We start from the raw sequence: 241,291 nt of genomic DNA, 5'->3' as shown, positions 1-241,291 counted from the left end.
GATCTTACTCTGTTTGAGGTAGTAATTCTTCCAAACTAACTAGGAACACTTTTTGGCAGTATAAGCTGGATCTCTATACAAGTGTTTTTTAACAGGCTTTGAAGGTAAATCAAGTGCTTAAGGAATCATCTCTGCTGAGCAATGGCTCCTGAAATTGGGCAAAGACGTTGATTGGGCTCCAGCTCTTCCAGGACCTCCAAGCCTCTCTGCAACCAACTTTCAAATTACCTTGGCTAGATAACCAAGATTAAATCCAAGACACCTTGTCTGCCAAGCAGTGCTATTGCTAAGGCAACCCCTTCTGTCATTCCTGTACAGTTTGGGGATGATTACACTGAAAACAGCAATCCCCTAGAGCATGTCTACCGTAACCAGTGGTTGGGGTAGACATGAAGCAGCTGATTTAACTAGTCCTACTGAATCTGGTTCTGCCCCATCTGCTTGCCCTTCCACTGTCATGGGTGGCGAAAGAGGACATGCAAGAACTGAAATCAGGAGCTGTTTGTATTCCCATAGCAGAATATATACATTCCCATAGGGGACTGCAAACTGTGCTCCCTTTCCAAGTAGGAACCCCTTTCCCCTACTGCGGATTGCTGCCTGTCAGAGGCTTGTTTCACTTTTTAGTCTAGGAGCTGGTTGAGACAGACACCACATCTGGTTGCAATGATCTGAAACTTTCTTGCCCTTCTCCAGGCAGCCTTACTGAAGGCAAGTTATGTGTGTACAATGTGCACGTCAATGCTGCTTTAGTCAGAGTATGGATCCCTTTTGGCCTCATGTTCAAATACATTGTCACATGGTGAGAAACAGAATTTTGACTGGAAAGATAAGAACACAGAGCCAATATAAATATTCACTGAAAAAATAGGAATTACTTTCAAAATAGCTAAGCTCCCGATTTATTTCTTCCTACTTCCTGAAAATTTATCACATTTGCTTAGCTCATTGCTTTTTCCTACTTATCTCTGTTTTCTCTCTGCTGACATATTTCTGAAAGTTCAGGGGGAGCTGTGTCTTGCTACATTTTGTGGGCTGCGGTAGTTACTTCAATTACAACTTGCAATTGTGTCTTCAGTGGGATTGTGGCTTAGCCAGTTCTACTCTTAACAAATTTGTAGTGATACAGCGTAACAAAAGATACTTCGGAGTAAGTCAGAATTCCTGCATTCCTCCTTGTGTAAATAAAATGACCAGAGTTGGGGTTTGGGGTTTTCTTTTTTGGTCTGAGCTTCTGGAGAATTCCTCTGCATGTCTACAGAGAAAAAAATAATTTTGAAGACTGCCTTAATGCAGCCAACATATTTGTTTCACTTTTCTCTCCACCTTTCTGGACAGTATGCCAACCAGTACGAGAGAGACAAGGACAAAATTGAGAGTCCGGTGAAGGGCCACTGTGAGAGTGGCTTTGGTCACCCTGGAGGAGGTGACAGCGGGGGATTGAATCGCACTTTATGCTGCTTATGGGGGTTACAAAGACCTCGTAAGGGCAGGAAGCCAGAGGTAGTGTCAAGGGAAGCTCTGGTTCCCATGCACCAGACAGTACCCAGAAAGGTGGTGGGACCTCCATCCTTGGAGATTTTTCAAAACTCAACTGGGAAAGGCACTGATCAACTTGCTCTAGCTTTGCAGCCAGCCCTGCTTCGAGCAGGAGGCTGGACTGGAGACCTCCAGAGCTCCTGTTCCACTAAAATCCTTCAGTAATTTTTTTGTATGACTTAAGGATCAAGCAGTCCATTGCTGCTGTCAGACACAATCACCACTTTTCCCAAATCAAAGCACACAAATTTGCAGGCCTTTTGCTGCAAAAAACCCAACAACGATGGTTTCCTTTATGGTCTTACCAAACAGATAACTGCTGCTCTAGCAGAAATGTTCATCTTTCACATGCCTGATGAGTACACATCTTACAAAGAATGCACAGAATATCTGCTCTTTCTGCCCACATTGGACCTCAAAGCCTTTTTTTATGAACCTGTTCCTTAAAGGAGGTCTTCCTACCCTCTGTGCCTTTCTGCTTTTCGTCCAGCTTCTGAGACAGATGCTGAGAAACCCACAGATAAAACCTCCATCCACCGTGCCCCTCAATAAGCCACTTTGCCTGCAGTCTCATCTCTTGAGATGGCTAAAACCCCAAAATACCATGGAGGAGGTATTTCAGATGTACTTTTGCCTTGGCAGAAATGGCTACAAAGGATGAAACGATGGGAGAGGACTGGGGCGGCTTAACAAGGATGTGGGAGTGATGAGCAGAGAGGGTCACTGGAGAGATGTTAACTAACTGGGGGAGTCAGATTTCAGAGAGTTCCTTTTTTCAGAAACTCTGTCTGACCAGATGTCACATCTCTTCTGGGGGTGCCCTCAGTATAACAAGGTTTCTCTCCTGGTTTTGCATTAGGAGAGTATTGACAGGCACTATATCACTTATTGACTTGCATCTGAAAGTTCATTAATTTTGTTCTGTCACTACATTTTAATTTCCATAGCATATCCCATATTTGGCCTGCTGATGTGTAGCATTTCTGCAACATCACTTCTCCAGATGTCAGCTTCAAATTGGAGATTGAAAAATCTGGGGAGGAAAAAAAAAAAGCAGAAGATTTGCCAGCTGGGGTGGTGTGTGTGATGACAGGTTTGTAGGGGAAGCACGATAGCTTGATGTGTTTGCTACAGTAACCTACAGCCAAATAGCTAAGGTGTTATTTACACATGCTATTTACACACCTCACACAGGCATCACTAAATTCATTACAAGCCAGTTCCTACTGGAATTAAGTTTATTTTTTTTTGACTAAGAGAGTTAGAAATTAAATGTTGTATAATACATTTTTTGAGTCAGTGCTGTCTGTCTGGAGCAATTTCTGTGGGTTAGATGAGCCCTCGTGTATGCTTTCAACAAGCAGTTAGCTGGACAGTTAGAAGAACTGCCATACTATTTTCCCAGGCTGACTGATGAAAGTTAAAAAAAAAATCCTATTCTAATCAAAGATAAACTGATGATCATGAGAAAGGAAATGCTTCTGTGAGTAACTCCTCTGTCCTGCCCTGTCATCCTGCAGTGTGCTGTTTGTCTGCCCTTTCCCAGGAGACCATGCACATGGCTGATCCCACTATTTTGGGATAATGTATATACCCAGGATTCAGTGTGATCAGGAACAAGAGAAGCTGAGCTCACATGCCAGCATGCTTCCATGGTCTCATTTGAGAAGCATCGTCTCCCATGGCACAGCGAGGTGCTCCCAGGGTCTAGCTTCATCCTCTGACTTTGGCACCTGGGTCTCTACTGCCAGGAGAGCTACAGTGGGCTACAGTAGCCAAAAACCTAGGGGATTAAAAAAACTGTCTGCTGAGCAGCATTTTACCCAGCTGGTGTCTGTGGGACTGGTGTTTCCAAAGCTCAGGACAGATACCAAAGAGGCACTGCATTTGCAGACCACAGGAAACTAAGTAAAATAAAAAAAACCCCAAAGCTCCAAACTTTGTCTTTAACCATCCCAGTGCTGTCAAAATTGCTTGATCCTCACTGTAATGTGTGTGGGAAAATACCTTATGGCAGACACCCCCTACGAGCTGTGCACACAGCAGGCCAAGGCTGGGGACTTTCCAGGTGTGCTCTTGGATTAGCTAGCAGATATTTTCTAAGAAGAGGTGTATGGAAAATGTGCACCGCAGGCCAAACGCCTGCGCGATCACCTCTCATACAGCCCTGAGATCAAAACCTGTCTCTCGCCTTGAAAGAGAGTGTTACCCTGCACAAGTATGGGTAACTTGTCTGGACTAAATATTTTTTAAATTCCCAGTTTTCTGCAGAGAGCTGTGCTCAAGGTGAGGCAAGTTTTACCCTGGTGAAATGCATGGGACCCTGGAAGCTCACTGCTGTGGGCTTTTGCAGCTGGGCATCCCCGGGGCTTTCTGCAGGAGCCTCTCTGTCCAAGCAGCACTGGAAACCTGGGTGCGAAGGCTCCCCAGTGCCAGGGAGCTGTCCTGGGGGAACCCTGGGGGAGCAGACAGGGCACGTACCTGCTGCTCTGTCCAGAAAATTCATCTAACATCACAAATTGGATGAAGGTCGTCAGCTGGTGTGGTGCCATCGCTCAGCTGACTGCAGGGAGAGAGCATCTCTGTGCTCCCTGGGGAGGACCAGGCCCCCACGTGAAAAGGGGCAGGGCGCAGGGCAGCATAAGGGCCTTGGGGGATGGTGCACAGGATTTAAGCTGAGCAGGAATTCTACAGCATTAAAACAGGCTCTAAACTCTACGTATGTTTAGGGCTAAGTTTAACCCCAATCCTTCCAAACCTGTGCTCACATAATTGGAGGTCTGCCAGTCTAGCCCACTGTAGATGTGTGACATTTTGGGAACAAGAAGGGATTTTTTCCCCAGAGCTTTTGCCAAACCTCAGCTTCTGAGTGTGAGGATGTAGCTTAGGCAGCAGGGTCCTGGTACAGGGTCTTACTACATGGCCCAGGAAAAATAAACCTGGATCAAGCCTACCCGTGTTGGATGCTTGCAGGCCCATGGCTCTCCTGGGCTTGCTGAGCTGCCCAGCATCATGGCACTGTGGGACTGTGGTCAGGCAGGACTCAGTGCTGCTGCTTCCTGGTCCCAGCGCAAGTTGCGAGGGAGCCCAGGATTCCCAGGCTACTCTGGGCACTAAGCCACTGGCCTCCTTCCCTTTAGCCATAATCACTGGTTTGCTGGAAAAATTATGAGACGTGCTGTAGTGATATTCATGAATATAGAAGCTGTTGCAAATGTAATTTGTTTCTAGGATTTGACAGTGTTTATCTGAGTGACTTCAGCCACCCATCATTCGCAGTGGCTATGACAGTACTTCTGCTGATGGACTCAGATAGCCATGAGCTTCTGTCAAGGGTTGGAGATTCATCCCTGACTCTCCTGGTGTTCAGCTTGTGCCAAGAAGCACGGCAGTTAGTCCCTTTGGTTTAGTGTTATTGCTGAAAATGTTGTTGTTAGCCATTAAATTCGCTAACCCTATTTTCAAGGTTATTACAGTATTTTACTTGGCTGCTCCAGTATGGTTTTAAAGTTGTATTTCCAACATATGATATGGGGTAAAAATAGCCAGCGTCTAATTAGAATCATCCCTGGAGAAAATCAGATTCCTCAATTTCACAATGAGTTGTTCTCCTCACAACACGGCAGGCACATTTCAGCTCAGTGACAATCCCTTCTCCACCAACGTGGGTCAGCCTAGACCTCCATCAGCTGGGGAGAGGCTGCGACCAGAGAGGCCAGGAGAAAGCTCCTCAGAAAAGCCCTGAGAGCATTTCACATCTCAGGAGACAGCAGCTTCTCCAGGCTGGACGCCTAGGTGACCACCACCAATAGTATTTGTATTTAGCTTCTCCTTTTCCAGGTTCCTGTGTGGGTGTGTGAGAAAAATTCCCTGCCTCATCCATTGCTGGAATTTCTGGGAATCGGGCAGACTCCAGCTGCAGCATTACAGTTTGGGGTTTAGGCTGGTGATGGTGCCAGAAATAGTATTTTGCAAGCAGCAGCGCACAGGAGTCTGGCGGGCAGTCAGATTCCACGGGGCTATCATTATCCCATGAAACATTCCTGGGGTCTGTAGCGGGGCACAGGGGGTGAGGGCCAGCAGTGACCTTTAGGCTGCCCACCATCCCAGCTCCATTCCGCAGAGGGAGATGAGTCAGGGCCTTGGCTCCGTCGCTCCGGCAGCTGGAGATCGGTCCAGGCCCTCCCACAATACCCAAACAGCAGCCGGGGGCTGTGCTCCGGGGAGCTCCGGTACAGGTGATGAAGTCTAAGAGGTCCAGATGGGCTGCTGGCGCTGCTGGGCAGCTCCCTGCTCCACGCATGGCTCCTGAAGTCCTGCTAAACCCTGCGTCTGTATCCTGAGGGGCTCTAGGAACATTTTGTTGGAGAAGATGGGGAAGCTGGGGAGTGGCTGAGCTTTTCCTCTCAAAACCTGCCAAGCCGGGCTTACCATGGCTTTGCCCAGACGCACTGAGCAAGTGCTCTCCAGGGCTTGGTCTCATTTCATTTTTTTCTTCAAGACTAAAACGAGATATATGAAGAAAAATGTGAGGTGGATGCTACCAAGTTACCGGGAAGTTGTTTGGACATCTCCTCCATGTGCTCCCCAGGGCACTGGGAGGTGTCCTCAGCTGGCCAGGACCCCCTGTCCTCCAGGTGCATCGTGAACCCTCCAGTGCTCAGAGCTGAGCTGGGGATAGTGCTCTGTGTGGGACATGTATTGCCTCCCTCCCCCAAATGGATGGAAATATTTCTGTTTTCCAAAATTAGTTTCCAAATGTGTTGGAATTTCCTTTCAGTAGGAATTCTTGAAAATCTGGTCCTCATTGTGAAACTGAATGGCAATTTTTTTCCAAACCCCCTTCCCTGGAATTCCTCAGCCAAAGTGGACAGCAGATTTCAAGCATTTTTGTCCACAGGGCAGCTCTCAGGATTACCCTGCTGAGAGGCTGGGGCAGGGGCTTGCTGTTTGCTATGTGGCTGATGGGATTTTTATTCTAACTGCGCTTTAGCTGTTACAGCTAAAGAAAAAATCACAGTGCTGGTTTAGAAGATGCATGTCATCTCCTCCAGTGAGACTGGACTGCTTGGGGACCTGGCTGTGTTCAACTCCATGGACACATGCAATCCCGCATGAGTCCCTCCTGTGTAGCACAGCACCCTCTGTTTGCAAAGGACTATAGACCTATGGGCCATGCAGCCAAACTACGCTAATACAATGAGAGTACTTTACAGCAAGGCAGAGTGTCAATAATCTTATTTAAGAATGACATATTTTATTTTCCATGTCTTCTGGTACCATCTGGACCTCTGGGGAAATATCTGGAGCGGCCTGGCAAATTCCCAATCGCACATCTGAAAAGAGTTATTTTCAAAAGGCCAGAAAAACAACTGTTTGTGAGGGCTGATTTCAGAGTCTGACTTCACTTTGAGCAGTGGCTCCTCATCGGTTTGGTTACCAGGGGTCATGGTTTTTTAAAATTTATGACAAAACTCAAGCTCTAGACAGAAAACACAACTGCCTTTCAATATTAAGATGGACTCTTTAGCCCTAAACAACAAGGCAGATAATTTTATTTGAAGCCTCAGTTACAGAAACTCTTTGTTTGAAATTCTTGCAGAGAAGCATTATGTCATTGCATCAAACAACGAGCTTCTGCGGGCACCAAGGAAGCATCTATGTCCAGGCCTATTTTGGGAGTCTGATCCCAATGGCTCTTTTGCTCAAAAGTAGGTCAGATTTTATTCCTTTTCCAGCAGGAAAATTAAGAGCAAGCTCAAATACAAGATTTCCAGGAAACCAGAAGAAATTGCTGCTTCTATTTCTAGAAGCCTTGCCAGAGACAAGCTCCTTTGTACTCAGGCTAACTCCTCTCCTAACTTTACCATATGATTGATGACTCAAATTATGAGGTTTTGTTTCCCATTTCTACCTGAGATTTCCTGTTTGGGCTCTTCCCAGATGCAATGAGAAAGGTTACCACAAAGATATTTATGGACATATAACTCTAGCTGCTAAATTTGTAATTGCCCAGCCCCAGGGCGGAACATCCTTTTAGCTGAATCAGTGGCTGTAAGAATACAGCACATAACGTGGAAAACTGGCCTCACTTGCAACACCACTCACCTACCATGCTGGCTCCTTTGGTGTGATGATGTGCAACAAAATTATATTAGACTTTGTGATTGCTGAGTCTGAGTCAGCAGCACCAGATGCTGCGGTCTCTCCATCTTTGCTGGTCCCCGGTATGCCCAGCGCTGTGCTGGCACCCTCCTGTCCTTCAAATGCTTCTCCTGGAGAGACTTAAACATTTGGTTTTGATCCTTCTAGGGATCGCTGAGAATTTACACTGCCAAAGGCTTTTTTCCTTTGAAATGTCCATTTAGAATCAGCACCAGCAGTCCCTGTGCATAGCACAGCCTGTATATGAGCCAGGGGGTTATATATGATCAGCATGCAAGATGCTGAAGGCGAATCTCAGCTCAGCACCCAGGCTGAAGAGCTGGTGTACACTGGAGATGTGTCTGGTCAAGGAGCTCTGTCCCAGTTGCCTGGGATCCCTCCTGCACATCCCAGCCATGCCACTGTTTGAATGCCAGTGGGGCTCATGCAATGAGCCCAAAGGATGTGTGCAGACCTGGGACTCGGAGCATTACTCTGTGGATCTGCTGAGCAAGATATCGAGTCACCTTTGCTAATCAACTCCAGTTGCAGCTAGAGCCAAACTTTAACTCAGTAAAGGCATAAAAACATTTGTTCTCTCCATGGCAACCACATGGAAAGGATGATGGTGGAGATAGGGCCATTTCCAGAAAGGAGGGATCCACACTTTCCAACCTAACAAGGTTGGGATGGCTCCTCTCTCCTGGGGTGGGAGGCCTGTTCCAGGAGATGTGAGCACTGACATGCCTCTGCTCCCTGCCTGCAGCACCCATGTCCTTCGTCTCTGGTGTCTGAGCTGTCAAATCCTTCCGCATTCCTGCCCTAATCCACCCTCAGCAGTGCTTACTGCTCCTGCCAGAGGCATTTCTGACCCTCATCTCAGGAGTGCACCACGGCAGAGCGTGATGCAGCCATGTGGTCGGGCGGCTGTCCCACTCCCATGGCCGGTGCGGGGTTGCCCAGCACAGGTGGCCACAGCCCCAGGCTCCTCGGCCACCATCGCTACTGCACTAAGGCAATGTTTATGGCGTGCAGCCAGGGTCAGGTGGGAACACTGTTGCTCATGTACAAATAGCCACAGCTGAAAGAGCGAACGCTCAGTGAACAGAAAGGGTCCTCCTGCTGCCAGGAAACCACATCTGAGATCATTTACCACTGACCTGCCACAAATGATCATCTGTGCAGTCATTAGGCAGCTTTGGTGGTCAGCATATCAGCACATTGCTGATTAAATAATTCCAGCTGAGGACAGTCTGAGCCTACCAGTGTGGTGTGTGCAACCGTGAAACAGCATGGGGCTGCTGGAGCGAAATCCTGCTGTCTCGTACCACCAGCCTGGTGGGAAAGGCCATGAGGACCCAGCTTGCTCAGTTACAACACCTGAGTTGAAATGATGGTGGCACTGTGGAAGAAATATGCCTATATCCATTAGCACAGAGATCCTTCCCCATAGGTTATCGCATGCTCTTAGGAAGGCTGACTCTTGTTGAGGCAAGTCGTTTTATTGGAGACATCATGGGCACAAAGATGTTCTCGGTTCCTCCCTGTGAGCTGAGCAGCAAGTGTGGCCACAAGGACTGCAGACACTACATGGGTGTTTTCCGGCAAAAGGCCATGTAGGAGGCTGAGAGGAGAAACCATACTGCTGGCAGTCACGCTGAAGCCACAGATGGTGAAGAGACCACATAACCAAAGGCTGGCCTTAAGAAAACATCCTGATCACCTCCCACTGCAACCGGGATCCACCACTGGCCCGCTCACAGCAGACACTGGTTTCTCCGTGAACTTGCACGGACCTAGGGGTTTCTTCTCCTTGGTAAATGTATGATGTCCTCAGCAGGGACACCCTGCCACTCCAAAACGCTCCTGGGAGCTCAGGTCCCAGCTGAAAAGCACCTGGACAGTCCTGTGCCCTGCTCTTTCCTACACTTCCCCAAAGCATGATAGAGCTGAGAGCATACCAGGAAAGTTCTGCAGGTGCCAGTATGAAGGTGGCATTGTGTTGAGCAAAGTTTGTCCATTTTGCCTGATTTCCATGCTATAAATGAACCTAAGAGCTGAAGGGCAGCTTTGTTCCTGTTCCCCCAATGTCTTCCTGTAGGTTTTTAGACAAGACATTGAGTCTCTTGATCCCAGGGAGGATAATTGCTTCCATGGCTGTTGGCAAGGGTGGGAGCTGGCTGCCCTCAGTGCTCAGTAGCTTGAGGCTGAGTATTTGCTCCATTGCCTTGGAGAGAGCAGGAATTATTTACTGGGGAAAAGATCCTCATTACAGCTGGAACACGTCCCAGGGACCAGCGACCTCGAGAAAAAGCAAATTTGGTGATGAAACCAAATGCAGAGGTGAAGAGGCCAGCCTGGTGATGGGGTCTTTGCCCAAGCTGAGCCCCATCAGTAATGGTTGATACACTGCCAGGCTCAGGGACTGCCAGAAGAGCAGGGTCTCCCCATGGCAGCGTGCGTGGTATCGGGGCTCGTGCCCCGGCTCCAGCCCTGCCGCTCTGCAAACAGGAAGCTGGCAAGCAGTTGCTGAATAAGTCATTTTGGGGAGTTTGTACCAAACTGGCTTTCAACTCCTGAATGTGTAGGAAGGAAAAAGCTGTGAATACGTCTTTGTGACCAAGTTTGGCACCAGCCGCACTCTGCGAGAAGGACAAGAATGTGGCCATTTAGAGGGAAGTCAGCTGCCCTTTAAGAAATGAAATGATCCCTTCCCTTTCCTGCGAGGCTTTATTCAGGGGAGAATAGGAATGAGACAGTGAGCAGCTTCTTTCTCTTGCTGGCACTGAGCGCTGCGATCCAAACCATGGATGTTGGAGTGCAGGAGAGACCTCACTTCAGAGAAGCTGCACAGCCCAGCGATGAGCCTGTCTGACTGGTCCCTCTCGCTGCAGCCCATCTGCTCCAGGAGGAATCGGACTGGGGCGGCGAAGCTCCAGATCTGCCCTTTCCCAGATGATCACGCGCACCCTGCAGTGATTTCGCTGAGACTCCAGCAAAACATCTGTCCATCTCCTTCACAGGGCTCCGAGGGGTTTTGGAAGCAAGCAGTTTGAAAGGTTTTGCCCTTTTCTGAAACAATTCCCCACCCAGTTTTTGAGAAGTTTCTGTACGTTAGATTAAAAATGGACTGTGTCCAAACATTTGCGGGTTTTTTTTTGGAAAGGCTTAGATATTTTGTACAGATCTTTCCTTTGTGGACAACTTGAAATCCAGGGGCTTTGTAGCAATCTGGAATGAAGACATGCTCTGTTTTATCAAATCTTTTGGGAGGCTGGCCTTCTGCTTTCTGTCTAGTTGAAGCTTTGACCATATTCACTGGTGCAATTGTCACGTGCAGTGAAAGAGGGAGCAGGTCTCTGGGGCAGACAGTCTGCCTTTACCGAGGCACTGAGAGGACAGCTTGGTCATGGGTATACCGAAAAGTTTTCCAAAGAGTGACTTAGGAGTTTTCTGAATGACTGGCTTTGGGACCTCACAAGTCCTGAAGCAGTAGGAAGCTCCAGATGATTTCAAAATGCTTCATGTGCCAGGAAAAAGGAAAAACAAGCAAGGCAGATATTTGTAGGTTGGCTAGTGCTAAACCATATCGCTCCACTGGGATCATTTGGTCCAAGTGTAGACTTTTTGTAAGAAATGCTTGTAATAAAATGTAATGCATGCAGGGATCTTGGGTGAGAGTCAAGATTAACAGTTGCTTTCTTCTTGGGTTTCATTCCTTTCTTGCCTTCCCCTTGTTTGGCATCTTATGACAAGCACAAACAGAATATTGGTTAAAAACTTTACTGGCGGGTTCCTCTTTCTACCATGTCCTGCAGAAGATCTGGAAAGACAGACAGCTCCACCAGCGCTTCCTCATTTAAGGTCGGCAGCAGCTTCTTTAGTTCCTGCACCAAAAAGTCTGCTGGAAAATGGGGAGTCTTTACAGCTTTGTGCCTTTTGACAGATGTTTGTAGGCTCACTGTTGATGGGGTCTAATTACAAATAACCTTTCTGTTCCTGTTAGCATAGCAGCAGTGTTTCAGTGTACATGCATCATGGCATCCTGTTTGGGATCCTCAGTAGAGGGGAGAGGCAGAGAAACTGGAGAGCCCAGTGAAGGGACACTGGGATGGCTGGGGCTGGGGAGGAGAGACTGAGAGAGACGCTTTGCTCACCCTGGAAGACGAGGTGGAGGGGATTGAAACCCACCTTGTATGGCCCGTGGGGGCTACATGGACCCTGCAAGGGCCGGAGGCCATAGCAGCGACAAGGGAAACTGGCTGTACACAAAGACGAGGCTCTTCCCTCTGAGAGCGGCGCAGCCCTGGGACAGGACCCAGAGAGGTGGTGGGACCTCCAGCCTCAAAACTCAACAGCAAGGCCACGCTCTAGACGTGCCAGAGACAGAGCTCATAAAACCTTTGGAAGCTGGTAACCCCCTCCTCTTCCTTGGCTCCTGTTTCAACCTGAAAAATCAGGAAAGTGCAGGAGGACCAAACCAGCAAGGCAGTGACAGATGGGGAAGAGGAGCCACCTTTCCAGCCATACCTTTTCCCATTTACTGGGCTGTGCAGGGGGACCGATAAAGTTTAGACCAGAACCCATGAAATTAGATTGTTTGGAATAGTTTTCACATTAAATATTATTGTTCCTCAAGTCTAACTAACTACAGTATGACATGGTTAAATTATTCATTGCTGGAGAGTGGATCTGTATTACTGAAACAGGGACAGTGGATTTCACTTTGAAATTTCAGCCTCTTACTTTGTCTTTTACTTGCCTATGCCAAAAGTGTTCTTAAAGATTTGTGTAAAGATTTACTGGATTTACACAAAGCACTGTTATTTTAGCTGAGAAAGTTCTTTACAAGGTTGTTGTCAGTAACTGAATTATTTTTTTCTCCAATTACGCATATTTTTACATCAAGATAGCATATCTCTGCTTTTTCTTCAAAAATGTAGTTTACTTCCAACAGACCAATCAAAATTCCTCGGCTCTTTTATGAACTCCTTCAGTTAATTTATGAGTAACTGAACTGGAAATCTTTTTTTTTTTTTAATTCAATTCCCTTTTAGTTAACATGGGAACTTATGAGACGATGAACTTCATTGTGGTTAATGCTGGGTTTGAGTTCTTTTCCATGATGCTCTCCTTTCTGAACTGAACTAGATCACTCATTATTTCCGATTTTGAATGTTCTCCTTCAAGGCTTGTCCCCAGCAGCAGGTTAGAAGCCACCTGGGCTAGCCTGGAGGGATGCACTTACTGGCTGCAGGCTACCAAACCTTGCTTGTCCACTTGATGTCATTTCTTGCAATGCTTTGGGGATGGGCTTCTTTGGCATCTGTCAAGCTGATGTGTTGTGTTCCTACCTCTTGTGCACCTCTTCTTCATCAACATGAGTAACTATTAGTACTGGAAGCAAGTGTGACACCAATGGCTGCTAAGCAGCCCTGGCAGGGAGGCAAGCAAGGACACCAAACACCACCATGACATTTAACTACTGGCCACAGAGCTCAACTCCTTGTGGCTCATCTTTCCCTGCTGGCATCCATTCCCCATTAGCAGAAGTTGGACATTTAAATGAAAGTCACTGTTCAAAACTCAGGCACCCCAGAATTACAAATCACCAACTAAAAGGTAATTTGCACAATTTGAATTCAGCCTCTTCCATGCCTGCATTCTGATAGCAAGGTTTGATCGCACACTTGGCGACCACACTCTGTATTCAACTGCTTTATAAGAGTCCTCGTGTGCCTCTTGGAAATAAATCTGTCTAGTTTTGAAATTCTGAAGCAATATTATTTCATCTCTTGCCAATAGTGGATTAGAAAATGATAAGAGTATTTCAGGCTATATAACAGATATTTTGGGAGTTTCATCTTACTTCTTCCATGACATTTTTATTCCTTCCATATGAAACATACATATATGTATGTGTTATATATATATGTTAAAAGCTCCTTTTTTGTTGGAGTAAACTGGGGAGAAGGAAGCTGTTTTGCCAAGTGACATTTCCTAAGTGTTTTGGAAATAATAACCTTCTTTACACAGGCTTTTTTTCCTTTTTTTTTTCTCAATTTCCCCAATGGGTTGACCAAAATTAAAATTGCCATTTTGATCCGAATGGATTTTCTGGGTGAAATACAGTTGGAGGTAAATACTTCTGTAAGGGCTGGCCACGAAACCCTAGTTTTATGTTATTTTCACTCCTCCACCTCCTCCTGGCACTGCAGACACACACATTCCCTGTTGCTAGAGCTAGGAATGATCAATTGCAATTAATCTGGGTGGAAAATGAAGGGGTTGAGTTTTGATGTGATTTCCTTGTGCTCTGCTGGGCAGCAGCTCCTGTGGCTGTAAGCAGTCTGGATACCCCTGCCTTCCCAGATCCTCAGCATTTTGGCTCCTCTCCCACCTTGTCTCCTGGTTTTGGTCCCCAGCTCTACATGGACTCACTGAACACACCTGTGAAGTGAATTACCCGTCCTGGTTTGGGCTGAATAAGCTACGGATTAGGACGGTGGGGCTTGGTTTTATTTTTGGGCGTCTTCCCTGGGCTTTCAGTCCTGGCTTAACACCCCATCCCTGCTCTGTGTGCAGCCCTGCAGGCCTGCTGCCAGCTCAGCCAGCAGCACATCCAGCGCCTCACCAGTGCACGAAATTGCCAGGCTAAAGTCACCTCTGTGTCCCTCCTTGCCACTGTGTGATCCCACATAATAATATCTGCAATGTCTGCTGGTGCCTGAGGGTGACGGAGGCTTCAAAAGACTTTCTGCCTAGTGTTAGGTTTTTGAACGTAATGTAAATTGAGTGGATTATAAGAAATTCAAGTTGCAACATAGCTGATTGTTAGTAGGCTTTTTTTTTTTTGAAAGGAAAAGGTATTTAATTTGCACTCCAAAAAGTGTCAATATTTTTTTTGCAGGTCAGCAGCACCATTCTCAGCTTGGCATCCAATCTGGAGAGGAGGCATCTGCACTCCAAGCATTTTGCACCAACACTCCAGATTGATGGGCCGTTAGCACCCATCGCAGGGAGAAAGGGCACTGCCGGGGATGGGTGCTCAGAGCAGCCGGCACTGCTCTTCCTGGCCTGAGGTTGGGGCAGAAAGCACTAATGCCAGCTGCACACGCACGAGCTGCAGGGTAGCAAGGAAGAAGAGGAGGCAATTTGTGTAGCAGCTCTGGTGAACAGATCCCACAGTACTAAGCCCACTTCTGCTCACAGGACACCCCCCCCCCCCCCCCCCCCCGGCGCTGGGGATGAAACCCTGACCTGCCGCTGGTGCCCAGGAACCTGGTTTGTACCCCAACAAGGGGATGCAGGTGATCTCTGATCCACCCTGGAAATGCATTCCCCAAGGGAATTCCCCGTCCTCTCACTCCTAGCAGTTCCCTCTCTGGCTCCTGGCCAGGCCACCTGCGTTTGAAACTCCGTGGGACTTCGCTTGGGTTTCTGTGTTATTAATCCTCCCCAGAAGAAATCCCAGGCCTTTCTGGACCTCTTCCCTGTTTGCTAGGACAGCTGCCAGGGCTGCGCCGCTGCTTCATGTCAGCACAGGAGGCACTGCAAAGCCTGTGTATTTCCAGAAGGCAAGGGGAGCTCTGCTTTCCCCGTGAAGGCTGCAATCTGATGCTCTCCACTGTGCTTGCTGGACACTGGGATGCTTTCTTGGCCTAAACCCTGAACAAGGCAGGTCAAAATCAAATCATCTGTCTAGATAACCAGCGATCCAGTTAAAAATAGACCTCTGTGCTTCTGGTGTGTCCGAGCTGTCCTTACATAAACCGTTAGGCAATGCACGCAGGCTGTAAGAAGGTAAGGGAAAAGGGTCTGCGCTGGCTCGGAGCATTGCACGGCTCCCCAGTGCCACGTGTCCAGCGGTGGCCATAAGCACATGCCAACACCACCATTTGCCTACTTGGATGTATAATCAATATACAGTGCAACCCAATTTAACACTTGATGACACAGGATCAGTGCTCCAAGGAGGACTGCATACAAATGTGCATGCAGGAGGGAGAACTGTGGGGTGCTGATGAAGATGAGGTATTGAACAAAGGTGTGAAGTACCCATGGACTATTCTGCACCACTCCTGGCTGGTGCAGACCCACCAGTGCTGGCTGTAAGGTGGCAGGTGTGTAGCTCACCTGGCTTTGAAGGAGCAGTTTAAGCAAGCTGCAGCAGTAAAAGTGCTGCACTTCACATGCTGACGGATACCTATTTCATTGGTTCTTAACCATGTCTTGTGGCAAGATCAGGGTTTCTCATGGGTTTCAGGCAGGAGGGAGGAAATTGCAGTTTCCAGCAGAGAAGAACGAAGTAAATTAATGTAAGCACATGTTCACGTTAAATATAATAAGCACCAGAAGAGAGCTCTCCTTCAGCTGGTCCTCAGAGGCCAGGTTTCAAACACAAGTACTCCCTGCAAGCATTCATGAGCGAGAAAACAAACAAGGCTGTTGGGCTGGATGACCTGCTCTGGACCGGGACTGGTGGGTCCTCAACACCAAACTGCTGTTGTGTACTAGCTCATGCTTGAGAGAGCAACAGTCAGAAGCTGGCCTTAAGTCACCCTGTTCCATGTATTTTAGGCTGATAGGACTCAGTGCACTGAAGGAGAAACGCTCGGTGGCGATGGGAGCAAGGAGGACGTATTCTTGACCAAGAAGGTAGATTTTATCCAACTAAGTGCAGATGCCTGCAGTTGGGTGAAAGAATCCCACCCCACAGACGCCGGGGGGGGCTGGGCAGGGAAGCACTGGGGGAACAAGAGCTTGTGGGATGGGGTTAGCGGTGCTGTCTGCAAGAGCGTTATACAGGAGCAAGAAATCACGTTTCAGTGACAGAGCTTTGTTTTTCTTGCAAAATGCACGTACTGTTGGCAGGAGACTAAGAAAGAACAGGGGTGGGTCAGAGTCACACTCCGGCTCCAGAGCGTTCCTCCTGGGAGATGCTGAAGGGCCCCGCGAATTCAGCTCTGCTCTGTTACATTACCGGACACTTCTTTTCCTTGTTTATGTGGTAGAAACATCTGAAAATAATTTGTGCTTGTTAAGCTTTGCGGATGGTCAGGGTTCTGTGTGCAATTTGGTCTCCACCTCAGCCAGGACTAGCTGAGGCTGATCTGTGTTTGCTCATTAGCTAACAAGATGCAATGTAGTTAGCAGGTCTCTCTGGGGGGCTGCCTTCGAAGCGTGGTTGCTGTTGCCGTGCGTGGGCACGCGCAGGGGTGGGTGCGGTACCGATGAGCTCACCCTTCGCAGGGAGCGCCGGCCCCTGCAACAGCAGCTCTCCCGCTCGTCTCAATTGCTCTTGCGCACAGGTCGGCAGGGAAGAAGCAGTAAGATGGCAAGGAATATGCGGCCCCCCAGTTGTTACTAATATTAAAAGCATCTGCTGCTGTGGGTTGGGGACCTGCTGAAGAGGGATGTGCACGCTGCGGGCCTTGCTGGAGCTCTAGCAAAACCTCTGCATGAGCAGTACATGTTGACCGATGCTCCAGAGAGGACGGATGGAGAAATCTTCGGCAACAATCCCAGGACAAAGGCAAGGACGGCTGAGCAATCGAGGTGGGAGGATGCCATCCAGAAGGGGAAAATGTTTAAGCTGGGAGGAAAGAAACAGCTTTGGGAAGGGATGATATGCTAACCACATGGCTGGAGGAGGAGGAGGAGGTGTGAAGAACTTGATGGGAAACACAGGACTAAGTGGCGGGGGGCGAGGGGGCGGGAATGAGGCAAGGAGCAGGTAAAGGACAGTGAAACAGCAAGAAAGAGTGAGGTGACTGGGAGCAACCCAGCCAAGGGTTAGCTGTGCTGTGTGAGGGCAGTGCGTGCCACCCCGGCGAGAGACTCGGCGGCGAGGGCTGCCGGTGGGTGGCAGCGGGGCCACGGAAGGCCGGGCCGGGGCCTGGCAGCTCGGCTGTGCCCGTGCCCTCCGCTGAGCTTGCCTGCCGGCGGTGCCGAGAGGGACTCCCGGCCCCGGGACTCCCCACGCGGGGACCCCCCCCCACGGGGATCACCCCAGCTCCTCCCGGGCACCGCTGCTATCGGAGCCGGGCGCTCCAAGGGAAGCAGGGCTTCCAGCAGCCGCGGGAGCAACCCGCGGGCCCGGGACTAACGGGACCTGGAGCTAAGCACTGTCACTGCAGCTCGGCTGGGGGGTCGGCGGCTGCACGCCTGAAAGGGCGATGCCCACCCCCGAGGCGGACCCCAAAATCGCGGCGGGGAGGCGGGGGGGGGGGGGGATGTCTAGGCCGGGGGCCGCGCTGCGGGGGCCGCGGGCGGGCCGGTGGCTTCCGCCCGGCGCGGCGCATTCCTACACCGTGAGTCAGGGCGGCGGCGCGGCGGGATGCGTCGTCCCGCGGCCCCGGGCGCTGGCAGCTCCCCGGCGGGACTCACGCCGCCGAACCCGGCTCGGTTCCCGTCTCCCATTTGCATGCCTCGGCTGTGAATGGCGTGCCCGGCCGGCCGGCCCCTGGCACGGGGGAGGAGTCTCCGCGCCCTAAGCGGGCCGAGCTCGGCGGCGCCGGTCCCTTAAGCCGCACTGGGGGGCGGCCCGAGCCGAGCGGCGGCTCGCCGCTGCGCTTCACCCGCCTTCACGGTGAGTGCGGACCGCGGGGCCGGGGTGGTGGTGGTGGTGGTGGGGGGGGGAACGGGGGGGAGGAAGGCTCTACGCGGGGCCGGACGGGGGCTGCCCCGGGGCACGGCGCGCACGTGAGTTGCGGGCTCCGTCCCGTCCCGCGGCCCGACCGCCTCAGCCGCGGCTCGGCAGCCCCCTGCTGGCGGCCCGACCGTGAGGGGCAGCCCCGCCGTCCCGCCGAGGGCCGTTCCCTGCCCGGCTGAGGCGGCGCGGTCCGCGCCGCCTCAGCCGGGCAGGGAACGGCCCTCGGCGGGACGGCGGGGCAAGGCCGGCGCCCTGAGGTGGCGGCCCCGACTCCTGTCAGCAGGGAGAAGCCCTCAGCAAATGGCCTCCCCCGCCGGGCACCGTCGCCCGCCCCGTGAGGCGAGGCGCAGCGTGGGGGGGGGGGAGGGCTTTCGTTCGTGTCCCGGCGCCTCAGGTGGAAGTCCGGCCCTGTCAGTGACAGAAGTAGCAGCGTTGGACCTGCGCGATCTCGCGTTCCCGGAGAGCCGGGGTCCGGCTTGTCCACGGTTCTTTGGACGTCGGGGGAGCTCGGCGGCCCCGGTGCTTTCGGCCGTAGGCGAAGGTGCGCGTTCGTGGCTCGTTTCAGCTGATCCAAGTCCACGCTGGAGCTGAAAGGCCCCTCCACCCCCATCTCTTGCCACGCGTTCCCACCCGCCCCTCCCCTGATGCTGGCACCGGTGTTTTGGCAGCCGCTTTTGTGAGCTGATCTGGTGGAAAACGTACTGCCTTTTACGTGTAAAGGTTAGTTTTCCTCTGGATCGAGTCCCTGAACTGACTTTTCACGCTGTACGCTGCTGGCACAAAGCAGGGGATCCCAGCAGCCCAGCGTGAGCCCGAGTAAAGCTTTCGCAGGATTGCACCCTCCGTACTGAGTCCTTTCGGGCTCCTCAGAGAGCGACCTGTCCTTTCGCCTGTGGTAGCACACGCACACAGCTAGCTCTGCTGTGCCAAAGTGCCCCTTGTGCGTATTTTGACTTGCGCTTTTCTCTCGTGTAACTCGGGAGCGGTGAGTGGCAGCACAAATGAGTTTTGTCCTTGTGCACGACTTGGTTCTGGCTGCTGATTCTCTTGCAGGTTAGCTTCATGGTGGGGTGCACGGTGTTGGTCAGGGATGTCTCCAGGCTGGGTCTCGGAGGGAGCAGGAAGTTGTTTCCTTTCTTCCTGTTTTTGTCCCCATGGCTGCTAATTTCCTCTGGGAAGAAAGCTGTGCATTCTGCAGTAAAGGAAAAAATAGTCACACGTAACGGGAAGGGACAAGGCAGCAAAGCCAAAGGTGCTTCTGAATGAAGCATGGGACAAGGAAGGAGCACAGGGTGTTGACTGCAGTAACGATGATAGAGCAGCAGACAAGTAGCTGCCTTTGTGCCGTGACCACAGGGGTAAAAGGCCCACATGGGACAAGCTGGGGAGCAGACCCTTGGAAGGAAGGAGAATTGGATCTCCACTCCAGTGTGTGGGTATATGTTGCTCTCCAGCTCTTCTATCTCAGTGGTGCAGTTTGCAAGAGGAGGTGATAACTTGTGTTAATTGGTTGTTACAGTTGGAAGAAACAGATGAACTTTCAGATACTTCCTTCAAGTTTTGATTGTTAAAAGGACTTTACAAAAGGCCTTGTGTGCCTGAAAGCTGCTCTGCCTTTTTTTTTTTTTAACCCTCTGTTGCTCTGATAACAGCTATCGTCCCTCTTGTGTCCTTAGATCCTCGTGGCTACCGCTGGGCAGCCCAGGTCTCCACTGTCTGTGTGCGGGCTTGGGGGGAGCCTGCACCATTCCTGAGCTGGGACCCCGCCAGCGTCCCAAGAGGTGCCGTGGATTTGGAACAGTTTTGTTATGGTCTCTGTGCTCATCGGTCCTGAGCCCCCTGGAAGGCAGTGGCTCTCATGTGTGGTCATGTGTCAGCAGTGTGCCTGCTTCTGTGCATTCCCACGAAAGGAGGTTAATACTGTGCAGCGTAAAAGCAACTCCCACAAAACTAGTTCTGCTCTGGGACTTCCCATGACAGGCCTTTTTTTTTTTTTTTTTTTTTTTAGCAATACACTTGCAAGAGATCTGCCTACAAACTGGCTTTTCAGGTTCTGGGGAAAGCCATGGGTTGGCCCTGGTCTCAGGAATGTCTTGCTCTGCGCTGTGTAGGCTTCAGCCAGGGTGACGAGCTTTGGATGTGGAGGGCGCTGCTCTCCTGCAGAGCAGAGCAGGCATCTATTCTCCTGTGAACTCGTCCTTCTCATGGCTTGGTGCTGAGACCGCGTGGCCCTGACGTGTCACCTCAGTCAGGAGTTATGTCCCTCAGAGATGGCCAGCGCCTCGTCACTGGACTCGCCAGATGGCTCGTTTCACTTTTGTGGCGGGGACTGCAGCGGGCCTGCAGCTGAGCAAGGTCGCGAGGCAGGAATAGGAATTCCTTTTGGGGTCATCAGTCCTGTTCCTCTGGAATCCAGCCCCGGAGAGTAGCCAGCAAGTCTGAGCACGTTCCCCTGAAAGAGGCAGGGTCTGCTGAGTGTGGCATGATAGGACAGTTTATTCTGGGCACAGAGCCCACATGCTCAGCTATAATTAGTAAAGATTTGATTCCATTCAGTGTGTCGGATCTCTCTGCAGTGCAAACACAGCCTGGTTAGTCCTGAAGGCCTGAGATGGGCAACATGACCCGGAGTCCTGCGTTGTTTTCCTCTTTCATTCAGTGCATCCAGCGAAAAGGCTGGGAGAGCACCCTCTGTGCTGCTGGGGATGCTGCCTGCTGAGCGGGACTGGCTGTGAGCTGAAGATCCTGATGTTTCTCTATCTGTATCTCTAGAGCTTTTATCCAGCAGAACAGTCTTTGATAAGATTCTTCCCTTGTGGTTGCTGCCTTTCTTCCTTAGTTACCTTTGGAGGCTTTGGCATCCCGTGGAGACTATGTGCCCTTCTCGGAGGTTCCAGCATTAATTGTGACCCAACACAACACTTCTATTAATGGCTGTTCCCGCAGCCACCTGCCTGTCACCAGTATATGACCATTTCAGTAGAAATACTTAAAACTCGAGGATGGGTTCCTTCCTTAACATTTTCCCTGAGCTCAGACATAGATTAGTTTCCTTTCTTTTCAGCTGAAGAGGTGCTGGGCTCCAAGTCTAACTTTATCGTCATCTAGTTGGAATGAAACAGACATGAAGTGTGCAGATCTCACACTGTTATTGCAAGGTTGCCTCCCTGCTGCTGGGTATATACCTGATGTAGTTTTAAGTAACCCGCAGAACGTATGTGTTGCCTGTCTGCTCAGAGAGCTGTGTTGCATCCTTTCTGCTGAGAGTGTGACAGCGTTTCAACGTGCACTGTGGGTGCTGCAACCTGAATGTAGTGGGACTTGGGTCTGGGTCATGGGTAAAATGTCCCAGTGCTGCTGGAAAGTAGAGTGAACGTGGTTTCTTTCTTCAGAGGAGGGGAAGCCCTGGTGTCCAGGGTCATGCAGGTAGTTGTCTCCCCAGTGGTGGGGGTTATTTTAGCTTTGTGGTTGTTGTTTTGGCTTTGGGTTTTTTTTTTTGTTTATTTCGTTTGTTTATTTTGTGCCTTTTCAGAACTAGCAGATGAACCATTTGAACTGAATGGACATCAGGACCTGTTGTTTACTCCACTAGTGTCCAGTGACTCCCCTCTAAGGTCAGCACCCACCATGCAAGTAACAGAAAAATATTTAGAAGGGGCAATCCTAGCCCTGCAGTTATTAGTCCCAAGAGATTAGGGAGGCGACAGGCAAGATTTAACCTTGGAAGGAAATGGATCTATTAGACAGCATTTCCCATGGTCGTGCTGGCAGCTCTGTTTCTCTGTCCTTGAAGAACCCCGGACTGATTTGGTGTGTGATGTGTGCTCTTGCCATCCAGGCCTGCTTGCACAGAGTTGTAGAGACCCTCACTCCCACTCAGTGCAGGGCAGGCAAGGCTTGCTGCCAGCCTCTCTGTTTTTACAGGCAGGCTTGACTGTGCCATTGGGAAGGTCTAAGGGCAGCCCTGGGAGAGTGAGGTTTCCACAGGGAGCGGTGGAAATTGTGTCTGTGTTGAGATTGCCTATTGTCGTGTCCTTGTTAGTTGAACTTCAGGGGTTTCCGACTGCTTGCTCCTTTTCTTGGTCCTGCTCATCTAGCTGCTGTCCAGCACTGGTTGAAGCCCACTTGAGATCACATCTCTCATACTTGTTTCAGTCCCTGCTGCTGTAGGAATGAGGAAGTGGGGTTTTTTTTTCAATGTGTGTTGGGATGATGCCACAATGAGCAAATTAGTAGCTGAGTTTTTGAACAAATCATCCAAACTATGGTCAAATCCTTTTGAATAACAAACAGTGGCTGTTTGCTACTTGGTGAAGGCGGAGAGCTTATTCTTCATGTTAACTCTAACTGTTAAATCTCCTAAAGCTATAGAGTGCAAGTTTCATTGGTTGTGTGCTCTGTTTGCTGCAGAGTCAGCAAATGTCAGATTGACATAAGGCTTGCTCTTGCTGAAATTTCCTTTGGGTGCACTCTTCAACTATGTAGATAAACCTTTTGTTTCAAATATAATTAAAGCTACTTTTTACACGCCATAGAAATGTTAGAACTATCGCAATATAGACCTGAGCAGTGGATATGTTCTCAAATTCTGGGGCCTTTAGCAACAAACAGACCTTGCTTTAGTAATCAGAGCATCTCTAAAACACAGTGATTATTAAAGGAAATGTAATTTCTTCTCAGTGAACTAAGAAGTATCATTGCAAAATACTTCCCTGGCACAGTACAGCCTTCCCAGGGGGAGAAGAGATATCAAGACATGCCTGATCTTGCCTTTTCTGGAAAGCCTACCTTTGCCGCCTCCTCCCCTTCCTGTTTCCACTTCGCTGAGAGACAGCCCCTTGCTCTGCTAGTCAGCAGCTATCCCTGCTTTGAAGGTTTTTTGTCTTTAAAAAGGAACAATCTGTATGAGGTCATCCTGAAGCTGTGCAGGACACTGCTTTTACTGTTCTACAGGTCCGGCACTTACTTGGCTTTGACTCAGTGAAAGTTATAACAGCTTGGATTTTAAAATCTTGAGGGCTCAGATGGCGGGGTTGACGAATACAGCTTCTGTATTTCAGGAGTTACTGCCCTGTAGCAATCAGCACATGGGAGGTATGTTTCTCTGTCGCTTGAATTCAAAGCCCAGTGCTTTAAAGTGAACTGCAGAAGATAGCAGGCTGTGAGTTGTTTTGCCAGAAACTGTATCTTCCTTTTCTCTGACTGCTCTGGGACTGTAATTTCAGGGAGAACAGTGAGAGAGAATGGCATGTTCACTCAGATTGAAATATGGTTCACTTAGATTTTTAATTTTTTTTGCTAAAACAAAGTTAGAATTATGATTATTTCTATTTGTGTTATAAATGATTTGGTGCATTGGGCACACATGAACGTGCACATCTGTACACAAACTTGCAGAGCAAGACAAGCTCTTCCTGCAGCTGCTTTCCAATTAGACAAAGTAGGAGATGGTGTGCGGCCAGCTGTCGAGCACTAGCAAGAGTAGAAACTAGAGCATCAGAGTGGCAGGCTAGCTCTACTATGTCCCTGGCTAAATCAGCTAATGGTTAGGAAGAGCAGCTCCAGCCGAACCAGCTCTGCTCTGAGTCCTTGGCTATTTAGTTATTCCTTTGAAGGATCTCCATTGGGCCTCATTGCTGTGGGCACTGCTGGTGGATGCAGGCTTGTTCTCTCACTTGTATGCAGGTGAACAGAACTGTTGTCATGTTGGAGAAAGCAGGTGTGTGATGGTGAGTGAGGATGCTCTGAATTTCAACACGCAAAGAAAGCTGGCCTGAATGGCTCAGATGCTGTGGCTTCCATCCTTCCTGAATATAAAGTCTGTCTTCTGGTGGCTCCAGTGTTTGTTTTTGTTATTTCCGCTAAGATTTTTTTAGATAGCTATTCAGTGTGGTTTTATATAACTTTCCATAGGAAATGTTGTCATTTGCGGCAGTTTTGATCTCATTTGCCAGTGAGGCTTTTTTATTTAGCACAACAAACAGTGATTCTTAGCTGCTTTTAGTACCGAGAGTCTTTGCCATAGAGGTTGGGTGGCTTTTGGTCTAATGTAATTTTTGGTTTGGGGTATTGTGATGTTTTTAGGGGAGGTTGCTAGTTTTGGCAGTTGCTTTTCCATCAATTGTTTATTGATGTCATATTTTCTAAATGAACAATGTTGTAATCGCTAAGAGGCATTAATTTACCAAGAAAATTGCTCTTGAGGTGGGTGCATAGGCAGCAGCTATTCCAAAAGCAACCAGAGCCAGTGTTTACTGCTGTCTTGAGAGTCATACCACTGCTGTGTTCTTAGCTTTCCTTGTGTCCCGAACCCTTACGGTACTTGTGATGAATATGAGGGCTGATAGAAAAAAACCTTACAAATGCAGAATTTCAATGAAAAATGATATCTTTGTTAAAATACAGTGTTAGGATTTTGTTGGTTTTGTCTTTTGTTTTCTAATGTGGGGTCATGGCTGCACCTACAAAAGCATTTTTGTGAATCTTACCTTGCTGTAAAATTGAGGCAATGACTGTGTCCATGGTACTCGTGGATCAGCCAGTAATTTACAGTGCATCTATTTTACTAGTAATGAAAATAAATCCGGAACAGGGTCTTCTGGAGCCCCATTGAATTGTTGCAATGAGTTAAATGTGTACTAAAATAGTTTCTGTGATCACTCTTTCCTGCTTCTTTGTTAATGAGGAGCTGAAGAACGTGTAGACCCAGGCAGAGTACTGAGACAACCGTGCTTTGAGGCTGCTGGGAACCCTAGAGTGAAGGGCTCTGCTGGCTCCGCATAGGTACTGCTAACCCAACAGGCAGCTGTGGTTACCTTTGAATAGGGTGCAAGAACAAGGCTTGTGTAGAGGATCCTTCCTCTGGATACACTTCCAGCGCTGGCAGTCAGTTGTTTATAACTGGAATTGTTAATATTTGAGTTGTTAATGTGATTATATTTGTTATCCATTCTGGCTATGTTCACTGTGGCACTGGCCCAGCAGTAGTATCCTGGCTTTCTGCATAGGCATGCTGACATGCATCAGCCATCTGGTAGCTGGTAATGGATCTCTAGGTGGAAACAGCTCCTTTTGAGGACCAGGCAGTGCTGACTCTACAGGCTTCCCTAGGGAATGGGAGTGCTGATCAGTGCTGGCTTCTCATGCCCTGTGCTTGACATACCTGCTAATAACTCCAGTGACAGCATCGTCATCAGTCCATGCCCAGATGTAGCCTATAAGTGGTGTGCTATGACCAGAGTATTAGGATGTGGGTGCTGGAAATGTGGCTATTGCATGTGGTGGCAGGCTGGTGTTCTCTGTGCAAAGCTGCAGGGTGTGTTCATGGAGAAACACAGAGAGGATGAAGATGCCAAAGTACTCCAGAAGGTTTTCCACTGCTCCCCACTCTTTTCTGGTTATGTTTCATGCTCAGACTGTTCCCCTTGCTGGTATCTAGGTAGGTTGTAGATGGCTCTGTATTGAGTTTACTCTAGAAGGTGGAGTTGGTTGCTGATTGCTCATCGCCTGGGCCCTGCACAGGCATGCTGGCTAGTGCTATGAGCCTGCTTCTGTCATCTGGGTTACACGTGCTTAGGAGATGGAAAAGGCAGCCCCTCTGCCCAGTCTGCTCTACTTGGCTCCCTTCCACCTAGTTGCTTTGTGGGTGCCACAGGCCATAGGTGAGCAGGGGAAACTCATCCCTTGGGAACTCTTCTATGGAAGCTGCCCATGCGTGAGGCTTGGCTGTCAGCTCTAGAGAAATCTGTGGATGGTTTGGATGTTTTTGCGTCTAATGACCCCCCCAAAAGTTCACTCTGCCTCTGGTGATATAGTAGTATTTTATTCCTGCTGCACTCAACACCTGCACTGAGGGTGCCTCTTAGAAGATTATTTAAGCCTCAAGAGGTGCAGAACCCACCACCTCCCTTGTGATAATTGTTAGCTTTCCACAGTGCTACAAGTGTGAGGTTTTTGGCTGTGTTTTCACGATTGCTTTAAACTCTGTTGCCTTGAGAACCAGTCCAGTCGTCTGGCTCCAGCTGCTCTTTTTGTTCCTGCTTCTTCCCCTTTCCTTCTGCTGGCACAAGCGTTTGTGGAGCCATGTGGTGACTTGGATCAGGGAAGGAGTTTGGGCTGAAACAAACCATTTTCTTTGTTGAGCTAATGTGGGTCGGTTCCCAGTGTGGAACACCCAACAGCTGCGGGGATGCTCGTGCCAGCACGAGGTGGGGGGCAATGCAGAGGGCTGGGGGCACTGCTTTTTCTGTTGGCTTGCATCTCTCTCAAGTGGCCATGACTTCTTTATAGCTTGAATTTTGAGCGTTGGCTTCCGTGTCCTTGTAACTGTTCTGCCTTTTGTGTGCTGCAACAAAAGGACCTTGAAGGTCAGAGTCTGTTGCCTGTGTGAGTGTTCGCAGGTTGCAGTTGGGGGGCATCTTTTAACCTGTATTTGGAGAAGTTCAACTACAGATCTGGGGACTAACAGGAATCGGAAGAGTTTTTTGAGCTCCCTGGTTTTCCTCTCTCTTCTATATGAGGGCACCAGACCTGGATACCCTTCAGGTCCTGTGTGAAGCTGCTTTGAAAGCTTTTAATGCTGGTGTTCCAATAGGAGCTCATTTATGGTTGATTTCCATCATGACCCACATCTTTTTCTGAAAATCAAGAAAACCAGTTGCTCAAAGGGACACCAGATCTGCTTTCCTGATCATGGGATACGTTCAGACTTCACTGGCAGATGTTTTTATTACCTCTATTTAAAACCCTGTGCCTTTGTATATAGCTGAACCTTCTCCAAGTTCAGTGGGTCCCAGTTGAAGCTTTGCACTCTTGGTGTGCCTCTTGCATACTAGTATCATTCTGCAAGGCTTTGCATGAAATCCAAACCCTTGGGTTTTTTCTAATGTAGCTTCCTGTTTCCTGTCTAGGGGTCTGCCTGGCCTCTTTTAAGCCAGGAAGTTTCCACTGGTATTTCTCAGCTAATTAAATTAAGTGGTTCATGGTGAGATTCCTCAGGGCTGCCTTGGTTGCTTGGGTAGCCGCAGAAGTTAAAGACCTTCCCCATAGCATTCACCCCACCTTAGTGGGTTCCTGCTGGCACAGCTCTGTGGTGGTACTTGCGTGCTGCTTTTCCATGACCTACTTGCATGCTGCTTTTATGGCCACCTGCTCAAGTGTGTAACTCCTGTTCTAGCTCTTTCTAGAGCATTGGTTGAAAAGAAAACTCCCAGGAGGAAGATTGTGTGCCTTTTAATTCACTCTCTACAAGGCGAAAGTCTTTGTTCCATCGGGGCCAGGACAAAGGCTTTTGCTACCCCAGATCCATTTCTTCTATGTTCTACTTCGACATAAAGTTTCAAAGACAGTTTGGGTAGGGACAGGCCTTTCCAGTGTGCCACACTGGCCTGCAGGAAAGCTATGTCTTTTAATAAGAGGTTAGCTGTTCCCCAGCCCTCCTGTCTGGTCCTTCTCCAGAGGAGAGTGCAGGGGCTCAGCGTGCTGCATGTGTGGTGGTGGGGGCAAATGCGGTTCCCTGAGCACTGGTCTGCTAGGCTGGGCACGGAGGAGCACTGTTTCACATAAGCAAGGGATAAAGGCTACGGCTGTAGTTTGATGGTGCAGCTAAGCTGCTGTCGTGCTGAGCTATCACTGAATAGGCTGGTCCTACCCTTCCTCTCTCAGGTAGCACAGAGCTTATCTGAAATCGTCTGAGCCTCATCAGGATGCCAGATCAACAGGAAATAATTTACTAGGGTTAGTTTTGTGCTGATAAAACACCTTGAAGTGGCTCACTTCAAGGCAAGACTGCTTTTTGGGCAGCAGCTAGCTGTCAGATTGGCTTGCTTGCAAGTGGAAGGCAGGGCCTTGGGGAGCTGTTGCCTGTGTGATTTGGTGCAGGCTGTTGTAGGCAGCATCAGTCTCTACCAGCACCCAAGCAGAGCTTGTGTGTGGCAGAGGGCAGCGAGAGGGGCAGTGGGTAGTGTGTGGGAATGGTAGTCCTGCCAGATCCCTGCTGTGCAGGGCTAAAAGGGCAGTGTGTCTCCCTAGCTCACTGCCAGGCTTGTGCTCAGAGGTGCCTGGATTACTCAGACCCCAGCTTCTGCTTGGCAGCCTGTGGGTCTGCAAAGCCTTACGGCATCTCCTCTGAGCTCGGCAGTGAGGGTCAGGAAAGCAGGAGAGAGCCCTCCACAGGGCCGCTGCCAGGGCAGTGCCGATGGCCTTGTTCATTTCCAAGGTAGTTTCTTGGGGTGGGACATGGTGGTGGTTGCAACTGAAGCCTGGGTGTTGCTGTGCCCTTGGCAGCTTTCCCTGAGAGTGCGGGGTCACAGGCCTGTTCCACCTTCCCTGTCCCTGCCTGCCCTCAGTCTCTCCCATCTGGCTTGTTTTAAAGGTCTGGCTCGTGCCTGGTATTTGAGATATTATTCGTAACTTGTTGGGTCTCATCCATGTTAGATGGTTTTATTGGCAGCCACAAGACTGAAACCCCACTGCTCCTCTTCTCCTTGGACTTCCTGCCTTTTCCCTGCTGTGCCAGCAGAAATCCTCCTGGAGAGAGAGGCACAGCCAGCAGCCCGCTGTCTCCCCTGGCTTGCTCTGTCTGGAGAACACGTTTAGGATCCTGGTTTCTTTGGTGTCTCTCCACCTGGATGCCTTCTGGTGTGCCTCAACCAGAATAGCTGCATGGGTAGACCCCTTCAGGTACGCGGGACTTGCCTAGGACTCTGCATAGCAGGCACTGCAAATACAGCCTTTGCAGTGATGGGGTTTGAAAAATGGAGGAAAACAGCTAGAGGCTGACCATGGGACGTGGTGATTGAATTGCAGTGGAATAGCCCCAGTGTCTGTTACCTCCTGGGGGTGTCTGTAAGAACATGCACACGCTGTGCTAGAGAGGAGCAGTGTTGTCGGAAAAAGCAGATGATGCGTGTTTGTGTGGTAGGGTTGAATGAAGTTGGTTTTTTGTTTTGTTTTTTTCATTTGGAATGCTTTTTTTGGGAAAAAAAAGCTTTATTTTAAATGAGAATACTGGTAAAATGGAAATTTTGGAAGAAAACAATCAACATGGGCATAGCTTCAGTTGTCTCTTTAAATGGAAGGATGGTCTGTCTTTGAAATGACTATGCAAATCCCTGAATGTATTTGAGATGCCTGTCAGTTTTAGGAGCATGCTGAGGCTTCTGTACAAGGCTTTTCCTTCTCTCTTTGGGTCAGTGGATTTCACTAAGCAGCTTTTCTTGATCATGTGCCAACTTTGGAATTTAATGCACCCTCCCTCTTTCTTAGCCTGACCCACAACACAGTGGATTTGTCTTTCGTTCTGGTATTGTGACCTTGCTTTGGCATGGAGCTTTTGAAGATTACTTTCCCAGGGTATCTGCAATATACAAGTTTTTTGTTTTGTTTGTTTATTTTAATTGAAATGGACTTTATTAATAATTTTTGTGCTGCTACCACAGTTCTACACGCAGCTGATCAGTTAGAAGAAGCTAGATTTACAAATGTTGTGCGTTCAGCCTGTGTGCTGGAGAAGAGTTTGTATTTCCAGATTACTCAGTTTTGTGATGCTGAGGGAACAGCTTCTGAGCTGACTGAGCAGTGCAGGTGGTGGCACCAGGACTGGGACTCTGCTAGCACTGAGAAGAGAAGTCCAGGCAGGTATTGGGCCATTCCACCTTTTTCCAGTCTCTTCAGACAGTCTCCTTACCCACGACTCCAATGGCTCTTACGTGGGTTTGGTAATAATGGAGACCTCTCCTGATGCCACCTGTTGGAATCGCTATCCTGACAGTTTACAAAAGTTGAGTGTCCATCCCCAATGACAGTTCACAAAAACTTGAAAGCATGAACATTTCCACTTACCCAGGATGAAGATATTTAGCTGATGTCTAGGTTGGTGGAGCATTTTCTGGACTTTGGGAGACACTGCAAACCACAAGCACAGGTGAGAGGTCTGGAACAGCTCCTGTCCAAGGACTGAGCAGCTGGATATGGATCCCGCTGTGTTTGTGGGAAGAGAGGATAGTAGGAAGGACATGGAAGAGATCTGTAGAGTCAGGATTGGCATGGAGAAAGAGGATAGGGAAAAGCTGTTCACTCTTCTAGCCCAAGAACTACAGGGCATCAAGTAAACCCAGGAAGTGGCAGGTTCAGAGACAAACTGAAGAACATGGCTTGTCACACAGCACGTGTTTCAGCTGTGGAGCTCTTTGTCATGTGCAGTTACAAATACGAAAAGTTTGCTTGGATTAAAAAATGAGTTGGATAAATTCTGGAAGAAAAATCATTAAATGGATATGGAGATGGATACAGACCCATTAAATGCAAAGACATCTCTGGCACAAGAAGCCTCTGAGTTATTCATAGCACATGCCATGGCTCTGTCCAGGGAGATATGACTGTTGAGTGATACTGTACTCTGTACATCCTCTGTTGGAAATGAGATACTGGCTTTAGATGGACATTTGGCCTGACCTTGCGTGGCTGTGCTGTGTATGTTCCTATCCTGTTGCTGTCAGTGACCTCTTGAAAACCCTTGTTAGGACAGTACTGAGAAACTGGGATTGAGAATATGGGACTGCTCAAATGAAATATGGTCAATGCAATTGACTTTGAAACAAAGCCCATTGGCCTGATCAAATACATGGACACTGTATCCAGAAACGCTAACCCCTAAGGGGTTAGTGTGAAACTCAGCATGTGCTTTTAGTGCAGTGCTGAGACAGAAATCGGTGACTGCAGCACTCTGAGTGAGGACCAGGTGTAATAAGGGGTGTCACCTACCTTGCAAAGACTATGTTCAACCATCCAGCTGTACATCTACGTACATTAGTCTATACATCTATGTATACAGCTGGATCCACATTCAGTCTTACTGTTAACTTCCTGGAGACCTGCCTCTTGTGTCCATACCCCAGTCTCTTCTGTGCCCTGGGTCAGAGGCAGTTGGCTGACTTGTGCTGTGGCTGTGTATTCACAGCGTGCAGAGAGAGAATCAGGCCCTGCTAGGGCAAGTGCTGCAAGTTTCATATTATGTCTTTGTAAGGTTTGTTCTTGACCACTCCAAATGCACACATGTAGCGGGGAATGCTGAACAGCTCTGCCTTCACTACACTCTTTTATTGGGAAATGAACATTTTTGTAAGTAAAAAAGGTCAAACTGATAGAAGAAATTGCAGACGGTTTGCAGTCACCCTTGAAACTCACCTGGTTTTTAAATACTGAGTGCACTTACACAATTATATATGCATTTTGGTGCTTTGCTATTTAAAGAACTCTTTAACTGCTGAAGTTGGGAGAAAGCAGTCCATTGCTCTGTCAGCTATGTGAATTTCATCTTGAGATCTTCTTGCCTAAAGTACAAAGTTGAGTCAACTTTGGGGATACTCACAAGGCCATGGGCTTGACCCCATGATTGTGCATGCTCTGTTCTCTTCTTCTTGTGTGGCGTGTGTGCACAGTGCTGGAAATCTCCATGCACTAGTCTGCAAGGGTCACAGCGAAGCCAGTGTGATCGATACATGGACATCCCTGTCCGTGGCAATTTAGGAAGGGGGACTGAAAACAGATTTCATTGGAAAATCTTTCGCGGAGTGCAGCATTGTTGCAGCAGCTTTTGGGCAATACAGGAGTGATTCATGCACTGGTTTCCTGGCTTGGCCTCACTGTTTGATAAAGCTGCAAATCTTACACGTTTGTATGCTTTACATCCAAAGCACCTGCTCACAAAGTCAGTTCTGTAGGTGGACAGGAAGGAAGCTGAGTGATGTTTGCTCATTGAAGAGATGCTGGAAAAAGAAGCGTTGCTAGTTCAGAGGCTCTGAATTTGCCCTTGAAGGCACAGAGAGGAGGCTCTTGATTTGTGCCATGAGGGGCATGTGTGAAATAGGTTGTGTTTGGTCATGCCAGAGTGGTGGCTCTGTACCTCTTGGCTGGTCTCTGATTAGAGCATCTCACGAAGATATGTGTTCGTGATCCTCATGGGTAAATGCTGGAGCTCTTTGCATTACACCAAGGGAGTTTTTCAGATATGAGAAATCTGCTTTGTTTTCTGACCTCACAATGAAGACAAATTTGCCCATTCTGTATGCAAGACTGAAAGCTGTCTTGTAGTGATTTACCCTTACCAAGAGCAGGCGGGACTTTCCCTAATACTCTCACTATTCTCATCTTATAGGAAGTTAGAACAGATGCATTTAGTCATCCCTGTGGCTAGGGGTGGAGGGGAGGAAGGAATTGTGCCCCTGTAATGTACAGCACTGCGTCTGTGCACACAGGACCGTGGTGCATGTAGAAAGGGCATGTCTGTACAGGCTAGCTCATGAATTCCCAGACTTTTGGGGGCCTGTGGTATTTGCTGAAACCCAACCTTCATCCACCTACAGCTGAGTCCTCCCTTTCTGTCATTCCGGCTCAGCTGAGCGTGGCGCTCCTGGCAGCCAGCCCAGCTTGTGCGACTGAGCTAGCAGCTGGTCTTCAGCTCATTTTAGATGAGATTCTCTTCTAACCCAATCCAGATCATCCCCCGCTCCCTTTTGCTGACCTATTTCCCCCCCCCGCCATGCATCTTTTGCAATGGTAAGCTTCACTGTTTGGGTAGCTTCCCTTCCAGAGCAGCTGCAGTGAGCTGTGGGAATATGGTGGAAATGTTGTGAAAAGCAGTGCGTGTTTCAGAGAACCAGTCCCTAATTTAGGTTGGGAGGGACCTTCGCAGGTTGTCTGGCTCAGCTGCTGTGCAAGGCAGGGGTAATTCAGGCTGCTCAGGGCCTCGTTTAGTTGAGTGCCAAATGTCTTGTAGGATGGAGGTCCCTCTGCCTCTGGTCCTGTCCTAGGACTTGGCTAATCTCAAGGAAGAATCCTTGCATAATAAACTCATTGTGCATTTAAAAGAAATTGACTGTGTTAACATTGTGAGTGCACTGAGTTTTAATCCAAACGGAGAGCTTTTCTCCTACTCTCTTTCAAATCATGTGTGCCTGCTAAATTAACTGGATGCTTATTCCATCTGTCCACCATGGTGGGGGAAGAGGCTGGGACTCTTGTTTTTTTTTTTTTTTTTGAGGGGGGGGGGGGTTTGTTTGTTTGTTTGGGTTTTTTTGTCCCTTATGGGGCCTGTGGCCTAGGACAATGCAAGGAGGGAGCTGAGAGGGAATGGATCATTTTCCCATTCAGCACACATACTTACCACTGCTAGCTTGTGGTTGTGTGTGTGCTAGGAGAGGAAGAAATATGGGCTTGTAGAATAACTTAGGCTGGAAGGTACTTGTGGAGGTATCTGAGCTGATCTCCCTCCAATGAAATCTATTTTCTTAATTGTTTCTCTGAGCGTGCACAGTAAAGTTGGTGCTCTGCCAGCCTGAAAGAGTCACAGGGTCCCTGTCCTACTGCATGCAACCTAAACAGGAGGAGAAAGCTGCAGTATAGTAGAGTGGGCAAGATGACAGTGAGTCACTCTGGTTACTTGAGCATTTTGGTAACACAGCGGTTTTTGTTTAAATACCATATCATTATTATTTATGTATGAAAACCACTCTTAGTTCAGGATTAGTGCCAGTTCTCTAATGTTCATACTATACTTGTTTTACTCTGTGCACTATGTTGTGTTTCTAGAAAATTACTACATCTAAAAGAGATTAGAACCAGCAATGAGAAATGGGCACTTGCTAATTGCTAAGTAGTAAAGTAGGAAAGTGTGGTGCTTGGCTTTGGGTGGGCAAGGGTGCCTGTGTGAGTCACAAGCTGTTTTTAGAGGGAGGTCACTGGCTTTTGGTACTGCAGTTAGCTGCTTGGACGGGATCCAGATCTCATTAAGATTTAATTCATGACTGGTTCTTGAGGAATCTGGATCTCACAGTAGTCTCAGCAAAAATCTTAATGGGAGGTGACTCTCCAACTTGTGACTGTGGTCTCTGGCACCTGGCTTGAGGTCCTGTGGGCCTTAGAAATGCCCCATGTCCTCCGAGTGCCTGGTCCTGGCTGACCAGCATGGGCACAAGCTGTGACACTGGAACCCTCACGAGGCACTTTGGGAAGTCGTCCAACGTGGGGCTTCGGTCCCATCAGTCACAGCCTGGAGGAGGGTGCTCTGCTCGGCCCTGCCGGCACATACCGTGTGAGGGATGAGACTGGCCCCCTCCTGACTGTGTTTTCTTCCCTCTCCTAGGCCTGAGGACAAACGTGGGACGATGTCGGAGGCACGACACGACAGCACGAGCAGTTTACAGCGGAAGAAGCCACCATGGTTAAAACTGGACATCCCGGTGCCGATGCCCATGTCGGTGCCAGAAGAGCCCCAGCCTGTGCAGGTACAGAGGCTGGGGGCAGGAGGGAGGGTCTGCGGAGCCGTGGAGGGGGTGTGCAGAGCCCCACTGCGCTGAGAGCCTGCCTGTGCCTGTGGTCTCCGGCAGTCCTGGCTGAGAGAAAGGCAGCGTGTGATGGCAGGTCACGAGGCCACGTGAGAAGGGGCAGAGCCATTGGGTAAATTTATGATCAGTAATTAACTCCCCCTTGAAGGGGATGTGGGAGGGAAGAGGGTGGGTTGCTGATGTGCTCAGATCAGTGGACGTGACTGTTTGGATGTGGGGATTGTGAAGTGTCCTGGCTGGGGGATATGGGAGTGAGGTATTCAAACAAGCATTTCTTAAGGGGACTGGAGGAGTGAAGGGCTCCTAGACAAACATGAGGGCCTGGAAGTGCTGGAGCTTATGTTGAAATGAGCAGGGAATGAGTCTTGACTTATCAATAGCCAAGATAATGACAGGCTCTCATCAGTAACAGCAGAGAAAGAACAGTTACTGGCAACACAAAGCTGTTACCAGCATGAGGAACATAAGAACATCATGTGGGATGAGAAATAAGTAATATTGAAGAGTGGTGCAGTGGAGATGGGGTGATAGGTTAATAAGAACCGTGCAAAGTATGAGCGTAAAACATCTGTATTTGTGCTGGGAATAGGAAGAACAACAGGAATTTCCGCTACAAGGTGGCAAAAACTCTCATGTAGGTGTGAGACCTGGGTAGGATGATTGCTGGCTGCTCATGTGACCTTACTGCAGGAACAGAGACTACCTGCGCCAAAGGCAGAGCTGGAGGGTTCTTACTGCCCAGCTCCATGGGTGGGATGCACTGCCTGGGTTCAGTTGCTTATGTGAAAGAACAGTTTAGCCATCAGAGAAACAGAGGGTTATACAGCTCCCCTGGAGGGGAGTTGAGGACAAGCTTGTCTTAAGAGGGAACTAATGTTGTGCTTGGAATAGCAAGGACTGGTCTCTTCGCCATTCCTTGATCCAGGGACTAAAATGCACTTCAGTTATGTGACAGCTTCTGGCAGATGAATCTTGGTCCTGGTCTTCCCATGGAAGGAAAGCGATTGGGGTTCATTCTGCAGGAATTAGAAGTGGAATGCAGGGTTTTAACAGTGCAGGTTGAAACCTTCCAAATCACTTACTTAAGGCTTTGATGGATGTTCTTTTACCTGAAATCTGTAAATCCAGCTGGGCACCTTCTGGAGAGACACTCTGTACTTATGAAGGAAGCTGGTGGAGGTGATGTTCTCCAGAGATCCGGTGTGCACAGCAGAGGCTGTTGGGATGAGTGCATAATGGGCTCCTTTGCTGTATAACCTGAGTATCTGTGCATTGTTTTTACATAAAACATAACAAAAATGTTAAGATTAGTGGAAATTATTAGCTTTCTGGGCTAGAGGGGCTGGAGTAGCAAGTAGTCTTGAGGCAGAGACCGTGTCTGACCAAAGAAACAGTTGATCAGACACTTCCTTGCCAGAGGAACAGTCTGCTTAGCCTGCATTTTACAAATGGGAGATGGTGTCTCTGCCAAGCTGATGAGAAATTAATCTGGGGAGGCAGTTGTGTGAGCTGAGAACAGTCTGGTGAGTTGTGTCATATTTGGTAGGTGACATTCAGCCAAGACATGCCAGGAGCTTTCAGATCTGAGTGTGTCCAGACAATTAGGTTATGAACAAAGCCGATGTGGCTTTCCCAGCTTGCTTAGCCTGCACCAGGCAGCAGCTATAGCACAGACCCACCCACAGCTCTCGCAGGCTTTAAATGCAGATTCAGAGTCACTTCTGAAGCCAATCTCACTTACTGTGCTTCTCTTCACCTTGTGGAGTGGTCTAGCATTGTGTGATCTGAGTTCCTTCTGGCTAGAAAATAGCTAGAAGGATATGTTGCAGGAACTCATGTAATACACCCCATCTACAAATGGACATCAGTCCATGGGCCAGGCTAGAGCTAGTCTGAACTGAAACTCACCACAACATGCAGATGCTGCGTCCTTGATACTAACTGTTCTGTTCTGCAGAGCCATTCCTCGCTAACATGAACACGGTCCTTGTTAGCCTGATTTTGCTGCCCAATTGCACGTTCCCAGCTTGTGGTTGGGGTGTTGGGTGGCTGTTGAATTGGTAACTAAATGTTTTGCAACCTGACTGGCCTTGTAGAGCATCACTCTGAGAACACTAACTCCCACTCTGAGAACACTGACTGCCTTTTCTTCACAGCCAACGAGACGTCAGGCCTTTCTGCGAAGTGTGAGCATGCCCGCTGACAACACCCGTGTGCCCTCCCTGCCTAACGAAGTGAGGAGACCGGTGCTACAACGACAGACCTCAATCACCCAGACCATCAAGAGGTGAGACACTGAGTTCATGGAGCCTGCTTTGGTGGATTCTGCCATCCATTGCCATCCTTTATTTGTGGATTTATGGTCCTCTGCTTGTTCCATTGCCTGGCACTTAAGTGGCATGCTATCACAGCAGGATTAGGTTGTCTCCTTGGTTATTTATGATGAGGTTGCGGAAGAGGGTGGGTGCAGATAGGTCCCCAATATATAAGCCCAGTGGTGCTATGTAGCCTGTCTTTACTAAGTGAGGAGACAAGTCCTCAGAGGAATGTTGTGGTGATCAGGACAATGAATGATTCTTGCCACTTAGAGACAAATTTTTAATGCCCCCATGCCCCAGGGAGCTGGCTGTTTCTGAGTAACAGGATGCCTCAAGCCCTGATGTTTAGCTGAGACTGTATGATGTGGTGTGCTGGGCTTGCTTTGATGCGGTATCTGAGAGCATATGATTGCTGTGGGAGGCAGAAGCCTATCCTGAGCAGTCTAGGGCTCTCAGCAGCTTGGCTCCTAGCACTAGCTCATTGGCAGGTCCTTGAGATGGCTGTGGGGGGGTGATGGGGAGTAGGGAGAGGCTGCTCTGGTCCTGTCCCCCACACCTGCACAGAGGGTTATCATTTGTCCCCACAACCCAGGGGTCTCTAAGACCCGGCCTCACAGATGGATGCTCTTTCTCTCCCTGTGGCAAAGGCTTATCCCGGTTTGTCCAAAGGGAGTGGCTCTTCCAGCTGCTCTCCTGAGATGCCTGGCTTGTATCCCTGGCAGTTTTTCAGGCCTGCCTGGATCCCAGGAACATCCCTGGACCTCCACAGGTCAGAGGCACTTTCAGCCAGCCAGGCTTCGCCCACTCACAAAGGAGCAACTTTCCAGCTATGGGAGAGACTGACCTCCCATGCACTATTTTCCTTTGCCTCAGACGTTCCCCAGCTGCCTCGGTGGTGAAGTTCTCCTGCAGCAGCTCTCTGTGATCCTGCTTCTTGTGAGGCTGGGAGGGCTAAGCCATGAAGGCAGTGTCTGCTCTTTTCAGGGCTATGGGCAGCTTCTGGACCTCTTCCCTCACGTCCCTGCCCTTGTCCCACTCCTTGTCAGGACAATTAGGCAAGAGCTTGTCAAGGATGAGGGAATATCCTGGGAGAGTGCTGCCGAGGCCATGACAAGAAGCATTGTGCAGGAGGACCAGGGTAACCTTCTCCCCCAGAGGTCCTCACAACATGCAGTGTCTGTGTAGGGTGGAGAGGTTGGGGAACTGTGGACCACTTTGGCGCTGGGGGAACAAATTTGCCCCTAGTGCTACTACACTATAAGACAGACAAGGCATATGTACCTACAGTGAGCAAGGAAGGAGTGCTGGACAGTGGTTGTGAAGCTCCCACACACTGAGGGAGATGCTAATGTCCTGCCTAGCATTGGGGCAGTGGGCAGATACATGTGGCTGTTGCACCAACAGACACTGTGACATGTCTTCCTCTTGCCTGCCCAGGCTGTAATGGAAGTGCTGGGGCTCAGGTTGGTGGCTGTGTCCCTGCCCGTGCTTGATGGTCTGTGTAGGCATTTTGTACCCTGGGAGTACATGTGGTCCCACAGGGAGTGGCCCAGAGGTGCACAAATGGTTTTGGAAGTCCTGGGAGTCTCCTGCTCAGAGTATGTGTGTGGGGAGTTCAATGCTATTGCAGTGCTGAGTTGTCTCACGCGGGTTATTGTGCAGCACGGGGGGTGGCCAAGTATCTTCCTCCTGGAGGACTTGCAGCTTGTGGGCAACTTCTACAGAGTGTTGTGGGATGTGGGTAGGAGAGCAGGTGCAGCAATGGGAAGGACTTTCCAACGGGCAGAACTGCAGGAAATGCACATGTGACATGACACTAGCAATGAAAGCATGAAATAAGTGGATCAGAAACAAGGACAGGGAACTGGAAAGTACCAAGGAAAGGCCTAAAAACTGCTCTGTTTGGCAGAGCTAGGTATGCAGTGGTGAATTGCAGACCATGCATCCATAAAGGTGTCTTGGGGATTTGTTTTGTGAGTCCAGGGAGGTTGACTGCCAGGTTTTCTGCTTAACACAGCCTCCAGGATGCACAGAATGTGAAACTGTTCTGGCAGCAGGACTCCACACCATCCTGTTCCCTGGGGCTCGGAGGATGCAGATCAAGTGTGATCCTAAGGTCGAGCTTGTGTGGTCCAGAACATGGCATGGGAGTGGTTCATGTGCCTTAGTATGGGGATCTAACACCACTTGCAGTCTCCCGGGGTGTCCGAGATGTCCATGCAAGGCAGCAGATGTGGCACAGATAGACTGGTGGACGAGGCAAGATCCTGCCAGGGTCCACCAGAACAGGCCCAGGGCCCTTCCAGTGGCATCAGACACCTGTATCTAAGCAGATCATATCTTGGCCTGCTGACACCTCCATGGTTTCACACTCTGGTGTCCAAAGCCAGCCAGTGGGATCTGTAGCTGGGCATCTGGGCAGAAGGCAGCAGATCACAGTGGTCTGGGGTTGAGGGGGATTGCAGTATCCCTGGTGTCTTCAAGAGCAGTGGGAGATGTATGTCAGAGGTGCAGATGCACCAAAAGGGTTCAGCAGCCTCCTGGGTTCAAAGATGGTGTTGTGTGGCTTGAGTTTGGTTGGTTGTCTTAGGTCATGCTCTCAACTGGAGGCCACTGTCATGTGGAGTGTGGAACAACTGCTGCTGATGGGGCTATGGAAGGAGATGGGGAGGTGTTGGATGCAGGTCGCTGCTCCCTTCCACAGCCCTGCAGGCTCCTTCCCTTCAGCTCTCTTTTCTTTGCAGCAGACAGGTACGGTTTCAAAGGAGTCAGACCCTGCCTGTTCATGGGCACCGGGTGGGCAGGAGTTCCCTGAGAAAGCGGCAGTCCCTGCCCCGATCGTTTTTCAGGTACTGGTAGCACTGTGTGAAACCCACCCCTGCATGTGTGTGCAAGGGCTGTTGTGAACTGCACAGATTCTGGCTGTTGCTGGGACCACATTGCCTTCCCAGGGCTGGCCAGGAGGCCTACAAACAGGCAGGAGTGAGAAAGTTCATGTGTGCTTCTAACAAAAAACAATTGTCACTCCTACTAAATGTGTAGGCAGCTGTCAATAAGTAGCATGGACTAACAAGCTGTCCACCCACCAGCCTCACTCCCTCCTGCCTTTCCTAACAAGCTGTCAACCTCCTGGCGTTCACCGCAGCTGGAATATCTCCCCAGGGCAGCCATAGCGCAGCCTGCCTTTGCTAGCATCAATGCAACATGTGGCATATGCATATGTTGGCCCCAAAGCCTTGGGGCAGAAGGGGAAGGAGAAGAAGCAGCACTGAACAGATGCTAGTCATGTTTGTCCAGATGCAGCTCAGAAGCTGGTGAATGGAAGCATCCATTCTTACCCTGTTGACATCATGGCTTTTTCTAATCCAAATGTGACTGTCTTCTTTTTGAGGTGGAGGTCTTCGTTTACTTAGCACCAACGAGATGAGCCACTCCGGGAGTCCAGGGCACAATAGCCCATTGACCACCACCTCAAGACTGGAGCTCAGTAAACTTTTTAAAATCAGGCAGACAATGTGACTTTGTGCGTGGCGGGGACTGGACCTAATGCCCAGGAGTCAATTCCTGTCCTACCTTCCTCACTGCTACCCTTGGCCAGATGCCATTCTGGCACTGTGTCCACCTTTGGTGACTGCTTGTGTTTGGTCTTGGGCTTTCAGGGCTGGTTAGCTCAGCATGATAGAAGAGCTAGAGCTGACCTCTGATGTTGGTTCGTTCCTTGTTACGGTGTTCCAGGGAGTCTGTAGCATGTGATGGGGCTCCCCAGCTGGATAGGGGCATTCAGCATCTTCCCAGGGCGCTCCCAATACCCTAAACTCTGTAGTTAGCTCTCCTGGACTATCTTGACTGTGATCAGAGAGTAGGACAGCTCTTTACCCTGGCCCTGGACCAGTAGTGGTCTCTGGCAGTTCAGGAGTGGTCCTCACAGTGCAAAACAGCTGTGGTGGTGCTTGTCCTTCCAGGCTAGCGGGAGCACAGTTTGAGGGCTCTGAGGTGCTGCTGTTGGCGCAATGGGCCGTTCATCAGCAGGCTTATATGGGCACAAACGACCCTCAGTCCTCTCCCTTTGAGGAGCAGCCCCATGTACGGGCTTGTCACCCAAGGTCACCTTGGTGTTGAAATATTGGTTTCGGCAGTCTATGAGAAGCCCCCCGAGTTGTAAGACTGTTTTGTGGTGTGTGTTGTGCCTGTGCATCTGCACAGCCAGAGCATTACCTCTGTGCTATAGGCTTGGGTTTGGGTCTGTCAGGCCAGGTGCTGACCCTAGGCCCTTCTGCTCTGAATGGAGACGAAGATTGCTCTGACAAGATGTGGGTCTGTGGGAGCAGAGCAGTGCTTTGAGACATGCACGTAGACCTGTCTCTGAGGTCTGGCTCCTGTTGACTTGCTGGAGGCATTTGGAGACATTCGGGTCAGTGAGGTTAGGTGAGATCTAGCAATGGCCCATGTGACCTCACGCCTACTGAAAGGTCTGTTCTGGATCATTGGGAAACGGGGAAGGCTGAGGGCAATGCGTGGTGGTTTGCATCTGGAAGTTTTAGCTGGAAAGGCTGTGGGTTTCAAATTCACATCTTTTTACATGGTGGCAGGACACCTTCACCTGTTGGTTGATGTATTTTTGCTCGGTAGGGTGCAAAACACAAGACTAGTTTCCTGTCTCCAATGCACTGACGCAGTTCCCCTGTGTGACCTAATTCTAGATTTAACCCAGCCTTTACTTCAGTGTATGTTTTAATACTCCCTTTGTGATGTGTGAGGTCTTGCTTCTCAGCAGCTGGAAATCCTGCCCCTGAGCAGGGGCCTCAGGCCAGGGTATTGGGTTTGGCTTGGAAGGACTTTCAGGTTTCGACACCTGGCCAGACAACTGTAGGCTGACGCAGCTTGTCATCTTCTGAGGAAGGATTAACCAGAGTGGGAAAGGCTTGGCAGGGCTGCAGTGATCTTTGTAGGTTTAGGGTACCAGCTGTCCTGCAGTATTTGAAGTAGGTTGTTAGTCTGACTTACCCCGATCCCTGTCCACCTTCCTTGGGATTTTGCTTCTGATCCACTGCTCTTCTGTGACAGCAGCCACTTGGCAGCAAACCTACCTCATGGCTGCAACGTTGAGCTCCTATTTCTGCAACCAGCAGCTTAGAACTGTGTGTGTCTGCTTTAGCAGAGATGAGGACCACAGCAAACATATGCCATTAATGTTACCTTTGAGGAGGATAGAAATCCTGCAGCATGAGATGGAGAAGTTAGGGGTATCCTGGGAGTGTGGGCGGAGGCTGGGAGAGAACAGTGAATTCTGGTGGCTCCTGGGAGAAGCTACAGAACCGTAAAACAGTACAATCCCACGATGGGGACCTAGAGCTGGCCTGAAGATGGTAAGTGTTTTCAATAGATGGTTTTTAAAGAAAAAACCAGACCTTTCACCAAGTTCTTTTCTGTATTTCTGTCCCATCTACTTTTCTTTGTTTTTAGAAAAACTCAGAACAAACTGTCATTTACACACAGTGAAATCTCTGCTGTCATTTTTCTTCTGTCTGAGATAGAATGCTGTTGATGGTTGAACATTTCTGGCCAGCATCTGTCAGGTTGCTAAAACCAGCTGAGGACAGGCTGCAAGATGCTCGTGGGGAAGAGTTCTGCCTGTCTTTGAATTGGGGTGGGCTGGCAGTGACCACCAGGGGTTTTGTCTTTTCATGTGTGTAGTCCAAGCAAACATAATGCTTCTTTGCTCTTGTATGCTGGCATCTTTCAGAGGCACAGCAGATTGGTTTGGAGTGAGCAAAGACAGTGACGCTACTCAGAAATGGCAGAGAAAGAGCCTCCGCCACTGCAGCCTGCGCTATGGGAAACTGAAACCTCAGGTCATCCGGGAAATGGACTTGCCCAGTCAGGACAATATTTCTCTAACAAGCACAGAGACTCCTCCTCCACTCTATGTTGGACCCTGCCAGCTGGGCATGCAAAAGGTGAGTAACCTGGGACAGAATCAAGGGCATTGTGAGTTTCCTGCACAGCGTCTTTACCGCTTTGGCAGCTGTGACCTATCTGCGAGCTTAGTTCTGCCTGAACATGTCTGGGCTCTGTGCTCAGACACTTCTCAAGTCTCAGATACAGTTTGGCAGACTGTCTCCTTCAGCAGCCTCTCTCTGGTCTCGTTGGCTGAGATCTCTCAGCTGTTTCAGTGATAGGTTCAGAGCTGTGTTTGCCATGTTGTGACTAGGGTGGTGACTAGATGCATGCAGCGTGTCCAAGAGCTCTCAGCTTGGGCTTTTTGCTGCCATTTTGCAAGGACAAAATTCTGTTGTACACAGGGTGGCCAGTATCCTGGACCCAAATATACAGTAACAGGCTTGCTATCACTCAGGACGCTTGCCTAGTGGATCCTTGTCCCAAGCAGAATGCAGACAGTAGCACAGCTACAGGTTATGTTTTAGGACTTTGAAAAGTGTTTCTTGCATCAGCGGTACTACAGCTCTGCTCATCCGTCCTCAGAAATGGTTTTGAGTGCCTGCAAAGGGCATCTGGTAGCCCCCTACTTGCAACCTTCAAGTGTGATCCCAGGGGACAAGACCCAATCAAGCACATCCAGTTACCAGCACTTCAGAACTAACCCACAATATCCCAGCTCTTCCCTTTGCTCCATTCAGCTATAGTAATTGATATGGTTGATTACTGTGCATTAGTGAGCACCACTGCAACCTGCGCAAGTGGGGAAACAAATTCCTTCCGAAGTAGGTTAGTCTGTGACCTGAAACCTGGCTGCATCACTGAAGCAGAGGAGAATATTGTCCATCTTTCAATCAAGTTTCACCTCTTGCTCTTTCCTGTTTTCTTACTAGCTGAAGTATCTTGCAGTTGGTCTTTGGTCACAGGAGACTCAGAAATACTGTTGGGCTCTATGTGGGCTACATGAAATCAGAACATGGTATCAGTAGGTGTAAGCCCATAAAGCTTCCTGTTGAGTGTGCAACTGTGTATTAAAAAAAGCTCATAAAACATTAGGATAAAGCATAGAAGTCTTATGGAAACCACAGCTGTGATGATGTAAGGACGGAGGCAAGGTTTGTAGCTGAAGGCAATATTTTCATTAGGTTGATTCGTATGTTTGAAAGAAGTGAGAGCTTTGGCCTGAAGAGTCCCAAAGAAGGGCTTGCAGCTCCCGGAAGCTTGTCTGCTTTTTCCAGCTGTTATAACTTAATTAATGGAAGTGGATGTAAATACACAGTTAAGCTTCAGCAGGATACTGTTAAGTCCTGGGCTGTCCAGTATCAGAGAGGAAACTAGCTGGAGAAAGAGAATGGCTGTTTTCAGGGATTTCTCAAACTCCTGTTCAGACAGCACATTCTCTGACTGTAGAGCTCACTGGCACAGGAAATGAATGAAACCAAGAGTTTAGGAAGGGCTGAAGGAGCTTTGGAGTCTGCTGTGAACATCAGGAACATTCTGGGTGAAAATAGTCAATACCAACAAAACAAAAAGAAGAAAAAGAAAAAAAAAAGGGAGGGAGGGGGAGAGAGAGGTTTGAGGCTTACAACTAGGGCTTAGCTTGCAACAGGTTATTCCTTATCTCCCTATTGTAGAATTGCTTGTTGGTCCATCCTGCCTGGTTCTTGGTCAATCCCAGGACCCAGACCACTGTCATGGTCTCAAGATGTTTGCCTAGAGGGAGGAGGGCTTGGTACGGAAGGGTTTGGGGGTGAATGGACTGATGGGCTTCTTCTTTTGGCAGATCATAGACCCCTTAGCCCGTGGCCGAGCTTTCCGTATGGCTGACGACAATGATGGCTGCAGCATCCCACACACACCTATCACACCAGGCGCCACATCACTCTGCTCCTTCACCAGCTCACGCTCAGGGTTCAATCGCCTCCCACGACGGCGGAAACGGGAGTCTGTTGCCAAAATGAGTTTCCGAGCAGCTGCAGCTTTGGTGAAGGTACGGTCTGTGGGAGGGCAGGGACTAGTCTGGCAGCAGGATGGAGCTCTGCCCTGAGAGAAGGGTGAGAGGGAAGGAGCTGCTGAGCAGAGAGGATGGGGAGAACAGTGGTGGAGGGAAAGAAACCAAGCCATCTCCTGGTCCATTTCAGCCATGTGTCTAGGAGGCAGGATTTGCAAGAAATGGGGATGATGGCTAGGTTTTGGTACAATTCTTGGTTCCTTTTTATTGGCCTAGGGGCGTTGGTTCCCACAGCCAGCAGCCTGCCTGGACCTCTGGGTGCAGACCAGGTGCAGATGGAACAGAAGTACCTGAGCAGAAGTGACCTTTCTGCTGTGTCCAGAACCAACCATCACTGCGGTTTGGTCAGAGGCATTGTACAATATGTGGTAGAGGAGAATGTTGCAAGCCTCACCCACATGAGAGATGGGCACTGTGGATTGAGAAGTGGGCTGACACCTGTGAGTCTCACCAGGAAGGTGTCACACGACAGCAGGTCTGCTGTGCTCCACACACAAGCATGAATCAGCTCAGCACTTGGGCTCCCTGTGCACTGACTGGGGTGGCCCTGCATGTGTGTGGGGTTCAGGTTTCTGGCAGCAACTCGATGCCACTTTCTCTGGCTACAGGGACGTTCTGTGAAGGACAGCACCCTGAGGAGAGCTCAGCGGCGCAGCTTCACCCCAGCAAGTTTCCTGGAGGAGGACACGGTGGATTTTCCAGATGAGCTCGACACTTCTTTCTTTGCTCGGGTGAGGGGCAGGGCTCTGGCATGGTACTGGCCCCAGAGGCAGTGCAAGACTCTAGGTCTAGCAGGACTGTGTGTTGCAGAGAGCAGTACTGCTTTCTGCCAGGGCTGGTGTCTCAAATGTGATGTTGGCTGCTTCTGATGGGATTTCTGTTTCTCTGCCCAGGAAGGAGTCCTTCATGAGGAGCTCTCTACTTATCCAGATGAAGTGTTCGAGTCACCATCAGAAGCTGCAATCAAAGATGCTGAGGTGAAACCTTTGGATCAGACAGATCTCACAGGTGGTGCCTTGGACAAAAATGAGCTTGAAAGAAGCCACTTGCTACTGTGAGTATCTTCCCGGAAGCTGCCAAAGCCTAACATGGGGTGGCCAACCCATTCAGAGTGGGACCTCCTGCATGGAGGAAGCCAGGATCTGAGTGCTGTGGGTGCTTGGTGCAGAGCTCAAAGAGCAGTGCAGTGATGAGTTTTCTTTAAACCCAGCTTAAGACCTCCTGTCTCAGCTACCCATGCGTGTGAAAGGTGACTCCGAGGCCACCTCTGCAGTCTCTCCAGCAACTTCCAGCCTCACGTGATGTGTTTTGGAGACTGTATCATGCCTTGAGGAAACAAAGGACACTTTAAATCAGCTGTGAGGATGCTGGAGGCCCAGCCTTTGGCTATGGAGAACCTAGCAAAGACGAGAAGGCTGTTGCCATTGCCACAGTCACCAGGAACTGTTGTCTTGCTCCAGGGAGCAGTGTGAAGCCTTGCTGAGTATCGAGCTGGGCTACATTCCTCGCTTGAAAGGAGAGAAAGGTGTGGCACTGATGCTGAGAGCCCTACAAATATGTGGGTGGTACTGTACTGTATACCTAGATTTTTTCCACCTGAGTAACTGGTACTGAGTAATTGCCCTGTGTCGTTTCCGAGTCAGCTCTAGCTTAGCTGCCAGCTCACCCCAGCAGAGAGCTCTGCTGGGTGTGAACATGGAGCAGACAGGGAGGTCCTTGTTGTGGTTCTGCTGCTTACAGCCCATCTTGCTGTGTTGGCGCTTTCCCTTCAAGTGTTTCCAAGAACTTGACTCGGTCTTAACATAAGCGGAAGTGGAAAATGGTGGGAGTTTGTTGTCACTCCTCTGAGATGGTCTCAGTCTTCTTGGCTCCATTTGGATCTCCTTAAATAGTTTTATTTATTGAGGAAAATATATTTCTTTCACACTTCAGAGAACTGTTATCAGAATCATAGTTGGGTGTCCTTTTAGGTGGCCAGGTGTTTATTTTGGCATAGGCTGATAGCCCAGCACCGGAAATATTGGGAAACAGCACATCCATAACACAGAAACCACTTGAACTTTTGGGGCAAGAGCAGGCTGCAGTGGAATCCGTGCTTTCTGTTGAAGAAGGACTTCCCAAGTGGAAGTTGGGGACTTTCAGCTTTATAAAAATGCATCTTCTGCAAGGTGCAATATTGAAAATAGCTGAAGTTTCACAGCAGTGGTTTTGGCTAAAGAGGTTCAGATTCTCCCTCATCCTGTTGCTTGTCCATACTTCAGAGCTGTCATGATCTCTCCAAGATGCTAGCTGGTTTCTCTGACCACTTCTGACAACCATCGTCTTTGTGCAGAGGGGGTCATTTAGGAAGCCAGAGGAGGTAAACTAGACTAGAATGCATGTCAGGGACATGCCTACTACAGTGCTAGGCAGTGAACAAGGGTGAAATGGTAGGTAGGTTTTTTTGGTCAGGGTCTGAATGCTGCAGACCTGACCTCCAGACTGCTGTTGAAGAGCAAAGAAATACAAAAACATCTGAATATGATGGAGACTTACAAAGCAGGTACTATTCACCAGTAGCTTGTGCAACATTCATCGCATGCTCTATTTTGGTAGAAAAGCCTTCCTTTAGGCAGTGATGCTTGGGTTTTTTATTGTGTTTTTGAAGCCTGGTTTTGTTGTTCTCCTGAAAAATGCATGCATCAGTGCAAATAAAGGGAGGAATGGAAGAGAGATCGTGAGAGGTAACTGGCACAGCTTGCAGCATGTGACAGTGTTACTTTCTTGGTCTGGAAAGCTGCTTGGATTCCTGTTCTTCTCTGTCAGATTTGGTGGGCATGGGGGTTTGACTTGCCAGTCAAATCACAGTAAAGTGCTTTAAAAGGTGGGGATTTCCACTGCTGGGCTAAACTACACTTCCATTTCATAGCAGAAAGCAGAATAAGAGGAATGAAGTAGAAGAGGAAGTAAATGTGCCTGAGGCTGCAGATGTGCCTGGCTGCAGCCTCCCCATTTTAGCCTGTTGCTGAAACACTTCTTCAAAGCCTTGAGAGCTCCTTGTCAGTAGGGCTTAGTTTGGCACAGCTGTCTTGTGCCACCTTCTGCGTGTAGTTCTGCGCTTTCATCAACTGGCACTGCATAACCCTTTGAAATACAGCTTCCACTTCAGGGCACCTTGTCTGCCATCAGCTGCCATCACCAAAGACCAGGGAAGGGCTGGTCCCCATTGCTGTGCCATGCAGAAGGAAACCATTGCTGTCCTGCTTTTTATTTCAGCCCACTGGAGCGAGGCTGGAGGAAGCAAAAGGATGGGGCCCTGGCACAGCCCAAGGTCCGCTTGCGGCAGGAGGTGGTGAGTGTCAGCCCACAGAAGCGTGGCCAGCGTATCGCCGTCCCTGTCAGGAAGCTCTTTGCCAAGGAGAAGAGGCCATATGGCCTGGGTATGGTGGGGAAGCTGACAAACCGTACTTACCGCAAGCGCATTGACAGCTATGTCAAGCGGCAGATTGAGGACATGGATGACCACAGGTGAGATCTGTAGTCACAGAAAACTAGTGACTGAGTGATTGCTGTTGCCTCTTGGTAACTCAGGTCACTGCCTCAGGGTGGTTGGGTGAAACCTGCTGCTAAGACCCCCCAGTCTGTGTCCCTGAAGTACAGTGCAAACTGCAGCAGACAGCAGCATGTTAGCATCAGTGTGCACTGGGAGCTCATCCTGCTCCTCGTGTTGCTTCGGGTGTCTCTATCTCTGCTACCTGGAGGGACTGCAGATCTCTGCCCCATCACCATTGTCCTGTGACGAACAGGAAGGCTCAGGTATCCCTGCCTCTGATCATTCCCCTAAAGTCATTATTTCAGACACACAGCACACTTTGGCATCAGGCTTAAGTGTTCTCATGGATGTTTTCTTGGGAAAGGCTGGCTTGCCCAGTGTAATGGGGGAGTCAGAGTAAGCAGGGTCTGTCTGCCAGCAAGACCTTAGTCATTGCCTCCAGTCTTGTGCATCCCTAGGTGATCCTGGCCCGGTACCCCAGATTCTGCCAAGGTCCCTGCGGAAAAACAGCAGCTTTTCTCCTGTGTTCTCTAAGTTGGTGTAATATGCCTGGGCTTCTGCCTCTGATATTTTCCCTTTCCCTCCATCCAGGCCTTTCTTCACTTACTGGGTCACCTTTGTGCATTCTCTCATCACCATCCTTGCTGTGTGCATCTACGGCATCGCCCCTGTGGGGTTCTCACAACATGAAACTGTTGATTCAGTAAGTAAATCCCCCCTGACTTGCCTGGAGTGTGATTGCGTCTCAGCCTTCAGCTGCTGGCTCTTGTGTTACAGTCTTCAGCATATTGGCTACTTGCCTGAGGGTCTTGACAGCTGGATGCTGGGTGTCCTGCCTTGGGGGACTCATGCAGCATCTCTGTGAGCCCCCATGCTGCTCGCTCTCCTGCAGCCACATTGCTCTTGACATCAAATTATATCTGGCACAAAGCATGATGGGCTCTTTGCAGGCTCTGGTTCTGTCTGTGCTGGGAGCCCTTTCAAACAACTTGTTCCCCTTCTGGTGGAGACCAGAAGGATGTTCACGGCAGGGAAATATTTCAAACCAGAGTTAAGTTTTCACAACAGTTGCAGGATTTTGCTTCTGCCAGGAGCAAAACTGACCTGTCTGACTTTGAGAGCCGATCTTGAAGCTGTTTGTAGCCTTTCCACATGTTGTTAAAAGGTCTCTGGGGTACATACCTCTACAGCCATATCCCCGCTACATGCAGGGGATGCCCTGGGGAGCTTCTCACCTACGTGTCCGACAGCTTTCAGAGCACTGTCACCAGCACCTGGGCCTACGTTGTCAGCAGGTTCTGCTTATGTTTCTGAGTGCAGGAAGCTTTTTGCAGGCTCTCAAGCAACTCCCAGGTCTCCAGGCCCTGGGATTTCTTGAAAGTTGAAATAGCCAGAGATAGATATTTGAAATGAAATCTTAAGATGAAGGTGCCCACGCCTTGATGGGGGTTTACCTGTGATCCTGCAAAAGACCAGTTTGAGAGAACTGTGTGCCCAGCCATTGGCTGTGAGGATTTCCGTTCAACCTGGGTGCTGTTTTCACCAGCCCCTGCTGCTCTCCCTGCTGACCCTGTAGGCAAGAGCTCATGGGGCTCTTGCTTTCTCTCCTTGCAGGTCTTGCGAAACAGAGGGGTTTATGAAAACGTCAAATATGTTCAGCAGGAAAACTTCTGGATCGGCCCCAGCTCAGTGAGTGCCATTGGCTGGGACTGTTGGTGGGCTGATGGGTGACTGTGTGCTGCAGCCATGCCACCCCAGGGACCAGAGCCCTCTGCTGCTTGGAGCTTGGTGCTAGCAGCTGCCTTTGGTTGGACTTCCCATGGGGCCCTGCCATCAGTGGCAGGGTGCAGCAGTGCTCCTGGCCCCAGCCACCCTGCAGAACGGGCTACCTGGAGGCTGGGATGGACCTTGGCACTCCTGCTTTGCACCCTGTTGCTACGAAGACAAGCATGGGGCTAGAGAAAATGCAGGAGTTGTATGGTGTATGACAGCTTTCCTGATGCCACTTCCCCATGAAAGGCTGTCGAGTCCCAGAGTTTCCTTTCCCGGCCACAGCACTGGCCTTTCTGGGGCCATGGGCAAGGAAATCCCTGAACTTTTGTTCTGGGCTTGCCTTCTTCAAAGCAAATATTGAGAGTATGCCTGATGTGTGTTGGGCTTCATCATACAGGACTTGTCCCTGGTCCCTTGTGTCCTGATAGGGGTACCCCTCGCAGTTCTCCCAGCCTGCTCTGCCCCAGGCAATCATTGCCTGCCCCTTGGCTGAGCTGAGTGTTTCCATCTCTGCCAGGAGGCCCTGATCCACCTAGGGGCCAAGTTCTCACCGTGCATGAGGCAGGACCAGCAAGTGCACAGCTTCATCAGCGCCAAGCGGGAGAAAGAGAAACACTCGGCTTGCTGTGTGCGGAATGACAAGTCGGGCTGCGTGCAGACCTCGGAGGAGGAGTGCTCTGTGAGTGCAGTGGCCCCTTTTGTGCTGTCCATGCAGGCTCAGGGCTACTTCTGTTGACGCTTCTCCCACCCTGGGCTTCATGGTGACACCTTTCCTCTCTCCTGCAGTCCACGCTGGCCGTGTGGGTGAAGTGGCCCCATCACCCCAGCACACCAATGCTGGCAGGAAGCAAGAGGCAATTTGGGTCTGTTTGTCATCAGGACCCCAGGTAGGTCCTGCCTAGCCCAGCTGCCATCTTGCAGGGGACAGGTTGCTGTGCCAATAGAGTCAGAGAGGCATGGAGTCCCAGGCCAGTTGATTTCTGGATGGGACAGCGGCTGCTCTGGAGACCAAGGGACATGGGGGCAGTGATGTCCCTACCTGCCCTGATGGCTGTAGGGGAGGCTGAGGCAGAGCGTGATCATATTTCTGCTCGCCCTTAGTCTCCATTGTTGTTGGCTGCCCACCTACCTGCACAGTGGCCCGTTGTGAGCTCTGGGTGCCTTCCTCATCCCTCTCCCCTCCTCACCTGCTCCTCGCACAGGCTCCCTTCTTGGGGTACAGCAGTCATGTTCCCAGCATACCTCTGCCCCAGAGCCCTGCCAGCTGCTGGGTGCCATGGCACACCTTTTGCCCTTGGTCACCATGGGCTGATGTAGAGCTGAGACCAGCTGAATGTCCACCTTTGGGTTTGTGTCCACCTGGAAAGGAGCCAGTGAGTTGCTGGGCAGCTGTGTGCTCTTGGACAGCTGCCTTTGTGCTGAAGCCATGATCTCTGCTCGCTGGAAGGAGGCTCCGGCTTTGATCAGCACAACCTTGGCTGATCTGACGTAACATGTCACCAGCCCCTCGCCAGGGACAGAGGGGAGCTCTGGCACCACAGCCTGGGGTTAGGCACAGTGTGGCGGCTCCCTGGGGGATGCTGCCTGGTGCTGGGGAAAGTTATTTCTCAGGCTGATCTCTGCTTTCTGTTGCTGCAGGGTGTGTGAGCAGCCAGCCTCGATGGAGCCACATGAGTGGCCAGATGACATCACCAAATGGCCGGTGAGCATGCCAGTGGCACAGAACCTGTACGGGCAGCTGGAATATGGCATTTGCATCCCACAGTGCAGAGCCACAGCTGTGTTGGTGGAAGGGGGGGCTCTCTGGTGCAGCCTACTGCTTGTCACAAGCACCAGATCAGGGCAGCCATGGCTTTGTCTAGCCAAGGCTCAAAGCCCTCCAACAACAAAAGTTCCCCTGTGCTAACTAAAGCCCTGGGCCTTGCCAGGGTAACAGAGTGATGGAGACTGACTTAGCCTCAGGGCTGTTTTCATCCCTCCGCAGAGAGGTGTTGATTGAGCCTCAGGCAGATGGAGTGTCAGGCACTATCCTGCTGTGAGAGGGAGGCCTTGGGAGCCCTGTGTCTGTGGGGCTTGCTTCTTCCCAAGGGGCTGTTTTGACTACCCAGGCAGCAAGCAAAGCCATGGCTGTATGACTGCAGCCTGTTGTTGTTTTCCAGATCTGCACAAAAAATAGTGCTGGGAATTACACCAACCACCTTCACATGGACTGCGTGATTACAGGCCGGCCCTGCTGCATTGGGACCAAAGGAAGGTAATGAGTTTTACCTGTATGGAGAGGGGCTGGGTGTTGGGGTGAGGCACAGAGGGCCCTTTTCAGGTTGTAGACGCAGCCGTTTGTCCTCCTTGTCCTTCCCACACACAGCCCAGAGCCCTGCTGGGAAGGGGAGTTGGACAGGGAGCTATGACAGGTCTCCCAGGTGGAGCAGGACTCTGGGATGAGGAGGAGATAACAGCCAGCCTGAGTCTTCAGTGCAGCAGGGTATCTTGCTCAACTGGTCCTGCAGTTTGAAGGGACTCGGATCCCAAGGGATTAAATACTTCTGCTGGGGAGTTCTGCGCTTTTCCTTGGGAATGGCAAGCTTGGTCCTGGACAGGCTGCATTGGCCACAGCCTGGAGTCCCTGAGCATGCAAGGAGTTGTCAGGAAATGACCTGCTCTGGGTTTGCCAAGGAGGAAGATGCTGTTCTTCCTCACGTTGCTCCTCAGCTTGAGTAGTTACCCAGTGCTTGGGCCTGGCTTTCCGTGCTAGGGAGAAAAATGAGTGTTGCCCCAAGGAGTTTCTCTGTCCCTGAAAGTCATGACCAGGATGCTCTTAGCCTAGCCCCCCCTTTCCACTCTGTCAGCTACAGAGGCACAAGACTCCCCTGGCCCCAGAGACACAGCTTCCGCAAGCTCTGGCAGTACTTTCTCAGCTGTAAATAGCTCAGCTTTAGCACTTGTTTTGGAGCCCCTGTATACCGAGTGTTAGTCTGCAGAGGTGACTCAGGCTTGCCTGTGGGAGAGAAGCAAGAGGGGTGTATGGAGAGTGGCACTGGGCTCAAATGGGAATGTATTAGTGCATCTGTTGCAGAGACACTACAGCATGTCAGGGGCAGCTGAAGGCATCAGTTCTCATAGGCAGACCTGGGATGAGACAAGGGGGAGTGGGTGGCCTGGGCAGGCACAGGATGGTCCATTGTGCTTTCTGTGTGTAACTTGTTCCTCGTTTTGATTACTTGTGCCTCCTCCAGGTGTGAAATAACCTCCCGGGAATATTGTGAATTTATGCGGGGCTATTTCCATGAGGAGGCAACGCTCTGCTCTCAGGTAAGTGCAGAGCTGGGGGTTTGTATGGCTGCCCTTCTGCCTCCTGTTCCCCTTAGCAGCTTGGCAAGATCTGGGGGTGCCTGTGCTGCAGTGTAGGTGGGGGTCATGTGTCTTGTCTCACCCTGAGCCCAAGGGAAGTTGCTGATCCAGACTGTAGTGGCAGAGCTGGCTCCATCTGCCCCTCCTTAGAGACCAGTTTAGGACTTGGGCTGGCAGCTCCAAAAGCCCAACACAGGACCACTGTGGAAGCAGCGGGAGAATGCAAACTTCCTTCTCCATTGGCGAGCAAATGCTGATGTCTCAGTTGCGTGTGTGTGTTGGGGTGAAGAATGAGGGCATAAAGCTGCTGCAGGGAATGGGTGGGGTCACGTGTAACTTGGTGTTGGAGACAAGGGTTGGGACTTGATACAGCAGAGAAGAGGGAGGAGAGCCCCTCTTTCAGAGCTAACTGCAGTCTCTGCCCTGGCCTCGGTGTAAAGGGCCATGCTGGCTGGCGCACCTCACAACCCCGCTTCTGCCCTAGGTGCACTGCATGGATGACGTCTGTGGACTCCTCCCTTTCCTAAATCCAGAAGTCCCTGACCAGTTCTACCGCCTCTGGCTCTCACTTTTCCTCCATGCCGGGTAAGCATAAGTGTAAAACTTCCACTATCTGGGTGGGGGACCCTGAACCCTGGGACTGCTGTAAGGCTTGTTCTGGCAGTCCCTTCCCTGGGGGACACCAGGGTGCTGAGCTGAGGTTTACCATGCTGCGTTTTCTGGGAGGGATATTAGAGGCATGGGCAAGGCCAGACCAGGAGCTCTCAGCAACGCTCGGCAAAGAACACCAACCAGCACAGGGGTGACTTCAGTGGCTGCTGCTTCAGCTCCTGTACTCTGAACTTGGCAGGATCCTGCACTGTCTGGTTTCAGTCTGTTTCCAAATGACGATCCTGCGCGACCTAGAGAAGCTGGCAGGATGGCATCGCATCTCTATCATCTACCTGCTCAGTGGCATCACTGGGAACCTTGCCAGTGCAATATTTCTACCCTACAGAGCAGAGGTGGGTCTCCTGAAGACTAGGGTCCTGGTAACTTGCCCTGAACACAAGCCTCGTCTACATGCCTGTGCCTCTCTGGCAGAGGCAGAGACACCAGAGCTGGGCTCATCTCTGCAGCATGTGCCTTGTGCAGATTTGTAGCTAGAAGATGGCACCACACCATCATCTAGCTGCTGAGCCATAACATGGCCCAGAATACCCTGGGCTTTCCAAGTGACTGGCCTGGTCTGGCTGCAGTACGAAGGCTGCCTCTCATAATGAATGCGGTATTTGTCCAACCACAGGGTAAGAGAGGCCCCTGGCAGGCTGGGAATTGAGAGTTGTAGCTAGTGCTAGAGACCCTCTGCAAGTGAGTGGCAAGCAGGAGAGGGGCAAGGAGCAGAGCTCACCTTTCCCACAAACCGTTCAGGACCGTCCCTGTCCACATGCCACAGCTGGAGAGGTCTGATGTGACTATCCGGCTTCACTTTAGAAGACTGTGTGGCAGGACCTGGAGGACTATCTTCTGGGTCCTTCAATAAGGAAAAGTGCATGGTGGGTGGGGAGAGCCAGGAGATTGCCTTCAGGGGCTTCTCCTCTCCAGTGAGTTAAACCAGATCTGCCCTTCTTAAATATAAAGCCTGTTCTGGTGATTGCTGGGCTCACACCTACCTTGATCCTAAATCAAACCAGGCCCCTTTACTCCTTGAACCCCATTATAAGGACGAAGTTGCAGGCTGTGGCATCTCTTCCCCAAGAAACACTGAATAAGGCGTTGAGTAACAAAGAACTGTAATGCCTGGAGCTGGTTGCAGAAGCCAGGGTGATGGCATGTGCCTGATGTTACCTGTAATGCTCTTCTTCTGCAGGTTGGCCCTGCAGGATCCCAGTTTGGGATTCTGGCCTGTCTCTTTGTGGAGCTCTTCCAGAGTTGGCAAATCCTGGCACGCCCATGGAGGGCTTTCTTCAAGCTGCTGGCTGTGGTGCTCTTTCTTTTTGCCTTTGGCCTCCTGCCTTGGATTGATAATTTTGCTCACATTTCAGGATTTATCAGTGGTTTCTTCCTCTCCTTTGCCTTCCTGCCCTACATTAGTTTTGGGAAGTTTGATTTATATAGGAAGCGATGCCAAATTATAGTTTTCCAGCTCATCTTCATTGCACTCTTCTCAGGACTTGTGATTCTGTTCTATTTCTACCCCATCAAGTGTGAGTGGTGCGAGTTCCTTACTTGTATACCATTCACAGACAAATTCTGCGAGAAATATGACCTGGATGCACAGCTCCACTGAAAGGCAAAGACTGGCTTCTCGAGCAGGCACTGGAGATGGATTGTCTTTGCATTTGCTGTGCCAGTTCCATGTGGACAAAGCCTCTAATCCAATGACACTTCTAACCCTGCCCGTGGTTAATTTAAACTGTCTCCTTAGCACTTGGCAGGCATGTTTTGCCTTATCTCAGAAGACTCTGAAAACAGAACGTTTGTGCCTTGTTCAATTGTATTGAACCTTTTCTGCTGCCATTATTTTTATTACACTAGTTTCAATACTACATTTTTAACCAGAGTTGTTTACTACTGCTAAGGTGGTGATTAAATGGTAAGGTAGCGTTTTAGCTACTGTTAATTGTTCTGCATAGTCTGTGGCTACATTTGTTACTTTATCTCACCTATGCTGTTTCATGTACCAGTAGAATCAATCCTTTTCTAGCACCCAAAACAGCCAGACACAGATTTGCAGCTGGAAATAAGGGCCTTAAAAGCCTCAGAAAACTAAAGCATCTCTTTAATCACTGAAAGTGCATTCCACATACAGCTCTGAGGCAGACATTTCAAATAACAACTGCAAACAACACGTGAGAGTGTCCATTCAACTGGAGTTTGTTTCCCTTTGAAATGTTACCACCTTTTCCTCCAGGAAAGTGCTGCATCCACAGTCTGGTCCTGGTCGGGCTGGATTCTCTGCTCTCTCTGTTAAAGAAAGAAAATATTTGGCAATGACAATAGGTACTGCATGCTGGGCTCTCTTATCACAATACCATACCTAGACAGTCCCGGGGGCTCAGCCAGTGCCATAGGTGACCGCTGGTCATAGGCACCACGGGGCAGATGGCTTCTGTTATGGCACACATTTTATTACACTGGATGTTGCAGATGTAGCAGCGTTGAAAGAAGAAAAAAAAGTAACTGTGGTCACAAAGCAACAGTTTCTAACCCAGCTAGCTGGAGCTGCAAAAGGAAAACCCAAGTGTTTGGAAAAGCTATTACCACTGCTCTTCAGAGACTGTCATTGTGTTTTTAGATGCGGAGGGGAAGCAGAGATAATTTTAAACTTACTAAGCTTGAGAGTCTTGGCCACATCTTATGTTTGTGTGCACAACTTTCTAGAAATAGCAGTGTAATACCGGAAATATGTCGACGTAGGTTACAAAACAGGTAAATATACATGCTACTAGTGCTTCCCCTGCTGGAAGTGTTCTTAAATGCATCAGTTGGACAGAAACGTCATGACCAAAAGTTGTCTAGTGGTGTGTCCTGTCTTCTGAGAACAACGAATGGGTTGAACTCAAGTTTCTATAAACCAGAAACTGGAGAAACTGGGAGTGAAAAACTACAGGATGTGTAAGCTGAGATCCCTTTTCCTAACTCCTTAGAGCTTGCAGTAATTGAGAAAAATGGCTCAAAATACACCCACTGTGGAACAGCAAAGAATATGCTGTGTTTGCTTATGTCCACCCATGGGACATTTGTGTTAGCTGCAGGTGCTCTGAATGGTACAGGAGCACTAGGAGCAGGGTAGGAGAACAGTCCCTCAGGTATGAGAGTCTGAGGCACACGGAAGGACCCAAACAACCCGGGTGACAGCAGTCGCCTGTAGCACAGACGCCTCCATCCTCCTAGGGATTAATTAACACCCAGCCACATTCCTTACAGTGATTTCCAGACATTCAAGAAGCCTGAAATAAAGCAAGGTCCTAGAAGCAAGCAAAGGAATGCTGCATTTAATGAGTCTCAAGACATTGCAGGAGCAGATTCAGAGTCTAAACATAAAGTAGGGTTAGAACTCCACCATTGCCAGCACTAAGATGCTGCTGCTCCTGACGTATGTTAACTGAAATAGCTGAATTGTCATTCCCTGCCCTGAGAGAAGCACAAACAGGCTCTGAAAACAGACCACAGCCAGGGCACGATCCTAATGCAGACGCAGGCATTCAGAAATGCTCTGCTACACAGTGGAGAGCAGCAACACCAGCTGCTACGAGCCTGAACACTAAGGCCTGGGGAAGAGGAAGATGAAGCGTTGGTAGCCCTTAATGGATATTCAGGACTTACCTGACAGCTTACTTTCGAAGTTTCTTTACGAAGCTGACCTCATCCCGGTTTCTGATGCCATACCTGAACAGAGAGTTCTGCTGTTATATGCCAGTTTCCCAGGAACCACAACCTTTGAAATCCTATAGCCTCCTCTTTCCCAGGGGGAGATGGACTCCTATGATCACATGCTGTGCTCTAATACAGGACAAGTTAAAATTCTCACTTGTGTATGTAGAACATGCTGCCAGCAATGAAGGGCCTGATCATCTGCAACAGCCCCTGAAATGCAGCACCTGTCAATCACCCGTGGCTCAGTCTTTCAAGAACAGCTTTGATTAGGGCCGTCTTGCTAAATTTTTGATACTTGAGACAAGCTTTTCTTGCTGGTCTGCACACAGGCTGGCATACCCCGTGCTGCTGTGTGTAACAGCTAGAGTGCTCGGAAGCACCTCCTGCCTCCTTGCCCTGAGAACGGGCATGGCAAGATGGGAGTCGTGGTTGGTGTTGTTAATAGATTGTCTCTGACCAGTGGCTGAGCGGGTCCAGAGCCCAACACGCTTATCCTTGGTTTGCTCTTTGCTTGGCATTCTTCCATCACCCTTCCTACCTTTCTGCCTTAGCAGCTCTGCCAAGCCCTCTGTGAGGGTGACCGAGCACTGCAACAGGTTGTCCAGAGAGGGTGTGCAGTCTATGTTCTTGGAGATATTCAAAACCCAACTGGACGCAGCCTTGAGCAGCCAGCTCTAGCTGACCCTGCTTGTGCAGAGGGTCGGACTAGATGACTTCCAGAGGTCCCCTCCCATCACTTACTTAATGTGTCCTGACCCCATCCTCTGCTGAGTAGCTGCTCCCCAAGTGCTCTCCCTTTCCCTGGAGATGAACTAATGTGCTTCACGTCCATGACACCATCCCTGGCCTTCTCTGTGTTCTCCTGCCCTCGCACTCGTGCTTTTTCTCACTAACTTTGCCTCTGCAGGATACCTGAGGTACAAGCTTAGTAAGCACAACCTATTCTGCAGGAGTTTGGCATGGACGGCTAAGGGGCAGTACGTCCAAGTGCCTCGGCGTGGTTTGAATGGGACGAACACACTCGGCACAGGATGGTTGTGGCTGAGGAACCACGCGGGGCCTTCCCGTCCCGCAGACACCCTCTCAGTCTGTCAGGGTAGGGCCTGTCCCGCCTCTGTGTGCGGTGCCGGTCCCATCTTGGGGTGCTGGTCCCATCTTCCAGTCAATTTCAAGTGCAGGACCTAGCTGAGCCAGGGCACAAAGTCCCAAGTTAGCCCTGCCTGTGCAGATGCTGTCTCGCCTCTCCAGCCCCCAGGACCCAGAAGAGACTCGATTACTCACTCTCTCAGCTTCTTTCTGTCATCCGCCAGTTTCTCTCCGGCGTAGGTTAAGTGGTACGTCCTCCATATGTACTTCCTAGGGGAAAAACACTTAGGGGGAGCAGCAGGAGGAACCGCCGGCCGTGGGAGAGCGATGAAGGTGGGGGTGAGCAGCCGGAGCCCCCCCCAGCCCCCGGGTCCCGCTCACCAGCTGAGGTGCTGGACGCCGCCCTGCCGTGCCTGCCGCAGCTGGACGTGCCGCCGCAGCGCCTTCTTCAGCTCCAGCACCGAGGCGTTCTGCACCACCACCACGGCTGGAGGGCGAGGGGAAGAGCCCCGTCAGCGGCCCGCCACCCCGCCGGGCCGGGCCGGGCCCGTCCCCGTCCCGTCCCTCCCCCAGGCCGGCTCCTGCCCGCCCGAGCCCCCCGGCCCCGGGACGCACGCATGGTCTCGCCGTCCGCCTTGCAGACGCGCACGGTCATGGCCTGCCCGTACTCCAGCGCCACCTGCGAGCCGATCTCGCCGTAAACGAGGGGAGGAAGGGAAGAGGAGGGAGAGAGAGGAGGGAATGAGCAATAAAGAGCAGAAGCAGAAAAAGTAAGAACGAAAAAGGACAGGCAAAATGAGGAGGGACGGGGTCGCAGAGCAGCGGGTCCAGCCGCGCCAGCGCCGCCTGGAAGAGCTCCAGCACCTCGGCGTGCGCCAGCTCCTCCTCGCCCTCCGCCGCCATCGCCGCCATCGCGCCGGAAGGGGCGGTCGGGGCGCCGCGGAACCGGCGATGCTGCTCTTCTGCCCGGCCTGCGGCAACGTGCTGGTGGCCGAGAGGAGGGGCCGCGCTGCCACCGCTTCGCCTGCACCACCTGCCCCTACGTGCGCAACGTTACGCGGAAGGTGCCGGGGGGCGGCGGGGGGCGGTGGTGGCGGCGGCGGCGGGGTGTGGGGGGGAGGCCCGGTCCGCCCTGACCGGCGGGGTCCCGCAGGTGACGAGCAGGAAGTACCCGCGGCTGAAGGAGGTGGACGACGTGCTGGGCGGCGCCGCGGCCTGGGAGAACGTGGACTCCACGGCAGGTAGGGCCGGGCCGGGCCGGGGGGGGGGGGGGGTCGGGCCGGGCCTCGCCTCGCCTCACGACGCCGCGCCTCGCCCCGCAGAGCCGTGCCCCAAGTGCGAGCACCCCCGCGCCTACTTCATGCAGATCCAGACGCGCTCGGCCGACGAGCCCATGACCACCTTCTACAAGTGCTGCAACGCGCAGTGCGGCCACCGCTGGCGGGACTGAGGGCCCCGGCCCGGCCCCGGCCGCCCGGGGGGGCCTGAGGGGGCCCTGGCTGCCGCGGGAGGGGCCCGGCCCGCTCTGCCCCCCCGCAGGGCTGAGGAGGGGGGGGCTCGCCCTGGGGGGCAGCGTCCCGGTCCCGGTCCCGGCCCCGGGAGCGCAGGCCCCGGCGGGATGGGGTCGGGGTGTCTTCTGCAATAAACGCGTCGCTGGCTGGAAGTAACCGTCTGCCGTGTGGTTGCTTTGAAGCCTGACCTGGGGTAAGGCTGCCGAACGCACCGGGGAACGACCGTCGGAGCCTCTGGAAGGGTGTTTGTTCTTCCTGTCCTGGGGCACGGGGGAAGGCTGTAGGTCCCCTCTTTGGCACACGGGGCCGGGGTTCTGCTGAAAGCACACGTCGTAAACTAACGGCACGCACACCAAGACACCGGTGTTTAAAGTGGATACGGACCGTAAGCTAACTAAGCTAAAGCATAGTTACCAAACCTTAGCACAGAGCCAGCTGCTGTGCAGCAGAACAGAAGGCAAAGCAAAGGTAGAGTGTTACCGCCCTGGCCTTAGGGGCAGGAAGAAAAAAAGAGAGGGGTCTTTGCTATGACCTGTGAAAACCCCATAAGGTAAAGCAGAAAATATGCTCTACAAGCACTTAGTGGTAAAAAGAGAATGTACTTAAAGCAGGATCAAATATTACCTCTGCCTTAACATTAAGCTTTATTCTCAGTTTAAATACGCTCAAAAGTAAAAAGGATAAATAACTTAATAAAAACACAATGGAGCACAAATTGTAACATTTAATCTGCATTACCACTCACTCCTACAGGCTAAACCACTTTAACAGGACTCGGCTTTACCTCTTTTATACAGGGATGATCTGCACCCATTTATTCCAATTCACTTCAGAGGGGAACACTCTTCCCAGCCTGAGAGTACAGTCTATCGTAGGCTCATAGTATATTGTTGGGGTTTCGCTCAGTTTGGGATTGTTTAGTTGTTCTTCCATAACTGGCTGAGAAAAGAGTGACACCAGGGACGGCTTTTTCATGTAGAATCGTCTGATGCAACCAAGAGTTTCCAGACCCTGCAGAAAAATTCACGTATTTTAGCTTGAGCAGTTGCGGCGAAAAAAAGGCACTGAATGCTGTTCTACTCACAGTCTTCTCAGAAACTTTAGACAATTTATACTAAAAGTGGCTTTGCTTCACCCCCTCAGAAGGCCATGGGGATGGCAAAGATTTACAGCACAGCAAAGCAAGTTCACATAGCTTGATATATGCTCATTTGTTCCTTTCAGCACAGTGGTTGACATCTGGCTCCTGACACAGAACACAGGTTCAACAACAGACCTCAACATTTAGGACCAGTTACAAATAACGTAAGGCTGGTGTAGATGTAAATCCCAGACTTCTGGGTCAGTTCTTGCTAATAGGTTAGCATTCATTCCCACAGCAACAGGCAGTAAGGCAATTTACGTGCTTTGTTTGCTGAAAACATCTGGTGTGTATTCAGTAATCTTACGTAGGTATGCATCTAGATTTACTAATATTTGGTATATTAAAGATACAAGCTCTGTCTGTGGTTTCAAAACCAGTTCTTATGAAATTTATTGGTAGAGAAGTTAGATTCAAGATCTCCAGTCTGGAAAATGTACGGGTAATTGCTTGATTTTGTGGATTTGAATTAAAAATGCCTAGGAATCTGTATTGCTCTCCCACATGTGCATGCCTCACCACTACACACTCAGTACTGCAGTCTCAAACCTGTCCCCTGATCCCAGCTACCCTCTTGGCAGTGCTGCTGTGGCATAGGACATATGGACAAGCTGTGCTGGAACACCTAGGAAACGGGATGGTTGCTCAATGCGTGATCAGTAGTATATACAACTTGCAATGTTACCAAAATGTATGAGCCTTTGGACAGAAGCATGGCATACGTAGACTGGAATATTGATTTCCAGTGTTAGTAGGGGAAGCCATGCTTATGGGAAGGACTGCAGTATTACTGCTATAATTAAGATTTTGAATCCTTATAGGAAAAAAAATATAAATTCAAGGTTTCATTTGCAAAGTAGCAGTGGTGGCAAACAAGCTTCAAGATGTGGGAAAAAAACCCATGAGAAACTCAAGTTTTCTCACCATGTATTCTTTTACAATTAAGGATGTATGCCTTTAAGCCAGTCTGTCGGGACAGAAGGTCTATTTACAGTATTGTCTAGCACAGACACATTTCAGTCTGAAAGGAAAAAATTAAGATAAACTCTATGGTGATTAACACTGCATTAAGCAGTCCAACTTAGTATTTCACAGTGACAAGCCACCACCCTTCAGTAACCAACTAGAATTTCAACTGCATGTACATCCATTTTAGAAGCAAGCTCAAATTTTAAAATCAGTAATACGGTAATTTCAAGGACAGTTAAAGCAGGCTTCCTTCCTGCCTCATTGTGAACAGCGACTTGCTCTGGCTTTGGTTAATTTACACTAAAGGGAGAAGGTTGCTTTTCATGGTTCATTCACAATTCCCCTTTCTTCCTGGGACTTCCATCACAGTGGTTGCTGACTGTTACTTGTGGAAGCTGAACCAGATTCAAGTTCACACAGCTGATGATTCACATACCTGCAGTATCTCTAAGACGGCAACAGGCTGCAGTACCCCCATGTAATGCTGCAACAGCATGCCTTCCGTTATGCCTGGTTTTGTCATGATGTGATAGAGCACAGCTTCCATCATCCCCTTACACACAGGTTTATTCAGATTCCCATCCACAATCCTCCATGGTCTCCCAATGAAGCAGACCTTCTCGCAGGCCCTGCAAAAGACAATTTAAGTTCAGCTCTGTCAGGAGTTACTCCTCTAGCTAGATTTCCCATCATCATAATTTCTGCCTAATAGAGATTCTTACTACATCCATTGCCAGTGTTTGCTCACATGCTAGGTTTAAATTCTGCAGCTGCTCTGAGCAGAGACTGGTGTTAATCTACTAGACAGTTCCACAGACGTGAAGTATTTGACACCAGGTGCTCACCTCCCCAGAAGCGCTTTTAGCACTGTTACACCACCCAACAGTTACCTTGAGTCTTGGATGACCAGGAAAGCTTTGTTTGTTACTAGCTCTAATATCCTCCAAAAGTTATCCAAGACCTGCAACAGTGCTCAGATAGGAAATAAATTCCTCCTTTTTAGCACTTTGGAGTTGAAAGACAGACCCTGCATGGAAATTCACATTTCCCATGTTGCAGTTTCTCCAAGCCTTTCCTGGGCATGTGGAAGCTGAGGCTTTCTGGCACTGGACTTATTTGTGAAATAAAATTAGTTTTGTTCCTCTGATACGTGGAGCTAGTTGTTTTTTGGAGAAAAAACATCTATCAGAGAAATTTTTTCAGCATGCATATGAGCACAAGTAACATTAACAAGAACAATGGAGGAAAACATGGGTTTTCTCCATCATCAATGCTCACTGCCCATCAGAGCACAAAACTAAGGTTTCCACATCATTTGCTTCCAGATACTATTTTCGTAGTGCTAAGTGTTCAATTATTTTGCAGACATCTCTGTTACTCACTGGTCCCGGGCTGCCTGGGATACATCTGTCATAGAATTTCCTGGAAAGAAGAGAACACATAGTTTTCAATTAACCCAAACACTTCACCTAGTGGAAGGAAAGTAAAAGGTGGCTAAGCTGTAAAATGCAACAGCTTATTTTAGAAAATAACACAAGCAAACCATGCCGCATGTTGTTCTCAGTTGCATGGGGAGCTCTACGCTCCCACTTGGACTGCCTTTACCTGTCTGCAGCATACTCTTCTTCCTGCACCTCATCTCGCAACCACATCTGTCTACTCCAACCACACTGTTTGTGGTTCCATTCCTAAATCACAGCAACCAGCTTTATTCCTAGAAGTCTGATGACATGGCTGAACAACAGGTAATTCTATGGACTGAAAGAACTGAGTTTCACACAGAGCGCTATGCAGGGTCTCAGCTTGCAAGCACTCACATAGGTTTGTTTAACTTAATGCTCCTGGTAATCACACGGAAGTTGAGCAGAAGCCCAAGCAGCTGTAGACTTGGGAATGCAAACTCAAGATTTCAGCAGAGTTCAGTTCCAAATTGAAGGTTGTCTCTGCAACTTCCACTATGCATTATGTCATGGGTTTTAATTACACAATTACTTAATGTAGGTATTTCTACCACACCCAGAGGCTAACAGCTTTGGCTTAAGCACATGTAAACCCTTCAGCTGGCCTTCGTCAGGAAGACCAGAAAGAACTCTATGCTTGATAACGTAACTACTATTTTTTCCCTCCTGTGTTACAAACAAGTAGAGGAAGTTAAATCCCAACCAGTACTTTAGTAGTTTCGTGTTCCGAACTGCTGAAGTCTATGCTGTTTACACAGCCCGGAGTGTATTTCCTGCAGGAAGGCTCCAATTAAACAATACCAAGCTCTGAGATGCTATGGATCAGTCTGCACTGACTCACATGGCAGTCTGCAGCTCTAAACGTGGCTAATGGCAGATCTTGGCAAAATACCACACTAGCAGTTAGCTTGTGATTCAATCTGAAATCAGAGCTGATAAAAACAAAAACAAAATAAAATCCCCAACAACCTACTTAATGTAAAGCTTGGCAAAAACTACTAGCTATTAAAAAAGAAAACTGGCAGTAAAAAGGAAATGAAAATGAAGTCAAATTGGGTTACAAATGAGGCTATTAATCTTCTCACTGGCATGTGCTGCTTTCTGGTGAATGGTTTAATGACTTTACAACTTTCAGTCATGGGCATTCTAGTCAAATGTACACCAGTAGCGCTATGTTTTCTACGTTTAGAGATGCCTAGCCTTTGGACTGAAGCCAGAGATGAGAAACTTCAGATCCAACTATGTTTTTGGAGAAGAGTAAGACATGGAAATGAGTTTCTAAGGAAAACACATTTCTGGACTAGTCATGAACATTCCAGTGTAGTGTTATGCCACTTCAGCTGTGAGAAATGAACCTCTCTCTCTGGCACGGCTTCATAAAGAATCTACTATTTGCTTATAAAATGCAGCTACCCATGTGGGATCAACTGATGATGAGCTAGTCTCTACTTCTTGGACGTAGAGTGCTCCTACATACCTTTAGAGACTCCTGGGTTCTCCTGTAAGTAGGAAAGATCATCATCCTGCTCACTGGCTGATTGTTCAAGGCTAGAGATCTGCTTGTTGTGCTCAGTGTTGAGGTCATCAGTCTCTACTTCAAGTTCTTTGTCCTCAGAACAAGATTTATCTTGTTCTTTGTAAGTGTCCACATTCACAGCATCTGGAGCACACACTGGGTGTTCAGCTAGGTGTTCTGTCTGCCCTCCCAGGGAACCTGTTTCTTCATCCATGATTAAAGCTTCCTTCATTGTAACAGGATCAGTAACACCTGCATCAGAGTTATTTTCATTTGCACTTTCCAAACCACTCTGTGAACCCTGGCAGAGTTGACTGGCGTCTTGAAGGACATCAGTTTGAGTCTTACATCTCTTCCTTGGGGGTTCTTCGTCACTGACAGACTGTGTGCCTTTTCCCAGCTGCTCCTCCTCTCTCGAACATTCCTCTCCCTTCTTTGGTTCTGATGGCAGGCAATCCTGCTGTACATCTGGGAGAGGGGTGTCTGCACCTTGCTGATCAGAATCATCTGGTTTATTCTTCAGACATACTGAGTGTAATAGCCATGGTTTGGAAAATACTATTGCAACCAGTCTTACTGCATAGCCTCCTACTTCTAAAACCTGCTGCATTTCAATAAGGTCCTATTAAAAAAAAAAAAAAAAAAAAAGCCAACACAAAAATTGTCTCAGGAGCTTTCACTGGAAAATGTCAGTTTAACCAAATATCAGGGAATTGCCATCTTTAAGTGGCAGCAAAGAAAGAGGAAGAGCTTAGTAGAATATTCAAATTTCTGTCCTGCTGCACTGAAAAGATGTTTTGGCCCTTAAACTTTTCTGAAATTACAGCACAAGACATTTTTGTTCAGCTTAAATTAAGTTAAAATATAACTGGGAAAGAGTATTTTGCTTCCAAAGGTGAATGTTGGTACCTCTACGTTTCTGAAACGGTTCATTCCTATCTTTGAGCAAGCGCTGCTTTAATTTTTGGCCTTCTTAACTCTGAGGCGAGATTGCTATCAGGTATTGGTATGTGATCTCTTGCCTAATGTAAATAGTTTTGTTCAATTTACATTTGCTTCCTACAGCCTGTAAGATTGTCCTATTTCAGGGGAATATTAAGCATACAAACGTTAATGTATGGAAAGCAGCTGGCTGTAAAACCACCTGAATGTACTGCTCCAAGCTCCTGGTGCGTTCAGGTTCCACCTCTTCATAGCTGCAGAAACGTTTGCTCAGCTCAGCTTTGCAAATTCCAAAGTGGGAAGTTGCCTCTATTGCATTACGGATCTCCAAAACAGCAGCTACATCTCTGGGATTATAGCCATAACGTTCTGTACACCCATGAAGAAACTGATCAACCTCATAATTTTCTTCCTGGACTTTTATCAGCCTGGTAAAAGTTTCAGGGAGGCAGGAGACTCCCACAACCATGTTATCAAGCAGAGAGGAAACTGCAAAGCAAATAAAAAACAAGTGTATAAGCTGTGAAGCAGTTGTTACTATGCAATACGCTACAGAAAGATAAATGCTCTGAGACAGACAGATTAGAGGTGTTCTAGACTATTCTGATTAAAAATCAGAGCTCAGTTTTCCATCTTCATTGCTGCAGTTTCCTTTTGTCCTTCTGCCTTACATATTTGTCTCTGAGAAGACCTGTAGAAGAAGAGCAAGTTGGTTTACCAGGGCTTACCAGTGAAGTACCACTGAAAGACAGCGTAGACTTACTGGTATTCTCTCTAACACCGGGTCAGCTTAACTCTAAGTTAATGAGGGAATTATCTCCTCTTTTCTTGAAGAAGGTCAAGTGAAAAGCCTAGGGCAAGGAAATGCTATGGACAACTCTATTAATTGAAAAATTGGAAGCAGCTGATCCATGGCAGAAAGATATTGGCCAAATATGGTACAAACTACAAGTTGACAATGTCTTAGTACAATTAGTGTAACAAAGCATCTCTGTGTTTGGAGACAGGTCCATTGCTGCACAAAACTGACCCCCACTGTACAGAGTATTCAGAATTTGAAGCAGCGTAACACCTTTTTCCAGTCCTGGATGATTAGAGGGTAGCTTTGGCCCTGTTCTTACCTGCTCCGCACCCTTTTATCTGCAGGCTGCCTTTACATCATGCCTTGTGGGACACTCATATGACAGCTGCACTTCTTTGACAGGCAAGGAAAAATGAGAACAACTGTAATGAGCCATCAGCTCAGCAGACCTGGAGGGCATGTGTGGCAGCAGAGATATGAGAAAGAATTTCTATTACCTCTACGACAACAGCAATAGGAATGGGCAGGGACAGCACTAGACCTTCCAACTAAAGAGCTAAACAACTAAAGGCTTTCTGGGTACATCTGCATTACAGCTGAAGGGAAGATGCTCTTGAAGAAGGGGGAGTGCTGATAAATTGCAAATATTCAAGCTCTAAATATTATCAAAATGTTTAAATTACTGTAGGTAAAAGGCCAGAGATTGGACACCACTATTTCAGGCACTTGCATGAGACAAGTAAATGTGAATTTCCATTCAAGGAGCTCTGAAAGATTTTCTTTTCTCTTTACAGAGAGGAAAGCCTGGGTCTGACATAATATGGTATTTTAAGTTGCAGAAGGGACTGAAAAACCTCCTAGAGAAGGGATAACAGAGCAGAGGACAGATTTCCTCTTTGGATTAATAGTTTCACACAACATGGAATACAGGCTAGGACTTGTTACCAACAAAAGGTGCCTCTATAAGTCAACCACCTGTTTGCTTTAAGTCAGGAGACAAAGCATTACAAGGCAAACCGCATGTATAATAACAAAAGAATGTTCCTATTAAGAGGCTTTGTTCAAATCAGTTCCTCAGCTGATGAGTTCACTATCTTTCCTGCTCCAACCCTCTTCTGTGCAAGTTAGGGCAAACAGAAACTAACCTGGAGAGCTGAGTCTTCCTGGAACTGGCGTACATCGCAGCTTAACCTTCACCTGGCAGGAATTGACCACGATATTGTCACTGGGACTCAGGTTGCGCGTGCTGACAATTCCAGGGGCATAGTAGCCTCTCATCAGTAAGTAATTGGTATGAGATGCTTGACGAGCTTTTACTTCTATTCTCCGTTTGCCTCCAGAGCTGTCATCTAAGTCATCATCATCGTCATCGTCATCCTCAAGTCCTTCTTTTCCCAAACTACAGCAAACAGACATGTTTGTTTTGTTTTGTTTTTTTCCCAAAATAAGAAAGGGACTCATTACACTGAGCGAAGCAAGAACACATGTGATTCTGCATTCTAGTATTTAGTCATGAACAGCTGCGTGTATGTCCATGGCAGGCTGATTTAAAGTGCCGAGAACAAGCAACTACAGAAAAGAAAATACACTAAAAATCCCTGGAAAAGGAAACTCACTCTCTCTTTTTTGCATGCATGTTGAAATGAACCCAAAATGTCTCAGCTGACAGTGCTGAACCTCTTTGGTTCAGCAGACAGTTCATCATGAGGGAACATCTGTCAGAGCACAAAGGCTGAGACCATAAGGGTTACTGCAGTAGAGGGCAGACTGTTTATTTTTAAGGGAGAAAAGGGGAAGAATGAATTACGGACCAAAGACTTCAGTTACTTAAAAAAAACCCCAACACAAAACTGCAGACAGCCTCAAAGTAAAGAGAGAGTAGTAGTAGCAGCCAGGATAAATTTCCTAGAAACAAACTTAGTGAAATCAACACTGTTTCTTTCCAGGACACAATAAGAGCCATTATGGATAAAGGTGAAGGCTCTGAACAACCTGATCTAACTCTGAAGTTGCCTCTGTTTTAAGCAGATTATACCAGAGACAACCAAAGGTTCCTTCCAACCTTTTCTAAGATGAGTTAAACTTTATGTACCTTCTCTTAAAAGATATTTAAAACCAAAAGGGAACACATCATTTAGAAAAAATAGTGCAAGTACATAACCAGTTGGAAAACTGGACTCAGATGCCTGTACTCAGAAACGGGACTAAGTCCAGGGTACAATGTATTTTTGCTAATGACCTGGGTGATAAAATAGCTCATTAACTTTGCATAGGATCACCAAACTGGAGAGACTGCAAGTATATGAGAAGACAGGATTTGCATTCAGAACATTATCAGCAAACTGGAGAAATAGTCTGGAAAAGAGCAGGAAGCAATTTCATATGGACGAATGCATATTACTTCTATTATAGTATATTACAGTATGCACCTGTCCCTCCTCACTGAGAGGAAACAGTTAACTAACTAAAGGAAAAGAAACTTGTTAGAGTGAATCACAAGCTGTACATGAATCACTGCACTGGGGGGTTTTGGCTTGGGTTTTTCTGGCAAGACCATGGACATTCATCATCTTGGGATGTATTAACAGGCATATCACCTATATAATACGATGTAATTGGCACAGACCTGCCTGCAAGAGCATGGCATTTGTTTTTTGACATCACAGTTTAGTGCAGAGGAAAATAATGAGAAAGAGGGAGATCTGGTTAACATGAATAACATACCAAAAACAGAAGATATACCAAAAGGAACTGAGGCTGCTCATTTTAAAGAATAACATATATTATGGGAGGAGGACTATGATAAAAATCTTCAAACAGGTAACAAGCTGCTCTAAAAAGAAAGAGAAACAAGTATTTTCCGTGTATGTATACAACAGGAAGCAACAGGTTAAACTACAGCAAGAGATTTTAGTTGCACTCTAAGAAACACATGATGATTGTAAGGATAACTATTCATAGGATTAGACTGCCTAGGGAGAGAGTTTCAATTTCAGTGGTATGCAATTACTGGAGGCTTAAAAAATAAAAAATAAAAAAATCAAAGAGGAGACAATACATAGAACTTCTATTGTGGAGCCAAGTTTCACTGATAAAGCTGAAACCTTGTTACTAATCCTTCTTAGTCTTTGAAATGGGAAGGTACAACGTTGATGGAAATGCTCATTGGTAGAATGCACTGCTCTCCCTTCCACATTAGCTCTGATGGCAATGAAATGCCTAGCAATTTAAATGTCACATCTGTGAAGACAAATGCAGTCCAAGGCTATAATGACAGGCACTAACTAAAGTGCCAGTAAGTCTTCAGAATGCTCCCTCAGAAATAAAAATCTAAACAATATCACAGTAAAACATACCACAATACAGTGCAGAAAATGCTAATGCCTGTCCAATTTCATTCAAGTTACCCCCAAACCATATTTACTAATAGGAATAACAGTGTTTACCTTTTTATCACTTCATTTTCCACCATAGTGCTGTCCACCACAACTATCTGCTCTGGGATTCTCACATTCACAGATACAAGTCCCAGGGAGAAGAGGGAAAGCATCGCCACACACTGGCCACCAGGTCCATCCATAGGAAATGAAATCATGCCTTCTGATGCTTTGTTTTCTTGATCTTTAAATGAGAAGTTATCTGGCTGGTCTGATTTTTCAGCATCCTTGAGCTTCTCCAGGAACTGAAAGGACTCTGTACAAATTGTACTGGGAAATCGCCATGTAAAAACTCTGGACAAAAAGACAAATTTGAAGCAGCACAAATCTTTCACAATCTGTTCTTACTGTATATGAATTTTAGACCCATGGTAGCACAGAACAGCCAAGTAGTTGAAGTTCCACTCTAGAGCTGGTGACCAAGTACCTTCTACATTTGCTTTCACAGTCCTTTTACTAGTTCCAGAACGTTAGGTATTTATGCACCACTTAAAGGTCAGGTACTATATAGCAAATACAAAGCAAAGATGTCATCTGCTTGAGCACTGAATACATTTACAGTTAAACTCTCCTCCCCCACCCCTGACATCCAGGTACAGTGCAGCACAAAGTGACTGGAGAGGAAAAGCAAGCAACCATCAGAATGACAAGAGTGCTACAGAAATCCTTCCACCACATCTAGAACTTTGGTGCTACCTCTCCTCTCCATATGTCTTTGTAAAGGCTTGCCCAGCAAACTTGGCTCTATTCCCCGTACAGCCCTAACTGCTAACTGAACAAAGGGCTAACATACATAGAAGTTACCTTCAACTCTTCAGCTTCAGCTGTGATGGTCAGGTTCCTTGCTCTAGATATGTCATGTGTATTGTCTCCTCCACACCAAGCATGCCTGGGTATATTCTTTTATTTGCTCAAACATAAACAGTGACCTTTCTGACACCCACCTGTAGTAACTCTGAGACAGCTGATAGGACATGGGGACAAAAGGCAAAGCCCGGCTTTTCTTTGGACCCAATGTGTGGTTTACTCGACGGCGATTGACCAAGCTTCTCTTCTGACACTCTAGGAAAGCCTTCACAAGAATGTCATCCCGGTACTCCCGGTACAAACGAAATGTCTGCAAAAAACCCCCGTTCAGTGTAAAAGGCAGTGTTAGCTCTGAATCCACTGTTAGACTCATCTACTTGAGGTTTACATTAACTAAATGAATATGAAGCTGCAAGCCAGAATGTAAATGATACATATAAATTTACTTAACTACACTATTCTATTCCTTTTATGGGCTTCCCGGCTCTCCACAGTAAATGCCAATTAACTAAATACTATAGACCACTTGATATTCAAAATGGGATCAGGCTCCCACTAGAATTATATATGTAAAAAATGCTCATCTGCAACACATTTTGGTAGATTCTTCCCATCATTTTACCAGGAACACATGCTTCTATGAACTTGGCTTTCTAGGCTCCACTCTTGCCTGCTGATGAGATATTAAACTCCCTTTGAACTTCTAACTTTATTTTTTTAAGTGCCTGACTGATAGATATGTTTTTGTGGTCCCCGATGCTGGAGAGGCTCCCCAACACCAGTGTCAGCTGGAGACTAGCACTGTGTTTGTGATACCTCCTCCAAACTGTAATTCCAACTCCTCAAGTGGGCACTAAATCATGATACAGTTTGACCCAGTTGAAGGAATGTGGAGTTTATTTAATATGTTTTTTGGGGATTGCTTCAACCTCACATCTTGCAATGTCATCCTCAGAGAGAAAAGCAACATACTGAAAATCTGCCTAGAATATACCATTTCCTAAAAGCAGAGGAGAATAATCCCCACAAAATGGATACAAATCTAAGTTTCTGGGTTTCTTTTCTCCCATTTGAAAAAGGCATATATCAAGGTAGGAAGGACAAACTCTGTAGGGTTGTACAACCAGTAAAGTTTGGTTCAGATACTGTACCTGAAACGACTGGCAAGATTTCATCTGGTTATCTGAGAGTGCCAAAGTGCTCTGAATCAAATTCTGTAGCACTAGAAAATGAATATCATAGACACTGAAAGAAAAAAAGGGTTTATTCATGATGATTTAAGCATCAGTTACCTGACTATGAAACTAGCACAAAAATATACAAACTCAATCACCTGCTTCTGAAATAGATGCATAAAGGCATGAGATCACTCATGTAAAGGAGCCCGTTACATTTTTCCCTGACCTTCCACCCTGACTTTTTGGATCAGTCCAGATAATCAGACACAAACCAAAGTTCTCTTTGTTAACATCTCCTCCTCTTAAGGTATAGCACCCACACAGAAAACATACACTGTTGTCCTAATGATAACAGAACACCACTTTGAGAAGGGCGTTGCTGCTGTCATTTTATTCATCAAATCTATAAGCTATGTCAGAGGTCCCTACAGCCTTGTGAGAGTATTTTTCTATTAATAAATTTATACACTGCAACAAACAGATGAAAAACATACTGAATTAGAAGACTAAGTATGACTTTCACAGATGTGAGGACTGACATGACCTTGGAGTCCTAATGGGAAAAAATGGCGCTACTGCTACTCACCTGCTTAGACTATCCTCTTTTGTGTTTTGACTTGTGTCTTCTCCAATTGCCAAAACTCGAAATCTAGTTAAGGGAAGGGAAAGGAAAACACTGAAACAAAAGTAATATTCTGTGATTTTGTATCAGCCCTGAAACCCAGAGGCTGACAAGTGCAACTGCTAACAAGGCAAGTGTTGAAACAGCACAAGGGAACCATCTGCTCCAGCAGCCCTCGGTGTAATTGTCAAAGATTAAAGAAACTGTTCAGATCAATCTCCCCCACTCCACTAAGCTGTCTGCTGACAAGGAGATAAAACAAACGGACAGAAGACAGTACAGGACTGTATGGATTTGCTATTGTATTGACGTTTCAGACTTCCACTTACCATCAGCAGCAGTTCTGCTGTAACATACAGTTCTTCACAAAGTAAGAAAATTTACAAAGGTGCTAAATTTGTTATCATAAAATAGTTTGAGATCCAAATTTTCACACTTCTCTCCAAGTATTATTCATCATGAAAGAGCTTGATGATCTGGGGCTGGAGAATGCTATACAAGGCTGAGTGCTCTTCTGTATCAACAGTTTTAGCAGCACTGAGATGATTTAGCTGAGCAACCAGCTACAAATTGTGATATAAAATGGGGCCGGTTAATCTGGAAAATGGTAAAGGGAAGTCTTCTATTGCATTAAAATGTTATACCTGAGTACCAACATCTCTAATAGCAAAGTTGAGAATTTGACAATTTATGAAAATCTGACATTGTGAATTTCTGGTTTACAAAGTCTTATTTAGCAAAATGGGAATGGTTTAAAATAAGCAAGTTTGTGCAAATAACTGAAAATTAGTTATATGTATTTAGGAAGTATGGATTTGAAAGAAATGTTGCTTGTTGTATTTACTGAAACTTCTTTTGATACTAAGAGTACAAGTAACAGAGGGTGTAAATCATGCATAGCAGAGGTCTACTCTGAATTTCCCTCCTCTCTCCCTGTCTCAGCCCATGTGCAGAGTCAAAAGCACCTGGAATACCTAAAATACCTGGAAAAGAGCACCTAAAATACCTGGAAAAGAGTTCCTGCAAAGTATCAGGAATCTCAAGTTTGGGATTCCCCAGAGTTGAACTGAATTTCTCTTTCAGCCTTTCCACAAATTCTTTAAACTCCTTTGCGCAAACCTTTCAAAACAAGAGATAGAAATGTTATCAACCTCAATTTCTTAGAGTGGGAAAAGACCCTCTACTTTTAAAGTGTTCATAGAATATTCTAGTAGACATAGCTGGTTTTGAATTATCAAATCAGAAACAGTATGCCAGACAACAAAATGCATCAAAAAAGCTCTGTGGAGACTGTGTGTGCTGATTTACTTAACAGTTGCAGGTTCTGTCTGTAACCATGCTTACAGCTACATGCAACCCACCATGCACATATTTTCTGAAAACAATTACACTGAATTAACAGTATAAGATCTCTTGCTAGAACTTTGTTTAAGCTTCTGCTTAAGTCTTTTTTTCTCTTCATACCCTTCACAATCTTTATCATGTTCTCCATTAAGTCTGTTTGTACAGTCATGGCTTGGAGGACACCTGTTAACACTAGAGGAATGGTCCTGTATCTCTCTGGAAACAAATTTTTATTTGCTTCCAAAGACAGACTTTAGGGATGGGGACACATGCATTTATTTCAGCAATGTCTCATCAGTGAACAACTATTCTTCCTTGAAACAAAAATGAATCTAACAGAACTGGTTGGGATTTTCTGACAATAATATGACTTGTCATTCCTGGAAAAGAACAAAGAAAATCTTGGTGTGACATTGTCCTAGTTGTGAAAAAGTTTTGAAATTCAAAATCAAATTGTTTGCACTGAAAGTGTAAACAACTTTTGAATTTGAAATTGTGGTTGATTTAAGCCATAAAAAGCTCAAAAATCAAACAAAATCTTTTGACTGATCAAATCAAGGCTTCTCTCATGAAATTTGCTCACATTCCTGCACTCATCCACAGAAGCTAAGGCAATATTTCGACATGTGCCAGAATAAAAAATAAGAAATTATAGAGCAAAAATGTTTTCTTGCTCAGATAACAAGGAGGTTGACAGGATTAAAAAACCCCTAAAAAAATCAGTGCATATAGACGTTCAGTCATGCATGTTTATGAACAAGCACACTGAAAAAACCAAAATTTTTGTTGCACAGCAGTAATGTTTATGTGCCTTTGGAAGGCTGCCTGTGTCCACTTTACTCTCAAAATAGCAATGATGCTGCATTTTTACAATGATGCTATTTTTAACATAGCTAAGGGTACAAGGGAGAGATAAGATATGAAATCACAGTAATCAAAACAGTGCAAGAACTCAGTAATCCAAACAGCGTAAAGTACTCTGTGACCTTCAGAATACTTCCCTCCTACCTGTGGATCTTCATAATTATTTTCTCTATTCATGAAATCTTCAATGAGGGCTTTATCTTGGTAAACCTCAGCAAGACAAACTCTGCAACAGATACAATTGAATGTGTTGTATATAGTTGAAATTTCCCCAATTCAATATAGATTTGATAGCACTAGGGTGCAAAAAAGTTGAAATTTATATTCACATGAAATCAGACAACAATGTAGAAGGAGCATATGCCTTCACTTAATTTCAGGAGAACTTAGACTATACCTAGAACATAGACAGAAACCTTCTTACTTATAATTAAGATAGGTCTGTGGATTTCTGACAATGTAACGAGCTCTTCGTCCAACAGAATGAGAAGTTTTATCAAGGGACTCCTCAAAGCTGGCATGCATGATATCCCGAACTACTTGCCATGGAACAAAGGGCCCTTTTACCTGTGTGAAGAACAAAAGTGCTTGGAGTTAAACTTCAGCTTTTACGTACACAAATGATGGTTAGAACCAGGATGAATTCCTAGGACTGATGAAAAGTGTGTTCAGTACCTAGACCCCTTAAATAGAGGTCCTATTAAATACCTTTGCATTTAGCACATGACTAGCAATTCGGCACAGCATGAGCAGACTGTCTTCTTGCACTGTCCAGGTGACACGCAGACGTGTCATTCTCTGCAGGGCACTCTGGTCAGCTTCATCATGGTAGCGGAGTCTTTTGCTTTTTTCTACAGAATTGTCTTCTAAAAAATCCAGAAAAAACCAAAAAAACCCCAGTCAGTTATCTCAGCACTACATATTCTGATTAATTCAAACTATCACAGGCAGTAGCAGCACCAATTGGAGTTTCTAAGAATAAAAGACAAAAGCAGAGAAGGAAGTAGCAGTTGAGAAAGTAAAATGCATCAATACCTCTCCCAGGAATGAGAAAACAAGCACTTTAGTTAGCAAACTGACTACCTAGAGCATCATACCATAAAGAATCTTTAAGCCAGCTATCAAAAGTTGATAGTGAATTGCAAGCAGTTAATCTGGCATAGACACGATTAGAATTTCTTTAGTTTGTACAGTACAGTAGTGCAATCATGATTCACACACAGGTAACAGTTACAGCATGCTGCTCTTTTTCTCCACAGCTAGTGTACAGCCCCAGGACATCTGAACCTCTTCACTAAAAGAGGCAACCCAAAGAGATGCCAGTAAGTTTCCATTTCCCACACTATGACAGTCATGTCAACTTCCCTAAAGCAACTTACAGTGGGTATATGCATTAAAAAGAATGCTTCTTTTTCCTGATGTATTACTTACCTTTCTTTTTCTTTTTTGTCTTCTTTCCAATGTCTTTCCTAAGCCTCTTCCTCTTTTGGCTTTTTCCACCCCTCACTCGTTTGGTTCGATCCTGGGTTTGTTCTTTACTTATTTCAATACATTCCTCTTTCTGGACAAGTGACTCTGATCCTACCTTTCCTTCTCCCAAAATATTAATTTTGTTACCTAAAATGACACATTTACAGTAGTGGAGCTTTATAGCAATTACATTCTACAGTACTAAGGTATAAAGAGCGAATGCCAAAGTTTCAGTATATTAAAAGACAGATGCCCTCTCAGACTTGCCCTTTGTTAGTCATGTCATTTCATGCATCTTCTCAGCAGCTCACACAGAATAAAATCCCACAAAAATGAGGAATCGTAAGTAATTACTAAGTTTAGCACACAGTGCACAAACACAAGGGAACTGAGCTGAGGTTTTATATTCAACCTGAAGCATTTCTTCCTCCTTAGCTTAAATGTTAGGCTATGCAATTTTAACAGTGCCTAGCTGTACAAAACATTGGTCCCTCCAGACTTCCTGCAAACTGCACATCAAAAATTACAAAGGATAAAAATTATTGTTCTGTAGGAAAGGAAATTATTTACATATCTATTTTACTGCCCCAGAAGCATCCTAGATCATTGTAAGGAGACAGGAACAACCCATGTCATCAATACTAGATAAAAAAATTATTGTTCCATATACCCAGAAATAGGGAAGGAAATTTTTAATCTATTTTACTGCCCCAGAAGCATCCTAGATTAGCATAAGGAGACAGGAATAACCCACATCCTCCATACTGGGTTTTACAAAGACAGTAACAGCTATAATACAGTTACAGATCCTACCACCAGCATCACCACCTTACCTCCAGTACTGAGTGGAAGGGGGTGTTTTGTTAAGAAGGTTTGGAGTCTCACAGTCAGTCCATTTTCAGAAACTGTACTTTCCTAAGACAACACAACTTTCAAAAAGGTGATATGCAAAAGGAGCGTGCTGGTTTTAACATCACTATAAATTATATCCTTTGAGTAGTGTCAGAAATAAATTTTCAGTATAAAGGAAAAGATCCCTGGCTACAACAAAGGATTAATTTCTTTTATTACTACCACATATTTGAATGGCTCTAGAGCTTTTCTTAAGTCATACTATAATGACCACTAGATTATGAAGGTTAGAACTTCAGCAAATCTCCTCAAGTTTAAAAGAAGTCATCACTGGAAAAGAAATGCTTGATTCTTTCACTGCTACAGAGGCTGAGCAGAATTTTCTGTAAAACAGTATTTTTTCAAAGCATTTTACATTCCAAAGGAACTTCTAAGGAGCACAAAACCAAAATGCCAACACAAACATTGAGAAAATGCCTCGTACACCATATTCTATCCATCTTAAATCTAAGCCTGAACTGATTTGCAATGTATTTGGAGTTTTGCCATTCTCAGCAAAACCCATTTCTCTTGTGAGGAGTTCATCGGTGATAGAAGCTGGTCAGACATAGAGAGGAAAGCCAAGACTGAAGAATTGCAGGAGGTCCTGTTATTGCTGAACTACTAGGTGACAGAACAGCAGATGAAATTCAGAGTGAAGTGATCCTGCCTGAGGTCAAAACTGAGCAACTCTAATTTTACATATACACTGATAGGCTCTAATTTGACCACTACTTAGGGTAGGGTAGTTACAGGCAGTTCTGTGAAAGTACTTGTTCAATGCTTGGTAATGGTCAAAAAGCAAAGCAAATGTAAGGAGTTCTTAGGAAAGGAGAGCAACAACTATGCACCTATAAAAATCCACAGTAGGCCACAGCCTGAATGCACTGCGTGATTCTATTTTCACCTTAAAAAGGATATAGTAGAACTAGAACAAGTTAAAAGAAAGGGAACAAGAAAGATTAAAGGCAGAACAGGTTCCATGCTGGGAACAGTTAAGTAATCTAGTAGATGCCAGTCTTTAAGAAGAGATGATAATGGGAAACATGAGAGATGTTTACAAAATCAAGTGAAACTGAAAGGGTAATGGAGAATGATATTTTTTACAGCTTCCCTTAGTACTGCAATTATTAGAGAGCTTAAGCCATCAAAAAGGAAGTGGTGACACATAATAGGACTTTGAAACACATTGCTACATGAGGTTGTGGATACTAAAGATTTACATGTGTCCAAAAAATGATTAGACAATTAATGCTAGAAGAAAAAGCTATTAGCAGCTTTGAAACATCACCCTTGAGTTCAGAATGTCCTTGAGCCAAACTTGCAAACAGCTGGGAGAATATTCTGAGGAAATATTACTATACATCTACCTTGGTCTTACAACCTTCCCTACAAACCTTTTATTGGCAACCATCAAAGACAGGACATTAGCCAGAACTGGGATGGCCATTCTTATTTGCATATATTGGGCTTCCTAGTAATTTTTTTTTTTTTTTTTTTGCTGTGTGTATTTCCTTGTTCTGGATGTTTCAGTTTTCATCTGACAGCTTCTACATTTCAGACAGGCAAGAGGCACCATTAAGTAACCTAAACTGTTTACTTAATAAAGTATTTCTCCTTTGGTTGAATGCATTATCAAATTCAGTTCAGATAAAATTTACATCCAATTCTTTTGTTCACTTCAGCACAAAGATTTACTACGTTTGGCATGTGTTTCTTTCCAGTGATGCAAAGCCTTACTGAGACACGTGACTGAGAAAGCATGCAAGCAGTAACATTTTGCTATTAGTATCTCAACCTTAAGAATACTAAAATTTGGAAAAGTCATTACAGCATATAAATTTTAAAATACCCACCTTCCTAGTCTTATTGATGATGTAGCTTGTCCAGATCCAATTGCGTTTTAGATGCCCATAAAAGCTGGAATCCAGACCTGCAGCTCCTAACCCATCTCCAGGGATAGTTCCATCATCAACCACCTCTCGGCTGCCTCTAAGGGAAAAAGTAACAAAATATACATTAATTATTTTGTAGGGAGTACCTTCTCAGCTGCTCTTAAGTGACATGTTTGCAATGTGCAGAACACCCAGTGCCTTGCCCTCCCATTTTAAATAGGGCTGGGAAAGAGAGGAAAAAGAGAGATGCTCCTTCCCTTAACCCTGTTCCAGAAGTAGCATGACAACAATGCTTTTCCATTAAGTTCTAATCCTGGATATTTAATGACTGAGCTTTCAGTTTAAAGATTACACCCAGAGCAACTTCACTATTGTTAACTTAAGTTCCAATGGCAATGTTAAACTGTTCTCAGCACTATTCCTGCCACAGAACTAGAGAAAATACCTGCTCAGAAGAAAAACTTTCTCAGGACAAGCGTGGGGAAAATCTTCCAGAGGAACTAAAGGCAATCATAACCTTGCATTTTTCACACTGACTGTCAAGCACTGGTCTCGCCAGTTTTCTAACAAGTACGTTAAAGGATGTTTTAATACACATACAAGCCAAAAAACCACAATGCACCACAATTCTCTCCCTGGAAAGCAGATGAAACTGACAATGAATAGCATGTCATGGATGAACTGGTACCCTTCACAAATGAGCTATATAGTTTTTCTTCTTCATAAATACAACACTTTGCAAGAAATCATGGAGACAAACTTACTTCCTCAGAAAATGAAAAGGAAAACCTAACCATGAATGAGCTTTGCATATGCAGTAGATAACAGCTCTGACAATCAGTAATAACACCAAAGAGTATTTTTGAAATCCTGTTTCACCTTATGAAAGATTTTTGAAAGCTATGATGAAAAATTATTTCAGTCAAGCTTTCAATAGACAACTCTTTCATTATAACATAACACCATTAATTAAATAAAAAAAAACGTTTCTTGACCTTAAAGATGTTCCAGTCATCTCTAGCCTAACTGCAAGTCAACACCAGATACCCAATTTAAAAAGATTTCTTACCATACAATGGAGACAATTGAAAGCTGACAAGTGGACTGAACAGAATTTTTTTCTATCACCCAGGATCAGTGGAATTAGGTTCCCTCAACTCCATTAATTTTTTTAAGATAACTTGATATATCTACCTGTAACACTGAACTAACTGAAAATACTTTTAAACAGACTGTTTATTAAAACAGAATAGCATATCAACAAAACTAAACCACAGTACACAATGCTCAATATAAAAAGTATAACTGGCATTCTGCATGGCTGTCACAGTTTCTAAGTACGCAATCCTCTCAAGCATTCTGGTTGTGATTAGGCAGAAGATGAATTGCTCCAGAGATCACTTCCAGATTTCACCAGTGTACACCAATACCATATTAGAAATTATTCTGTGAACAATATGCAGCAGATTGCAACACAGAAGGACAGATTTCAGAATGTGACACTGGGGAGCTACTGAAGCTATAGGGTATTTGAGATACCATGATATAAAGCACAGGAACAGAGAATATTTAAATTTTTCCCTTGCATTAACTGTACTTAGGAAGCATTCCTTCCCTCTCAACTTTGCTTTCCCCAAGACTCTTGCAACACACGTCTGTACTACTTTGGAAGGAAATCTGTTCCTGGTTTTCCCATTCCTCTAGCATGAGGACCTGCTTGGTAAACAAGTTACTTGTAAACATGATACATAACTACACAGCTTTTTAATCAGATAGCCTCTGAATTACAAAAAACCCCCAACCCCACAACACTCAACTGAAATGCTAGAGTCTTAACTGCATTTGCTATTAAGTAACATCCTCAAAACCACAAGTTCTTTTTGACCACTCAATCAACAAAACAAGGATGAAGATGACATACGTGGTATATTCCAACATTGCACACTTTCGTTCCAGATTGTGTTTATCCACTGCTGACTCTTGCTCCATTTCTACATCTAGTGCAGTCTCCTCCCCTTGAAGATTACTTCTCTTTGAACGAGGACAGCGGACGACTCCTAGAAATACAAATGGTTTTGACTATCAGCATGAGAAGTAAGACTTCAATCCATTTTCAATCCACCCTGCTATGCCAAACTACTGCTCCCAAACAGTACTAATATTTTTACCACTTCCCAATAAAACATGCTACCTTCTTACAGAGGCTAACGGTGTTCCAGTTAATTTCCAATACAAGGCACTAACTTGTCCAAAATTGTATTCAGGGCAGAAGTAATGGGAGGCTGCTACCCTTTATAAGGAAAAAAATTCAGCAGCTGACTGATATTTTAGGCATGGATCACAGCCTTTCAGATGCTCAAGTACGTCAACAATCCTCCAGAAACGATTTGGCAGGTTGTGACTGCTGAAACACAATATGAACGTTTTGCATGTCCGACACCTTCATGTTGGAGATACATTCAGGATACAGCAGAGGAGTCATGTGATGGTTTTATAGTAACAGAACTCAAAGGTAGGAAGAAAACCCAATTTCTGGCTTACTACTGCTTTTTGGCTGCCCGTGCTACAAAGACGATAGAGCAGGACTGGATCTCAGGCATGTATCTGATCTAGATGTTCAATATTAAAATCCAGCACAGAGCAATTTTCCCCTCAAGGCTCAGCATGGAAAATACTTAACTACAACACAAAAAAGCTTTCATAATCACGCAGACTGGTGAAACCACATCATTCCCATATTTTGGGGGCTAAAAATAATCATGGTCTGACTAGCCTGCAAAAGCTGCAACAATCACAAACATGCTACCATTTGACAAATGTGTAAGGAGCCTTTTGCACATGACTGCTTCAGTGCAAAAGTAAGACAAAATTATAAATAGATCCTTTTACCTGGCTGACTAAATTACAGAAATACAGAACAGTGTTGTCTAGGGTTTCAGGAGAAGTATCTTACCTCCAATGTTATATTTATTTTTTTTAATAATGTATACTTGTAGCTGTATGTCCTGTTTAAAAATGTAAAAGGACTAAACACAAAAATAAACTCCAAAAAACTGGGGTGCATAAACTCCTTTACCTTCCACTTTTCATCTAACTCGGGCTATCTGTTAGAAGGTTTAGCAACATCCTTCTAAGGAAAAGAGCTCTCTGTTTAAACTGGTAGAGAGCTAAGTCAAAAGTATACCAGGAACTATATTCGAAAAGGCTTTTTCACAACTGGATTACAATCTAACAGGGCTATTACCAAATTTGATACTTCTAACAGGACAGCAATGCTTTTCCATTAACACTGCTCTGAAAATTTCAAGCGTATAGGTCTGTTTCTTGGATCTCAACTTCATAGAATTATATGGACAGAACTTCTAGGTTTTTTTGATGCACAAGGAGACCAGCCAAGAGAACAAAACATTGGAAGTGACAAAACAGAGCCTGCCCCAAGTTTTAGGAAAGGAGGAATCGTGGCATGAGCAGAATAAACAGTAAAGGTGATAAGGGTGTACAATTATACCATACCCAATGGTGTATTAAGGCAGACACACTGCAAATCAAACCAGAAGTTTTCCACGTCCTGCATGGTATTCAGAACATAGAAGCGTCTCTCAAATGGGCGGCTACTTTGTGCCAGGTTATAGTGGGGGTCACAGATAGTGGTATCAACAATCACAGCATTTCTCTTCATATACACAAAGACCTGTCAAGTACAGTATGTTTCAGGCTGGTAGGTAAAAATAATTGAAACTGCCTAATCTACAGGACACACAATTATTTTAGGACTGTTTAGCATCTTCTCAGTCTTTGCTATTTTGAGACAGTACTCTGATAGAGGACACACCCATCCCCACCCTATTGCACTGTATTCCCAAACCTCCCTTGTCAGCAACCCAGAAATTTCCTTTCTGGATTTAGAACAGTTTCTTTTCCCCCTTGTGCACAGGATATTACGAGTTTCCACAGAGAGTGACTATTTCCTACAAGCTCTCATTCAGGATTTGAATAGCTGTGTTTGGGGCCTAATCATCTTTCTTATCCTCATAAAGTATATGTTGGGACTGCCTTCTCCTTCTCTGTTTATAAAAAGATGCGTACGAGTGTCATTATTTTACTCTGATCAGTGACTTTATTCTGTGTCAGACATGCAATGCCTAACACCTTGACAGAACAGAATGTGGCATGCTCATTTTTCATAAAGTGCTGCCAGTCTGGAACTTCCCAGATCATTATTAAGTGCAACATCCAGCACTATACATTTCAGTAGCGTCTTTCCAGATGAAGAGGCAAAAATTATCAGCATGACTTGCAATATGTCACTTGGATCTGGAGGTTTGCATATATACCTGAAACATCAGTATTTTACTTAACTACTTAAGGCAATTACAAACCCCAAATTTTGCATGTTTCACTGGACAAATAACGTGAAGAATAATGGCTAAGTTTTAAAAAAAATTACCTGGTCTTTGTCTTGAAACTTCTCTGTTGGGCCAAACTGTATCAGTCCCATGTAACATAATCTTTGAAGGTTTTCTACCACTGAAAAGATATACCTCCTGCAGCAATATTAGGAGTATGACAATTAGCACTCATGAAAACAGTAACAATGATACTAGAAAACATACCATTTCCATGCAGCAACCTGAAGTTTCAGGAAACCCTGCTTTTTTGAAATACTGAGTTTCAGAATTTCTGAAGTGATATTTTGTTTGAATTGTCAGCCTATGGAAAATATATAATATCCCAAAGCTCCAAATTTCCTTTCCTCACACAATATTTTAGTCAAATACTAACTAAAACTCTGCTAGCAAAGAACAAAGTTATCCAGAAATACCATATGTGAAAATGAATCAAACAAGGTCAGAACATCAGCAGATCTGCAGAAAATTTCATGTTATGAAAAGAAGACACGAGTAAGAAAATATGACTGCTAAATATGGGCTGATAAACCTTCACATGTGTGCATACAAAGAACTGGGCAACGATCCTTGCAGTTAAGGTTGTTTAGAATCACTGCTCCAAGAAACTGCTTTCAGTTGCTTATAGATTTGGCAGAGCAAAAAGTGCAGCATTTCCCATGCTGCATATCTACTTATATGACAAAATTCTGGAATTTTCAGGAAACTTTTGCAAGATCTAGTTTCTGAGAGAGAGTTTGTCAAAAATTCAGCTTTGCCCACATTTAACTCACTAAGATCTGTGCAGTTAAATGCAAGTTGTATTTTGGCAGGAGTTTTCTCTGGGGCTTAAAGATCATTTGACAAGCCTAGAAATACTGATGCAAATTTGGCTAAGTTAGAAGTTTTAGTGAATGGGACGGGGGGCAAACAGACAACTTGGTTATATGTCATACTGTTTTGCATAAACCTCTCAGATGGAGCCTGCAGATTTCAGAAAATACAATAAATGCAGTTTCCTTGTTACTAAGATTTAGCAAGTAATAGGTTAGGAATTGCAAACCTGAACTGACCACGAGTCCTGACAGCTGATACTGTTGTCTAGTGCTATTCACTCACCAATGACATGTTTGCAGGTTTGCAAAATGTTGTGTAAGCCTCCCACCATCAAAATCCCTGCCATTAGCAATGACTTTCTGAGGAAACTAATATGGTGCTGTAGATTCCACATATTCAAATAATTTTCCTTTAATGTTGCTTTCCCTTCCTCCCTTCAGTACAATCTCAATTTTTAAATCTCCTAGATGAGGAATGGCAAACAACAGCAGACATGCCACTGAGAACATGAGTAGAAATTGAATGGTATGTATGAGAGACAGGAACTGCAAAGTGTGGCATCTTCTGAAAGATTTATGAAGGACAGCAACATTTACACTCTATTAAATTCTGAATTTAGCAGCAGTCAGGAGTGTGTTTTATACAGAAGTAACATCCTGCTGATGAGTTATGAAGGACAGAACCTCCCAGCTCTCAAACACTCCTGACAGCATGCATGAATATTGTTTATTAGTTTCTTATTACCTTCTATTTGGGAGAGAAAGATACAATTTGGCACACTATCCTTAGAAGATTGATGATCCTTGTCTTAAGTAACAAAGTTCTCTTTGACACAAACAGGAAATAACTGAGAAAACAGTCAACCGCTGTTGTTTTCTCCCTAGAGCCATTCACTTTGACTCATCTGCTTACCTTTTGTAGAGAAGTTGCTGTCGGACTGACCTTGGAAGAAATCTGATCAGAGTGTGCTTTTTTAGTGGATCATTTAAAAAATCTTCCAGACCATCCACCTAGAATTATTTTAGAAGTTAATCAAAATGTGAAATAAAAGTATCTTTTAAAGTATCAAGCTTTGCTACCAGAACTGTTGACTGAAATATTTTCTAAGCAAACGTTACTGCTTTTGTAAAATGCTTAAACATTATTCTTGTTAATCAACGAGGCAGAAGATTCAGTGAGATTATAAAAGGCTCTTTGCAAAATATTAGTTTAAGAATTTGCAGTATTACAGGACTATGCATTTTTTTCAGTGTGGCTGTAAAAGCAACTAACTTTTCTGTAAAACAAACTATCAAGAACTGAAGTGTCTACTCTCCAAAGGCTAGTTTTGTTAAAACAGACTACGAGGATATTTGTTACTGCTTATAGGTACAGTTGGTATTATCAGACTTTAAAGTAAAACAAATGTAAAACAAAAAAAGCACTATACCTTGTAGCTGACTTGTACTATCTGAACAAAGAGTGAGAGAGGCAAGCAGAGAAGAATGTCACTAACAAGAGCCCATCCAAATCCAAACTCTCTGTGAACTGGGAGAGGAGGGACATAGCGCATCCATGACACATCATCCACGTACACTAGGAACAAGAAGACTGGCTTAGATTCAGACAGGACAAACGTAATAGTTATACTAATAGTTTTACTGTGAGTGTTCAGGCAGAACACATTTAGCAGTTCATAGTCTGGAAATCTGAAAATCTAAAATGACCTGAAAATTATGTAAGCCATTGATTTTCAATCTTCTTTGAAGTGGACTTTTACAGTTTTTTTTTCAGTGTTGGTGAGGACTCTTGAAAAGCACATTTAAGCCTACTAACAGCAAGTCTGCCCTTCTTTCTTAGCTTACACAGACATTTCAGAGGATGCCTGAAAGCAACAAATACAATGAATTCACATGTTCTGAAGTATGAAGATGGCACTTACAGTAACCTCGTTAAGACTGTTTTTCACTAAGATAATGTCTTCCAAGACTTAACTATCCTTACAGCGTATTAAAAAAAATCTTCTGGATACTCAATCCAATTATTTCTTTTTCTATACCCAACAGCATGGACAACAGTTTATCAACCACCCCTAATATTCTTTTTCACTTTGGAAGACATGTATCCTGTCCCCCTCACTACAACTTCTTTTTGGGAAAGAAATAGAGGGTGGCAACATTTTCTAAGCTAGTTTAAGCAGTAGTTATGTAACTATGGTTTCAGTGTAGACCTATCCCTACAAAAATTAAATCTAAACTATTTCTCCAAATTTACTCAAGATTATTCTGAATTTGAATCCTGCTCTCCAAATTACTATCAAACTTTACAGCTTTTTATCATCCACAATTTGAGCCTACTGTATTTCACTATCCAGAACAATGCCCCTGTAGGATAACCCTTTCAATTTGAGAATAAGCCATTAATAATATGAACATTTTTTTCAAGCATTTCTGTTCCTACCTTAAAGTGTTTTCATTGAAATCACATTCTCAAACAGTTATGGAAATACTACACTGAACCATGGCAAAGTCTGTAGGAAAGTCAGGACATGCCATTTCTTACCTGTTTGATTAGACAACTCTACTTCAGTCTCCTGTGCAGAGATTTCAGGATTCACCACAGTTGTTGTAATTTCTAAGATCCCATCTGGTTGCACTTCAAGTACAGCTGCATTCACATCCAGCCCTTGTTTGCTGCCTTTTTTCTCACCATCGCTACCTCCTTTTTGCTGTGTTCCATTTAAAGGGTGCCCATAAATTAAGTACCAAAGGAACATGTGGACCATTCTTAAACGGGGCATTTTGGGAAGAAACCCAAGAGAACGCCCAAGTCCTGGAACTGGGAGGGAAGATTAAGTAGCAAAGAGAAATAAAAAGAGGCTTAGAACAGAAGTAGCTACCTCTGCAAAACTGATGCAAAACTGAAAACCTGAAAGGAAGATGGGCAGTTGAAAGTACATATATAAGTTACAAATACTAAGTTACAAGTAGTAAAGAAGTAGTAGTGAATGCAAATACTCCAGTTTGCAATTGTAAAAAAAATAAGCAGCCAAGAAAACATTGGATAGTGAGATTGCTTTAACGTAAACTCAATTTTTCTTCTATAAAAGAAGAAAAAACCCGATTGTATCTTAGGAGAGCCCAACATCTGAAAGTGATTATCAATAACAAATGGGAAAGTGAAAGATGACAGAAAAAAACAAAGGTAGCTGTACCTGTAACAGGGTGATAGTTTTTTAGCTGTGTTATACCCATTTTTTCATCGGTTTTTCTTGCCCGACTATTATTATCAGCTTTACATGAGCTTTCTTGTGTTTCTCCTGAATCAGGAACTGCCTCTTGCCCCAAGTTTTCTTCCTCAGCATGGTCCTGGGATGTTGGTGTCTGGGGAACTTTAATCCTGTATTAAAACCACACAGCACTTTGGTAAAAATTAAGCAGAGTTCAATTCCTCTTCTCTCCTGACTTCAGGAGATATTCAGGATCTTGCTTCATCTTTGTGCTTCCATTTCTCTGTTGCTAAAGAAGAGATTTTTCTTTTCTTTTGCTTACTTTGTGTTTATTTCCTCTGCATATTTTTGCATGTACTAGATAAGCCAAATTCCCCATAAGCCATCCAAACCATCATTGCAACTTGCCTGTTTGCGGTGCTTGAATTGGAGATTCGGAAACGCACCTGCTCAATGGCACTTTTTACAAGGGGATCATTAGGACTCACTGAAGGATGCACAACAAACTCTACCTGTTCAGAGCAGCAGAAAACAAACAAAAGGTATTTATGGAGATATTGGCTCTTAATCAGCTGCATAAATTATCAGAGATTAACAGACAGTTAATTAACAGTAGCCACAATGGATGAATCCTATGAAGGTTTAATAATTCACAGAATAATAACACTTTTGGATCAAAACTCCCATTGCTAGTTTGTATTAAGCAAGAGGCTTGACTGTATGGTCTCTGTACCAATAAACAGTTAACGTCATTTCTACAGACATCAGTTTTTTTGATTTTTAAAATCTGAAATATTTGGGGAACAAACACTTAAACTTGCAAATATTAGGCTGAAAGGGAAAAATGAAAAGTCATACCTCATAAGGCCAAACTCATACATATTGTTGTTGAAAGTACACACACAATTCAGATTGTGCTCTACAGTAATTGTGCAGCAGGTAATTTTCGATAGATTCTCTCCCTGCTTATGAACATTTCACACTAGAGTTACAATGACAAGTCTCAGCTTTACAACTACAGACATTTTACTTCCATAAACCTTGGCAACAGTGGATTTTTGTTTTTAAAAAAATAGATAACGTTCTATAAATTTCAACTCAGAAGCTAACTTACGATTTCTCATATACTCCTGGCTTTCAAAAGGGGATTAAATAGAATTGTATTGCAGCCTGACAGTGCAGGGAGAGAACCATGAATTGCATAACTGATAAGCAGCAGAACCTGTCAGAAGGGAGATTCAGAGACTTTGATCTCTGGACTATTCCTTGGTCTCACAATTATCTGCAGCACAATAATTGAAAGGACTAATCTGGTTTTCACAGTAGCTTAGTTTGGGACATGTAGCTTCTGGGCAGCTCAACTGCGGGTCCTGCTACAAAAAGTGAAGTCATCCATATTTTTCAGGCCCAAAACATTTTGATAAATCAGAAGGTTGTGAGAAAAGCCACTTCTGCTGCCCGGGTTTGTGCAGTCACCTTTTTACTAATGCCATCTTGAATGACTGTAGTACGATAGAGTCTGAGGAGTCCTTCTTGTGCAAGCTTCTGTACCAGTCGTACGATAGACTTTTTGCAGCATTTAGTGGAGACACCTTCTTGCTTCTCTTGATCCATGACCATTTTCTGAAGCCTAAAAGATGCAAAAAATACCTTGCATTTTAGGCAGTCTGGAGCACTGCTGGGCTTAAGCAGTTTATTAGAGGATGTGGGGTGAATGGATATTTCCCTACTTCCAGCCATTACTGGTCACTTTTCCCTTTTGCTGTAGATAACTGATAACTTAACTTTAAATTTCAGCTGTATTTTCCTTGTAATTAAGCTTATCCTTTTTATGTGAGGACTGCTGTTCTGGTGACAGCAAATTCTCAATGCCAGATTTCTCTGTGTATGGCTACAGTGTAATTATGAATCCAGCCTCCCTAAGGCCAGGAAAACCTATGGCTTTTTTTAAGTGGTGATTAAACACATGCAGTTTGTATTTCCACTTGTGAGCTCAGTTCAGCTTGGGGCAGAAAGAGTTTACTTGGTGGTGCTGAGAGCTCAGAAACTACATGGGCATTCACAATATAGATACACATATCCCATCACTTGAAGCCAGCTCACTGTTCTTCCCTTGTAGCACCCTGCAGGAGCGTGCTCATGCCTACTCTCCTCATGCCTGTTTTCATGCACTTTTTCCACAAATGCCCCTAGGCCCTATTTCTGACTTTCAATCCTGGAGAGTCACTTCTGAAAAAGATATGGAAGGGTATTAAGGGAATGAGGCAATGAGTGAATGTACACACGGACTTCAACTTTTTCAAAAGACTACCACATCCTGGTAACTAACATAACTGGAATGACAACACCAGCAAATTTCCTTGCAGAGATTGGGGAGGGGCAGAACTTTCACTGGTGCTGGGGGAACCTGTGAGCTACCTGTTGGCAGCACTGAAGGGGAGAGCAGAGACCTGAAATATCTTCTGAGCCTGTACTTAGATGTGACTAGATGAATCAGTGATGAGGCTGGTGCCAGAAGACGAGGCTCTAATTTTACAACACTCTGCAATTGAACTATGTGACAGAAGGTTTCAAAGTTCTCAAACCAGAGGAGAATAAGGCCATGATTTCTTACTAAATTCCTACAGCTGGCAGCCCTGTGTGTATTGACATGCCAGGATCTTCTGTGCTGACACAGAAGATGGATGGTGCAATCCTATTTGCGACAACAGTCCTGCCAATTTGGAAACTGGGACTCCAGGAGAGCACCAGAATTTCCATTTCTCTTTGGAAGTGAATCTCAAAAGGCTGAAAGACCTTACAACATTCAGGGAAGTATCTTTAATCCAGACAAGGCAAGTCAGGACAAGACATACAACCGTACCACATAAAACTGCAAAGAAAAGCAAACTTTCAGGACCTTGCTAGAATCCTAGTGACCAGTAATGACTGACATGAAGATATGAGTCTCTACAGTCCCTGGCAGAATAACACATGAACAACTTTTGAAATCATGTGGAAATAAAACTTATGCAGATGAAAGAATCCTCAAGCAGGGAAGTGCTGTATCTTACTATGTGGCCCCAAGCACTGGCATACTGTGAACAGAGAAAAAAGTTCTCTGATCTCTATTTATGGGACATATACCACATAAAAATCCACTTGTGTAATTATCTCCAGAGAACTATTATTGCTTCCAAAGAGCTGATTAATTTTTAAGATTCAGTATAACTGCAACCCCCCACACCTTCCGTGTGCCATCCTCTCCAACATTATAGCATATAATGCCATTGGGGACAAGAAAAGCCAACAATGGAGTAAGCACACAGATGGCTTGCTGAAGTACTGCTTCTACTACCAAAATGCATCAGGCCCCCAGTACACTGTTTTCAGACAGACTCACGTGAACAAGCTTTCAATTAGCCGGAGGTTTCGAACAGCTTCCACAATGAGATTTCGGCGCTTCAGCAGCCTGTACGTTTCATGAGATCTCTCCACTGCTGTAGCTTTGGAACGCTTTTCCTTCTTTTGGCCACATGTCTTCTAGTGCACAGTATGGACAAAATAAAAATTTTACATGAACTATTCAATGTCTTCAGCCTAACATAGGTTCCTCGCACAGTAGCATCTGAGGAATTGAGACTTTTGATGTATTTATTTGTAACAAAGTAGTCAGATGGGGATTATCTTTTATCTCCCCTTCTCAGGCAGGTAACCAAGGCAGAAGCTAAGAATTCCATGTAGTTAGATGCAGAGATTTCTGCCAATCCCACATTCTGAGCCATTTGGACTTGAGAGTTTTGGCCTAGAAAACTGGTAACTGCCTTAACGTTGTGCTGAGTCCAAGCCAACATATCCTGTTCCTCAGAAAGGCTTATTGTCCCAGGCTCAGTCCTGCAGCAGTGAGGCTACGCAACTTTCATATCAAAACCCATTTGCTCCTCCTGGTTTAGAGTAGACAGACCAGATGATATGCAGCACTTGTGTGCACAGATAGACATTAAGTGATGACACACACTAAGTCAACACAGGGAATTTTGAAAGCACCAGGGAACTAACCCAGAACCGTATTTTGGACATCTACCTTCCCATCTCCTGGAATAATTTTCACTTATAACTACAATGCAGCCAAAATGTGAATGTACTTAGAAATTAAATTTAAAAACACGAAACAATCCATAAATGAATAAAAATTCTATAGCTTGGAGTCTTGCTGTAAAAGTACATAACTTAGCTCAGACAGACATACCAACAAGAACATATTAAGACATGTGGTCTTACCTTTGGGTCTTCAAGTCTGACCTCCTCCACCACAGCCACATCCCCATCTTCATCAATGGAATGAGCACAAGTGGAAATATTGGACTCCTGCTTTAGAGTTTCCAAAGTAGAACTCTCCCCTGAAAGGTTGTCTGGGAGCTCATCGGGCTCTTCAAGAATTTGAGGGGAAGACAGCTTCTTCCCATGAGACTTCACAGCTTTTGGCTTTGAGCCTGGTTTAAGAGCAAAGAGCCTTGTAATTTTTCTGCTCTCAGAGTTTTCTGTAAACATTCAGCTTCTCTCTCTATAAAAGGCATTCCCCCGTCCACCCAGGTAACTATACTTAAAAGCATTCTGCTACATTTTTCACGTATTCTTCTACCCTGCTGGAAGCAGTGGTTTGACCATGAATGACTGCATTCAGCCTCCAAAAGTAAAGTTAAAAAAAAAGTGAACTCCCTGTCATTAAATAATTTTCTCCATGCAGAAGCCTCTTCATAGGCAGACTTAGAAGACCTTGAAGGGCCAGATTAGCTTATCCAGAAACTGCTGTCTGAAGAAAGAAGGGTTTCTGTCACAAAGATGCTCAAGTTCTGCCAGAAACCTGACTTTTCTGACTCAAAGCACAATAACAAGGATTTAGTATTAGTCCAAAGATAATCTACATAAGAAATGGAGACCTGTTCTCCTCCCTTCCCTTGGAGTTTAATCGGAGAAGTTGTAGAGACATTTAAATAATGAAAATAAATAAAAAAATAAACCACCATACCCTCTTTAAAATACGTCCCCAAAAGGCTGGTAGCTTTCACATCAGGTTGTTCCAAATAACTAAAGAAAATTATGAAGGAATTACCTTCAGGAGGTAAGACATTTTTGTTACAATATGCTTCAGTGAGTAAGGCTGTGAGTCAAGTCACCCCAAGCCTATTGCTGCTTGAAAGTAGTTAGTTAACATCTTATTTGGTCTCAGACAAGAAGTCAGTATTACTCTACATATACTCACCCCATTGAAGGCTCACAACAGTACATGAACAAATGAATTTTGCACAGACTCTAAGGCTCAATATCAGACATTTCCAACTGAAAAAAACCACTGCTAAAGGGGGAAGAATTTTTATATGCTACAATTAAAAAAAAAAATATGTTAACTGGCTGGTCTGTCAGCTCCTGTGCTATTTCTCACACCTAAGATGACCTTTGCATATCCAGTGGAATGAAATGATGTGTATTCACAAGAGGCACAGCCTGCCTTTTTTGTTAGGAAAAAGTAAAATATTTCAAGAAATACAAAGTGTGTTCAAATCCCTTCTGAAGTCTTCAGGGACTTTAAAAAACCTAAAGCTCTACCAAGATGGTGCTCCTGATGGGCACAGCCGGAACTGCAAGATACTTTGAAAAAAGAGTTTGTGAGATACCTTGTCAGTTCATCATAGAACATCCAAGGCAGATACAAAATTTACCCAAGGATACTGTTTCTCTCAGCCGCTTAATTCAACCTGACTGCTAAGTGCCACAGTCTCCCCACTATGCTTGTTTTTAGCTACACAGTCCTGCCTCCTTCCTTACAACAGTTTCAGAATTTGTCTGACCCTCTGCAGAATCATTTCAGCCCTTGGAGCCACCAGAAAAATAACTAAATATCCAAGGAGCACAGTGTGTGAGTGCATTTCATTTGCATGGGGAAAAGGGGAGAAATGACATAGGGGTAAGGAGAAGCAGACTTTCCCAGTGATTGGTGATAGTCAGAAACGTTCTTTGATGCACACAAACGTCAGAGCACACTTCAGCTCTAACACTCTCCAAAGATTACCACACCTACAGTATTCCAAAACATAACACTTTTGGTAGAAAAAGATAATAAAAGCATGGAAATAATCAAATAAGTGTAAAAATAAATATATGATAAAAACCTTTAACAGTAGCTAATAGCATATAATTTTTTCTTTAATAAAAGGATCCCTAAGAAAAATGCAAGGTTCTTTCCAAATTTCGGAATCATGATCTACCTTTCACTGGTGTTGACTGATGGGTATCATCTTGGAAACTTAATTTCAACAGAGAACCAGAGTTGGCCTTCTGACCTTTTCCTCTCTTCTTGCCATCTTTCCCTCCTTCTTCATTGTCAGACTCTGAGACCAAAGTATCATCTTCTCCAGGAGACACATCTTCCACAGGTGCGGAATCTTCTGGCACTAGAGCCAAAGTAACCGTAGCTAACTGCTCACTTCTAGCCTTCTCTCTCTCAAACTGACGGTTTAAATCACTCTCCTCTGCAAAAATGTATGAAATATACTTTGTTGTCCTTTGCCGACCTTCATCCTCCATAAAACCCTAAGGAAATAGTTGGAATGTTATTTCACCACCTTACTCCTCCATTCTTGCAGTCTGTTCTCCAGCATCAACAGTGGGAAAATTTTCTAACTGTTCTCCCCTCACATCAAAAGCTATCATGTTATTCTCCTTTTTTTCTAAATAACAAAAATGTTGACTAACCTTAACATATAGAAATCAAAAGAAATACCATACTTGAAAAATAAATAAATCTGCATTACCTGCATACTAGAACAAAATGCCTACAGTATGTGGGATGTAGAAAAGTCTAAGGAAGAACAAACTATATGTACTCAGACTGGAAATCAAATTTTTTTCAGAAAAAAAATTCTGTGAAATAACAGTAATGCAGAAGTTACCAGAGTGAATCAGACTTAAGTGGAACTGCTATTGCCCTGTCTAGTACAACAGGTGCTTTCAAGTGTCTAGAAACTCAAACACTTAGCCTATCAGTAAGGGAAGATTTCATCTTCACAGTTGACTTAGAAAAAAGTATGTTTAGATATTCCAATGGTTTATATAGCTTGTTTTTAATTCTACAGAACTTTTTACCAAATGACAAGATCTTAGTAAAAAAATTCTCTATTACAGGAAGATGGCAATTATCCTGCCTTTGTGAAAAGGGGCAGGTGGGTGCATGTTACAAATGACAGCTGAATTTATTTGTCGTGTTGAAATGAAAAAAATATCAAAGTATCTGGAAATAAGGAGTTTAATCACCATAACCTCTACAAAAGTAACCGTTTTTTTTTCAGAATTTACTGGTATTTTCAAAAGGCAAGTAGATTAATGATTTTAAATGTACAGAGGGCCTCTGACAAGGTCCTTTGGTAGAGGATCTTGCAAAATAGAAGTCGCCTCACAGTGAAAAATCAAGCAAAGTGGCTATTTTGAGTTTAGAGACATTTATGTTCATCTCTATAAAGTACCAGCCCCCAGGTCACTTGGGTTACCACTGAGTACAGTGAGTGATTTAGGTAAGTCGTTGAGGCCAGGTGAAGCAGGGTTGAGGCCAGTTTCTCTGCCCTGCCTCTTTTTGGAGGGCAGACCTGCGTCAGGGTGCTGGAAACAGTGTTCCTCTGGAATGCTGTGAAGCGGTGTCCAGCAGAATCCCACTGGTTCGGGGTGGGTGTGTGGATCACCAGAACATGTGCTCAATACAGACAGAAAATATGGGGCCATGCGCATTTTTCCCCACGACCTTTAGTACTTATGCACCCAGTCACAAACCAATGTAAAATACTTGTACATCTGGGTCAGTGAACTATTAAATGTCAAGACAGCTAACCAGGAAACAATAAAGAAAAGGTATGCTAGAAGAGCAGATCTGTTAAAATCTAACAACTAGGCCTAGTCCTCTGATTACAGTAAGTTAAAATCTCAATACTTTTTGAACACTTGTGTTATATACCTTTTCCTCAATTGAGCCATACTCTTTTCAGTCTTACCAAGACTCTTTCACTGTCAATTCTCAAACCACTGCTGTTTCTATTGTTTGAGGTTAACAATGTTATAACATATTACCACAGTACCCACAATTGTATCTCCAGTTTGAGTAAGTATCTAAATTATTTTATTTTAACCTTACCTTGACAACTTTGTACCTCTCCAGAAGACGACAGAGCATCCTTGCTTCTAGCTTCCCCACATTCATAGCCAGGCGAATTTCTGCCTGAGAAATACCTTTGGTTCCCCTACTTTCAACTGTTTCAGAAAGGCAAACCAGAAAATATCTCAGAGAAATAATCTGATCAAATTATATGTACATATATTTGTACATACATTCATATTTGCTCTGAATAACGGTATATGGCAGAATATAAAATTTAACATTCCTCACTAACAACTAAAGACATTTTCACAGCTACATACAATATACAGTCAAATACTGTCATAAAACATAATTTTACATGAAGCAGTGCCCCAGCAGAATGAGGTTTGAAGGCAATAGCTTCAGATTAAAAGCAGGGGTGAAATTTTCCCCGGAGAGCTTTCCACAGTTAGATATTAATTTCTCCATTATGAAAGGAAAAGAGATAGAAGAAGAAACACTTTTTTTTCATCACCTTTTCTCACCCCACTACAACATCCTGTTTCTACCACACTGTTTTACTTGGGTGGTATTGAACAGCTGATAAGCTTCCAGGGAGGGCTAACTGGTGCCAGCACCTATAGCTCCAGTCTAATCTGAACATAAAGCTCATCTTTTCCATGAAAAATTGTTACTTTCTGATACATAAAAAGCAATCGGAACTTTAAAAACCCCACAATATATACCTTTCTTTTACACAAGGAGTAAGAAGGCAACATGAAAAATCTTTAGCATGTCTTACTACATCACCTACTTAGCTCATAAGCCTGGGTGAGCATATCCCTTTCGCAAACAATATCCACAGGCTGAACAGCTTTTGTGATGATCTCTTCTTCATCGTCATCATGATAATCTTCCATTTTCTTCCGAAATTCCTTTAGTAATTTAAGGCAACGGACCATGACATCAGTCCCTGTGAACGCAAATGTTAGTAACAACTCTTAACAAAATGCAGGGTGCATGCGCATGTTTAAACCAGTTTATTTCTTTCAGCAGCATGAAGAAGTAGTAGTGCAATGAGGAACAAAGACAACTGTTTATTTCTAGTAAAGGTTTGCAACAGCTTTTCCCTATATACGAATCTGTCAAAATACTGACTAGCTGAATTTTTGAGGTGCTCCAAACCTTCCTTAGGACTGCCCAGTGCAGTGATTTATGAGCAGAACGGGAACCACTGCAGTAACAGAAGAAATTTCAACAGCACAAATAAATCAATGAAAGGATTAAGTGCTGATCCACAGTATTACATCTTCAGAACATACATCTGACTGTGAGATCACTCACCGAGTATAAAACCACTCCTTTTTTCTATAGGCTCAAAGCGTTTTTCACTTTGTATAAATCCAAGTCACATAATGAAACAAAACTGTACATCTGAAGGTATAGAACTTGTACAATAAGCTACCTGGTTACAAGACTGTTCCTTAACACAGGACTGCCCTTCCTCAGCAAGTGATCAAAGTGGGTATCAGTTGGTGGGCCCTATCAAGGGCTGCCGCGAGTTCCTGATATTTGAAAATCCCAGGACCTAAAAGAACTGTCAGTTTATTATATGTCCTAGCACCTTCTTCTATATCTGTATGCATGCATGTTGGAGGAAGCATACACCAAGCAACTAGCACACTGAAGAAAAGGATCAGAAGAGCCCTACCCCATCCAGTAAGCTCTTACAGCATAACTAAAAGGCAGTTATGTTGCACAGGTCCAACATCACTTTGAGAAGAGGTTCTTCTCAGCATTTGTCTGCTGATGCCACAACCCATGATATCAGTTATATTATGGAGGCTTTGTGCGCAACACGTATGAGCAGCTGAGCTTCTAGATTTTTTGTCCAAAGTCCTCACCTACTCCCTGCACCTAGGGAATGGCTAGGTTTGTTAACACATACAGTGTACTATAATTACATGCAATGAAAACAGACACACAAAATCTAAGGTTGTTGTATACAAGGACAGAACACAGTGCTGCCCACCAACCACAAGAATCTCATAAGTGATTGAATTCGACATCTTAACATGTTACCGTGCACTGGCTGTGCTGTAGTAACTCTCCACCCACTTTTCTATGAGATCCCAGAAGGGTAGAGTGGGGACAGATGACTTCAGGAGAGCTGTAGCGATCCTGCTCCCTGATACAAGGATGACCTATTATGGTCAGTGTCATCTAGCTCCTGCTGAACAAGTTAAGTGACCAGTGGTAAACTAGAACTAGGTTACTGTACATTGCCAGCTTATCAAGTTGCAGTGATTCAACAGCTACTGCAGAAGTAGCCAATTCATCCTGCAGCAGTGGGTGGGAACATCTAGAGCCACCTCTACTCCTCTGGTATGGCCCCACTGTGAAAAACACCAGGTGAAAGCTTTAGTTGAAATCATTAAGGTTTCAGCTGATGAATTTTATCTTATGCATGTATACATATATATATATATGATCAGTTACTGAAGCCTAGCTGACATGAAGTTAATCCACAGTAAGTTAACTGTGGGACTGACCTCCAGGCCAGATGGTTCCATTATTTTTCCTCAATCTGAATCCTTTCCCTGCCAGTATCCTAAGATACTGCTTAGGATAGTAATTAAGTGCTGACATTTTGGTAGGGCTGCAGGCACTGTTATCGCATCCTCTGTATTTCTACAGCCCATTAATTTTCACTTGAAGCAGTATTTGAAAAAAAAAAAAACAAAACCCAAACCAAAAACCAAACAACAAAACCAAACCAAACCAATTCCTTTTACTTTAGCTCCTGCTGCCCAATAACATGCTTCCCATAGCAGATGCTCTGGCTTCATCCTCAGCGTGTCCCACATATTTCTATCTGCTTTCCTGCATAACTCCAGAGATTAAACTATCTTGATCTCTGATGAAAATCAGCTATTATTAATTCATCCTAGTTTAATACCTAGTGTTTTTTAAGGCATTTTTGTGGATTTTCAGCTTTTACGTCTGTAAGACGGAATTATCATTCAAGTGAAAGATTCATCAGGTGGCATTACTCATGATAAACTTAAGTAGTAAATGCAGCTGCCATTGTGCCAATCTCTGACAAAACATGAAATATCTACTGCCTTGTGCGTTGCCACCAAGTGTATAAACAGACTTGTATTTTCTTGTCTTCTAAGTAAATACTTTAATTGGAAGTTAGATGTTTTTACTACTGATTATAAACTCTATCTTTTAGGAATACTATCTAGTCTTCCGGGTTTTATTTGCAAGCATCTTCAGCTCATTAGAACATCTCTGAAACTTAAATCATTATGAGAAAGTATAAACAAATATAACCTGGTGCAATACTACTGAAAGACAGTGTAAGAGAGAATCTAGGTTTTTGTCAATGACAATGCTAAACAGTGTGACTAAAGGTACCGCGGTCATACAAGCCACTGTATGTTGAGTCACTTGCTCAAACCAGAAGTACATTACCTATGTACAATACATATTTTGTAAAAATTTCATTATAATTTTCCCCATATATTTTATTGTATACTGATCTATTCTAGAATATTTTTTGAGGATCTCCACTGCCTTCCTGAAACTGTGAACTTAAATGAATTCTCCTGTGTAAAACTCCCTCTGACATTCTTATGGAAAGGAGGTAGACCTGTGTATTTCATCACAAATGAACTCGTTCAATCAATCCCTTATTTATTCAGTACAGTGTGGGAGATTTCTCTCTGAACCATATTAGATGCTGTACCTACTTTTGGCCTACTTTGACCTACTTTGTTCGTAATACAATTTCCCAACAGAGAGATTTCCTTCCCCCAGACTTAAAAGATTTGAAGGAATTTGTTGTCTTATCAAAAGCCTTAATCCAACTCCATGTAACCGGCATTCACTTCTGTCTTCTCAAAGTTCTCACATTTTTATTGGCTCTTTCACTTCTTCCTTTATGATCACTCCTATTTGCAAAGACTATATAATTTAGAATGTTTAGTTCATATCAGATTTAATTTTTTTTTTATTTTTTTCACAAACAGTTCACCACACCTCTGAAAAACACACTTAATCTTTAAGAACTATTTTCTTTTTAACCCTTGCAAATCTGCCTCTTAGGATTTTCTGTGATTAAAGATTTGGTTTAGATTTCCTTAAGCAATTGCATTAATTCCATTGGTGATACTATCCTTCCTCATACTTTCTAGTATTACTTCTATGTAGGTTTTTTTTCCCCACGCAAGTTTTATCTTCATCTTTTTCTGAGAGCAGTTACTTTAGTTTGTCCCCTTTCTTCATGCAGTTCTGCTCTTCTTTGTCTTTCCACTACACGTTTGGAAGTTATCAGCAATTCTTGCAAACCTATTAAACTTGAATTCAAAGCTGGTTATGCATTAAACTATCCCTCAGTAGACTATTGCTTTTTTGAATAGTAGTTGTTGGCTATCTTGCTTACTTCAAGAATTCCAAGGTAGTGCTGTAGAAGCTTATTTTCATAATTTGATATGAAACTTTCCAAAGAAACTTTGCATTCTCATCACTTTCAGCAAAGTCATAATTTCAGCAAAAGCCATAATTTCAGCAAAAGCCATAACTAAGATGGTCTGTTTCTTTAGCTTATTTTGTAATGGTCTTTTTTGTTTTATGTAACTTCTTCTGTATTTCTTTGTCAAGTTTATTGATTTGTCATTCAACTTCAACCTGAAAGGTCAGCAGACTGCTCTTTGTCCCTACTCTGTATTGGCTTGAGAAGTCTTATTAGGAGTCATAATCTACGGAAACAGCTTACATTGATATACAACAAACTTGCCTGCATCCATTTCTTAAAAGCCTGGAACAAATGCTTAATTCAAGTGGGTTGCAGTGTTCTAGCTTTATTAATACATTTCTCCACATAATTACATAGACAGAATTTCACCTATGCGTCTTTTAATTTAAGATTTGAAGCTTACAGATAGAATGGCATCAATGTAATTACACAAAAAGAAAGCAAAAATACAGTTCTAGTTACCTTTCTTTGTCTTGTAGGGTCCTCCATTGGGGTGTATATCTTGTAATGGGATGGATATTACCTTGGCTAGGCCAGCATTCATCATATATTGATACAGACGTTTGAAAGTTCTCTCACAAAGACCCTAACGTAAAGAGAAATAGCAAACATCATTGTAGTCCAAAGGTCTTGTCTGTAGGTGATTAGTATCAAAGACAGACATTCATACTGCCTGTTCTTAGAACACAGTATTTTGGAGTAGGATATCACAGAAGGATCTTAAAAGCCTGCTAGTGCAGACAAAGCAAAGACAGGCAAAGCATGAGATGCTTCTGGAGTGTGTTCTATCTCTCCAACTCTACCGTCCAAACAAGCAGCAAGAACCAGCAGCAGCATTGTGCAAGTAAGAATTGCATGATGATATCCACTGACAAAACTTTTCTAAAACTGTGGATCAAATAGAACTCCTTCCTTATGACAAACAGCAACAGTAGCTTGATCTAGTAGGTTTTTAAGATCCTTCTGTTGACATCCTACCCCAAAATTTTGTGCAACTTTAAAAAACAGGCAATATGAATGACTGCCTTTGATACTAATCATCTAGATTCTACGTGAGTGAGAATTTAACAGAGTAGTTAATCTCACCAATTCTTCCCTCAAGTTTCCTAATGTTTCCATCTGGTTTGAACGAGCACTTAGCATACTTGAGAGCTTCTCCATCAGAATATCATATTTGCTCCTCCTAACCAAGAAAAGAAAATTATTTTACAGGTAACCATGCATATAGCTTTACAAACATGAGTTGTACCTTTACAAAATGTCAGTCACTAGAGAAAGTATGCTGAAGTGTTCTCAGATTGTTTTAGGAATTACAGTTTTCTTTTCCTTCTCTGAATAGCATATGACAGAATTTGTCATTAAGAAGAGACCCCATCCGAGGGAACAGTGAGTAAGCCCAGGCTGTTACTTCATTGGCAAGCCACAGAAGCACAAGTTCTAATCATAAACAAGATCAGAAAACAAAAAAATCTATTAGAAATGTGTTTGAAGTGAGAACACTCAAAATTAACAGAATTATTAGTGCTACAATAAGAAGAGTTAGGCTTATCTAGGCAGGTGACAGGCACCAGCATACCCTATTGTTTAGCACTCCGAGAGAAGTAAGTTTTAAACTGTCCGGCATTTGGAAGAGGAGTTAATAAAGAAATTGAGAAAAGTCAATACCAGGAAACTTTGATGATTCTGTGACAAGAGAGCAAACTTTCATCATAGTAAAAGCTCACAGTCTACCCAGGAGATATTTAAAACATCTGAGTGGCACATACCTATCAACATGAAAGCGAGTCAGAAGTAGAAGAATTGAGTGTTGCTGTGCTCCACTTGGTAGTCTTATGACATGGGACTGCATTGTTATGAGACCATTTCTGTCCAATACTCTTCGGTGATAATGAATTTTTCCAGCATCCACTCTAAAGAGAAGATATCTATAGGCATAGGAACTTCTGCAACTAAATTCTAATTATCCAATATCCCAAAACACTTTACCTAAATTACCTATGGTCTTAGTGACGTTATGTTAATTTTCAAAGCGACAATCTCAAAATTAGGAAGTGCCAAAATTAAGGTAACCTGTGAAATTGATTTTCATAGTTAATCCAATTAAACAGAGAAATACGTCTGATTTTAACCTACGGTCTCCATGCACAATCACAGTGTCATGACATGGTTTAATGAGACAACGGAACCAATATTGTATCCCCATGCCCTCTTTCTCCATCCTCTCTTTCTAACTCCTAGCTACACTACAATTACTGTTCCCCTTGTAATAGCTCTGGTATTCATCTCACTCCTTGATGAGCTGACTCAGGCCACTGAACTGACAGAAAAGTATCCACAAAAGATTTCCCCTCCGCCTCCATCATCTTAGTTACCTAAAAGAGCTTCCTAAGTGGCAAAAACCAAATCCAGTGTGGTTTGCAAGCTACGTATGCTTAATCTCCTAAAAGCAGTGAATCCTTAACAACAATGCTAATATTCTCCAGCACTGCAATACAAATCCAGAAGTTCCCTAAGAGGCTGTGTAATGCTCCTCCATCAACAAAATACATGGTCTAGTTTGGGAGCTGGTAAGTCAGGCTCCCATTCAGGTCATATAGAGGAAGGTGTCACACAGGCCAAATGCTGGGGACAAAAGGTGGGCATCCAAGAATCTCTTCTGAACTTTGGCAGGGTAAGATGCTTACTCAGCAGTTTAGAAAAGGAAATTAAAATCATCATTCCATCCCAAATTTGAGGAAAAAGTGATTTAGAGAAAGCAAGAACTTCTACAACTTAGAAACTTGTGTATCAACCCAACAGACAATCTCTGGTTCCATGAGAAAATATCAGGAAGTATAATGAACTCAAGGAAGAGACCACTATACTTCTAGCAATACAGGCTCCAAGAACCAAGTGCTCCTGGTAGTAAGGATGAGATGCTACCAATACAGATATGAATTTAAATAAATACACAGAAATTCTGAAGCGGACAGAACTTTATAAATAACCAGTGGAAACTTATTAGCTTTGATTTAATTCATACAGCAAGATACAAACTTACTTGAAAGCCCCACTGTGAAGGTCCCTCTGAAGCTCTCCTTGCCATCTAGCACGACCTAAACGCTCCAATATACAGTAGGAGAAGTCAGGGAGTTTTAAGTCAGGGTCCCCCTCCCAACCTATTAAAGCTCTGTAACGTTGGTCCTGGGAAGCAACAATGACTAGTTTCTCTCCCCATCTAAGAAACAGAAGGGAAAGTAATAAATTATTATTAGTTTCATAGAAACAGAGAGATCAATTGCTTTTCCCCCACAAACACCATTCTTGATATAATCTGCACAAACTGGGTGAGGACTAAATTTTAAGACTTAAGTTAAAAATCTTTTAATGTCAGATATAAGGATTTCACTCACTTTTCAACAGCTTCTGTGTAAGTATAACAAGGCTGCAAATCCTTCCTCCTTATTTGATCAGTGATATCTACTCTCTCTTTAAAATACTGGCAGGAACCTTGTATGCCATCTTTATTATCCAAAATCATGTGGACAGGATAAATATCATCTGAAGGAACAGGATCTCTTTTGGTTTCCAGTATTCCCGTTTCAAGGTCTATTTCCTCATATCTGAAATAAAAGCAGAGCACCAACATTTAACCAAGCAAGGGGAATTTGGAACTGAACTATAAGATTGTCACAAACAATGCTGATACCTCTATGAAGTATCTTGGAAAAATGAGACCCTTTTGAAACCTCAAAACTGGAAAAACACAAAAAGCAGAGCTGCACTCCTCGAGTATGACCAAACCTTATCAGCATGCAGAGCATATGAGGCAGGAGGAGGGGCATACATATTTGATCTTCAAAAATTCAAGGATATTGAAGTGGTGGGAATAAAAGAAACATATACAGATACTAGTTTACAGAAAAGGAAAACAGCAGGTACATCCACCCTGATCAACCGGGACGTATAAATTCAGCTTGTACCTAAGCGGTAAACAGTTACTAGAAGGGAAGCCTAGCCAGGACTCCTATACAGGTCTCCTAAATAGCCGTGGGGCTTCAAAACCCCACTCCGCCTTGCCTGCCGCCACCCGGCTCCCTAAGTAGCAAAGCCTGCACGGCTCCAGAGAAGAGGCAGAGGCGGCGGCTGGAGAACCAGGCCCGAGTTATCCCCGGCAGCGGAGCAAGCCCTCCCCCAGCGTCCTGCGGGGTGCCCGGCCCGGCGGGAAGGGGAAAGCGCGGCGGCCCGAGAGAGAGAGAGGGAGCGGCTCGGCTCGGCGGGCCGGGGAGCGCCGTCCCCGCCGGGGCCGCCCTCACCGGTCGTGCAGGCGGAGCGGCGGGCGCGCCCGCGGCAGCAGGTAGAAGCTGATGTCGGGCTGGGCGCTGAGCGCGGCCCAGAGGAGCTGCTGCGTGGCGGGCTCCAGCGGCAGCGGAAAGGGCGGCGAGCGGGCGCCCAGGCGGTGCCACAGCGCGGCCGGCGTGACGCCGTCCAGCCCCTCCAGGGCCACCTCGTCCAGCAGCGCCCACAGCGCCTCCATTCCCGCCGCCGCTTCCGGCGCCGGGCCGGCGCGCCGGAAGTGAGGTCACCGGCGCGGCGGTAACCAAGGAAACGCACAAACAGGGCAGCGGCGGCGCGGCCCGGCCCGGCCCGTGCTCGCCGCGGTCCCCGCCGAGCTGTTGCGGGGTCTCCGGCCGGCGGCGGCGGCCCTGCCCCCGGGTTTCTTCTGGGCCCGGAGCCTGCCGGCGCAGCGGAGGCACGGCGCAGGGTGGGGCGGGCCCGGGGCCCTGCTCTGTCGTTCGGGAGAGCCGTCGGTTCAGCCCCGACGCTCCGTTACCTCAGCGAGGGCGCGGGAAGGGGCGGTATTTTAGCAGAGATACGCTGCAGTCGGCAGGAGGCAAAATATGGGGTTTCTTTTTTTCGGCGCAGAACTAAATTAAACGTTTTGGTAGCAAGTTTAAACTTCTGGGTGTATAAGAAGGCACCCTACCACAACTTGCAGCCGCAACTCTGGGATACTTGGTGGGAATTGCTGGAAAAGTTCGTATTTCCTGAAAGGCAAGCAAGGTAAAATCTTGAATTAAACACTTTAAATGTATACAGCCTCTGCAGTGAATAAGTTCCAGAATTAACGGACCTCATGAGCAGTAGCAGGTCAGGAAAATCATCCCACAGTTGGGCTTTGGACGTGGCCCTTTCAGCTTGTGACCCAGAATTGACTTGCTCGTCAGTTCTTGGATAGTAAACTCATCATAGTATATGCCTTCCATTTTTAGTATTTTTAGGCTCTTCAGCAGAGTGTGAAGGGTTCTGAAAAGTAGGTAGAACAAGTAACCTTTCCGCTGTTCTTAGGAACTTTATGTACTACACTGACAGTTTTATGCTTTTTTGAAGGAGGAACTTTTTTCAGTTTATAACATTCTTGTCTATTGAGAGTGAAAAAGCAGTAGTACTCTATAATAAATCATTTCTATACTTCAGTGTGACAATTATTTTCTCATTTCAGCTTTATATTAGGGACATGGTGACTGACTTTGATGAAAAACATGATGAATACTTAATATCCCTTCAGCAGAGAAACCGGTAAGATACAGAATTGTTACCACCATTGAGTATGTAATATCTGTCGGGTACTATCTAATATAGTAGCTAAGATCTGCAGTTGTGAATATTAGTTTAAAATGTTGGGTTTTGAACTTGTAATGCAAGATCTGACTTGCTGTGTCTTAAAGCATTCAGGTGATTCTCTTTTCTTCCCTTGGTTTGCTAAGTACATCAAAGTTCTTATTTCTAGAGGAGATCACAATATTTCTACAGCATACGTTAAAATATAGATAAATTATTAATAAATTAGTTACCATTTCCATGGCTTACAGGGAAGATTTTTGTTTATAGAGCAAGAGGTTCTAGATTCAGAAGTAATTGGCAGCTCACACTGTGTGAGGATGTTGTTATGAGGCAAGGTTTTTATGTTGTCAGAAATACAGAAAAATTCATGCAAAAGTTGCAAAAGTTAAGCGTGCAAAGTCAGGTTCTGCTAAGGTCGGAGATAAGGACATCTAGGTTGCTTTTGCAAACTTCAGTATCTTTCAGACAAGTTTAAAACCTTTCTTTTAATCTTTGTTCATACGAACCTTCCTGTCATTGTACCCTAGACAGATGAATTTCACAGGTAAATTCAGAAGGGTCTACAGAACTTTCTTGCTGGATTCCCTCCTTTACCACAAGCCATAAGATTTTTACTCAAATTCTGTAACAAACTGAATGGGTTGGTGAAAAGACCAAAAAAAACTACAAAAGCCGCAATTATGTTAGAAGAACAGCCAATTTTTGTGAACACGGGTTTCTTTCGTATATAGTCTCCTAAAGCAGTTTTAGAAAAGGATAAAAAGAAATTATTTAATGATTGAAACAACTTGCATCCTTATTATCAGAGCTCTAATTCCAAATTTTGGTGGAAACAAATGCCACTGAATTACAACATGACAAGCAGGTGGCAACTGTACCTTGCAGAAGAGGCATGCTGGATGCATTCAGGTACTGGACATAACTGGCAGTTTTGGATAGCAGGGGCTGCAGAATAGCCTGTGTGGGAACAGGTCAGGTTCTGCCCTGGGCCAGTCACAGCCAGTTCCTGCTGGATGCAAAACTAACAGAAACGGCCCATTGTGTGCCAAAACATCACCTGTCAGAGTAGCCTGGGGTGGATTTAAGAGAGTGGTGGCTGCAGGGGGGGTGGGGGTGCTCCTGTGGAGGCATGCTGCCTAGGAGGACTGCTGGCCACAGGGCTGGGGACATGCTCTTGGAAAAAGGTGACTCGTGTCAGAACAGATACACCCTGGGGGACTTTGGCCTGTGGATTGACCCACCTTGCAGTCAGAGGGGAAACCAGGAAGCTGTGTGCAGAGGCAGGCACAAATTGTCACCCACGTGACCCCAACTTCCTGGCCTGCATGTCGCCTCACTGAAGGAATTAGGACAGATCGAGTGTAACCCATGGTGAAAGGAGGAAAGATGAGACTTGGAAGAGGGAGGGGTAGGTTTCACTGAAACTGAGCCTGGGGAAGGGTGTTTTTTTAATATTATTTTAACCAGACTTTAATTTTCTGGTATATCTAACTGCACTATTGACTGGGGGCTTTCCCCCTCAAATTTCAAACACAAATAATCTTTTTTTTTCTTGAAAAGAGCTCAACCATTTTTAAGCTTTTTGAAATTCTAAGTAAAAATCTTGAAAATTCTCAAGAAGAAAGGTTAAATATACTAAATACCAAATGGAAAAAATAATGTGAAATGAGAAACAACATGGAAAAAATCTCAGAAGGGAGAGGCTTGGTCAAACTTCATATGTCACAGTGTGTGGGTACTCATACAAGCATTACAGAACAGGTCCTGGAAGCTATATTCTGAAATTGTTATTTGAACTATGAACACATTTTTCATTTGTGTGACATTGTGTGTTTTTGTGTTTATTGCTAATCTGACTATCTGTATATGCACTGCATCAGGATGAATTACTATCCTTTCTACTTCAGGCTACTGGGACGTTTGAAAAGAAAGGATCCTATACAAATCAAACTGGAGCAGTTAGAACAAGGATTTTCTCTGTATCTGAACGGAGCTAATTCAGAGCTGAGAAATTACCGCAGAAAAATCAACTCACATGGCTACCTTAAAAATGAGACAAAGACCACCAGGGCAAATGGTGAGTTATGTGAGAGTTTTACAGAGATTGCAGTCTAGAACTATTTTAAACATTACTCATCAGAGCTGTAATTCAGTCAGTGAGGTTACTGGTCAGGCTATGCTAAAGAGACAGCAGCATTTGAGCTTGGTGGAATGAAATTCCATGAGACTCTTTCATCAGGGTACTTAAGCTGGTTGTATGTTAACGGTCTCTGCAACACGCTATCAATTTCTCAGTTGATCCCTGACTAATTCCAAAATTTAACTTCCCCGCCTCTCCATTTGTTAAACAGTAATAACTAAAACTAGAAGATTAGAAATGTATATAAATTGTCAGTGTAAAATAATGGTATACCTTTGTCTGATACGTAACACTGTTAATAGGCTTTAAAAGCTGATGGACTTCAATGTTATCTAAGTCCAGTGTCCTGTAGACAAATGACATTTGATGACATAGACTATAATCATATTAAACCCAGTAATAGCTGCATTAAGATCATAAATTATGTTTAAGCTATAGTAGTAGACTTAAAAAGACAGCTAATCTTTATTTAAATATTTGAAGTAAAGAAAATCTACCATTTTCTGCCAGTGATTAGCTGGCTTTATTTAAAAATGTGTATTTTGTTTCTAATTTAAGCCTGTCTGTCATGGAAAGCAATGTAGTGACAGGAATAATTTTGCATATATGAAGGTATAAAGTGTGAGCTTACTGGCCTTCTAATCTATTTAGCATAATTAAAATAAAGTTGATTTCACTAAATCCCTCTATAAAGCAGTTTACCAACCTTAGTCTGTTATTGTCACGCTTGCTAGAACCTGTCTATCTCAGAGTGTATTTTTTTAATCTGTTGCTGTGTAGGTAGTCTCTGCTTAAGCTTTATTTTCGCCTAAAAATGAAGACAAAGAGTTTAAAAAGTTACTTAATATGATAATTTATTATGATTGAAAGTTTATTAATCTCAACAATACTAGAAACTAACTTTTCTTTCAGTAACTGTTCTAACTATGACTCTAACCTCGATCTCTTTTTTCCTTTGTTTTCCCGCTATACTGGGTACATACTATTTGTTTTCAAGTTTAAGTGCATTCAGGCTTAGCTGTCTGCTATATAATTTCTTGCAGGTTATACAGGATGGTGATGGGGAATCAACTAGTCACCTAGTTTCACTATTCTATATGAAAGTGAAAACTTGTGTGTAATGATGCAAAAAAGTCCATGTTCTTGGATATTGGAAAACAAAGGAAATTGTGTGCTCTGTCACACTGGGACGATATACCTTTAGGTAGCTAAAGAGGGCGTAAAACAACATCTTTGACTTTTTGGTCCAAAAATTATGCAGGGATATTGTGGCAGCAGCTGTAATAGAACTCTGTCAAGAGAAATTTCCTCTTAAAGTTCTGCTGTGCAGCTGTTATATCTAAGCTTAACCAAAGTTGTTTGGTTTTATGGTCGCTTAATGCCATTTGATTCAGTTAAGGTAAAATACTTCAGCTTGTCTTAGGGATCTTTAAAGACTTCAGTGGGAGTCTCTGTTCCTTTCCTCAACTCCATCAACTTGGAGACAGTAGCATTATCTCTGCAGAAGAGAACTCAGTGTTTTGCTGTTTCTTAGCTATCCGATGTTGTTATTTTAAACACGTGTAGCTGCAGTGAAAGATATCAACTGAATCATCATCCTGTCATTTTTCTTCTTCCATTTGATTTTGCCACTAGAGTCCAGAGTGGGAGTCACTGGTGATCTGTTTAAGCTTCTTGCCTGAGGGTAGTACCTTAGCAATTTTGTGGTCTGTTTAATTTCTAGGCATTTCTTCTCAATGATTGAATATGATTTTACTTACAGAAATGATTTCTAGCTGAGATACAGCACTGAGTTTTCTTCCCTATCCATCTCCCATGAGAGTTATTGCATCCTTTATTACTTCTAAAGCATCCATCTATAGGACTAGTCTTCGCTGAAACATTATTAGGGGTGTGTGATACTTAATAACACAGAATGGACACAAATCCCTCTTTGTTGTTCCTGAAAATGTCATCATAAATCTATGTGTCTGGACTATTTTCTTTGTCTGTGTTCCCTAGGAGTAATTCATGATAATAGTGATTGATAAACTTCTTACACTTAGGCTTGGTAAATGAATTAAAGTAAATGATGGGCTTATAAGGTAGTGAAGGTGGTCTCTAGGTATGCTGTCATTTCTTTGGGTGTTTAACCCAGACATAGTTTCACAACCATGTATGTACTTCCAGTGAATGTCGGCGTGGTCACAAAGATGTGCCTTAAGGGTCGCATGGGGTCTCATTTGATTATGACTAATATTTTGATGATGTACTACTTGGTTCTTGGCTACTAGAATAGGCACTGTCAGCTCAGGCCTCCAAGGGAGTGACAGCAGGGGACCTATTTTGTGTGATGAAACAGGTAGTGGTTGGTATTCGCATCCCATCCATCCCATGAAAAGGATATTTTTGTTCTAAAGTAACGTTTCTAGCACAGATGACTAGCTCAGCTGCATCAGCTTTTGCCTGGGATTTAAATTACTGTTTTTCCTGGTTTAGAGAGACCTGGTCACAATCCATCACAAAATACTCAAACAATTCTGAGAAGCAAATACTCAGTAGAGGCAGAATGAGTCCTACCCTGTCCCCTTTTCCTACTTACAATTGTAGCGTACATGAGTGGCCTTCTGGGCAGTTGCTTAGAAGAGATGGATTGCTTAGGAAGTGAAAGATGGTTCTAATTCTGTCCCAAAGCAGTGACTGAATCAGACCATGCTTCTAGCATTGTAATCTCAGGACAGTTCACTCTCAGTGCCAGAAGAGCCTCATTGCAATCAGGACCAATGCTAATGACTGCAAAGTATTTCTGGAGTTACTTAGGAATAGCCTAATGGAGTAGCAGGAGCTCTAGTTGGAAGGGCTGTTTTTCGAACTTGGAGCAGTCCATTCCTTTTCCCCTCTGTTCTTAGTCCTGTTTCAGGCCTAAGAGATAGATTCTTTGTGCTTAAGCAATAGAACAACATCTTGTTCTTCTTGCTCTGTAATTTTATGATCACTCTAAATTGACATAAGCATACACTGTTCCCCTAAGAATGGTCCTTACCCTGTGCCTGTTGTCTCCAATCTGCTTGTACCAGCATTTGTGCAATCTCATGGTGAACCAGATTACATAAGTGACTACAATTAAATGTAATCTTTCTTTTATGTTTTTCCTCCGTTAAAACTTGCCAATATCAATTCTTTGAACAGTTTACTGCACAGGTGCATGCAGGGTTGTCCAACCCAAAAAAGAAAATGTGGTATTGAGAGTTGTAATGAGCAACCCGATCTAATTTTGAAGTAAGCCCTGCTTTGAATGGAAAGTTGGACTAGGTGACCTCCAGAGGTTCCTTCCAAACTAAATCTTTCTGTGATTCTATGACCTTTGTAGGATGACTGCTTCTTTTATTGGTAATGCCAGTTTCTGCTGGCTTAGGGTGACCATTAAATTATGGCTTAAAGAAAAAAGGTTTTGCATCAGCTATTTTTCTCCACTGAGAAGAAATGGAAGCTGTAAATCTGTCTTGGACATAGGAAATAAGATGCCTTTATTTAGGATGCTATTGAGAGTGTTGGTGATGTCCTTGCTCCATTGAGGATGCTGATGTGTCCTGCAAGATGTTTGTCTCTTTGTCTCAGTCAAAGCATCTTCTCAAAAATCCGTTGTTCCAATGTAAGTTGGGACCATTTTCAGCGCAGGAACCCTTAGTTCTCCTTGACCATACACAGAATTTTTGCAGAAGTTCTGGAACCAACTCTTCCTTGCCTTGTAAATGAAGGAAAATGATTGTTTGTCCTTCATTTATGACTTGTACATGAAGAATCCTTCTCTGCACAGTATGTTAAATACCTAATACATTCTGTTTAATCTGCCAATACCTTGTGTTTCCTTAGTTTGAGAGTAAATACACACAATTCCTTTGTAAGCCTGGCATATCACTTGTTGTTCACCAGGACCCTGTCTATTAGAGTCTGCCTTCAGTAGTATGGGTTCTGGGCTTAGCTGGCCTCCTAAGACAGCTTCCTGTGTACCCAGCTAGGAGTCAGAATGATGTGTACCCCTATTCTAGAATATATTTCTATACTTTCGTATCAATGAATGTGGGGCTTCACTTGCTATTAAGCTAATGTATCTTTAAACAATGTATGCTCTTGAATACAGATGAGGATGGCTGTCCCTGAAGAGGTTCAAAACTCCTGCTACTAAGACACAACTAGCCAGTATCTGAAGCAGAATGCCTTTTCAGTTGTTGCTACCATTCACATGTTAAAGACTTACTCTTCTGTCCTCATCTGGGAAAAAACCCCAACTCAAACTAAGGTGTATATTGTCAAATATCATATTTCTATTTTCTGTCTTCTAATTCTTGTCTCTACGTTCTGAAAAAGCAGCCCAGCTAGAAGAGAGTGAATTGCGAGGACGCAACACACAGACTGCACCAAGCAAAATACAACGCAGAGGTTGGCTTCAGGTAAGAAACAGTTTGAAAGAATGCATCTTTGAACCAGTTCTTAGATCATAAATAATTTTAGGGGAAATTGGTTGCAACTAGTAGATAGTGGGCAGTTGGGACTCTCGTAGAATCTGTCTTGGTTTGGTCTCGATTCTGAGTGACAATGCTAAATGATACCCTGACCAGTTTTGTATCTACTTTGAAGCCTAAAGAGGAAAATTTCATTGGATGTCACTGAAACCAGACCCTTTCATCACAGAAACTTTTGTAGCCTTGACATGATTGGCTCAATCTGTCCTCCAGCAGAATAGCAGTTGCTTGACATCTCTGATGGCAAGCCTAGAGAGCTTATCTGGTGCAAAGGATGGAGAATCTCATTTTGGACATACATCCCTGCCTGTCACTGCTGTTATCCACCCTGCAGTAATATTAAGGGACACAGAGGTGTAATTTGCATAGCTTGAGTTGTAATTTGTGACAGATTCTTGTAGATCAGAAGAGAGAAAAATGCATATAGATAATAAAAATACCCTGCCTATACGAAATTTGGAGCCATTAGCTACATAGTTGTTGGTTCACTGAAGAAACCTCAATGGTCTTTTTTTCTTTTGGCCTAAAGAAGGATTTGACTTAACCTGTCCAGGAGTGTGAGTTAATTAACAGAACAAATGTGAATTCTGAACAACTGAGACATGTCACCCAAATAATTACCCTATGTGATTAGCCAATTGCCCTGGCTGGATGTCCAGTCCATGCTTGAGTGATGGGGTATCAGGGATCTGTGTCACTGTGGATCAAGTGTTCATGTCATGCAGGTTTTCTTTTCTTTCAGCAAATATTGCACATTCAGGTTTTAAGGCTGCATTACTTTATTTATCACCCTTACTGCTTAGTTGAATTCATTTTTTCAGCTGCTATTTCTCAGTAGATCGTTGCTTACATACTGGCCTGTCGGAACTTGTTTGCTAAATTTGCCAAATGTGTGGCTAGTCATAACCTACGTCATTCTGATCACAAGAGCCAAATGAAGAAGGAGGTGTATCTCCTCTGACTTGACTGGAAAGTTAGCCAAATATAGGTAGCTATACTAAAAACTAGCTACTACTTGAGACTAGCTTAGAATGATACCTTAAGTCTTTTATCCAATTGGATGGGAGGATAGCAGAGTTATAGTATCTTAATGAACAACTGGAATTATTTAGCTAAGGAAATGTGCAACCATTGAGTAAGATGCAGGTTGTGCCACACAGCAGTTTACTTTCCCAGTAATTTTCCCTGTGGGTTTTTTGGATAGCTAGAGGAACTAGCAATTCATGTTCAAAACTGTCAAACTTAGGCTGTCCTAAGGTATGCTATGAGGTGGGACGATAGACTTACTGAAAGAACACATTCTATCAAAAGCCAGGTTGCCTTAGGATATTCTCTCTGGGACATCTCTGCTCCTGGCACTTACAAAATGGTAGAGGAGTGTATGAACACCAGGTAACTAAGTGTAATATCATTGCACAGATTTCTGGATCACGTTACCTTTAATAAAACAGTGCTCTTCCCATCATACACTTATGAGACTTCCCCCTATGGAATATGTCTGCACCAGAGTTCAAAAGTAGGGAGAAAAAGTTACTTACAGATAACTTTGTTCCTTGAGAGAGGTATATGCACTTCCTGCTTTCTCTTTTGTCATCTTTTGGAGTACTGAAATTCTGTGGTATGAAAAGATGAGTTTCTCAAATCTTCTGCCCCTCTTTAACCATGCTTGAGTAACTGACAGTGTGCATGTTTTGACTGCATCCCAGTTACGAAGCAAAACAAATTTGTTTGGACCACTTTCACAGCCATGTCTGACATTTACAAAGGCAAAGAAATCTTTGTGCTTGAATACTTATGGCATAACATTTCCCTCTCATTATACTATACACAAAAGTAATAAATCTTCAAAAAATTGCTGTTACTTCAAGTAGTCATTTTCATACATAGATGTTACAGAATCACAGAATTATTGTGGTTGAAAGGGAACACTTGAGATCATCTAGTCCAATCCCTGTGCTCAAGCAGGGGCAGCTAGAGCAGCTTGCCCAGGACTGCGTCCAGTCAGGTTTAGAATATGCTACAGATGGAGACTCCTCAACCTCTCCAGGAAACCTGTTCCAGTGTTTGATCACCCTCACAGTAAATTTTTTTCTTCTCTTTGGATGGAATTTCATGGTTTCTTTAATTTGTGTTCATTGCCTCTTGTCCTGTCAATGAGCAGATACCTGTCAGGTATTTATACACATTGATGACATCCCCAGGCTGAAGAGTCCCAGCTCTCTCAGCATCTCCAGCAGAGCACCTTTGCTTGTTCACTCCTCAATCCCATGTGCACTCTAGAAATTTCCTAGATTGCTTGAGCCCTGCTGTGTTGTCTTTCCAGCAGATACCAGGTTTGATAAAGCACCCCATGAGGACAAGGGTCTTTGAACTTGCGTATTCTTCCATTTTTTTTGAGGAAGGCCTCATCTACTTCTTCCTGATCAGGAGGTCTATAGAAGATACCCACTATAACATCATCCATGCTGGTCTGCCTGCTAGTCTTGACTCAGAAGCTCTTGACTGGACCCTGACCTGTTCCTTGCAGAGGTCCATACATTCCAGCTCTCTCTCACATAAAGGATGACAATTCCTTCTCACTTTCTCAGCCTGTCTTTCTTCAAGAGCCTATGCCTGTATCCATCCATTGCAGCATCCCATCGTATCTCTATGATCCCAGTGAGGTCATAGCCCTGTAACCAGATACAAGTTTCTAACTCCTCCTGTTTGTTCCCCATATGTTTGTTCTCCATTAGTGTAGATGCATTTCAGAGAGGCAGCCAAGCATGCTGATTCCCCTGAAGAGGCTCGAGAACTTTCTCCGTAAGGTTGTTCCGCCAGCACTTCTTCACATGCCCGTGCTTTAAGTGATTCCACTTCAGCTATTTTGTTGATTGCTATGTCCCTACACCTATTGTTTTTTCACTTACCTGGTGAGGTGAGGGGGTGAATGCCAGTGGGCACTCACTTTGGTGGCAAACACATAACGTGTGCTGGGCCTGACCCACTCTGGGGATAGCAGCAGCAGGTGGGGAGTTTGACTAGGGCAATTAAACCATAACACAGGGGCCCAAAGGTGAGCTCGGGGAGGACAGAAACCTATAGAACAGAGAGGAAAAGTGTTGCTTGATCTAGATATTGTTATGTAAATGTGATGATTATTCTTTTTGTACTGCTGATAGCACAAAAGATGTCTAATTTCTCTGAATACTTCTTTTAACAGAAAACTGTGGAGATTAAAACAGAAAGGGGGGCTAAACTCTGCATTAAACCTCCTCTTGAGTACTCTGAGGATTTTGAACCTTATGAAAGCTTGAGTGTGGAGACAAATGGCGATGATCCTCTCTGTTACTCCCAGGTACAATTGGCAGTTGCCTTCTATTGTTCATGGTAGTGTCAATTGAAATGTGAATGGGCCCAGGTATCAGTCTTGAGTAGAGCATGCAAACCCAGTATATAGTATGTCTTTCACTAGGTGATTTCGCATTGATGAGATGTGACAGAAAGAAGGAAAAAATGAAAAGAAAAAGTAAAACTACTTTGAAAATCTAATCTCAGTCAACAATGCTATAACATGTTAAGTCCTAATTTAAAGAGGTAGAATATTGTCTCTGTTGGATAAAGCCAAGGTATTTCACGCAGGGAGACTATTTCAGTTCACTAATGGTTGTCCACATGAATGTCACTCTTGGCTGCCAGGTTAGAGAAAGCTTAAACAACCACTTTTTCTGGGTTTAGGTTAGTTTTTGAATAATCATGCTAACATTGTGGCATGTCATTGTTTTATCTAACAGAAGTCAGAGTAAAGTTTTAAAAATATTATAATCAATACAGTTGCTTTCCATCAAGGGTTGCTATTGTATTGATTCTGTTGTTTGACAGTTCAGCCTTCCATTTGGTTACTAATTGCAGTTTGTTCTAGCACACTTCACAAATGTCCTGTCCTTAAAAAAAAAAGAATAAATGAACAAAAATTTATGAATGTTTTTCTGCCTAACCAAGTAATTACATCAATAAAGTTTTTCTGGGTCGTGGAGTAGCATCTATATATGAAACTGTCTACAGATCTTACCACTGACATCAGACAAACTTCCCAAGCATGTTTTCCTAGCTTGCATCTTCCTACCTTTCCTATATTGCTTTTGAGCTTATGATTTTTTTGCTCTACAAATCAGTAACTTGTTTACAGTGATGGATGTTTATAATCATTTGTGTGTAAGTAGTAAGCTAATAATTTTAAACCAAAACCCCACTTTTCTTTGTATTCCAGATGGAAATGCTTTTGGTTTTCCTGAAGCTATAATGTATTTTCTTGAACGTCTTGTTACAATGCAGATGTCATGAGGTTTCAAACTAAAAGAAAGCCTGTACAATTCCCTGTCAAATAAGTAGAAATATTAGTCTTGACTGTCATAAAGACACGCTCAATATCAAGCCTCAGGTTGCTTATAGACCCTCTTTGAACTTAAGTTTGCCTGCTCTTTGTAATATGTTTCTGTCAACATGGATTTCCTAACAAGTGTAATCTGTAGCAGAAAAGCAGCTTGAAGCTTTCATTGCAAACTGAACATACACTGCCACAGTTCATTTGTACCTAAGATAGCTTCAGGTTTTCATTTTGCTCATACAGTTTGCTTACCTATACTTATCTCAAAACTCTAATACCAACAAACTAGGAAAAAAAAGTATTTAAGATATGCATGTTTTTTCCTTTTGCATTCATAAAAACACAAGGCTCTGCAGCATCATCTATGCTCTTTGTGGCATATGCTGAGAGAGGCAGGGCAGTTCTTTCCACAGTAAGTTTCAAAATAGATTAATTTTTGCATAAAATCCTGTTATAGGTTGTCCACTTAAAAAAATCTGCGCAAACCGGAAGCTTAGTCCATTAGACCAGAACTCCTTTCTACTGTTTTTTTGAAGTACAGATGTGTACAAGACAGCACTATTATCTATCCAATTGCTTATAAAGAGATTGCTATTACATTAGCTTTGCAGTCTTATGAAGGCATTTGGAAAATCTGGATTGCAGCTAGTCTTCAAATAGCAAACCAAAAGATACGGTAATCTAACTGTGTGAGGCTGGAAAAATATATGCCCTTGCCCTCTCCATTACTTACCTCCTGTTTGTAACACATAAAAATTCCTTGGCCTACAGAACTTTTCTGCAAGGATTCTGATAAGAAGGGCAGGAGTTGTAGGATGACTTTTCTTTACAAGTCCTCATCAGAGGAGTGAAGACACGACATAGGAATGTGAATATTTTTAGTTACATCATGGCTCTGAGTTCATGAGAAGATTTTTCTTTCTCCTAGGGTAGGAAGAGGCAGCCACATTGGTTTATTTTAAAATACATGTTTGAGCTTTTCTGACAAATCTGTTTGAATTGTACCAGACGTTGAGAAGAAGCTTGCAACTCAGTGTAGAAGACAAAAGGATGGAAGAAGACTCTCTTAGTGATGATTATGACTCTGTTGAAGAGGATGTGTTTTCAGAACCATCTCCCACTGAGGAAACAATTACAAGCCTTGGAGCCCTTCAGTTGCATAGTGGTAGATCACTGCAGAAAGAAGCTTCTGAACATCAGGATGCTGGGAGATGCTCTGGCCTTGATTCTGGTGCCCTTACTGTGTTGGAGTTCAACCAGGATCAAAGTAGTAAGTCTCCGTGTATTATACACTACTACAGTACTATAATAATAATAATAATAATAATAATAATAATAATTCTTTGAAAGCATTACTTTTAAAGGAATCGTTACTGGTTAATCATTAATGGTTACTCCATACTCTCAGGATATTTCATGCTCTTCAGCAAACCTGTTGTTTTAATCTCCTGATTTGGGAGACTTGCATCCTCTTACTACTACATTAAGAATTTTTTTGCAAAGACAAAGATATAGCCCTGGTTAATGCACTTGCATCACCAGGCCTAGACACTTGAACTAAGATTGTTTCAGACTGTCTATGAGATTTCTCAAGAGATTATTATTTTTTTAATATATTTTTGAACTGTTTTTGCAGTAATCCAGGCAGCTAAATCTTCCCAGTCTCAACTTCCTCCATTTCACATCCTGGGGGCTGGATACTTGTCATAGCATGTGCTATTCATCCCTGATGAAAGATATATTAATTCAAGAAAGCAAATCTATCTGGCTTTGAGCCCCTTCTTTTTGTCAGATCATCTTCTTTGGAGACCTCAGTGTCCAAACCCAAAACCAGTCACTAGGTCTCAAAGATGTTTAGCTTGTTAAAGGTAGAGAGTTCAGGCAGAAGCCAGACCTTGACCTACGTTCAGTATTTCTCAAAATTCCCTCCCCACTCATTTCAGATACATTCATTGGTTTTGGTTTTTTGTTTGTTTGTTTGTTTGTTGTGGTTTTTTTTTTCTTTTTTTTTCTTTTCCTTATCCATAGTTAATTGCTTAACTTAAAAGGAACAATCTTTGAGTAAATTGAGTAAAGGAGTGTTCCTCTCATTATCATAGAGGTGAGTGGAGTGTGAATGTGGAGAGATGGCAGAAGAAAAGATGGGAACAGAGGGTGGAGCAGCAGTGAGAACAAGATGCTTGGGAGAGTATGTGATTTTTTTTTCCAAAGAGAAATTTCAAAGCTGTGATGCAAACAATGGAGGCATTAATAATTCTCACATAAAAAAGTGAAGACGTACTCTTATGAATTATGCTAGGCAACCCTCTCCCTCTTTGAAACTTGTAAATAAGACAACATTTTAGTCTCTATTTTAAGAATTTATTTTGGTATAACTGTGTTAATAAGTGTAGTGCAGATAAATAACTGGTACTGATGAGATATATTGGTACCTTATAATGATATACTTTATTTCGTTTCACTGAGTCAGTGCGAGCCATACATATGTGCTTCTACATCAATAAAAGAGTATCAATGAAAGGGAGGAAGGATGGAGGTTATCATTTTAACTATGCCAGCATAATTAAAGTGGCAAAATTTTAGCAGTTAAGATCCAATAAGTTTTCCCTGGCTGGCTTCTCCTAAATATCTCTGAAGTTGATTATTTCTGTTCCCTTATTATCTTGCAGAAGTGAAGCCACCACGAGTTCTCTCGGCAAAAAGAAAAGATAATGCTGAAATGTACATTCCTATCAGACCAATTGTGGTAAAAAATAAAATCACTCGGCCACTCTCTGCTGAGTTCTTGCACCAGGAAAGACATGAAAGAATTTGTTCTAGTAAGAAATAAGAATATACAATGTCAATAAGGAGAGTTTTCATGCTTTTCCCCCCTCTGGCTCAGATGTAATTTCAGCACACATCTGTCATTATGTGATTTTTTTTCTTAGCTGTTGTCCTCTTTTTTTTTTTGGTGGGGTTTTCTTCAGGTTTTTTGTTGTTGTTTTTACCACCTTGAGTGTTTTGACTGAGTAAAATTGTGAGAAAGTCCAGAGCCTGTATACCTTAGTCTTCTGTTACATCTTTGCTACCTTCCTTCTCTTTTTGCTTTCACAGCATAAGACTTTTTCCTCTCCCTTCCAGTCCTTGGGCTTGCTCTGTTTCCCACTTTCCTCATGGAGATCTGTTCCCTATGGTATTAACAGAAGTGTGTCTTCTCAAAATCAGCAATTGGCACTTTGGTGGAAGATTTTAACACAATGCATTTATAGCAATAAAAGCATAGTTTTCCACAGCACAGCAAAACTAGTTCTGTTGCTGCTTGGGACTGTACTTGAATTACACAATGAATGCTGCAGATCAGTCTCCAGTGCTGGGTAGATAGGCCAGTATCTAGTACCATACTGAAAGATGTTTTTCCTGGACTGGAGAACACCATTTTGAAGGCACTGCTGCTTATTCTAGAAATCTGCTGCTAAGGTGTGATCTTCACCTGGGCTAAAAAAAAACCCACAACAAAACAACCCCCAAGTCTAGGGGCTGAAATCATGTTATTTCAGCACAGTCCTTAATTGAATGAGTCTGATGAACTTGAGTTTTGAAAGGTCTGAGATAAAGTTTTCAGATTTACCATACTCTGTGGTTAAGACACCCTTTTCAAAAAAGCAAAATCCAGATATGTCCCAAGAAAGCACTAAAGCTAAAAGTTTTGAAAAGTCAAAATATTAGTTTCTTAATTGGCAGAAAACCAAATTGAGGAAAAGAAGCTAATTCTTTTTGGCTTCAGAATAAATCCTCTTTGTAGCTTCTGAGACCCTCACCCACCATCTGTCTGAGCAGATGCTTGCTTTGACTGCTTTCCAAAGATGTGCGTAGCATTTTCTCAGGTTATAATAGTGCTTGTTAGAACTGTTTCTGTCCAACTATCACTTTAAATTCTTAAATTAATTTCACTTCAGGGGGATGGTATAGTACAGAAAAATAAAAAGGATTTTATTCTGTCCCTGTATTTGCAGAGATGACTAATGCTTGTTGAAAGTTTTTATGAGTGTAGATGGCATAGGGCTTAAAGAGTGTGAATGCACACAAATCTCAGTTCAGTTTTAACTTCCTGTCTTTTCAAGGTAGACTTCATGTTCCTAGCGTCCACTGCCATTTTACTCTCCTGCTTAGTAAACCTTACTGCAGCATTATGAGCACTCTTGCATATCAGCCTGTTCTTCAATATTTTCACTTGATCTAAATGTCTGTACAACTTCGGTCTCTTTTCTTCCCTTGACTTTTTAAGTCCTTGAATATAACCACTGTGCTTCTCTTTTAGTCCAATATCAGATCCTCTATTGTTAAATTTTACTGCCTTTCTTTTAAGCCTGTTTATAGGCTGTGACGTTCCTATTTCTCCGTGATGTTTGGGAAGACTGGGATGTATATGGGCATTTTGATGACTAACTACTTAAATGATAAGGTCATTTATTTTATGTTGCAAATAGCAATTCCTGACTCCCCTTCTTTTGCTAGAAGACTCTGGGGATTCCTCCAAAATAGCTGAGCACCCCAGTTACACTGAAAAATTCTGGTGTGTTGAAATTATATATACTTATTTTTCAATGAACTGTTACAAGGCATTTCTATTAAATACTGGAACAAAGCAAGTACAAAAAATCTTAAAGCATAAAAATTATGTTTCTCATTTGTCAGTTTTCCTCCTCTTATGATACTGTTTCAGCTGTTGTCTAAAGTAGATGTGACCCGGAATCTTAATATAAAAACAAACTGGAGCAATTCAGCCTTGCTTAGGATGGTTACAGACTGCTAGCAAAGCCCTGTGTCAGTAACTGAATCAGGTGTTTCAAACATATGCTGTTGTAATGTTCCATACTTGTATGTCCAGACAAATGAGTATTCCTTCCTTCTTTTGGTGGCAGGACCATTAAGTCGACCAGAAAGACCACTTTCAGCAACTCGAAAGAATGTGTGTGAGAGAGATCCTGATCTCTCAGTTTCAGCTGTGGTTAAAGCAATGCAAATTGAAAATGAAGTCTTGCAGAGAGACCTGCAAAGGCAGACAGTTTCCACAAGCCCTCAAAAGGTATGGCAGAATACAGAAGAGGGCTGTTTGATCAACTAGCAAAATCCCCATGAATTACAATGTCTTACACATTAAGATTGTGTATGAATGAATAGTGATGCCTCATAAGTGTAACTGAATTTGTATTTTTCTTCCATAAGGTGGTTTTTGTTAATCTCTTTCCTCAGGATAGCATCCCACAGCTCTCTCCTGATTTCAGGGATCACTGAGCAACTGATAGACCAGTCACATGATACAGTCAAATGCACAGCTGCAGGCCCGGTTGAGCCATTTTCATTCTGGAAGCTTCTTAAGCAATATAATGTGTGATTTCCATACTAATAAATCGTACCTTTCTACTGGACTCATTAATATGGGCACTGTTCCCTGTTAATACATGCTCTCCTTTTGGAGCAGAGCTGTCACGTACACTGCTAGCTGTTAGTGAGGAGCTAGTATGGGTTTTCTGCACCAACATATGTTCATCTCTTATCTCCAGCAACCATGTTTAAAAACAATTATAAACAAAGAAATCAACAAAAATCCATTCCCTTCTGATTCAGATCAGACCATTGTTCCTCGTTAAGTTAAAGAATAAGGAAGTTTGTGTTGACAATCCTAGCTAAACTTTGAGCATAGCCAATAATTGGGTTCTCCTAACAGAAAGAAAGTACATAAAGAAATTTGAGCATAAACTGAAATTTACAAAACTATCTGTTTTGGACAGTGTTCATGGATTCAAAGTCTGCTTCCAGTTTGGTGTTTAGGAGGCTTATTTTTCTTGAAGGAAAAGAGATATGCCTAGACATTCTTGGAGTTACTCATTTGAATTCTGAGAGCTTCCAAGACAGCTGACTAACCTAAGCTGATGCTGCCTGAAGTTGTGAGTTGGTGCTATGATGAATATATATCCACTGTCATCACTGAGCCAACATTAGGTTTATGGGGAGTTTTGGTTAGGAGCAAAGGTGAAAATGTTCTTTTACTATAGGTAGGTACTTTGCATATGATTTCACCATCTGGGCCAACTTTTCAATCTTATTCCTCTTGTTTTTGAGATATTTATAGCTTCGTGATTGAGAGAACAAATTCCATTGAAAATTCTCACATAATGTGTCTTCTTGCTAACTTTAGGACTAATTTTAATATTGTGCTTAAATGAAAAATAATGAAATAATACTTAAAATAGATGTAATTTTACCCTGACACTTGAGATGGAGTTTCAAAACCCCACTGTGAGTTTTCAGTCTTAAAGCTGACCTAATGATCTTCCAGCAGTAATTTAATTTTGCTTACACAATTAAGGGATTCTGGAACTTGGCCTTTGATATTTAAATGTATAACAATGCAGAATTTTTAATTCTAAAAAAGTAATTAACTTCTAAGCATTTCAAAGTTCTCTTACTCTTCAAAAATAATAGAAATGGAAGTGACCTAAGAACAGAAGGACTGCCATTCCTCATCTGACTGGTTGTTCACTGTGCTGAGTATTCTGTCTTGTGACAGAAGCTACCCAGATTTTTAGGAAAAATAAGAAAGGCAGCAGTGTATACTTACAAAGTGGGGTACAGGCAGAGAAGGAGCCCATAGCATTGTAGGAACTGCAGGACTTTTTCTCTGTTTTCTCTTAGATAGTTACTACTGATAGTTCTATATTTAAAAAAATAAATCACGATTTTATTCTAATAAAACTGAGCTTTTTAGGTTTTAAAAGTCTTTATGATCCTTTTTTGGAGAAGGAGACAGTCTAGGCAGACCTCTGCCAAAGCTTTGGCCAACTCTGAGTCCTATCAAATGTATACAATGAGATTTCAGACATACATATATATTTTTAATAGTCATCAGAGAATGCTTTTACATTACTTTTCTTCCACATAGAATATCAAGCTTCAAGTTCAGCTTTTTCATTGCAAATCAAGACCAATTCTGTTAGATGTGCTTTAACTCAGTATAGAGTTACAGGTTAGCTGAGGTGAGCTGAGACCAGAGCTGGGCCCAAACTCTTACTTATTCCAGAGATGCAGACTGATACTCATTGGTACATGGAGAGCAATGTGAATGAAACATGTTCATCTTTTTCTTACTTAGAAGAAATTTTCTGTTTCATCTGTTGTTTCTGCAATGGCTGAACCTCCAGAAAAAAGCCGGACAAGGACTCCAGTCACAAAAGGTGTTGAGAGAATTTGTCCTTCTGGAAGCAGGTATATATATTTCCTTTAAGGCTAGCTTCCTTTTTTGAAGAGATATTTTTCAGTATACCACCAGGTGTAGTGTAGTACCACTACACCTGATAATCTTTAGATACCTGGGACATCATGCAAGTAGTAGCAAATCAAGGAGAAGGTTGCAGCCTTGGCCTAGTCTCTGTAGATCAGGGAACTGCCAACATCTCCCTCTGTTTGTCTTTATATTACCTATGTATTACTTTTGCAAACTGCCTCACACCCAGCTGAGAACTGGAGCCCAGTCTTTTAACCAAAGCTGGGATGCTGCTACAGTTGTCATTCAGTGTAGGGGTACATGGGATTCTTCCGCGGGGTGTGTGGGTTCATCCTATCATCTCTTCCCATTTGTACCAACTAAACTATTTCTTAAAAATACAAGAATTATGAGGAAGTAACACATAAAAGAATATGTATGTTTCAGACAACAGAAGAAACTTCTGAAAGTCCTTCCAGAGCCTGAGAGCCCTTCTGCCTGTGACAATGAGCTATCCCGGTCTGATGATAAACCTGAAGTAGATTCCATGTTGAGAGAGAAGGTTTGTGTACATATGCACCGGAACTGATGCTTCCCAGTATTACTGAAATAAAAGTATATTGAATGATCTGTATTCCACCAATTCTGCCCCACATCAACTAATAAAACTATGGCATGGTAAGAGAAGAGAATTTATTACTGTTCCTTTGTTCATCAGAATGACAAAGGAATCAGACAAAGAACAGAGACCTGTTTTCTCTTTAGGCTTTGTAAGAGGGTGATATGTTCTCTTCTCTTACCCTGCCATAGGTTTATTAATTGATGTGGGGCAGAATTGGTGGAACCCAGAATGATTGAATGTCATCCAGATAGCCTTGAGTTTGCAAGCTTTTTGCTTCTGACTCGTCAGTACTGCAGTCTTAACAGTCTTTATTGTGTTCCACATTGTATTGTTTTGTCACTTATGTTTATACCATATTTCATTTTGATCCAGGTGACAACCAGTATGGAAGTACATGATGCCATTTATGTGACTATGGAACTTCTTTCTAACTGGGGAAATCCAGTAAATGTGGGCCTGAGTGAGGTGGAATTCTTTGATTTGTACAACGAAAAGATAATTGTGTCTCCTCATGATGTGGACATTCGAAATGCTGACAACCCAGGGGATTTGTGCTGCTTGGTCAATAAGAACTTAAATGTAAGACAGCTTAGTCCTGGATGTGAAAATTTCTCATTATAATATTTCTTTAATATTCTGTCACTAGGTTTTTTGTTTAAAAACATGATTGCATTTGGAACCTGACTAGCATAACAACTATCTGATAATTTAAAAAAATACAGATATTGCTTATTACTAACAAATCCAGCTTTTCTGTCCAAGATGTTGGTATTCAGTTATAATTTTGCTTTAGAGCAGAATTTGATTAATTTGCCTGACTTACTTAACCGAGCAACTGGAAGGAGGCAGCTTTAACTCTGCCTACTTGTATGTTAACTCTGTGGTATTGTCTTGGATGAAAGAACACATTCAGTTTTTAAAGTATTGTAATCATAGTATCTGTAGAATGACATCACAAAACTCTAAGGACAGGGAATTTCAAATTTTTACATATGTCTGCTGATAAACTTAAGTAATTCTTGTGATCTGAAGGTATAGGAGCTTCACTGCTAACTTCTTCCAGATGTTTAATATTAATTTAGGTAAACTTAAGAAGGAAACACGCTTATTTTCTCCTGTCCCCTTGTTATTCTTTTATCTAGGGAAGAATCATGGAAGAATAAGAATGCGTAGGTAGGTAGTTTCGAACAAGAGATTAAGAAGAATGTGTGGCATGCTAAAAGTATTTCATGGCTCTTCTGTGAGATAGTAAGATGAGGAGACATAAGGTGCTTACATACTAAAGAATATGGACACAAGAGAATAACTGGCATGAAATTCTGATGCGGCTGAAGAGCTTAGCAAATGTCCATAGCCCTTCATATAGCCATAATTTCATTTGTGCTGCACATTCACTGTGTGTCCTTTGTCTCCATGGGACTTTAGAGCTAGGATTCCAGTAAAAATTAGTATGATTTTAGTGGATGAGGCTACTAAATGACTTAGTCTATTAAAAAACATAAATTGTAACTCATTTCATGCTAGAGATACTTTTCAGTTAGCAGGGTGAATGGGAATAGAAAGTGGGCAAATATGCAGTATTTTGAAATTTAGTTGAAACTCAGTATGGAGTACTATTTCCAGACAAATATTTTTACTTGAAACATCTTTCTTACACTCTCTCGAAAATTGTAGTTTGGGTGTCATAAATACCCATTCTCCTTTATAGGCTGTGCTCTCTGGCAGATGACACTCAGTAGTAGTGGTAGTACTAGTGACTCTCAGACTTTCTAGATAATTATAAATTATTTCTAGATTATTATAAATTATGTAGTAATATATTCATTAAGCCATTACAAACCTGTTATTCTCAGCATTTCTCATGTATTTATATATCCCATTATTCTTAAGTAATGAGGTTTTATATTTCATTGATTAATATATTCCTTTGATTTGTGACACTGTAATCTCCTCTCTTGAAGCTGGAAAGGTATTGCATCAGAGAAAAGGCAATCTGGACAGGGAATATGGTCTTAGAATGTGGATATGTGATAACTGAACTGCAGACTCCTTCAGAAGTCAAAGCAGCATTTCCAGTTTGTGTACATTTCAGATCATACAGAACGCTTTTGGGTGCATTAGAAAAAAACAACAAATTAATGAATCTCCAAGCAACTAATATTTTCAACAGAATGAAAACGTAACATGAAAACTTACTTTGTGGAAAACTCACTTTACCATGGTTAAAACACTTCCATCTTTGATCATTTAGGTGTACATTTTTCTTTGAGAATAGACATAGTCTTACTGAAGATCAGGGATTTTATTTATTTATTAGTTTATTTATTACCCTTGCAGACTTTTAAGAACACTTAAATTGCCTCCTCCCTTATACTTCGTGATATGCTGTAAAAGAGAAAAATGCCTGGCAGAACATCAGGTGCTCTCAACTAAGGAAATAGTGCCTGATGGAATATAATGCTTAATAAGACGTAGATTAGGCATTTCATTGAAATTGTTTTCTGTAAACCTTTTTGATTCTTATATGCATATATAGATCTTTTAAACCTCAGAATAACAAGGACAGGTAACTGTAATTCTAGAAATATCTAACAAAGGTATTTCTTCACAACGGTGAACCCTCAGACCCACATCATTCCTCATCACAGTGCTTCAGCCTTCCTTTACCCTCCATCAGGTATACCTTCAGTGCCCACATAAAGCAGTGTCTCAGGCCAGTCTCCCACAAAATTTAAGACCAAAGGTTCCCACTCTCACTTTTTTTCCTTGATCCAGTTCAAATGTAATTCCTACTCCTGACATATCGGTTCACCCTGATTGTTCAAAGAACTTTTGGGCTGGATTTTTCAGTGCTAGTTGCAAAGACAGTAACTCCAGACTCGAGTACATCATGTGAAGGCAAAGACATCACCATCACTCCTAGTGATAAAACATGAGAGTCCTCCACCGTCTCATGAGTTTTGGCATGGATTCATCAAGATGCCTTCCAACTTCTGGTGTCAGATCTTTGGCATGCTGACGGAGACTGTAACACCTGTGAGTTTGTGTATCCTGTCCTAAGCGGTTACTTCCACTGATAAACAAAATGATCTTTACAGCTGCCTCTCACTCAAGACCCAATACTTGGCGTGGCTCTGATATGCCTTCTATTGTTTGGAAGATCATGTGCAACTTTACAGAGAAACTAGTGAGAAGCAGGAACAAGTCTCTCCAGAGTCCATTTTGCTGCTGAATCTGGTGCCCTCCTGTGAAGGCACCTCTGGCAGTATCTCCGTATGCACCAGAACCTATCGATTTCTAGGGCATCAGGTCCTGACCTGAAAGGACTGGAGGTAGATTGCCCATCAGATGTTGTCTGCTGTTGGGAAATGGTTTTTTTAATCATTCTTGTTCATAGTACAACTTCAGTAATGTGATCTAGCTTTGAAGTTGATCCTGGAATTGGATTCACACTGGTTTGAGGGCTATCCTTCATTTCTTTGATGTTAAGAGGCTTCTTTCCTTTTTTTATACAGAAAGGATTAAACCTGTCTGGTGCTCTTATGGCTGTTTATGCCCCAGACTGACATTCGAAGCAACAACAGTCTCCCAAAGCTTTTTGAGAGGCCTCTGGGGCAGAGGCATTGTGAACCATCAGAGCTTGGAATACGAAGATGAGCACTCTGAGAAGTTGACCTGTTCATGATATCTTTGAACAGACTGGCAGAGCTCTGTCCTTACCATCATTAGGCACACATCTGAAGTACTCAATAGGAAAGCTTTGTAGTTACTACCTTCAGGAAAAACTGAAAGACTCACTTCAAAGTGCAAGGATATGGAAAAATACTGACTTTGTGTACCTACTGTGTGACTATATGTACTGTGTATCCTTGAAAATAGAAAGGGAGCTAATTTATCTGCTAATCTCAGATCACTAAAATGTTGGCTGCCTGTATATTTACTTTGTGTCCTCGTTCATCTCTGGGTTTTTAGGTAACATTCAACATCAAGTATATTAATATTCAACATTTTGATTCTGAAACTCTTTACTCCTTGCTTCTTTCTGAGCTGCCACACATCCTTTTGCTCCATTTCTGAACATGTAGAGGGAGCAGTTCTGAACAATGTCCAGAATTAGGCGCTCTTTGGTACTTTAAAATGTCTTGATTGTCAGTTGTCTGTAAAATTAATGTTGGGAGTTTCTGTGATATCTTAGAAAATTTCAAGGGTAGAGTCCTATATATAGTTCTGAGGAATAGATCTGTAAGTGAAATTAGTTGTCTGCAAAGTCTGATTAAAATAGAGGTAGTGAAATAAAATTCTGTAAGATTCCCCTCTTTAGAGGGCAAAACAGAAGTGTAAGCACTTTAAGAAATCATAAAATGATTATGCAGTGTCCATTGTGCTCAGTGATCCCCTCTAGTGCCTGCAAAGCTGATTAATTTGATTAAAATAAACTGGGCTTGCTCTGACCCTGCAGTTACAAAGCATGGCAGACTGCCTGTCGTTTGTGAGCATGCAGATGTCTTACTGGGACAGCAAGCAGCTGACCTTTATCTAATTGTTAGGTTGTTGTGAGGTGTCTTACAGGCAGGAGAGTCGGATTTGCTGTTTGGAAATGAGGTTAAGGTTTTGCTCCTAACATAGCAGATTTTATTAAACAGTTACTTTTCTAATCGATGTATATTCTTCTGTGGGGTGGTGAGTAAATTAAAATATCCTGCTTTAGGAGAAAGAGTATTAGTGACAGTCTGCTTGTATGTGTTTTTTAGATCACGAAGGAAAGCTTCCTTTGGATGTGCCCTTTCTATCCACCTGTCCAACTTTACTTTGTTATCCGCAATCCCACCCGGTCACATGACTTTGGTATATCCAAGATCAAGATTTGGAATTACAACACAACAACTCCCAGTGTAAGTAGTCTTTTCTCAACTCCTCTGTATGTATGCTCTACCTTGCCTAGGGAAACTCAGTTTGATCTTCTTTCCGAAAGTATGAAATAAAAGTAGATACCATTTTCTCTAATAAAATAGGGAGCTAGGAAGAGTCCATGTCTACTGTGAAATTTGCTTTTGTCTTAATTGTAAGTGGTAGCAATGTAAGTGTTAATGCATTTTCTTTCAAAGCTATTAAAGGTCTCTAAAGACCTAATAAAAGGCTTGCGTATTCTGTCACTTAATCCTTTAGTGTGGTGAGAAATAAAGATACAAAGGTAAGTGCATCTTAATATTCAGGACTTTCAGTTGTTTTATCACAATATAAATAAATATGTCTTAAAATATGTGTTTTCTCATGTATATAAGTATAAATAGGTTGACTGTTGCTCAATCTCAGTTTTGGCACTTTAGTTAAAAAGTATACTAACTGTGTGTTCATAATAAAACAAGCAATCTAGTATTACAAGAGAGATATCTCATGGCAGATGGTCTCTTGTTTGTGTGTTTGAATGTCACCGTGAAAATTATTCTTGTTTGTACACTGCAATGTTAAGAAAAAAATCCCAGGTACTGGATCAAAGAGGATTTGCTGTCCTGGATTATAAGTAAGAGGCTTTATCCCTCTGGTTTTGCTCTCATCCATGTTCTTATATAAGCACACGTGGTAATTTATACATATGGAAGTGGCCATGGAAGGGACAGCTTAAACAAATTTACTATAACATGATTTATATTTATTTTCTGGAATTTTAATAGCTTTTTCTATTAAAATGTGAGCTACAGAATGTTCCATCATCATTAGAGAGTGCGAAAGGGACTGCTGTTTTTTGGAGGTAATAGTATGATTTGTTACCAAACCTATTGAATATAATGCAGGAAATACACATAAATGTATTTCCGTGTTTCAAGGCACTGTTTTATAATAAACCGCTATGAGGCAAGCTGTAAAATCCATTAGGAGTATAATCCCATGGATTTTGGTGGCAGTGTAGAAGTCTACACTGACTAAAGAAATGTCTTATTATCCTTAAGATGAAAGAATAATACAAAGCAGTTCTGCCTAATTCTGTAATTTGTCATGTGGAAGTTTTGTCTGAGAAGTATAAAACCCAAAAATATAATTAGCTAACAATTTTCTTCCTGCTAATGTAAATCCAGAGACAGACTCCTGTGGGGTTTTTTGGTAATCATTCTAACCTCCTTCTTTCCCCTGAAAACCATGTGAGAGGTGCCCAAGTACTTCTTAAAAAAAAAATAGGCAAAAAATTAATTCAGGCCAGTACTGTTATATATTTGAGTTTTAGAACTTGAGTCTGGAAGTAGAAAAAATATGTCTGAAGGAAGCTGTAAAAATCAGATTACATCATTGTCATAGTTTCCTTGATTCACTGAATTACAAGGAAAGTCCCAGAGAATGCTTCCTCTTGCCTTTATTTACTTCAGATGAGGTCTGCGAAAAAGGAGGTAATTTTTAGTCTGCAAGAAGAGATCAAGTGTAAGTAAGGGCAGCCAGTTCTTTTCAAGTTTGAAATATTCAGACATTTCATAAATACTTACTACAGCCTTGAAATTGCATCGTTACTTGATGCTATTAAAACTCTTTTCATAAGTTCCAATATAATGTCTGTTGTATGTCTTCACAAATCTGTGAGTGGAATTAATACTTAAATGCATGAATGTCTTAGTTGCTTTCCAATTGGATCATTTTTTTCTTCAAGCGATTGCCTATATGCATGTTTCTCCTGTGTGTATATTCATGTCCATTCTCTTGAGTTGGAGATTTTTTTCAGTGCTGGACTACTACTAGGGTGCATTGCCTGTAAGGATCCAGCAGCTTTGTTCCAGCAGAGTTAGGTTTAAGGAAGAACTTTTATCTTCTAGTTCTTGACTTCTTTTCTGTTGTTCTTTCTTTTTCACACTTCTGTGAGAAGTCAGGCAGAGGCAACTTCAAGTCCTCTGTCCAGGTATAATTCGCAGAAAAGTGCCTCTGGTTTTAAGCTTTGTCCTTCGTGCACAAATATCACTGAAATGGCCAGAAATGCCATCCTTGTTGCTTCATTGGAAGGCACTATCCCAGGAGGCACTCCGTGAGGGCTGAAAGTGCAAGCTGGGAAGGAACATCAAGAGAAACTGTAGAACTATTTTCACAAAATCTTTCATTTTTTTTCTCTCCGACGTTGATCATACCTACTTGCTTGTCCTGAGACATTGTGGCATTCTAATTACTCTTCTGGGAGGAAAAAAACCTGCCTTGGATGAAGTATTGTTTGTTTACAGGGTGACTTCTTGATGGAATTACTCAGGAGGAAGGGATTTCTCCAACCTCCTCATGCTCGAGGAGAGTTAAGCAGTGGTGCTAGGGAAGCTAACCATTCTGTCAATCTTTCCCACCACATCTGATCACTAAGCAACTGGAAGCTCAGAAGAGGGGTGGGAGGGAATGAAAAAGAGCAGTTCTTAGTCATGTGCCTGCATATGTTTGTTCTTGGAGTCCCCGAGATCTGTTCATATTTTTCCTCCCTGAGCCTCAGTTTGCTTAGAATTTTGGTGCAAGAGATTTTCATTAGCTCTTTTACTGGTTCTTCATGAATAGATGGTTCTTCTGAGCTATCAGCTGTTATTAATGCATGCCCCAGTTCAGCCTGTCTCTATTGTCCTAGAAATGTCTGTAGCTTTGGCTGATTCATCTTGATACAGTCCAGACACCTCTTTTGCTTCCTACAGTACCTATCCCAGAGATTCCAAAACATCAGAGAATGGGAGGTCATTTCCCGCTGACTTGAATAGTAATTTTGAAGTGACTGGCCCTTTTCTGTGCTTGATTGTCCCTCATTCAGGGAGAATAAGCTCCACCATCTCATTTTGTAATGTTTTCTCTGTCTACCTGTCCTCCTCCAGTACTGGTGGGTGGAGTGGGATTCATTTCAAAACATCTTGTTCTTAAGAGGTTGCTGATTTTAATTTAAAAAGAGGAAATTGACAAATACTTTTCAAAATATACATGTGTATGTTTCTGTGGTTCCATGCAGTTTATATCTGTTCCCAGGTCAAAGTACAGAACTAAGAGCAGTAGAGGCCAGGATATTCTATAGAAATGTTGCAGTTATCCCAAGTTCAACTGTGACTATCCAATATCTCTAGCATTAAAGGAGGACATTAACAGTCCAGACATAAAGAGATTCAAAAAATAACACTACTGGAGCATCCTGATAGTCTTTCTCTTCTCCATCATAGTTTCAGGCAAAGCCATGTAGTTAGTTTTTAATATATATAATTATTAAAGTGTTTTGATCCCCAATTAGATTAATTGAGCAGTGTCCTTGTTCAAGGGGAAAAAATATCATGTTTTATTGCCAAATGCATCAGTATAGACATATAGCGCTTTATGATACTCTAGGAGTAACACAGGCAGCCATAACATAATGGCCAATTAAACTGGGTTTACAGCTGTTCTCTGAGAAGTTAGTGAAGGTTATCATTTTCTATCAGGAATGTATCAGGAATGTGTCTTGCATTCCTACACGTACTCCTCCCCCTCAACTGTAGCTTTCTTGTTATGCCTGCATCTTCTGTTTTTCCTCCTGTGTAAGTCCATCTTACATTTTTTGCCTCATACATGTTATTATTTGAAAAGCAGTAGCATGGAAGTTATAAAGACTTGTAAGCTGTAAAGAGTGCATGCAGGAGTGAAGAACTGGAGATACTTGTACTTGAAGGTGAAAGGAGTAACTGGTTGAGGCTGAGAGCAGATGAAAATTTAAATCAGTATTGAAGGAGAACTGACATCCAGGAGATGAGCAAGAGGGATGAAGCTGAAACTTCTTACTTTCATGAAAAGCTTCTCAGTTTCCATGAAAATAAGGAAAGAACAGAGAGTCTTTAAAGACTCCATGTGATAGACACGTTACTGAAATTTAGAGGGCAGAAAAGAGATGGATTTTGTCTCATCTTCTGTATTTTCTTTGAAGATACCAGTATTTTTGTCAAGAGGGAGAAAAGGTTAAATGGAAATGATAAAGAGAATAGAAAGAACACTAGTTCCAACTTCAATGGAATGAAAAAATCAGGTTTTAGTGGGTGCCACAGAAAAGGAGAACATAGAAATAAGGTTGTGAGTGGCAGAGTTGTGTCTGGCATAAAGGCCTTCTATTTAAAAGGCTAGTTAAGTGTTGGAATAGGCTATCAAGGCAGATTATTTGAAAACTGTTAAAAACAGATTTCATCACAATGGTATAGGTTATTTTACTTTCTTCAGTGGAAAGAAATGGACCAGGTGATTTTTTTTTTTTTATGTCCTTTCCAGCCCTGTATTTCTATAACTCTTTATAACTCTAGTGGCTTTGATCAGGGTGGTTGTTTGCTGTGGAACATGTCGTGAAAGTGGTGAATCGTAAAGATGCTGAAGCAAAATGTGCCTCTGGAATTTATATCTTGATCAAATATAATTATACTCAATCTAGGCTTCTTTGCTCAAGCTTTTCTAAATATTTAAGCCTTGTCAGCCAAAGTGGTTCATAGTAGTGCCTAGCAAGGTTTTTAGTCCTTTTAAATAAAATCTTAAATATTCCACAGTATTTTTCAGTTGTTTGAGCTTTTGATTAAGAAGTAGTGTGCTGGTTTTGGCTGGGATAGAGTTAATTTTCTTCATAGTAGCTGGTAGGGGGCTATGGCTTGGATTTGTGCTGAAAACAGCAGTGATAACACAGAGATGTTTCTGTTACTGCTGAGCAGGGCTCACACAGAGTCGAGGCCTTTTCTGCTTCTCCCCCACCCCACCAGCGAGGAGGCTGGGGGGGGCACAACAAGTTGGGAGGGGACACAGCTGGGACAGTTGACCCAACTGACCCAAGGGATATTCCAGACCATAGGACATCATGCTCAACATCTAAAGCTGGGGGAAGAAGAAGGAAGGGGGGGGACGACGTTCGGAGTGACGGTGTTTGTCTTCCCAAGTAACTGTTAGGCGTGATGGAGCCCTGCTTTCCTGGAGATGTCTGAACACCTGCCTGTCCGTGGGAAGTGGGGAATGAATTCCTTGGTTTGCTTTGCTTGCGTGTGCGGCTTTTGCTTTACCTCACTTTTACCCTTCTGATTCTCTCCCCCATCCCACTGGGGAGGAGTGAGCGAGTGGCTGTGTGGTGCTTAGTTGCTGGCTGGGGTTAAACCATAACAAGTAGTCAAAAGCATGTTACTGATACAGGGTTTTAATCGTTTTCATCTGCTTATTGATTAAGTGTTCAGATGTCAGAGTTCCAGGACAGTGATACCTAATGCTTGAATAGCTTAACTGAAATCTTCATACTTTCATTTTTCTAGGACCTTGATGTTGGAGCAAAGAAGGTGAAGTTATATGTTAATGAGAACCTTGTATTTGATGGCGAATTAGAGAGAGCCTCTGGAGATCTCCTCACTGACTATAGCACTACAATTGACCTTACAGATCACAAGCAAGATATCTCTGCATATTCTTCAAATGAAACAAAAGCAGTAGATGCACCTGCAGTCACAGAGAAGGAAGCAGACCTACATTTTAAATGCTTACAGTCAAACAATACTTCTCTGCCAGAAGAAAATCTTCTTGAGCATAAGATGAACTCAATCAGCTTTACAAAGAAAAATTTGTCTGAGTTGGAGGATGATCTAAAAGTGGTACCATCTCAAGTTTGTATGAAAGATGCCACAGATAATGTAACACTACAGGCAGTTATGGAGCATGTTCAATGTGATGATGAACTTTCTTTGAGTGAGCAAATGGAAAAGCTAACAGGAAGAAAATTGTCTGATTCAACAGGTGCAATTCCTTCTTGGTTACAGTCATCTTCCCAAGTAACAGAGAATAATCAAGTCACTTACAGTAAGCAGAAGCCTCCCTGGCTTGCTACAGAACATTGTTTAGGTTTGAGATTTCAAACACAGTCAGATGGAATCATGAAAAACTTTTCAGATCTGACTAATGAGGATGTCAAATGTCAGAGAAGTAGTAGAAATGCAAATGGAGATGAGAAATCACAAATGCTAACCAGAAAGGATGGTGATGTGGGCTTGGACATTTCGGAGCAACTTTCTAACAGAAATTGCTGCAGCCTACAGTACCCTACAAGTGGAAGGAGAAGTGTCAGATGTGTAAAAAAGGTGGGATTAAACACTGTAAATCTTGGAGAAGATGATTCCGCTCTCAAAGGTAAAAGCTCACAACAGCAACCTTAGTGTAAGTGCTGACAGGTTCTCCATTTTGCAGAAGCACAGAATCATTTAGGTGGGGAGGGACCTGTTGAGATTCCTGGTAGCATAGACAGGGGGATTTTAGTTTTGCTACTTGCAGTATTCAGTTTTTCTCATTCATACTATGACAATGCTCAGAGTCTCTCTCCTTATCCTACACCTGATGTGAAATGCTCTTTTTCTGAAAAATTTCCATTCTGAATTAGTGTTTTTAAATTTATTTGGAGAAGATGGAAGACTAAATTTCAGTAGATTATATTCTAAAAATTGACAGTCCTGCAGACAATCTGCAAAAAGACAAAGAAGAGTGTGACCTCAAGGTAGTGAGTAAATTTACAGTTTATCTGTGTAGTAAGTTTGTGTCTTTCTCAGTGAGAATATATGCTGAATATATTTATTCATAGCAAATGGAAAACTGTCCTTATTTTCCCTTCTCCGCTCATGATGTTACATACCTCTTTCAAACATCTTTCTTTCAGAGATCTCTGCTAATTTATGAAGAGTTTTCTAGTAAATTTAGCTGTTACCCGCTCCATGTTTTTGATTATCCTTGTCATCCTTCTCCAAACCTTTTTTTAGTTCACCTGGATCCTGTTGGAGCTGGAGGATCCAGATTCATGTAGTTGTGTTCTGCCTCTGGCAGTAGCCAGCAGTGTGTCCTCAGGGAGGAGTATGAGAATTGGGCAAGTTCTGAAGTTCCTGCTCTCTCCCAACCTCCAGCAATCTATAGCTAAGAAATTTTCTGGGCGTGGGGTAGTATTTTTGTGCTTAACAACTGTAAATAACACAAGAAAAGAATTTCTTACCCACAAGATCTACCTTGTCTCGCTTTTAACCAACTTTTTTGGATTTCCATTGCTCAGAGTATATCTTTAATCTCCCCTTCTCAGTTTCTAGCCATGTGTTACTCTGATTCCTTTTTTTGGACCCTTCATACTCCTTCTTTGGCATTCTGTAATTCTTAAGCATTCAATAACTTGTCTCAAATGAAGAGTGTCTGGCAGAACAAGGACAACAAGGCCTGGAGAATTGGAAGAAGAGGTTACAAAAATACAAATTGAAATTTTGGGAGTGATTTAGAATCAGAACAATTTACATGAAAGTGTAGCTTGCTGTATATTATATTTGGGTGTTTACATTAAAGTTGTGGTCATAAGGGACAGGAAATGTGCCTAAACGCAGAAATACCAGTTCAAATTTTACAGCAGTTACTGCATGAATTTTTCAGACAAAGGTGAGGAAAATGGTTCTTTCTAAACTTAGAATGTCTGAATTTTTTGTTCTCTGCCCCTCTGTGGAGAAAACAGCAACTTTATAAGTATATCTGAAATTATACCTCAAAGAAGAAAAAAGTATGGAAGTGGTTGAAACAACTGCCATCTTCCTTTCACCTACCCACTCACTGCAGCCCGTTTGCTGTTTCACACATTTTACAGTATCTCTGTTAGATTCAAAACTTGTGAACATTATGGAAACTGTAAATAAATCCCACCTTAGTAATTTCTGGTCAGGTGTAAAAATAGTAACAATTCAGGAGTTTTAATGTAAACTATGAGATGAGGGTTATCATGATTCTAATTATAATGTCCTCTAATTTTGCTCAGAGCAGGTTTTGTCATCTGGTGCTTAAAACTCCCAATATGTGTTTGTCCCTGGGAAAATTGCATGCCATCTAGCAGCTTTTGTTCTCTCTGTACTGTACTGTGCAGGGCAAAGCCATCTTCAATGTGGGACTGAGCGAGCATTAACAACAGGGAAACAGTTTTAAGTGTTTCCCTAAGAGTGGTGAATTTTAATTGGCATGGGGCTAGGGGAACTGCAGTTTCCCAATAGCAGTATGTGACAAAGGGGAGGCTGCACAAGCTCATATGCAATGTCACAGCATGCCTTTGGTCACTAAATGAAGAATAATGAGAACAACAAAAATTTGAAATAGCACGTACATGCATACTTGGCTCCAGTTAATGTTGCTATAAAAACAATTTTTCTTTGATAACTGGTTTAATGTGCAAAGGAAATGATGGAAGTATACTGGTAAAAATTGCAAATAACATATAATTTGGGGTATTATGAGTTAAGAAGATTGAAGAACTGCACAGAAAGATGAACTTGAGGACTGGAGTGATAGCAATGGAATGCAATTCAATAGTACTGCTTGCAGGGTCATTTGGGGACTAATAACAAAAAATTAAGTTGTAAGCTGAGTAATCATCAATTGCAAATGACCGAGGAAGAGAAGAATCTTGGTTGAGTAGTTGATAACAGATTGACCATGAAATGCTAGTGTGACGCAGGCGTGATTATAGCAATGCACTCAGAGGATGTATCAGCACAGGCATTTCTGTTAGTTAGGGAAATGTTAATATCTCAACACAGGCACTCATGAGACGTCAGTTGGAAAACTGCAGTTCTGATCATCCATTTTCAGGAAAGCTGATTACAAAGTGGAACAGATACAGGAGAGAGCTTTTAGAATGATTTGGGAAATGAAGCGTGTGATTGCAGCATGGAAATATGATTGCTATTTATAACTGCAGGGAGTAAAAATGAGATTAACACAACAGAGGGAGAAGAAAGGTGTTTTTTTCAAGCTAGTGTTGCTGCAAAATGTAGTTTACTAAAGTTTTGAGAGGAATTGTATGGTGTGTGTTGCCATCAGATGCAGGACGAGGGACTTGGTGATTCAAGACACCCCTCTGAAACCCACAGGGGAGATGCACGTTTCAGGTGTCATTATTTCTGGACTCTGGATAACATCCATCATACAATCCTCTCAGGCATGCAGAATGTGTCTGTAACATCTGCAAGTGGGATACTCTTTATCTACATGCAGAGTTTATTGTTCACATGGCTCCAATAAAAATAATACATTTTAGATTCTAAAAAAAGTGTCAAACCCTGTAAGCCTTCAGCCATTGACCTCTGCTTTTGGGCTATTCTCTGCTTTCCTTTTAGAGCTCCACTTCTCCTGTTGTCACTCCTTAATGTAGCTAACAAAACCGTTAACCTCCCATTGAAAATCACTTCTATTGAACTGCTGTAGAAGTGCTTCAGAGTTGTAATCTCTGTACTGCTTGAAGTACTTAACATTAAAAAAAAAAAAAAAAGGAAAACCCTCCAAAACAAGGAAAGCCAATGAATGTCAAATACTCTTCTGTACGTGCTCATTCTGAAATTTTCAAGCGGTAAATATATATACAGTATCTTCTTCAGGTAAATTGTGAGGCTCTGAGAAGTACTGTTTGGGATCACCTACCCCATGTATCCATATGGACAATGGTTTGAACAAGAAAGTGACTTACAAATGACTGATGTTCTCTGAAATATGTACCTTCGGTTCCTATCTGTATTTCCCTTGCGGGGTAAGGAGGAATGGCCAGGTTGGTCTCCAGCCTTTCATTCTGGAAGACAACCCTTTTTCAGGTAGTTTCCCATCTGCTTTGAAATTCTTATTTTTATCTCTCTTGTCCCCAGTGTAAATGATTATTGGCCATAGATAGATTAGGAACATTGCCTCTTTCCCAGTGTTTCCAAAAACAAAGTTAAAAGTTAGTCTTGAGCAGTCTTTTGGGAAAACATTATTTTGCATTTTATGGCAATTGGCATTTATTCTTGATAACCATTTGTTTTAGTAGCCACTCAAGGACATTGTACAGAAGTAAAATCTAGCCCATGGGCCTGTAATTGTTTAGTACTGCACTTGCTTTTCTTCATTTATTTGAAGAAAATACATAAGTGACAGCTTTATTGAAAATCTTTGGTATTATCTGCTTTTAATTGTTCTGAGATGGAAATTAAGCAGCTCCCCAGTGCAGTCACAAGGAGAGCATGCTTTGCTCCCACTGGGCCCCTCTAATTTGTAGTCCCCACTGCGTTCCCATTAGATACTTTGTCATTATCCCCCTTCTACATCTCACACTTGCTGAAAAGTGAGAAAAATATTTGGATGTTACCTGCATGGAATACAACGTTCACCTCATCCTCCTTGTATACTGAACCTACTTCTTTTCTGATCACTTTTGTTTATATTCACGTGGCTGATTTTGACAGGAAGCCCTAGCTTTTCTCTGTAATGCTTTAGAAACTTAACCAGTTCAGCCATTTCCAACTGTATGAAAGATTTTCTGCAGAAATGCAGACAGATGATTTAAACTATTGTGGCAGCCACACAATAAGTATCACTGGGCAAAATCCCGATTTCTGTAAGTGTTGAGTCAAGAATTCGCAGTCTCAAACTTAGTTGCGCTTTGTATCTTGGCATGTGCTCTGCTCTTCAATAGTTAAAAGTGATTGTTTTCATTATGTCTAAATGGGGAAGGGAAATTGGGACATGTAGCCTTCATAATAGGGAGGCAATATAAAAGTGCTACTGTAACAGAATTTCACAGTAAGGGAACACAAATATGACCAGCATAATTCTGGAAAGTCAGTGTTGTAGTAGTTTGCTTCCAGTCCTGTTTATACATTAAACACCTATGTAATGTTGTTTTCAGATGAAGACTTTTCTATCAAGGACATAACAACCTGTAGAGCAAAGTGGCACAATGAACAAGAACACACTCTGCAGGAGTCCTGGAACTCCTTGGTAAAGTTTAATTATTCCCATCGCGGCCGAATCTCTAACATGGATTTTCAAGGGGATATCTTTGATGAGTTTCTCCATCAACAGAAAATCAACCGGCCTGGAGAATATCAGCAAATGAGAAAAGACGGACTACAAACACTACCAAAAAGGCAAGAAGAAGAAAATTCTGTGGAGGCATATGATGGAAATGATTTTAAAATTCCTGTTTTACCTTATGGGCAGCACTTAGTGATAGACATTCAAACAACATGGGGAGACAGACATTATGTTGGTCTTAACGGAATTGAAGTTTTCAGTTCTAAAGGAGAGCCTGTTGAGATTTCAAAAATAACAGCTGAACCACCTGATATAAATATTTTACCAGCTTATGGCAATGATCCCAGAATAATAACCAACCTAATTGATGGGGTAAATCGGACGCAGGATGATATGCATCTCTGGCTAGCACCATTTACCCCTGGAAAACCTCACTTCATCTTTATTGACTTTGTGAATTCCTGTCAAGTAGCTATGATTAGGATTTGGAATTATAATAAATCTCGCATACACTCTTTCAGAGGTGTGAAAGACATTATAATGGTGTTAGACGAACAATGCATCTTTAAAGGAGAAATTGCGAAAGCTTCAGGAACCTTGTCTGGAGGTATGCTATCATTTCTTATTTTCTTTGTGGAAACAGCAGTACAAAACAAACAAATACATTTAGCTTGTTTGTTATCACTTTCCACTTCAAAGCAAGCTGGCACTTTGTATAGTATTTAGTCCTTTTAATTTCAAAACACAATGCAAAACCCACCAATGCATTTTTCAATGATACTGTGAATTTTAGCAGCATACAGAGCTAATCTCTATTCTTAATGATGTCTTAGCAACAAGACCATATTTCAATAACATCAGATAGTCACTAGACATTTAAAAGTTGCAGATTTTTACTTGTTTTCACAGATACAGTCTTTTGGAAAAGGTGATGGAGAAGCTTTTTTCCCATTTTCTTTTATGTGTATTTGAAATTTGACTGACTTCTCTAGGTTTTTCTGCTGTGCAGTGTAAGTTTGAGAATGAACATACTAATTATATCAGTAGTCTGTATCAATTTACTATACATTATCTTTAAACACTACTGCAAATTAAATGTGAAGAAGGACTGAAAATAGTTTTTATCACTCTGCATATTCTTTTGTATGGTTTCTCCATTTAATTCTGTATGTTGCCTTCAGCTCCAGAGCACTTTGGGGATACTATATTGTTCACTACCGATGATGATATTCTTGAAGCTGTATACTGCTATGATGAGACATATGATGGAGAAATGGAAAATGCCAGCTCCTTGAGATATGAAGAAGAGCTAAAGAGGCCAACAACTGCTGATAGGGAGGGAGATGAAAGACCTTTTACACAAGCAGGGTTAAGAACAGAGCATCAACAGGTAGGGGCCCCTATGTTCAGAACTCTCTATAAATGTCTTCATGAAACATGACACGGAAGTAGTAGACACTGATTTCCATGATAGAGTAAAGCTCTGCAGAAGAGCTAATACTGCTATCTATTTTGAAGATTTTTTTTTCACCAGCTCAATAATTTATGCAATTTTTTTAAGGCCAAAAGGTCCTCCAAATTTTAGTTTCCCTGATTAATTAAGAAGACTATAAGGAAGACTACACTGGATTGTATGTATTTTTTTTTTCTTTACTTACTTGGACAGAGATCAGAGGGAGTTCATTTTGATTTAGGTACTCCTGAATGTTTATGCCACTGTCAGTGATTTTTACCATACAGTTATTCATGTAATGAGTAACTGTACTCCCTGTCACTCCAAACCAAAGATTTTTCCGTGTTTTCCACACAGAGTATACTCTTGCTTGTTTCTTCCTCCACAAATTAAGTATCTCACATGAGAAGGATCTCCACCTCTCAACCCTCCCCTTATTGTTTCCTCTTTCCTTTTTTGACTAGCAACTCCACAGGTCTGTGTGCATTTTGCAGCATAAAACCGCCCCTTTACTATTCCATACAGTAGATATTTTACTACTTGGAGGAAGGCCATATTTTCAAGCACTGGAGTCTTGTCTCATACCATTCCAGCCCAACAGTCCAGTGTCTGAGCAAAGATCCTTCAAGATTTTCTGCTTAAGATAGTGTGGGGCAGTCTTTGACCTGATTTCCATCAAATCTACCTTCTTAGAATCTTCATGAGCACCTACTGTTGCTTCAATGAGGTTATCTTTTTCTAGAGGACACGCTCTTACTTGTAAGGCTGTGAGGAGATCCAAAGCTGAATCAATCCAAGTTCCAGCTGGTTCAGCTAAAGTGCTCCCAGTGATATATGGTTCCTAATGAGCCTTGTGCTGTTGTCAAGCCTTCCTGTTCTGTCTTGCCCTCTTCTCCTGGTGGCTTATAAGACAAAGGGAAATGTCATGACATTGGAATTTGGTCTCACTGTTAAGATCATGAGTCAGTGACTCTGTTTGACTTCTCCAGTGCTAGTTAACACTGGCAACAGTAATTTTGGTCCCGTCTTTGCTTGCGGTATCTTAAACTGTTCAGACACCTTATGCAGTGCAGGATCTCATGAACACAAATTGAGTTCACCTTTCTTTTCTTGTTCACTTGTTTATTGTGAGCATTCACCAGGACCGCTTCCATTGCAGAAGCCTAGACCTGGACTGTCTGGTCCTTACTCAGAGCCTCTGCCTTTTATTTTGCTGTTCATCTGTGATGCTCTTCATACTCCTTTTCCAACTCTGAAACATGCTGTCTCAGCAACGGAATAACAAAAGCTGTTGTGACTGAGCCATTGGTCTCCCTGTCATTCTGTATTTGCTGGTACCACCAAGATTTTATAGATGGATGCTTATGCTATCCTATCAGAATGATACAGATCTACTAGATGATTTGTCTTCCCTAGCATAACGTTGTCATTCAGACTACTGTTGAGTTTGAACAGTCTCTACCTGTTGATCATTCACCCTTTTATCCTGTAGCATGTTCAGTGGATGAAAGAGCGTTTTACTGCACTGACTACAGAGCTTTTCAGAAGCTCTTACAGAAGTGTCTTTCTTTCTTGTCAATCTTATCCATGGTCATCTGTCTTGCCATGAATTCAGTAATCCTTAACATGTCAACTTTTATAGCAGGTCAGACCTGTAACTAGTGCACTTGACCCAACTCTGACTGTGGCCAGTAGTGGATGCCTAGGGAGAATGTAAGAATAGAGCAAACATGCAGTGCTGTTTCTCTGAAACACTCATCCAGCCCTTAGAAATTTGTCTCACAAGGACTTTTTGACTTACCCTCTGTGTTTAGTATCCTGCCGTGGATTTTTATTGCGTTAATTCGTTCACTAGCTTTTTTAAACCACATGCACTTTTACAAATTAAAATGCTCTGTGGTAAATTTCCCTTAACTGGCATAGCACAAAGCACCTCTTTCTGTTTGTCTCTAGGTTCATTTAATGTCCCCTGTTTTTTGTGTTGGAAGAAACTAAACAATTATTCCCCATTCCCTTCTTCAAGCCACTCAAGAGATTTATGTCCGTCTGTTACAATCTCTTCTAAATCTCTCTTTTCCAGAATGGTTAGTCCTACTTTAGTTATTCCTTGCATGGAAAGTGCTATACAGTATGGTCAGGTGTAGGAGCATGGTAACACTTTCTACTATTTATTGCTTTTCCAATAACTCCTGTACTGTTGTGGTATTTTGTTCTAGCCATAAGGATCTAAGAACAGAGGTAGGACAATGTTCACAAGCAGAAGTAGTTGAAATAGTAGAAAACTAGACCATATCTGAAAGAAAAGTTAGTGGGCACCATTGGAATGAAGGGATCTGAGTAGCCAAGAAAGGAGGACGAGGGAGAAAAGAGGTGATAAGGTGGCTTGGCAGAGACAGTTTATGGCCTGCAAGGGAGGGCATTATTCTGCATTCTGTAAAACCAGTAGCTTTATTGTATCCTTGGGTTTTGATATTCAGTAGAGTTGCAAATTTTAATTCCCAGGCTGGTATTTTAAAGTTGTTCTGAGGAAAAGGCATCACACATCAAAGACAGAGTACCCCCAATAGGAGGGTTTTTTTCCACTTTCTGTAGGTTATCTGAGGGTGTTTTTTTCAGCGTCCAGTTCTTGTTCAGTTTCACCTACTTAGTTACCACAAGGACATGTGCTACTACATGACTTCATTGCAGTCTGGGAACATACACATATAAGATCAGGATGTCAGTGGTTATACTGCACAGATCTAATATAGCCGTAGGAGAAAAGTGTTGACGAGTCTTTTATTTTTTTTAGGCACAATGTAGGTCCATTTGATGTATCCTGGATGACAGGAAGTCTTCCTCTAACGATGAATAAAACTATAGAGATGGAGTCTGGACTTCTAATTTTCTATTTGGCTTTTTGACTACTAATGAGGATTGAGCTGACGTTTTTGTGGAACTACTTATAATAATGCCAAGATTTCCTTCTAATCTGCTATTATTTTGTTTGGAGCCCAATACTGTATATGTAAAGTTAGGATTGTTTTCCTCATGTGTAGCATTTTTGCATTTACCTACAGTGAACATAATTAGCCATTTTATCATGCTCACTCAATGAAATGAAGTCTAACTGCAACCCTTTGCAGTTGTCCTTTGTCTTTACTACCCTAATTGCCCCAGTATAATCAGGAAATTTTGTCATCTGTTTATTCACTTTCTGGTGTGCCATGCTGAATAGCATAGGTTATTATTAATTAGTATTGTCAAAGAACAAATGCAAGGTTTTGGACAATTTTTCTTGCTTGTTCTGCCCCTTGATTCTTGAGAAGAAATTGTGGTGGCACTCTCTGAAGTCTTAACTTCCTTCCAGATTTCTTGTCTCTGCAATGTATTTGCAACATGTAGCAAATACAGCATATTATCTTTTGGCAGTCTGCAGGTAAATAAGAGTGACTTAAGAATTTCAGCCTCTTTGAGAATAGGTAGCCCACATTAGGGAGTCTCCCATTTATCACTCCTCTATGCACTAACAAAAAAACAAACCCTAAGAATCTTGACTTTCTAAGGATCCGTATGATCTTCTACATTTTGGGGCATGTTTTCCATTATTTGCAGGACAGCCTGGGTGGTGAGGCAAAGGGGAGATTAATATACGAAAGGCTGGATGTAAAAAAAAAAAAAAAACCAAAACCAAAGAAACAGACAAAAAAACCCACCAAAACCCCCCCACTTTATAAACAATGTCTGTAATGTATATATGATATACATGTTCATTGCACCTGTTGGTTTACTTCTTAGGTTCAAGAGCCAGACCCTCTCTCTGAATGTATACCCAAGGAATCAGGAATATTTACTGGAAAATGTAAGTTCTTACATTTACTTCTTGCTTAACCACCCTCCCCCCTAACATGTTATCAAGGAGGATCTGGTTTGTCAGAGCTGTACAGAACTTTGTGACAGATGTCAGGTCTAGAATGAAGAAGAGTAATAGAATATTTAAGGCAGAAGCTTTGTTTACTATGGCATTTAGAACGTTATATCGTAACAGTTGGCTTTTAATCTCAGAGTAATAACACTAGCCATTTGCCTAGTCCCTGAATAGGATTTGTGATAGCTGTGTCCCTTACGCAGTAATTCTCTCCCAAGCCTATGTATTTATGTAGATTGACTGAATTTCTCAGATTGGATTGACAATAGAAACCCTACAGTAAAGCTAGACCAGAATGTTATATCCATACTTAAAACACCTGATTTCTTTATCTTGTACAAAACCAACTCTCTGTGGGCCTTTAAATTATTGTCCATAGAGCTTCTGGATGGCCCAGAAGTTTCACTATCAGTTCCTGGTCTTTTGACCAGCACAAGAGAAATTGGGTTCTTGGGCCTGGCATAAAGTCTTTAGCAACCTGTGATGTGCTCTCTGAAAATATACGCAATGCTGTGGCTTAGTCAGCCACACATCGGTGAACTATACCTATGATCTGTGATCTATGACCTATGAACTATATCTGGATCTGTGAACTTTTATCTATGAACATGTCTATGATCAATTCATATGTGTGAACTTAAGATGCCTTTCCCTCCTCCAGTTTCTCAAAATGGGCGAAAAAGATAGTGAGGGTGTGATTCAGAGCTCAGCAGATGCAGTGTCTCACACTGACAAGATATTGTTAATCAGCTGATTGGACTAACTTGTCTCTGCCAGACAAAGAGGTCCTGATTTCCATGAGTTCTTGCAGGGAAAGAGGTGGAGAAAGCTAGCTGTATTTAAGGGAGGCTTTCCATGTCTTATGAAACACAAAAGAAACTCCAATTTAGTCTCTTACACTGAAAAAAATTCCATTAATTGCTACAAGGGACTATCTTTGTAAATGACCTTGCACAAAAGCAAATAAACCAACTAGAAGCTACAACCTTATTTTTGCCAATGATTTTTGCATACCCTGTCCTGCCTGTGTATATTGTTCCTTGTTCTCCTTATTCTGTGGGGTGGTCTCTTAGACCTGGAGTGAGAGTCCTCTTACTTCTTCTCGTTCTGGGAAATTACTGGGAATTGTGCAAAACTTAGTATCAGTACTGCCTTTTTCATCTGGGACTCCTGGTAATAAATTGTGCATGGAGTCACTGAGGATTTGTATCCTTGACCTGTTGTAGGTAGTTTTCATCTCTTTCATCCTGCTACCAGTTATGATGTCAAGGAAAAATAGTGCCTCAAAGTGTGATGATCACTGGTACAAAGTCCAGCTAGTGGCTAGTTACTAGAGATGACCCTCAGGGATCAATACTACTATAGTCTGCACTGATTAATGTCTTTTTTTTAAAGAACTTGGATGATGGGATAAAGTGCAATCTCAGCAAGGTTGTGGATGATACCAAACAGAGGGCAGTGGTTAATATGCTGGAGGGCAAGGCTGTTTTTCAGAGGGACCTCAACAGGCTGAAGACATGGTAATCTCAGCATATCACCTAATGTAACCTCATGAAGTTCAGGGCAAATGCAAAGACCTGTGTGTGGAGTGTAATAACCCATGCCACAGGAGAGGCTGGGGGCCAGCTGTGTGAGAAAGGGGCTTTGCACTGAAGGGCCTGAAGTCCTTGTAAGACCACAAGTTGAACAAGGGTCAGCAGTGTGGCCTCTCAGTAAAAGCGACCAGCTGCCTCCTGGAATGCAAAAATAAGAGTGCAGCCAGCTGGGCAAGGAGAGGGATTCTTTCCCTGTATTTGACACTTGTGAGGCTGTATTTGGAGTACTGTGTTAAGTATGGAGCTCCCTAGGACAAGAAGAAAATTGACATACTGGTGTGAGTCCAGGGGAGGAGGGTCACCAAGGTAGTCAGGAAGCTGGAGTACCTGACATGTGAGAAAAGCATGAGAGTGCTGGGTTGGTTTGTTCATCCTGGAGAAGAGAAGGTGAAATCTTGCTGTTGATATCTATTGGGAGGGCATAGAAAGGACAGATCCAGGCCATTCTCAGGCATGGACGTAGGATTGGGTTGAGAGGCAGCGGAAACAACAAGGTAGAAGACAAGAATTTCCAACTGGGTATTAGGAAATCTTTTTCACCCTGAGGGCAATCAAACACTGGAACAGGGGTTCAGAGAGGTTTTGAAATCTGCCAGCCCTGGAGACATTCAAACTTTCACTGGATAAACTCCTGAGAGATCTAATCTAATGGACTTGCTCTGAGTTTGGAGTCAGACTAGAGATCTCCAGAAGTCCCTTCCACCCTGCATCATTCTGAGATTCTGTGAAGGCATTGGCATGGTGATGTGAATACTAAACCTTGTGTGGATAGCTGCTTCACCCTATCTTTTCCATTTTGTTTGAAAATATACTCTGGTTTTGCCTGAGAACTCTTGCATGCTTGTATCCTAAGCAAGTTTAGTCTTAGCAATGGTCTTGGGAATAGCATCTAATATCAATACAGCCATAGCTCCAAACTTGTCAGCTAATAGAACTATTTATTTCTTAGTGTCCTTGCAAATGCTAATGAGATCTTACACCCAAGTGAATTTATGTGTATATCAAGATTTAGTCTCGTGTAAATTGCTATGGCTATTTAGAGGTAATTGGGCTGGATAGCTTACTAGGTTTAATGCTTGTTTGTTTTACAGGGCATCATGACTACTGGTGCTTCTTTAGACATTATCCAACCTGATTATTTCTGGGCTTCTGTAACATGTGAAATGAAAGATATTTTTAATTTACAGTGATAGATTTTTATGGAACCTGATCAGATTGGAACATTACTTGTTATATCTGTATATGCTATTTATATTTTTTCAGTAAGGCATGAAACAGGTGGATCTGAAGGTACACATACAATCTTTTGTCTGCCCAATTTTTCTTTCCTATTTATTTTCTGGAGATGCAGGCTAGTGAACATTGCTGCTTTTTACTAATGCTGTCCCATTAAAACACTTCCATGTGTCCAGTTCTGACATGAAGATAGTAACCTAAACACATTAGTAAACCAAATTTGGTTTTTGGTTTAACTATGAGTTGGTGTTCTCTAACAATTTATGGATTTATGAGAGACTGGGTTTATATGAATCTATATAGTCATTTAGCTCGCAAAAGATGATAGCTAGACTTTAGACTAATAGGTCTTCTCTGTGTCTGCATAATCACAAAATCTGTCATGTAACTGCTTAAATGTATCTTTGAATTACTGTCAGTCTACAATCTAAGTAATGAGACACTTGATAACATGCTTGATCAGGAGTTCTATAGTTACAAGTGAACAAGATGTTGGTAGCCTGCTAAAGGGGGCTAACACAGATTTACAGAAGATACTATGCTATTACATGGAGGTAGGCATGCAGACCAGGAAGTATCCAAATACAGCATATAAAGTTATTTAATCTAAACAAATTACACATCCTGCTAATTGGTGGGGCTTGCATGCATGCTGATACTGGCTCCTTACTTCAAACCAGTAAGTATGTACATGTATATATTATGTGTATATTCTTTTATATAGGCCTGCAACTGAATTTTACCATGACCTGGGGAGACTCTCATTACCTTGGACTGACAGGACTTGAAGTGATAGGAAAGAATGGTCATGCATTAAAAATAAGTACAGAACAGATTTCTGCTTCACCCCAAGACTTAAATGATCTTCCAGAGTATACAGGAGATTCCAGAACATTAGAAAAGTAAGTAGTGAAAGAGTTGGATTGTCCAAGCATTTTCTGCAGGGCTCTTTTTTTCCCTTTGTTCCTGTTGTTTCCACAAACAGTTTTGGAGTTTATCAATTTTAGATGCGTTTTACATCAGACTTTATAAAGTGACAGAGTTATATAAACTTTTATTATGTTAACACATGTTAATGCGAACATGATTTTCATACCATCACTGCTCATTCTTGGATTTCACAAGCTACCCAGGAACAGCTTGTTGTAGAAACATGAATGAGATGTTTTCAAAGGATGGTGTTTGAGTTAGGAGATGGTAACATGCCTGGTTGGTATCTCTGCTAAGGACTTTCCAGGCAGAAATGTGGATGTTCTGTAGCATCTGTCTATGCATATGCAGTGATATTTATGCAGGATTTCAGGATAATTTCAAGGACAATTTTCAAGTTAGCAAAGGGTGAGGATGTATTAGGGAATTACACAAATAGGTGCCATTCTTTTCGCAATTCTGCAGCTTTTTTTTTTTTGTAATTCCAGTGAAGTTTTTTTAATTGACAAGTATACTTCCTCAAATTAACTTGTATTTCCTAAATGGTAGCAGTATAGAAATCATAGGCTATAGGTCTGGAGAGGACTTGGCATTTGGTTGTTATTGAAGCTTTATCCTGTTGTTTCCAAGTCATATCTTCATTTTAAAGGGTATTTTCAGTTGTAATCCTGTCCTCTGGCATGTTTGTTGTCTGTGAATAGGTTTATGAATTAAGACTTTTCTTTTCAAAGTCTTTGTTGAGCCTTGCTTAGAATGTTGTATTTATCTACATCTACACTAACTCTGTTCTTTGTAATTTCTGCTAATCTGACTAATACAGATGTCAAGCTTACTTGTATATAATGCGTCAGTTCTTCTGCCTATTTGTATGAAAATCTCTTCTGTAGGCACCAAGATCTAAGAAATCTTCCCATTAGATCCCCTGTGATGAAGAGATTCTGGTGGTGGAGTCTCTCAATACTCCACCATGATGAACCCAGATGCAAAGAATTCATTTAGCTTTTCTGTTGGTGTCTTATCTTCTCTGAATGCTCCTTTTCCAGCCTCGTCATCGGTTGATCCTACAGAATTTCTGGCAGGCTTTCTGCTTCTGATGTATTTGAGGAATTTTATTTATGGTACCTTTTGCTTGCTAGCCTTCATACTCTTTTTTGGCCTGTGCATACGCACTTAGCCTTCCAGAGTTTATGATCCTATCAATTTAAGGTTTTTTTGATCATTAATTTTGTTGAAAGATGGCTTGTAATACCTTTCTTTATCCTGCCACTGAGCCAGACTGGCTTTGATTTTTCAAGTCCTCCCTCTTTCTAACATCTTTCTTAGTAAGTGGGATACATTTGTTCTGTGCTTCTAGTATGATATCCCTTAATATTCTCTCTGCTCTGTATAATGATTTTATTTTATTTTGTTGCCCCCCCTTTTTTTTTTTTTTGACGTACTTTGTCATTTTTCCTTAAGAACATTTTTGGGCACAAGAAATAGGGGTTTTTTTGGCTTTTGATATTTCTGCAAGCATGTTGAATTTGAGTACACTACAGTGCTCTTCAACTGTAGCATTTGGAATAGGTCCTGTGTACTATTCAGGACCAAGTCAAGGATTATATCTTCTCTCATGGGATCCGTAATCAGTTCCTCTGTGATACAGTCATTATTCAAGTCTTTTTCTTTAAGGAACTGCCAAGTCTGGCACTCATTCTTCCATTAAACTTTTAAAGAAATAGTAATTACATAGGGCAGTGTACCAAAGTAATTACAGTGGATAATTAGTTCATATTCTCCTTTACCCCATCTTTGTATGCCGTAGTTTGCGGTAGAAGAATTTAAAGTCAGGGTTCCAAAATGAGGAAATAATGGAAATAACTTTATCAAGTCAGCCTGAAGTCTGTGCTCTTATGAAAAGACATTGTCATGCTAATAGAAAGCTTTTTAAAAAAGTAGGAATGTGCGTAACTGTGTGCATGAAGAAGGACGTGAACAAACTCTGCTTCTTCTCTGGGTTATCCAGCTGCCATCCAGCTCCTTGTTGGATTCTGTATGGTTGCATTGGCATAATAACACACCACGAAGTGCCAGATATACTAGTTTAGGCATGGAACTATATTAATAAGTTATATTGTGTCTGGGTCTTAGAGTTTTGCCTTTGGCCATTTTGGTACAAAAGTAGTTGAGCTTTCCTCTGCCTGCCCCTGTTGACACAGGGAAAACCTAAGGATTTTTCTGGTTTTCCTCAAATGGGCCCAACTAAAGGAAATACTGTTTTTTCTCCCCCCACTGCCTTTAATTCAACAATCGCATATTATTTTTTATGTTTCCTTTGCTTTTTAATTGTATACACATGAGCACAATAAGCCCTTGGAGCTGGAAGTGGCATCTAGAAAAAAATTAACACCTAGTAAAGTACCTGATTTTCATGAGAAAAGCGAGCTTTTCTTTTTTTGCAGCTAATGGATTTTTCTCTTTGTAGGTTAATAGATGGGACTAATATCACAGTAGAGGATGCCCATATGTGGCTCATTCCCTTCTCTTTTGGAGAAGATCATCTGCTTACAATCCATTTTGATAAAATTGAAAGTATTGCAGGGCTTCGCTTTTGGAACTATAATAAATCTCCGGAGGATACCTATAGAGGGGTAAGTAAAAGAAAAGGAGCAGTGCCAGCAAAAATATACAGCAGTGCATTGGAAAATTGGTACTGTGATGAATGAATACAGCTGCCTTAATGGAACACCATAAATCTTTCTAGATTGTCTGAGTCTGAATTTTGTGGCAGGTATAATGCATTTCTGTCTCCACAAACAGCAAATGTTGAAAAAAAGCCAGAGATAGTTTAAAGAAATCTTCACAGCTGATTTTTCTAAGAGACACATACAATAGCACATATTATTTTCAAGGTACATGATTCTGAAGTGGTATCCTCTCAGTACCTAGTATTTATGCCTACCATATGATTCTTTATTTCCTGGAACACGTGGAATGATAGAACAGGGATACTTCTCCAACAGAAATTCTGTTTAGGTGAGTTACAGAAGGCCGGTCAATCAATACTACCTTTTCCAAGAAGCAGGAAGAGTCTCTAGAACTCCAGTGTTTATTAGGGAAAGTTGACATCTTCAAACAGTTTGGCTAAAATAGTTTAGCTAAAATGGTATAACATACCTCCGTTCTTCTTTTTCCAAATTGCTTGTTTTACTTTTTTTTTTCATATTGAATTATTGGAATTGACTGGCAATTGACACCTGTTGGAGATCATGTTACATCTTGCTGGCACTCTGAGTTTGGCTGTCCCTCATTTCCCTGGTTTTTCTCAGAAGCTATACATGCACTTGTTATGATAATGAAGAAGTAGTTGCTGTTCACTGCATAGAAAGTTTATGAATCCATTTGTTTCCAGATCTTTCCCTTCACATATAACTGTTGCATTCTTGATGTCCAAACTCAGTTATTAGATAAGAAGAAAAATGTTGGTATGTATTAAACTAGAGAGAGACAGGACAAAAAGGATGAGCAAAGTTCTGGAAAAAATTTTAGAATTTAAGTTGGAGGCATGGATCCTTCATAGGATTGGGCAACATAGTGGCAAAAGTTGCAGAACTGCTTCTCTGTGTAAATTTACCTTCCAGGAATTGCTTTAATATGAACACCACATAAATGTGTGGAGAGGTGTTCCCTCTCCACAGCAGAGCCCTGGCATCTTTTAATATCAGCATGGGATGTTGTTGAGTGCCAAAGACTGGCCAAAGACTCCCAGAGGGCCAGAGCATAAGATCCTTCATTTAAGCCACAATTGATCTAGAAATTTTAACCTATGGCACCTGATTTCATAATACATTGCATTAACCGAACCTGTTTGACACATGGGAGGGTTCAGGAGCATGTTGAGTTTACCATCTCAACATACCCCCTGTATAACAACTAGGGTTTTTTAGTAAAATCTGTGTCCTGGTTTCGGCTGGGATAGAGTTAATTTTCTTCCTAGTAGCTGGTACAGCGCTGTGTTTTGGATTTAGGATGAGAATAATGTTGATAACACACTGATGTTTTAGTTGTCGCTGAGCAGTGCTTACACTAAGTCAAGGACTTTTCAGCTTCTCATACTGCCTTGCCAGCGAGTGGGGTGTGGGGGGGTGGGCAAGAAACTGGGAGCAAACACAGCCAGGACAGATGACCCAAACTGGCCAAAGGGCTGTATGATGTCATGCTGAACAATAAAACTGGGGGGAGTTAGCTGGGGGGTGGCAGCCCGCTGCTCAGGGACTGGCTGGGCATCTGTCAGCGGGTGGTGAGCAATTGCATTGTGCATCACTTGTTTTGTATATTCTTTTATCATTATTATTATTTTCCCTTCTTTTTCTGTCCTATTAAACTGTCTTTATCTCAAACCACGGGTTTTACCTTTTTTCCAGTTGTCTCCCCCATCCCACTGGGGAGGAGTTAGCAAACGGCTGTGTGGTGTTTAGCTGCCTGCTGGGTTAAACCACAACAAACTGTTACTTAATTGATATGATTTGGCATAAAGAAAGGACTCTTCCCTATGAGAGTGGTACAGCTCTAAGAGCTCTCAGGGAGCTCTCAACTCCCTGTATGTGTGTCTCAGTTATTAAAGGAGGGAAAGAAATAGCCAAATCCCTAAAATCTAACGTGGAATTTGGTCTTTGGAGGCCAAACCAAGAAAGAAAGGAAGGTATGTTTTCACAGTTTACTTTGCTAGGTAGAAAAAAGAGGTGAGTCTGATAAAGTATGCATGCAGGTGGCACACCTCTAAGTCCCTTAACAGTTAGTGGGTACAATTTAAATGAGGAGTTCATACCTGCAGTCCTGTAAAAGGATGAAATAAATTATTTGGAAAACTGAAGATGAAAGGTATCTGCTGGGCCACAGTGAAGAAGCTTTAGACTATAAACCTAGGGCATCATGACATCTGTCTATTGAAGTATTGCTGTTCCTTCTAAGAAACAGTCACAGGGTATGAGATATAATGATTTGCTAGGCAGCTGTAGACTGGTGGATTCTATTCACAGCTTTAGTATGAGAGGGTAATGGCAGTGAACTGTCAAAATGAAGGCTTGTGTGCTATTTCTATGAAAAATTAGCTTGTGAAAGCTTTGTTATGTGATTTGTAAAATGCTATGTGTGACGGTTGAGTGCCTTCTCAGATGATGAAAATTACTTAGAAATGAGGGCTGTAAAGGGCACATAAATATAAGCAGCTGTGGTATAATAGGTAAGATTTCATCTCTAAGTCTCTAGACTTCCCATTCAATATGTGTTTCCTAAACTAAAGTGTATTTCAGTGGGTTTTTCACTTCCTCTCCTTAGCCTGGCAGACTGATTCAGCTGGAAAGTAGCATGCAGAAGAGTTTCTGATATGAAAAGGGTATTTCCTTTCTTTGCTCCCAAGCATATTAAAGATGAAACCAGAAATAGTTATTTCTCCATACGTGGTACTCATAAAAACTTGGTACTCATAAAAACATTCCCTCCTAATTAATCTTCATGCTCTTTGGAAATGAACTCCTCTACTCTAGTACAGTACCCGAGGTTTTCAAATCAAGAAATGTTTGTGTAAAAAAAAAAAAATACAACTTCCTGAAAATTATTTGCTTTTGGGATATTGCATGTGTAACTTACTGAAATTGTAATTGAATAAAAAATCATTACAAATGTAAAAAATATGAAAACTGTTATGAATATCAGGTCACTGATAATATACAGGCTTTGCAGAAAACTCTGAATGTTTTTAAGTTCTTCTCAGACAGACACCTGAAAGGGGAATTTTAACTATAAATATTTATATCTATTTTTAATAGAAATCCTAATAATGAGAATTAAATAATTGCATATAAAACTAAGTTAACCTCAAATTGTCATATATACATCAGTCAGTATAAAATCCAAAGATTAGAAAACTGACTCACATTACCTTTAGACTACATTAAGTCTTTTCTTAACTCTATTTTGGTTCAGTCCATTAATCAGCAAGCTTTAATCATAGTGCCAGTTATACAGCCATGTTGTTATATTTTAGAGGTATTATTCCTTCCTTAACCAGTAGTTAGTGAAAGACTCAGTGCGATAAATGCTGCTTGTGATTAATGTTAAGTTATATTTAACATATTTCAGGGCAAGATGCAGTGACAATTGTTGCTGCATGACTGAATGTGACTGGGATCATGCATACAGCACAAGGTGGTGCTAATGGGGAGGGTGAAGGGGCCAGGACTCCTGCATCATCTGAATAAGTATACCTGAATTATTTAGTTTAATCTTCAGAGATTGTATAAGATGTGCATGCATCTATGATGTGGACAGGCTCAATTGTTTCTGCCTGGTATGGGTACCTCTTCTTTATTCATATGCCCTTAGGTTACATGCAGCACTGCTGGGTAGACGAGTTTGCATGATCCTGGAAAAGTCCAAGTGCCACCTGCCACAAAGACAAATAGAACTTATGAAATACAGGCTTTCTGGAAGTGCAACAGAGACACAAAAGAGTCTGCTCGAGAGAGAGTACCAGGTTATGTGATTTCTTAAAGGCTAGCTTCAGCCAATGCTGAGCAATCAGGCCTGATCTAGCATTACATTCAGGTGCATGATGACTAACTGTCTCCTCAAATCAGCTTTGTGACATATGCTGACTTGAAAGCCGAGTCTCTCCATTCTGTTGATGTGTATGTATTGCTGCAGGCTCAGGAATCATAGAATCATAGAATCATTTAGGTTGGAAAAGACCTTTAAGATCATTGAGTCCAACTGCAAACCTAACGCTGCCAAGTCCACCACTCAACTGTGTCCCTAAGTGCCACATCTATAAGTTTTTTAAATCCCTCCAGGGATGGTGACTCAACCACTTCCCTGGGCAGCCAGTTCCAATGCTTGATAACCCTTTCAGTGAAGAAAGGAAACTTCGGTTTGCTGGGATCTAGTGAGATGCAGTAATTGAAGGATCTCTTCAGTACATTTTTGTTTGGTTGTTTTTTTCCCCCAAATCCTCACTTCTCCCATCCCCATCAATGTCAGCTATGATGCTCTGAATTGCACACTATGGGTTGCAACTGGTATCTGCTGGTTTAGGCTTTCTTTTGGCAAAGGATGTCATACTATAGAGGAATTCAAAATTATTGAAATTATTTCAGCCTCTGAAGGGAATGCAGTTGTTTTGGATCTATTTTATTTTATGTAATGTAATTTAATATCATGTCATGTAATCTTACATTATTTTAAACCAGGCTAAAGTAGTCCATGTGTTGCTGGATGGTCACAGCATCTCCCCACCAGAGGGTTTTCTTATCCGCAAGGGACCAGGCAACTGCCATTTTGACTTTGCCCAAGAAATTCTCTTTCTTGACTATCTGCAGCCCCAGCTGATTAATAAAGTACAAAGGAGGTAAAGTAGGATGTTTTTGCTATCTGAACCACACAATTTCTCTTAACTGTTCAGTATTCTTTCATATTCTCTGTCGAAGCCAATTGTATGAGGCACCTGGATGAAAATATGAAGGACTTAGAGCAAAACATTTAATTGGGTTTTAACTATATACAGTTAACCAGATTTTATTGAGATCAGAGGACAATCTAGTCCATAATCGCAGGAAGGGGGGTTGGGGGTGGTGTTTGTGGAGGCTTAGTTCTTTCATTTTATTCTCTTTTTTTCTGAATGAGCCAAGGGTACATAAAGAAAATATTTTGTCTTATTTTTTTTGGTAGGACTGGCTCAAAGAGAATGGAACAGGCTAGTATGGACTACGAAGCACCGTTAATGCCATGTGGTTGTATCCTTCTCTGTCATTTTCTTACTTGTCATATAGAATATTTCAGAGTTATATACTATGATTATGAGTCCTGAGCTTTTTGAATCCAACAATTTCTGGTGCTTTAAGAAATTAACAAGATACCAAGAATATGAGAAAGGCTTCCATTAAGTATGAATTAAGAATAAAAAAAAGGAACATAATATATGAATGTGTGACTTGTTTTCAGATACTCTGGTAGCTTTTTCTCCTGCCTTTTATAATCCATCCAGGCTAGAGCTAGAAGTCCATTAGCACAGTATCTAGCCAGTCTATCAAAGATAGAAGCAGCCTTCGTATTTTTGCATATCTTTGAATGTTTGTCTCATTTTATATCTTTATTAAGGTTGATCAGAACTGTGTAATATTTTTGTGATTTTTCTTAATGTTTGTGGCTTTTTAAGCTTAAGTTTTCCTAGATAAGCACAGCCTTTTGTGATAATACTTACTGTCATGCCATCCATCTATTTGATGGGCCTTTTAAATCCATTAGGCTATTCTAACCAAGTTTGGAGACAATGAGGTCTCAGCAATACTTATTTCCTACCAGTTTCATGAAAATTAGTGTCGGGGTAGAGAAAAGAGATACAAATGAGTGCTCCATTAGAGAAATGGACAGCACAGACTCCATCATTATGTTTTCTGCCATTCAGTTTAGGGACATATTTGCTGGCTGATTATCACCCATATAATTCAAAACCAGGCAAAGGCATATTCAGGAAACATAGGAAGGCAGTAAAGGCTCCAAATAGGAGCTATGGTGTTAATAAGTTGCAGTGTACAGGAAGGTAAGACCCACAATAAAAAACTTCAGTAGTTCTTCATCTGATGGAAGAACATATATGAACATGTATATATGTGAACATGTATATATGTAAACATATATAGGTAGACTTATGCCTAGTTGTGCCACCTGCAGATGTGCATTTCTGTGTGTATTATCAGTGATAGAAAAGGCAGACTTCTTGTCTTAAAATAGTTTCTTCAGAGATGTGTAAGATATAGTGAAGTCAGAAGTGAAAAACAGGGTTTTTTTCACTGTCTTAAACTGCAAATAAGAGTGTCTAACATCAAGATGTGAGCTGCACAATAATTTTTGAAACTGCAAATTAAATAGTCTGCTAGGAGAAAGTATCACTATCAAAATTTTCCTTAATAGCTTTTTGCTTTTTAGTTGTTTTTCAGTTTCAGCTTCTGACAAGTTGGGGTGATCCATACTACATTGGTTTGAATGGACTTGAGTTGTTCGATGAACATGGAGACCAAATCTTACTAACTGAAAACAGTATCCTTCTACAGACCAAGCGCCTCTATCCCTTTCAGATACACAGTTTGCTCCCTGGCACATTATCATGTGGCATCACTTGCTACTCCTTGCCAGTTTATCCCATGTGGTTACTCTGCTTGTATTTCTCTATATTCGTGTGATGATACTTGTTTCCATATGTTTTAATGTATTCTGTATACTTTCAGAACATTTGTTCTCTGAATGGGATGCACCAACAAAGCAGGACAAGGTTAGAGAAGGGAAGGCTTAAAAAGGATATGGTATTTTTTGCTGTCAACATTTGTTTCTTCTATAGTATGGAAGGACCAGAAAGTTTGATGAGCTATAAATTCATAAGAAAAGGTTGAGCTCAGTTCTTTGTTATGGAATCTTTCATTGTGCTACAAGAAAGAAATTTTTCCTAACTCTTGTTCTGGAGCTTTAGGCTATTCTAGACACCCAATCCAGTCGTGAAGATAAGGGTTGAGACTTTGAATTTGATTCAGTGTTCCCTGGGTAACCAACAGAAGGAATGAAGGACATGTTTGAAAGATTCATAGTCATCCAGGTTACACTCAGTGCTCTGCATCAGCTAAAGTCTCTTAAGAGCTGAAAGCTTCATACCCCAACATATAATTCACGTAGCTCAGTCACATGGAAGAAACAGTTTCTTAGCCATCTAGAAAGGATAAAAAGCATAGATACTGCATGAATTGTATGTCTCTAAGGATTGTCATTGCCTAATAAATAGAGGATACAATGAAAAAGGTAATAAAGGCTTTTTCCTCAGTGCTGTTTTTATTTGTATCTTGTATGATACATGATGAACTCGAAACATCTGTAATGGAGAAGAAGCATTTTGAAATTGAAAAGTGGTAACAATTTGTTTTTAAGAACAAGGGATCCTTAGCTTTTAAACAGTATGTCTTTACAGTACAATACAATGCCAGGTAAAGATACCTTAGCTCATTTTGAAGGATCGCCTGTTTCTGCCTGTACAGTAGTGTTGCTTGGATAGATTAGGATCCCCAAAAGAGCGTATTTGTCTTAGTACAGTACTAAATGTGATAATTCAGTACTGAGTCTGGAGCAAGCTTTTCTTAAACAGTCGAGGCATTGCTGTGTTATTTCTTTGAATTCTTTATAAATACTTACAGACTCAGGCCTTTTAGAAAGCAGGACAAGTGGAAATTAATGCCCCTCAAACTGGATTGCTAGGGATTTATAATTCTGAAGACAGTCCCATCCATCCACATTTCTTTGCATGTCTTTAACATACATATGTTTTTAACATAAATGTTCTCTTACAGAGAAAATCTGGTTACCTAGAAAGCCTGTTCAATAGAAGGTTTAATCTTTCCCTCTCAAAGAACTGAAAGAAGGCCTTATTAGACAGTTACTGATTTTTATCACAAACCTTGAGGAACTCAAGTGAAACCTAGTCTGACTGATGACTACCTTCTGCAGGGATACTTTTCTTGAGATATGTTTCATATGAGGAGTTTTCACAAGTTCATGCTAAAAAAATGGGGCTTTGTCACAAAAAAGCTGGGAAGTGCCTATTCCTGATAAGGGAACTTTATCGATGAAGTCATAAATACATATTTGAAAATAAATTAAATGTAGCTAGTAAATTTATTCCTATTTGAAAAATAATTTTGAATGCCAGAATCTGTAAGGGTTGTCCTGCTTTTAAAAATGTGCCCCCAAGTTCCTCAGTCACCTCTGTGAAGTAGTCAGAGTATTTTTAAGTTTTACTGCTGTAGTGGTGAATACTTGTTCATGGAATCTGAAAGAGCAGTCATGAACTTTTGAATATGGTGTTTCTGAAATGTTCTTTTCGGTTATTTACGCTTAAAGTTTTTTTCAGATATTGCTGCTTTTCCAGATAGTGTCAACATTTTAGAAGATGTATCTGGAGACATCCGAACTCCAGACAAACTAATTGACAGAGTAAATGACACAACTGATGGCAGACATATGTGGCTTGCACCAGTCCTTCCTGGTTTGGTACATTTTCCCTTTTCATTCCATTTTAGTGATGTGCATAGAGGTAGCTAGAAGCATAAAGGAAAGGGGGAGCATACATAATTTTTAGGTAAATTTGATATTAGTAAATGATGCTAAATCACTGCCTTTTAGAAGTTCTTTTTATTCCGGTTTCTCTTCACTGCACAGATAGCAGCAGTATAGACTTCCCAAGTTTATAATCTGCTTCTGTCTCCATGGTGCAACAGCAGAAGAATTTCCAAGGCACGCATAGATGTTTTTTCAGTTGCTATGATAAAGATACTGACAAGAGTTTAATATGCGTGTTTTGTGCAATAAACACCTTTCAAATGGGAGCAGACTGGGATCTTAAATTCATTTTTACAAAAAGCAATGAATATTGTTCCAGCCCTAAGAATTTTTTTAATCTCATTATCTGTGTTGAATTCAAATTCATAAATTAGAGATGACAGACTTAGTATTTCATGTCCTAAGGCCCCAAGTGATTCAGCCCTTTTAGAAGCCCCATGTTTAAAATATGGAGTATCAGATACCTAAACAGGAAAAGCAGATAAACTTAGATGAGTCCTGACTTTGTTTTGGGAGAGGACTTTTTTATGGGCCTGTTATGGACATCGTTAAGATGTATTTATTTCTTACAAGAGGATGGATTTCAAAAGTAACAAAATGTAAACCTGACGTGTGATATGTTGTAGCTTACTGTGCTGGAAAAATCCTTACTCCATATGTTACAGTTATTAGAATATTAAAAGCAAAGAATTAAGTCACTTTTGAAAATACTTCATATATCATTATATGTTGTAATGCAGTGGGTATAATTAAGATAAAGCTTTTAAGTATACTTGGGAATACTGACCACTTGCATTTCTTAGAAAAATGGAAGGTCTGTGTAATGCTTGAGGCTCCTACTGTGTAGATCCCACATCTTGAGTCCTGGTAATTAATTTGATGGCATGCTCAGATATCCTTTATAACACCATGAATGGTTGATCTGACGACCATCTGAGTTTGCTCATGTCCTTATAAAAGACATGCTTGTAGAGACTCATTTTGGCAAAAAGGAAAGTAACAGTACCTGGAGTTCTAGCACAGATGCATACACTGTTTTGTGTTGTTATGTCTAACACCAAAGTTCTGAAGAAGAACGTAAGAACAGTATTAAAAGGGTAAATTGATAAAGTGTGATACGCAGGAGGGAAGAGTAAGCAATTTAGTGGTGCTTTCTGTCCTTAGACTGTAGCAAATGATACCTTTTCAGGATCCACATAGTACTTTTCTCTCTTCCATCTTCCATGGTATGGTTGTACAGCCAGGAAGTGCAAGTGGATTAAGCAATCAACCTATCCGTGATCATCTTCTGTAGTTGGGATGCTGAACCAAAGCTTGTGTATACTTACATCCTCATTGCTAGGCTGTTTTGAAACATGCTGGTTGCCTAGAAAGCTGAATTAACTCTTTGCTATATTGGAAGGTTCGAAAGCTTTAAGGAAATTTTACATTATAGCCTTTCTTTTCCTTTCTAAACATCTTTTCCTTTCTAATTCTAAAAGTGTTTTTGTCTTTTGCAAATTTATTAATAATGTAAGTATAATTTGAATTCTTTGTTCCCCTGTTACTGATTGTCATTTTATTTATTTGTTTGAGTGTATTTTCCATCAAATCTATCATCTGCTGTGAGACTAACAATTGCTATTGGAGACTATGCCCAAATCGTCTTCTGGAAAATCACAGATACAAACATTTCTATTGATCACATCTACATTTCTTTCTTCAGTAAAAAAAATGCATAATGATTTAATACAATTAACAGTATCTTCTCCAGTGCATCAAAGGATTAAAACTTCAGAGGATGCTGGAGATGGAGCTTATAATACGATGGCCAAAGTTAATATAGTAGCTCATAAAAGGAATAGCATAGAATTAACGGTAATAGGCAAGATTGGTTTCCTACAGCCTAATCTTTGGTCTTAACATCTTGACATTAATGTCACTGAAAATAAAATGAACAATACCTCAAGCAATAATTGGTTAGCCAGCATCTGGAGAATTGTCTCTACATTCCTATTAGTGTACCTCACACAAAAATTGCAAGATTTCTGCAAGAGCTTTCAAAGTCAGAGGATATAGGAGAAATTTTAGTCTTGCAAATAGAAAGGTGGATGCCATTCACGTTTGGTAGAAAGAAATGGAAGAGAATTAGGAATAGAATAGAACAGAACTGAACCGAACCTAAGCGAACTGAACCGAACCCCAGCTTGTCTTATCCTGATGCACATGTCTGTATTTGGTTGATGAAATGCTCATAAATGTGTCTTTCTACCCCTCCTCCAGTTGACTAGCAGTCCAGGATGACAAGCTCAGGTGTAGATGTCACCTTCTGATGAGTTATAGGTATATTTGAGAGGGCAGCTCTGGGGTAGAGACAACATCCGTGAATTATCAACAGAGACGATAGCTGAACTTAAATCCTTAGCATCAGTTATCTGGTGTTTAGCTATATTACTTTAAATATGGACCTCTTTTGATGCAACATACATGACAATTTAATTTCTTTGGGGAATTTGTGGTGTTAAATATAAATTAATTCTCTTTTACAGGTGAATAGGGTATATGTAATTTTTGATGTACCTACTACTGTGTCAATGATCAAGTTATGGAATTATGCCAAAACTCCTCAGAGGGGTGTGAAAGAATTCGGTGTAAGTAGTTTTTGTATGCATTTTCTATGTTCTGGTGAGTCAGCTTGCTTGATTTCTGTACTTATTTTCACAGTTTACTGAAGTGTGATTCCATATAATCTCAAAGGAGGGGATTCATCTCATTTAACTCTGCATTTAGTATTAAAATGACTAATCTATGCCAGTCATCTGTCCTCCCTTTCTTGTCTGTGGAAAGAACACTTTATCTGATTTTTTTCTTAGATAATTGTCTTAAGAAAGGATAATGCTTTTCTTTTTCCACTGACTATAGAGCAGGCCTGGAAGACTAGTTTAAACTACAAACCCAAGTTTTAGACAGCTGAAGTGAGGTGAGATTCATTAATTGCTAGATTTAAGAGTGAGTCACTCCAGTTAATAGAATGGCAATTATGTAAAACATGAAATACGTTTTTAATTACCTACTTGAAAGCTGCATTAGAAACATCAGTGAGAAGACAAAAACTTGGGGAAAAAAAAAGTCAAACCCCAGCAGCGAATAGAAAGAAATGGAAGTTTTAATGAACAAAAGCTAAACTAATGACCAGGCTTGTGAAACAAATAGGGCAAAACGATTTCTAGGTAATTGATAGAGACAGCTGCTGAAAGTGATGCCTGATTTCTGGATGTTTTGTTTGTTTGTTTCTTAAATATCTTTAGCTTCTGGTGGATGACTTGCTTGTCTACAATGGGATTCTGGATATGGTGAACCATGTAATATCAGGCATCCTACCAACCTGTGATCCAGTGGTCCCGTATCATACCATTCTCTTTACAGATGATGAGAAGATTTGCCATCAGGAAAAGAGAACTGTTATTAGGTATGTGAGTGGATCTTGATCGGAAGAAAGACTCTTGTTTTCACAAAATGTTTTTATGTGACTTGTCAGTAATATGTATACTGCTATAGAAAATTCCCTTCCAAAGCATACTCAGCCTCACTTAATGAGAAATAACCAATATTTTTTTAGGTAACAGGATCAAATTACCAGCTTTATTTGTAAGCATTTTTTTAGCACTTACTGGGATTCATGATTCATATTTACATATGTTTTCATGGAAGCATACAGTAATAAAAGAAAGAAGTTAGGCTTCCTTAGAGAAGAAATAATAAATCCCAATGATATTACATGGAGGAAAAAAAAACCCAGAAAGTTAATGAAAAGAACCAAACATCAAAAGTAAAGAAAAAGAAGTCCTCTGATTTGGCACAGATACTAATTAAGGAACCCGAATTCTACTATTTTATAAATGTTCTAAAATAATGAACTTCAGAAATGAGAAATGAATTGCATTCAGAGGAATGACACTTTGAAACCACTAAGTTGGCAATCTCACAGAAAATGTGATGAAATGCAGTGAAAAATGCACTTATATTTAGAAGGTCAGGATTGATAGGGTCTAAAAAACAGTCCCTAGCAAGGAAAATAAAGATTGAAAGAATAATTTATTTTAAATGAGATTGAAAAGTGAAAAATCGAAAGCTTTTAGAAATAAACACTTTCTTATACATTGCACAGCTAACAAATAGAATGTCTTGCACATATATCACTTGGAAAAAAAAAGGCGACAGTTTTGCGTTCAAAAATGGCACATAATTAATTCAGAAGAATATTCAAATATTTAGAAATAAGTGGAAGGAACGTAAGCTGTCCTGATTAAGAACAGAAGTTCACATTTGCCCACAGGGGTGTTCCTGTATTTCTCTAAACCTTTGGCTCTTGGCCACTGGTACTATCAGATGTTGAAATAAATTATTATTGTTTGGATGTATTGTGTTAGACTCATGGTTTTGTACAAGTGGCTGTGTTGTCATGGTAAAATTTGGAGGTAAACAATTTTTCAAGTGAAAAGGTTACTGAAAGGAAAATGTCTTGAGAAAATACGAGTTTTGAGAAATTTTTCAGTGGGATATAAAAAGGAGGAGGAGAAATGAACCTTTACTTTCTTTAGCTTAGCATCTTTCTATGAGTAAAGTTATTTTATTGGAAGCAGAGAAGCACCAGCTGTAATCCTAGATCTTTTCCACATAACCGCCTTTGCACATATTTATAAGACATATATCCTTTGATTTAGTTTTAAGAGGGGGGTCATGTAAACTGCATGATCTGTTTTCCAGTCAAGAACATGCTGAGTCTCTTCTCTTCTACACTTCTGTGCAGGAGCTTTCCTGGTCTTTCTTCTTAGCCTGTTTTGCAATCTTCTTTTCCTTTTTTTCACCTACCACCCTACTAAAATATAGGGTACTTTAGCAATAGAAGACAAATCCCTTACTACATGCTGGATAATATCCTTCCAATTTAAAAATACTCTTCAGCTTTTATATATTGTTACTTCTGATTTTGGCCTATTCTCTTTCACATGTCACTGTTCAGTATTTTATGAACTCCAAACTTGAGTCTGATATTATCAATAGTGCAAGTTCTGATTTACTTCAGTGTTGGTTCTCCTGTTTCACTCTGACAGTTTGAGAGACATTACATTTTTCTCCAAAAATAGAAACCTATTTTGTGCAGTATTTGTAGAGAAAAGAAAAATACACTTTTTTTTCCAAAGGCATGGATGTTTTGTTTTTGTCTGTGTGAAAGGGAGATGTTATTAGTGATGTTTTCTTTAACTTTCAATTCAGCTCACATTTTTTTCTGTAATTTGTTTAATTTAACTTTGAAGTTATTACTACCTTCCCAAAAAGGAATTGTTAAAATTTTGCAGCAGCCTGCAAACAAAATTTGTCACAGTAAATTAATTTTGTTTAGTTCAGAAAATTTTCAAATAATGCTATATCAACACTACAAGACACTGTTAAGTTCCATATAGGGATTTTTATACCCTCTTTGTACAGCACTGATTTAAAATCTCGCTTTGGTTAATGTGGTTCAAGCTGTGTAGGCAAGCAAGAAAATTGTAAGTGAGTATGATACTTATATTTGAATGTGTGCCTGAATGAATGCCACTAATTAAAACTGGCAAGAAGTCCTTCAGGTGGATGCAGACAGAATGCCTTTCCTTTCTAGATAGTCTCATATAATGTGGCTGTGTTTCATAGCTTTGTTTAGCCTCCAGGACCTAAATAACTTATTTGGTAACCTTTTCCATGATGCATAACTTTTCACAATGTTGATTATTTTGGCTATTGTACTGATTTGAATCTTTTCAGCAATCATGTGGGAGATCAGGATGTACGAATGATGAATGAAAATGAGATTGTCACAAACAGCAAGAAGAAACAGGTTGTGGCTGATCCAGGTTAGTTCTGTCTTCTACAGTTTTCTTCTGCTCACTTTCTACAGAGATGGGATGGATAATGAACATTGTTACAGACCTAAACTGGGAAAAGTGGGGAGATTTACACCTCTTTTATATATCTAGCTCTACTTTTTCTAACATAGGAAGGCAAACCAGGAATGTCAATACTCTGGTGGATTTTTATTCTATATCTAAATCTGAAAGTGGATGATATAGCTTATACCAACACACACAGAAGTCCTCAGGAAAGAAACTGACCAAAGATAAACTGAAAACTGGTGTTAATTGTGCAGGTTCATAGATAGCTTTTGGAATAATAGGCTCACTGCATCCCCACTGGCCTTCTAAGCAGCTTCTGAGATGATGCATATGTGTCTCACGATTAGCTGCTTGTTACTCCTCAAGCAAATCCAAAATCATGGTAAGTGTAACAAGGGGGAAAACATGTTGACTTTATGCCTCCCACTGTCTTTCTGGCTGGCCTTTTCTCTTACAAAGTGATAATTAAAAAGACAACCTCTTTTTTTCCCAAGGAGAAAGAGTAGATTGTATTTATAGTCTGAAAATTCCCAGTCATTCATTGTAAATTACTCAGAATAGCTCCCTAAATACATTACAAATTCTCAGCCAAGCTGGTATATCCATGATTGGTTTTCTCTCCTGAGCATGACACTTTCTCCAATTAGTTCCTCTAGAAAGTGTTAACAGAAATTACTTGATGGCTTTTAATAACAGTTGTGTTGGAGAAGGATTTGAAATGCCATTGCCTGTACAAATATACAGCTTCAAAGTTATTACTATATTAGCGCTAGCTGCGTCAAAAGTGTTTTGAACATCTCTGTGCCTGTTGTAATGGCATCCTGGGTTCCAGTGCAGACATACCCTAGGTCCACTAAAGAATAGCTGTCATCGTCATGGCCATCACATCTATTGTCCAGGCATTAAGGACGCACAACGCCTCTGAAGTCATCAGTTGAGGATTGCCTATCACCATCTGCCCCATGTCTCCTCTGGAGTACTTACTGGTATCAGCTGGAGTGGTTGATAACAGATTCGTAGAATGATTTGGGTTGGAGGAGACCTCATGGTTCCCCTCCTGAGGGAGGGTCCGACCTCCTACTCAGAACAGTGTCAGCATTGAATTCAGACCAGATTCCACACGAATGTGATTCCATAGGACTGTGAAAAAATTGGCAGCACTCACTGTCAATGTAAGAAACATTACTGAGAAGAGTAGCTTAGCTTTCATTCTGGGATGGAAGGAGAGATGAGCATGTTCCTTCCGCATTTTAATCTGTGGCTTCACTGTAAATACAGGTACAGTCTTAAAACAGCACTCAATTTTCCTTAACAGCTTTGCGTCCCAAAACCTGCATATGTGAAAAAGGACTGCAGAGGAGGAAAAGATAACATTGGAAAGTCCTGAATACATCCATCCCTAAATAACTGCAATCTAGATCTCCAAGATATGTATCATCCAAATGGAAGATTTTCCGTGTCTGCTGCTGCTGAACCACCTCCTGTCTTATGAGAGGAAGTTTTATTTGCTACAGGAAATTTTCTTCAGTAATGAAATTTAAAGCATGAATTCAGTTTTCTGGGTTTTTTAATTGTCATTATCTGTCTGACTGTTTTTTCCTCCTCTCTTAATTGAAAATCCGGGGAGAAAGGAACATAAAGGAGCGAGTGAGAACCTTATTGCTAGCTGACAAGTGTTCCTGCCATGTACCAAGAACTTGGGTGAAGCAGGATGGTTATAACAAGAGCTCTTTCAGAGTATTTCTCAAACTTTAATTCCTAAATCCTAGCTGGATGGTCACGAAGCTCCTCACTAGAAGGAAGTGTCTGCTTTGTTTCTGATGCCTGTAAATAGTTCTTTGGGAAATGCACTTAGAGGAAATATTCTTTACCTCTCGATTTCTGGGCTGCCACTGTGTTGATGCCGTGGCTGTCTCTAGGGGCTGACACTGTTTCTGACATCTGGAGCATGCAGAAGTGTGTTGAATGCTTTTAGAAAATGGAGATCAGGAAGTGGGTTTATCAAGGTTTAATACGTAGGTTTCAGCTGTCACTTCTTTCATCTTTTGCAGTGAAATAATTATTTCTTTCATTATTTCACTACCATGAAAAAAGAAAAATAGGTGTTTTGCCTGAAATGCCACTAACAGGCGCTCTACACATTCTTCAGAGTCCTCCTGCTACAGAGCAATGCTATTTTCTCCTATTTTGCCTGAATTGATTATATGAACGAGGAGGCCATACCTCTGTGCTGCACCAACCAGATCTGTGGCCAGCAACATATCATCACTTTTGACAAATGGTAAATGCATTTTAACTAGCAGAAGGTAAGGAGTAAACCGCATTTTTAAACACAGAGTACCCTGTATATGTAGTCATTTAAACAAAAACTCTAACCAAATAATTATACTGCAGGATTTGTAGCTATGCAAAAGTACTTTTTACTGAAAATTTGTCGGTTGTGACAACCTGTAAATCTCTTCCATAGAAGATTCTTCCTTTCTCGTTTAGAACTCGCTCATTGTTTCCAGAGAGAACTGAACACTCTGAAGTCAGTATATACTTTTAGACATGAAACAGAGATATACTATTGCAGCTCCTGATACAGAATTAAAATGTTCTGTTTCCCATTCTGTACTAAGTCAGGAGTGCAATATCTTGTATATTGCCTATGAAAAGCATACTTCTTAACTGGTGTTGGCTAAACTGAAAAGACAGAACATAGCAATGCATTTCCCAGATTTCTGTGTATTGATGGAGCAACAAAATGTATTTTGTACTAAATACAAAACACTTTACTTCTAAATGTAAAATAGTGTGAGTATATTGTACTTTGTTGAAAGGCTCTTCCCAAATTGCACTGACAAAAGAACCCTCTGTTGTTCTGAGAACTGTCTCCCCTTGTGTTCTCAGGTAACCATCATGTGCAACTCCAAAATGAAAAAGAGGAGAAGCTGCAAGGGGGGTTACTGGTAGAGCTAAGAACAGATATAAATGTATGCGTTTGGAAGAGGAGAGGCTATAACAGCAAGGTTTTTAAGACTTAAGGCACAATCACAGATTTGTCATGTAGGCAATCTCTAGATGAGATGAGACCTGTCACATTGTTTGTTCTTCTGAGCAAATTGCATTGAATGTGAAGATAAATGAAATCCGTCATGTTTCCTGGCACAGAATAGCATCCTTCTTATTGATCAGAAAAGGTATGAGGGGGAGAGTACTTTCTATGCTCATCTGTCTTCTCTGTATCTGTCTGGAGCATTTCAAGTCCTATGTGATGGACTAACGATTTTTCAACCCTAAGCCTTTGAGGTAAGTCCAGGTTTTGTAAATTATTGCAAAATACCCGGTCAAGCTCAGATGGGTCACAGTTCTCTCTATTGTCTGTTTCTCTGCCACCAACTCCTCCTCACCGGTTAGTTGGTAACTGCAGCCAGTTTTCACACCTTTTGCCTCTGGAAATCTGTAATGTATCCAGTGCAGCTGGTCTGGCACAGAGAGTATTGGCTTGTACCTTCCGTCAGACTCTCCTAGCAGCTCCTTTTACTCATTCAAGAGATTCCCCACAATTGCCACGCTGTGGAGAGACCATGGAAGTTTTAAAAATATTTCCAGAAAATTGTTAAGTTGTGGAACATCCTCTCCTGCAGTGTCTCTGTCTGAAAGAAGGTTTTGCCAGCCTGTGCTCTGCTCTGGGATGACATACGCCACCAAGGCAAGGCCTAATGAAGTCCTTGAGTCTAGTCAGTCATATATAGAAAGTAGCATAATGTTTAGAAAATACTTCATTAATCTCTGGGGGAGATGTCAGCATTTGCCCTCCTAATTGGAGCTGAGCTGTAATGACCCTTTATATAACCAAAGATAATTAAGTGTCCTAGTCAGCCCTATATACACAAACATAGATACTTGACTCATTTCCACAGTGAATCAGGGTTAAAAAAAAAAAACTTTCATTCCATTTTTCACCTTTTTTTAACTAACTAGTCACAAGTACATTCATGTCAGACTAGCATTTACAGGAGGGAAAAGAGGAAGAGTAAACATGCAATCAAGAAAATCCCCACGGAGCACTTCAGTCAATGTCAGGCATAGTTTCAGCAAGAGTAATTCAGCAAGAATGTGCATGGTAACATCATTCGACATTGTCAAAAGCATGGCAAAGGAGAAGGAAGGATTAATATGAATTCTTGCTGAAGCCTTTGATGTAAATTATTAAACTTTCGCCCAGTTCCGATTTCTGCGCCACTCAAAAACCTTTATGTCATAGTTGCTCACCTTTACCTGTAGTGACTTGCATTAAAGGGGTTGGATCAAGATAACAGAAATGAGTTTGTTTGTCCCACAGTGACACTGAGAAGGGCAGAGGATAAAGAAATAATCTGTGAGGAAGTACATGTCATGCTGCCTAGTTCTGGGTCTCTAAAAAGATGTTTTTATCAGTCTTCACTGTGTAATCTGAAAACTGGAATGCCTGGGAAGTCCTGCAACTTCTGTTATCAATTTCTGCCTTTTGTGGTTTAATCCAGTAGAATTTAAACAGCAGTGAGAAGTACCTGTCTGTGGACAAGGGAGCAAGCAGTGATGCAGACAGTGTAAAAGGCAGCATAGAAGACACAGAAGTTTGTGTATTACTGAGTCAGGACACTAATCCTCATTTTGGAGGATGAACCCATAAGAGCTATGTGAGGAGCTACATACGGCAGCTAAACTAAACTGAGCTCTTCTCATGGCTTAGGCTGAGCCTGGGCATAAAATTGCACCACAGCATTCTGCATAGGTGATGCTGCTTTTTCTGTAAGATTTCCTGGTCCTGCTGGGCTTTTACTGTGTTCCTGGTGTGTTGGTCATTCTCCATAGTGATGTTCAGTCCTGTCATTTCAGGGATGTATGCTAGACTGGTAACATCTGCAAGAGCCTGACAGTGCCAATGGGCGACTGGGTGTTGTGAGATGGGACTGAGATCTTGTACACCAGGTAACACACTGAAATGACAAGAGATAGGACTCGCTGCCAGTGATGATGTGAGTATGAGATCAGTGGTTGAGGGAGGTTGAATGTTGGGTCTTTAAACCCTCTTGCGTTACCAGGAAAAGCTCGCTTCTCAGCCTAAGTCAGGTAAGAGCAAATGTGAAGTGCTGTATTGACATCTGAATTCTGGCTCATGCAGGGGATGAAGTCTGCTTTCCCTTTGATTGAGTCAATGGCTTTTACTGTGTAAGACAGAAACATCTCCCATTCCCTCCTGCTATCTGCTTCAGCAATCCTCGCTGTTGGAGGCACCTCTCTACGGGCCTGGGGAATATAGCAAGTGATTAGAGTTCAAACCAGCAGTGGTGTGAGCAGACACATCATGTAGGGATGCCTTAGGCTGGCCTCCATTTTCTGGGGCTGCTGATCCGGGAGGCAGAGCTCTAACAGGAGCCGCTCTTCTGGTAAGAGTCACTGAAGTAGCCAAATCTCTTCCAATATTCTTCAAAACATGTGAACTCCAGAACACACTGCCTAGTAGTGGCTTCCCCAGTACTATAGATACTGTAACTATGCAGACTAGAGCATTTGATGCACCTTCCTGTATTCCCTTTTAGCTTTTTTCATCATGTCTATCTTTTAGCTGCATCATTATGCTTAAAAGATCACTCCTTTTGTCTTCCAAAACAGTCCCAAAGGTCCTGTTCAGAATCATTGTTCCTTCTCTTGCAGGCGTGACCAACCTGGTTTGCTCTTCAGGTGTATGTGCTCAGATGTATTACAACATTGGTTTCATTTCATCTAGTTTCCCATATGTAGGCCACTTGCTATCTGTGACCTGTGGTGTCACCAACCCCTCCGATCACAGCACAGTGGCTCCCGTTTGCATGGGGCCCTCCTTTCTAGGGGTGCTGGTGCTCCATGTCTGCCTGCTTGGTTATTGTCCATTCGAAAATGTTGCAGAGATAAATGTTCATTTTGGAGATGCGCACTGACAAGTCTCCTCTAAAGAGCAGAGAGGGAAGCAGAGAGGAATATAACATACTGGAAGAATGTTTGCTTCCATTTGAGTGCTGAGGTCCTGGTATTCAGAGCACAAGAAGGAGGGTTCCTGGCTCAGTGTCTCTTTGCCCATTTCTGTGACTATTTGCTTGTTTGCTGAGAAATGACTTACAGCCCATGTGAGACACAAACATCCCTTTATCACGCAGCTTGTATCACCCTAATGGAATTCTGTCAGCTGAGGATAAAATGTGGACTAAGAAAGCAATTATAGAGTGAATCTCCTAGCTGCAGGAAGAGCTGAGAGATGGGGACAGAGTGCCCAGCTGGAGTAATTTCCTGTCCGACTGGCCTCTAAATCTTGCTGGGAAGAGATCAATTTTCCACCCTTGTCTAATAGCATCAGCTCCAGTCACCCTGGCTCGGGACCCTGTGAAGTGCTGCAGTGTTGAGATCTAGGCATAAAAGGAAACATTCACAATTTGTGACTTCTTTCTTACTGACCTAGAAATTACTGGAAAAAAGGGAAAACAAGGCTTACAGACCTTCTGGCCGATGGCTCCCTTTCTTAGCTCCTGGTTGAAGGAGAGGACTGACCATCCCAGTGATCAGCAGGGTAGGAGTTTCCCAGCCTGGACTATTTCTTCCAACACTACACGGTCCTCCACCCATAGCTCACTGCTTTGGCTCTAATTAGGAGAGGAAAACCACCACCTCGTGATCTGCTAGCAGCCTTCCCCACGTATGATATTTATTTCTGGAAGGTCCCAATTATACAGTGAGACCGCAGTGAAATCCCGCCCTTAGCTTTCAATTCGCTCAAGGTCTCTTTGGTGTGACTAAAATCAACTCGACTCACAAATTCTTAGTGTGTGTCTCTGCTCTGTTGCTCATGGGACTTCCAAAAATGTCAGCATGTACAGATTTTGTGCAGTTTTCCCAAGAGGTTGGGCATTCTGGGGAACCATAAACCTAAGGAGATACATCAGACAGATACACTTGTGCTCCACTCTTTCCTCTTACTCATATGTGATCTGTTGTTTCAGAGCTCGGTTGCTTGTGTTCCTTAGCTTATCTGGATCTAACTGGAAAAGGGGCTTCACAGCGGTTTTTGAAAGTTCATCATGCTGGGCTAAGCACGTGGAGGAGAATGTCAGAGGATGCTAAGGGAACTTAGAAATAGCCAAATCTCCATCTTCTCAGCAAGGAAGGCAGTCGCTACCTGAAAGTCTTCTGGCGCTGGGGGAGGCAGGGGGTGGGCGCAGTGCTAAAGAGAAGGTTTAGATCTGGATGCTACATCTCGGAGCCATTGTAAGGGCCAGGACGAGCCTGGTACTCAGCTGCTGCCTCCTGAGCGTGTGAGCCCAGCTGAGTGTTACGGACTGAACTGATCTCCAAACTGTATGCCAGTCAGTACAGCTGGACCTAAAACAGATGTTGGTCAAAGGTTCAGATGGAAAGCAAGCGTGGTAGGCATAAGGGTAGGGGAACACAGAAGAAGCTGCTATGGCTGTGAAGGTTTCTCAGGGAAATGATTCTTCACCCAAGGGGAGCATTGTACTTGGGAGAAGAGATGGTCCCTGTGGTAAAGATAATGAACTGGGAGCAGTTGAGCCCTTTTGCACTAAGATTTCTCTTCTGCCTGATGGCAGCATAAGGTGGCTGCCAGAATAGACGTTTCTGCCTGTAACAAGCTGGGGAAAGAACTTTCATCTTGAGCAAGAGAGAGCTTTCGTCTTTCATCAAAAAGGGCGAGGACTGAGGCAGCACTGGCACAGCAGCTTTACGGAGCGTACAGAGTGGTTGGCAGGAAAATGAGTCAGCCAGCACAGCGAACTGAGCTGAGACACTGACGGCTGTCAGCCCCGCTTGCTTACAAGTGTGGCTTAGCAAGTGTAAAACACTGATGGTGCTGTTCCTGCCTGTTATTATTCATGGCTCTGTGCTCCCATTCATCAAAGATTTCCCTGGCTGCTTTCTGCAATTACACACCTTCTTTTTTACCTTACAAAAGTCAGACCAGGTTACACCGGGCTTCATCCAGTTCGGTCTGGAAAACCTCTAGGGATGGAGGCTGCACAACAATCTGTTTTAATACTTGACTGTCCTGATAGGGAAAAAGTTTTTCCTTTGACACATAATAATCTATAGTTGCCCCCACTGATTAAAGGCCTAGATCAGTGTGGATAAGACTTCTGGCATTGTGGAAAGGTCATCTCTGCTGTCGTCATCTAGCCATATAATAATAAATTCAGTGTCCCAACTATAATATCAGATTTACAGATTAGCAGAAGTCTTATGATCTGCCTCTTTCCTGGTCTGCTGGAAGCACTGCTAAAAATAGAGTAAGTAGCAAAGCTACCTGAAATGGTATAAGCCTAAACAGTAGTAAAAACTAATCTACAATAAATGTCAGTTCTGGCTTGTTTCCAAAGGAATGCTTTTGGGTGGCTTGCTGTATACTGGAAATTGTTTGGTAAGGATTAGTTGGTGAACTGATGAATCAAACTGACATTTCCATTACCAACAGGAGATCTGTCTGTGGCCAGAATTCATGGAGAAGGATGTGGGACGATAGTAAGACTTTTCATTATGTTTAATATTGTCAGAGAAACGAAATAGCTCCTATTATTCATCTGTCTGGGATGGTAACATATCTGAATATTAACATGAAATGGGAAATCTGATCAAAACCCACTGACCCAGCAAGGCATTGATATGTATTTTAATCACTGTCTTTGGGACATTGAGAAAATGCACTCTTCACAATAAAACTGCAAGAAGCTAAGATCTGCTCAGTACTGTACTTGGGTAGATCAATGCATGTTCTGTCCTTGTGTATTCTGTCTGAAGTCCTTTGGGATCCCCCAGTGTCACTATTTTTCCTCGGGGAGTAGCATTAAGGCCCTAGGGAGATCCGCACCTTGGTCATCTGCTTGTGGTTTGAGAATATGGGTCGGGGGACGACTTGTTGGACACTTGTTTGCCTGTCAGAGTCCGAGGGGAGGAGAGGTCCGTAGGGGAGGGCTCCAGCTCATAGTGAAAAAGTAACCACCTATAGACGCATATGGATATAAGAAATGGAAAAGGGTCTCTGGAGGCAGTTTCACCTTGGGAAACAAAGACTGTAGATTTAATGTGAAAATTACTGAAGTAAAGTTGAATTGGAGTGTGCAAGAGGAACTAGGTATATAAATGTATAGAGAAAGAGAACACATCATGAGAAGCAGGCATTCACGTAGGAAGAATGGAGAAGGGATTAATGGTACTGCCCAAGCTCTTGTGACTCAGATTTCAGTTCGGATTTTGCTGATAATTAATATAAAGATGTTGACAGTTGCCTAAAACTGTTTCTGCTATATTTTAAGTCATAAACCAGAAGGGCTGGTGGACTTGTTTTGCAGAAAGCGTTCATCTTATGCAGGGGTATTATTATTATTAACAGTATAAAGGGGTAAGCATGAGGTCATAAAATGTATGATTCAGTGACTGATTTTGACTGCAGTTACGCATTAGAGATATTAATGAGAAATCTGAAAAATGAGTTGGCAATGCATGTAGATCTAACCATAGTAAAGGGTCCTCCAAAACAGGGCCACAGAAACTTTGCCATTTATTCTTCTTTATCCACTGATGCAGATATAAATTAAGTTTCTACAGGCTGATTAGCCTGTGGAGAGCTCCTGTCTAGATGATCTCCTAGCACAGTGCTTCTGGGAGAAGAAAAAGCCTCAGATTTTCCTATGCTGGATCTGATCCGCAAGTGATTCCAATGCAGGTTGTTTGTATGGCTTCTCTCTTTCTTTTTTTTTCCTTTTTTTTCCCCTTTTTTATTTTTGTCAGATGTTTGTTGTATTGCAATGGTTTGGTTTTTGCAGCACAGATTTTATTATTTGGTTTCTTTTACTAGAACACTGTCTGATCAGAGGGGTTGGACCAGTTGACCTCCAGAGGCTCTTTGCAGCCTAAATTATTCTGTGATTCTATGACCAGTATGGATCAGGACCCTCTGTTTAACATAACTTATCTGCTGTAGAATCTGTCTGCCAGCTGAAGCCTACTGAGCCACAGCATGGTGAATATTAATAGGTTGCTTATTTAATGCAATCAATCAGTATAAACTGCAAATCGCCTGAGGCTGGAAGAAGTATTCATGTCCTCGCACTTCTGACTAGACATCTGCTGCTAGAGATGACACAGGGGAAGACAACCTGTGCCGTGGCTCTTAGCTCCTCAGGTTACATGCAGGGATGAATACATAAGAGACAGTGCATGTTACTCGAGTAAGTGTGATACTAATGAATCTCTGGATTTGGGTGTGACTGGAGAATAGCAAATGTAATGCCTATAGTTAAGAAACGAAAGAAAAAAATCATTTGGTCTGGTATTGGGTCTTCAGACCTGAAAGTACATGTTCAAGGAAAAAAATAGAGTTATATAGTTTAATGGAGAATAGATGGAATGCAACAGGGATTTATAGACTAATTTTTCACTATGTGTCTGATTGCCTTCTCTGTCTGTCTCTATACAAGTGAAGGTGATAACATTTTGGAGACAAGGCTTATTTAGGCTAAGGAACAATGCAGGCACGGTGCAAATCAGTATGAATTGTCCAAGAAGAACAATGGGTGAATCTTTTTAACTGTCAGAATAATGGGACTGTGTAATTGCCTTTCTGTCTGAATACCAGGCAGCAAGACCTAAAGTCTTGAGGCAAAGCATGCTTGTAACAGGACACATTTCTGGCAAGCGCAGGATGCTGAAAGTGAAAGCAAAAAAACCCGCTTTCATGCCCGTTTATTTAAGATACTGCTGTCTTACTTCTGTTATGCTGACTCAGTTTTGTTGCCCTCCAAGGAGAAGGGCTCTTTCTGCAGGTGTAGGCGGTCAGCCCTCACCCTCCTGTTGTGTTAGGAGTGGGTGACTATAGAAAAAATAGGCTGGATGCAGCAAAGCTCTTCAGAATTGTGGGAAGACAGCTGTGTTTCTCTCCCCCAGCAAACCTAGGTAAGCAAAGAAAGCAAGGAAAGCTAAGGCTTGTAAAAGGATGAAAAGACTTGCTAATGCACAGGAATACAAACAGCAGGAAGGGCTCAGGAAAATGAGTAGAAAATTAGTGGGTTTTTCTCCCTGTAGAAAAATCAGGGAAGGTGGCTCAAGTACTGGAGACGGTCACAAAAGTGCAGATAATGTAGTAACCTAGGAACAAACCATCTTCGCAGAGGCAGAACTGCCTTCAAGGTACAAATGCAGCAGAGGAAAAGAAGGAAGCAAGGAGGCTGTAAAGGACAAATGCAGTGGGTATGCCCTATTGCTTTTTTCACAGGTTCCCTGCAGCTGATCACTTGGACTGCTGCGGCAGGTAAGGCACTGGGGACAGACTCTAGGGCTCAGAAGTTCCAGATACCTAATAATAATGTATGGAAGGTCTGGCAAGTCTGGCCAACTCTAGCTGGATGCAAATAGCCTGGAAGCTCCGCTGGAATAGCTAAAAGCCGTGACTATCAGGGTAAAAGATCTAATGCACATCTCTCAAATGGGCAGAAGTGATTCATACCATAACTGAATGAGAAGAAGGAGGACACTGAAACCTGAAAGGGACCCAGAACTGACAATATCGAACAGAACCAGCCTTGATGATGCAAGGCTAATAAAAATAATTCATAGACCTGTGCTGGACCTTGTTACTAGTAAGCATGAGGACAACGTGGCTAAAAGAGATAATCGGAGCATATTGCCTGGCCTCATGAACATGAGATGCCACAAAGCCTGTTCTTATGGGAACAACTGAATTAAGATTTTACGGGCAGAGAGGGCAGGCAATATAACATATCAAGATTGATATTGCTAATACCTACATTGCATTTTCCTAAATTCTGTGTCCACTGGAGATTATGGAAAGCTCTGAAGAGAGAGATCTGAGGGAGTCAGTGGTCTGGTCTGTCATAGAAAAGCCAGTCTGGAGCAGTGCCTACGTGAGTTCTGTGAGAGGAGGGCCAGCCTATTCCCACCAGTCTGAACCAAAGGGACACATCGCCCTCCAAAAAAGAGCCGTGAAAGCAGAACATAAATGCTTGCAGGAGGGGCATGCGTGTGTGAGACACAAACTTCCCCTCCCTCCATGGTGCACGGAGCCTTCCAGACGATTTGTCATAATCCGCCGCAGTGCTCGCCGGGGTGTGTGATTTGCTCGGAGGGGACACTGCCTCTCCAGCAGCTCCATCCGTCCTACGCTCGCCTCCGTGCCCACCTGCGAAGGGAGCTGTCTGTGTGTGGGGACGCATCCTTTTCCCAGGCCCTTGCTTTGGTGCTGTGGCCGCCCCGAGGGCACGCGCTGTGCACAACCCTGTGTATTGCCGTAGCTGCCTGGTGATTTGCCAGATGTGGCTGTAGATCTTGGCTGTAGTGTGGTACAGGGAGGCTACGTGGGCAAAGTGCCGTGCCTGTGTCTGCACATCGGCTTGTAAGTAAAATCAATTGCTAATAACAAGGAGCTTAAAGAAATGTATTTGTAAGCCCAGCAGAGAACAGTATAGATAGATCATGCTGAAAGGCAGGTAGGATCTCTCACACAAATGTCAGAATATCCTTGTGCAGAAGAGCCCAGAAGGTACGCAGCGTGTCCTTGGAGCATACTTCCCCCTCCCATCTCCGAAGATGGCTGGAGCTGCGGAGGAATGATCTGCTTTTATTTTTTTTTTTTTAATTGTTTTTATTCATCTCCTCCCTGTTGTTTTTGGAATAAGCTTAAGAAGTGGATTATATCCCAGCAGAGGGAAAGGCAGACTGAACTCACAGGTTACCCTTTGCTCATCTTGCCATCCTCAGTGGCCGGGCAGGGAGCAGCAGCGGTGTGCGGGACAGACATGTTCTGGGGTTTGACGTATTTGTCACCTTGAGACCAGGGAAGTGACTGTTTCCAAGAAGCGTCAATGACTCTCTGAGAGGGGGTGCGTGAACCAGGAGGGGAGGGAAGCGGTATATTCCAGCGGTACTGAGCAAAACGGCACAAGGACATCCCTCCACCCCTCCGCCTTCACCAGATCATTACAAAGCGGGCTGCAAGGCCAGCCCCGTCAGCAGAACCCAATGGACAAACTGCTGCTCATCCGCTGCACGTTGCCGGGTCCCAGACGGGGAGGAAGGGGCCCCGGGGCCATTTTCCAGTGTGTCCTCCCTGACCAGCAGCCCCCCCTTCCCTTGGGGCAGGCCCCACGGCAGCGGTCGCCTCGTGAGGCCTTTGCAAGGGGCCAGCCCGTCAGCGGCGCCGCCGCGGGAAGGCAGAGCACGGCTGATCGCGCGCGCGCGAGCTGGTCTGTCAGCTCAGCCATCGGAGGCCGGGAGAGGTGGAGGTCACAGACCTCGATCCGTTTCACTGGTGCCTTGGTGGTTTCAGGGCACGTTGCGCACCCTTGCGCCCTGGCCCCCAGTTACCCGGAATGGAGACCTGCCTGGGTGCGCTGCAGCTGCTGGTGTTCTGCCCGAGCAGCCCAGGGTACGGATGGGCAGAGGAGGGTGGTTTGCTGCCTGGGTCTCATCCCAGTGTGTGTTCGTTATCATTGTTGATTGATGTGCAAAGCGTTTTGAGGGAAAAAAAAAAAAAAAAGAAAAGAACAGGCACAATTTTCTAACAAGTAATGTCATTTAATGAATGAAATACTCTAGAAAATAGAAACTACTCAGATGCTGGTTGGTTGGTCTGTTTGGGGCTGGGAAAAGGCCCTTGCTTGGACATACAATGCCTTCTCTGGATTCTTTTGTCAGCATTTGTAGTTGCTGGAAACAAAGAAATGTCCATATATTGAAAGAGACATTAAAGGGGCAATTTTTTTCTAAAATGTGGGAAGTATGCAGAATGCCTTCCCACCCTGTCTCACTGGGCAAGTGGCATGAAGGGCTCAGAGCTCACCAAAATCTTTACAGATGATTCACACCTAAAAGGGATAGACTCAACCAACGGTACGTACCACAGTTCAGCCCTCTAAAATCATCGGAGACTTCTCACTTTGCAGAACACCTTGTGGGCTCTGGTGTTATTGCACTTCTTTCTGGTTGCTTTTCTGCACGTGTTGTGTCTCTTCCCTCAAGGTCTGGCTGCTAATTCCAGGGAATATGCTTTTCAGAATGTCACAGTACACCGTGTACAGCTCTGGGTCTATTTTGGGCTTGGGCAGAGATCGGGAGTTGCAGGCCTGTTCAGTGACTGAGTGCTGTAGCAAGTAGACATCGCTGAAGAGCGCGGTTAGGATCTTGTGTGCAGCCTTGTAAGGGTCGTCTTCAAACTGCACCATTGCCTTGAGCTCCGTCAGGGTATAGCCGTTGTAACGCTTGCTGTCTTCGGCCAAGGGCTGCACAGTCTCACCAATGTGTCTCACTTTCCACTTCAGGCATTTCAGTTCTTCTTTTACATCCTCTAGTTCTTTCTCCATGGCTTGGAATTCTTTCGCAGTTACAAATATCCTGCCAAGGAAAGAAGTGGCAGACACAGTGTGGAGTTCAGAGGCTCAGAGGAGTGAAATCAACCCAGCTTGCCTGGGGTCGGACCACGGAGCCTGAGGTTTGAGAAGGGAGATACTAGCCGTGTCACTGAATACCATCCCCAGCTCTTAGCTGTCAGGCTTCATCCTAACAGCAGAGTTTCCCTCTGCTAGTATAGGGAGAGATGTGCTTTCTCATTTGGAAGGAAATGCGGCACTTGAAAACTGTGCTCTGTTGGAGGAGCTGAGGTTGACAACCTGGCCCAGGGATGGTCTGTAATCAGGTCTGGAGAGCTAAATGAATGTATGGAAAATATGGTATTTTGCTTCTTGGATAATACGTTTAGTGGGAGCACAGGGTAGTTACTGGAAAACACACTGGGAATACCTAAATCACAAAAAATATTTAAATTTTTTTTATCAGGGGCTCTTAATGACCCTATACCAAGTTGAGTCATTTGAGGACTTAAACATATGTATGGTCCAGATACGTACCTTTCATGATCAGGATCTTCCAGATCTGATTCAAAACCCTTTCCTGTATTCTTTAATCCAGTTTTAGAATAGCCAGGAGACTGGGAACTATCTTCAGGAGTCATTGTTGCTGGAGGCCTTGTGCTTTTCCTGGTTGGGGTAAGTGTGTGATCTGATGCTGAAGCTTGTATGTTTTGTGCTGTGTGAGGACAAAAGGTGTAGAAGGAAGTTGCATTGATCCCTGGACTGACCGGAGAGGAGTCAGAGTATTGCTGTGGCTTGGCTGAGCTGGGTCTTAGACTGAGCCTGGGGCTGGCTGGGCAAGATGCTGGAATAGTCCTTGCTCCGAGTGGGCTGGAACACGATATTGCTAAATTTTTATCTCTTTGCTCAAATGGTTGAGGGTTTGGTGATTCTCCCGGGGCCAATCTAGTGATGGAGGCGATGTCCAGCAGGGTTTGATCCTGAACCATGGAGATCTGGCTGGTTGGTTCTGATGAAAGTGAAGAGCTGCTTGATGTGTCACTGGAAGAGCTTGACGTAGCGAATGGGGGTATTTTCTGAGCATTATGGTCACTCCTGTTCCTCTGCGTGCTAGTGACATTTAGAGCTGGGTGTTGTGAAGCCCTAAAGAAAGACAAACACACTTTTTCCTCTGGACTGGGCTAAAGGCTTATAAGACAGTTTTAGGCCTTATTCTGGGACCATTTTAAGCCTGTTTCCCGTAACTGTATTTCCCCATAGGCTGATTTGCTTCTCATGTCTGTATAAAACCCTCTGCTTCTCATGACCAAGAACAAGTGTTTGAGAATAAGGCACATAAATTCAGCACCTGGTTCCTCCCTGGTGCTAAGTAAGCATTCGTCAGCTATCATCAGTGTGATGACCACTGGCGTGTCAGTGTTCTCCTTCCCAAAAGTCAAACGCCTCTGCGAGAACCAAGGATTTGCTGCTGGGGAAGGACAGGAAGGGAAGAAAGCTACTGACGTACTGACTGTGACAAATTCCAGTCAGAACACAAAAGGATAAAGCCTGGCTTGCAGGTTGCCACAGGACCTGCCCTTGATCATCCCTGCAAAGTGTGAAGACCTGCCTTCACCCTGGAGCCCCACACATTAGTCTCCTGGTAGCTCTGCACGGTTACCCAGTGAATTAGGGGATAAATAAACAGGCAAGATAAAACCAGACGGGCAGCACAGAATGACATCGTTGTTCCCGTGGTGGTATTATAGGACATTTCTTTTATACAGCACGGTGTGTTAAGGACTTTTCTTCCCCCCCCCCCAAGCTATAGACTGTGTACGGGGCTGACCAGCTATTTTAGGTGGCTGGAAATGCCAGCTGCAGGGGATACCAGACTACCCCTCCCAAATATTGTCTCCTGTACTTTTCTGCTGGCTGCTGCCGGGCAGGAGAGATCCCAATGCTTTTTATGGCTAAATTTTGCTTAGTTTGGCGAGACTGATGGCAAGAGAGGAAGATGTACCCCTGTAGACTGGAATTGTCCTGATGGGCAGCGGATGCAGTTAGAAACGCCTTGACCTTGAAGGGGAGCAGAAACATATGCACTGTGCAGATCATGATTCAGGATTTCTAACAGCCAAAGGACATGACAAACTTTTGTAGCAATACCAGTGACCAACTGAGTATTCTTGTGCATCTGGTATATTCATATTCCTCTTGTGGTGGAAGACAGCAGAAAATCCTGGTCTGGATGGGTTATATGAGTTCTAGTGCATGAAGTCCTGGCCTGTTACTACCAGTGGCTTGAATTAGCTACATATTCACTTTTCCACCTCCCTACACCTTTCTCAGTGCTGGATGCAATTAAACGCCAAATTTTTAAGGTCCTAATGAGCATGCCTCACACCTATTGGCTTTAATAGGTTTAGTTAAGGCCTTTGGTAGAGCACAGAATAATTATCAGGTTTAAATCAAATTTAGAGTTTTTATAATTGGAAAAGCAGACAGTAACAGAGCTACTGCATAAAAACAGAGCCAAAAAAGAAGCATAAAATGAGTTATATAAAAGGCAGGAGAGAAAACAAGAACACACATGTCAGAGGGAGCACCCTTCCCCAGAAGTGCCTTGCTTTCATAAACTGGCTGAACAGGGGTGGAAGACAAGAATTGCCAACTAGATATAAGGAAAAGCTTTTTCACCCTGAGGGTGTTCAAACACTGGGACAAAGGCCAAGAGAGGTATTGGGATCTCCATCCTTGCAGGTATTCAGAACTCAACTGGACAAGGAACTAAGCAGCCTCATCCAGCCTGGTCTAATGGACATGCTGTGAGCAAGGGACTGGACTAGAGACCTCCAGAGGCCCTGTCCACTCTTTGTTATTCTGTGATTTAGTGATTTTGCCTAACTATGAAAAGAACTTATTTCGCCCCCCCGTTTCCCTTTGTCCTTTCACTTTTCTCCCCTCTGAGCCCCATCTTGCTTCCATTGGAGCCTCTGGGCTGTCCCCTTCCGTACTAACTTTATAGTGCCTGTTGCAGGAGAGTCCCTCATAAATAAAAAGGTTTTTAAAGGAAAAACAGTGTCCTTGCAGCCCTCTGGCTCAGATGGATTGCTACCCCTTCTTGGCATAAGTCAGAGTCGGTAGCTCAGGCCTTCGGAAGAGTGGGCTGTGGGAGCAGGGGAAGCCCGGAGCCGGGCATCTTTGTTGTGTTGCCTTTGTAAATTGAGTTGCTGTTTCTTGGTCTCTCCTGAAAGCAAGGAATGATGGCTTGTGGAGGTGTTCAGAAAGTTGGAATTTGGCACAGGTGAAGCTGATTGATTGTTCATTTCTCGTCAGAGAGACTCCAAGACCTGGTAAACTTGTGAGGCTCTAGAGCCAGAGGTTCTGGCTGAAGGAGAGCGTCCCTACGCCCCGGGGAGCAGGCAGATGGGGCGAGAGCTGTCTGTTGGTTTGTGGGCTGCTCTGGGACTGAGAGGAGGAGTGGAAAAGGGTGATCTTCTGGCCCAAAGAACACAAAATTACTGGTTATTTAAATCAGAGCCAAATCTCAGGCATTCCTTAATCTTCACTACAAAACCCCACATTCAGGAAATCCTTTTTGCTCTAGCAAAGTGTAGGAAACTTGCTCTGACGAGCAAATCCCATTTTACGGCAAGTAAAATCAAAACGCATGTTGTAACTTTTTTGTTAAAAATATATGTACTTGTCCTCAAATATCTACTGTGTAAAACTATCTGAACATTAAGTGAGTAACAATCCTACCTACTTTCTGGGGGGAAAATATAATATGCACAGTAACCTAAAGGCTATTTGGGTGCATATACAATCTGAAACACTTCATTTTACATCTTTAGCAGTGTTGGACAGGGTTGGCTTTTTTGTGGTGTTTTGTGGTTTGGGTGGTTTGGTTTTGGGTTTTTTTTTTGCATAAATCCAGGATTAGCTGTAGGAGATGGAACATTTATTGAAAGATGCAATTTAAAAGAGTGGCAGAAAACACGTTTCATAACTAATCTCACTGAGATTTATATAAAAACCATTTCCAATTCACCTGTGCACTGGAGGAAACAAAAAACTATTATAAACTATCACTTTATTTTGCTTTTCTTTTCCACCCTTTAATTTTCACTGGCTGCAGTGCTAAACATGGGACTGAATTTACTTTTATCACCATGCTTATCTCAGAAGCAGAGGAGCTGGTTGCTTAAGAAGCAATCTCAAGCTTGTTAAAGCAAAATGTCAGTCTGGATTTTAGCAGAAGTAAATGAGGAAAGAACTGAGACCTATAACTTTGGAATTTCCTAGTGGGCAAGGGTTTGCCTGAAGACAGGAATGAAATTCCCATCGCTTTCAATATAGCAAGGCTGGATTTTAGATCTGTAACCATGGTGCTTTATCAGAGGGGATTTTTTTCCACCTGTTTTTATGTAGTGAATCACTATGAACTGAATAAATTACAGGAAGAATTGCAAGACCTGGAGTTGAAATCAATGCTGACATGAAATAGGAAGGTGATTGCAGCTGTCAGGTACCTCCACAAGGAGAAACCTTGACTCAACTTTGAGCGACACTTCAAATGCGTCAAGCCCTTGTTGTCTGCCTCCTTCCAGCCCCGTGCTGCTCAGCATATAAAGCATGTTCCCCGTTGTCAGAGTGACCTTGTCTGCCGTCTGTGCCTTGCCCTCTCCAGCTGAGCTTGTGCAATAGACTTTTTGTAGCACTGAATATAGAGACATTTGAAAGTTGCCTGCAAATCCAGCACCACTTCCCTTCTGTGGCACTTGAGACCAATTAAAAACAGTGGATATTCTTTTTTTATGAATAATTTCCAGCATGTTTTAAATCTAGAGTTCTTCTGATGATCTTGTTTGAACAGAAAAAAATGACAACGTGCTTTACAGTGAAGCACTGAGGGGCTGGTTGCATACATCTTACTGTAGACAGCCAGGGGTGGGAGGATGGTAGAAGAGCTGTGGGATGGACCCAGGGGAAATGCCTGCAGGGTGATGATATGAGAATAAATGTTTTTTTTTTTTTTTGAAGGCCTCCTCTTTGTCAGGTGGACCTCCTAAAATGCCCACACTGCCAAAACAGTGACTATATTATTTTTTTAATGCTGAATTCATTTTGAATAGTCTTTCAGTTTTCTATGAGAAAAGCTGGTACCCCGGACCCCGGTTTTATCTGCCTCAAACAACAACCAAGGCTTTTAGCCACAGACAGTAAGTATATGCTGTTTCCTGCTCAGCTCTTGGCTCTTCTGAGCTACCCGTCTCCTCTTTAGCTTTGCCACCATACCTGTCCCTCCTTGTCCTTTGTGACATTTCTCCCACCTCTCTCTTACCCCTTGTTCTACATTTATCATCCATACCTCTCCCATCTGCCCTGGGGGTCCCAGGCACATTGATCGAAGCAGCAGGCTCATCATATTAATGCCTAGTGGTGGGAGAAGACTGGAGGAGAAGGTGGAAGTGGCATGGACATATAGATGTCTGAAATCAGGTACAACTGCTCTGGAGCCTAATAACAGTGAGCATTTCTTGGTAATAAATAACTGCAATAACAAAAGAAATCCTGATGTGAAACTTCTTCTATTGTCTTTGTGTAGTGACTGTGCACAACTGGTGCATTGAGATCTCCCAGCCCTGCACTTCTGAAAGCAAAAGTTGAGACCTCCAAAGTAAAAAATGAGAGCAAATAGACTATTAAGAGTGTTTAGAACTTTGCAATGGAAATGCCAAGTTTGGTATGAAAAAAACATGACTGGGGATATTAAATGTATAGGGGCCAGTGCCATATGTTTGCACAGGAAGGTAGCTTGGTGAGAGCAGAGGATGCCAATTTATAGCTAGACCTCCCTGATGCTGTTCTTAGCCCAGCTCAGGCAAGTTTAAACCCTGTTAAAGGAAAATTATAGTTTAGTGATGAACATTAAATGGTTTAATACAGAATTATCAAGACTGAATATTGTATTGCCCCAATCAAGACTCCTCTGGAATCAACCTTCTGATGAAATTTATAATTTCAGGCCACTTGTCAAAATGGATAGCTTAGTCTCACCAACAGAGGAACCTCCCCTGGTCCCGGCCTGGCATAAGGCCCTTTGTGCTACCTGTGCTCTCACAGTGACCTGGGCTGCTCGCAGACCTTTAATATTCTCTTTTCGAAAATCAACTGGCCAGTTGGTGTTTGTCTTCTACAACTGCTCAGTCTTGTTCTTTTATTTAAAGTTTTTAGTGTTTCACTTTACAGTGACACTCCCCCAAAATCTTTGCCTCTCAACAAGGACCAGATGACCTGTTTTGTCTTTGTGGAAAGACAGAAAAAAGCATGATGTCTGAGGAAGAGCGAGTATTCCTTATATGCTGTTTGGTTCAAATTAGAACAGCCCCAGAGCATTTCTAAGTGAGGGCAGCTGACAAGTCCTCCAAGGAATGAAATGCTGGTTGAAGCGAGCAGCCGGAATAACTTCTGGTGATACGTCCTTGTGTCCTACTGGTACGGGACCACCGCTGCATGAAGAGTTCAAAAAGTGCTCAAAATGATCTGCCAGCATTTACTCCGCTAGTGGAGTGCAGGGGGTGAGTTGACCAAGCAACGGTGAGGATTTGGTCTGTTCTGGGTGATGTGCCCTCTTTGTTCATGCAGGCAGGCCCCTGGATAACCAAAGGGCCACCGAAACCTTTGTGGCTGCTCTGACTTTAGCAAAGCACTTCCCATGTCCTTCTCTTGCCGTTAACAATTCCCTGCTGGCCATGAGCCTGTTGCATGGGTAATGCAACAAAGATTGGGAGTATATGAAGCTAGAAACAACATTAAGGAGAATCCTCTGATCAGGTACAGGCCAGTCATGGCATAATGGGCCTTGTTCCAGGAAGGAGACTTTTATCGGAAGGTTGTGAGGCTTTGTGCCATTCTGAGCAGCAGTAACTACTGTTTTTTCCTCCCTGATAAGCATGAATAACAAAGATTCTGAAGCTTAAGTTGGATTCGTAAGTAAACTGTGAACTGAGAGCAGAACTTCACTCATGTCACTTTATTAATATTGATCTGATTTCATTACAGTAGGTAACTGATGTGAAGCTGAAACTGATGCAATATCAAAGAATGGACACTGTACTTTAACCTGATACCGGACTTCTTGTTTGCAGTTTGCTTTTACAGCACTGTCAGCACAGCTATGGAGGTAAGCTATGTGTCCTTTAAATTGAAGTACCGGGGCAGGGCTGGCTGTAGGACCAATAGAGCCTTGTTTCTATTCCTTAGAACACCTAATGTCAAGAATTGTTATTTGTTCTTTGAAACAAAGACATTTGGACAGTCTTCATAATGAAATAAGCACATTTGAGCACTAGCCAGTAGCTTGGCAGGTAGGGAATTTTCTTGGGAAATATGACCCAGATCAATTTTGTACTAATTGACATTTTCAGGCCTGTGAAAATAAAGGATGTGGATCTGCCTGTGGAAAGGTCCATAACTGACATGACATTTTTAAGGAGCAGGAGTTACCAAGTGAGCTGATGACAAACAGAGCTGGAAAGCAGTGCTAGCACTATCATGCCTGCGAGGAGACCACCTGCAGTGACATGGGACTGGAGAGCTGTTCCAGCAGGTCTGATGGGGGATCAGGACCCTCAATTATTAGGTTTATGGACATCAAGCTTCAATAAGTATGTGGCTGAGACGTGCATCTCAGCAAGACAGAGGCAGCAAAATGCTATGAGGTTTCCAAAATTTAATAGCGCAGAGTCAGCAAGTCGCTTTCCCAAGTCTCCCTCCTGCTGACTGAAGAATCATTTGCTTTCTTTGCAAGGAAATAGATGCATGAAACGGCACACATCTTTCCTGGAGAGTAAAGGAAAAGTATAGTATTCAGAGCAGGGCAGGAGCCATGCTCCAATATTGCTCTGTACATTGAACCACTGATTCCCATAGCTTAAAGTAAGAATTTTTGCAAGCACTGAATAAAAGCATAGCAATTTTCTGAGTAAGTAAGTGCAAGAAATGGCATTAATTATGCTAACATTATTGTCTACCGAAGCTGCTTTCAGTCATTTTTATATTCAATAGCATGCATCATCATGAATTGGTGATAAATATAGATGAAAAAAGGTAGTGATAATGAAAGTTATACAGGTGTAAATTAGAGCATATTTTTAAAGTACTATGAAGTCACAGCTTCTTGAGATAACATCAAATTATAGGATATGGGCACATCCTAAATTGAATCCTGGAGAATTTTTTTACTGTTCGTATGCGAGTTGATTATCATTTGGGCAACGCTGTCTGGGAAAGTTACAAACCTCTGTTTCCACAGCTTCCTACTCCAAACCTTATTCTTAACCCCAAGGAGCCAGCGTGGGGACAGTACAAGCCATTGTGTATCGGATATATTCGAGCCATGGTCACTTACTATTTGGGGAGCAGCTATGGAGGCACTGTAACCTCAGGTCCCCAGCCTCAGCCCTCTCCTCCTCAGTCCTGGAAAAGAGAATATAGAAGTAGCACCTTTAACAGAAACAAAGGCTGCTCCCACATGTACAGAAATGGAAGGGTCAAAATCAATAGGAGTACAACATACCTGGGCTCCTCCCTCTATAGCCAGCCAGGCCCATTATGGAGATCGTAATGGTCTCAGGAAGGACTCGGTTCCATTGGCTTTGCCCCTCTCAGGGGAAAGCTCATGTAAAGAGGCCATGGGGAATAGAAATGAGGGGCTCAGGGCTGCGTCTCTCCCACTCTTTCACTCTTCAGGATGAATCTAAGCGTCGGGGACTAACAGCACTGTACAGTACGTGTGTGTTGGAAGTGGGTATGTTGCTAGTGCTACACCATTTAACTGCCAGTCCGTGTAATTTTCCAGAAGGAACAGCTCTGCGGATAAACCTTCCTGTGTTGCAGAATAAAGTACAGAATAAATCCAAGGCAGAACGTTACACTCATCCCTGCGTGCTAATGAAAGGTGAATAGTCAGATTGGAAATTCTTATTGATGTCCATGTGAAAAGATACTGACTCTGTAAATGGGAAGTATGGTAGGTCAGTAGCTTAAAACCTGTTCAGATATTTAGGTGACCAAGGAGGAAATCAGAGCAAAAGGTTGGCATGTCTTTGGAAAGCATTGTTATGATCTGCACAACATCTTATATGAGTACAATGGAGTTAGAGAAAGAAAGCTGTGAGTAAGATGCATTAGAGAAATGTACAAAAAAGGAACAAATAGCGTATACGAATGATGATTTGAAAAGTTCTGATTCTCATAAGGTTGGGAATGGTCCTGATTTATTATCTCTGCAACAGCTTTGGTCCCACTGTCTGTTTCAGACTGCTCCTAGCACTTCAAACCTGCATTTTCTATGTCTGCAGAGACATTTTGTCTGCACTGGTATCAATGGCAGTTTGAACTCAGTTCACTCTAGAATTTCACCAGTAGCATCTGCCTGATGTTGGGTTGGTTTTGCAGATCAGAGTAAGGGCTCAGTCAGCAAGAAAAATGTTGTGAAATCAGCTGCAATGCCACAATGGGTGTTGATGGACAGCTGCAAGTTGGCAAATGCTGTGCTATGGATGAGTGAACTGTGGAAGGCTGAATCTTCCAGATTTACTTGCTGAATTTGTTTGTTGGTTTAACAGCATCTAATAAGTGAGATTTGCTTCACAGCAAGCAAAAGGCTGGATATCAGACTGGAGACAAGGCTATGCTGATCTCTAGGGTCCCCGCTCCCACGGGTGCTGGGGCGGGCTAACCTCCTTACCCCAGTCTGCAGTGGCTTCAGTTCCAATGGGACTCCACACCCCTGCCCTCACACATGGATGGAAAGGCATGGATGCATTTCCAAAAGCTGCTACTCTTTCTCCTCTTGTCAACAGTAAAAGAGGGCAATGGGGAATTCAAGTTTTCTTGTATCACTTCACTAACTTTATTCCTTGCTCAAGGCAGTGACTAGCTGTCCACAAGGATCTGACCTGCATTTGATTTCCACCCTTTCAGACCCCTTATCCCTGACCCCAGGCTCCAATCCTCACATACTCTCACCCCAAGCCTCTATGTTCCCTTGCCCCAGATCTTCCTCCCCGTAGCTACAACCGTCCTTGTTCTGGCAGTGGTGACTATTGCCCTAGGGTCTCCATCTGCCCCACTAACACTTTCTGCCTTTCCTCCAGCATACCAAAGAAGCGGAGAGGAAAGTTTTTGTTCTTTACCTGAAAGCAAAGTCCACCAGAGTTCTGGGAGCAAGGAAGGGTGATGGGGAGTGGCTGAAAGGGGATTTTTTAATACGTGAAAAAAGGAAGGCAAGAAGCTGGGGACAAACTTGGGAAAGACATTCAATGTGAATAACCTAGCTGCACTGTCCCTTGCCTGAATGGATGTGACTATAGTATCGGTGTAGCCAGTTGGTCTAAATGAGCGCAATTCTTGTCAGTATGTCCTAATTATTACACAGTCATATGGGCAAAGCTGCTAAAACTGCTACGTCTGCTACCGATTTCCATCTTGCCTTCCTTTCACTGCCTTTTTAGAACCCCCAGACTAGATGGTTGCGCATTTATTAGATGTTACTCTAAGAAAGCTGAAGATTTGATAGTCTGGGTGCACTGAAGTTAGTGCTGCACTGGAAGGGTTTCCCCAGGCCCCTGCTTGTGGATCTCATTTTCTTATGGCCTTACAGGTACGCTTGTGCGGGGTAGGGAGGATAGTGTGGGATGTCATGGCATGACCCCACTGTGGAGCAGCTACATCTCCGTGGCAGCAGGCAGTAGCAAAGGGACAGCAGTCCTGGAGCTGCTATCTGTGTGCTGCAGGGCATTACAGAAGCCAAACAGCTGGGCAGTGGAAGAGGAGAAGGTCCCGGCACGTTGACATTCCTTCAGCTGACTGTCACATATAGCATATCAGACTATGTAGGAGATAACAAAGAATCCCTGTCCCTTCGACTTATCTGTAAGAATCCTCAGAGCAAAGGAAGCAGAAAGGTAAGTAGAGGGTTCCTCCTCTGCTAGCTGGCGTGAACTGTAGGCAATTGACCATGCTCAAGATCAAAGGGGCAAGAGTATTCATGTGAAACAGAGAAGAAAGGGAAATTGAGAGGGAAGGAAGGGAGATACTTATTAGTAATTGACACCTAAAAACCTAAAATATTTAAAAAGATAAGCAAAAGATGTAGACAAATATTCAGTTCAAAGGAAAACCAGAGAAAAAGGGAGGACAACCAATAATAGGGCAAAGACTGAAAGCTGACATGTTGCAGATAATTCTACTGATAATTTTTTAGAACACTTAATATATGAATGATACCTCCAAGCCTGTATCATTTACCTGTTCTGCTTAGAGTTACTCTGAGAGCTATCATATCTTTTATATCTGAAGAGCTATAATATCTTTTGATTTTATGGTGTGAACTACAGAGTCTATTTTGTGTGGACTTTTCAAAGTATCCCAGGCCTGGGAAGGAAATAATTGTTGAATGTAACACCATGAATCTTTGATTTTTCAGCAGATGTTTAAATGTTTCCCCAGTGATAGAAACAGTAAGATGCTTAGCTGTTGAGAGGCAAAGTCTGTGTCTTTGCAGTTGCAGGTAGTCGGAGAATTTGGTTGCCTCTGTGTAAGCTGTCTGTTTGCGACTTGGTTGTGCTTACGTGTGGACTTAGGGCTGGATAACTATATGTGCCATTTAAGGTGGAGTCAAACCAGGCTGTGGAGCAGCATTTGGGGAGTACACATATATTCGTGTCATTTTAAAGGTCTTTCCTATGTTCTTCACAGCTGAGGCAGTTCTTAGGATGCAGAGACAGGAGTTAAGAAGCAGCAGTTAGGCAGACCGTGCAAGGCTGACATGCTAGGGGAGGGGCTGGGGTGAGCCGATGGAGGAGGAGGGGGTCAGGACAGCAAGCCGTGCCTTGATGTGGCTTATCCCCTGCATCTCCTGCCCTGGGTGGTGAATGTGGTGCACGCTTCTTGAACTGGGAGCTCTCAAGAGAGCATTTCAGCTCTTTCATCTAATATGTCTCTAGTAAATCTTCTGTTGTTACATGCAGTTACATGCGATTAAAATTAAGTGAAATACAATGATATTGTGTTCGACAAAGTACTTGCAAGATTAGCAGTATTTTACTGTCAGTATTTTTCATAAAGCAAGTTTCTTCTCTGGGAGCAGGGGCCTGTAGAAGAATATTCCAACAAAAAACTTTTATCAGGCAAAATGGGGCTGACGCTTTTCTTCCCTGTCTCCCAGAAGGTAAAGTGCAGCTGTTGGGAATAATGATTAAGCTTTAACTTTCACTAGAAATTTATTGCTCTTAGAAAACTGCCTATTGCACGAAGTCTAGTCAACACAGAGGCTAGATGTGTGCGTACAGTGGGTGCTGGATGTGTACTGAGGCAAAGGAACATGAAAAGAGGGTAGTGATATGTACAAAGGAACTGGAAGGAAGAAAGGCTGGAGGGTTTTATTTATGAGGTATGAAAAGGAACATGGAGGTGTAGGAGTAGGAGGGGATGTGAAGTATCCCTGGGTATATGCACAGGAAGGAAAGAGAATTTAAGTCATTTTCTATTTGTGCAAAGGAAGATCGGAGCCAGGGGAAGTTCTGTGCTTGCTGGGACTGCTGGCACCCACAGCATGTAGCAACATCGTGTTGCTAATTGATGACCCTTGGACCCCTGGAAGTGTCAGAGTATTCCCAAGTCACAGTAGTGATGCTGATCATGAATATGCTAACTTAAACAAAAAATGGATGTAATGCTGCAAAGCTCTAAATCTCTAGAATGATCCCATGGTAACACTGTCTCTGGGCTTCTTATTAGGTATTCAGATACAACAATTAAAATAATGTGATATAAAAAAAGAAAGTCATAATCATGAAGTTTGGGAACACCACATGCTTGAGCTGTGTTTGCCAAGTGTGTGTGGAGGGGCTTGGAGGATGTGACCGACAAGTGAATTGTTCACACAAATTCAAAATGAGCAAGGAAGCTGGAAGGACAGAACAAAATATACGGTCCAGTCATAAAGCCAGTGGTAGAGATGAAACATTGTCTCTGTATACTGGTCAGGGTGGCTCTGACCAGTATACAGAGCAGTCACAGGGAACAGGCTGTTCTATATGCATGTTGCCTAGTATGGAGCTTGTTTTGAAGGATAAGTGTAAAATAAGAGTTAAAAACCACATTGGTTTGTACTGGCCAAGGTGGCACTTGTCACTTGCCTTGGGCATATGTGTGTTAAATACCCTGCTGGGGTAGGTAGGTAAGTTCTGACTTTCCTTCCAAGAGACCTGAAAAAGCCTTGATGCTGCATTCGGCTTTTTGTCATTCCTTGGGGCCCTTCACCTGTTTATCTAGCGTGTTGGGGTGAAGGTCTCTCAGATTACAACTAGTCCAACATGGATTTGATTGTAAAGTGTTATGTGGTATTGATTTACACGTATATAAAAATGGGGGGGGGGGGGGGGGGGGGGAGGAGGAGAGGTTGTGTAATATGGTGAGTGCAAGAGGAATCAAAATCAAACTGCACAATACCTGTGTGAGACAAAGAGGATAACTGTCCTCTATGCCATTAACGTTTTTTGCTATTTACTGTTCCAGAAAGGGATGCAGTGGTACGTAGTTTCCTTAGCATTTCCCAATGTAACACAACACACTCAGTGGCTTACAATTCTGCCTGTCTCTCATCTGCAATTCTCACTTCATTAATTCAGCTGACTGCTTTCCCTCAGCTGACTGTTTTCCCTCACTGAGTGTTGATTTCTCCTGAGGCACATGCTGACCATTTCCTCTTCACTGTGTTTGGGTTTTTTTTCTCACACACAGAATATTTTAAAATTCACTGTCATGTCTAAATGCAAAATTAGGAAAGTCATGGTTGTTTGAATCATTTCTCTCATCCTTCCAGACTGTCTGAAAGGTGGAGTGATAACTTGGAAGTCAGCAGAGGAATAACTGTAAAAACAGAGACTGTTAGTTAAGGTTGGGTAACCAAAGCAAAGTAATAAGCATGGAAGTTCTCTAGTTCCTCCTGCTCAGTAGAGCTCCTCACTTTGATACTGAAGTGTCTGATCATTTCCAGAGCTTCCCAACAGCGCTCTCCTATCACTGAGAAACTGCCACATTGGTCAGAAGAACAAGAATGAATCCTCCTTATGTTTTCTGCCCCCCAAATATCTTTACATTATTTCCAGCAATAGGCTTTCGGTGAGGATTCTCTGTACTTATCAGCGCCTCATTCCGCAAAGGTACCCCTATGGAGTCCATCACACCTTCCCTGCTGTGCGAGGTCAACATTTGTGTGTTCTTCACATTGTGCAATTTTAAGCAAAGCCTTAACCTTCTCACGAAAGAATGAGGGTGGCGAGTATCCCAGTGCAGCCTCACGGGCCAGCTAAGAGCGCGTGGGGTCAGCAGTGTGGCAGGTGGGCAGTGTGCGCTGAGGGGCAGGGTGAAGGAGCCTCTCTGGGCCTTCAGGGCTCACACAGGACTTCTCAGAGTCCATCTAAGACCCTGGTAGCAGTGTGGGGGGCACTGTGTGGATGTTCCTGCAGGGCGTATAATGTATGCGCTGTATTTGTGTGGAGGAGCTCAGGAGGATGGGTCGTGTGGACGAGCCTAGGATGGGTTGGAGGCGTGTGACTGTGGAAGATGGCAACTCCAAAGTGGCCTAGCGGTGGCTGGAAAATGTCTCAGCAGCCATTAGGATTATTGGGAGGTGCCTGTTACATGTGCTGAGAAAGGATGGCTGTAACATTTGTTATATTGCCACAATTTTACTTTTCCAGAGAGGGAATATTGGCTTGCATTGGCAGCATAGCTTTTATGAATTCCTATGAATCAGATGCATACTGTAAGGACTTGTGAGTTTTGTATTTAATGAGTATGTGAGAAAAGGCAGGCACTGGGACATCACAAAATTTAAGAAAAAAACAGATCAAGGAGGATCTTTTGTGTTTAACACACATCTTCTCCAAGTATCTCAGAAACATCACCCACATGCGCTGAAAAGGGTGAGAGCCTGGATTTTCTGAGACTAGCAGAGTCCGTGAAATCCTCCACTGATCGAGCGACTGACTGCACTGACCTTTCTCTGAAGTACTTGATGGCTTCCTGGTCTAGGAAGTTCTGCTCTTCTCGAAAGCCCTGCTCAAAGATTTTGCGCTTGTGTCTGAACTCAATGACAGTCTTAGTGTAAGAGTTCAAGGTAGTAACGGAGGCCGCCATGCAGCAGGTGAAAGAGCCCCATGCCAGACTGTGGAGAGAGAAACCAGCAGACAGAGCTGGGTTAAGACAGCAGCTCATGTTATATTTCTGACGCCAAGAGACACACATACACAGGATGCAACTAGGCAGGTAAGTCAGTGGTGACAAACCCATTCTCCTCATCTTACCTCAAATGACCTGTTGGCACATGCTCAGGCATGCAGGCAGGACGCTGGGCTAGGGGCTGGGCATGACTTTCATCCCATGGAGAACCATGTGGCAGAGTGCTAATGTGAACACACGGTGCACTCCGACTGAAGAGTTGAACACCTCTTGATTTCCCTTTGAAACGTTTCAGAGCTTGCAGACAAGTGCTAAAATCTATAAAGCAGTAAGGAACTCCTGGAAGGAGTAGTGCCCCAGAGAACATGTCTTTTGGACCAGTGGAAGTTCTCCAGCATCCACGGGAAACTGACTGCACAATGCAACTGCAGGGGTGGTTTCTATTCTGTTTTTTATGCCTTCATGAGAATACTGTATTTCCTTCTTTCCTGGTTCATGGACATTTCTAGCATTCCTGGCTTATATCTGGTCTCTGAAAGCCTGACCAGAATAGAAAACAGCACTTCCATTTTGTGGAGAGATCGCATCTGAGGGCAGCGCCCCGAGTGTGCAGGCAGTGCTAGCCAATCTTGGTCAGCCAGTGGCAGGACACCTGCAAGTACCAACCAGGAGCATGGAGAGACAGAAGGAGAAGGAAAGTGGAAGAAAAAAAGTGACTGCCCCAATGCCAGGCTGGAAAACCAGCAAGTGTTGTCTGGGTCTCCTGGTGAGGAGAGCTCAGCTGGGAGCTGCTCTGCTCCCTGCTCGTGGACTGGGTTTCTCCCCTGGTGCCTTCTGCCCTCCCTCCACATCTCTCCTCCAGCCTTTACCTCACTGATCTCAGGTTCAGATGTGGCTGGGGGGAACTCACGGCCCCAGGGAGTTTAGATGCTTTTTGAGCATGAAATGGGGCTACAAAAAAAGCACTGAATTCCTCCTTTTGTCTGCAGAGCTTATCTGCATTCAGGCTCCCTTTGACTTCACATTCAGCCCATCAGCTCCAGCTACATATAGTTCACAGTGGCTTCCTAACTAACTCGGATTAACTTAATCATCTGTGTCAGCTACACACTTTACCTGCTTCTTGCTTTCACCTTTTCTATAACCAAATTGAACATTGATATAAATTATGCAGAACAGAAAGAATACAGCCACAGTAGCATTATCTTATAAATACGCATTATCAACAGAGCCCTCAGCATAAGCTGTTTTTCCCATTCTGCAAAGGATCTGCAGAAAAGGGAACAGTTTCTAATTTCAAATTAGACAAAACTTGAAAAAGAACACATATTCATGAACTGAGAAACCTGGGGAAAAAAATGGTTCAAGTAAACAGAAATGGCTCATTTCAAAGATTTCAAAATTCAGTGCGTAGCAAGTCCTTTAGGGACTCCCATGGCAATGAAGTGTGTGGAGGCAGCCCTTTCCTAGTCATTTTTGAACTTGTTTGCCTGATGCAACCAAATGAGAAGGAAGTGTAGTGAATCCTGTGGTGATGAAGTTCCCTTAGGTTTCCCACGGAAGTGGAAAGGAAACTCGTGCTATGTGTGAGTGTCCAGGCACAGGGAAGCCTGGCAAGTGTCTTCCTCTCACACAGAGTGTGTGGAAAAGCTCCAACAGCTCCAAACATTTCCAGCTGGGGTCCTAAAAAAAATCAAGGAAGAAGCCAGCTGAAACCACATGCTTCACTGTGCCTGGCTGGTGCCTGGGGAATGACATACAGAGAAAAATTTCTCTTGAAAGTTTCTGATAATTTCTAATCATTAACTCAGAAATGCTGAAAGGTTCAGAGAAGGAAATACAGAATGAAGACTCTCAGTGTGACCTTTGGTCTGGCATTTGGTAAAACATAATAATGAGACAATTACGACTGGTATGTTTTAGCTTTTATGGACCTTGGTTAAATGTTATTTAAGTGTGAAGAGTGGTTCTCTTCCTACCTGTAAGAGTTACATCCTACCTTAGGTGAAGACCTCTTTAACAGCAATGTCCCTCCGTGCCAGCTGTGCCCCAGATGTGGTGGGACTGTACCTATAGTACCTCTGGTAGCTGAGCTTAGAGCTGCGCTCTCAAGTTCCTCTGTCACTCAAACAGCTCAGGTTTTTGTATTTGTTTTCTTTCTAGAGGGGCCGAGCTTCAACATCCACTGATCCTCAGAGCCACTGAAAGCCTGTGCCTGGAGAATCCCCTGGCCCACTCCTGGCTTGTGCCAGGGCACAGACCAACCTCGAGGCTTTGCTAATGGCTTCGGAATGGGGTAAAGTAACAGGGACCAAGTGGTGCATTTTCAACCCTGGGACATCTGAGTAGATCACAAGCAGCCCTTCCTCATTTTGAACAGAAAAAATAGTTTTCCTATTGGCACTTGGGAAATGAATGGCAGTCTAGATCTCCACTCGTGCCCTTTGGCTCGTGGCCATGGGGAAGCTGTTCCCTGGCCCCCCTTTTCAGTGGTGGTACAATTCTCTGTGCTCTGACAGGTTGTCTTGTGGGATGCTGCAGTGGTACTTTTTACAGAAGGCTGTAAATAATGCTGATGTTTGCACTGCTGGTTCAGGGGCATTTAAAGCTCACGCTTCAGGCCGTCACCTGAACCAAGATGGAGCAGAAGGAAATTCCTACATGTGCAGAGTTTCCAAACTCCACCAGGCTGGTGGGCATTTGTTTTTAACCCTTCTAAAAGCAGGTGTTCGATTCTGGGCGATGCCAGGGGAGGTTGTAGCTCTCTAGTCTGTACAGCAGCGGTAGTTCAGTGTTAGCTGAAGGCAGAAGCCTCGTTTTTGCTGCGTTTGACTTTCAGACCTTCCTTTGCCAGGTCTGCTACCAGTCACTGGCATGGCATGAGGAACCCCACGGCCTTCCTCGGGCTGCTGAGCACCACTGCGGGCTGAAAATGCTGCGGCTGCTCACGTGTGTCCCAGGGGAGCTGTGACCGAGCTGATGTTTGCACCTTGCCCAGCGTCCTGCATAGGCAAGTATGTTGCCCTGGAAGGCAGATTACCAAATCTGAGAAGCTGCTGGTCTTTAAAGCCCAGCCTGCTGTGCCGGGGCTGCGACCGCCTGGGGAGGGCTGCAGGCGGGGGATACGCCGTTTGCTCTGGGACAAAGCTGCGGCTGGGAGAGCAGCCAGCGCGGTGAGCTGCCATCGCAGGGCGGGATGCTGGGCTCGGAGCGTGGGAGGGATGAGTGGGCGCGGAGAGGGCTCGTAATGCCTTACTGGACCCATGAGCCTCTGATGCCCGTTCTGAGACACGGGGTTTCTTGTCTTTCACAAGATGAAGGAGAATAATCGAATGAGCGCTTTAGCGTGCTAGACATTTAACAACATGCTGAATTTTGAGTACTGCAGTAAATTATAAAATAGATTACTGAAGACAAATTAATAGACAATATGCCTTATTATTTAAATATATTAATAATTATGCAATTATGACAGAATTGTTATAAATATTTATATAAATATTATAAATATATGAATGCAGTATATTTATAAGTTCATCAACATATGCAATAAATATTCATTACTGATACACAAAATAAGCTGTATTTTAAATATAATGTGATTTATATTTTGTAATATGTTACTAAAATGTTAGTAACTCCTCCCATGAAACACAGTATAGTAGTGGGAGAAGGAAAGACTAGTAATTCCCTGCACTGCTGTGCATAAGAAGTATTTGTATTTATTTATTGGTGTTAGCAAAGGTTGTTGTCTCTGCTTTGAGGTGGAATGAAAATAATATGCTATATTTAGAAAATAAAAAAAGAAAGTATTTTCCCTAGCTATCCAAAGAGGCTGATGCCTCTAGAGGGATGTGAATGTTGTTTGCAGGTATTTCTATTCTCCACAGTCTCCTATTCTTGTTAAGCTTCTTATAAACTTGCAAGCATTATAACACAGTTGATGTATCTTGGCCAAATTATTTTTATGTGACTTTTAGAAGATAAATGGGAAAGGAAAAAAAAAAAAAAAATCAGTCTCCAGAATGTTGTGTCAGTTTTCCCAAGTCTTTTCCCCGTGATCCACAAGGAAGTATCATGGTGCCAGGAGCACTTCGCCTTCCTCTGCGGTTTTGTTAAAAGTTGCACTGTAAGGTTCAGCTGAGACATTAATTAAAAACCACCCCCCTCCCCCAAAAGCTAAAAATCTCTGAAATGCCATGGCAATTATGTACCTAAATTGAACTTTAATGAGAGTGCTCAATCTGTGTTGGTAATTGTGGCTGCTGTTTACTTACAAGTGCTATGTACCTGCTGATACGCACAGCTGCTGCTGCACAGTCACCGATAACTGTCCTCTACACCTCAACAATTGTATGGCCATGGTGGTTTTTTTGCTCCCAGCATTTTGGCAGCTGGAAATTCACATGCATGTCCCTGGAAATTTGAGACGATACGTACAATCTCCCAACAGACTGACAGAACAACTCAAAAATGAAGATATTAACTGGTGGTGACACTTACCAGAAGGACCATCCATAGTCCCATGAATGTGGTCGCCAGTCCTCTGGCCCAAGGCTGACTGTCACTTGGAAAACTTGAGTATACATCATGTGTGCCACCATCCCCAAGAGACCTGAGAAGCAGGGATTATAATAGGAATTTTTGTGCTAATGTTTTTTATAATTCTTGAGATAGCTACTGCTGGAAGTGCTTTGAAAGCTCCAGAAAAGTCTTTGTTGTACTTTTATGCCTCCTATTCTACTGTGGAGGAGGGAGCTGCATGGGCAGAGGAAAGGTGTGACTGAGAGCTCATTATTTTACATCATACTGAATTCTCAATTAAGAGAAGAGTTAAAGAAAGAAAATCGTTGAAGAAAATGTTGCACAATTAGCATCACCACCAACCTTGCTGCTGCAAAACAGGGGTATGCCACCCACAAGCTATCTCACTTAGCCTATAGCAGACAGGCCTCAGGTAAGAGAATAAGGAGAGAGGCTTCTGTAGGCAATGCAAGATTGAATGTGTTAATGACAAACAACGATATTTTATCTGAACAGTTGCTAAGATTTATAAATTTGAACACTTATAAAACACTTGGAAGTTACACAAGGAAGTTAAGTGAACTCAGTATTCCTCATGATGTGTGGTGAGAGGACACCATAGGAATACTTTTGAGGGTACAAAGTTGCTTTTGTGACACCATTATATTTTGCTGAGACAACTACATCTGGGTGAAGATTAGACAATGTATTAGACACTCTACTCACGGTGATGTTAAAGAACAGGGTTGCAGTTAAATCACAGGGTAGCCTGAGTTTGCTCTGCCACTTAGCTGGCCAGCGTGGATCTTCAGCTTAAGCAGAAAAAGTCTGCCTGAACTTCACATTTAGACATCCCTCTGAGGAAAATCAAACCCCACTTTTCCGGGAGTGGTGGCCAGGAGCAGTTCTGGTGCTTGGAGAATTTTCTAGCTACAATAATGTGGGATGTGTCTGCTTTAGTACCTAGGCAGTGCAGAATGAAGCTCCCAGCTGAGCTCACGAAAAGCATGGCTTCAGGCAGTTAGCTAAAGAGTGGTGCAGGATCATCATATCCCAAACAGACCTTGGGCCTACAGATGTCAAAAAGCCCCTTGTGCTGCAATGACAGTTCAAGGACAGTTCAAGTTAGAAATACTGATGTTCTGCCATGGTGGGGTACAACGCGGTCCCATACGTTACACTTTGCACCTTAACCAAAGTCGCCATTTACTGTTCTCTCTGACCATCTACTTTTTTCCATAGTTGCCCTTCCTCCATGTGGAAGATCCTGATTTTCCCTCCCCAGACCGAAATTGTGACTCTTCTTTCCTGCTTACTTTCAGATTCTAAAGCACTTCATTAGTCTCACTAGACATGTGGATGATTCAGGGCAATTCTGGAGGAGGGAAGCTGGGGAATGTCATGTTTGTGTTGTGGGTATGTTAAGCAGGACCTTCAGCGAGAGAAATGTCATATTTGATACAAACAACTGCAGAGGCTGAAAGAAGACATTTTAATACAAGAAGCTGTGGTGATTTGCTCAGCTGCTTCATGTCGGTGTGACACACTGCAAAGTTAGGAGGTGGAAAGAGCAATTCACATCGGAAGAAGTAATATTTCGGCAGTGTGGGCGGCCTAATGGGAGCACAGCAAACTGGTACACACCTTGCTTGTTTCTGGCTATATTTAATTTCCAGAATTCACTGGGAGCTTACTGTACTTTTTAAATCAGTGAATTTTTCTCCAGCTGACAGTTATGGCATTGATCTTAAAGTTTGGGGTTTGCTGTTCCTATATCTACTGTCACTAATTTTTCAACCTTAAGAAAATATTACAGACTGCCCTGAGACATGTCATAGTCACTCAAAGCCATCAGAAGGTTTGACACGGCCAGGACCGGCTTCAGCAAGGCTGGTCTGCTCTGTTCTGTCGTGCAAAACCCGAATGGGGTTTCAGCAACGTTCAGACCTTTCGCTGTGCGGGAGGCCGGGATGACAGTCCACTGATACAGGTGAGTAGGAGGTCATCAGCAAGCCCTGCTGCAACACAGGGACCGCAGTGAAAAAGTGGCATTTATTGCTTTATCTGCCTAATGGTGGGGAGGGTCAGGGTGGGCATATACCTGGCTGTGCTGTCAGTGGCATTATGCCATGTATAGCAAAACAATGCGAGTCTTTCTCGCATGTGCGGCTTCATGCGCTTTTGGTTTGGTTTGTTCCTGACTCCACCCATCGGTTTGGTCTGGTTTAGATATGCCTTGTGAGGTTCTCCGTGGGGATATCCTATGGTACCTTTGGTTGTACATTTAATGGTCACATTTTGGATGAAATGCACTGCCTGTAAAATAAATCAACAAATGCCGTGTTTACAAGATCATCTTTTCCTCCAACTGGCTGCTTAAGGCTGGACAGAGGACAAAATGCCTGTATGCCCACCCACCTGGGTCCAGGGCAGCAGATGCTTGAAGATGGATAAAGATCCCGATAAAATGGTGGATGGGAGTGCAGAAACACTGACCATTTATAGTTGGCTTGAGATCATTAGCTTTGCAGGACTAGTGCTGTTTCTAGGTGTCAGTAATGGGAGAGCTTAAGGAACTAAATTTGGAAAAGACAATATATTTTAAAGCATTTTCAGACATCTTTTCTAAAAATATTATTTATGAAATATATCACATTAATTAAAATGCTTTATTATAAATATTACATGAGAAATGTATGTAAGTTTTTAAATTTGTATAACCTTAAGAGGGGTACAAAAATCACGATGTTGTGAGGTTTTTTTAATGACTCGTAAGAGGTTAAGAAACAGCAATAAGTGGCCACACTGTTAGGATAATTTTTTGTAACCTTTAGATGTTGAGCTATGAGAATATGAAGATCCCATTGCACTTTCAGGAGGGAACTCTAGCATGAATTTAATGAGAGGTGTGTTGCTCCAAGGCAAGTCCTCTTCATTACCTAATTTCTATTAAGCTGTGTCATTATAAATATGCTAAGCTTAAATAAATAAAATAAATATGCTTTTCTTCTTTCCTCTCATATCTCTGTCACTGAAAATAACAGCTAGCAGTGTCTTGGGTTTTTGGTTTTTTTTTCCTTCTTCCTATTTTGCTCTCCTTTTTCCCTGTAAAATTTTAAAGTTTATATTTGGAACATCATGGCAATGTACTTATAAAGAGGGAAGGACAAAATAAAAATAGAAAGATGTGTAGGAAAGAAAACTTCATAATTCTTACAAAACTTTAAAACTGCAGTTAATGGTGAAGAGAAAGAGTAACAGCATAGAAATAATTGTTTGAATGCTGAAGAATTACGCATAGTTTGATTTTGAAAATTGAACTGACTTTTTTTTTTTAAATCTAAATTACATCCAAAGCTGAAAAATATCCTTTGACAGGTTTTACCAGATTTTTTTTCTCCTCTCAGCTCTACTTCTGATCTAAGTTTTATACCACTAACAGTATTTCACAATTTGAAGCTATCCCTGAAGATACAAACTCCTTCACAGAATGTACACTGCCTGTTATAATCTCTTTCATCTTGAAATACAGCCAAATAAAATGCACTTTCATTGCGGAAGTTCTTTCTGCCAGAGAGGTCCGTGCAGGAGTGCTCACAAAAGCCAGATGTGGCTGGCCGCTTGTATAAATCCTGGGAAGTGGAGTTTTTAGCCAGCACAGAAGTGAAGGGGCACTTAATTACGTGGTTAGATTTCATAACTTTAGAGAAGTGAATTCCTCAACTTCATATGCTGAAGGGCTCCAAGTACAGACTGCGCATTAAAATAGCCTGAAACAGTTGTTCTGAGAGATGTATATGTCCCCAAATTACTCTTGGGGTTGCTCCTAAGTGTGATTACTAGAACCCTTTCCATTCTCAATTTTGCTAATGAACAAGATGGGCTTCTTTCTTTGGTTTGAAGCATCAAGCCTTCACCTACTTTTAGGATTAACATGGAAAAAATAGTTTTCAACACTATGTTTTTCACCTTCCATTGGATAATCAGTGTGATGATGCTGAAAATGGACGGTCAGGCTATGGCTATGGTAATGGCTGTGCAGGCTGGGGGAAGGCTAATTACTGCATTGCCATTGTGAAATTAGGAATATGTATTTTCACTTCTCCCTGGCAAGAAGCAAATTTATCATGTGGTCCTTGTTCCTAAGGAACAAAAAATTGTAGCGAAAAATGCGATAGCTAAATGGGGATAAAAGAGCCTTGTAGCCCCTGGTTTTTATTCTTTCAAAGTTTTAGAACTTCATTTTGTTGTGCCTCCTCGGGTAAAGGGGAAAGGGAAGGTTCATACCTGAAAGCACAGTGAAGACAGCAGCAAAGGCATTTAGCTTGAGCCCATCTATCACGCTGCTTGAATGAAAGAGCTCGAGGCACATAAGGCTGAATCCGACGACTAACAGCATGATGTATAACACCTCGGATACTACTGATAACCACAGGACACCTGCAATGCACAAGAGCAGCAACCAGTCACTTATTCGGTAAATACTTTGAAGAGGTTAAAGTTTGTTAATTAGGAAATCAGGAATAGCTTGGAGTAACTGTGTATTCAGAAAGTTTAAATTTAGCAAACCACCACCCAAGCCCTGAAAAAGAGGAAAAGTAGTAAATGAAGATGTGAACAGCAGCAGAGTGGTAAAGATACTGCAGAAAGAAGAAGCTGTTGCCTAAGATCCCAGCTTGGCTAAAGAACCTCTTTGGGTAGATCTAGAACATCTTGGCTCCTCTGACCCAAAGCATAGGACACAGAATCTATTTTCCCTCCATGTGTCATGGTTTAGATGAGCAGAATCTCGCATACATGGTGGTGATAGCACATAATACCTTACAGTATATGGGCTGGTGGGAGATAAACAGGCTTGGATACCTCTTTTTCACAAGACTGTTCAGAGAAAATGTTTTCAGTCCAGGTTTTAAAATGCTTATCACAGCATAGTGTTGGGGCCTGTTATTAGTAAGTCTTTCACAGAAACTGGTGTCCTACAGAATGACTGTTCTGACTTTTGGGGTGTTTGGATCCACTGTACAGGTCTCTGCTGTTGGGACGAATAAAAAATCTGCCAGAATACCAGTGGGGTGGAGCCAGTTATTTGTAACATACTCAGTTGAAGAGCTGCAGATACGAAATTTAGACTGCCTTCTGATTTCTCAACCCCCAGGTACAATCCCTCAGAGGCAGGGCAGAGTTGACGTGCCCTGTTTGAACCCCTCATTCTGCAGGACTTTGGGGTTGTGCACAGCTAAGTGGGTCTGGCAGTGTCTGGTAGTGGCTGGCTGAGTCTGATTTGTCCACTGTAGATGTAACATTTGGAAATTTCAACACAAAACCTCTAGCAGGATCTGCTGAGTCTTTTAAAATCACCAAGCCATGGGGTAAATTTCAGAGGAGGATGGTAACAGATGATAATATTGAGTCCCTGCCAAATTTCCGATCGCTGTTTCAGCATGAGAACCTGCTAGAGTTCTTCAGTACATTTGCTAACCTCATTGCTAGAGAATTCACCTGGAAACAATGAGCAGTGATGGAAAATTTCAGCCTAAGCAGTTGAAACATGGAAATTTAAGCATCTGAAGACAATGGCTTATATTAGAAAATGTTAGCTGTAACCATAGAGACTGCTACAGGCTTCACTTATATTAATACATTCTCTCCTCACTGTAAGAACATACGTGTGATAATGCCTGTAGTTGAGCTTATCAAACCAGATATGCGGTCTCACTTTTATCAAATATTTGAGTGTCCTGTTAATGACCAGGTTGATCCCAGCTTACATGCTGCCTGGGAACTTGTCTTTACAATTGCATCTAAATAATACGTGCTATTCGTTGTTGCCACCATATCTGACCTTTTGCCTTTTTAAACAATACTACAGAAATAGTAATAAATAAACATTTTAATTTCTCACAGTAACTGTATGTGTAATATTGCATCTGTCAGCAGCAAATAGCTGTTTCTCTCACTCCTGTTATTCAGTTTGGTACCAGGGCAACCGGCACACTCTTCCAAAAAGAAATACAAGTGAGAGAAAGCAAGGGTGTTGTTCTGCGATACAGCAGGATTAAGAAGGGGGTTTGCCTCATTTTCATAGAAGTTTCTATGACAAGAGAATGATTAAATGGTTTGAGTTGGGAAGAAGTAGGTTATGTAAACCTGACCTATAAACTGAGGCAACAGAGACCCCTAACTAACAAGTTCTAATGCGTAAGTGTTTCAGCCCGAACTTGAAAGAGTAATATATAACATATCTGCCCGGATTTTTATTGCCCTGTTTCAACTCTTGAGGATAACTGCTGATATCTACACTCAACGGCAGGGCTGTAGTAGTGACTGCAGCTCAAGACTGTGGTGTGGCTCTGTCCTCTACTTGCTTGGGTGAACAAGTGGCTGAAGGGTTGGGCTCAAAGAGTTGTAGTCAATGGAGTAGTGGAGTAACATCAGGCTGGTGGCCAGTCACCAGTGGTGTTCCTCAGGGCTCAGTTTTAGGGCCAGTTTTCTTGAATGTTTTTATCAATGACCTGGACACAGGAGTTGAGCACATGCTAAGAAAGTTTGCTGATGGTACTAAATTAGGAGGAGACGTTGAGTCCCTCAAGAGTAGAGAGGCCTTAGAGAGACCTTTGTAGATTTGAGTGCTGGGAAATCACCAACCATGTGAAATTTAACAAGGACAAATGCTGGGTTCTGCTCCTGGGACAGCGTAATCCTGGGTGTATGTAGATAGCCTGGCGGACAAGAGGCTGGAGTGCAACCCTGCAGAAAGGGGTCTGGCGGTTTGGTTGATGGCTTGGGGGTTCAGCTGATGTACATCAGCTGTATGCAAGTGTTATCTATTGCCCACCAAAGAAACAGTGCTTGAAGCTGGAGGCTGTGGGCACAAGTGTAGTGTGCTTGAGGAATAACAGGGAGCTGAAGAGATGCCTGTATGTCTCTGTGGGAGGCTCCAGGTTAACACGTCCAGAAAGCAAGTGAGGGGCTACTGCAGCCTTGCGCACATTCAGAGTGACAGGAGGGCTCTGGGAGGGGAGGGTGGAGGCCATGGGGGCCCAGCTGGTGTTCTTTCTCCTGCTGGTGAAGGAGAAGGGAACAGGAGGAAGGAACACCCGACTGTGTGGCTGGTGTCACACGAAGTGCTTTGGCGTCTCTGACCACAGGGCCCTCTTTGAGGAACAGGGACTGCTGAGAGGACTGGGACCCACCTGGGCAAACGGGACAAGAGTGGTTTTGCCAAGAGGATAACCTTGCAAGGAGATCTTCAAACCTGATATGCTGGAGAAGGCTTGTCATAATTTGAAGAGCTGTAAGGGCATGGGGGACAGTGAGGAAGTGTCAGGGGGCTGGAGCACGAGGTACAAGGCAAGTGTTTTGGGTTTGTGTGGCGGGGTTTTGGTAGCGGGGGAGAGGCTGCAGGGGCGACTCCTGTGAGAAGCTGCTGGAAGCTTCCCCGGCTCCAAGGCGGACCTGCCGCTGGCCCCGGCTGAGCCCATTGCTGGGTCTGATGTGCTGCGGGAGCAGCTGGAAGGAGGAAGTTAGCTGGGGTAGGGATAACTGGAGCAGAAACAGAGTTGAACTACAGCTCTGATGAACAGCTCAATGAGACATGAGCTTTGCTGTCCTGTGAAACCTTTTTCCAATGGGACGCAAAGATTGGGTGAGCGAGTTTCCCATGGAAGGCATAGGCAATTCTTTCTTCTTTTTTGGGCCCTGTTCCTATCTGGAAAGGAACTCTATGTCTAACTCTCATGTCTTATTTCATGGTGTACTCTGAATATCTGCTCTGTGCCTTTTCTAAATGCATTTAATGTGGGGGAAGGTCACACGTGGAGTGTTTATACAGTTCTGAGTATGTCCTGTCCTGCCTGCTTTGATTTTGCATTTTATCTGAAATAATAACATCCAGAAAATGCAAGCTGTATCTAGATTTTGCATCTTCCTGTGGCTGCCAGAAGCAGAACAGTTGATTCAGGTAATTAATTCAGGAGACAGTGTCTTTCTGTTCTGTGCTGATGGTGAAGTGATCTCCTACTGCTCTTCTCTCAACATGAGATTCATGAGGCAGTCACTTGGCATCACTTACTTCCACTTACAATCTCTTACAGCTTTCTTCCTGCAAAGTAGAGAGCTCCTTCTCTCGAGGAGACCTCAGTCATTCCAGGTGACAGGGAAGAAGCTCTCCAGAGGATTTTTTCTCTTTCCCTATCTTGTCTGCTGTCACCTTTTCTGTCTGTATTGTTTCCCACCAGCCTGTGTCCTCTGCTTCAGGGATTTGTCTGGCCTAACTCAGCTTTCGTGAAAAATCGTTCCTTCAGAAGAGTCAGCACTTGATTCAGTTGGAGACTCTTATGTGGATGGCCTGTATATGAAGGTCTGTATTCTTATAAATCACCAGCTTTCTCTCATTTTTTGGTCCTCAGCCTGTTTATGCTTTTTCCTTGCCTGTTCATTAAACTGACTGTTACATGTGCAGAGAAGGTGCTGTGGGTTTGTGTACAGAGCTCAGCTGGGATGTGCCTGTTATGCCAAAGACGTTCCATGTTAATGCAGAAAGATTTCAGGTTCTGACCTGCCTCCTCCTCACTGTGTGCAGAATTTGTCAGACGGTGTGTCATCCCTCCTCACTTTGTAGGAAATAATGCTGTGACATTGTGGCAGCAATGTGAGACCTCCTAGGAAAGGAGAGTCTTTTACTTTAAAACGAAACTGATTTCACTTACACTCCCATACACACATTCTCACAAGCATGAGTTTGTGCAAGAAGTCCATCCAAGATGCATGTAATCAGTCAATCTTTCCAGGATTCCCTGAAATAATACAGAGGATGCCAGCTGTCGAGTCCTCCTCACGTCTTCTGGGCTTTTTGTAGATTCGCAAAAATGGGCTAGGCTTGCATGTTCCTTTTTGTCCCAGCTAGAAGCTGACAGTGATCTATCTTGCTGTTCTGTCATTCCTCTGTTACACTTCATGATTTAATTCTTGTCCTGTGTCTCCCAACCTAGTGTTTGAGAAGCTGCAAGTAGATGGGTACTAGGATCTTGATGACCCACTAATCTCATTTCCATCAACACCTGGTATTCTAATATACCTTATCCTGCCATTTTTCACTCTGGTGCTTCTACACCAACCAGTCTATCGTGTCCTGAACAGTGTTGCTGACAATGATAGCGTTACTTTTGTGTACTGTGGGCCAGACCTTTGCTCCTGCCCCACAGATATTATGCTGTATGTCACGGGTGGGATTGTTCTGAAGCTGAACACCACAGACTGTTCCTGGAGGTAGAGGGGTCACCATCTTCAGGACAACGTCCTTGTGAAGCGAAAGCACTGGAGATACAGGACCTGGACTGAGATGCTCATCTGGAACTTGAGATGGCAAAGCTGGGACTCACTGAAAAATTTCATATAAGTCAACTTACATCATAGGACTCCTACCTCATAAGGAATCATATCACTTTCATATCATCTGAGGTCAAGACAGATTGCACTTTATATGATTACCAGCTTTGCCTAAAATGAAAACATAGTCCTGCTGAAAGCGCATTTTTCAACTGTGCTTCTGTCATTGTCCAGAGATTCTGATTTCACAAGAAGATTAGTAAACTAGCCAGGACATTACTGAACTTCTTTGTCTCTCTAAGCTATTGTTACTTCCTCAACAGTGTGGTAAGGGATTGTCTTCACTGTGGAGTTTATGGTGAAAAGCATCAGTGCCACCTCCTCATGGACTTCACAACTGCATCAGTATTGTTACATGCCAAGGAAATTAATTTTCCAGCAACCCCAAGTGAAGTGAACATACTCTTTGTTGTGACTGAAGAGATAACTGTTACCCACATGACTGCTGAAATTTTAGGAACTCAAGCACATCATGAACCATCTGACGAGATCAGTCCCTTGCATTTCTGTCAGACAGTGGAGGGCAGCATCAACATTTTGAAAGAAGATTCATAGATACTGAGTGCATTTCTGCAAAGCTGGTCATCATGTTAAGTGCATCTGCCAGAGACAACGTGTTAACAAAAGGATGTTGCAGACAGTTCTGAATGAATGAAACAAACTGAACATTTTTCTGACTGAGGTAAAGAAGCTTTACCTCAGTCTGCAGTGAGTCTCAGGGCTCAAAACTTCTTCACAAAACCTGAATGTATTTCAAGTCAGCCCTGATTACCAGGGAAGGCACTGTAAATGAACACACTATTACCTCTCACCAAGGAGCGCTCTGAGTCAGGAATCTCCAATGCTAAGTTTCTTTTGAAATAGGTATTCTGAAAAAAGTCATAGAAATTCTGCTTAGAAGAACTGGAGGCATCATACCACATTTCAGTGAATTCGTGATTAAGGAATCCAAAGAACAGTGTGGTTAATGAATTCCAGGAGTTTTGAGCTGATTTTGACTGTTTGGTATCTAAGTTAAGAAGAGGTAACTGGTGGTGTTGTCATAGGTTATTCTTTTGGTATGCATCTGGCCTTTTTCCTTTGGAGTAAGAAACACTAAGGACCATTCACAGTACCCTGAGCGAAAATAAATATCAAAACATCAAGTATTCTTTGTTCAAATCCACTGCAATTTCCTGTCACAAAAAAGCAACAGTTGCTGACTCCAACTTCTCTGTGAGAGCGCTCTGGTTAAACTGACCTCAAGAATGTCAGGAAATTACTGACACGCTTTTCTGTGCTCCTTTCCCAGAACATGTAAAGATGATTCTTAGCCATCTTGTGTTGCATTATTAAAGCCATTCCCAGACTCAATAGAAATTTGGATGGAAATACCAAGAACTTGGATACCATCTGAATGGGATTACGTGCAGGATGATAAAGAAGCATTTGCTGCTGTTTCTGGAACCCAAAAGTTCCATACTTTCAATTACTGTTGAGCTTTTGAGATTAATTCAGCTGACAAACTAGTTCTAGAGAGGCTAAATACACATCTATACCTCCTACCACCTACATTCACATGCAGCCATGGAGTTTTATGCATATTTGTTGGCAAATTGGAAAAGTTGATTTTTGGTGCCAGCTCACTATGCCAACAATTTCTGGAGCCGCATTGCGAGGTCCTATTTCCAGATGAAATAAAGGTATTGAAATCCCCTCCTGGCTGCTTCTCCAGGCTGGTCAGGTCATGAAAATGACTGTCAAAGATCCAATACCAGTGCATGTTCTCAAGGCAACACTGAAACGGTGGCCAGCAGAGAAATTGCTGTTAGAGTTCAAAGCATTTTTAATCCATAAACATGAGCTGTTTGCTCATAAAGGACCTCTTCTGGGAAAATCATATTGCTATTCCTGAAGGAGATTGCTGAGTCATGTTAACTATGTTATATGCAGCATAGGCAGGAGTTGTGTGCATGAAAATGTTAGTCATGCATTTTGGCTAGTGCCTTGGAAATTATGCCAGCATTAAAAAAAATCCATAAATGAATGTATTACCTGCCAAGCTATGTGACACTGCCTGCTGAAAGCCCCAGCGTTCCCTGAGCAACGCCCAAGAAGCAATAGTCCAGAGTCTGTATTGGTTTCTGAGGGCCCTTTCAGACGGCAAATTAGCTTCCTAATTGGGGTAAACTCATATTCAGAATGCCTCAGTGGGATTTCATCCTCCTTAGAAACACCTACTGCCTCAGTCTCTGCTCCCTGCTGAAGATGATGTGTGGTCACTGCTTACCAGCCCTTCTAATAGCAGAACTGCCCTCCTGGCTGATGAGTTCAAGGATCTGACCAAAGCAGCCTCATTTGAACTGTCACACTGTGCCATGCTGTCCCTGAGCAAGTAATCAGACTGGACAATGGTGCAGGCAGCCAAAGAGATCTTGAAAAGGTTTATACTTGCCACATTCCTCATAACTCAGTGTTACCCATCTGCCCTGATAGTTGGAGTCTGTCTGAGCTACGATGAGACAACATCTCAAGTCACTCCTCTGTCAGTTCAACCTTGATCTGCCTGAGAAATTCTGATACAAGCAATTAGAGGTTTTGGGATTTTTTTCTACATCACAGTTCATCACATGACAAAAAAAAAATCTATATCCTAGAAACAGTGCAGCTGAGCAATGCGTGCTCCTAAATAACAACTGAGATTACTGCACTTGACCGAGATGAAATCCAGAGCAGAGCACTGCACTCAAAGGACAAGCTGCTGACCAGCTGAAGAGACATCAGTGTCCAAGCAACACTGTCCTGGAGAGTGTGCATCCTTCTTACCTCCTCATTGGCATTGCTGCTAGCCCCAGACGCTGATGCTGTTACTTGAGGAAGAAAGTGCTTCTGTTAGCCCATGGTTCACAGTCATTGTCCCCAAGATCCCTGAACTGCTGAACAACATAGGGAAACCACAAGAGGCTGTGACAAGTCAACTAGATAGATGTCATCCAACGTGGGAGGAAAAGAACCGTGTATGAGGGCAAAGCTTGGGTTTGGGTGGTGTGAATTTGCATGGACAAAGCCATGGTGCAGGTGTTGTTCCTTCTTTGTGCAAAAATACTTCGCTATTCTTCTTGGTCTCCATGCATGCTGCAGCAGCCATGGAGGTGGGGGAGTTATTATCCGTGTTCATGTTACCAGCAACAAAATGTTATGCTTGCTTGCCTTTGACAGCCTCAGGTCCGTATGTCTTGCTTTATGAACATAACACTTGCATTGGAGATGGGGAGAGAGCACCTATGTGCTAGATGGGAATGGGTCCTTCTGCTTGGTTTGTTTTTTGATGATGAAACTCTAAAGATAAAGTCCTGTCTTTAAAGTACTGTGTTAGACCTAAACAGTGTGTGAGGGAGCCAGAACTACTTAGTAACTGAAAAATTGGGGCAGGCCCTTGTTGTGACCCTTCCTGGGAATTGAAGTGAAAGGGAGCAGAGATTGCTGTGGAAAGAGTGACCCCCAACGGTCCTCTTGCACTGCCTTATTCCTTATTGAGGTCTAATTCTCAGAAAGGTGCTGACCATCCATAGCCAGTGGCACCCAACACGATGGTCTGCCACATCATGGAAAATCTAGGTATTTCTTTAATACTTAATTCCAGAGTTAGTAGTGTGATGCTGCGAGAACACTGGCTGGTTTTTATGGTGAGTGCTTCATAGACCTGATGGGTGTTTGGTTTTCTTGCACTACTGATTTTTAAGATGTTCTGTTTACCTATATAGAAAGGAATTTCTCTGCATTTTTGGTCCTGTCTGCTTTGTTCCTCCTGGTCTATATTTGCTGTCCCTATGTTTCTTGATGCTGACTGTCATTGCTCTGCTTTTCCAGACTTACCCACTATGTTGGAACTGACACGGATCTCATTTTAATCTCTTCTCTTCAGATTCAGTGCAAGAGAGAAGAGAGGAATGGATACACATTGAGAAATGTTGTGCATCTTGTTTGGGAAAAGCATTAAAGTAAGCTTGAAAGGGCCATGTAAATCTTATGTTTACTCTTCAGTCGCATTCTGATGGTTTTAGTCATTTGCTCATCTCTGCTGCTCAAATACTGGGAATTACAAGCCAGAAATATTGGAGTGATCAATAAAAAATGGTGAAAGGAATAAACATTGAGCATGCTGTTGTGGCTGGCGTAAGCACTCAGCTCTGAGCAGTCAGCCCGTCTGTTGGTTAATGCAGTCGCATAATGGCAGACCATCTGCCTGCTCCTCTTATGCTGCAATGTAAAAAATTGGGAGAAGTAGACCACGGAGCTATGAGACATGTTCCTCCAAAACAAAGTAATGGTCTTAAAAGCCATCAGAGATACCTACAACTACCTGTTATTGTAAAACAAATAAGACAGTCAAGATAGATAAAGGGCCAGCATGCAGACAAGAGACTGCAGTTTACAGAATGTGAGAGACGATATGGTAAGTACTTGAAACTACTTAGGTGAGAGAAGAAATGCCAGCTGTTTTGATTTTGTTTAGCTTTAGTTCTTCATTAGTTTCTTTATTTTGAAAGGTGAGGTGGAGCTGTGAATCATAAAATTATTCTCTTCTACATGATGATGTGTTTTCTATGACTTTTTGTGGTTCTGACATTGAGCTTGATTCTGAATTTAATCCTGTGTATGATACTGAGCAGACTGTGGAATATCTTTGTGCCTATATTCTCTTTTTCCTGGTGTAGTACTGATATAGTGAGTAGAGCAATATAGTGGAAAAGACTATGAAAAATACTCTAAATCAGGACTATCCCACATGCCTTAATAAATATATTTGGGTTAAAAGTTTCCCTTTGAACACCTACAGTTCAGTGTTTGTCCATCCTCAGCACTGGGCTGAGAAATTAATTATGTTCAGACCTTGTGTATAGCATTGCCCACAGCAGAGAACCAGTGTTCTCCATGTCTTTGGCATCACCAGCATGAAAAGCAAGACTGTTTCTTCCTTTTAGGAATTAGGAATTTAGCCTGAATTTTGCTATTAAGCGTGGTTTCATCTTTCTATATCTAATTAACTTTTAAAAATAACTCCAATGATTCATAATAGATGTGTGAGAAAACACAGATAAAATGTTAGTAACACATTTTTTTCCTGCATACTTAATCATAACTCTCCTAATACAAGTACACAGGTACTTGTCTGTGTGGGTATGTATATACCCTACTGCAGATATATTAAGAATAAAGCAAGCAGAATACAAAATATGCAAAAAAGACAGTAGAGACTGTTTTGGAAAGTGTACAGTTCTTCTGGGAGACCCAGTTACATTTCTTTTCACTGGATGCAGGTCTCTAGGTGGTCCCTCTAGAAAATTATCCTCTTTTTTTCTTCTCAGAAATGGCTACCCAGTACACAAAAAAGGAGGTTTGCTTTTTGACTTGGCTGTTACGAGTTTTATTTGTCTCTTTTCCAGCCTGAAATCTGTTTGTGTTGTCCTTCTCATACAAAAAATTATTCCCTATCTTGGGCCGTAACTGTCAAACTCTTCTCTCTATCTCTCTAAATTTTATCATAACTTTTTTGAGCTGTGCCTGGCAGGGGAGGGATGAGAGGTGCACACAGAGTGCTGTGGGTGGGTACATCATGAATACATGTGGTGGCATGGTGACTTTTTTGTTTTGTTCTTTATTTCCTACAATGATTCTAATATTTCTTTTTATCTTTTCTTAATCTCTGCAGAGCAGTGAATTAGTGTTTTCATAGAAGTGTCTGTCATCACTCCAAGAACTCTATCCTGAGGGGTAAAAGCTAATTCAGAACCCATCACTATATATGTAAAGGCAGGATTACTCTCATGTTCACCACTTTGTGTTTATCAACACTGAGTATTACCTGCCATTTTTTCTCAGTCAGTCAGTGACTGAGAAAGATTTGTGAATAGTTTAGATGCCTGTAGTATAGCTAGTGTCTTTAAAGTTTTCAAGCTCCATTTGTCCTTTTAGCTGAACCTTTTTAATTTCTTTTAATCAGCTCTTGTTTTTCTTGTATTTCCTTCTATCATAACTTCTTTTTTAAACTTTTATTGCTTCTGCAAGGATGCTGAATCTTTCTCTGTTAATCACGGATACAAGGTATCTTTTACTAACGTTTTGAACCAAGATCCCCACACCACTTGGGAATAAGTCAGACTTACAAGTTTCCCAACTGATTTCTGCATGCTCACAAAGTTTGTCCAAATTTTAGTCTCTGCATCATACTGAGCATGACGTTTTCTCAGTCTATGTATGGGGTTTTGAGGTCTGCTCCTACTCTTTTGTTTTCTGCCCTTATACCTTCTCTGATATCGAGTTTAACCCTGCTACTGTAAGTCATCCCAATGGGTGATCACTAATATAATTCTGTATTTTTTATCTGAGCATGGAATCCATCCATAGAGATTGTGTTGCTCATTAATGACATTACCTTACTACTCTGATTCAGCTTTAGTACATGACATCTGCTTTGTCTTTCAGTGTAATCAGTACCAAGACGTTATGGTCTCACTAATTACCTTTCTCCCATCAAATTTCTGGTACACCTATTATGTCAGTATCCATTAAAATCTAGTTTCTCTTCTCATTAATTGCTGTTGTAGTGCTAGCTTAGAAGCATGTATAGATTTGGCTCAGCTTCCTCTTTTTCTGTGCTACATTTAGGTGAGGCTTTATTTGTTTATTTGCTGTTTGCCATGTGCTATCTTAGTTTTGCCAGCTACTTTTTAGACAATACAGAATTTTTATTGCTTCATCTCTACAGGATACATCATCATCAGCTGTGTAGAGGACATGCATAAGGCATCTCCTACCTCTGCCAGTACAGTCTCTAATTTAAAAAGTCCCCTGTAACATTTTGGACTGTTAAATGCTCACTAGCAATGAGCATTTTCCTTCTGCAAGGTTTTGCCTTGCCTCAACCTCCATGGTCTCTAAAATGTCTTGTTCATTTTATGCATGTGAATGTCCCTATAAATAAGTAGAAAGCACTGCAATATAGGCAGTTCCTGATGACCTGCTGCTTTGCCATTCATTGTGGGTATTATTCCATAGGTATCACAGCTGAAGCAAGTGAGGTCCTACAGAGCATTAGAGTAACTTAGATCAAATTGTACCATACCTGTAAGGAATTTGTCCTGTGAATCCTGTCCTATGTTGGTGTGGCCATCTCTAAATTTTGAACCAACTGTGACCTTTAAGCCTGTTCCTGAAGCAAATTCCCAACAGGACTCCTCAGGCCAGAGCACCTCATTTCATTATGTGCTGCAGGCACTCCAGGTGCTTGGAAAGTGCCTGAATCACAGCCCCAGTGAACACCATCCTGAAAACTCTTAGGGGCACCACATTTCTTGCAAACCCTCGCTCTTCCCCAGCAAAGTTCTTCCAGAAAAAATGCTGCTTCCAACTGATTTCCACTGACATATCCCAGCCTTCACTTACACCAAGAGTTCAGCTGGTCATGACTCCTCATCCTCAGGCTCTCACTGTATCACTGTGGTGGACAGATGACATTTATGCATTTATAGAAGGATGCGGGAGTTCAAATCCCCACACAGTTCTAGGCAGGGGGAGGAACAGACCTGTGTATGTATGTAGCTCTGGTGTTGTGCTAGTCAATGAAGTCATTTATCAGATCAGTTGATGGGACACATTGCTACCTTTTGCTTTCCATTGTGGTGCGACCGTTCCCAGACATAATATTTGGCTCTGGTTTCTTCCTTTTGAATGTAACCTCCATGGCCTCTTGGAAGTCCTCTTGGGTACAGATTTGAAGCAATGGGAAAGCGGAGCTAGAAGGTGCACCCAAAAGGTGTGATGAGAGGAGGAGAGTGGTGGAGTGTGTCCCAGTGTCAGTGTTCTGTTTGGGCACTGCAACAGGGAGCTTGACAGAAAATTGTTTTAGCAAGGTTTACAACAGCCCAAAGGGAGAGGAAAGGCTGCAAGCTGCATTCAAAAAGGGGCCAAGTAGCTGAAAACTGAGCATACTTTTCAGTGTAACACATAAGTGTCCCTCATTAAATAGGTTATCCTTTTCTTCTTTGGACATCAAAATACGCAGCAGGAACAAAACTTTGATTAAGTTCTGTGGAGAAGATCCCAGGAACAATTCAGAACTGAAAGATCAGGTCTAGCCTACTGTGGCAGTTTCCTTCCAACTCCTTTTGGAAATATTTGCTATCTTACTACTCACATCTGTAATGAAAATTAGAAAGTAGAACACTTCGTGGGAGCCAACAACATCTGTGCTCTGAGAGCCCATTAAAAGTCCTGGCCAATGTAACTAGCTATTGCCCTATTATCCTTCACTGATAGCGAATGGAAACTGTCATAAGAAATATTTGTGGACACAGAAAATGTTTTTTTTTCTAGTTATTATCTACCATCACCAAGCTGATTTTGATAAGCAGATTTGGCACTAACAACCAGCAATAGCTAATAAATTCAATGTTAGGCTTAGAAGGTTCTGACAGATTGTTGGCAGCTGCCTTAAATGCAGGGAAGAGCTCTCCTAGTGTGGGTTGGAAATGCTTATTTATACCATACTGTGGGTCTGTTTGCCCCAAATTTTGCTACCTCCTTTTAGTAGATGTCATTGGTGAGATATATGCAAAGGGTATAATAACTGATCAGAGATATAGTATCCAGCTACACTAGAGATCAGCACAAATGGATTAAAGATTGGAAGCTCAAGCATAAGCTATTACATTTTTACAGTAAGAATAAGAAACATTTTCATTCATGAATGCAAGATTTGTGGTAAGGATGTAGCTAGGCCTCACCATAGATGGTTTTATTTTACTGTGAGTTTCGGTGATTAGCTTTTCTGTGCTAAGAAGATTTTAAATATTATGAAGGAGTTTTATACTGGTGATGGACTCTAGAAGAGACTGGCTGTACAACTAGACCAAGTTTGTTCTTAGGCTTCCTTTTAGTATGCCTTAAAAGTGGAAGATGATGTGCTCAGAACTAGGCATAGGCTTCAACAGCCTGTATTTAGCTTAGAAGTTGTTTAGACAGAGGTCTTCTTTGGATCAGGGAAAACAAATTGAAAAGAAAACTTTGGAAAACCTGAGTGCTTAATTGCAGTAGTGGTGCATGTACTCATGGAGACATTTTAGATAATTGAAACCCTGAACAACCACTTTTTAGTGGTAAGTGATGCTAAGAATATGTACAGAAACTGAATAAGCTGAAGTCTCGTTGTGAAGATACGTTTAGTCCAAAAATTCCCAATTACACAATGGACTGTGAAAACCACAATATGTTTGTATAACTGAACTAAAATTTTGTTATTCACTGCATCTTATCATATCTCATTTACTTGGAAGAAGAATCAAGAATCTGTCCCAGCACTGGGTGTAACTGAGTAGCTGACAAACCTCTGTCCAGTAAGTCAATGCTGAGTGAGGGGATGAAGAAATTAAAGGAGTAGGAAGTTCTTTCTAACTGGAAAAGAGCAGATTAATTCAAGAAGTTAAAGAATTCGGCAGTGAAAGTAAGTTGGGCAGCATTGACACACAATTTTCTCTTCACATGTGGTGAAAGTATCACTGGACAGTACAAGACTGATGGTGAAAAATTCAGATTAACTATGTTGCAGTGTCCAACTTGATCTACAGTTGTGGAATTTATCCTGGTTTTGTTTATGAGTCAGATGGTCAGCGCTTTCCATCTCTGACAGAGCATTCCCCTCTCTTTCTGTCAATATACCTTACAACTCCATGGAAAGACTTCAGAAATAGATATAATTTTCTTTATACCACTGCACCAAAAGAGCCCTCCTTCCTCAAAAAGGAAAAATAGAATACTCTAGAAATATGCACTGACATGGTGCAGCAACTCTAAAATTTTACTGAAAAAAAAATCGCTGACAGCGTTTCACACAACCAAAAGAAGTACTTAAAGTACTCAATGCTGTTTTGGAAAGCGTGTGGGTGATGCAACCAAGTATTACGCACCGTAATGAACTTTCACAGAAAATGGATAAAGCACAAAAACATCCCATTGCCTTTGTAACAGGCACATTGTGCTTATTTTGAGTCTGTCTCCTGCAGGTGTCATGCAATGCTCACTAGTCCTCGTACTGGGAAAGGCAGTGAACTACCGTTCCCCAGGTTGCCTTTTCAGTTCCTCTTACATCTTTGTCAATGTCTGGCATATCGCCTCTCACATTTCTCTCCTTCAGGCTGAAGAGTCTTAGTCTTGTCCTTGTACCGAACCTTCCAGAACTCTGATTATCCTTCCTGCCATTCTGTGAGCTAGACTAAAAAGGACAAAATACCACACTATATTTTATATAAAGGCAAAGCTTTCAGATGTATACAGTCCTCAGGCAACAGGATACTCTCTGCTCTGTTCTCAAGTCCTTTGCTAATGTTCTTTAACAGATAGTTTGCTTTTTGACCGCTGCTGGGTATTGAGCTAGTGGTTTCATAAGAACGGTTATGCCCCAAGGTCCCATTTGTGTGTGTAAGATTTAACTCAGAGCCCATTAGTGGCAGTAATCCCAGGATTGTTCTTCCCTTATGTGCATAATTTATTTAGGTTTACTTACAATGAATTGCGCAGAGACTGTCTCTGTTACTAGTTCTCTCACTGAAATACCCCACTGCTTTATTAATGGTAATTGCCCTTTTCTTTCAATTTGTCCAGCTGATCAGCAATTCAGACAAACTAAGAACAATTGTTCCTTACACCACTTACTGCCTCTCTGTCAGACCTGGTGGAGGTACCGTATGCCCAAAAGGTTTTGTGATTGTCTCAAGTGATCTAACAAAATATATCGCTGCTTTGTACAAACATGAATTTTCACCTCTCCTTTGGATTCTCCAGAAGCCCATCGTTAGTGTGAAGGACACTGCGAGACTCGTGCACCTCTTCAGCTGTGGGCAGAGCGCTCTGTCTTGAGCAGGCAGCAGGATGGGCTCAGCTGCCCAGTTAATTGAACTCTACCCCTTTTTTTCCCAATAAATACTATTTTGAAATATGGGTTAAACTGCTATTGACAATTTACACTCCAATACCAGGGTAAAGAAAACCTTTGCAGCCTGCCTCTGTGCACTTGCATATACTTTTTTTTTTGAAAGTGAATCAAACAAACAAGCATCTAGATGATGCCCTCTCACAAAGAGACATTTGGTACTGTGACTACAGTTTTCTGACCATAAATGTCTTCATGGCCTGAGGGAACCATGTAGCGTGTCCTTCCTCACTGGAAGAAGAAGGGAAATGTCTGTATTACAATATAAATCTTTATTTTGTTGAAAAAAATTCAGTTGAATGAAGAGAAAATGCATCCGAGAAATGACGGATCTGCATAAACTGAGTAAACAGCTGTCTTAAACCCTTGGCATTTGTTTCACCTGCCTGTGTGTAATCTGGACAACATGTAGGTCTTTGTGTTTCCCCTGGCACTCAAGTACAACAAGAAACAATGCTGATGCAATTCGTAAAATTGGAAGAAGCCTTGACTGTATCATCTTACCTTTTTCAGAAGCCGGGGCAAGGTCAATAAAACTTCGACATTTTTCACCTTTAAAAGAAAAGGATTATTTTAGGAGACAGAAGTTGATTGGGTTTGCTCTGCCTCCTCTTTCTGACTGGTGTTTCTGCCATCGCTCCCACCTGAGTCTCTACAGGACCACCAGGTTGTCTCACGCAGAGAGCAGACATTTACCTGTGCCTCCGTCCTGGACCGAAACCACTATGCTTACAGGGCTGGACTCTCCCCTAGGATTACAGTCCCTTCGTCAGGTGTATGAAATACAGTTAATGAAGAAAAATGTTGTCTGATAGTTGGGTCCCTGCTGGGTCAGTGACGCTCTGGCCAGGAACCGTGTTGCACTCCAGGTGGAGTGACACAGTGCAAAACGCTGCAGAGGGGGAGCGATGGGAGGGCACAGGCCTCTTTCACCAACGCTTTTGCCCTCCTCCTCCTCCTCCTCAGGACAGTGCCTGTGCCCCACCGGCGTGTGACCGAGCCTCCCAGTGCCAGGAAGCATTGCCATGGGAACAGATGTCTCAATGGATAGATATGACACATGTGACTAGGACAGACAAAACCTGAAACACAAAGCAAGCTAAGCAATTGCGTAGCATTTAAAAAAAAATTGTTAAAAAAGAGACAAATGCCTTGCTATGACCATCACAGCCCTGTGCCACTCCCTCTGCTTTGTGGCTGCTGCATCCACTTATCATTGTAAATCAAATTTTCTTTGTTTAGGACGCCACCTCCATTTTTGTAGGCATTCTTGAGAACCCTATATTTTCTGAGCAGGAAATGTATCTTAAGGGTGGATGTTTTGACCTTTCTTGTTACTTCTTCAGGCAATCAGAGATAGTAAAATAATTCCTCTGCTCTAGGTGCATCCATTCACCAAGTGTGTTTCCATCAATATGATATGTTCCAAGGCGAACCAATAGCCTGCCTGCCTCGAGGAATCAAGAGCCCAGCACGCCTGCCAGAGGTAATGGAGGAGAATCCATTTTGCCCTCTAAGACTTTAATAGATGCAAAGATAGCTATAGGAGTAGGTTTTTTTATTAGTTTTGCTCAATTTTAATTGCACAGTCAAAAGACTGATTTAGGAAATGTGAGCCATTAAAAAAGAATGAACAGTGAAATGCTGTGGAGATGTTGAAGTCAGTGTGCAAATTTTTCTTAGTTGTAATTAATTATATGTACAAACCAATATAAAATGTTAATCTTTCTGGTGTCTTTGTTGGCAGGATTGAGATAAACGTTAACCATTCAAATGATAGCTGTGTTGAAATAACAATCTATTATTATAATGCTATTATTAGCACTTTTTATTTATTTAATAAATATTTTTATTTTTTTATTTGATTTTTATCAAACCTATGCTAAATATGCTAAAAAGTGTTGTATACAGTATAGTCTGTAGTCTGTTTGTCTATGTATAAGTTGCTATAAAAGAAAAGGTTCACTTGACATTGAAATGGATGTTTCAGTATCTCCGTGGCAGGGGGAAGGATTTCTGCTCTCTGAATCCAGGCACTATCAAGAAAAGGAAGTGACACTTGACTTATCAAAGCACCATCTCTCTTTCCAAAGAGGTAGGGCAGTCTGTATATGAGCAGAAGGAGTGTCAGATGGGTAAGTTATTAAGTTTTAGGGCAGACAGACTGAAAGATAACTGATGGATCACAGAAATCACAGCTACCCAGAAGTGTTGTGTTGACAGGGCCCTGCAGGTCTCTTGTCCAGCTTCCTGTTCAGAGCAGGACTATCGCTAACACTTGATCAGGTCAGCTGTGACTTTTCCCGGCCAAATCTTGAAATACTTCAGGGATGGTGATACCCATTATTTAGTGACTCCAAGGATGGAGTTTCTCCTCTCCCCTGGTCCCAGGGCTGTACCACCCTTTTGGAGAAGTGTTTCCTTACACCCAACCTGAACTTCTCTAGCTGCTCTGTCATCTTTGTAGTCATCATTTCTCTATTTGTAGGGACATGGACAAGCCCGGCTCCCTCAAATTCTTTTCACATGTGGTCTACTTTAGGCCCCTGACCAAGAAATCCAGAGAAATAGGTGGATTATAAAAGATACTGTGCTGTAAGTAGGAATCATTCTTATCCAGAGACTGAGTTTTAAGGCATGAGGTGTGTCAGGAATGCATTGACATAAAATCAAGGGAGAGTGACCTTTAGATTTGGACTTGATATAAGCAGATTAAGCAGGATTTTTCATTATAGCCATATGGATCTGTGGTTTGGGTTTGGTTTTGTGGTTGGGTTTTTTTTCAGATGTAAGCTATTACTTTTATCACAGTTTTATTTTAACCTGACTTCAAGCTAACGGGCTAGCACTGAGTCATCTCTCACCTGTGGTTGCAGTGAATCTGGAGCCAATCTGGAAACCTTCAACAAATACCTGACTCTCTAGTATGTTATCCCAAGACAGCCAAAGGGGAATGGCATTTGCTACTACAGAAACCGCCCAGGCTGTTCTGAGAGCTGGAGATACATGGTGCCTTTCAGATACACGGCAAGGTACAAAGCCTTTCTGACGTGTGTGGGTACTGAGGAAACTGATGGTACCATAGTGTTTGGCTGCAGGTGCCTTGTCTGCAGGACAGATGTAGAGTGTGATCACAGGCTATTTGGAGGAATGTGCATCCTCTTCCTCCCTCAAATTAGCTTGCCCAGAACACCAGCTCTCCCAGGAGAGCTGGCTGTGGTTGAGGCCTCCAGTTTAAATAATATGGACAGAAAATGTTGGAATGTCTAGCAAAAGTCCTTTTTGGACTCATAGCACAAAGAATGACTGTAGATTGGAGACAGAGAAAAGCCTGGAAGGAGGTCACCTCACCTTCAACGGCTGATACCTGGATTGTGCCTGGCTTACTGCTAAAGGTTGTGGTAGGAACTGCACAAGCAGTTCCTGATGAAGAACACTTCCCTTCGTTGTTCCTGTTGCTGGAGCACTGGAAACCCCTCCTCCATTTTCAATGGTAACCACTGGTGGTATTTATAGACCACATTCATACTTCAACATGCAGACATGCATCTCACTGAGAACTGAAGATGTCAGCAGTGCTTTCACTGTTCCTCTTAGGATTTATTCTAAGTTATTTTTGGGTATCTTGTATAACTGATCTCTTAAGCCCTCTTAAGTTTAATTTTAGACTTGGCAGAGTTTATCCTGCTGTGCTGCCCTTTTCCAGATGCATCTTCTCCTCATAACCAGGCTCCTGGAGACTCTTCAGAGAATACAGAAAAGGCTGTTTAGAGATGCAACAAGAACAGTATCTAGGATTCATCCCCCTGATAGTCCTGCCTTCACCCAGTTCTGGCAGTGATTCTGACAGAGGAGAAAGCCAAGGAGTGATCTCTCCTGCACATAACTCACATAAAAAGAAGAGGTGTGACCTGGCTGGAACGCTCTCCACTTCCATGCAGCAGCAATAGCCATGTACAATGCATGTGAAGCTCTCTGGAGCTCAGCAGTGTCAAGCTGTTGGAGGCTGAGGAGTGAGGACTGACCGACCACCTAAACATCAATAAGAGCAAAGCACTTGGTACCAGCTTCTTCTATGGCTTCCCAAGGTTGTGGTAGAAACATCACCTATGCAAGCCCTTGCAAATGCATTCCCTCATAACCAGACTGGCTCTGCATGTGCTCAGTTGTGGCTCTGCTGGGCTTCCCAAGAAGGGGGCACGGGTCATAGGGGCCTGTAGGACTGGGTACCAGCAACAGCCCAAAATTTGTGTGTGTTTTCCTCCAATTCATCCTAATTAATTAATCTAATCCTGCATATGTTCATGTCTATGTGTATTTGTAATTTGCTAGGGAACTTCAAACTGAACCAGCCAGAGAGCGGGAGGAGACATATCTGGAAAGACCCAAGGTCTGAACTGGTGGCTGGGTAAAAGAGTCTTGAGGTCTTGGTACGGATAATAGACTTAGAGCCCATGATAATATCTGAGGGACTACTAGTGTGATGCGCTTGTGCCTCTACAGAGGGAAGGGGCGTGAATGTTTCAGCAGTGATCCGCAAACCTGCTCAGCCAGAGAGGAGGAAGAGGAGGAGCGAGCTTGCTGATGGTAGTGATCTTGTTTCTGTGGGTGCTGGTAAAGGCACAGCTCTCTCTGGGTTGGTCTCTGGTTGGCCAGCCACATTAGTGTCGTGCATGCTCGCGCGTGTGTGTGTGTGCACGCGCGCATGTGGGTGCACCTGCACCTTGAATAGGTGCCTAGCCTGAACTGGGAAGGACACCAGCAGCAAACAGGTAAGGGAGGAGAAATTCCCTGGGCCCTAAAGTCCCCTGGGCTGAGCTTCCCAGGAGCACGCACAGCGTTTCCTCAGACAGGGTCATTGAGACTTTTCCCATTTCATGGCTCTGCAGCTGTGGAAGCTCCCGCAGCACTGCAGGTCAAATGTTTTCCAGCTCCTCAGTAGTTTCTACTGAAGAAAGCTCAGCTTTGGGCTTCTGCATGTTCTTAGGAAACAGTGTAGAGGAAGATGTGGATTTTATCACTGTGTCAGTGCCAGGGACACAGAAAGAATGTTGTGGCAGCATAAGGAGATGATCTCTCTGTCTTGCTTCCAGCATGAGGCCCATGCTCTTTCTTCTCCTTCTGCTGCTCACAACGTGGTGGGAAGGCCTGAGCTTCAGCCCTTCCAAGTCTGTGGCACACACTTGTCATGCAAATCATCTCATGTCTGCAAAATCAAATCATTTCAGGAAAAAGTAGAAGGCTGTGTGAAAAGCAGGCACTATTCTGGCAGAGCTGCATTCTGTGGAAAGTAAATGAGCTGGTAAGAGTAAGACTGCGGCAGGGCTGGGAAGGAGGCACTGCAGGACACTGCTGGCAAGCAGTTGCACATGGTGGAGGGGTCACCCACGTGTCCTGTCACCTCAGATAGGCAGACCAGTCGCCCAGACACCTCCCTTTCCCTAGCACATGGAGGTAGTGGGGCTGCTCTCTTACCTTCTCCACTGAAGAGTCCTACTTCAGTGTCACACACTTTGGACAGCTGGGACTCTGTGCTGGAGGCAAATGCTTGTTCCTCTTACCTTCCTCAGGCAGAGTTCAGAGACATCTGTACCTCCCTAGCCCGAACAATAATTTGAAAGCAAAAGCTAAGAAAGAGAAATGGCTTCTCCAAATTCCCCAAACTCAATCCTGCCAGAAAATTAAGACAAACAGGTGCCATAGAGCCGTCAGGTCTGCACAGTATCCTGGCTCCAGAGCTGTGGGCTACTTTCCCCATTATGCTCCGCACACCTTGCCATGGGCACAGTGAAACTGCACTGCAACAAATCAGATGTGCCTAGCTGCAGCTTCCAAAGTGGATGCAGGCTGACGTTCTTCTATGGGTCTATGGAAGACACTAGAGAGCCATTAGAGAGCTATACAGGGCAGCTGGAAAGCCAGGTCTAGGTGCACATAGATTGGGTCTAAACTACAGCACACAGATGTACTTCCAAGCTCAATGTGCACACTGGAATCACTCTGACTTTAAGCCTCTGTGAAACCCACATGTATTCTACTGTTTCTTCCACCAGTTGTCTAAAATGTATGGTTTGTTTGCTCCTGTCTTCAGGACTCCCCACTGCACAGCAGTGGTTGGATTTGTCCAGAGTATACCTCAGTAAACTGGTGGTTTAGACTAGAAATTGGAAAGAGGGCAGAAAACAGAACAAAACCAGCACAGGCTTTAAGACAATATTCTAAGTTTATAACATGGCTGTTGCAATAGCAAGGCCCAGAAGCTGATGTCCTGGATCATACTCATTGGTCCTACATTCCTGAGTTCTTTCCTCTCTAAGCCAGTGATAAATGCCTCATTAATAACCAGGGCAGCAAAATAAAAACAACTCTGAAAAAATCCTAGTTTGTATGTCTTCCAACTACATGGTTTCAAAATATTCTAGTTAAATAATTTGACTTAAAAGAAATCCGGTAGTTCTGACTAAAAGAAGGATCTCTGTTGTAACTCTGCTTTTCATCTTGCAAAAAAAAGAAAAAGCTGTCTGTATTCACTTACTCTGCATAAAATTTTACGAGTTCAAAAGTACAGGTCTGATGGAAATTTAAATGATTAAATTTCATTTAAACAGCATTCCCTTTTAGTAACACTCTGGCTCCCAGCCTATGAAAGACAAGGTCTGCTTTTTTCCCAATAGGCCCTAACAAATCTTTATCTCTCCAATTATATCTGGAGTCATGTGATTCTGATGAGATCCCACATCATCTACTGAGAGTAAAGTCATTGTATTTGTCTAAAAAAAGATATAACCCTCAAGGGATCCCAGCCTAGATGAGGCTGAGGACTCCAACACAACATCAGTGAAATAAAGTACTACATTAGGGAAAATACAGGTTAATAAGCTCACTCAAACTGAGTTGTATCAGGTTAATTAACGAGTGAAATATTCCACTTTTGATTAAACTGATCCTAGACAGAGCATTTAATTGAATTTCTTCTAGTTAAAAAAAGAGTATTAATCTGCAAAATCAACATTTTCCAGTTGACCATGTTGATTTTGCTGGAGCAATATTTTCTTCTGGAAAATAAACAAGTTCATACAGAATTACGCCAAAATATGTCTTGAACTATGAAAACAATTGTTTTCTCTTACTCTGACAGCTGTCATTCATAGCTGTTGCCCATCAACATTTCTCTTACTTCCAAATAACAAGAATTTGTTCAATTTCTCACCCTCTGCTGAGCTAACTCACAATCTTTTCCCCTTTTGGGGTTGTTTTTAAATCTGAATGATATACTACTGTTCTCCTTCAGCAAGCTCAAACTCTTAAAACTTTCCACCTTTTAAAATGGAAAAGCTTAAAGCTTTCCACTTTTTCATGTCAGGCATGTGTTTTTCCTCAATTCACATATGCCCAAAGAAATGGTCATAATTTGATCAGAGGGGTATCATCCACACTGTGGAGTTTCCTCTTCGGTTCGTTGGAGCAGGAGGTAGCTGTGCAGGTGGCAGAGGGTGCGGGCAGAGCAGGGAATGCCCAACGCGTTTGTGCTAACGGGGACTATGTGCCATGGCAACTGCGTTTTCTGCACTGAAACTCTCCCTGATGTGAAAAATCTTGCACAGTATCTGAAAGTAAACGGCTCCACAGGCTCTCAAATCACGTCTAATTCAAACACATCCAAGTCACAAGACTCATCTGATTATCTTGGTAAGACCTGATGGATGTGTACACACATCTATCATTTGGAGAGCTGGAAAATAGTTCAGATTTCTAAATGATTGGGAGAATCAAGCAAACAATGGTGCTGAGAGAGGCTTTCAATGATTCTGGTGTCAAATTAGACCTGACTTTATAATCTGGAAAACATTAAATCAGACAAAGTGTTCTGTGTTGCTTTAAGCATTTCAAGCCACATTATGGGAAGAGGAGGGTTTTCACCTGTTCACCCCACAGGTGGCCATCTGCCACACTGTGCTTACTCTGTGCTGATGTAAATATGCCAAAATAAACTAGTTATCGGCGGTTCAGTATCTGTGGGACTATAAGGTCTCCCCACAAAACTGTGAAAGACTAGAAACGATGCTCTTCACAGAAGATGTAGCTGACATATACTTCATTGTACGAAGTACGGCATGCCTTCTCTGATCTCCCGTGTGGCTGCATTAGCAGTTCCATTCAGGCTGGTGATTAACAAAGATCAAAGGAGTAAGTGACCAATAAGACCCTAAAGCCCTGGTTGTAGAAGAAATGTGGTTCACTAGCTCCCACTCCTTCCAATTATTAGCTGTGGGTCATGTGGATTCTCTTTTAACCATGCCAGTGCTTCTCTCCAGATAATGCCCAACCAGAGTATTTACATTGGACCTGTGCCCTCGCTCCAAAGGTACATGAGCAGGGCAGGCAGAGATGAAAGTCACTGACAGCAAAGAAGGAAACTCCTTTTCACAGATGGGATTACTCCAGAAAATGAAAACATCGAAAGCTGACGTGTGCCAAAATGGAGGGAAAGACAGATTCAGGACAGAGCATTACTCTGACGGCATGGCACATCGCTGTGAACACGAGTTCTGAGGTTGCAGCTTGAAACATGTGCAAGTGACTGTAGGTAAGAGGCAAAGGGATTGCTGGAGGGGAGGGGACCTTGAATGTCAGAGCCTGTACTACATCAAGCTGTATTTGTTCTCCTCAGTTAACACCGTAACAATATTTCTCCCCTGGTTTGCACATCCATCCACTCTCTGTTCCTCTTAGCCATTGCAATTTAGGCTGCCTGTTTCAAAGTGAACTCCAGAAACTTCTCCAACCTTCCCTACCCAAAGATGCTCAGCTGCTTTTTGGGTTGAGGTGTCCTGTTTTTCCAGGCAGGCACACCCGACTTGGAGTATGGAAACTGAGATAACCTTAACCTTTCAGCCACAGACTTTTAAAGGAAGTACACTGCAGTACACTGCAAATGAGTAACGAGTTTTTGAAGTCAAGTGAAAAACGTTGTGCTAGCATTTGTTCTTGTGAAACTTATTTCCAAGATTGTACCTAATAACTTTGCAACAAATTCTCATTTAGTGGTTTTTGTCTGGCCAGGTGATGCACAGTGAAATCAGGCTGAATGACAGTATGATGTGTTTTTTGGTCTCTCCAAATCTACTGAGTCTAGACATGATGGAATGGCTCTGCTTCTCAATCAGTTTCCCACATTGTAAGCATGGTTTGTGTCCTTTTCCCCACCAAATGCAACCAAATGTAAGGTGGAACACCTTGAAGTGAATTTTGTTTGCCTGTGACTATTCTACAAGTCATGTCATTCCATATTAATAACACCTGCTGCTTATTATTTGCAGTATTCTGTAGCCATTTGTAAGCTAGATCAGCAAAGATTTATATTACCATTTTGTTTAGCAACAAGAATACTGAATAACATTACACCAATTCATGATTAACAGAGGATCCTGCTAGAAGCAGCCCCGTTCCCTGGTAAGTCCCCATTTTGAGATCTGTCAGTAAGTTAGTTCTGTTAATTCCATATAAGGAAAGTTTTAAATTCAGGATTGAGTCTGGTGTAATTTAAAAACCATGGGGATACCATGATGATTGATATTCCATCCCGTATTTATTTCTGTAGCCCTGAATGCATCTGTTCATACCTTGCACTAACTGACACTGGGGTAAGCATCCCAGTTCTCTTTGAAATATGGGACCTATATGTTAGTCTTCCAGCACTTTGAAGTTTATTCCATTTACAAGGAAGTACCAGAACTCCTCAAATGCCTCCTTTAAGGCTACTGGGTTAAATGGTTGAGGACAGATGCCTCCGAAGAGAAAGCAACACAGGTTTTGCTCATGAGGTAGAGAATAACTTATCAAATAAGGAGTGGTTCACTGTCTAGTCCTTTATTTTACTCTGTTATGAGTCTCAGCCTGCAGGGACTTTATATCCACATTTTATGTATGATAGATGTTGCTACAGCTAGTCTGTCTAGCAGGATGAGAAGGACCTAAAATCCAAAATTCCCAGTGCACTGCAGACACAAAATATTCCCAGCATCCTATAAAAAACCTGAATGTCTATAATAAAGCAATCACCACCACAGAAATCACAGCTATCGTACCCCAGGAAAAGAGCAAGAGTCATCGTGAGGAACATGAACGTATCTGAAGACTCTTATGATACAGCTTAAATTCCTATGACCAGGCCTATCTTATCCTGTAAGCAAAAAACCAGGGATTTGTTAGGAGGAATTTACAAGTGCTTTTCTGAAATGGTCCCTTCCCCATGTTGTAAAGGAAGGCAAAAATTTGTTGCTATCCCTGTTATCTAGCCTTAGGGAGACTTCCATTCTGATCCCAAATTAGATCATCAGTTTAATGTTCAGTGCATGAGCAGACATACCAATTAGATACTGAGAAGCTGTAATAATGTTAACGGCAGCAAAGCAACCTCCTCACATACTGTCTCCACCTGTAGCCAATTTCTGATGCTTTAGAGAAGGCATAAAACCCTCCAGAAAACGTGATATGCATCAAGTCAGCAACTGTTTTTTTCTTGGCTCCCACTGGTGACCAGCAGCAACCCTGAAGCACGGATGTCGTGTCATAGAATATAGAAATAGTGTGAGCAAGGCAGTCAAACCAAGATGGCTCCTCTCAGACCTCCTTAAGATATCAACAAATCAGCTATGCAGGACTCACACCAAGCTTCCTCATGCCAGAAACATTCTTCTTCCCTCCTGCAGTTCTTTCTGCGACTTTAAGAAGTCTCCATTTCAGCCCATGGATTCCTTTGCTCACACTGCCCTCTGTGGAGGTGAAGTCCAGAGATGCACTTTCTGGGAACCCCTCCCTGGATTTTCACTTTTTTCCTCAATGACAAGTTGAGAAAAATCATATTATTTTCTTGATATTTATCCATATATATAAGGTACCATCACATCCGCTCTAGATCTTCAATTTGTTATACTAAAGAGGACAAGTTTTTCTTTTCTTTTCTTGAAGGAGGTTCTCTTTTCCTTACCTACCTGGGAAATCCCACTCTGCATTTAGTTCACCTCCCCCTTTTTCTTACCATAACTATGCACAATGGCATTAGCAAAATGCACTGGTGTTACCTGTGCCTTGCACAGTGGTGCTGATTCTTCCCTAGAATAACACCTTTCCTTTATATCGCAACACTTTGCAGCTCACAGTCACCCCACAGTCAAACACTGGCCCACAGCCTGTTTCTTATCTTTTGCCTGCAATTGATAACTATCTGTGACCTCACAGAATTTTATGCCTTAGCCCTTGGTGCTTTTGACCTTTTTTAAATTTTAATACTATTCTTACAACTCTATCAGACCAGCTCACGTTTTTAGATATGCACAAAAATCTCTGTGATGCCAATATTCCCAGACTTTGTGTCACAGCATATGTAAAGAGTGCATTTAAAGTAGGATTATTCTCTTCAAATTAAGACTTCTGTGTTAGAAATGGCAACTTCTTAGACAGATTCCTTTTTGGCCAATGAGCAAAACGTAATCCCAGGGCTCAGTTCATCCCATATGAGGAGGAATTTAATCTCCCCAAGAAGTAATCACTACTCTCTGCTGACTGTAATGATGATGTTGATCAGTTTAGGCACAGACATCTACATTTGCTAATGGTTTGCTGTAGGATTCATATTGCCTTTTTTTCTTTTTTCTTTTTTTTTTTTTACAGATCAGGTGACATGAATTGTATCCCTAGTTCTTTTTCCTACATTGCTAATCTCAGCAATAACAGAATCAGTCCCAAAATCAAATTTGAGGACAACCAGAAATATCTGATCTCCATTGTGATAATTTCCCTTTTTATATTACTTGCCACAGCCTCCTTGTAAGACTGTTCTTTAGTCAGTTTACAATTTCTTTATTTATCCCCATCATAATAAATAAAGTAAAATCTGCACCACAGGTTCAAGCAAAAGATCTACCTACTTCACTATCTTTGTATCTTCATCCTATGATAGATAGTTAGGGAAGAACAAAGGGTTGGGTATAGGGTGATTCTGCTCATATACTCCCCTTGTGATATCAGTACTGCATCAGTAGTTTGGGGACTTCCTGGTCCGAGGTTGCTCTCAAATTGTCATATTAGCAACATGAGTGGATGTTTCCTCCCTGGATCTGTGCAATCCCCAGTTTTGGCCTTCACAACATTCCCTGGCAGGGAGCTCTGTAAGAAGGACTATTTCATTTTGTCTGTTATGCCTTATTGTTCTTAAATCATGGAAGCAGTCAACGATATTTCTTGTCTGATCTCTGTCATTCCCAGTTGATCCCCACCAGTATCATAGTTCTCTGTACCTTGTGCCTTCCTTCCAGACTGAAGAGGCTCAGGCTGTTTAGCATTCCCCAGGGTGGAAGCATGCCTACATCTATCACCACGTTGGTACCATTCTTTCTGGTCTCTGTAGTTCTTCTGTAAAGAATTTTCAGTGGGACATTCCATCAAAAGCTTTTTTGTAAATCCACAGAGACGGGGTCTAATGCATTACCCTTGTCTAAGAAGTGATTCATCGTGTTAAAAGATTTACCTTTAATAAAACTCTACCTTTGATAAAACCCATTTGCTACCATGTACTGAGTGCTTTCCCTGAAAACTGTCCTAAGGTTGCTGGGTCAAGTGGCCTGTATAATTTTTTTCCAGTCTTCTTTGAATACAGCAATGTGCAGATTCTTGCTACTAAACCTGCATTTTCATGTGCCAATTATTTCAACATCCTCCAGTGGAGATTATCCAGGCCCTCTGGGTTCAGTTACTCTATCGCTGGAAATTTTATCTTTAATATAGAGCTCTATCTCCTCAATTCCTTTTACCACTTCTTCCTTCCTAAACAATTTATAACTACCAATTTTTACATTCCAGTCACGAGAATAAACCCGCCAGGTTTCAGTCATGCCAATTATATTGTATTTCTCATAATCCAGCAAGAATTCCCAATTCCTCTTGCTTTTAATTATATACTCACAAGGTGCTTCTCCCCGGTCCCTCTCTCTGGACAGCCACCTACAGTGAATCACTTATGCTTATCCTCACGTGGTGGCAAAGGAGAAGGGTGATGCAGTACTGCTCTGGATCTGTGAAAGTGTATGGCAAATTCTTGTCTTTATATGTTACAGATTTATTAATTTCTGCAGGATATACCTCTCTCGTTCCCTGGCTCCTTCTCAAATGTGCATTTAATGTCCATATTTATGGCCCATTTTGATGCATCCTTACATACCATGTAAGTTCCACTCTGCCATTTACTCCTTAGAGTGCTAAGAAATATGTGGTACAGAGCATACAAAGAGTTACAGACACCTTGCCCTCAAAATATCATTCCAAGAATACAAAACAAGCCTATGCATACCCATTCCTGATCTCCCTGACTTCTATGGAGCGCGGTGAGCAACATGGAAAGACTCGTTGTATGTTTAATGGGACAGCACTCTCTTAAAAGGCACCTAGGCAGCTGCTTTTCCCTCTGAATGTGGATGCTATTACTGAGATTGTCTGTTCATTAGCAACTAAAAAAAGATCTGAGTTCATGTTTTTTTCTATTAAAATCAAAGCAAACACACTATTGAGCAAAATCAGCTAACTTGTTATTGCTTCCCAGCTCGCAAACTCCTCTACCTGTTAGGATAAGGTATGCCACCTTACCTACTTGATGTGTTAATTTTTTTGTGGCATGTATGTTCTTGAGTCACTGAATCTACCAGCTATTTTACCACTGTTGCTATTAGCACATCACTTGCCTGGTATCTTGTGAGGTGTCCAGTACTGACACAAGCAGAGACCTGGACTGCAGGTGTGAAATCAGATATGCACTCAAAGTCATACTCAAAAAGAATTGAAATGGTAGAGAGCTTGGCTCTGAGACACCTGGCCATAGACAAGGAGGCTCAGGAGGAGGCACCAAGTGCCCGGTGCAGCGCGTGAGTGCAGAACAGGACTCGTGACCAGCACAGTCTGCAGAGCTTGTAGGGTATGCTTTAGCTTCATCCCCTTCTGGAGATTAGGTGCATCGCTCTTACAGAAGGTACCTCCACCCGTGTGGGATCCAAAGCGTTGAACCCACTCTGAAAGGGAGACCCTTCATCCTCTTTTTGGTACGCTGGGATTCAGCATACTTTTGAGTCAGAAATTGTGCTAAATAATTACAGGACTCACCCACCAATGAAATATGTATGTTCCAGTCCCTCTGTTCGCAATTATATTTCTCAGGTGCTAAATGCTTTTTGGATTTTTTAGCCATCCTAGACATGCTGGATAAAAATAAACTCTAGATTTGCAAATTATTTCAGAAATAATCACAGCATTCAATCTCTGTTAGAGATGTCAGTGAAAACTAGAAACTTGCAACAAGATGAAGGCCCGCTTTGCTAGTCTCTGCACAGAGTGTGGATGGCATGCTTTTTGCACCTCTACCTCTGGAATCTAAATGGACGTTTCAGGTAAACAGTGGGAGGACAAGACATGCAAAAATTTGTTTCATTGCAACCTAAATGTCATTTTAAGGTGTGACTGAGTCCCAGTCCCTCCGGCCAACTGGAAGCCCTGCAATCCTGTCCCTTGCAGTATCAACCTTCTGGGAACTGGTCCTGTTGTATCTGCACTACAAGATCTGCTGTGTTGCAGCTGCACCAGTGCAGAGAGCTGGAGGTTTTGACAGTACTGAGACTGTAGGAAGAGAGAAGTCAAAAGCCTGGTGGCTGGATGAAGAATGTGGCTCACAGGTGGGAATGTTAGGAGTCTCTGGAGGGTTTTGACAGCATCACAACCACAGAGAGCGTTACTGGCATTCATGTGTTCCTGGTGGGATTCATGTTGCTTAACTTCAGGCACCAGCAGTGAGGAATCAGGCATAGGTCAGGAGCTGTAGGAATGGTGCTGACCATGGATTGTGGCCAGATGTTCTGCTGACAGAGGTGTGAGGCTATGGAGTGGCTACTGAAAGGACTTTGCCTGGAGGAAGTTTGTTGTTGCAGTCATTTTCAGTGTGCTATTGGTAAAGCTTTAAGAAGGGTGTTATTGAAAGTATGGAGTGCATTCAGGCTAGGGATTTTGACTAATTCAATACACTACTAACTGTGTGCTTAGTGGTATTTTCTGGATGTTCTCCTGGCATCCTAGGGTGTTTATTAACCATCTGGTGACTGTATGACTTGTGATACCTACAGGACTGTGGTCAGTAAGTGTGCTGTGGGCAGCGTGATGAGCCTGTGGAATGCATTACCCAGATACAGAGAGCGTTGGGGGTGTACATATAAGCGTGATCACAGTGCTGTTGTATTGAGGCTGGCTGGTGTGTCGCTGCCCTGGAGCTCAGGTAAAATGATCGCCAGTCAGGCTGCAAAAGGCCATGACAACATACTGACAGTCTGGTATTACAAACCCGTAAGTCTGAATGAAGACCTTTCATGGTTATTTTATGTTGACACTCTTAGGGACAAATTTAGACCTGTGTCCATTACATTGCTCCTGTCCTTACCAGAAAAAACTATGGTAAAGCCTGAACGAGGCAGCTGCATGTCTAAGCCAATATATCCCTGTACCTGGCTGGATTCTTTCCAAAGGTTGGTCACTCCTGGACTGCTAACTGAAGAGTACTTTTCACCAAGTTAGTGTTTCAAATAAGAGGAAACACACATGTGGCTGCTGTGGCCGTGTGGGGAGGGAGAAACATCCCCTTCTTTCCTGCTTTCACCATAACTTTCTAAAGCTGGCTTCCAGCTATCTCCTGAAATCACCCACTACAGCACAGCTTTGTTTACCCAGTACAGAATAGATCACTGTGTTTCTCTTCTCCCACATATAACTCAGTTTTCTGAGTGGGCTAGAGTCACACAGTTACAACTTACCTCACACATAAATCTTGGCTTGGAAAGCTTTCAATATCTGCCAGAAATTTGGGCATGCTTGATTGTCCCAATCCCAGTTAAGACGCTCTAAAAGTCAGAGAGTCTTACGCTGCTCACTCAGGCTGCTGTGGCCTAAGTTTATTTCCAAATCAGTAAGACACAACATCTTTTTTTCTATATTTTTTTCTAACATCAAGAGGGTTACTTTGGTGCTTTCATTTCAGCATGGAGCTGTTTATCGACAGTCCCAAGGCTGAAGTTCATGAACTTTCCTTTTCATACATTAAATTGAATTTTAATGACCAACTAATTCTTGAAGCACTATCCTCAAAAATACCAGTGGGTATACACAGCACCTTGGGGTGAAATGGACTGTGAGCTGCTGCCCAAGTTTTGCCCCACTTTAGAGTACATCCTTACAGAGCAGTTTTACCAGGATCTCGTAAACTTCCCATTATCAGGGAGGTTGTGTCCTCAGAGACACAACATGTAGGATGATTAACTGTTCCTCTCTCCCAATAGTGGTGAAGGACCAATTCCCCAGTCTACTCCTTGGGCAATGGCAGGATAGAATAGAATGGAAACAGCCCAGCAAGGACGAACCAGTATCCACGAGCCACCATCATCTCATACTGTGCCACATTCCTAAACTTTATTTTCCAGCCGCATAATCTAGAAAAAGGCTCTTTCCAAAGCAGAGTTTGGATGTTAGCTCTACCAGACAGCTCTGGGAGTAGGGACTGTCAGTTTGCATCCGTTGAGACTTAAATCAGTCCCATGGCTGCTACCTTCCATCCACCCTCCAGTGTTTTATTTCTTGGTAAGTGCCAGGGTACAGCAGAGGAAATGAATGCACTGATAAGCTGGAGAGGTGTCTTCTCGAGTGGTTCTCAGCAAGTAAATGGCTGGGCAGGGAACAGAAATGAGCTTTCTTGTGCCCAGTTGTGCCCTTTCACTGCCATTTCTGTACTCTACTTCAATAAACATACAATCCAGCCACCAGGAAGGGTTTGTGGGTGGTCATTTGCTTAAGGGATACCAGAAAAGATGCGGTCTAGGCTACAGCGTAATAAAAACTGTGACCTTTGGGCTTTCGCTGTCGTTCAGACCACTGTCCTAGGGGTTATTTCAGGGGCACTTACAATTAGATGTCAGAACCTCCTTAACAACTACCATCCGCTGTCTTTTGTGCGCTCCAGGGAGCAGCTCCCAGAAGGGAAGCACTGACCAGTCTCTGGCTGCAGTGCCCATGAGGGTAGCACATACTGCTTATCAGAGGTTCAGCTGGCTTTAGAGCATAGACCCTGCATCAGCCAGCAGGTAAACAAGCAAATCCTTGCCCTTGCTGGAAACAGGTTGCTTTTCAACAAAGAACTGTTAAAATCCTGCCTCTCTCTGCAGGGCGAATCTGCTTTAAGATACAGCACAGAACAGCTTGCCTGTGTGTTTATCACACTGAGCCAAACACAAAGCAACACAAGCTGGAAGGAAGTTGGTTTATACTTACCAGCAGCATTGATATTTTCCTCACAGGAGTACCAGATCCCAGTGTGGAAATACCTGAAAAGGAAGCGGTCATCTCCCGTCTCCCAGCTGTAATGAACCACATTCTGGTTTGTCTCATTTGCAGTCTCATTCCCGCTGTAGTTGAGGCAGTTTGTCTTCTTCTCTTTCCCACAGCTCGGCTTAGGGACCCTCTGTGTGCCCTCACACCAGTGGGTCGTGATAAAAGCTGTTGTGGAGAAAAGGAGAGCCATCAGATTCAGACTCACTGCTAGCAGGGCTCTGCATCTTCGATTTGTCTTCATGGTAAATCCGCCCTCCCTCCCCCTCCTGCTGAGAGAAGAAGTCAAAGGGGTTTGTTTTATTTGGGGGGGGGGGGGGGGTCAAAGCCTCTCACGATTCAGAATCCAGTTTTCCAAATATCAAAACTCTCAGGCTCTTCCACTCTGTTGTTGTAGCAGCGAAGGAAACGCTGCAGCCAGACTCCCATTCTTCTCTTGACTTGAAATCCTGCCTTTGTACGTTAAAGGAGCAGCTGCAGGCGCGGGAGTGCGGCCGTCCTCTTGTAGTCGGTGTGCTTCAGCGGGCTGACGGGATCAGAGAGGGTCTGCCTCACCAAGAGCTCCGAGAGCGAGTGAACATCTGCTCGGGTACCACACATGATCCCGAGGGGCTCCGCAGCCTCCTCCGCCGGGAGACACCTGCAGGCTGCGGGACTCGCTCTCCTCTGCTCCCATAGGATGAGGCAGGAGAAACTCGGCGGGAGGCCGGCGGCAGGGCCGGCTGCTGCCGCTGCTGCTGCTGCCGCTGCTGCTGCTGCCGCTGCTGCCGCTGCTGCCGCTGCTGCCGCTGCTCCTGCTGCTGCTGCTGCTCCTGCTGCTCCTGCTGCTGCTGCTACCGCCGCCGGCCGCGGCACACCTCGGGGACCGCTGCGGCGCGCTGGTGGCCGAGTTGGGCTGGGGGGTGGTGTCACATCTTAGTCCCCAAAAGAACCGTTGTTCCGAGCTGCGAAGTACTTTTTGTATATACCGGAGGGTAGAGGTTTGTCCAGGAGGAGGAGGAGGGGTGAAGTGGTACTTTAGCTTTTCTGCTCTGAGCTAGTGAGTAGTAAATCAAGGGTTTGATTTTGCCGTCAGTGTGCCGGTGTAATTCTCTGTCTTTAGGGGCTTGCTTGGGCAGTCAGCAAAGCCCCAGAGGAATTTGGATTTGCAAGAGCGCGATGAGTCAAGCCCACGTCCTTCACAATACCAAGTGGAGCCCCTTTCTCAGGCTTTCATTTCCAGACACAGCCCACGCAGATGTTCTGTTTGAAGTGGGTCTGTAGGACATTTTGTAGGCCCTGGTTTGTGCAGATGGAGAGAGCAAGCCCCGGCCTTCACTTGCCAGATGGCAATGCTGTGAGAGCAGGGAGCGCTGCATAATATCCCATTGCCAAAGAGAAGTGTGTTGTCCTGTCTTGTTGGTTGGCTGACTTGTAGAGTTTATGACCTCTTTCCCCATTGCTCAGGGCTATCTCACTAGATACTGAGTGCTGTGAGGAGACCAGGGCACCTGATGGTGGTGGTGGTACAATCTGTAAGACCTTGCATCCAAGCACTGAGGTTGGCCACGTTTGTCACACAGCAGTTCTGTGTCCTTAGTAGATGAATGCAATTTTCTGCGGCGAAGAAGTTACACATACCTCCTGGGCTTTGGACTGAGTGAGATTTCCTTCCAGTCTTGTTTGGAGTCCCTGTCCAGCAGTGGGTTTCCAGTAAGCCCTGGAAAAAACCATGCATCCCCACAGGCTCATACTAATAGATGGGACAATGCTCTCATCTCACACCCTCTACTCTGTTAAGTCAGCACATCATTAACTCAACAGGCAAAGCTCATCCTGTGCCTTACTGCCCGCAGACATGAAATGTGGTGGTAGTTTCTCCAGCTCCTTGCATAAAGCCGGGAAGGACCAGGTGGAGTTCCTCTTTAGCAAGCTACCACATAAGACTTTTGGGACCAGTTCCTGGATCCCTGTTGCCCCCCTCACAGGTAGCCGTCAGACTCTGTGTTATGCCTCTTGTTGGTGCCTGTCCT

The 241,291-nt window shown here is 43.1% G+C and overlaps 6 protein-coding genes and 1 long non-coding RNA gene across 27 annotated transcripts; 4 read left to right on the top strand and 3 right to left on the bottom strand.

Moving 5' to 3' along the window:
* The first annotated feature begins 16,999 nt into the window (after positions 1-16,999).
* On the top strand, positions 17,000-56,206 carry RHBDF1 (rhomboid 5 homolog 1). 9 transcript variants are annotated; one of them, XM_030002510.2, is made up of 19 exons: positions 17,000-17,218; positions 34,479-34,620; positions 36,837-36,967; positions 39,746-39,847; positions 42,742-42,955; positions 44,719-44,925; positions 45,555-45,677; positions 45,840-46,000; positions 48,202-48,453; positions 49,070-49,181; positions 50,093-50,167; positions 50,769-50,930; positions 51,038-51,138; positions 51,890-51,953; positions 52,411-52,505; positions 53,485-53,560; positions 54,084-54,184; positions 54,450-54,603; positions 55,449-56,206. In XM_030002510.2, exons 1-19 carry the CDS (start codon positions 17,166-17,168, stop codon positions 55,866-55,868), a joined length of 2,745 nt encoding a protein of 914 aa, XP_029858370.1. In that variant the 5' UTR covers positions 17,000-17,165; the 3' UTR covers positions 55,869-56,206. The 9 variants fall into 9 exon arrangements, with proteins under 9 accessions (XP_029858370.1, XP_029858371.1, XP_029858372.1 ...); XM_030002511.2 differs by lacking the exon at positions 17,000-17,218 and adding an exon at positions 18,025-18,274; XM_030002512.2 differs by lacking the exon at positions 17,000-17,218 and adding an exon at positions 18,774-18,878.
* Positions 56,207-56,344: 138 nt separating this feature from the next.
* On the bottom strand, positions 56,345-59,956 carry SNRNP25 (small nuclear ribonucleoprotein U11/U12 subunit 25). The gene is made up of 6 exons (XM_041120128.1): positions 59,830-59,956; positions 59,660-59,740; positions 59,426-59,531; positions 59,240-59,314; positions 57,908-57,970; positions 56,345-56,545 (listed from the first exon to the last, which is right to left on the bottom strand). The coding sequence occupies exons 1-5, from the start codon at positions 59,954-59,956 to the stop codon at positions 57,916-57,918; spliced, it is 444 nt and encodes a 147-aa protein (XP_040976062.1). The 3' UTR covers positions 56,345-56,545; positions 57,908-57,915.
* Positions 59,927-60,707, top strand: POLR3K (RNA polymerase III subunit K). Its single transcript, XM_030002550.2, is given in 4 exon segments — positions 59,927-60,037; positions 60,040-60,108; positions 60,198-60,285; positions 60,367-60,707. Coding segments are annotated over 4 exon segments (327 nt in total). The 5' UTR covers positions 59,927-59,995; the 3' UTR covers positions 60,495-60,707.
* Positions 60,708-61,175: 468 nt separating this feature from the next.
* On the bottom strand, positions 61,176-105,505 carry GTF3C1 (general transcription factor IIIC subunit 1). Of its 3 annotated transcripts, none has more exons than XM_030002498.2 (37): positions 105,263-105,505; positions 104,360-104,569; positions 104,008-104,184; positions 102,734-102,877; positions 102,054-102,150; positions 101,430-101,553; positions 97,239-97,397; positions 96,482-96,597; positions 94,569-94,893; positions 92,584-92,795; positions 91,706-91,845; positions 89,800-89,953; positions 88,732-88,835; positions 88,309-88,493; positions 87,657-87,932; positions 86,545-86,690; positions 86,028-86,125; positions 84,341-84,437; positions 83,407-83,584; positions 81,815-81,950; positions 79,855-79,990; positions 77,941-78,022; positions 77,069-77,254; positions 76,346-76,503; positions 76,062-76,204; positions 75,782-75,863; positions 74,436-74,548; positions 73,394-73,456; positions 72,781-72,874; positions 71,767-71,939; positions 70,832-71,116; positions 68,531-68,784; positions 66,786-67,072; positions 65,603-66,263; positions 64,048-64,087; positions 63,102-63,294; positions 61,176-61,566 (listed from the first exon to the last, which is right to left on the bottom strand). In XM_030002498.2, the coding sequence occupies exons 1-37, from the start codon at positions 105,481-105,483 to the stop codon at positions 61,345-61,347; spliced, it is 6,471 nt and encodes a 2,156-aa protein (XP_029858358.1). In that variant the 5' UTR covers positions 105,484-105,505; the 3' UTR covers positions 61,176-61,344. The 3 variants fall into 3 exon arrangements, with proteins under 3 accessions (XP_029858358.1, XP_029858359.1, XP_029858360.1); XM_030002499.2 differs by having other exon boundaries at positions 91,706-91,842; XM_030002500.2 differs by having other exon boundaries at positions 94,644-94,893.
* Positions 105,506-105,557: 52 nt separating this feature from the next.
* On the top strand, positions 105,558-170,164 carry KATNIP (katanin interacting protein). Of its 8 annotated transcripts, none has more exons than XM_041120125.1 (26): positions 105,558-105,845; positions 106,450-106,526; positions 108,479-108,648; positions 113,059-113,141; positions 116,416-116,550; positions 118,588-118,849; positions 120,249-120,398; positions 122,484-122,647; positions 124,715-124,827; positions 125,273-125,387; positions 125,820-126,026; positions 130,199-130,339; positions 135,680-136,544; positions 141,079-141,813; positions 142,388-142,596; positions 146,437-146,500; positions 150,122-150,299; positions 152,792-152,957; positions 157,554-157,711; positions 158,032-158,096; positions 159,289-159,399; positions 161,252-161,391; positions 163,989-164,090; positions 164,748-164,908; positions 167,245-167,333; positions 168,688-170,164. In XM_041120125.1, the coding sequence occupies exons 2-26, from the start codon at positions 106,465-106,467 to the stop codon at positions 168,741-168,743; spliced, it is 4,701 nt and encodes a 1,566-aa protein (XP_040976059.1). In that variant the 5' UTR covers positions 105,558-105,845; positions 106,450-106,464; the 3' UTR covers positions 168,744-170,164. The 8 variants fall into 8 exon arrangements, with proteins under 8 accessions (XP_040976059.1, XP_040976058.1, XP_029858362.1 ...); XM_041120124.1 differs by having other exon boundaries at positions 105,558-105,983; XM_030002502.2 differs by having other exon boundaries at positions 105,558-106,010; positions 113,062-113,141.
* A 10,783-nt stretch (positions 170,165-180,947) lies between these two features.
* GSG1L (GSG1 like) lies at positions 180,948-241,057 on the bottom strand. Of its 4 annotated transcripts, none has more exons than XM_030002518.1 (7): positions 239,223-241,025; positions 222,378-222,425; positions 205,808-205,960; positions 201,500-201,611; positions 196,815-196,982; positions 182,297-182,902; positions 180,948-181,784 (listed from the first exon to the last, which is right to left on the bottom strand). In XM_030002518.1, the coding sequence occupies exons 1-7, from the start codon at positions 239,521-239,523 to the stop codon at positions 181,358-181,360; spliced, it is 1,815 nt and encodes a 604-aa protein (XP_029858378.1). In that variant the 5' UTR covers positions 239,524-241,025; the 3' UTR covers positions 180,948-181,357. The 4 variants fall into 4 exon arrangements, with proteins under 4 accessions (XP_029858378.1, XP_029858379.1, XP_029858380.1 ...); XM_030002521.1 differs by lacking the exons at positions 180,948-181,784; positions 182,297-182,902 and adding exons at positions 188,763-189,586; positions 190,155-190,222 and having other exon boundaries at positions 239,223-241,057; XM_030002519.1 differs by lacking the exon at positions 222,378-222,425 and having other exon boundaries at positions 239,223-241,033.
* On the top strand, positions 188,814-200,388 carry LOC115336047. The gene is made up of 3 exons (XR_003921599.1): positions 188,814-188,927; positions 199,160-199,292; positions 199,851-200,388. It is a non-coding gene; the product is annotated as an uncharacterized LOC115336047 (long non-coding RNA).
* Positions 241,058-241,291: the final 234 nt, after the last annotated feature.

This window comes from Aquila chrysaetos, chromosome 25, assembly GCF_900496995.4.
Source record: "Aquila chrysaetos chrysaetos chromosome 25, bAquChr1.4, whole genome shotgun sequence".
NCBI classification, from domain to species: domain Eukaryota; kingdom Metazoa; phylum Chordata; class Aves; order Accipitriformes; family Accipitridae; genus Aquila; species Aquila chrysaetos.
This window is presented reverse-complemented; position numbering and strand designations above follow the sequence as displayed.

Excerpts from the sequence above, each read along its gene's own strand:
- RHBDF1 (XM_030002510.2), top strand. The coding sequence starts at position 17,166 with ATGCTCCAGAGAGGACGGATGGAGAAATCTTCGGCAACAATCCCAGGA. Across the intron at positions 17,219-34,478 it reads GCAACAATCCCAGGACAAAG|GCCTGAGGACAAACGTGGGA; the intron begins GCAAGGACGGCT and ends TCCCTCTCCTAG. Across the intron at positions 45,678-45,839 it reads ACACTTCTTTCTTTGCTCGG|GAAGGAGTCCTTCATGAGGA; the intron begins GTGAGGGGCAGG and ends TTCTCTGCCCAG.
- SNRNP25 (XM_041120128.1), bottom strand. The coding sequence starts at position 59,956 with ATGGCGGCGATGGCGGCGGAGGGCGAGGAGGAGCTGGCGCACGCCGAG. Across the intron at positions 59,532-59,659 it reads GGCGGACGGCGAGACCATGC|CCGTGGTGGTGGTGCAGAAC; the intron begins GTGCGTCCCGGG and ends CTCGCCCTCCAG. Across the intron at positions 59,315-59,425 it reads GGCGTCCAGCACCTCAGCTG|GAAGTACATATGGAGGACGT; the intron begins GTGAGCGGGACC and ends TTTTTCCCCTAG.
- GTF3C1 (XM_030002498.2), bottom strand. The coding sequence starts at position 105,483 with ATGGAGGCGCTGTGGGCGCTGCTGGACGAGGTGGCCCTGGAGGGGCTG. Across the intron at positions 79,991-81,814 it reads GCAATGTTGGAATATACCAC|AGGCAGCCGAGAGGTGGTTG; the intron begins GTATGTCATCTT and ends TTTTTCCCTTAG. Across the intron at positions 71,117-71,766 it reads CTGTCTCAGAGTTACTACAG|AGTTTTTACATGGCGATTTC; the intron begins GTGGGTGTCAGA and ends CTTTTTGTCCAG.
- KATNIP (XM_041120125.1), top strand. The coding sequence starts at position 106,465 with ATGGTGACTGACTTTGATGAAAAACATGATGAATACTTAATATCCCTT. Across the intron at positions 113,142-116,415 it reads AACGCAGAGGTTGGCTTCAG|AAAACTGTGGAGATTAAAAC; the intron begins GTAAGAAACAGT and ends TTCTTTTAACAG. Across the intron at positions 126,027-130,198 it reads TGGTCAATAAGAACTTAAAT|ATCACGAAGGAAAGCTTCCT; the intron begins GTAAGACAGCTT and ends TGTGTTTTTTAG.
- GSG1L (XM_030002518.1), bottom strand. The coding sequence starts at position 239,523 with ATGAAGACAAATCGAAGATGCAGAGCCCTGCTAGCAGTGAGTCTGAAT. Across the intron at positions 201,612-205,807 it reads TGTCTTCACTGTGCTTTCAG|GTCTCTTGGGGATGGTGGCA; the intron begins GTATGAACCTTC and ends CCTGCTTCTCAG. Across the intron at positions 196,983-201,499 it reads GACTATGGATGGTCCTTCTG|TCTGGCATGGGGCTCTTTCA; the intron begins GTAAGTGTCACC and ends CTCTCTCCACAG.